The sequence below is a fragment of the Canis lupus genome, chromosome 5 (assembly GCF_048164855.1).
Source record: "Canis lupus baileyi chromosome 5, mCanLup2.hap1, whole genome shotgun sequence".
NCBI lineage: Eukaryota > Metazoa > Chordata > Mammalia > Carnivora > Canidae > Canis > Canis lupus.
In genome coordinates this window covers 77402316-77623624 of record NC_132842.1, presented here as the reverse complement: position 1 = coordinate 77623624, position 221309 = coordinate 77402316, and the positions used below count along the sequence as shown (strand labels likewise).

General features: G+C 49.8%; 2 protein-coding genes and 2 long non-coding RNA genes across 20 annotated transcripts; 3 read left to right on the top strand and 1 right to left on the bottom strand.

Annotated features, from left to right (window-relative positions):
• Positions 1-54597: 54597 nt before the first annotated feature.
• Positions 54598-83254, bottom strand: LOC140634242 (uncharacterized). 2 transcript variants are annotated; one of them, XR_012031753.1, is made up of 4 exons: positions 82499-83254; positions 61092-61273; positions 59798-59955; positions 54598-55771 (listed from the first exon to the last, which is right to left on the bottom strand). It is a non-coding gene; the product is annotated as an uncharacterized lncRNA (long non-coding RNA). The 2 variants fall into 2 exon arrangements; XR_012031752.1 differs by lacking the exon at positions 54598-55771 and having other exon boundaries at positions 59388-59955.
• Positions 81064-154774, top strand: ZBTB40 (zinc finger and BTB domain containing 40). Of its 14 annotated transcripts, XM_072827912.1 has the most exons (21): positions 81065-81245; positions 83813-84059; positions 103729-103818; positions 114707-114865; positions 117538-118312; positions 119309-119442; positions 127505-127697; positions 128324-128466; positions 132116-132308; positions 134105-134241; positions 134649-134850; positions 135186-135319; positions 136955-137123; positions 137447-137914; positions 138657-138863; positions 142640-142804; positions 145482-145696; positions 146792-146954; positions 147678-147764; positions 148884-149110; positions 150785-154774. In XM_072827912.1, exons 5-21 carry the CDS (start codon positions 117613-117615, stop codon positions 150977-150979), a joined length of 3732 nt encoding a protein of 1243 aa, XP_072684013.1. In that variant the 5' UTR covers positions 81065-81245; positions 83813-84059; positions 103729-103818; positions 114707-114865; positions 117538-117612; the 3' UTR covers positions 150980-154774. The 14 variants fall into 14 exon arrangements, with proteins under 14 accessions (XP_072684016.1, XP_072684013.1, XP_072684009.1 ...); XM_072827908.1 differs by lacking the exon at positions 83813-84059; XM_072827910.1 differs by lacking the exon at positions 114707-114865.
• A 17942-nt stretch (positions 154775-172716) lies between these two features.
• LOC140634238 (uncharacterized) lies at positions 172717-178463 on the top strand. Of its 3 annotated transcripts, none has more exons than XR_012031751.1 (6): positions 172717-173075; positions 173587-173897; positions 174588-174742; positions 175358-175427; positions 176548-176652; positions 178268-178463. It is a non-coding gene; the product is annotated as an uncharacterized lncRNA (long non-coding RNA). The 3 variants fall into 3 exon arrangements; XR_012031749.1 differs by having other exon boundaries at positions 172717-173337; XR_012031750.1 differs by having other exon boundaries at positions 172718-173337; positions 176567-176652.
• Positions 178464-182490: 4027 nt separating this feature from the next.
• Positions 182491-218089, top strand: EPHA8 (EPH receptor A8). Its single transcript, XM_072827901.1, has 17 exons — positions 182491-182584; positions 188053-188117; positions 194151-194814; positions 201847-202002; positions 204131-204466; positions 208802-208926; positions 209003-209165; positions 210379-210472; positions 211620-211687; positions 212496-212660; positions 212831-213016; positions 213317-213378; positions 213931-214140; positions 214966-215115; positions 215205-215395; positions 215746-215919; positions 216089-218089. The coding sequence occupies exons 1-17, from the start codon at positions 182494-182496 to the stop codon at positions 216201-216203; spliced, it is 3015 nt and encodes a 1004-aa protein (XP_072684002.1). The 5' UTR covers positions 182491-182493; the 3' UTR covers positions 216204-218089.
• The last annotated feature ends 3220 nt before the right edge of the window (positions 218090-221309 follow it).

Here is a 221309-nt window from a genome sequence, read left to right as displayed (position 1 = left end):
AACCCAGAGAAGAGAATGATCTTTGACTACCAGAGTCGGTTCTTAAAATTGATTTTATCAGAACTCCTGGGTGGCTCAGCAGTTGAGCGTCTGCCTTCGGCTCAGGGCGTGACCCCGGTGCTGGGATCAAGTCCCGCGTTGGACTCCCTGCAAGGAGCCTGCTTCTCCCTCTGCCTGTGTCCCTGCCTTTCTCTCTGTGTCTCATGAATAAATAAATAAAATCTTTTTTTAAAAAAAATGGATTTTATCATTTCCAAGAGAATGATCTGGCTCACTGGGACTCTCTCCCCAGCTTGTCCTCCCCATCCCACCAAAAGACACACATGCAAATAATTCACTCTTTAACGGAGAATGTCTGGCTTCTCTTCGTGGAGAAAAAAAAAAGAGAGAGAGAGAGAGACAACAGGATTAAAAGATCTATATTGTGACCTTGAGTCTGCAGAATCCTCACTGGGAGTGCTCCAATGGAGACTCATACACATGGTGTGCTCCCCAGTACACTGCATGTGTGTGGGTGACGCACCTGGGCAACGAGGTACCATGGAAAGAGACCATCATATCCAGCTCTGAAACCCAGCGTTGCTGTTCAGTAACCTGGTGAATACGGGGAGGTTGTGGCCTCTCCAAGCTCTGTTCCTCCTGGGAAGCGGGAAGGACAGGTGTGGACAAGATTCAAAGATTGTAAAATGCTATCCACATTGCAGGGCTCATCGGTATTATATATATCCACGTCCTCCTAGTTAGAAAAGAAAAAATAGGGCAACCCCGGTGGCTCAGCGGTTTAGCACCGCCTTTGGCCCAGGGTGTGATCCTGAAGACCCAGGATCGAGTCCCACGTCGGGCTCCCTGCATGGAGCCTGCTTCTCCCTCTGCCTGTGTCTCTGCCTCTCTCTCTCTCTCTCTCTCTCTGTGTCTCTCATGAATAAATAAATAAATAATCTTTAAAAGAAAAAATACTAGATCATAGTAGTCCTGAATCCGCCTCTGTCTACCACCCTGGGATGCTGTTAGGACACTGTCCTTGCTCCCCTCACCTCTCTCCTCTGTGCCTGCATCGTGTTAATCGCAAAATCGCAGCTTTTTCAAACCTAATGGGGAAAGGATCCTAGAAGTTACTTAGTCAAAGAGGCAGGAAGGGTTTCGAGTCCAGACCAGGGCATCAGCATCAGCGGAGCAGAACCCGCCCGTGGGCATGTGCCTTTGGCCTGGGCTTCAGATAGTGAGGGAGGGCACCCTAGGGCTGCTGAGCCCGGTGGAAGCCTTAGGCAAAGGGAATCAACAGACCCAGGAACTCCCACTAGCTCGCCCCAGCAAGGGGAGGGCCCAGGCCCAGGGGGCCCTGCTGGCGGAGCCGGCCAGGCTGGGATTTATGGGCCCCTCTTGGACACGTTAAAGATCACATTAAGTGCAATAAATGTAGATCACGCTTCTAAATAAGCTGAGATTTATCCCCGGATCCCCTCCACAGGGACCAGCCCCATAAATCCTGCCCAAGCCTGTCCCCAGGCCTGGGCGGAGGGGGGTTTGGGGATGGGGTGGGGGGAAGGGGGGCATTGGGAGGGGCAGGGAGTGGTACTGAAAGGCTGGAGCCTGGAGGGGGTGGGGCAAAAATGTGGCCCCGGATGCCTGTCCCCCTCTCACCTGCCCTCCTTGCCCCAGCCCCTGCCCAATCGCCTCTCCTGCCCCCCCACCTTCTCCTGGCCCCTGCTCACCACTATGATCTTGTTACAGACTTTAAAACAATCGTGACACTAATGTTGGAAAAGAAGCTGTAGCTTCTAAATGGGAAGCTCAACCCCAGCTAAAATCGTCTTTGTCCACGGCGTGGGAGGACCCTCCATTAAGAAAAATGTATTGTAGGAAAATGCAAATTTACAGACCAATAAATTAGGGCATGATTAGTCACATTGCAATCTTTCTTCAAAGGATTCTTTAAAGGCTGAGCTCGTTCCTTTAAGTGTCTGTTTATAGCTCAGTAACTTCCAGACTCAGAGGCTGGGAGGCCCCACAGAGAGCAAGGGAATCTGCGAAGAGGCAGAGAAAAAGCCAGGGGCACCCCCTTCCTTAACCAGCCTGGGGATGAACATCCCTGGAGGGTCACCAGAGTCATCTGGATTGCGCTGATTCGGCACGTGTTTGGCCAGCACCTCAGTACGCCAGGTCCAGACTCGACACTGGGGAGGTGACCAGCCAGGACCCGGGACCCTTGAGGAGTTCACAAGAGAGAGTGACGGGAATCACATTCACCTTGGCTCCCAGTAGACCAGATGCGATTCCAGGCGACTGTCTCCGAGCCCAACTGTCGCCAAATGTCAGGGACAGTCCACGTGCACCGTGGCGGAGGGAAGGCTGCATCAATAAAGGATGGGAGTTTTTAAAAGGAAAACAAATATAAATGCCATGGTTTCTCCGGCTTTCCCAAAGAACAAGTACAAAGTTTGGCCTTCATGGAACTAATTGCCCCGGAGTCCTTTGCGCTGCGACCTGGACCAAATCCCTCAGCCACTCAGCACCTCGAGCGCCGTTGACCGCAGGCAGACAGGAAGAGATGAGCTCACGCCCTGGCCGCTGGGATCACTGAGGGATCTCTTCCAAGGGCGAAGAGAGGCGGGCTGGATCCCCGCCACCCACCACTTGAAGCCACACAGGACAGTTTCCCAAGCCTTTCCTGCCTCCATGTCTCTGTTCTTGCTGTCCCCTTCGTCAAAATGCCCTCTCCCCTCTCCTCCACCTAGCAAACTCCTACTCATCCTGCAAGACCCAACTTTGGCCAAGGACTTATTGCGTTGTGTTGTGCTTTAGCCATTTGTGTGTCTGCTGCCCCCACTGGACTATAAGCTCCTTGAGGACAATGGTCAAGTTTCGTTGGCCCAGTTCTTAGGGCCAAGCACTGTGCCTGGCATGGAGGTGCTGCTCTGAAATGGTTTGCAGAAGGAATGGCCCCAATTCATTGGCCTGTAAGTGACCATGATCATCACGGTCATGGTTACTGAGTGTTGAGCGCTCACTGTGTGGGGAGCACCTCACCTACAACAACCCTTTGAGGGAGGTTTTATAATCATTGTTTTACAAGAGGAAAAAAAAAAACTGAGCCTGGAAAGCTTGAGGGTTTGTTTAAGATAAAAGAGTTGATAAATGATAGCAGCCAGGTCTACTTGATGACCTATTATACCCTCAACAGTTTGCCTTTCTAAATTATCAGGGACTGTGGTCTCTCTGGTTAGGGACTGTGTTGCATTCACCTCGGGATACCCTCCAGGACCTAGCGTAATATGTGCACAGAATTGAATGGACTGACTGAATGAATCTGAAACTGTGTCATTTTGTTTTTTGTTTGGTGGGTTTTGTTTCTTGTTTTCGGTAAAGATTTTACTTATTTTTGTGAGAGAGAAAGTGCACAGGAGCAGAGGGAGGGGCAGAGGGAGAAGCAGGCTCCTCACCGAGCAGGGAGCCCAATGAGGGATTCGATCCCAGGACTCTGGGATCACGACCTGAGCTGAAGGCAGACGCTTAACCGACCGAGCCACCCAGGCTCCCACCAGTGCTATTTTGAAGTCAACAACCCATGGGCTAAATCCTAGTGATGTGCCAAGCCATACTGGAGCGTGAAGCAAGAGGGAAAATGTGTAACCCTATATACATATTTCTAGATAGTTCTTAATAGTTAATTTTTTTCCCAGAACATTAAAGAATATTAAAAGTTGAAAAGCAGGCTGTCAAAACTCACAACATTATTTTAGGTTTAGATATTTTATTTATACCTCAAACAGAATGTATTGTAATAGTGCTCTCCTGGCTCGAACGCAAGCAAACTCATCAATACAGATCAAAATTCGAAGTCGACTTCTGTGCTTATGTTGTTTTCTGTTGAGAATTGTATGTTACAACACATAAGAGAAAACTTTGAAAGTACGTTTGATGAGTATAGAACTCTGACAAAAGATCTGAATAGAATTCCCAATATTTCAACTTCAAATAATATTGTGAGTTTTAACACATCTGCTTTTCAGCTTTTTAATATGCTTTTGTTGTGATTTAGCCATTTGTGTGTCTGCTGCCCCCACTGGACTATAAGCTCCAGGGGTTAAGTGTTGTTGGCTCGGTTCTTAGGGCCAAGCACTGTGCCTGGCACACAGGTGCTGCTCCATAATTGCTTAACATTCTAGAAAAGATATTTTTAAAAAATACACAAAATCACGTAAATAGAGCAGTGCATTTTTCTTTTCTCAGTCATGGCAATGTGTTTTTCTTTAAAATATTCAAATTTTGTCCATCATGAATTTTTTTTACGTTAGTTTTGATTTTTTTAAGTGTTGCATTAAATACTTTTTATCTCTTTTTAAAAGATTTTATTTATTTATTTGAAAGAGAGAGAGCACATACATGCAGGGGGAAGGTCAAAGGGAGAGAGAAGCAGACTCCCCGCTGAGCCGGGGGCCTAAAGCCATGTGATGTGGGGCTCGATCCCAGGATCATGACCTGAGCCAAAGGCAGATGCTTAACTGAATGAGCCACCCAGGCGCCCCAAATACTTTTTATCTTGATGACTGGATTTTTTTTTGTTGCCCCCTTACATTTCGTGCCTGAGGCTAGAGCTTCCCTGACCTCGCCCAGTCCTGGCCCTGCTAAATTCCAAACTAGTGGGAGGAGGAAAGTGTCTGTTCCTACCCGAGTCATAGATATGGACTCTGATATAGCTTCTCCGCAGGGCAAAGCGTGGTAAGCATCACAAAACATTAAAATGTTTTTTCCTTGGCCTACCAAAATTCCACCTCTGGAGATTTATCTAAAGAAATCATGGGATATGGACAAAGATTTTTTTATATAAGGATGTTCATCTTCGTGTTATTTATAACAGCATAATGCTGGGAAGAACCCGATTGCCTAACAATAGGAAATTCGTTTAAAAAAATTCTGTCTATCCATGTGATAAAATACAATGCAGCTGTTTTGAATTATGTTTTTTCAAAATAATATTTTCTAAGAGTATTTAATGACATGGGAAAATATTCAAGATGCCTTTTGTAGAAATGCATGATGAGAACTATATATTCCATGCCATTTCATTTTTAAAAAACATATTTGTTTTGAAAAAAAAAAAACCTCAATACATAAAAATGTTAGCAGTGGCTGTCCCTGAATGATGGAATTATGAGTGAATTTTTTTTTCTTCCTTCCACTTTCTTGGGTACATATTTTCTTTCTGCTGTTTTTAATATTTCCAGTGAGTTTCTATTAGTTTTATAATCAGGAATTTAAAATAATATTTTTCTTTTTTTATTGACATGTGGTTGACATGTAAAAAAAAGTTTTTAGGTTAATTATCCAAGAAGTCTATACTTTAGACAGGGCTAAGAGGACAGGGAACATGCCTGCTTTGTTCCCTGTTACACTCCCAGTGCTCACAGGAGGTCCTAGCACATAGTAGGTGCTCAATAAACATTTGCTGAAGAGCTGCATATGAATAAGTCCAGACATTCATTTTATTAATCAGTACTTTTGGTTGAAAAGACAGAAACAAAATTTAGTTGAAGGGGAAAAGGAAATGTGTTGACTCACAAGTGAAACTCCCAGCTTTGAAGGACCAATTTTTGGGGCTTCAGGAACCTGTGGGTCAGTCTCTCATCCCCACTTGGCTCCTTTGGTTGTGGCAGGAAAGACAAACACTGACAGCTCTGGAATCATCTCCTCCTGGCTCCACTTGAATGCCATGGGATGCGGGAAAGGTAAATCCCAAAAGCAGAGATTGTGGGGACAGGCCCCTATAATCTCACTTACCCTCTCAGGGCTCTGTATGTAATGCAAAACTGTGCAGCCGAGTTCAGCATCCTTTTTTACATTTTATTTTTTGTATAATTATTTGTGTTTTAGTGTAGTTGACCAGCAGCCTTTTTTTAAAACAATTTTCTTGTCCATCCTATATTCATAGAGTAGGATTTACAAAGCTAGTGACATTTAAAGTTTTAGTAACTCGGGGGGGGCGGGTTTAAAGTTGAAAGTCAGATGGTCAGAAGGCAATTAGACAGCTAGATAAAGAGCTTCCTCGAAGGTTTCTATTTTCAGCTGACAGGACATGACCCCCCTCCCCATACCTACACCCCAAGCTCTTGGCCAGAGCCATTTGACATTGACATTTACCATTCCCAAAGCTTCCAGGGACATAGGCAGGAGGCATCAGCTATCCGGATGACAGCCCTATTACGTCTGACACTAGCCCCCGAGTCCATGAGGTTATCGATGTTTGTACCTGGGGAGCTCAGGATGTGGGTGGCACTCTTAGGCTGCCACCTCCAGGGGCAATCTTCGTATGCTGTGATAATCCTGCTACTAGGGCTCAGTTTACATCAGGGAAAAAAAGAGTTCACTGCACCAGGCACTCTCTTGGATGCCTTCGTATACACAACCCTTATAATCAGGCAAAAATAAAGCAGGGAAGGCAGGAATTATGATCCCATTTTACAGATGAGGAGACTGAGGCTCAGAATAGCTCACACAGCTGCCAAACGGCAGAGCCGGGCTCCGCATCGGGGCATTCTGACTCCAAACCCTGAAATCTTTCCACACCCCAAGAATTTCTCGTGGGACACAAGAGCCACTAAATGGTATGCCAAAAAGAACTTTTTGGGAAAAGTATTTTGGGAGCTGCTGCAAACTATTTCTTCCTCTTGGAAAGTTACAATATTTATTAGCATATTGAAGACGTGGAGAAGTCCTGCCTGAGAGAAATTGGGCTGTTTTTGCTTAATCTAGTTTTTGCCTGAATTTGTTTGACCCTGTAATCCCTTCTGTCCATGGTAACTACATCTTGGTGGAACACACTGTGGGAATCACTGGATGGTGCTCCCAACTACTGTGTTCATTCGTTTTAACAGCTTTGCAGCGTTTGCACTGGTGCTTGATGATCTGCGGCATCTGTAGCTCAACCAGTTCTATACCGTCGGTGGGTAAGTATCAAAGCCACTGAGACTCAGAGGGGCTTCAAAATGACCTTGGTTCTCACTCACTCACTTGTGGGCAGTTTCTTCGGTGAAAGAGAAAGGCGTGGAGTTACAGCGTCGGGCCTGGAAACCATCTATGACTCAGCCTTTCTGTGCCTTTAGCGAGGAAAATTACTGACATCACGACCTTTGTGAGAACAATTATGTACATATGGATTGTGATTTGCACGGGCATTTCTGTTTTCTCTTTGATTTGAACCAAGGATAACTTTCGGGGAAAAAGTGCAAGGGGTGTTTCTCGTTATAGCTGTCCGGGGTTTCCATCCTATGTGGTTCCTATGGAATTATCCTCATACTGGACCTGCCACCTTGCCAATCATGGTATCCAGCCCTCTGGACTTTGTCATTGGCCCAAGGGGTGGGTAGTTGACCCAAACACGGCCAACCAGATTCCTACCAAGAGGTCAGATGCGTGGATTCGGGAGAAAACAACCCATTGGGTAATAAGTTGTGCGGACACAGGCTTGGCAGAGCTGTCTTTCTCACTCTGGGAAGAAAAACTTCTCTGAGATTTAAGCCAACACATGGAAGGGAGCAGAGCTGAAAACCAGAGAGACAAAGACAGCTAGAGTCTTGGTAACGTCACTTGAGTCCCTGGATCCAGCCATGCCTGATACCGTCCCACTCCCATTATTCTCAATTATGTGAGCCAATGCATTCTCCCTTCTGCTTAAGCTCATCGGAGCTGTGTTTTTAGTCCTTTGCAACTAAGAAAAAGATTGATGTGTTCAGAAATGGGTACCCCAAAGAGTGGTGTTGTAAATGTGGAATTAGGTGAGTTGAAGTGGGGTGTGGGCAGGGGAGGAGGGGAGGAATTAGGTGAGTTGAAGTGGGGTGTGGGCAGGGGAGGAGGAGGATGGGAAGAAATTAGGTCAATGAGGTACGGTGAGGTCAGGTCACTCTCAACCTTGTAGGCTCAGCTCAGGGTGTTGGGTGCTGTTGTGAGTAAACAAGCAGCTTCTGGAGGGTTTCAGAACTAGGAGAGTGACCTCATGGGATTGATATGTTTGAACGTTTATTCCTGTGGTTGGATGCAGAATGGGTGGTGGAGGCAAAAGCGGAAACCAGGAAACCAGCTAGGAAGGAGGCTGTAGGCACAGAGTGATGGTGTGACCACGATGAAGGGAGGGCAAGTGGGGACAACAGGTCGTAACAGGATCCACTGGGGAGACAGAGTCTGCTGACGGACTGGATGTGGGACGTGATGGATGGAGCAGCGAAGGCTGACCTGTGGAGGTGATGGTAGGTTCCCCTCCTAGGTCTCCACTGATGCCTGGGCACCTGTCCCCCAGCTCCTCTGAGGGTCAGCTGACCCCTTTTTCGGGGAGTCATGTTTAGCCAAAGGGACCCAACTCATCAGGAGTCTACACACCCACCTGCCAACCACTGGCTGCCAGGAGGCTACAAATAGGCAGGCCTGCTTGACACGTCAAGGCCGGACAACTCTACGTTGCTCCTATGGGATCAAGCTGAGAGAGCCGCCTCCCTTAGCGGCCCTACCTGTTCCCCCCCTTCCTTCCCCTTGAGAGCTCTTCCCCAATAAACCATTGCCCAAGGACTCCCCGCTCAGGCTCCGCTTCCAGGAACCCCAGGGCTACACCAGCATCTATGCTTCCAGCCCGAGCAGCCGGGTGGATGGCGATGCCATGTGAGGTGGGGAAGATGTTTGTCTAGAAAAGAAGAACTTTATTTTCGGATATGTTACGTTTGAGATGCTTGCTGAAAGGTGCCAAGGAGCTATTTGGAATGAGAAAGTGAGGAGGCTCCGTGGAATATAGTTCCTGACCCTGTGGTATCACGGCAAGGATGGGATAAGGCAGGGAGTGGGTGAGTAAGGCGGGGAGCTGGGATAGCCTAGGAGTCTGGGTGGATAATGGAACAGAGCAAGTGATTGGTGAACATGGAAGAAAATTCTGCCCTTGGCGCAAACTGATCTCCACCTCGGACAATTCCTTTTCTGACTCTAAGCCTTGGTTTCTTTACTGTGAAAATCAGAGGGACTCTTCTGGCTCTGACATCCCCTTCCAGCCCCACTGTCTCCTTTAGGATCCTTTCCCCCAATCCTGACCTGACCCCAATCCCAAACAGGAACCTGGCTTGGGCTTTCTCCTGACCGCCCTAACTCATCCCAAAGTGTTAATGACTACTAAAAGGTGGTTATATATCTAAATATGTACCTGGAATGTATTCAATAACAACTTTATTGAGTACCGGTCAGTTTAAGACTTAGGCCACCGGCTGTTACGGAAGATTCAAAGAGAAGGACAATAATGCTCTTGCCCTCGATCCTGGGAGAAAGAATCCTTGTTGTCAGTCCTGACACCAAACAAGAAAGACCTCGTCCAGCCTCCAGTGGAAGCCCAGGGCTTCCTAGATTTCTCTTTGGTCCTTCATATTATAAGACAGGTGTTTTTTCTGCATCTTTGCAAGAAGGTAGTCAGGGAGCGGAGGAGTGAGATGAAAACCCAGGATCATCCAGGCCCAAGACCTAGGGGCTTTCCTCTGTGCCCTGTGGCCCCCTGTTCAGGCTTTGTGCCCCTCCACGCCCCTCACAGGCGCCCATTCTGTGACGGAAAGCTCACCATGATTGCAGGCTGATTCAATTCTAAAGGGGACCTGGGAATCTGCATTTTAAGGATGCCGTTCCAGACGGAGAGGTTTGGAAACCACTGGAAATGGGTGCTTTCTTCCTCCTGGATCCTGAATCCATCCCGCAAGGGAGAAGTTCTTTCAGAGTCCCGCAGTCCTGGGAGGGAACCTGCTTCTCTCAGGCACTTGCTGGGTGGCCTTGGGCAAGTCACTTCACCTCTCTGGGTCTGTTTTCTCACCTGAAAAATACAAGCAAGAATACCTGGCCGCATGGTTGAGGGGAAAACTAAACCAGCAATGCCTGGTGCAAGCACTCAGCGGGTTGTCATTGTCACCAACGCTCCGTCACTGCCCATCTGTGATCATCGGGTCCCGAGAACGCAGGCCCCTCCTGCCTCCCACGTCCAAGGTAGTCTCTGCACGGTGTCAGGACATTCCTATCACCGGCCCCAGCTCCCAGCATCAGCAGTGGCCTCCCCTCCCCTCCCCTCCCCTCCCCTCCCGCCAAGGTCTCCTGAACACTCACTTCTTCCGCGGGGCCTCCCAGCGCTGACCTCAGCCCGGGGCCCTATCAGCTGAGCCCTGGGCAGCATCTCTCACTATCTCAGCTCCCCACACCCAGCAGGGCCTGGGTGGGGCCGGGCAGGGGGTCGGGCCCTCATCTGCCGGCCAGGCCGCCGGAGCTGTGGCTCACTCAGGCACGGGGCGAGGAGCGCACAGGGTGTGTGGCCCTGGGGTGCCTGGAGCCGGTCACTGTCGCTCTGTGATTGGGGACTTCCGCCCTCCCCTCACCGGGCGGTGGAGAGAAATAGTGGGGTGGTGGGCAGAGAGCCCTCAGCCAGTGCGAGCTATCCCTGCCGGTTCCTTCCAGAAGCCCGGTGTCTCCTAGGCCAGGTCCACAGAAGGAGGCTTTCTGGTGCAGGTCAAGGTGGGAAGAAGACAGACACTTAGCATGGCGCAGTAGGTGGAGGTGTGAGGGCAGGAGGCTGATTTTCCCAGGGCACGAGGTCCTGCTACAAGTCTGTTTTGAACACTCTGGTTGGCCTTCAGACCACCGTGAAGGTTTGTCCCCCGACACATCCACTCAGGATCGGGATCCATGGGAAAGAGTTGGAGAGGGCAGGGGTAGAGGGTGGGGGAGGCGTCAGAAAGGAAGGGGCTAGAATGACCAGCGGGAGAGAAGTAACGGGGAGAGAGCCCAGGAGGGTCATTCTCGGGGACTGGGTACCATTGCTCCGATCGGAGCCTGGGGACAAGAGCCCAGTGCGGGAGCAGCTGTCAAACCTCCACTCCCCGGGAGGACTCAGTCCACCTGGATCCGCGTACGCTCAAGCTGGTGACTGCAAGGTCATTCGCAGCGGCCCCTCTCCCTCTGCCTCCTCTAATAATGGAATCATAAGCACAATTGCTAACACGCTGTGCCTAACGATTTGTCACACACAGTTCCAGAAACAAGGCGTAAGAACTCATTTACCCCTCCTGACAGCCCCAGAGGTGCGCAATGTTATGTCCATCTTAGAGATGAGGAAACTAAGGCACAGAGAGCTTAAGTAACTTGCCCAGGGTCACACAGCTACTAAATAGTGAAACTGTGATAATCTCAGGGTTGCATTGTCCCCTCCCCTCCTCCTCTGCACTGATAGTTCCCTATGGTGGTGCCTGGCTGCTTTGTGCTGTCCCCGCAGCCTGGAACATGTCTGTGCCACTTGCACTTACTCTTTATTATTATTATTATTATTATTATTATTATTATTATTTTATTTATTTATTTTTAAAGATTTTATTTATCTGTTTGAGATAGAGAGTGCACGCACGCACACATGAGGGGAGGGGCAGAGGGAGAGGGAGGAGCAGACTCCCTGCTGTGCACAGAGACCCATCACAATGACCACAGGACAGTGACCCAGGGCTCAATCCCAGGACCCTGAGATCATGACCTGAGCCAAAGTTGGACGTTTAACTGTCTGAGCCACCAGGTGGGTGCCCCCACTTACTCTTCTTTCAGTGATCAGAGCAAGCAGTTGTGTCTTCACAGCAGCAAAATGTTGGGAATTTCTTAGATGCCCAGCAGTGGGGGTTTATTAAACAAATGGGGACAAACCTATATGTTAGAGTAGTATGCAGCTGTTAACAGTGCTCCTGGAGAGGCCTAGGTGTAGGGTGTGCCTGACATTGTGCTAGGTGCCCTATTCATATATCTCACCCCACTGAATCCTCCCAACCCCACTTTGCTTTCCTTGTACAGATACAGAAAGTAAGGCTCAGAGCAAACAACCTAACCCAGTGGGACATGTTCATGAACATTGTATTGCATGAACATCGTAGAGATGGTGGGATCCCAATTTAATCAGCAAAAATACACATCAACATGCACAGAAAAATAATTATCAACAGCTTATCTCTGTTTATTTCTGGGTGAGGAGTGAGTTTGGAATCCATTGTTGCTCACTTCATTCTGTTTGCCTGTTTTTCTTTATTTTGTGCAGCGAGCACGCACGGCTTTGCGGGGCCATCAACGTCCCACTCTGCACATGACTCACAAATGCACACAGCCGCCAACGTGTGGCCAAACACACAGACGGAAGTAGTCACACCTGGAGACACATGTTCCCACCCGGACGTGTACACACAGAGAGACATGTGTGCACGTAGAAAATGTACATACACTTATATGAACACGTACATATGCACAAAGATGCGTGCATGCACAGAGCAGTGTACACTCCCAGATATGTGTCCCATGGAGAAGGGTATGCATAGGGACATGTGCATGCACACAAACGCACCCCTCCAGAGAGATGTGTGCACATGCTTGTCGGAAGCTGTACGGCTGAGAGGACCTGGGGATGGGTCCCTGGGTTCTCACCCTGATGCTTCTGCTTATTTGCAGCCTGATCTTAGCCAAGACACTTCCCATGCTGAGCCTTGGGTTCCATAGTTTCAGCCTGCAGTCATTCCAGTGAACTTACTGCCTAAGCATCTGCAAATCAAAGGGCGGGGTAAACCATGGAGTTCTAGATCTGGAAGTTTCTTTCTTTCTTTCTTTCTTTCTTTCTTTCTTTCTTTCTTTCTTTCTTTCTTTCTTTCTTTCTTTCAAGATTTTATTCATCCATTTGACAGAGAGAAAAAAAGAGCACAAGCAGGGGGGCCAGGCAGAGGGAGAGGGAGAAGCAGGTTCCCCGCTGAGCAGGAACCCTGATGCGGAACTTGATCTCAGGACCCTGGGATCATGACCTGAGCCAAAGGCAGACGCTTAACCCACTAAGCCACCTGGGTTTCCTCGGTGGTCTTGTCCAATCCATCCCTACAAAAAGGCAGGGGACTGAAGTGAAGTGACTTGTGCAAGGCGCCCCAGAGAGTCCACGCAGGCCATCCCAGAGTTCAGGGGCTGATGGGCTGTAATCTATCCTGAGGTCCTTCATGCCTATTCATGCCATATGTGGCCTTTTGCTTTTGAAACACAGTATCTAGGGTGGCCCGGGTAGCTCAGCGGTTCAGCGCTGCCTTCAGCCCAGGGCGTGATCCTGGGGTCCTGGGATCGAGTCCTGCATCGGGCTCCCTGCATGGAGCCTGCTTCTCCCTCTGCCTGTGTCTCTGCCTCTCTCTCTCTGTGGGTCTCCCATGAATAAATAAATAAAATCTTAATAAAAGAAAGAAAGAAAGAAAGAAAGAAAGAAAGAAAGAAAGAAAGAAAGAAAGAAAGAAAGAAACTACCTACATTCTGCTGGAGGTGTGGAAAACAGCCTCAGAGCTGCTGCATCTCCCAGGTTCCTCCAGATGAAGTCAAGTGGTCTGGATGCCTGAACAAAAAGCCGGCCTCCTATGCTGGGAGTAACGGTCAAATACTTCTCACTTTTGAAAAGTACTAAGAGGAAAAATTTCCCTTTCAGGAATTTTTTGGGAAATACTTGAAAATGTGGGAGAAGATTTGTCTATAAGAATGTTCGTCCGGTTATCATCTCTAACAGCTACCATAGAGACACAACATAAATGTGCACAATTTGGGATCAATCTATCTTATCCATTAGGGATCAATTCTCCTGCAGCCAGAATGCCATGATATTTTTTTAAAATCACTTTTTCTTAAAGAATACATAATTACATGTGGAAGTGACCGTGGTGTCTTAGTAAATGAAACGAGCCTGTTGTGAAGCACTGCCAGAAAAGGTGCCACGTGGAGGTGAGAGGTATGAATTCTAGAATTAAATGGAAGTGGAGTGAAAAAAAAAAGTCACCAGCACTTACACTCTGATTATTTCCGGATGGTGGGTGGGTGTGGAGTGCATCTTTATTCCCTTCTTTGAGTTTGTCTGCTTGCCTTCATTTTGTATGGCAAGCATGCATTACTTACAGACAGAACTTCCCCACCCACCTTGCTACATGCTTTAAATAGATGCCAGGCCCAAGTCACCATGTCTATGCAACTTTCTCTCTGCTCTCTACCCACCCAGGTAGCTCTGTCCCACCGACCCCTGTCTGTCTGGGGGGTGGGGGGGTGCACTGTCACTTAGCAGCTGTGTGACCTTAGGTGAGTTCTTAATTTCTCTGAGCCACAGCTTCCCCATCTGGAGAAGGGGCATGATCATAGTACATATAGCATAAGGTCATCAGAAGGATGAAATAATATATTTATTTAATTAACTTAGTGAAAAGCCCTGCATATTGCAAGCATTTGGAAAATCATAACATATGTATATGTATATGTATATGTATATGTGTGTACACACACGCCACCAGTGTCGCTCTGTGCGATGTAGCAGGACTCTAGCCGCACAGGAGAACCAGCCCCCCACACGCCTAGCCCTGTCTGCTTCCTCTGGGCCACGTGTGGGAGTGTGGATGCTGAGGGACGTCAGAGCCCGGGGTGGCCACCGCGGGTCAGAAGAGCCCTGCATGGTATGTACGGAGTGGACGAGCAAATGAATGGATCTGCCCGACTGTAGGGAGGGTGAAGGGGGAGAAAGTAAGTCAGGTGTGATGACTCCATTGTACACTGGAGGAAATCCAGGCTCCGAGTGATAAAGTGACTTGCCCAAGGTCACTAGGCAGTTATTGCCTGAGCCAGGATTTGAACCAAGGCCTGCTGATTCCAAAGCATATACTGTTGACACTGTTCTTCTTTAAAAGATGGAGTCCCACGGAACGATGGCTTTGCAGGCAAAGTACAGAGTCTCCAAGGCTGCTCTGGCTGCCTTGAAGGTCCATCTGGGTAGCAGGAATTCAAAGGTCGGATGGGTGAGATGCCTTGATTTCTGAGGTCCTTCGGCCCCCAGGGCTGTTGGCTCTGATTGCAGATAAAAAGACACGGAAACTTCTGTCCCTGCATGACCTGGCTCCCTGTCGTCCTTATGCTGCAGGAAAGCCAAGTTCTCCCAGGCCCTGTACCTCCCAGCTGCTTCTAATGGACTCATTGTCTGCCTTGTTTTGTTGTCCCGAGCTCAGGCCACCCTGGTTTTGCCTGGTGAGTGGCCTCTTTCAAAGGTGAGCTGGACTTTCTCTGCCTTTGACAATCAGGCCATTCAAAGGCAGGCAGGCATCTCCACGAGCAGGCCAGTGTTGTCCCAAAGGCAGATCTCCACTGCAGCCAGCAAACGAGTGTGCAAGCAGCTATGCTTGCACCCCGATGTCTAGGTGTGCACTTTATGCGGGAAGCAGGGCAAGGGTGAGAAGAGACAGTTTGAGAGGATGGGGGTGATCGAAGACCATACCTTGGGGCAGCCAAAGCCAACGGCAGCTCTATCAAAAAGCACACCATTGGGATCCCTGGGTGGCTCAGCGGTTTAGCGCCTGCCTTTGGTCCAGGGCATGGTCCTGGAGTCCCAGGATCCAGTCCCACATCGGGCTCCCTGCATGGAGCCTGCTTCTCTCTCTGCCTGTGTCTCTGCCTCTCTCTCCCTCTCTCTGTGTCTCTCATGAATAAATAAATAAAATCTTTATTTTTTTTTTTATTTTTTTTTTTTATGATAGTCACACACACACAGAGAGAGAGAGAGAGAGAGAGAGGCAGAGACACAGGCAGAGGGAGAAGCAGGCTCCATGCACCGGGAGCCCGATGTGGGATTCGATCCTGGGTCTCCAGGATCGCGCCCTGGGCCAAAGGCAGGCGCCAAACCGCTGCGCCACCCAGGGATCCCATAAATAAAATCTTTAAAAAAAAAAGTGCACCATTAAGGGGGTACCAGGGGTTGTCTGCCTTTGGCTCAGGGCATGATCCCAGGGTCCCAGGATCAAGTCCCACACTGGGGTCCTCACAGGGAGCCTGCTTCTCCCTCTATATATGTCTCTGCCTCTCTGGGTCTCTCATGAATAAATAAAATCTTTTTTTTTTTAAGTGCACTATTATCAAGTAAGTTTGAAAAATGCCATAAGTTCTATCTCTTCTTTAAATTTATAGTATATACATCGGTGTGACAAAGGCTTGAAGAAGTCCTGCAGTGGGGAATATTTGTTGACTTTTTTTCTTTTTTTTTAAGTAGGCTCCATGCCCAGCATGGGGCCCATGTTGACTTTTAATTGAGAATTTCCGTATTTTTTTTCCTCCTCCCTCTTTTCCTTCTTTCAACAAATGCTCAAGGCATTCCTAATACCCACCAAGACTGTCCCACATATTGGGGATACAGCAGCAAGTGAAACAAACGAAGGCTTCTGCCCCCATGGGGTTGACACTCCGGAGGGAGGAGGCTGACCATAAATGTAATAAGGAAAACGTAGAGTATGCCAGATGCAGACAAGCGCAGTGGAGGACAATAAAGCAGTTGAGGATGGGAGTGCTAGAGTAGGGAGGTGGTTTGCAATTTTAAGTGTGGAGGTGAGGGACCCCTCCTTGAGAAGGTGACATTTCATCTGAGACCTATGGGAGGTGAGAAAGCCCATTCTGCAGACATCTGGAGAAGAGCATTCCAGACAGAGGGAACCTCAGGTGCTAAGACCCTGAGGCCTGAGCATGCCTGGCAGGATCCAGTAGCAGCAGGGAGACCATCAAGCCCACCCCCCAGGACACATGTTAGCATCTGCGAAAGCAGTTTGTGAAACAGGTGTGCAAGGTAAGAATAAGGCTCTCGTCAGAAGGACCCAGGTTTTCCTTCCAGCTTCCCCTCTCCTAGAGTCTATGCAAATTTAGTTGAGTGATGTCACCTCTCAAAGCCTCTAGTTTCCTGTAAAACGGGAATGATGATGAGCACCTACCTCAGAGAGCCATGGCCAGGTGCAAAAGAAGTCCTGTGCGCATGTGCCTTCACTCTGGGTGGCCCAGAGTGAGCCCCCGGTTGCCAGCTCTGGTTGTCATCACTGATAGTCTTATAGCTGTTTGAGGAATCTGCTCACTCCCGATGGAGCCATCACCTGCTGAATCCACCGCTGAATCCTCCCGCCAGTAAAGCAGGGACCTGGAGGAAGGGAGCATGTCTCCCTGTGATCCTGCTGCACAGCAGCAAATAACCCCACAGCAAATAACCCCTCAAGGATAAGAAGAAATGGATCAGAGAGACCTAGGGTAGAAATCCAAGGGCGATGGCCAAGACATAAGGCCATCTAGGTCAAAGCCGACCGGCCCATGAACTTGCAGTGGTTCCTAATGTCCTGTTAGGCACCTCTAGCCCGCTCCTGGCAGTGAGGACTTCTAAAACAGCAGGGCCATTAGGAAGTTAAGGTATTCTCTGTCGCTCCTCCTCAATCATAGAAATTACTCCCTTCCCCCACCGATGCCTTTTCATTGTAAACCCCCCTCCCCGAGAGTGGTCTCTTCCCTGCTGAGATTTAAAGATGGTTTATTCAACAGGTATTTATGAGGGCCCACTAATGTGCGCCAATGTTGTAGGCACTTAGGACACAAGACAATCTCCCCCCCTCTACGGAACTTCCTGACCAGTGGTTCTCAAAGTGTGGTTCCCACCTGGGAACTCGTGAGAAATGGAAATTCTCAGTCTCACCCCAGCTCTGTAGAATCAGAAACTCTGGGCAGACCCAGCAACCCGTGCTAGGTCTTCCAGGTGATTCGGATGCATGCTTAAGTGGGAGACTAATGGTCTAGAATGAAGGTTCTCAATCAGGGGCATGTGCACATGTGCGCGTGCACGCGCACACACACACACACTCACACACACACACACACACACACACACACACACACACACACTTGCCCCAGGACATTTGGCAATGGCTAGAGATAGCTTGGTTATCGCAATGTGCAGGAGATGCCATTGGCATCTAGTGCATAGAGACCAGGGATGTTGATAAACATTCTATAATGCACGGGATGTACCCTTCTCCAAAAACAACAAAGAATTATCCAGCCCAAAATGTCAGTAGTGCCAAGGTTGAGAAACCCTTGTCTAGAGGGAGGGAGACAGAAAACAGATAATGAACACTTACGTAACTAAATGAATAAGATCATCTTAGATGGCGAGAAGTGCTCAGAAGCAAATAATTCAGGGTAATGAGAGAGTAGCCAGTGGTGGTGACAACATTGGGCGACCAGAGGGGGCCTCTCTGGCCTTTTGAGCTGAGACCTCGGCAAGAGAGACCTGGCCATAACAAGTGTGGGGGAAAAAAGATTCCAGGTGAAGGCAACAGCCAGTGCAAAGGCCTAAAGTAGAAAAGAGTTCAATGTGTTGGAGGTTTGGGGAGAGAGCTAAGTGGTGGGTTCTAGGAACCCATCTCCTCTCCTGCCCCTAGCTGTCTTCCCTCCTCCCCTCCCTCCCTCTACCTTCCTTCTGCAAATATTTAGTAAGTACCTATTAGATGCCAGGCACTGTACTAGATATTAGTGCCCTGCAAAGCACCTAGAGTAGCTGGACGGAATTGCAGGTCAACAGAGTGGAAACTGAGGAGCCGAGAGTCCTTGAAACTAGGATGGGAGAGTCCAATGGGGCATCCGGAATGATAGTGCAGTAGCTGGTCTCCAAAGACGAACTACCCCTCCTAATGTTTGCACCCTATGTAGTCCCCACCCCATGAAGCTGGGTTGACTCGTGACTTGTTTTTGCCCCACAGAGGGCTGCAAAAGTCGCACCTGTAACACCTGAGGCTGGGTCAGAAGCCTGGCGGGTTTCCCCTGGGTCTCTTCCAACGCTCACTCTTGGCGTGCCCGCTCTTGGAACCTAAAGGAAAACACATTTCCCGTTTCCTCTACCCACGAAACATTTCTGACATCTGATGTGTCGGTTTTTTCCTCATCAAGCGGACCCTCCACTTTTCTATGGACACCAACTGGGTGTCCTACCATTTAACTCGATTCTGACACTAACAGCCCCGTGTTAGCACAGACCCCACAGGTTAAGGGCTCACCCTCTGGAGACTGCCCCCACTTCAGAAGCCAGTCTCAAGTCACAGGTGCTTACCTATATGTCTGACCAGCTATACATATATATACACACACACATATATATATATGCTTACCTATATGTCTGAACAGCTATAATCAGAGCTCCGCACAACCCCTCCCCAGCTTTAATTATTTGCTTTAACAGCTCACAAAACTCAGGAAGACATTTATTTACATTTATTGGCTTTTTATAAAGGATATTACAAAGGTTACAGATGAAAAGCCAGATGAAGAGCTACAAGGTCTCTGTGCCCCTATGAGCAAGGGGCATAGAGTGCCCACGGCCCCTCAAGGCATGCCACTCTTCCAGCACCTCCATGTGTTCCCCAACCTGGAAACTCTCCACTTCGCTTAGTCTTTATGGAGGCTTCATTTCATAGACATGATTGGTTATATCATTGGGCATTAATGATTGACTCAACACCCAGCCCTTCTCCTTCTGGGGTGGGGGGGGGTAGGGCAAAAGTTCCAACCCTCTAACTACCATGATTGGTTTCCCTGACAACCAGCTGCCCCCACCCAGCCTTAGGGACTTTCCCAGCTCAGGTGTTGAAACTGTGGTTTCAAGCCACTGAGTTTTGGGAGAGTTTGTCTAAAATCTCTATAGAGAGGTGAGACAAGGAAGAGGACCCACAAGTGGGTCCTGCCCTGGGAAAGTACCATAAGTGAAAACTGAAACACAGCAGGGCACTGTGTGAGAAAAGCTTGGGGCAGTGGGAATAGAAGTCAGGAGATGAGATACTTGGGTCTTGGCCCTGGTTCTTCCACCAAGGTGCTGTGTGGCTTTGCGCCTAAATCTCTCTGGGTATCAGTGTTCTCTTGACAGAGAAAGACTTGGGTCCCGTGGTCTCCAGGGTGTTGCTCAAGCTCTGTCATCCTTGGCTGGTTGGCTTCCTTGATGATCTTTAATCAAACTGCATATTCCTGCCTCCAAACACTTGCTCATCTTGACCTACTGTTGGGATGATCCAATGGAGTAATCCCAGGTTTGTCCATCTGTGTGTCCTCCCTGATGGCGCCAACCAATGGCTCACTTCCAGTAATACTTCCAGAGCAGGGGCTCTCTGGGCCAGAACACCTGGGTACCAATGCCAGCTCTATCACCAACTAGGTACCACCTTGGATGAATCCCTTCACCCCTCTGTGTCTTAGTTCCTCATCAGTAAAATGAGAATATCTCTCATGAAAGTATTTGTGCAAACATACTGGATGATTCACATGAAGCAGTGACCCTGTGCCTGACCCAAGGCAGCTGCTGCTCTTATTCCCCTCCTGTTTCTGTTTCATACAATTGTGCTCCACTGAGCATATTTAGTTTGAGTCTTGTCTCCTGATCCTATCCTCTCTCTTCCGATAGGCTTCAGGCTTCTGGAAAGCTTGACTCAGGCTGAAACCCAAACCACAAGATTTAGCACCAAACAGGGCCGCAGACAAGGCCCTGGGAGCCAGATGCCCACAGGCTGTGGGATCTGGGCATGATCTTGGCTCTTCTGAGCCTCTGCTTCCTCATCAGCAAAGCTGATCAACCCCATTCTGTCTCCTCCTGGGGCAAGGTAAAGACCAACCGACACACCGAGTGCTAATGTGATATGTAAACTGCCATATGTTTGATGTACATACACAAGGGACACAGTGGCCCAGGGTCAGACCACAGGCCTGGAGGGTGGAAGAGCTGGTTCTCATTCTGGCTTTGTGACATTGGGCACATTCCCTCCCCTCTCTGAGTCTCCGTATCCTGGCAGAGTGAGGTCAGATCACAAAACCTGCAGACATTTTGGCTTAGCCTACACGTAGTGTCCTTTAAAAATTCAAACTTATTTTTTTAAAGACTGGAGCCACTCACACAATCATTGATTTCTAGGTTCTCTCTAAAAAAAAATCAGAAGGTGTAGCAGCATGGGCTCTATTCTCCCACAGGGTTGTTGCTGAGTGGTGGCCATCCCTTTTAGAGAAGGGTCTGTGTTCCCCAGGATGCCCCACCCATACCGGACCTCATGCCCCCTCCAGCTGTTCTCATGAATGTCACTTGTCCAGCCCTAACAGCCATCTGAGTTTGCCAGGCCTGAAGGAGGTGGCCTCTGGGGGCCACTTGCTGTGCTAACATCCTAAGAATCTCTGCCCACAATGAGTACGACAGTTATGCTTCCTGGTATCCCGCTCAGCCCGGCACAGTTCTGGGAACACAATGGATGCTCTGCAAACATTTGGCTCCCACCCCTCCCCGGCTGCCTGGTGACCTCGGTTACCCTACAACCCGGGAGGCTTGAGATGCATCCTGCAGGGTGTGCCTTGCCTAAGCCCAGTCCCCATGTGGCCTGCATCCGTGTGGCCAGTGCAACAGAAATCAGGACCTTGTTCAGTTGGGGTGGATCTCAGAAAACCTCAGAAACTGTGGATACTTCTTTCTGCCCAGTTCCAAATTGGCCACTCTGTCTGCCTCCCATTTTCTCACCCCAAACAGAGCTGTGAACATCACCTGTGGACAGGAATTCACCTTCACCACACAGAGAGGTGGACAGCATAGATTCACATCACATAGACTTGGGTTGAAACCCAACTTGGTAGCTGTTGCTGTAGCTGTATTCGGGTTCTCCAAAGAAATAGAACCAATAGGATAGAGAGAGCTGTAATAGGAGATTTATTATAGGAATTGGCTCCTGTGGTTATGGCAGTGGAGAAGCCTCACTATCTGCCCTCTGCAGGCTGGAGACCCAGAGAAGGAAAAGGTGGTGATATGATTCAGTTGGAGTCTGAAGACCTGAAGATCAGTGAAGCCAGTGTGAAGATGCAGCTCTGAGTCTGAAAGGCCAAGGAGCAGGAGCACTGGTGTTCAAGGAAGTCCCAGCTTGGAAAGAGAGAGACAATTCGCCCTTCCTCCAACTTTCTGTTCAGGCCCTCAGAGGCTTGGCTGAAACCCACCCACATTGGCAAGGGGGGTCTTTTTATCCAATCTACTGACTCAAATGTTAATCTCTTTCAGAAACACCCTCACAGACTCACACAGAAATAACATTTTACCAGCCACCTGGGCATCCCTTAGGCCAGTCACACTGATGCATAAAATTAGCCATCACAATAAAGTCCCTCACTCTTCTGATCCTCAGGAAGGAGGGCTGCTGACAGGATTAAAGGGGCCGGCCAGATAATGAATGCATAGGAAGGGGTGGCAATCCGTGTCATCATCTCATCGTGGCTTGGCATTTCCAAACCAGAAGGAGCCGTTTCCCCCAACTCCATCATGAAACCAGGAAGAAATTGATGGATGTGCCTGGAGTCAAACTGGAACTGGGTGGAAGGAACCCAGTATCACGCAAATCTCTCACCCCTCAGTGGAAGACACCTTTTGATTTTTGCCCACCCAGCATCCACTTTCTCTTCTGGCAATAACATCCCAAGTTCCCTTGGGGAGACTAGCCCTCCTCCATGCTCAGTCTATGCAATTTATTGAGGTTGATGCTCTCAGCCACCTGGCCCATCAGAGCCCTGACTCCTCTAAGCACAGTGACTGGATCATGGTGAGCATGTGACCCAGGCTGGGCCAATAAGAGACCTCTCTGTGATTTTTACTGAGCTCTTGGGAAAGAGGCATCTTCTTTCATCTGGAGAGGTGCACGGGACATAAGCCTGCAGCTGCTGGTGGGCAACTTTACAAGCAGAGAAACAAATAAACAACCTATTTATTGAAGAGTGAAGCCAACAGCCAATACAGAGGAAAGCAGAGCCAAAGCGGATAGGGAGAAATCCCGACAATCATGTCCAAGCACCTGGATCCAGTCATGACTGAAGCTGTATGTATCCTTGCCTTGGAACATTTCAGGTATAGGTATTAATGAATTTCTTTTTCTACTTGAGCCAATGGGGTTGTATTTCTGCCACTTGTAATGAAAAAGTCCTAACACAGTCCAGAACTAAAGTCTGCTACAAACAGCAAGAGTGAGTAAACAAATGATTAAGGAAATAGATGAATTAGTAAGGGATCAAGAAAACAAATGAGTGAGTGAATGAGGGACTGAGTGAACGCACGAATGAAGGAAGCATTTTGGGGACCCACCCCATTATTGCTCTCCAAGCCTCAGATGCCGACCCTTTCTGCTCCTAAAAGGCCTCCTCTATGGCATGTGGCTGCAGGAGGACTCATCCTGGGGTACTTGGTTAGGGAGGGTTTTGCAGTCTGTCTCACAGAGGTGCAAGCTTCTTAGGTGTGCAAGTCACTTAACCTTTAGATGAGCCTGAGTTTCCTACCGTGAAATGGAGATAAGAGGACTTATAAGGCTGTCGCAATGGTTAAATAATGTAACGTACATAAGAGCACTTTTGGTAAACAACAGCAATGATGATCCTTACTGTTACCAGGCTTTCAGGCTCAGCTCATATCTACCTCCATGAAGTCACCTCTGACTGCCCGAGTCCCCATCAGCCTACTCCTTTAGAGCAGAATCTGAGTTGGCAAACTTCAGGATATCAGAGTCCCCAGGGGGAGTGTGTCAGAAATGCAGATTCCCAGGGCCACCGTCTGAGAACCGTTGCCAGGGGTCTACTGTGGGGCCCAGGGATCTGTATTTTCACCAAGTCCCTACCCCAGGATTATTCTGAAGCAAGTGATCCACAGACTACACTTCGCAGAAACATTCACCTACCCTCCACCCCATTTTCCAGATGGGGAAACTGAGGTCCACGGGGGGATACAGGTTGACCCAAAGTCAGAGAACCAACTTTGACCTAGAACTTGTGCCTCATGGACCTGGGCTAGTTCTGCCCTACCACACGGGGCTCCTTGTCTGTGGCCTGAAGCGTTCCTCAAGCCTCTATGCCAGAGGCTTGTGTTTTCCACCATTGGGTTCTCTAATCATTGTCCTGCCTCCTGCCTCCAGAAAATATGTCTGTTCGGAGCCCTAAATCGAGTTGGTATTCAACAAATATCCGTCAGAGGATGGACATGACTATAGCAGGACTAAAATATTTAGGACTTTCTTCAAGCGAAGGAGCCAGATAACCTGGGCATGGGAGTGATGGAATCTCCAAAAATGGCCTGAGGGAAGAGCCATTATCCTTTGAGGGATCCCAAAACGTAGATCTTTTTTCTTGTGTTCCTTTTTCTCTCTTGAGATAGTTGTAACGTTGAAGAGCTGCTGAATGAACCTGCTAAACTATGAGCGCCAGCAGGTAGGGCCTGCCTCTGCCTTGCTCGCCTCTACTTCCCTCCTGGGCGTACAACAGGTGCTCAATAAGTGATGTGATGAGGGAAATGGGACTGTGGACCCTGCTTTCCATGCTAAGTAGTTCATTACTTGCTCTGTAGGTGGTCCGTTGGTGAGAATGTTACCAACCCCTGTCCCCCTCCCATCTTCCCAACCCCACCTTCCAGCTATGGGATGGGAGGACACGGAGGCCCAAGAGATGGCCTCGGTCCCCGCTCTCGAACCATCTTCTCTAGCATCATGTATCTGTGCAGTGGAGGGTGGAGTGGGGAGATTTCTGCCGAAATCGCTTCTGCACAGTCGGGGCGTGCCGTCACCCCCAGCTGCATACCCTTCCTCCATCAGCACTTTGGCGCCGCGGCCCTGGCTCAGCCAGGACTGGATTTGATTGATTCTTTATGGCCTGCGGATTCAATGCCTGAGCCGAACACATGTGGAAGACAAGCCAGGGTGGAGGTGGGGGAGAAGAGAGGCAAGGGGGAGCAGCGTGGGCCAGACCCCAACTCCTACAAGACACAGGGCTTCCCCAGGTCTGGCCCGGATCACAACCCACATGCCCGCCGCACCCACATGCCGATGACTCTGGTTTCTAGAATTGTCCTGGACCTCATTTCCCAGCAATGTCCGATCGAATGGGAATGTCCAAGGCCAGGCCCTTCAGATGGGACAAGCCTGGGCCAAACGTCCTCCCGAAAAAATGCGATGTGAGCAGTGTTCATCTGTTATTGATTGGGAGGCTGTGAGCTTGGCTTCCAAAATCTCCAATAAAACTGGCTTGGAGGAGAATTTCCTGGATCCCCGGTAAGTGGATAAAGATGTTCCAGAAGTCCAGAGTGGTGCTGGTGGGGAAGCTCGCACACCATGTCCAGTTGGTTTTCCCCTTTGTTACTTAATGAAGAACAGAAAACAATCGGCCCAACCTCTCTGCATCCAGAGACGGCTCCCTTCTCCCTTTGAGTTAATTTCCGGTTGGAGACAGGAGCCTGCTCAGCCTGAGGGCCCCTGGGAACCTGCCCTCTTCTTCTCTTTTGGGTTGGGGGCTGGGGTTAGCTCGTTCCCCTGGACATCTCATGGTCAGGCTCTGGCACCTACAGGTGGTACTAGGAGAATAGGGGGTCTCCAGGGACTACAGCAGAGCATTTGGGGAGCTGGTTCCAGTGTTGGAGCAACAGAAAGCAAAAGGAAGACTGGATCCAACTCTGAGGTTCCCTCCTCTCAGGGGCCCTCCCATTCCCCCGCTGTGTGACCCCGGGCAACAGAGTTCACGTTTCAGAGCTTCAGTCTCTTCATCTGTGAAATGGGTGTCATCTCAGCCTCTGTCTCATGGGGTTGTTACCAGGAGTCAACAAGGGTATGTGTGCAATGTGCTTTACACAGTGCCTGGCGCACAGCAAGTACTCAATTAGCCTGGGTTGTTATTACTATTATTCCCTGACATCAGCAGCTGGGATTCTGCTGACTTCATGGTGAGACCCAGAGACGCCCAGAGAGATGGAATCACCCCCTTCTGGTCCTTCTCCTTCCCTTCCTCCACCTCCCACCACACTCTCTTGGGCCATGGAGTGGAAGGATGAGGACAGGGAATCTGAGTCAGAGTGCTTGTCATCTGGGTGGGAGGAGTGGGGGGTGGGCCAGGAGCTGGAAGACCTCAGCCAGAGCCAGGGTGCGGCTGGGGAGGTCAGCCCTTGGCCTCACATCTCCGCTGTACGGCGCAAAGATGCCGGGCAGCCTCCCACCTCCAGCGTCACTGACCTAGGCCTCCCTCAGCCCTCCCTCGGTTGGAAGAAGCAGCCTACTCGTGGCCTTTGCTCCCGTGCACCTATGTGACCGCGGGTCCCCAAGGCCTAATCTCTCAGACGAAGAGGTTGATTTTTGCCTCATGCACCTCCAAGGGATGTTATGTAGCTCAGAACAGTCTAGGGCCTGAAGGACTGAGTCGAGACCTGAACGATGTAGACAATCTAACCAGGAGCTGCAGGAACCAGTGTGGCCAAGGCTCAGAAAACTCAACTGGGACCCAAAGCATTTGCCCAAGGGAGCCAAGCAGAACTTTTGGTCTGAAGCCAGCCAGGTTATTTGGGTGCTCAGAGAAAAATCTCAGTGTTCTCCAAAGACAGTTAAGAATCCAGAATCTATGCGGCTTAACATCACGGTGCCCAGAGCACAATCCAAAATTATCAGCATACTAAGAGCCACAGAAATATGAAGACTCTGAACCTGATAAAGGGCATCTATGAACAATTTAGAGCTAACAGCGTACTTAAGGGTGACAGATTGAATGCTTTCTCCTGTGAGCTGTATCTTGCACCATATAAAAATGAAACAAAAAATGGATCATACACCTAAATATAACACATAAAAACATAAAGGGTCTAGAGGAAAAGATAGGAGAAAAGTCTTTGTTATCTTGGGGTAGGCCAAGATTTCTTGGAGTCAGCACCAAAAATGTTATCTATAAAAGAAGAAATGGATGAATTGCACTGTATCGAAATTAAGAACTTATGCTTTTTAGGGGATCCCTGGGTGGCTCACCAGTTTAGTGCCTGCGTTTGGCCTAGGACATGATCCTGGAGTCCCAGGATCGAGTCCCGCGTCAGGCTCCCGGCATGGAGCCTGCTTCTCCCTCTGCCTCTCTCTCTCTCTATGTCTATCATGAATTAAAAAAAAAAAAAAAAAGAACTTATGCTTTTTAAAAGACTCTATTAAGTAAGGTACAGACTGGGAGAAGCCATTTGCAAATCACATATCTGTTAAAACACTTGCATCTGGAATATATAAAGAATTTTCAAAATTAATAAGAGAACAAATAACCCAATAAAAAAGAAATGGGCAAAAGATCTGAACAGACACTTCACCAAAGAAGATATATGGGTGGCAAATAATCACACGAAAATGCTCAAAACAATTAATCACCTGTGGGGCACCTGGGTGGCTCAGTGGTTGAGCAACTGCCTTTGGCTCAGGTTGTGATCCCAAGGTCCTGGGATCGAGTCTCGCATCAGGCTCCCCATGGGGAGCCTGCTTCTCCCTCTGCCTGTGTCTTTGCCTCTTTCTCTGTGTTTCTCATGAGTAAATAAAGAAAATCTTTTTTAAAAATATAATCACCTGAGAACAGATCATTAAAACCACAGTGAGATACCATTCGCACTGGTTAGAATGGCTCAGATTAGGAAGACGGGCCATACCAAGTACCGGTGAAGACAAAACTCTCACAGACTGCTGGCGGGAATGAAAAAACAGTACCACCACTTTGGAAAATAGCTTGGCAGTTTTCCATTAATTAAGCATATGCCTGTCACTTGACCTAGCCATCTCGTCCCTCTTGGTGCTTAACCAAGAGAAAGGGAAATGTATGTGTTCACGAAAACTTGTATGTGAATGTCCATAGTGGCTTCTTTCGTAATAGCTAAAAACTGAGACCGACCCAAATGTATATCAACAGATGGGAGTGGATAAACCGTGTGTGGCATATCCGTACAAGGGACCACTGCTCACAAGGGAAAGGAATACACTATGGATACGTGCAACAACATCCCGGATCAAAATAATGAAGCCAAGCGAAAGAAGTCAGATGAGAAAGGAAACATGCCGCGTGACTCCGTTTAAAACTCTAGGAAGTGCAAACACTTTCTAGTGACAGGCACAGATGAGCGGTGTCAGAATAAGAAGAAAATGTTTCTTACCCCATTACAGGGATGGTTTCATGATGGTATACATATGTCAAAACAACCCAAAAGAGTACACTTGAAACACGTGTGGGCTGTAGCACTTCAAACTTAATGAAGCTGGGGAGTAAAAGGAATAGTTGTCTTCCTTTACACTACTATTAAATGCCCATCCATAGAGTACCCAAGGTGCCCCCTGAGCCACCCAGGGCTCTCCTGCTAGGAAGCACTACTTTAAAGAAAGTATTCAACTCATGTGACCCACCACTTTCCACAGTTGGTGAGTTGGTGGATGCAGACGTAAAACCCTAGCTGTAACGCTACTGTGAATTTAATTTGAACTGTAGGAGAAGTAAAAGTCAAGAGTTACGGGAGCGCTGAGGAGGAACAAATTCTCTCCTCGCCCGGCCCCACTCCCTCCCTCCCCGAAAGCAGAGCCTGAAGCAGAGGGCTCATGTGTTATCACTTTGTAGGGGGATAGAACCCCAGTGAGATGGCTAATTTTATACGCCAATTTAACTGGGTCCCGGGATACCCAGATATCTGGTTAAACACTTCTGGGAGTGTCTCTAAGGGTCCTTCCAGAAGATGAGAACATTTGGGTCGGTGGACTGAATACAGCAGATGGCCTTCCCCAGTAGTCATCATCCAATGGCCTGAGGGACTCAACGGAACAAAAAGGCGAAGGAAGTTGAATTTTCTGTCTTTCTGCCTGACTGCTTGAGCTAACGGGTAAGCCTTCTTCTGCCCTCGATCTGGGACTCGCACTCCTGGTTCTCAGGGCTTCGGCCCTGGGCTGAAATTATACCACCAGCTGAGGGATTCTCACCCTCCATATCCACATCCTTATAATAAATCTCATCCTAAAAGATAAAATAAAATAAAAATAAAATAAAATAAATAAATCTCATCCTAGAGGGGCCACTGGGTGGCCTGGTGATTAAGCATCCGACTCTTAATTTTGGCTCAACTCGTGATCTCAGGGTGGTGAGATGCAGCCCGGCTTGGGGCTCCATGCTGAGCACGGAGCCTACTTAACATTCCCTCCCGCTGTCCCTCTGCACACCCCCCTCCTCAACTTGCACACGTGGCTCTTTCTCTCTCCCTCTAAAAAGAGTTAAAATAAATAAATCAGTCTCATCCTAGATGTGTAAACGTGTAGATGGCTATCAATTGCTGGTGTAGGTATCATCTTCTCCTGATTCTGTTTCCCTGGAGAACCAACCCCGCCTCAGACACCCAGGGTTAGGAGCGAAGGACGAGAGGAAGCAGAGAGCAGAGAGGGAGGATTGTGACTGTGAAGTCTGCAACCTGCGCCCGGAGAAGCTGTGTACACTTTGTTCTGGGATAGCCCGGGAGCAAAGGAGAAAATGTATCCACTGGCTCTTCTCTACCACTGGTCACCCATGGAGGAAGGGACTCTCTTCCCTCCTCCCACCTCCCCCTGCCCCCCAGCCCACACTCTGGGGCTGTGTGCACCCAGGGATTAGGCACCGGTACACCCAGTTAAAGGCAGAGTTAAAGGAAGTCCCAGGGTGAGCAGGAAGCTGTACCTGGGAGGAGCCTGCTGGGCCCACGGAAAGCCAGAAGGAGACACTGCCTTAGGGTGGTGGGAACAAGAGGAACCAGAGTGGCGCATAAGAGGGAGGCGTCTGATAAAAACTCTGGGGTCACTGGAGAAAGCCGCAGAGGGGGCAGGTGCACTGAATAAAGCCAGGCCTTGGAGGATGAGTAGTTTTCAGGAGTAGAAGGGTGTGTAAGCCAGGAAGGCCGTCCCCAATGAGGGAACAGGGTGGGCAAAGCCTGATGTTGGTAATGTATTAATGACCCCCCAATCTGTATCTCAAATTCATACTGGCCCTGAGCTCCAGGCCAAGAGATGGCTCTGCTCAACAGGGCTTAGACCGGCTCGTCCCCCCCACCCCAAACCTCTCCCCCGCTCAGCGCCGTCCAAGGCTAGAGTCAAAGCCCCACGTCCTCCCAACTGCTTATGCCAGAGACCTGCAAATCCTCCTGGAACCCCCGATCTCCTCCGCATCCAGGCATCATCAAGTCCTGCTGATTCTGGCTCCTCGATATTCTCTCCAGATACTCGCAACTCCAAGTGCGGTCCTGGGACCGGCAGCGTCGCCATCAGATCTCGGCCCCCACCCAGACTCACAGACCAAACTGCATTTTAACAGCCTCCCCAGGTGACTCGTGTGAATGTGCAAGTTTGAGAAGCCCTGCTTTCAAAATTCTAACTCTCGCAGCCCTGGGGGAGCGATTTAATGTCATCTGAGAGTCTTTAAAAATACTGATGCCTTGGTCCCACCTCCAGAAATTCTGATTGAATTGGCCCGGGCCGGGGCCTGAGCATCGGGGTGTTTAAGAGCCCCCCAGGTAATCCTGCTGTCTGGGCTGAGGCCCGCCACTCTCGCCCCCGTCGCCCGCAGCCCCTCCCCGGCCCCCGCCCTGGGCTAGGCCTCCTACAGGGACAGTCTGGACCATGGAGCTTCCAGGGTAGCCCCCCGAGTCCACTCCCCACACTGCAGCCAGAGTGGCCTTCCAGAGCAGGAAGAGATTGGCACCCACTACAAAGAGATAAACCAAACAGGTATAGACAGAAATGTTGTTTTTTTCTGAGTGACCCCAACTCCTCAGTCGGTCTTATCATCTTGCTGAAGAAAGGAAAACAATTAAACCTGATTTTACCACTGAAAGGAGCATCTCTCTCTCTCTCTCTCTCTCTCGGGCTACGATGGTCTCTTTTGAGGGAGATGCTCTTTTAGGGGTTCTTTCCACCTGCCACCACCCCATCTTTCCCTCCTGAGGCAGTGTATGTTCTCGGAGTTGTTGCTGTCCACGTCGTGCGTCCTCTGACCCGCTTCACTGGCCTCCGGCGTCCTTGCTGGTCTCCGAGCTGCAGACCCTGCCTTCGCGTAAGTGCTGGTGCTGTCCTTGGTCCCTCCGGCCCGCAGATGTCTGTCCACATTCACTACTTCTCATGGTGGACCTTGCCCTTGCCTCCCTGGGGCCTCCTTGTCCTGATCTTCTCAGCCCCTGTGACCACCACCCTTGCTTTGGGAGGCAAACAGGGAGCTCCCAAGGGAGCTCATGCCCCATATCCACGAGCCATGGGGAACAAGCAGGCCTCTCTAGGTCTTCCTGGCTGGTCATATCCCTTCGTGTCTGCCTGAACCGGGAAGGCCAGCGGGGCAGGACACTCCCCTTCACTCCTCCGAAGAGAGTTTCTGTCCTCTCCGTCCCCTCAACCAACCCAGCAGGGTTTCTGCCCCAGACTGGCAGCACCACCCATCCTCCCCTCACGCAGGACGGGCTCTCGGATCCACCCTCTCTAAGGTATGTGCTTCTCTTGCATCTCACATGGGCTCCCCTATCTAAGACTCTCAGTAAGCTCTCTGGTCTGAGTTGATCGGGCCTGGCTCACCAATACAGGGAGTTTTGAACATTTTTTTAAAAAATCAGTTTCTTGGGCAGCCCAGGTGGCTCAGCGGTTTGGCGCCGCCTTCAGCCCAGGGCGTGATTCCGGAGACAGGGGATCGAGTCCCACATCGGGCTCCCTGCATGGAGCCTGCTTCTCCCTCTGCCTGTGTCTCTGCCTCTCTCTCTCTCTCTCTCTTTCTCTCTCTCTCTCTGTGTCTTCCATGAATAAATGAATAAAATCTTTACAAAAAATCAGTTTCTCTTCCTACAAGGCTGACTTTCAAGACTATTACCTCACTGCAAACCCAAGAAGGCAAATCTGGCCCCTTTGTCCTAAAGAATAGTTGTTCTCTGTTTCCCCAGGCAACAAGCCTCTTGGACTGTCCTTCACGGTGGGAAGGCTGCAAAGCGACACTAGGGTGAGAAGAGGGGAGAATTCAAAGCAGACTTCTTGCCCCCTGACTGTCCATCAGCAGTGAAAGGCATAGCCACGCAGCGGAGTATTACTCTGTAGTGAAAGGGGAGCAGCCTTGATGCGCAACCCGGGGGAGACACAAAAGCACTGTGCGAAGTGGGAAAAGCCCGTTGTGTACTGTGTGATTCAATGTGTAAGAACGTCTAAACAAGCCAAACCTACAGATTTTAGATCAGTGGCTGCCTGGGGCTGGCTGGGCAGAGGACAAGACTGCAAAGGGTCAGGTGAGAACTTTGGGAGGGGATGAGGGGACGAGGGGACGAAAATGCTCTTCTTCCTGATTATACTAGTAACAACACAATTGTATGCCTTTGTCAAAAACGATTGACATGTACCCTTAAAATTGGGGAATTTTATTATAAGCAAATTAGTTTTTAATGCACTTGCTTTTATTTTATTTTTTTAAGATTTTATTTATTTATTCATGAGAGACAGAGAGAGAGAGAGAGAGGCAGAGACACAGGTAGAGGGAGAAGCAGGCTCCATGCAGGGAGCCCGATGCGGGACTTGATCCTGGGACTCCAGGATCATGCCCTGGGCCGAAGGCAGGCGCTAAACCGCTGAGCCACCCAGGGATCCCCAATGCAGTTGCTTTAAAAAAAAAAAAAAAAAAAAACCTTTAAAAACACCAGTCTCATATTTTGAAACATCAACCTCATTTCATGTCTAAAATTGACATCCCTTCATCTGATTCTCCATTCACACTTCCCATTGCCCTTGGGACAAAGTTTGACATCTGCCCTGCTCTCTCTCCTTTCATCCTCCAACTCAAATTTATTTTTGGACATTCTGCTTCAACCCCACACCAGGCCCCTCTGACCCCGGAGACTGGGCTAGATCTCCACGCACCGTGCGCCAGCAGCAGCTTCCACCTCTGCTTTGCACACTTGGGATTGCTTAATTATTTATCTGCTTTCCATGTTTCCCACTCGAGTGTGCATTTGGTGTCCCAGGGTTCCAGGGAGGTGTTCGGCACAGAGTAGAGCCTCAATTAATGTTTGCTGGGTGGCCCTCTAGGTGCTCAGTGAGTGTCTGCTGAGTGAACGAACAGAAGAGCAGTGAGTGGCCTGGTGGGCCTGGGGTGCTGTTGGCACAGAAGGGAAGCTATTGAACAAACACTGGGCAGGCACCTAAGGGATAGCTCGCGAGCCAGGCTGGACCCTGGAGGACAGGAGACACTAGGGAAAGAGAAGGAAGTGTGAAAAGATATTTGCCTTGGGAGCCCGGCCCAGCAAAGGCTGAGATTTTTTTTTTAATATTTTATTTATTTATTCATGAGAGACACAGAGAGATGCAGAGAGAGAAGCAGAGACACAGGCGGAGGGAGAAGCAGGCTCCATGCAGGGAACCCGACGTGGGACTCGATCCTAGGTCCCCAGGATCAGGCCCTGGGCTGAAGGTGGTGCTAAACCGCTGAGCCACCAGGGCTGCCCCCAAAGGCTGGGATTTGGCACATCACAGTGCACCAGGGGCTCCGGACGAGACGGGCTGCTCCCAACCAGATGCAGACACTGTTACCGAGTATTTGCCAGGTGCCAGTCGCGCGCCCAGGACCACAGCGAAGTTGTGCAAAGAACAGGCTGTTCCCACTTGTCTCCACGACGCATTTCGCCACCCCACACCTTAGTCTCTGCCTTGTAAAGATCGATTCTGTATTGACAGTTTCTGTCTGCACCCAAATAGGCAGAAAAAAACAGCCCCGCTGGAGGGACCCGGCAGCAACCGGATTATGACAGCGCCTCTGAGAACACAGGCCACACCGCAGCACGCCAGCCCTGCTGTGGCTCCCAGCGCCCCGGGGGGCACAGGGATCCCGCCGCCAGAAAGGCAAGGGTGGGCCCAGGAGGACAGGGTAAACCCGCATTTCCCCACGTCTACACCGTGCCAGCCTCTAAGGATACGGAGAACAGTAAGACCTCATCCCTGCCATGTTCCCAACCTTAGACCAGCCAACAAGCATTACCAAATACCTTCCATGTGTGTTCAATAATGTTTGTTGAGTTTTAGTTATTTAACAAACACTTACATAGTGCTTGCTATGTGCCAGGAAATGTTCTAAGTATTTTACAAAGATTAACTCCATTAAGCCTCGTCCGTTATGACTCCCATTCTAGGGATGAGGAGACTGAGGCCGAGAAATGCAGAAGCTTGCCGAGGGTCACATAGCGGGTGAGTGGCCGAGCCAGAGGACCGGACCAGACGGTGGGCTCTGGAGTCGGCGCTCACACCCCCCACTCTGTGTCGCCTTATCTTTGTCGTTGTTGAGCCTCATTCATTCATTCATTCAACAAATATTGAATGAGCTCCTACTGTGCATCAGACATGGCATAAGATGTCAGGGAAACAGAGAGTAAGGCCTCCCGCTAACATCTGGGGAGCACCTCCTGGGTGCCTCAAGGACAGGACCACGTCTCGCTCACCTGTGCACCAAGCAGAGGGTGCGAGATGTAGTTGGGGCTTGATCCTGTTTGTCGAGTGACTGAAAGTGCTGGAAAGAGTGCTGAACTTGGAGCCTGAGAACTTGGATCCCTCCTGCCGGGAAGGAAAATGTTTTGACAAGCTCATCCATATTCAGGTATGTTATATATCCCCAGGGGCTTATATTGAAAGAATGGAACTGAGATAAGGCAAGAATATTCTCCAAAAGAATGAAGTATTAATGGTGGAATTCCAGGCATCTGCAAAGGAGATAATTTGGTGGGTGGGTGGCCCCCATCACACCCCGTCACTGATCGCCTCCTCTGAAGGCCTGGGAATGGGACAAACACTGTCTGCTAGGAGGTGCCAAGCACTCCACGTGGGGCGGTGAGTCACTGGCTGGTCACACTGGAACCTGACAGGGAGGACAGAGAGCACATCCACCCTGCAGACAGCTCCGTCCTCAGGGACAAGGCAGGGTCTGTGGGAGCCGAGCAGGGGCCTGGCCCTCTGAGCCATCAGACGACGAGGCTGACAGCAGCCCCAGTCTTGCGCCTGGGCTGGAACTGGCATATCTTCTCTGAGCCGGCTGCAGCCTGGGGAGGGGTTCGTGGGGATCGGCGACAGAAGCTGGCATCTGCATCACCTGACACCCCTGGGGTCCACTCAAGGCGCCCTGGCAGCCAGCAGGGGTAGGATCGTCCCAAATTCAGTTGGCTCAGCTCAGGGAGGGGCGGAGTGGAGACTGCTGGATGTCCCTCCCGTCCTTGAGAAAACAACACCCACCGATGGTGAGAGGTGCCCAGTTGCCCCTGACACGGGGCACCTCATCTTACTTAATCCTGGCCCAGCTCTACGAGGCGGCGCTGTCCCTTGCCCCTTTTACAGAGGAGGAAGTGAGGCCTGGAGAGGCGAAGTCCGTCGCCCAGGGCGGCTCCGGAGGAGTTAAGGTTGGCTGCAAACCTGCTGCTTCTGAGTCTGGAGCCCGGGCACGGAACCACAGTGCCATGCTACCACCTGCTGGGGTTGGAGTCCTGCCCCGGCCTCCTGGCTGCCCGGCCTTCCCCGGCAACTGGCTCTGGCCTTAGTGGTGGCATCCACACAGATCCATGGTTCGGTCATCAGGTCTGACAGTAAAACCTGCTAAAAGCCCTGCTTGGATCAGGCCCTTTAAGTGAAGCCCATAACAGAAGTCAGTTAATCTCACACACACACACACACACACACACACACACACATGGGGTGGGCCTGCCCTCTCTGGGGTCTCTCCAGCCTCACCCATGCCAGTTGCCCTCCCCTCTACCCTGACCTGCCTTCTCACCCTCCAGCAAGCTGGCCTCACCTTAGTTCAACACGCCCAGTCTTCCCCAGGCCAGGAAAGGTGGTGCTTGTGTCAGGGACTTCCTCCTTTGGCACTTATAATATTTAGAGTTAAGCATTGCCCCTTCTGGAAATATCGAGCTCATTGTATGCCCCCTCCTCCATGTACCTGGTGATGGTGTCAGGAAAATACTCAGGGACAGCTTCTATCCCCCACAGTCAAGCGGGTTCTAGACGGTGGCCAGGAGGGAGGCCTGAGAGGCAGTGGAGACCAACTCTCTCATGAAGAGGAGACAAGGCCAGCGAGGGTCAGGGATTCACCTCCAGACACACAGCGACCTCTACCTAGAATCCAGCTCTGTCCAACCCCTAGCCCAGTGCCATTTCTTAAAGTCAAGTTTCCTTCTGGAAAAGGAGAGACCTGAGAGACCTCTGGCGACCTCCAATGCGGAGGCCCACCCTTAGCACCCTGTCCCCATGCCCGGGGTGAGGGCCGCCTCCTGACAGTGGCTCCTCCAGTCCTGTGCATTGCTGTTCGCGTCCCTGGAAGCCTGCCCCCCACACTCCTCTCCTCCCTGCCCTGTAACCAAAACAAACATTTTTCCCATACTTCGTTTCATCACCAGACAATAGCAGAATTTTTTCCCCCTTAGTGGAAGCGTTAATTTATTCTCTATCATGCAGCCAGCTCCACAGGGGTGATGCAGCCAAGCTGAGCACGGAAGGCCAGGTGGGCCGCCGTTCCTGAGAGACCAAGGTGTCCTAGCCTTCACGGGGCGTGCCATGCTCTGTCCAGCCAAACAGGCAGGAGAGAAGCGGCTTGAACCGCTTCCCTGGCTGGGCCAAAGCCAGCCGGGCCCCTGTCCTGACAGCCCTCTGGCTGGAAGGCTCGGCTTCTCTGTAGGGCTGGGGTGGAGGGCCCGTCCCCAGGCACCAAATTAAGACTGATAAAAAGTTCAAGGTCAGAAAAAAAACAAAAACCTAGAGCACGCCTGGCCCTGCCAGCTGATCTGCATCCAGCCGTCCAGGGGTTGGCTGTCTGTCTTGGGGTTCCATCATCTGTGGGCACATCACGGAAACATGGATCCCAGCAGAGAACTCTCCTGGCTCGGAGAGCTCCCTTTTCAATTTGCCATTTCAATTCCTCTGTCTCGCCCCTCCCCAGCATGCAATCCATCGGCAACCACCCCCCCTCTACGGGCCCCATCGCCTCACCGGGCTGAGCCACCATCACCTCCCACCTGCGTCATCACAACAGCACGTCCCTGGGCTCACCACTTGCACTCTACCTACCTTCCATATGGCAGAGAGGGGGGCCCTTTAAAATGAACATCAGATTTCTTTCCCATCCTACTTAATCCCTCCAATGAGGTATAAATTCAGGTCTTCATTGTGGTCGACAAGACCCTACTTAATCCGGCCACCGCCTGTCACTCTAACCTCACCTCCTATGGGTCTCCCCCTTGGGCATGTCATACCAGCCTCCTTGCTGCTCTTCACTCCTGCCTCAGGGCCTTTGCATTTGCCATTCCCTCAGATATTCCCAGGGTTCACTTACTCTCTTAATTTAAAATATTCCCTCCTCAGCCCATCTCTGACTCCTTTACGGAATAGCCCTCTTCACCCTGTTACTCTCTGTCCCTATACTTCTCTTTCAAGCACTAATCGCTTTCTAATATTGCATTTTATCATTTACGTGATGGTGCTCCCCTCTAGAATGGAAGTTCTATGAGGGCAGAGGCCCTCTCTGTTCTTTTTCATCTCTGCATCCTTAGTGCCTAGAACAGCACGTAGTGCAGAGCAGAGGCTGAGTAAATGTCTGTTGAATGAACCAGTATTCTGTTTTGCATGGGCTGTATTTGCACACGTAGCAACGCTTCCTACCTAGATGATGTTCTTATTAAGGGGGAGGCATTTTAATGCCCCCAAAGCAATTTCCAAAGTGGTATCCAAACTGTCTCGCACGATAGTGGTTTTGTTGGCATAACAGGAACGGCAAGTGCCAGCATCCTTGCTTCAATTCCGCCCTTCCACTCCCATAATGGGCATTATTTGTGCATCCTGGTTAACCAGGCTTTTCCCAAATGCGGGCTTGAAATCTTGGGCAGGTGATGTTACGGACTGCAAATACGTGTCCCGCCCAAGTTCGTGTGTTAAAATCCTAGTCCCTAGTGGGGGCTTGTATTAGGAGGTGGGGCCTATGGGAGGTGATTAAGGTTAGGTGAGGTCATGAGGGTGGAGACTCATGGTGGGATTAGTGGCCTTATAAGAGGAGGAAGAGATTAGAACTGTTCTGTCCACCAAGTGAGGACACAGCCAGAAGGTAGCTGTCTGCAACCCAGGAAGAGGGTCTTCACCAGACACTGGGATCTGTTGGCATCTTGATCTTGGACTTCCCAGCCTCCAGAACAGTGAGTAACAAATGTCTGTTGTTTAAAACACCAGGTCTATGGCAGTTTGTTGGAGCAGCCCAGGCTGACCAAGACAGGTGAGGCTCTGCTGGGGCAGCCCTCGTCACGGCAAGCACCCTGACCCTGAAAGTCTGGATGTGTTGTTCAACATGACTCACGGCTGGGGGAGACCACAACTGTGGCAGAGGACAGGATGCCCAGAGGGGCTGGACTACCCATTTGAAATAGGCATAATGGAGTTCAAGCAAGGTCAACGTTGTCCTTCATTTAAGTTCCTGAAAATCAAGCATTGAATTTCTCCCGGGGAATAATATAGAACCCAGATAGAGATTTATGGGTGACACTGTTTATCATGACCGTATTTGTAGTAGTGAAAAACCAGAAGCAACTCCATTTTCAACAAGAGGGGATTGAGGAGTCAAAATCTTGCAGATCTATGTGAGGGATTACCAGACGGCAGGGGTCTCAGCCTTGGCACCATCAGTGCTTGGGGCCAGGTAAGTCTTTACTATGGGGCTGGCCTGTGCACTGTGTGGTGTCTTGCAGCCAGTAGCAAGGCTCCCCCTCTCCCACCAGCTGTGGGAGTCTCCAGAAATTCCCAGATGCCTTTTAGGGAGGCAGGACTGCCCTCAGTTGAGAACCCCTGCTGTGCATTCAAGAAAAATAACACTTCTTAGTACTATGGGAAATGCTTGTGCGATTATGCTGGCTCAAGAAGAAAAAGATGCAAAATGTGTTTTCAACTATATGCATATGTAAAATAGAAAAAAAACTTCGGGGGACACCTCGGTGGCTCAGCGGTTGAGCATCTGCCTTCGGCTCAGAGCGTGATCCTGGAGTCCCGGGATCGAGTCCCACGTTGGGCTCCCTGCATGGAGCCTGCTTCTCCCTCTGCCGTGTCTCTGCCTCTCTCTCTGTCTCTCATTAATGAATGGATAGAATCTTTAAAAAAAAATAGAAAGAAAGAAAGAAAGAAAGAAAGAAAGAAAGAAAGAAAGAAAGAAAGAAAGTAAGTTTGGGAGATAACATACCAAGATGCTAGCAATAATCTCTGAATTATAAAAGCTTGTCTTTGACTCTTTATTTTAAACATCCATTCATTCATTCAGTAGATATTTATTGAGTACCTACTACATGCCATATATTGTTTTAGGCTTTGGGAATAGGTTGTGTGCAAGACAGACACAGGCGTGTGTCTACACATAGCTCTGACTCACACATAGGTGAAGTTCTAAGGGGGGATGGACATTAAACCCAGAACCTATAAAGAACAATGGTCTGAGGGGGAGGGAACTATAATCAGAACAAGGTGAAGGAGGAGAAAACTGGTCTGGCCTAGTCATGTTCAATGAGTATTTATTTTAAAATTTTATTTATTTATTCATGACAGAGAGAGAGAGAGAGAGAGGCAGAGACACAGGCAGAGGGAGAAGCAGGCTCCATGCAGAGAACCCGACGCGGGACTCGATCCAGGGTCTCCAGGATCACACCCTGGGCTGAAGGTGGCGCTAAACCGCTAGGCCACCAGGGCTGCCCCCAATGAATATTTTTATTTTATTTTATTTTATTTTTTATGAAGAACACTTACAGGATTTTTAAGTAGGGGAACTAAATGATCCGATTTCCGTTGACAGATAATTATTGTCAGAAAAAAATTAGTTTTTGAAAAGTTAATACCTGTTTGTTCTTGTGAAAAATTCAAACAGCACCAAGGAAAAGCTATGCAGGAGAATATAAAAATCCCACGGGATGCAGCCACAGAGAACAGACCCGGCAAACATGTCGGTGGCCCTCTTTTCATGTATCCTTCTCATTCCTCCCCTCTCTCTATTCCTGTCTATCTCTGCCTCTCTTTATAAATATATTAAAAAAATGTTGTATGCAAGTGGATTCAAACCATTCATGCTGATTTGTAACCTGCTCTTTTCCTGCCCTTTGTAATTTTATGCTCATTGTAAACTTTCCACAGTGGGCATATATTACTTTTATAATCCGGAACATAAAAAAAAGCAAAAGACCACAAAAAATAAAGTGAAACCCACAAATACAGGATGAGGGATCGCTGGCTGAGCAATACGGCTTGTGAAGAAAGGCTTTGGGGTTTCGCTGACCACAAACTCAGCATGAGTTGACGGCATAGTGCGGTTTCTAATTTCAGCTCAGTTCATTTTATCAGACAATTCCCCAGCTCCTAGTATGGGAAAAGCCAAGGGCAATAGGAGCAGGCTTCTCTGGGCTCAGCTCAGAGTACCTCGGTTCTGCTCAATCCCCTCTGCCTTACAGGTTTTGAAGCGCCTACTGTGCACAAAACCAGGATGATATAACAGCTCACATTTCCTGAGCACTTACTCGGTGCCAGGCACCGTCCTAAGGGCTTTCCATATATGAACACACTCAATCCTCACAGTTACCCTATTACATGGACACCATTATTGTTCTCACCTTATAGGTAAAGAAACTGAAGCCCAGAGAGGTTACACAAAACCTGCCTGAGGTCACGCAGCTCGGTAGGTATCCTGAGAAATACCAAGAGAAGCAAGTTTGGGGTCTGCCCTCAAGCAGCTGACAGTCCACGAGGCAAATGCAGTAACCTCGCATCAGTTCATCTGACAAACATTCAGTGTGCCGGGGGTCCCATGAATGCATTCTCTCAGCCTAGCCTTCTCTCAGTGAATGTTCACTATTCAGTTCTCCAGCACATTTTTCTTGAGCACCAGCTATGTCCCAGGCACAGTGCCGGCCACTAAGGAAAGGGTGGTGAACAAGACAAAGCCCCCACAGTTCAGCTTACGACTGAGTGGGAGAGAGACCAGCAAGCAAGTACCTGGTCTAATTTAATCCTGTAAGGAAGCAAGTCCTGTGAGGAAAAAGAAGGTTGAGGCAGGGGCTGGAACATCCTGATGTGTGAGTCTGAGCAGGAGAGCCAATGTAGGCCATTTAGAGAAGACCATCAGGGACAGCCCCTTAGATAAGGTAGCTTTGGAGAAGGGGTCTGAACAGAGAGGTAGCAATCTTGGGAATCTGTGGGTCAGTGCTACCCAGGCATGAAGAATGGCAAGCGCAAAGGCCCTGAGGCACGAACAGACTTAGAAAGGCTGAGAACACCAAGGAGGCTGGTGTGTCTGGATCAGAGCCAATGAGGCAGGATTGTAGGAGACACGGCTGAGAGGCAGTCAGGAGTCAACAACACACAGTTGGGGTTTGGCTGCCAGGTAGGACAGTATTACATCCAGGAAGCACCTGAGAGTTTTTAGCAGGGAAGCAACAAGACCTGGTGTCCACTGTTGAAAGGTCACTGCATCTGAGGGCAACAGGGAAGAGGGGAAGCAAGGCTAATTCAGCACCAGGGACACGAGCTGATGGGAAAGACTGGGGTTCCTGTGGGAGTCAAGATCCATTATTAAATTAGAACTGACCACACCTTTGGACGGACGGAACGCACGATGTGAGGGAAACGGAGGAGGCAGGGTGGCTCCAGGAGTCTGGGCTGAGGCAACCAGTGGTGTCTACCTAGGAGTGGAAGACGGACGGGAGAGCAGGCGTCAGGAACTTGGGTCTCCTCCAAGTGGGAAGCTGGATATAAGAGTCTGGAGGTCAAGAGAAAGGTCTAGAGATAGACATTTGGGAGATGTCAAGGTAGAAAGATTCCATCTACACCCTCAGGCTGGATGAGCCTACCTAGGGAGGGGATGGAGAGCCCCGGGGTGCTCCTACACATATCCCTTTGGAAGAAGAGATAAATTCCAGAAGAGAGCCTGAGAAGGAGTGTCCAGGGAAGGAGAAAAACCAAGAAAGTGTGGGGTCCGGGGAGCCAAGTGCTTAAGACAGAGGACAGCACCCCGAAACCCAGACTCCTTGATTCCCAGATCCAGCCACGGGCCCATCAGCAGCCCTGGGACCTCTCCTCGGCCCACACAAGCGTCTGGCAGAGGAGCCCAGAAAACACCAGGCCCCAGTAGGACGGACCATCCTCCCGGGACCAGCAGATGCACGCAGGGTACAATTTCCCAGAGACGGGTAGCTCCCTCCTGCAGACTGCTGGGAGGGTCACGGAGCCTGGAAGGAGCCTCATCAACTCAAACAGAAGGTAGCCTGCGGTCCATAATGAGCTCTGATCATGGCCATCAGAAACGAACTCTTCCTCCAACGCCATCCCCTCCTTCCCACTCCTCCCAAAGGCGACTCACCATCCCCAGGGCTCCTCCACCACCCCCCAACTTAGCCATCTCTTTGGGGGGGGTCTCTTTGGCTGGGCCATTCACAGGCACCTCAGCCTTCCTTCCCCTCCTCTGCTCATCACCATCTCCCCCAACCCCCGTCCCCCAGGGGAAAGCCAAAGGATGGCTGCAGTGAAAGTGAGGATGATGATGATGATAGTGATGAAGAGTGCTGCCGGCAGTGAGACTTCTCATCTCCTCATCCCTTCTGCCACCAAGGTAGGAGCTCTCCGAGGGGCAGAGCTACACCTGCCGCCAGCAGGACATCGCCAGCAGGACATCGGTGATGCCTATAGTCAGCAGGCACTTACCACGAGCCACTGGCACCTTCTGCTCCCTCCCTCCCGCTGGCCTAACATCATTGGTAGGGGATCCATACTCACCGTGGAAAGGCCAAGTTGTTAAGTAAAAGAATAAATCTTGGATCAGAATTCAAAACTCAGGGTGGAGGCAGAGAGACTCCAGAAATGACTGCTAACCATTGAACCCCCCTGAGTTCCCAGAGAAACGCAGGTGTGGGGCGTCCTGTGCATTGGATGAGGGAGCAGAGGAATGCACAGCCCTGCTCCCCTGGGAGTCCTGCCCGGACAGAGAGACCCCTGGGTCCTTAGCTAGTGAGAGGAGCGGCCACCAGAGGCCTCGGTGACTTGAGCATGTCCCAGGGGGACTGTGGCGGTCTTTGCATTTTTGTGGCATGAGGTGGAAATTTGAAACAGTTAGAAAAGGGGAGGGAAGAGACAGAAAGGAGAAAGAAAGAAAAAGCAAGGAAACAATAAAATGTTACCATCTTGCAGGCGCCAGCCCGGGCGATGAAACCGCTAATGAGCCCAAGGTTCTGAGGAGCCCAGCACCTAATTCAAACCAGACAGATAACAGCCCCAAAAGCCCCTGTCCAAGTGCTGAGAATGTGCCCCCGAAACAAGGCTGGGGTGGGTGTCCCCGCCCCCAACCCTGCTGCCCATCCATCCAGCAGCCCAGCTGGGTCCGGTCAGGGTGGACGAGAGGAGAGGGGGCGAAAGGTAACTGGAAACAAGGTGAGAATAGACCCACCTGCCAGGGGTGGTCCTGTTGTGTCCTTGCCAGGGAACATTCTGGAGCATCACCCCAGGCCAGTCCCTGTTTCAATCAGCATTTCACGTTGGGGGATATAGAGCCTGCTAAACTTTTAAGGAGCCTTTCCCCCTATTCTATCTACCTTTGAGCATTTTAAGGATTTTTATTTTAGCTCACTATTTCTTTTTCTTTTTTTTTTTTAAGGGGGGGCGGGGTAGGGGTAGAGGGAGAGGGTGAGAAAGAATCTTCGGCAGGCTCCGTGCATGGAACCTGACACAGGGCTTGATCTGATGACCCTGAGATCATGACCTGAGCTGAAATCAAAATTGGACTCTTTTTTTTTTTCAAAGATTTTATTTATTTATTCATGAGAGACACACAGAGAGAGGCAGAGACACAGGCAGAGGGAGAAGCAGGCTCCATGCAGGGAGCCTGATGTGGGACTCGATCCCAGGACTCTGGGGTCACTCCCTGGGCTGAAGGCAGGTGCTCAACTGCTGAGCCACCCAGGCGTCCCAGGATTAGACTCTTAACAGACTGAGCCACCCAGGTGGCCCTTGCTCACTTTTTCTTAAAGCGCTTGATCATGTGAATAATCAGCTAGAATTGTATCTTGGTCGCTATACTGTGAGTTTACTCTTTTCCAAGTATTTTGACTCCCTTTTAGGTGCCTTAGAAGCACGGTGGTGCAGGGGTGCCGGAGTAGGGCTACCTGGGTCTGAGTCCCAGCGTCACCAGTAGTAGCTGTGTGATCTTGGGCAAAGAATTAACCTCCCTGTGCACCAGTTTCCCATCTTTCAAATGGAGATCGTGAGAGTCTGTCGTCCAAACCTAAACGAGAGCCATCAGTGAGATGGTACATGTAAAACCCTTGCCACTGAGTAAACATCGAACAACTTAGCTGTTTTGTCTACTTTGACACATTTTATTTGTTTAAGACTCAGTATCAACTGAGCGTTTCCTGGAGTCGGGTGCTGGTCTGGGAACTAAGATAATGGTGAACACGACAAACAGGTCCCGGCCTTCCCAATGCTCCCTGTGCAGAAGGAAAGATGGGCCAGCAAAGAGATGATTACAGCGCAGGGTATCAGGGGTGAGGGGGCAAAAGTCCATGGCAGTGCACAGCAAAGGCACCCAGCCAGTCATCAGCAATCAGAGAGGGCTCCCTGGAGGAGGTGACGTCCCAGTTAAGATTCAAAGGACAAGCAGACATCAGGCAGCACAGAGGGACTGGGTATCCCGGTGGAGGGGTTTGCAAAGGCTCAGAAGCAGGAAACACCAGGATGCTCTTAAGAGTGACCAGTGCTGGAAAGTCGGGTGTGGGGACAGTCAGCTGGCCAGGCCATGGAGGGAGCCACGAGGGGCCTCCCAAGCCTCTGATGCTGGGCTGAGGAGCTTTTTTTTTTGGGGGGGGGGCTGAGGAGCTTAAACACTCTTCCGAGGTTGGTTTGAACCTCATCTTTGAGCTCCTCCTTCCTCACCTATAAAGCCGGGGTGTCTCGAAAGCCGTTGGATGACGTGACGCCAGCCCCATGCCCCACACAGGCCGGCCACGTGGCAACAGTGCCACACGTGCAGACTGCAAGGAGCACTGACATTCCAGTCTAGCAGAATTATCGGGATGTAGGCAAGGTTCTCAGCACGTGAGAAGAGGGCACGGTCGTGCAGAACCTGGGTTCTGCAGCCAGACTGCGTGGGCTCCTGTCCCGGACCCTCCCCCTGAGACCCTCACCCCAAGAGGGGACGAGCGACCCCACCTCCCGAGCCTCCTCTTGGGGTCCGTTACATCGGCGCCAACCCCTCGTGATGTGAGGATGAAGATCGTGGCAAGGGCCTAAAGTGTTTCTGGAGGGTGACAGGTGCTCGGAGAAACTAAAAAGGCGGCGATTATGTGCACTTCCCCATCACAACCCTACCTGCCTCTCGCCCCAGTTACACACAGTTACACAACCTTCGCCTTCCGATTACGCACAAGACTGTTTGAATAACTAGTTTATCAGCCACCAGGTTTGTTTGCTTTCAAGATGGTAGGAATAAATCCAACTCCAATCTCACCACTTTTCCAAGGTGGTGAGGATCACAAACCCCCAAAAGTCATCGCAGAGTTAGCGGGTAACTAAGCACGAGTAGTTGGTAGGTAACTCCGGGTTCCCGGTAAATGCGGAGTCCTGGACACTCAGTACAAGCGGTCGGTGTTATTACCAACGAGCCCCTGCCGCCGAGCCACACATTTGAGGATGGGCTTTCTTTCTTTTTTTTTTTTTTAAGATTTTATTTATTCATGAGAGACAGAGAAAGAGAGAGAGAGAGAGAGAGAGAGGCAGAGACACAGGTACAGGGAGAAGCAGGATCCACACAGGGAGCCCGACGTGGGACTCGATCCCGGGTCTCCAGGATCACACCCTGGGCCGAAGGCGGCACTAAACCGCTGAGCCACCCAGGCTGCCCTGCCCAAGGATGGGCTTTCATATGCAGCCACCTTGAGGTGGGGTGAGGCACTCTCACCTCGAGGAGATGGGGAGTCAGATGGGTCCCTTGGCAGCCAGCGCTTAGACCCCAAGCCAGGCTGTGACCTCTCCTTGGAGAAGCGTGGGCAGGGTCTTAATCTCCTTTACTGGCCTCCCCATCTCACTGTCCATTGTGAAGCTTCTTCAAGGCCCAGAAGGGAGGACTTTTGTCCAAATCACACAGGGAGAAAACGGGCTGTCCAGAGGTGTAGCTGGAGCTTCCTGGCTCTGGAGGAGGAGGGCAGAGAACAGGTGGGGGTGGAGGGTAAAGGGAGGCCTCCAAGCTGGGAGGCTGGGGGAAGAGGGAGTCTGGGGAGAGGAATGAGGCTGGAGTTGGAAGGACCAGGCTGCAGTTGGAAGGACCAGACTGGAGCAGGGGAGGGGGAGGGAGGAGGAGGGAAGCTAGGAAGAGGAAGAGGAGTCTCTCCCTTCTGCCCAAGGCAACGCTCCTGTTCACAGATGTGTCCTCAGCACCTAGAAGAAGGCCTGGCACCCGGAAAGTATTTAATAAATATTTGTCTGAGACCCTGAGGCAAAGGAAAGCCATCTGTTGGCCTTTCTGCCCTTGAGTGGAGCAGACCACTGGCTGGCCTTGGGACTCAGGTGAGCTCGCTGAGGTGGGAGCTGGGAGCAGATTCAGGCCTGCTTGGGGCTGAGTTTTTGGACTGGACCGTAGCTGCAATGGGTCTGAAGTTAGGCCTGGAGTTGGCTGAACTTGAGCTGAGCTTGAGACGGAGCTGACGTCAGGTTGAAGTGTGGACAGGGCTGGGGTGAGGTTTTAGCAGTTACAGGGGTCTTGGCGCTGGGGCCCTAGTGAGGCCAGAACAGGATTTTGAGGTGAGTGCTGACGTCCAGCCTGAATTCAGGATGGTCTGGGAATGGCCCCTGGGATTCGGGCAAGGCTGGTTCTGGAGCTGATGGAGGAATAGGGCCCAGGGTCTCCTTCCCTCCACTGCCCCAGCCCACGCTTCTCTCCACCAAGCCTGCCCCAAGGGTCCTTCCTGGAGTCCTGCCTACAGCCACCAGGGCCCAAGCATGCACCACCTCTTGACCTGTGATGCAGGCACATAGACGTGTCCCAGGGGGGCCAGGCTGGGCCCCAGCTCACCAAGGACAGGGCACCCTTACAGCTCTCCTGGACAGGCCAGAAGCAATGGGGCCCTGCCCTTTACTGCCTTTTCACAAATAAAATATACCAAGTGAAACTTTTTTAAGGCAACAGTAAATATTTACCAGTGTGTGGCTTCCTCAGCCCCTGATTTATGGGGGAACTGGGCCATGGGGCAGGATTCCTAGCAGAGGCTGCCTCAACCCTGGAGCTTATGTGTTAAAGGCTTGAATCCAGTTTCTACCCATCGGGGCTGGGCAGGAAGGTGCTGATGGGGCCAAGAGCAGCTCAGAACTCTGCCAGCTGGGAAGAGGGAACCCCATCATCTGAGTTTAGTTCCCACCTTTCTTTAGCACAGGCTTTGCAGTCAAAAAACCCCAGTTTTAATCTCAGCTCTGGGACCTGTAAATCAGCTCCGTCACCTCCCTGAGCCTCGGTTTTCATATCTCTAAAGTGGGATATTCTCTCCCTCATCAAGCTGTAGAGAGGATATGCCCGGCTCAGTGTCTGACTTACAAAATAGGTTTGCTATCCCTTCTTTCTTATAAAAGTTGAGAGATTAGGCTCTAGACTCAGACAGACCTGGGTTTAAATCTTGGCTTTGCCATTCATTATCTGGGGGTCCCTGAGCAAGTCACTTTACCTTTCTGAGCCTCAGTTTCCTCATCTGTAAAATGGGCAAAATAATAGTATCTATCTCATAGGGATACAGTGGTCAGAGCAAATGGTTGCAAGCAACAGAACCTGACTCTGTCGTGAGTGTACAAGCAAATTTCCTAGGAGCATATTGGGGTCCCACAGACCTCTGGCTAACAAACACCATGCACAAAGAGTGGATAGAAAGCAAGGAAGGAGGAAGGGCAGGGCAACAGAGACCTGAGCAAGTGGGAGCAGCCCAGATGCAGGCCACTGCAGCCACAGGGATGGCCAGGACTCCAGTGGTCCCTGGGCCTCCAATGCTCATGGCCAAACCTACATTATATGTCAATGCCCCATTTCTTTGGTTTCCATAGAGGACAGCATGACCTCCCAGCAATTCCCCAGGAATGAGCAGGGTGCTCATGAGAGGGGGTTTGGGAGGCAACCGCAAAGGTTCATAACAGGGGTCTTTGACAAAAAACTAAACACACATGGTCCACCCCACCTCCCAAGGCCTGGCACCAAGTAATGCTCCTTGAATGGCAGCCATCAGCTGTCGTGACAGCCTCTGCCAGCACGGTCCCTGCCTGCAGAGATTCCTGTATTAACGTGGCAAATGTGAACAGAGCAGGGAGTTTGGCTCATGAGGCAACAGTCTGCTCCTCAGGCAGCATGATGTGAAGGAACGAGCACTCAACCAGGAGTCCAACTCTGCTTCTCATCATCCCCCTGCCACTAATCAGCAATGCAGTCTTGCCCGGCCCTTCGCCCTCCCTGAGCTCCCAGTTTCTCAGCTGAAAAACAGCACCAATGCTACCTGCCCTGGTGGCCCTGGCACCAGAAGTTAGGAGGAGCAAATGTGATAGCACATGGGAATTTTGTTTAATGTTTTCTAACAGCTTTTAAACATTTGGAAGGTAATAAATTAACTCACATACCATAAAATTCACCCTGTTAAAGTGTACACTCTTTGGCATATTATTATATTCACAGGGTTGTGCAGCCATCACTACTAATTCCAGAAAATTTCATCACCCCCCAAAGAATCTTTATACTCCAACAGCACCCGACAACCACTAATCCACTTTCTATCTCTATGGATTGGCCTCTTCTGGACATTTCACATAGATGGAATCATGTAATATGTGGTCTTTTGCATCTGGCTTCTTTCACTCAACATGTGTTCAAGGTTTACCTGTGTTGTACCACGTGTCAGTACCTCTCTCCTTTTCATGGTGGAATATTAGTCCATTGAATGGATATACCACATTTTGTTGACCCGTTCATGTAGGGTTATTCTTATTCACATTGGCCCAGCACTGGGGACTCAGGTGTCCTCACAGGGACAGAGGTCAGCGCAGAATGAGGAGAAGGGGTCACATCTGTCTGGGGAGGTGTGTGTAGCCCAAAGAGCTCAATCTCTGGCCCTATCTGTTCTTAAAGTGCCTGAAGGCATTCCAGAAATTCTCTGGATTCCAAGCTTGGAGAATTATTGCTGCCTAGAATCTGGGCTTTCCATCACCTTTGCCTCAAACACCAGGTTGCTGTGAGCACCAGCAAGGATTTCCTGGGGGAGGAGAGATAGCTGACACAATGCCAAACCAGGCACATGGTAAGTGCTCGGCAAATACTTGGATGGATAAAGGGATTAACAGAGATATATGGATGGGTGGATGGATGGATGGGTGGATGGATGGATGGGTGGATGGATGCACAGATGGATGGATGGATGGATGAATTGGTGGATGGATTGGCAAATGCAGCTGGCTCTACATCTTGCTAACACCTATCTTATGCAGAGGAGAGAGATAAACTTTCTACCTGGAGAGCTATCCTAGCCCAAGGCATTCTTGAGCCACAGGACCTATCATTTATGTGCTAACTCCTATTCAGGAGTAGGAAGGATTCAATCTAAAATCTTTGGAATTTCAAATTAAAATGATTTAGGGATGCCTGGGTGGCTCAATCAGTTGAGTATCTATCTGACTCATGATCTTGTCTCAGGTGTTGATCTCAGGGTTGTAGGTTCAGGCTCCATGCTGGGCTCCATGGTGGGTGTGGAGCCTACTTAAAAAAAATCTGACTGTGCTTGGTACATAGTAGGTGCTTTGTACATCGTGAGTTAATGAATGACTTAAACAATGGAACAAACCCATTTCCCACCCATTTTACGAATTAGGAAAGTGACACTCATTTATAAATGAGGACAGTGGCACTTAAAGTCACCTGGAGACTAAGGGCAGAGTGCAGTGTGGAATCCAGACCAATTGGAGGTCCATCACCTTGTCCCCCAGAACAGGCAGGTTTCTGGCTCCTGATCTCAGTGCGGACATGTAAAACAGACAAGTCATTTCCAGACCTTGGATTTTTTGTTCTTCTACCTGCAACAAGGAGATCACTGAGCTGACCACATGTCTGATATTTGTGAGAGAGTAGAGGGTGAATGTGCACATGTACGCATCCTCAAGAACAGAAAGGCAAATATATCTTGTCAGCAGCCTCCACCTTTCCATTGTCCAGCTGTGGCATGTCAGGTGTATGGGACACTTGAGATAAGCTGGCTTTGACACACCGCAGATGCCTTCTTACCTCCCAGGGAGGTTGTGACAGCTGCATGTGACAGGTACAATGACATTCAACATCTGGGTAGCAGCTCATGTGAGCTAATGACTGCCTGGCACGTGGTAAGTGCTCAATGAATGGTGGCTGCTTTCATTAAATAATCACAATCCCCCTGGCCCACACATTCATATCAGGCTTATGCTTCTCAGTGCCACTGGACGGGGAATTGGAAGGTCTGGTTCTAATCCCAACTCCACCACGCACTCCCTGTAGGACCATGGGTGTCTAACCTTCCTGGGCCCCGGTCTTCTCACTCGCAGACTGCAGACAACCATATCCTCCTCACAGGGCTGATGGAGAGACAACAAGAGAGATGGGCTAGGAGGGTACTTTGCAGGCTACAGGCTAATAAGCAAGGGGAGCAGACTACCATGGGCCAGATCTGGCCCACCACTTATTTTTGTAAATAAAGTTTTATTGCAACACAGTCATGATCATTCGATCATTCACCTGTAGATTGGTTGCAGCTTCTTTTACACAATAACCACAGAGTTGAATAGTTGCAACAGAGACTGTAAGACCTGCAAGGTCTTAAGTATTTACTATCCATTCATTGACAAGAAAAGTCGGCTGACTCTTGCTATTGAGCAATTATTCCCAGGTCTTAGCAGCACCTCCTCTCTTCCCCAGGAGCTTGTTGCGAGTATCACTCCCAGGCTCACCCCAAGGTTCTAATTCAGTAGATCTCCTTTTTGACAAGTGTTCCTCATGATTCTGATAAAGGGAGGTCCCTAACCCAGATCCTGAAACACACTAGGGTAGACAGGCCTGGGGTCAAATCCCTGCTCCCTCACTTCCTATCTGTGTGACTGACTGTGGGCAAGGTACCTCGTCACTCCAAGTCTTGGCGTCCTCATTTACAACACGAGGACAGCAATGCCTGTCCCTTCGGGCTGCTGGGGAGATCAAGCGAGAATCTATAAAGTGCTCAGGAGGGCTTGGGAGCTCAGTACTTGACAGCTCTCTTTCCTTCCTGCATCCCTGGACACGCGTTCTCCCCGAAGCCCTGGGCAGGCCTCGTCTCCCAGTTCTCTCCGAACCCTCCCAGCTGCCCCCCTCAGCCCCAGGGCAGCAGGCAGGTCCTGCTTCCCTAGCACGTGGTTAGAGGCAGCATCCGGGGGCCGGTCTGTCAGAACCTGGGGTCCTTGGCCTGTTCCTGACACCGAAACTGCCACCAGCACCATGCTGACACACTTAATCTCATAATATTTGCTTTCTGTGGCCATGATTTGTCCAGGGGCTGACGTCAGATGAAGATAATCGACTCCCCACTGGAGCTTTCAAAGAGCAAGGTCAACACCTCCCCGTCCCTGTCCACTGTCTCATCCCCTCTCCCTGTCTGAGTTTTCTAAAATGACCACGTTCTGGGCGGCAAGTGACTTAGCCAAATGTGCTGGGGTGAGACCAGGAGAATAGGCACATTCCGGTTCCAACCCGTCACTGACCTCGGGGCTACCTTGGGCAGGTCTGGACCTCTGCCTGGGTCTCCGCTGCCTCATCTCTGCCCTCAGAGCTCTGGCTCGCCGGCACCACGATTCCGTGGCTCTGGGACTCCAGGAGCTCCCCAGCTTGGAAGAGTCTAGAGTTCACCTTGCTGTCACTTCCCACCTTCACCCCTCCACCCTTCTCAAGCAAGGGAGAAGTAGGGAGGCAGAGAACAGAAATCGTGAAAAGCTAAGCCATACTTCCATTTATCTACAGCCGTGCAAACAGCACCATCTTTCTCCCATGAAGATAGAAAATAAAAGCCAAGATAAACTATAAGCCTCTCAATCGGACCATCTCCCGGAGGTGTGTTTCTCTATCGCCACAAAGACCGTGTGCAAGCTTGGTCCCCTTGCAGGGGAAGCTACTCTGCGTCCCAGGGAGGACGAAGAGTCATGCCCAACTCCAGAGGAAGAGAAAATGACTATGTGAGTTCGGAGTCCCCTCCCCTGTTGAGATGTGCTTCTATATCAAGGACATTGGTTTGTGGCAAGGATGCTAGGAGGGCGCCCACACCTCCCAAGGACCACATAAAGGGCATCCATCTGAAACCTCGGCCTGGGAGACTTTAGTGAGTCGTACCATATTCCCTCCCACCTGGCCACGAGGCGGTGTGGGGTTGTGTCGTGGTTGGAGGGAAGTCTGTGGCACTAGACTAAGGCTACCCCGTGGCTGGGTGACCCTGGGCAAGCCAGGTTGCCTCTGTGGGCCCGGGTTCTCCCAACTGTGAAATGCACACGATAGCAATTTGTACCTCCTGGGGCCATTGTGGGAATTTAGAGTGGCCTAAGGAGAGTGCCTCGGCCAGCTCTAAGTTCATAGCAGGCCCTTACCAAAGGCTGTTTCGCCTCCCCTGCAGTGGTTATGGAATGATTCTCTGAGGGTAACACTGCAACAAGAAATACTTACTTTGGCATAGACAACACGCAAATCCTTGCAAGCACTCACACATGATCTGCCTTGATAACATTTCTCATGACAAGCCCCTAGACATCACTGTCCCCGTTTTACAGGAGCTGAAACAGGCTCGGAGAGGTGAAGCAATTTGCCCAAAGCTCACCAGGCACGAGTCAGTGGCAGGGCTTCACCCCCTGGCCAGCGCTCTTGCACATCCTTCCAGAGGGTCATGTCCTGCTGGCCCCATATGGCCTCCCAGGGGACAGGCCCCAGGCCTCCCAAATTTTGTCCCAGCTCAAGTGGACCATTGGTCAGGGCCAGTGGAGGGAAGCTCACCCAGAACTGTGGGGACACAGCACCCTCCAGTGGCTGCTTGCTGCAGTGAGGGACACCGAACTTCCCGGGGAAGGCCCAATTTCCCAAGTGCGGCAACACAAAAAAGAGAGGCACAGATCAGATGCATGTTCCAGCTCCTACCCTCCCTCACCAGTCCACTAACTGCCGGGATCACTGGCTCCCTGACACCCCAAATAATCCCTCTATCCAGGGCTCTTCTCTTAGAATCACATCATTTTAATCTGGGAAGAAACTGCAGCACTTCCTAAGCACACGCTCTCTTTGCACAGAGGAGGTTATTGAACCAGGGTGGGGACAGCATGTCCAAGGTCACACAGGCAGTCAGGCAGCATAGAGACCAGAGCCCAGATCGCCTGCCTCCCCCTTCAGCTCCAGCAGGAAGCTCAGGGAGGCTGGATCCAATAATGCTGCTGCATCTGCCCCAACCCTCCCGCATCGTCCTCTCTGCTTCCTCCTCCAAGTTCCCCGCTGCCCTCTCCCCCTCACTGGCTGCCAGACGCACCAGGTAGAGGGGGACAGGCTAAGGAGTAAGAGTGATACTCAACCTGTTGATTGCTGTGTGACCTTGCACAGGTTACATAACCTCTCTGTGCCCCCCGTTTCCTCCTCTTTGAAATGAGAAAAATAACAGTACCAGGATTGCTGCGAGGACCAAATGAGCAGCAAAGTAAAAGAGATCCATAGTAACCAGCCCCCAAGCATGGTAACCCTTGCTACAGTGATTATTATTTGTTTGGTGTCTTTAATTCCCTGGCTCACAAGCTCTCCTGAGCACAGCATCTCTCACTCTGTTTCCTCTCACCAAAACCCAAAGAGGCAAATGAATCCCCAGCACCTGTAGCCCATGTCTGTCCTGCTAGAGGAGGTGGCCTGGTCAGGGACTGGAGGGCCGGCCCACGGACACAGCCCCCTTGGGGTTCAGCAAAGCCACTCTGGCCAGCGTGAGGTTGGCCAAGTTTGAGTCTTGGGGAAGGGCTGGAACCCTAGAGAGTTTCTCTGGAGCCAAGAGGACAGGTTGGAAGAAGCTGTCAATATTTTCCTAGGCTTCTGGAAGGCTTCCGAGGGCCCAGCTCTCACAATCCGATACCATCAGGCTCAGGCTTCGTGCTGGATGCCTTGAAAATGCCTCCTTGGTTTTTCCTTTGCCACCAGGTTTGGAGCAGCCGCTCTGAGCTGTGTCATCCCGGGAAAAGATCGGACGTCTCTGAGCCTTAGTTCCCTTGTCTGTGAAGTGGGGGTGATGATGGGACTGTACAGAGCTGACCCTTGGCTTCGGAATAAAGTGCACAGTGCAGTACCTCGAATGTGGCACCTTGAGCTGCTTCCCCATCAGCAACTCCAAATACATTCACCCTCCTTTCCCCCAGGTTCCGTTCTTCCTCCTGGATTCCCTGGCAGATGGCAGCATCCGCCCAGCCGTTGGGTTCCCCCTCCCCTGCTAGGCCTACGAGGCCAACCTGCTGTCCTGCTGTCCTGTCGTCCTGTCGCACCCAGCTCCTGCCCGCCCGCACCTCTGCTCCCTCCCCGGCCCTGCTCTCCTTCCAGGGCTGGGTTGCAGCAAGTTGCTCCTCCTCGCTGGTTTCCTCCTTCCACCTGCACATCACCCCCTCGACACTCACACTCCCGACCACACAGTCCCCGCAGCGGGGAGTCCAAACCGCTCAGCAGAACGGGACAGCCGAGGCCCCCCCAGCTCTGAGCCTCCCTCCCAGCCACCTCCCAGCACCTTCTACTCCCACCCCTGCGCTCTTGCTCTGGCCTGTCCAGAGAGCTCAGGTCCCCTGACAGCACCTTGCTACCTCGTACCTCCAGGCTTCTGCCCAGGGCCACCGACATCCAGAGCGTCTCCCTTTTATTATTTTTTTTAAAGATTTTATTTATTTATTCATGAGAGACACAGAGAGAGAGAGAGGCAGAGACACAGCAGAGGGAGGAGCAGGCTCCACGCAGGGAGCCCGACGTGGGATTCGATCCTGGGACTCCAGGATCATGCCCTGGGCCAAAGGCAGGCGCTAAACCGCTAAGCCACCCGGGGATCCCCGAGCATCTCCCTTTTAGACCACACCTGCGAGCCCACTGACTGGCCTGGCCTCCCCAGCCTTCCTTCATGGAGCTGAGCATCCCTCCCCCGGGTCCCCCTTGGACCTCCGTGATGTCCCTCCTCACCTGCATTTGGCACAATAACCAGTCAACCCTGGAAGTCATGAGAGAGCTCTGGTTGAGACCAACGCCCTGGGGTCATGTCACTAGCTTGGGCCTAAGTCCTGGGTCTTTGTGATAATTTTCTGACAGGACATGTGTAAAGCCCTAACACTGTGCCCGGGGCATAGTAGGTGCGCGATAAATGGAAATCATTCTTTTTATTACTATTCCCCCACAAGACTACAGGTTCCTGGAAGGCAAGACTCAGGTCTTCGTTATTTCTGCATCCGCAGCAACCGGCATGGGATCTGGCCCATCGGAGAAGTGTAACAGATGGACGAATGGACGTGGCTCAGAGGACAAAGGAAATGTAAGTTAGAGCTGCCATTGGTCTGGTAATTAGGCGGTGACAACAAACAGAGCACTTTACAAGGTGATGTCACCTAATCTTCACCCCACCATGGAGATAGAATCTATTTCTATCCCCATTTCCAGGGGGAGAAATGGGCTCAGGATGGTGAAGACACCTGCCAGTGTCCCAGACTGATGATGCCGGTGATGGAGCAGATATTCAGAGTCACCTCCCTCTGGCTACAAACCCCACGCAATGTCCGTTTTTCTGCGCTGCTTCCTTAAGGGGGGGCAGTTGGAATAACAGCCAGCATCTGGAGGAAATAATCAGCAGCATGTATTGAGAGTCTGCTAAAATTGTCAGGTGTTTCATACTTATTTAATCCTCACAGGAAGGGAGGCTGCTATCTCTCATCCCCATTCTACAGATGAGGAAACTGAGGCACAGGGAGTGGGTAACTTGCTGACAGATACAGGGCTCTTTGCTGTGGCATGAGCCATCCTGCCTCCCAGACGCTGGTGGTGCCTAATGCAGCGCAGGAGGGTGAAGCTGGTGGGGTGCATCCTGGATCTGAAAGAGAGAAACAGAAGCAAGGAGGCAGAGGTGTCTGCAGACGTTCAGGCCTCGGTAGCAGGGTGCCCAGGAAATGTCGCTGGTATTACAGTTACTAATAACATATCCTATTAGTATAGATATTATATAAGAATATACTATTAAATTACTGACATTGTTGAGGCACTTGACAATTTTCAGAGCACTTTTGCACACACAACTAATTCTTCTTCACCGAAGTCCTTTGAGATATGTGAGGCTGGGATTTTTATCATAAACTTACAGAGCAAATGAGCTTCCGAGGAGTTAATATGAATCCTCTCAAGGTCCTAAAGCTAGTACCCAGGTCTCCCTGGGTCCCAATCTAGGCTTTTCCGACTCCTGATCTGTGCTGTCTCTCAGGCACCTGCAGCCTCTCCAAGAACCTCGATGGTACAGTACAGGTGGTGTTCAGCAGGTTGATGTGAGGGTTGATGGGGAGAGAGAGAGACAGCAGAGATGGATGAGAGGAAGCGGGATGGTTAGGAACTGGGAAGGGAGGCTCTGCTGGGACAGGGAACAAGACAAGACAATCCAGGCCTCTCTGGGGTTCTCCCTGGGCCCCAGCCTCTGCTCAGAGCCACGTGCCACGCGGGCCACCCAGATGCTGGCAGGAGATGGCGCCCTTGGCTAGAGAACCGGCTGCAGTGAGCCTGCAGAGGAGGAGGAGGCTATGGGGGCTGCTGAGGAGGCGGCTGTGGTTTCCACCCTGCCTCTGCTGAGAAGGGGCATCTCTGCACATCAGCCTGGTTCAGAAGGGCCCTTTCCCACCTCCTCTACTAAAATCCTAGATCTGTACTCAAATCCACATACAACTGAGCCACACGGTTAATCAAGGGTTCACAGTTTTTACCAGGTAGGTGCATCTGAACATGAGGGGAATGCAGATTTTAACCACAGTCCAGGCCTCCAAGGTATGTCTCCGGCACATGCAAAGGAGGGGGTTAGGGAAAGATCTTTCTAAAGTTTATTGAGCCCTTCTGAATGGACAACCCTCCTCTGCATGTAAGGTTGTCAGATAAAATGCAGGACACCCAGTTAACTTTGAATTCCAGATCAATAAGGAATAATTTCTTAGCATAAGTATGTCCCAAATATCTCATGGGACATACACCTACACTAAGAAGTTATTCCTTGCTTATCTGGGATTCAAAGTTACCTGGGCATCCTGTATTTATTTCTACTTGCTCAATCTGGCAACCCTACCTGTATTATATCATCCTCACGGTCACCGAGGAAGAATTTGGAATTCATCTCCACTTTAACAGGCATCATAACCGAGGTTCCAAGGGGTGAAGGAACTCACCGGTGTTCACAGGTGAGCAGCGGGGGCTGTAAGTCCAGTCCAGGTCTGCCCTGCTCCTGAATCCACACCCTCACTGGCCTTCTCCCTAACCAGCACGAGGGGCTGAGCAAAGAGGCTGAATGCCTCTGTTCTCTCAGGGAAGGGCCGGTTAGAACTGGACTCCAAAGGCATGGACTATAAATATCCTCAACACGAGAGGCATAGAGGTCCCACTGCAAAACACGAACGAGCCTTCCAATCATCCAGCAGAGAGACAGCTCAGCTTTGGGGTTAAGAGGTGGGCTCTGGAAACAGGTTGTTGGATCTATCTGTTACTAGCTGTGAGACTTTGGGCACATTACATAACCTTTCTGTGCCTCAGTTTCCCCATTAAGCATAGGAGGAAAATACTACCCATGTTGCAAGGTTGTAAAGATTAAATGAGGTGATACACGCACGACACTCAGAACAGTGCCTGGCATTTGTAAGAGCCCCAGATTATAAAAATTAGCTCCGTGTATACAGTCCAACCACTTTACTTCATGAAGGCAACACCGAAGCCCAGAGGGGACACTGCCTCACTCAAGGCCACACAGCGCATGAGTGACTGAGCAGAGTCTCAATCCCAGGTCTCCGAAGTGAAGTTTGTGATGTCGGCCTTAAAAGAAAAAGAGAAAGGAACCACTGTCCATGGCAGGCGGAAACCCTGTTCCTGATCTTCCGATCCTGACTCCTCCCATGCCAGTTGGTACAAAGGAATCCTACTGCTTCTGAGGTCATTTATAGAATTTAAATCTTCCAGTTCTTTTTTGCCAGTACAATGTCGTAAATTTATTTCTTCTCTCCCTCCACAAACATTCGCTGGGGGCCGGCCTCATGCCAGGCACCGTTTTAGGTGCACAGGATGAAAAAGCAGGTAGATACCAAGAGACAGCAGAGTGGTTAGCGCCAGAAGTGGGGATCCCAGGGCCCGTGGAAGCCAGATGAGGGATACCTGGCAAGGCAGAGGGGCAGGTGATAGTTGACCTGAGATCTTCAGGACAAAGATGGTTGGCCAGGTAAAGAAGAGGCCGCAAAGTTCTCCCAGACTGAAGGAATAGCGTGTGCCAAACCCTAGAGGCCCAACAGGAAAATATACCATTTACCAGAGGGCCCAGACAAGGAAACCAGGGCTACATCTGGGTGAACCAAATGCTCCCCACAATACCCCTGACCTGTACAGGGTAGCAAGCCCCCTCCAGCGGGATGGCTCCCTCATGGTCAAGAGGCAGCCAAGCCAAAGAGGCTCTCATGTTGCAAAGAAACCACTGCTCACTGAAACTGCCAAGCAGGACCCCAATCGATGGCACAAGGAGGGATTGTCTTGGGTTTGGCCTTTGTGCTACTGCGGATATGAATTCCTCTACTACTGGATAATGGAACCTAGAATGGACACCAGGTGTCATTGCACCCCGAGAGTCCCCAAAAGGAAGGCTGGGGTGCCGGCTGAAGGCAGATCTTCAGCAAATCTCCATCTGTTTCATCTTGATGCCCTCAATGCAAAGATGAATTCTAACTGCTACCAGGCCAGAGAGGCAGGCAGCCACACACTCTGAATTCAGGGTGGCTCCAGCCCTGGATTGGGGAGTTTCTTCCAACTGGCTTTGTGCTCACTTGGATCTTCCTCTGAAGGTCATTGCCACCAAGGTCATCGGCAGTGCTGCATCTCTGGGAAGCCAGAGGTATTTGCTGGTTATTGGATGATATTTCTTCCAGCGTCCTAAGGGAGCCTCAGTTGTGTGAACGCCAGGAAGTCTGAAATGCCTGCATTGCTGAAACTGTTGACATCATCGATGCCCAGCTGCTCCCTCCACTGCAGGTGCTTTCTCCCCTCTTCTACTGAGAATTATTCCCTACCCCCACCCCCACTCCCTAGAAGAAGATGGAGATGCATTTAAAGGGGGTATGAGTGTTTAGTCAGGATCTTCTAGAATCACTGGAGCCACCCCAACATCATTCTCACTGGCTCGGGGTCTCACTTCTGGCTCTAGGCAGGTGACAGCCACAACCAGCCAGTTGATGAAGCCAAAGCTATGGAGACACCTTTGCCTCCTACCTGTCTTTCAACCTCCCCGGGTCTTCAAGTCCTGGAGCTATTTCCCCTCCCAAGCCTCTCTATCCACTTTCTCCACTACCTCTCACTCCCACCCTGGTCAAAGCCACATCATCTCAAGCCTAGGCACCGTGTTAGCCAACCTAGTAGCCTGTCCAACAGCTTCCAATCATATCCTGTGTGCTCTCTTTGCAATTCTACAACTAGAATGATCATTCTTTTTTTTTTAATTTTTTTTATTTTATGATAGTCACAGAGAGAGAGAGAGAGAGAGGCAGAGACACAGGCAGAGGGAGAAGCAGGCTCCATGCACTGGGAGCCTGACGTGGGATTCGATCCCGGGTCTCCAGGATCGCGCCCTGGGCCAAAGGCAGGCGCTAAACCACTGAGCCACCCAGGGATCCCTAGAATGATCATTCTAAAGTTAGAATATGATCTCCCTGCCTGAAACCCTCCCCTTCATTCATTCAGTTGGTGAATCATTCACTTCTTCAATAACAATGTTTGGCCCACCACATGCCAAACATTACTGATCATGCCATTAGGAACACATCAAAACAAAGCCCATGCCCTCATAGTATTTATCTTCTAGTGCACGTGCATCAAGAAATATATAACTCAGGGGCACCTGGGTGGCTCTGTTGGTTGAGCATTCAACTCTTGATTTTGGCTCAGGTCATGATCTCAGGGTTTTGGGATCGAGCCCTGTGTTGGGTTCCAAGCTTGGCACAGAGTCTGCTTATCCATCTCCCTCTGCTCCTCTCTCCATTCACTCTCTCCTTCTCTCTAAAATAAAAAATAATAATAAAAATAAATAAATAAATAAAATCTTTTAAAAAATCATTAGAAAAAAAGAAATATACAACTCAATGTGTGATAGGAAATACAATAAAGTGGAGGAGATAGAGAATGATAGGATGGCCATTTTCTAAGAGTAGTAGGGGAAGGTTCTCTGAGGACCATTTGTGTAGACTCCTGAACAAAGTGGGGGCCTGGCCAGGTGAAGATGTGGAATCTCAGAGAACATGTGAAAACACTAGTTCTACAGTACATCAAACCTTGTTCTGAAATGCTAGAAATGGAGAGTCAGGTGTGGGTACAAAGACAGACAGAGAGAAATCTAGAAGAGGATAGAGAAGCCAAAAACACGCCTGCACCTGTCTGGAGATTAGATTTATGACAAAGGGGTGGGTGGTGATCTTTTTGCTAAATGGCTTGGGGTAAATTGAATATGTAGAAAAATATTTATCTCCTATCACTCCCCCTGCCCCCCTAAAAAAAATCCAAGTGTGTTGTAGATCTTCGTGTGACAGACAAAACAATAAAACTTTCAGAAGATAGTATAGGAATATTTATTCTCATGACTTAATGGTAGGAAAAGATCAAATAGCACCCCTTCTGCTTGGGGGAAATTCCATCATCTCTCTGAGCCTTGGTTTCCTCTTCTTTAAGGTGGGGGCAACATTATGCCTCTGGTTATTGTGAAGCTTAAAAAAATACCAAATATTGGGGCACCTGGGTGGCTTAGTGGTTGAGCATCTGCCTTCAACTCAGGTTGTGATCCCAGGGTCCTGGGATAGAGTCCCATGTCGGGCTCCCCTCGGGGAGCCTGTTTCTCCCTCTGCCTATGTCTCTACCTCTCTCTGTGTCTCTCATGAATAAATGAATAAAATATCTAAAAAAAATAGCAAATACTGTGCTTCAGACAAAGCTTGAGGCAGAGCTAGAGAATATTACCTCCGTCCCTTCCTGTTACTCTTGCTCCACCTTTCTTAGCCACACCCTCTCTACAAAGCCTTCCCTAGGGAAGGAAGTCAGGTGGTGGGATTTCATTACCAGAACCTTCCAACCTCCATACACCTTCTTTTGTTTAAAAAAAAAATGTTTCCAAATAAAATAAGGTAAAAATTGCACACATGTACCAGAGTCACTGGTCCAGGTCAGAGGTGGTCTGTAGCTGTCCAGATGGTTTCAAGGTGAGGTTTCCAGACCACCTTTTGGAAAGCACTGTCCTGGAGCAGGAGGGAGCATGGACACTCAGGTGGGGATGAAGTTGGACAGACCAGGAGAAATGAGACGCTGTAAGATGTGTTCTAAGCCAAACCTAGGTAAAAAGTGCAACAATTTCAGTGCAACATATCACAGTTAGTGAAAAACAATATCCCATAGGAGATAGTATAAAGTTTTCTGAGTACATAAAACTTAGCAAAAAAAAAAAAAGAGTAGGCTGGTCATCCTTGCAAAAAGCTAGGTATTTAGGAAAACGTGTATTGGCTGCACAACCTTGAGCAAATGACTTAACCACCCCGTTACTCTGTTTTCTCATCTGCTAACTGGACATTCTACTCTAACTACCTATTCATCGGGTTGTCGTAAGGACGAAGTGATTTTAATCGTATAAAGTGCTTTAGCATGGCTCCAGGTACATGTCAGCTATGATTGGGATCACCACCAGCACCTTTTTATAGAGAACATGGACCCCTTTGAGACTGATGAAAAACGTGCACATGTTGCACTCTCAATTCAGCACACAATTTTGGAGGTTCATAGATTCCCTGATACCCATTCCCAGTAGTGGGGGAGGGTCATGTAGAAGGAGCTCAGAACCCTCCAGCTCCAGATTCAACTAGAGAAGCTCCATGTTCGCCTGTTTCATGCACCTGCACATCATATTTCTAGATGTGATTTCATTTGAAGAAAGGCTATTTTTTTAAAGTATGAAAAATGCTGGGGCACTTGGGTGGCTCAGTCGGTTAAGGGTCTGCCTTTGGCTCAGGTCATGATCCCAGGGTCCTGGAATTGAGCCCCTCATTGGGCTCCCTGCTCAGCAGGGAGCCTGCTTCTCCCTCTCCCTCTGCCTGCCACTCCCCCTGCTTGTGTTCTCTCTCTGTCAAATAAATAAATACGATCTTTAAAAAAAAATATGACAAATGCTCATCTTTCCCTTCTCGCTTTGAGGATGAGGCAACTGAAGGTTAGAGAGGGGAAGATAGATACACAGCCCATGGTCATAGAGTAAATTAGAGACAGAGTCAGGACTAGAGTCCCAATCTCTCATCTCCCAGGTCCGCAATCCTGCCCTCAGAGAGAAATTTAAAAAGGAAATTGGCAGAGTCCTCCATGGGTAAAAATGGTCCCATTGGAGTGGGCACAGCTCAGTGGACGAGAACATATGTCTGGGAGACAGGCCTGGGTATAAATCTTGAATCAGCCACTCACTCACCTTGAGTAAGTTTCTTAACCTCTCTGACCATCAATTTCCTCGTCTCTACAATGATTTAAAAAAATACTAAGGTGTATCAAAAGCCCTTCCTCGGGAAGGGGCAGTGCTGAGTGTAAAATGGAAAAGGCGACTGTGTATAAACAGTTTGGCATCACTTTCAAACATGTCTTAAAACCTTCATGACCCCACATGTCTGTGTTCCTTCTGGATAAAAGCCTTGAGTGATAAGACAGTTGCTAAACAAATCTGTGATGTTGAAGGCAAAGGTGTGCTTGATGGGAAAAGAGCATCAGGAGCCCCTGGGGAACAGGTGGGGGGAGAGCGGGGAGGCTCTGCAGGGCCTCTGCACCTGTTCCACTAGTTGTGCCCTGGATGCTGCTCTCTGGAAGCCTCCATCTGGCTTTGACAAGATAATTCTGTTGTTTTATTTATTGCTCATAAACCGCATGCTTCTGGGAAAGAATTTTTGAAACACTCTAATAATATCAACGTCATAGGATTGTTGTGGATGTAACGAGATTCATTCTGGGCTTAGCACGGAGTAAACGTTTAATATGTGTACGCCAATTTTAGAAAGGTGAGGGCACTGTCATCCTGAAAGCAGAGACAAAAATTTTGAGGCATGGTCTTCGTCATTTGCCGCAGAAACCCCAGCACTGAGCCCAGGACCTGGTGCTTAGTAGGAGCTCAATAAACCTCAGGTGACTAAAGACAGAACTGAAAACCGCAAAAAGGAGAAATGCTTTTTAGGTTGATTATAAGAAATATATTGAACGGAACAGGAATATAATAGGAGTATAATGGAGAAATTTTTACAAAACTTCAGAGAATTCCTCATTCATGCAGTCAATGCACATTTAGTGTTTTCTCTGGTCCAGGCACTTTTCCTAATGTGGGGACGAGCAGTGAACAAAAGAGACAAGGTCTCTGTTCTCATGGAGCTCACCTTCAGGGTAGGGTTGGGGACAGATAATGAATGACATATAATATGATATAATAAGTGCCATGTAAAATAAAGCAGAGTAAAAAAAAAAACTAGGGACTAAGGGAGATGCTGTTATATACAGTGAAAGCCTGTCAGAAAAAAATGACTTTTGAGCAGACATATGAGTGAAGCCAGGTGAATATCTGAGGGAAGAGACTGCCACACTCAGAAACAGTTGAAAAAAGAGCAATTGCATTTCATCCAGTACCTAGGCCTCATTTTCAATGGACTGAAACAAAATAAAGACTCTGTAGCGCCTTGCCTGAAAGTTGAACAGAAATATCCTCAGCATGAAAGGCAAACCTTTAGTTAATCTGTTTTTGTTGTTATTGAAATCTTAAGTACCTCCTTTATCGCAGATGGCTCAAAACCTGCAGGGAAAGAGATACTTTCGGAACACAATTCCAAATGAAAAACAAAAAAACCCCAGCAATGATAATGGCCTCACAAGAAATAACTTGAAATTGTGAGTGCGTTGCTTGATGAGATTAAACAGTTGGAGGCAAATGATGCAAGCCCCAAAGAGGAAAATATTCATATGAATCATTACAGAAATCCCATGTTTTAGCACATCAGACTCTGCAATTTTATGCTTGGGGAATAGTCATCCATTCATTCAAGAAACATTGTGGAGCACCCAATTATTTGTAAAGCTGGGTGTTTTGTGACTTAAAAGATGAATTGAGCCCAGATCTACACTTAAGGATCTTTCATCTTGCTCCACGTTGGCACATAGTTATTATTTATTTTTAATTTATTCTTTTATTTTTCAATTTAAGTTTTTCTGTTCATCTTCCACTTCCAGTCCATTCCCCCATCCCCACAGGCATGGTTCTCAGGCTCTGTGTCCATTTTATTTACATTTAATACATGCATTTACGTTTTAAATGCATATATTTCTATTTATACCAAACAACATATGGTATTGTTTTGTGTGCATATTTCGTGTAGGTAAGTGATATATTGCCATATATGTCATTCTGTTTCTTTGAGATCTGTTCATGCTGATAAACATAGATCTAGGCCACTTCTTTTGACTGTTGAGTTGTATTCCATTATCTACATGTATTATGTTTCATTAGTAATTCCTTATTGAAGAACACTTAAGCTATTTCCAACTCTGTTATTATAAACTAATGCTGCAGTAAACATCCTTGAACATATCCCTTTGTGTTTAAGCAAGAATTTCTCTGGGGTTTATAAACGAGACAGGATTTGCAGTATAAACTGATGTGCACTTTGTTGTTATCACTAAATATTTCCAAATTGCAAAATGCACCAATTTTTCTTCCCCCTACCAGTGCATGAAAGTTGCATATTCCCCACATCTTTGGCAGTTCGATATTATCACATATTTCATCTTTGGATGCAAAGCAATATCTATTTCTCACTTTATCTTGCATTTCTGTGATTATTAATAAGGTTCAACATCTTTATCTGTTTGTTAGCCATTTAGGTTTCTGAGTTCCTCTTCCATGAATTGCTTGCTTTTCTTTCCATATTTTTATATAGAAATCTCCTTTTTTCCCCCTACTTTGCTGATTTCAGATACTAATGACCGTCATACGTATTGGAAATACATTCACCCATTTTGTTGTCAGTTAACTCTGTCTATGGTGTTTCTTTGTTTTTGTTTTATTGGATAGCTACTGGCTATCCCCAATAACTTCTCTTTTTTGTAGTTGTTGTTAATTAAAACAAACTGATTTTTAACTGGATACAAGGCTTTCTGACATAAAGACTATATTTCCCAGCATAATTTGCAGGGTGTGACAATGGAGCTAATTTCCTGCCAATAGGACATAAGAAAAGGTATGATGGAAAATTTGCAAGAAATATTCTTAAGGAGAAACAGCTCCCTCATTTCCTCTTTTCTCCTCACTGGTTGGTGTATTGGAACATGAGTTTGGAGCCATGTGCTATCAATAGGGAAACCACAATAGAAGGGCTGGGTCCCCGATGCCAGCCATGAACCACTTATTTCCAGACTGCTTACTTCTCACAGAGCTAAACCTAAATCTAACTCATGTGAACAAAAATCTTTCATTTAAAATAGTCTAATCATCCCACCCTGACAATAAAAAAAAAAAATCATCAGACCAGGATTGTTTTGCAGGTAAATTCTACCAAACTTTCAGAGAACAGCTAGTTCCCATATTATTCAAGTTTTCCCAGAGAAGAGGGGAGGGAAAGTCACCTAACCAATTTATGAGTCTAGTTAAACCTTGATATTATAGCAGATAGGGACAGTATGAGGAAAGATAATTTTAGGCTGGTTTTATTTATAATTATAGATGTAAAATTCCTGATTCAAACAACCCCAAATGGGATTTAGTTTAGAAATGCAAGGATGATTTAGCATCTATCAAGGTGTTTCAGATTAAAGGAAAAAGTATAATATTTCAACAGATACAAGAAAAAGATCTGTTTATGATTAAAGTAGCCTTCTTAACCTGATAAAAAATCTCCAACAAAAACTTACAACACACATCATATTTAATGAAAAAATACAGACTGCTAGTTATTATAGAAATCAGACAAGTACACTTCCCAATACCATTACTGTCCAAAAGAGATGGACTGGTGGGGGAGGTAGGGAGGAGAGGTGTGGGAGAAGCAGGAGGGGTGAGGGAGGGGGAGTGGTATTGCTTATTAATCACGTTTCTCAAGAGTGCCTAGCACTTAATAAGTACTCAATAATTATTTATTGAATGAATGGGTGAGTGGATATTTTATACAAAGATTTTTCTTCTTGTGCCATTTTAGGCATTTCATATTTTTCCAAGCGCTTCTACTTTTTGCTTAGGTTTTCCAGTTTTTTTGTATCTAGATTCTCATAACAATAGCAGACATGTTGACGGCCTCACCAGCAGTCATCTCCCAATACTTCCATTTTTCTCCAGTTGGTCACATATGTCAGGAGAGTGTAGCCCCCTGCAGCCTTGGAGAGCCATTTGGACAGTGACCCAGATCTGGCCAATGCCAAACACAGTGGTTCCCTGTTCCTTGTCAGCGATTAGCTTAGACGTGAGTATATGCTGCTATAAGGCGGAAGAGTACAGTTGGCCCTGGACCAACACAGGTCTGAACTGCATGGGTCCCTGGATATGAGGATTTTTTTGCAATACAGTACTGTAAATGTTTTTCCTCTTTCTTAGAATTTTCCTAATGAACATAAGGAAAAAACCTTTTTTTCCTAATAATATTTTCTTTTCTGTAGCTTACTTTATTGTGTAATACATATGACATGCAAAATACATGTTAATCGACTTTGTTATCCATAAGGCTTCCACTCAACAGTGTGTTATTAGTAGTTATGTTTTGGAGGGAGTCAAAGTTATACACAGATAGATTTCTGGCTCAGTCGGTTAGGGCAGCTGACTCTTGATTTCAGCTCAGGTCATGATATCAGGGTCCTGGTATCAAGCCCTGCGCTGGGCTTCCCACTCAGTGGGGACTCTGCTTGAGTATTCTCTCTCTCTCTCCCTCTGACCCCCCCCCCAATTCTTTCTCTATCTCTTTAAAATAAATAAATAAACAATAAATTAAAAAATATTTTATTTATGTATTCATGACAAGAAAGAAAAAATTTATTTATTTATTCATGAGAGACACAGAGAGAGAAGCAGAGACACAGTCAGAGGGAGAAGCAGGCTGCCTGTGGGGAGCCCGATGTGGGACTTGATCCCAGGACCCCGGGCTCATGCCCTGAGCTGAAAGCAGACGCTCAACCACTGAGCCACCCAGGCACCCCTCTTTTTTTTTTTTTAAAGTAACACAGGGGTACCTGGGTGGCTCAGTCGGTTAAGCATCTGACTCTTGATTTTGGCTCAGGTCATGATCTCAGAGTCATGAGATGGAGCCCCTGTCAGGCTCCACACCCTGCTGGGCTCCACACTCAGCAAGGAGTCTGCTTGAGATTTTCTCTCTCCCTCTTCCTTTTGCTCATCTCCCCCACCCTTTCATGCACCCACTGTCTTTCTCTAAAATAAATGAGTAAATATTTTTTTAAAAAGTCTACACAGATTTCTGACTGCATGGGGCTGGAATCCCTAAAGTCTGCATTATTCAAGGGTCCAACTGTATATGGTAGAGGATGAGGGGCTTGAGCAAAAGATTTTTCTTCTCTGACAAGATGAGAAGCCTGGACCCACTAAGCTATTTTGTGTCTAGGAGGGGAGCTCATCTGTGGCTGAGTCTGCTGCACTGAGGATGCCAAAGTACAAGGATGAAAGGAAACTTGACTTTGATGTCTCAATGAAGGTCTAATTCACCAGTTCCCGAATTATCCTACTTGTGCACTTCCTGTTCTCTAAGGTAATAAATTTCTTATTCTGAAAATCAGGTTAGATCAATTCTTTTTTTATTATTTGTAGCCAAAAGCATCCTGATACAGCAAAACTCTTTTACAGTTTTTATGTTTTATTTCAATAGCATTAAAATTAAATAAGAATTTCCATTTCTGCTGTAGCTACACTTATGTATTCATTTTTATTATGCATTTTGTTTATTTGTTCGGTCTTTGCTAAGAGTTTGTCTATCTTAGTTTTAGGGGTTTTTTTTTCTTCAAAAAGCAACTTTTGATTTCGTTAACTGCCCTCCCTCCCCATTTCACTGATACTTGGCCTTCTATTATGTACTTTTCCCTTTCTTCTTTGGGGAAATTTACTCTGTTATTTGTTGTTGTTGTTGTTGTTGTTGTATTTAGCTTCTTTAAGATTTACTTCATTTTATTCACACTTCCTTTTTTTTCCTGAAAAATGCATTCAAAGTTATAATTTTCCCTACAAGAAATGCTTCAGCAACATCTCACTGATTTTTACACACCTTTGTCTTTAATAGTATTTCTTATTCTCCCTTATTATATTATCTTTATCCCATGCATTATGTAGAGGTATGATTTGAAATTATCAGACATATGGAGTTTTTTCAGCTCTCCTGTTTGTTACTGATTCTACTACTTATTGCATTGGATTTAGGCAGCTGACCAGGATGGTGCGGATTCTTAACAATTTATTAAAAATTCCTAAAAAAAAAAAAAAAAAAAAAAAAATTCCTTTGTAGCTTAGCATGTAATCCATGTTCACCTGTTTCATGTGATTTTGAGAAGAATTTGTATTCTGGGTTTGAGGATGCATTCATTGTTCAAATGTTCTTTATCCTTGCTTTTTTTTTTTTCCTGCTTTATCAATTTCTGAGAGGGGTGTGTTAGTATCTCCAACCACCGCTATAAATTCAGCTATTTGGCCTTGTAAGTCTATCAATAGGTTAATATATTTGGGGGATCCCTGGGTGGCTCAGAGGTTTAGTGCCTGTCTTCAGCCCAGGGCGTGATCCTGGGGACCCGGGATTGAGTCCCACATCAGGCTCCCTGCATGGAGCCTGCTTCTCCCTCTGCCTGTGTCTCTGCCTCTCTCTCTCTCATGAATAAATAAATAAAATCTTTTTAAAAATAGTTTAATATATTTGTGAACTATATTATTAGATGCTTCTATGTTATGTCTCCTCAGTACAAAGTTCTTTTTACTGATATATGTGATCTTTTTTGGTCTGTATGGATGCTTTGATGTCCTAGTTTCCTTCTGATTTGTATCTGCTTGGTATATATTTTTCATCTTCTTAGGGTTTTTTTTTTAAGATTTTATTCATTTATTCATCAGAGACACAGAGAGGGAGAGAGGCAGAGACACAGGCAGAGGGAGAAGCAGGTTCCATGCAGGGAGCCTGATGTGGGACTCGATCCCAGGACTCCAGGATCACACCCTGGGCCAAAGGCAGGCACCAAACCACTGAGCCACCCAGGGATCCCCCAAATATATTAAGCCTCCCCCTTCTTGAGTTTTTAAAAAGATTCTATTTATCTATTGATTTGAGAGAGAGACAGAGCGTGCACCCGAGAGTGCCAGCAGGGGTGGGGAGTGAGTGCCAGGAGCAGAGAGGAAGGGAGGGGGACAAGCAGATTCTGCACTGAGCAGAGCCTGTTGTGCAGCTTGATCCCAGGACCCCGAGATCAGGACCTGAGCCAAAGTCAAGAGTTGGATGCTTAATCGACTGAGCCACCCAGGCAACCCCTCATCTTCTTTTCATGAATTTGTTGAGTAAATAATATGTTTCTGTGATTCAAACTCAGAATAATATTAAAGACATATAGTGAAAAGTTCTGCTCTTACCCAGTTTCCATCCACCCGGTACCAGCTATCATTTATTTGCCTCTACACACTAGATTGGCTCTACTTTATGTTGCCTTGTGATACTGGAACCAGACCCTGTAAACATTTGTCCTTTGGCAGATGGCATAATGTTAGGCCTTATCAGCAGAGGGTGCAGAGGGAAACTGCAAGAGAAGGAAGCTTGTCTTCCAGTTCTGGGGCTCTGCTTTCTGGCTCCCATAGTGTGATGGCTTCCTTATCAGCCTGCACTTCTCTGTCATAGGTATGCAGGAAACCCAGTGGTACACAGACACCAGCATCCCGTGGGCTACAGCTACACCTTCTCCTATAGATGCAAATCTCAGCTTTGAGGGGTGAGGGCCTCTTCCAAGATTTTTTGTCCTAGAGTACACTCCCTCAGCCTTGGCATTGGCAGCTACTCCCCACACCTCTGCCCATGTGGTAGCTACTAGCCAAAGGTGGCTACTTGAATTTAAAAATAAAGCAAAATCAAATTAAAAATCCAGTTCTTCAGTCACAGTAGCTATATTTCAAGTGTTTAATAGCCACACGTGGCTAATGAATGGGCAGTGAAGACATAGAACATGTCCAGTGTTGCAGAACATTCTGTTGGACCCACTGATTCAGAGGTCTCGCTATTGCTCTTAGGAGTTAATCTCCTTTATCAGCTAATAATTCTTTACATTGTACTAGTTAATATTATGCTAGTTATATTACTAGCTAATAATTCCTTTTCTTTTCCCAAGCCCAGCCTAATGTGGGGCTTGAGCTAATGATCCTGAGATCAAGAGTTCAGCTGAGACCAAGCAACAGACACTTAAAGGACTGAGCCACCCAGGCGCCCCACTAGATAGTGATTCTTCACGTTAAAGTTTCTCCATTCAGATTTCCCTGGTTTCCTGTCTCCTCATTAACCCTAACTGGCACACGCTCCATTTGTCATATTATCTTTTCAATGTTATTTAAGCAAATATAAGCAAATGCAAATATATATATTCTTATATGCACACACACATACATACATACACTCATTTACACAAAAATAACAAACCATGCATACAGTGCAGTAGTCTGACAAACTACTGCCAGCAGGCCAAATCCAGCCCAATCTGGCCACACCTGTTTGATTATATATCGTCTGATTGCTTTCCGGCTACAATGGCAAGTCAGCAAGTGGAGCAGATGCAACAGAGATTGCATGGCCTGCAAAGCTGAAAATATTTAGTGTCTGGCCCTTTACTAAAAAAGGCTTGTTGATCCCTGTTCTATCTCCTGCTTTTTCAGTTTCACAATATATAATGGAGTCCTTTCCTTATAAGGGTTTTAGAGCTTCCTCACCTTTTTTTTTTTAAGCTGCATAATATTCCATTGAATAAATGCATCACAATATACTTAAGCAAGTTTTTTTTGGTTTAGATTCCATTTTGTTCCTATTTCATGAATTATTTCAGGAAATAACCTTGTACATGCATCATTTTGTATACATGCAGGTACATGTATAAAATAAATACCCAGAAGTGAAATAATTGGGTTAAAGGGAAAATGCATTTTTAAAAAAGATTGTATTCATTTATTCATGAGAGACACACACAGAGAGAGGCAGAGACACAGGCAGAGGGAGATGCAGGCTCCATGCTGGGAGCCTGATGCAGGACTTGATCCCCGGACCCCAGGATCACGCCCTAAACCGAAGGCAGACACTTAACAGCTGAGCAACCCAGGGATCCCAGGGAAATGTAGTTTTAAATTGTGATAAATATTGTTAATCTACATAGGAACTGTACTACTTTATATTCCAACCTGCAGTGTATGACAGTGTCTGTTTACCATCACACTGTCAAATTCCAGAATTTTTCCTAATTTTATGTGTTAAAAAAAGATATTTCAGGGTGGTTTTAATTTGCAGTGCTCATAGTATGAATGGGTTGAGCATCTTTTTGTGTATTTATAGGCCATGTGTGTGGTAGGTCTTTTATGTCTTTGCCCATTTTTCTAAGATTTTTGGGAGAGTTTTGTTCTTGCTCTTATAAATTTCTAGAAGCTCTTCATGTATTAGGAAAATTGATCCTTTTAATATGAGTTGCAAATATATTTTCCCAGGATGTCATTTGTATTTAGACTTTGTTCATTTTTTAAAAAGATTTTTATTTATTCATGAGAGACACAGAGAGAGAGAAAGAGGCAGAGACACAGGCAGAGGGAGAAGCAGGCTCCATGCAGGGAGCCCCATGTGGGACTGGATCCCGGGTCTCCAGGATCACACCCTTGGCTGAAGGTGGCCCTAAACTGCTGAGCCACCCGGGATGCCCCTTCATTTTTTTTTTCATGTGATTAAATTGGTCAGTCTCTCTTATTTGGTTTTTGGACTTTGAGTCAATTTGAAAGAATTTCATCACCTCAAAGTTGTAAAGGAGTTTGCCCACTTTTCATTAGTACTTTAACATGTATAATTTTTTAACTTTAAATCTTTGATCTATTTTTAGTTACCCCAGCATAAGATGTGAAATACAGATAAAACATCTTTTTTCAAATGATTACCCAATTATCCCCAAACCACCAATTATAAAATGTACCTTTTCTCTCTTACACTTTTAGCATATACTAAATTTCCGTGTGTAATTTTGATCTATTCCTGGACTTTTTATTTTGTTCCATTGGTTTGCCTATTTGTGTGCTGATTGCCCATTATTCTGGTTGCTGAGGCTTTAGAATATAGTTTAACATCTAGTAGAGCTGGTTCTCCATATTCTTTGTTGTCTATTTTTCCATTTAAACTTTGTAATCAGTGCAGCCCGGGTGGCTCAGCGGTTTAGCGCTGCCTTCAGCCCAGGGTGTGATTCTAGGGTTCCGGGATCAAGTCAAGTCCCACATCGGGCTCCCTGCATGGAACCTGCTTCTCCCTCTGCCTGTGTGTCTCTGCCTCTCTCTATCTCTCATGAATAAATAAATAAAATCTTTTAAAAAAATAAACTTTGTAATCAGCTTCTTTGTTATTTAAGAAATGGTAATTTTTTTTTTTTTTTTTTTTTTTTTTTTTTTTTTTTTTTTTTTTTTTAGAGAGAGAGGTTAGAAAGAGGCCGAATCTTAAGCAGGCTCCATGCCCATCATGGAGCCTAATGTGGGGTTCAATCTCATGACCCTGAGGTCATGACCTGAGCCGAAATCAAGAGTTGGACACTTAACTAACTGCGCCATCCAGGCACCGAGGTATGTCTTTCTGTTCAGGTTTTCTGTTGTATCCTTCACTGATATTTTAAGTTTATACATTGGTATTTTTTCTTTTGCTGCTATTAAATACAGTCTTTTCTTCTATTACCTCTTCTAACTGAGTTCTGTGCAAAGTTTACATATTGATGCATCAATCATGGTTCTCCAGAAAAAAGAAACCAATAGCTTAGAGATTGAGACTGAGACAGAAATATATGAGAGGAGATGTATTTTAGAAATTGGCTCTCACAATTACAGAGGCTGAGATATGCACTAATATGCCATCTGCAAGCTGAAGAACCAGGAAAGCTGGTGGTATAATTCAGTCCAAGGCCAGAGGCCTGAAAACTGGAGGAGCTTATGGTGAGACCCAACAGTCCAGGAAGAGACCTTTGTCTTCTAGTTGGTTTCTGTATATTTGTTTAAATCATCACCACCTTACTTTATCACCTTCCCCTTCCTTTCTCTTCCTCCATCCCCTCTAGCTTTTTCTCCCTTTTCTCTCATTCCTTTTTTTTTTTTTTAAGATTTTATTTATTTATTTGAGAGTGAAAGAGAGAGAGAGTGTGTGTCTGTGCAAGCAGGGGCAGAGGGAGAGAGAGAATCTCAGGCTGACTCCATGTTGAGCATGGAGCCAGATGATGTGCAGGGTTGGATCTCACAACCCTGAGATCATGATCTGACCAAAGCCCAGAGTCGGCCGCTCACCCAACTGAACCACCCAAGTGCCCCTCTCATTCTTTTTCTGATAATTGGTTATTCAGGAAATTCTTTAGGGTTTTCCAGGCATAAAATCATATTATCTCTCTTTTCACTTATCTGCTTGTGTAGAGTAATACATCCAAAATAATGTAAAAAAAAAAAAATAGTGGTGACAGTGACCATCCTTGTGTTGTCTCTAAGTTTTAGAGAAGAATGCATCAGGGTTTCCCCATTAAGCAGATGCACTGTGCTAATAGTTTTCCTCTTAAAAGGAAAAATCGATAAATTAGATTTCATGAAAATTCAAAGCTTCTGTCCTTTGAATGACACCATGAAAAATATGAAAAGGCAAGCCAAGATTGAAATATTCATAATACATAGACCTGATAGAGGACTTGTATCCTTATATCCAAAATATATAAAGAATTTTTATACCTCAGTAATAAGAAAAATAACATGCAAAAGGAAATGACAATGAAAACCAAAAGTGGATACCCACTTCACACCCATTACAGTGACTACAGTTAACTGACAATACCAAATGTTGACAAGGAGGTGGATTAACTAGACCTCTCAGAATTGAAGTTGGGAATATAAATGTTACAACCCCTTTGGAGAACTCTTTGGTTGTTTCTTATCAAGGTAAATAAACAAGCTACTACATAATCTAGCCATTCCATTTCTAGGTGTGTACCCAGGAGAGATGAAAACACATGCCTACACAAAGACTTGCACACAAATATTCACAGCAGCATCATTCATAATACCCTAAAACTGGAAACACCCAAGTTAACGGGGTGAATGAATACATAAATGGTGGTCTATCTATAGCAAAGGGCCCTGCAATTAGAAGGAATAAAGTATTGATAAACTTAACAACGTGGATAAAGCTCAGCTAAGTTATGTGGAGTGAAAGAATCCAGGAACAAAATACTGCATACCATATAATTTCAGTATATTAAATTCCAGAACAGACAAAAGTCATCTATACCGAAAGCAAGTAGATTTGTTGCTGGAAGGGCTGCAGAAGGGCAGTTAAATAGGGAACGGGCACAAGCGAACAGTGCACTTTTTCAAGTGATGCAAGCGTCTCAAGACTCTGGTTTCTAGTTTAGCACAAAAGAACCTTGGAAATAGCTACTCTGTTCTAACAGTAAGAATCTGAATAAACTGAAAAATCCACCCTTCTTAGATCCATCAGAGAAGTAAGGTCACAGAGCAAACTGCTGCCCCCCACCATGGAGAGACAGACAAACAAAGAGAATCACAACTCACTTGAGCAGAAACCTTAATGGAAACCAGCGTAGGGACAGAGAAACCTGAACTGTAGTTGATAAAATGTTGGAGGGTCAGTATAGACAAGTCTGAGAGTTAAAAACTCCGGGGGGGGGGGGGCGGGGTGTCTGGGTGGCTCAGTGATTGAGCGTCTGCCTTTGGCTCAGGGTGTGACCCCAGGGTCCTGGGATCGAGTCCCACAGTGGGTTTCCCACAGGGAGCCTGCTTCTCCCTGTGGAGTCACTCTGTGTGTCACACACATCCCTGTGTGTCACTCAGGAATAAAAAAAAAAAAAAAAAAAAACCTAAAACAAAGCAAGCAAAACCCCCCCAAAAAAACTCCATAGGGACCAGTCATGGGGGAGGGTAGTCTTGTTGGTTTTTGTTAGTTTTACCTTCTAGAGCTCCACTAATGAATACCAGAGAGAAATCCCTGGTGCTTTTGCCAGGGGGAACGGAAAGGAACAATTTTGAAATACACCAGAGCATTCTGTTCTTAAGACTAAGGTCTGCCCTCATTAGGGAACCATTTAACCAGAGTCTAATCTGTTGAGGTTTCATCTGAGAGCCTAACTGACCTGGTGGAAGGAAAATACCCAGCTCCAACCCACTCTAGTTATCCTGTACCACTTAAGGGGGCAAAGAAATTCCAGAGTTTATATGGAAAGGCAACAGACTCAGATTAGCCGACTCAATATTGAAGAAGGAAAACAGAGTTGCAGGACTGACATGACTCAACTTCAGGACTTACTGTAAGGCTACAGTAATCAAGACTGTGGAATTGGCAAAAGAATAGATCAATAGAACAGAATAGCCCAGAAAAAAAATCTATATGGAGTTAACTCATATTTGAAAAAAAGTAGAAGAGGCAATACAATAGAGCAAAGATAGCTTCAACAAATGGTGCTGGAAAAACTGAACATCCTCATGCAAAAAAAGGAATCTAGACACAGACCTTACTCTATAAAATTAGCTTAAAGTGGATCACAGATCTAAAAGTAAAATGCAGAACTCTAAAAGTCCTAGAGAGTAACAGAGGAAGAAAATCTAGATGACCTTGGGTATGGTAATGACTTTTTAGATACAACACCAAAGGCATGATTCGTGAAAGAAAGAATTGACAAACTGGGCTCATTAAAATTAAACTTTCTGCTCAGCCAGAGACATTATCAAGAGAATGAGAAAATAAGATACAGACTGGGAGAAAATATTTGCAGAAGACATACCTGAAAAAGGACTATTATCTGTAATATACAAAGAACTCTCAAATCTCAACAATAAGAAAACAAACAACCTCCTGAAGAAATAAGTCCAAGGCCTTAATAGACACCTCGCCAAAGGAGACATACAGATGGCAAGTGTATGAAAAGATAGATGCTCCACATCATATGTCATCAGAGAAACACAAAGCAACAATGAGATGCCACTGTACACCCATTACAATGACCCAAGTTGAGAATAAAGACAACACCAAATGCTAATGAGGATGAACAGATCTCTCATTCATTGCTGGTGGGAATACAAAATGGTACAACCACTTTGGAAGACAGTTTGGTGGTTTCTTACAAACTACACATGCTCTTACCATATACTTCAACAACCGCTCCTTGATGTTGACTCAAGTTCAGAACTTATGTCCACACAAAAGTGTGCACACGGATGTTTATAGCAGCTCAATTCATAATTGCCCAAACCTAGAAGCAATTGAGATGTCTTTCAATAGGTGAATGGATCAATATGCTATGAATCATATTGATGATGGAATATTATTCAATATTAAAAAGAAATGAGCTATCATGCCTGAAAAAGACATGGTGGAAACTTCAATGCATATTGCTAAGTGAAAGAAGCCAATCTGAAAAGGCCACATACTGGATGATTCCCACTATATGACATCTTGGAAAAGACAGAATTATAGAGACAGTCAATAAGTCAAGGTTAACAGGGATTGGAGGCAAAGAGTACAAATATAGTCACCATTATAGTATCACACAGGAGAGCAGTGAAATTCTTCTGTGCGATACTATAATGCTACATACATGCCATTCTATATTTGGCCAAACCCATAGAATGTACAACAAGAAGAATAAACCCTCATGTAAACTATGGACTTTCAGCGATAATGATGTGTCAACGTAGATACAATAACTGTAAGAAATGTGTCACGCTGGTGGGGATGTTGATGGTTAGGGGAGGTAATGCATGTGTATAGGCAGGGGGAATACCGGAAATCTATGTACCTGCCTCTCACTTTTGCTGTGAAACTAAAACTGCTCTTAAAAAATAAAAATGTTCTGTATCTCAATATTGCGGTGGTTACACAGGTGTATGCATTTGCCAAGACTCCACTTTAAATGAGTACATTTTCTTATATGTGAATTATGCTTAATAAAGTTGATTGTAAGTGACATGAAAAACTCTGCTGGCTTGCATCTGCAGAAGGAGGTAAAGCATATCGAAGGAGGCCAGAGAATGAGGACATTACAGTAGGTAAGAGATAAAGGTCAACTGGACTTTGGCCATGGAAACGGAGGATATATATTTAAGAGGTAAAATCAGTAAGATTAGGTGACTGATTGAGGTCAAGCAACAGAAGTGTCAAGGGCAACTTCCAGGTGCCTGACCTGAGCAATCGGGCAGAGAATGGTGGGTGGGTTGTCCTTTCTGAGCTAAGTTGCTGAAGAGGAGAAGCAGGTTTGGCTGGAAAATCATAGCTTCTGTGGATGCTCCATCTCCATGGAGATGTCAATTTCATTTCATCATTCTAAATGTAAAGCACCTTTTGTTTAGGGGGAAACCAAGGCAAGGGATGCATTCACAATATACGATATTGGTAAGACAAGACCCATAGAAAGGCTCCAGATTCCATTGGCTGGGCAGCCCCTTTGCAGCAAGGCGGTCTCCCTCCTCCGCGTCTTTTGTCTTTTGTGCCGGATGGATGAGCAGGCGCCTGACCTTTCTGAGTCATTCAGCAAATTCCAACAGCTTTCTCATCTGAGACTCACTGGTCTCCACTGGGCAAGATCTGAAGACCAAGCTTCATTTGGATTTGAGAAAAGGGTAGTGAAATTTGAACACATAAAAAGCCAGGAAAAAAGATTGCCAAGGCCCAGATACCTACTCTAACAAATAAAAAGCGTATGTCAAGCATCTAGCAAACTTCACTTCAACAAATACCGCCACCGCCTGAGGGAACAGCAGAGACATTTGACCGGGCAGCAGCTGTGGAGAGAGGGTGCTATTTAAAGACTGCTTTTGCAGCCCAAGGACTCTGGGTTTAGGATTTGATTAGAAGGCGGAGAACAGACACAAAGACTGAGAAAAGAACCAGATTTGGGGAAAAACATCACCGGGTGGTTGGCTGCTGGTGTGAACCCTGAGTATGTGAAATGAGTTTATTTTAATAAAATTATGTCTATGTCTCTCTGAGTAAATTAAATGTGTTAATTCATGGAAAGCACTTGGAACAATGTCCCGCACATAGTGCAATACTGGAGGGAAACTCATTATTATCGTTACTATCTGTCCATGTACCCACCTACATATATACCCAGGGATGGAGAAATGCTCAGCTATAATGATACGTTTCTGCTAAGTGCTAGGATTTATAGTGATTCTGTTTTTAAATCTCTCATTTGTTTTTTTTTTTTTCCTGTAATCCTTGAACTCTTTATAATGGACACGTATATTTTGTAAAACCCCCAAGACATTATTCTGAGGGAAAAAAGTGAAGACTCTGAAGTCAGACTTCCTAGGTTTAAATCCCAACTCTACTGCTCAGAAGCTGTGTCACCTTCTCTGAATCTGTTTTCTCCTGCATAAAAAAGGACACTAATGTCACCTATCTCTTCGGGGGAGGGGGGATGATGAGAATTCAATGAGATAACCTAGATAGAGCGTGGCATGGTCCCTGGCAGAGACCAGGGTGAGGTAAATGATGCCTGGCTGCTATTAGCAGTAGAAGTGGTGGAGGCTGTTCTATTTCCTATGGCAGGGATCATGTTCTATTCATCTCAGTGTCCTTGGCATGTAGGAGTCAAAAACAACTGGTAATTTTGCTGGAGCCTCCTCAGGCATCAGCCTGGGAATATTCTCTTGTCACAGTAGAAGAAAGGGTGAAAAGTTCTCAAGTACCTTCCTCCTTCAGGTCAAGGTTGGGTCTGTCTGACGATTGGGAAGCACAAGTTATTTCTCTAAAATCCTTGAGGCTCTCTGGAGAGATGAGGTCCTTAGAGGTTCCTGTCCTTGTTTTCTTATTCTCCCATGTGATGGCCAGCTGGGAGCCAGCACCATTATTTCCATGACCCTATGCTTTTCTTCATGAACTATAGGCCAGGCAGTCCCTTGGGAACATCTAATAAAGCAAAACCTCAAGTAAGCAGTCATGGAGAAACTGCAGCCACTGACCCATGACTGTGTATGAGTGTGTGTTGAGGGATGGCATTTTTTGTCAGAGCTAAAACACTCCTTCGGAAAGAAAGAGTCCTTCCTATATTTCATAAACATATATTCCTTTTAAAATAAGAAATGCAAAATTAAGAAATCCTGTTCTTTGCAACTGTGATCCCAGGAATTCATGTACGTGGTAGCCACATTTCTCACGTCTTCTCCCAGTCCCTGTAGCATGCAGAGCCTTGTTAAGTGGAACAGGGAGGACGGATCGTGGCTTCAAACTTATTTCTGTTGTTTCAGATGTTTGAACCTCAAGCTACTCATTCACCTTTACATACAGTGCATTGGCATTAATACTGGTTTGCAAGAAACAAATCCATTAATTCGAGAAATACTGTTTGAGCGCCTACTATGTGGCAAATACCACACTAGGTATTTTTGGTTTGTTTGCCAAATCTGGCAACTCTGTAAATTGAAGGCTTCTATTATTTTTTTTTAAAGATTCTATTTATTTATTCATGAGACACACACACAGAGAGAGAGAGAGAGGCAGAGACACAGGCAGAGGGAGAAGCAGACTCTTCGTGGGGGGGGTCGGATGTGGGACTCTATCCCAGGACCCGGGGATCATGACCTGAGCCGAAGGCAGATAGATACTCAACCACTGAGCCACCCAGGCGTCTGAAGGGCTCCTGTTGAAGATGAATGCAGAGATGGTGGAAATGAATGATTGGGGGCACAGCATCCGTGGTGCGGCTCTAGTGACTACAAAAGTGACTAGACGTCAGGTCTAGTAAAACTGACCCTGCATGTGACAGTGACGCGTGAGTACAATAGTGAAAGTGACTAATTGGGCAGTAAGGAGGACAGCTGTGTACCCGGCAGGGGCCTGCTAAATACTGGCTCGACTATGGGGCAGTGAAAGCAGCTGAATGACAATGACAATGAAAACAACCACAAGGCTGACAGCCGGGCGCAGAGTCCAATTGCTACACTGCACAGAATTTTTCTTAGTTTGTGGTCATGGACAGGGGTCGCCTATCGGACAGTGACAGTAAAACAATAATGAAGCCGACGACAGCGACAATGCAAGTGACAGTTCTGCCCCGCAGATTGCATGCACTTGTGATGAAAACCAGGGATGCAGTGGGAGTCAGCCTGACAATGACAGCTCTCGGAACGACCGAGTATTGACATTGTGGATGTAACAGCTGTAACCACAGAGGGAACCCGGCATTGTACTGCGACTGCTGGATTTGGGCGGCATGACTGGCAGTGACAGAAAAATTGGCTGCGCGTCAGTGACAGAGTGACAGTGTGAGGTTCAGTGGGCCAGCACTGATGTGACTTAATTTGTCTGATACTGTCTGGATCTGACTGCATCGGTTGGGCTGTACGAGGGCTGCAAACAGGAGTTCCAGCGTGGAACGCTCACGGTGCAACAAAGCGTGTGAAAAGAGAAACTGAGCAAAAAGGCTCTGATCACCCCCGCCCGCCCCCAAAAAACACCTGCCCCTAAATTCCTTAGGGGGAGGAGGGAGAGGCGGGACTATAGCCCTTCAAGACGCGACGATTGGCTGACACGAGCCCGTTAGCCTATCACGGCCGAGCGGCGCCGAGCCCGCCCACCAATGAGGACGCGTCTGGGGACGCGGCTCGGGTCACGTCTCTGCTCTGCACGTGAACGTGTTTTGGAAAAACGCAGAGCAACCTTTTTGCGTCCATTCGTGAAATAAGACCGTGACCCGGACATTGCCCCCGCAAGAGTCGGTAGAACCCCACTAAAAGTCTCCAAAGAGGGTGTGGGGGAGGGAGGGCGTGGCTAGGGGTCAGAGGTCAGGGAGCCCCAGCGCCCCGGCGGCGGCGGAGGTCGCGCGGGACTCAGGCCCCGCCCCGCGAGACCCGCCCCTCCCCCGGCACGTGACTGTGGCGCGCGCGGGGCAGGCCGGGCCGCCCCCTCGCCGCTTACACTCCTTACGCGCCCGCCTCAAGATGGCCGCCTTCTGGCGTCTCTGGCGCTGTTGAATGGAGAAAGCTTTATTGTTCCCTTCGGGCAGGAGTGTTCGTGTGTCCTCTATGGCGCTGTCAATAAAGAACGGCAGTTTGAATCGGTGCTGAACAGGTAACCATAGAAACGGGGCCGGGACTCCGCGTGGAGACCCCTTGAGCAGCCGAGGCCCGAGAGGCGCCGCACAAGACGGGCGCGCTGAGACCCTGCGGCGAGGCGAGCTCGGCGGGGCTCTGCCCGGGCCCGGCGGCCGGCTCTCCCCGGGACGCGGACCCCCGCGCGCGGGCTCGGCTGTAAGTGCCCGAGGGGGGCGCCGCGGGGCGCCGTGGGGCCTGCCCGCCGCCCGGGGCCTGCCCGCCGGCCGCCGCCTGGGCCTCGCCGCCGCGAGCCTCCGACCCGCTCTCCTGCGCCGGGCGTCCGCGCACTCGGCCTGGGCCTGGCCGTGGGGTTTTTTACCTTTTAAACGGTTGCGGTCGGGGGTTAGCGGGGGAGAAGACTTTAGTGTGATTTGTGAAACGTATATGAAATCCAATTTTAGTGACCCCCCCCCCCCCCCCCCCCCCAGTGAAGTTTTCTTGGAGCGCGGCCATGCGCATCGTTCGGTGCCGTCCACGGCTCCTTTCTTCCCGGAGTCGCTGCAGCGACACAGGCAGAGACGGCGTGGCCCGCAAAGCCCGGAATACTGCGGCCCGGCCCTGCCCCCCTGACCTGGACCCGCGTGGCCCGGCGGTTGCTGTGATCGCTTCCCACGGAGCGGCCCCCCTGCACCTAGAGCTCGACCCCCTGCACCTGGAGCTCGACCCCCTGCACCTGGAGCTCGACCCCCTGCACCTGGAGCTCGACCCCCTGCACCTGGAGCTCGACTCCCTGCACCTGGAGCTCGACCCCCAGAGCTCTGCTCTCAGTGATCCGTTATTCAGCGTGTGAAGTGTTTCCCCTATTTTATTTTTAAAGATTTTATTTATTTATCAGAGACACAGGGAGAGGGAGAAGCAGGCCCCACGCAGGGAGCCCAACGTGGGACTCGATCCCAGGTCTCTGGGATCACCCCCTGGGCTGAAGGCAGATGCTCAACCCCTGAGCCACCCGGGCTGCCAGTTCCCCTATTTTAAACAACAGTCACCATGCATCATCCAGCGCTTGCAATAATAAGCCAGGCGCCTTATTTATATTCATACCCAGAGAGTTCTGTTTTTTTTTTTTTTTCTGCTGACAACACTTCATGAGTAAGTGCCCCTGTTTCCCCCCCCCCCCCCCCCCAAAGAGAGGAAGCCCAGATTCTGAGGTTACACTTCCTTAAGGGTGCACTAGATTATAGGTCTGGCACCTTGAGCCCCCTCCAGGGAGCCCTCTGCTTGGTAACCTACCTCCTGCTGCTCCAGGCTGCTTTCTCAAGTCTCAACCTGGGGCTCCTTGGTTCTTCCTTGAACTTGTATCACATCTGTGTGTGGTTTATGGAGATATAATCAGAACCTCAAAGGGAAAGTTTGTTTTTGACTTAGCTAAAGGACAAACATGTCACGCCCTGCTTTTTTTTTTTTTTTTTTTTTTTGAAGATTTTATTTATTCATGAGAGACACACAGAAAGAAAGAGAGGCAGAGACACAGACAGAGGGAGAAGCAGTCTCCATGCAGGGATCCCGACGTGGGACTCAATCCCAGGTCTCTAGGATCACACCCTGGGCTGAAGGCAGCACTAAACCGCTGAGCCACCTGGGCTGCCCTGCTTTCTAATTTAATAGATGCCTTTCTTCTATGGCAGTAGTTCCCAAACCTAGCGATTCGTCACTAGTTTAACAAATGATTTCAGAACACCCCATGCCTGCCTGCCTGCATGCATGCATGCTTTCATGAATCATTCAAGTATTTGTTGAGCACCCACTATGTACTAGGGATGATTCAAATCCCTGGAAATAGGGATCCCTGGGTGGCTCAGCAGTTTAGGGCCTGCTTTCAGCCCAGGGCGTGATCCTGGAGACCCGGGATCAAGTCTCCTTACAGGGAGCCTGCTTCTCCCTCTGCCTGTGTCTCTGCCTCTCTATGTCTCTCATGAATAAATAAATAAGATCTTAAAAAAAAAAAATCCCTGGAAATACAGTGGTGAACAAGATGAACATGGTCTTTACCCTTTCACGGAATTTAAATTCAGTAGGGTCTTGGACAGATGGTATGTGGGTAGGCAAAAGTAATTCTAAAAACAGGTGTCATAGCATCATAATAAAATTAGTAGTTAATATTAAATGATTTCTGCATTGCTAATACACTACTGCTTTATTTACATGGATTATCATTTAGTCCTCATGCCAACACTACAATAAAGGTAGTATTAATATTTCCATTTTAAGGGACGCCTGGTTGACTTAGCATTTCAGCATCTGCCTTTGGCTCAGGGCATGATCCCAGTCTCTCTCTGCATCGTGCTTCCGATGGGGAGCCTGCTTCTCCCTCTGCTTTGTCTCTGCCTCTTTCTGTGTGTCTGTCATGAATAAATAAATAAAATCTTTAAAAAAAATTCCTATTTTAAAGCTGAGGACAGAGACTCAGGAGAGATTACAAGATTACATAGTTAATATTCAAGGGAGCTGAGATCTGAACTTTAACTGATCACACCATCCTGCATTATCCCATCTGTTTATTATCTTTTTTTTTTTTTTTAAAGATTTTATTTGTTTATTCAATAGAGACACACACACAGAGGCAGAGACACAGGCAGAGGGAGAAGCAGGCTCCATGCAGGGAGCCCAACGTGGGATTCAATCCTGGGACCCCAGGATCACACCCTGGACCAAAGGCAGGCACTAAACCACTGAGCCACCCAGGAACCCCGTTTATTATCTTTTATACCAACTCGGGGATGCCCTCAAGGCAGGACCACACCTTACCTGTTTTTGTATCAGTTCCTAGCTAGTGCCCACAGCCTGTAGTCTGGTAAGTATTAAATCAACACATTCAGGCCATTGGTTGAGCAAATATTTGAGTGCCTCCTATGTACCAGACACCACTGTGTCTTATGATTACCATGAGGAAGATGGACCTAACACCTCATGTCTAACACAAATTGTGGTATCTGTGGGAGATCCCTCTTACCGGGATGGCCCAGTAAGCCACTGGAGAAAGGTATTTGAAGCTGAAACTCTTGAGTGACCGGGATCCAGTCCAGCAAGAAGGGAGAGGGGAGACAACTAGGAAGGAAGAACTCTTTAATAGGATCAGAGATTGTGAAGTTGCAAGAATTTGGGGTGTTGGAGACCTGGAAGAAGTTAGTAGTGGTTCTGTGATTCAGTCGTGTGCTTCCAAGTCCCTGTCCCTCCCTGAAGCCAGCTCTACTGTTGAGAGAGTGGCATGCCCATGGGCAGAAAATGATGGTACCTCCTCAAAGGATTATTATGTGGATTAAATAAGAGAAAATGTAATAACAGGTTGGGTGTCTCCTTTTTGTTGTTACACATGTTGCTAAATTCTGGTTAGAGAAAACTAACCAAATTTGGCCCCAAATGGAAATTTATTTGAAGTGCTAAATAATAACAAAAGCCCAGGATTCTCTTACCAACAGAACTGAAGGTGCGTCTGTCTTTAAGTTTCTATCTTTGAAAGAGACCAGGGACAGGAACAGGTCTTATCTTTTCTTAATGTTTCTGTTGAGATAGAACTCTTCCAAACGGCTTTTAATTTTTTTTTCGACCAAATTATACAACTGTTTATTCATGGCACTTTTCATTATTTTAGTGTGTTCCTCCATTGAAGACGTGCACTTTTTTAAGGCAGTCTAAGAAAATGATAGGCTTCTTCTAGTTGTTAGTCGTTTCAAATGGTTTGTTTGCAAATGGTTTTGAGTTTCCTCTGAAAGTTCTCAAGATGATGATGCATACTTTATGCAGGGCATTGAATGTTTTAAAGCACGTAGTAGAGTTTTTGAATTGGTAAAAATAAAAAGGTGTTTGGGTTCATGAATGTGAAAAATTGCAAAGGCAGTAAGAAATCAAGCAAACTGTATAAGAAGATCAGCAATGTCAAGTTTTGCTTTAAACTATGTCTAGTATCCAGATTGCACATGTCTTTAGAAGATGTAATCCAGCCCAGCAAATGGAGCAAGGAACTGGACAGAGAGTGGCAGGTTAAACAATAAGCCTTGCATTAAATTGCTATTTTAGGTTTGGGTGGGACGTTCACATTTCAGGTATTCCAGTTTTACTTTGTGATTTGGGGCTGTTAGGTTCCAGTAAAGAGAAGGTGGTAACACTGGTTTTGAAGGATAATATAAAACTGCAGGAGGAGCGAGGGCATACCAATTTGTTTTTCAGTCTATTTTATTTCAGTTCAAAGCAACATTGCAGGCAGGCACTGCAGGAAAACGAGCCACACCTTGGTAATACTCAACTGCTTTTGGAGATTGAAGAAGACTGAGTATAACCAAAGTGTGACTTGTTTTCTTGGGCTATCTGTCTGCAAGGAAGCTTTGAACTGAAATAAAATAGATTGAAAAACAAATTGGTATGCCCTGTTGCCTCATACTGAGTATTTACGTTATCCTTCTGGAGTACTGCGTGTACCAGCACCCCGGAGGAAGGCAGTGACCCCTCAGCCGCTTTCAACTCTTCAAGAGAGTGAGCTCTTTGATTTTCACAAGGAAATTGAATTGGAATTTATGGTTTTCCGGATCTCCAATAGGCTGCCTTCTAAAGCTATCATCTCGATAATGCGAAGAAAGCAAGCTGTAACCATGTAGAGGAAAGAATTAAATATTAAGGGCATTTAAATTCAGAGATGAGATTGTCACTTTCTTTAAGTCATGGAGGGGGTATGGTGTGTCATTTGCAGAGACCATTGCAGTTTTGAGGCTTCTGCAGCCCTCAAGGGAAAGGGTAAGGAAAGAATACTAGCTTTTCTTATATTTCCCTAATGTTACTATTTAACTCCAAATCTTCAAACTCTTGGCACCAAGTATTTCATTTCCTTAGATGAAGTAAATACATTATTGCTGATCTCAGGTGGTTAATCTGGGGTAAACGGTTGAGTTGCAAGGGACCCACAGATTCTTTGAATTTGCCTGCAAATTTTTCTGAATGTCATTTTCCTGGGGAGTGAGCCCATTTCTCTGATCAGGTCTCAGAGGGATCCTTGACCTTCAAAAGGTGCAGAGCCAACGATAAAATGTTACATGTAATACCACTGGCCCAAAGTAGTATTGAGAATCCCCTTGAAGCCAGTTACTTCTTACTGCTGTGTGGTTTTGACTTCAGTTTTGAAAATATCTTTCCAGGCCTCGTTTCCTGTTGAAAGTGGCCAAGCATAGTTGAGTGATCACGTCTGATAGAGGTATTTACCCCATGAGGTACTTTAGAAATGCCTCAGAGGTCATTGTCATGATTTTACAGGAGACTGCCACACTGGTGATGTGTTGTCTTGGCAACCTTGGTAGCAGTTGCCCTATTTGTTTTCTTTTTTTTTTGACAGGTGAAAGGAAGAGGCTTAGCAGCCTAATACTTTGGCTCTAGGCATCAAATTTGTGCAACTGGACTCGGTTCCTCAGTACCATAAGAAAGTAGGATTAGGAGGGAGAGAGGAAGAGGAGAGGGATGGATTCAAGGAGGCAGAGACAGAGGAGTGAAGGAAGAGAGATGCTGCCCCTGCATTTGTCCTGGCATCCATCTGTGTGAAGGGAAAGAGCTCTTTCTGAAACCAAACTTACCTCACTTATCTAATACTAAGGACCTCTGAAAAAGTTGTCTCATAGATGCAGTTTCTGGTTTATTAGTACTCAAATGGAAATAAAAGGAACCATCTTTAGGTCTTTATCTTGGGGCATTTTGTAAACATGGGACCTCAGTCCAGAACTGTTGTGGGCCACGGTTTGGCCCATACTGTGTTTATCAATGTGTTGCTTACATTTACAGAGAGATTTTGCATCTGCCTGACCCCTGGAGGTATTTGCATGAGTGACTTCTGCTATCAGCCGAGAGTCTAATTCTGGGACTCTCGGTGTTTTACGAAGTACATTTTTATGAAGGGAAGGGCCTAAGAAGGAAGAGGGAGATGAGAAACAAAGGATTAGTAGCTATTGGGGCTCTAAATATTGGTTACTTTTTTTTTTTTTTTTAAAGATTTTGTTTATTTGAGACAAGACCGTGAGCATGAGCACAGAGAGGGGCAGAGGGAGAGGGAAGAGCAGGCTCCCTGCTGAACAGGGAGCCCCATGTGGAGCTTGATCCCAAGACCCTGGGATCATGATTTGAGCTGAAGCAGATGCTTAACTGACTGAGCCATCCAGGCGCCCGTAAATATTGGTTACTTGAAATTTGTTAAAATCTAAAAAAGTGAACAGTATGTGGTTCTGATTTTGAGAAAATATTGCAAGAGGTCATCTACCCTGCTAGTTTCATCTGTTTCTCAGCTTTCTGAGACTGCAGCCTGGTTGTTGGATCTTCCTCTTTGACTCCTTTAGCTCCTTGTCCCCACTAGCTCTGAAGGGTGATGTCAGGGGCTCTGGCGCAGTGAACTTGCCATTTTTCTTCCATCTGGTACTTATCTTTGGTTTCCTCATCTCAGTGGATGGCACCACACAGTTGGCAAAAGGCAGCAAGTGCCCCCATGTTCTTCCCCTTCTGTCAACCCACCACCCTCCTTCCACTCCCTACACATAAATAGTCCACGTTTATTTAGGCTACAAGCCTATTGATGTCCCCTTTCACTTTTGGTTAAAGCTACTGTAATCTCTTGTCCTGAATTACTACAACAGCCTCCTAGCTGGCCAGCTGGCTTCTTCCTTTGTTCCTTTCTAATCTATTTTGTACACTGTTGCCAGTGATCTTTATAAAGCACAGATCACATGTTACTGTGTCCCCCTTGCTTTAAACTCTCAAGTGGCTTGCCTGCCCTCAGGATAATACAGTTCCTTGGCTTGGCCAGCACTGCCCTCAAGCTCTGGCGAGGCCTGTCTCAAGCTTTATCTTCCTCTACCCTCCCCTCTCACCCTTCTTCTACTTGAGCACTGGTCAGTCATGCTCGATGGGCCGCAGAACTTCATCCTTCCCAGGACATGTGGGCCAGCTGCACTCTGGGGCTTTGCATTTTTCTGGTCATGTTACTAACCAGGCTTGCCACTATCTGCACTGATCATGAGATCACCGAATGTTGAGTTTTTTATGTGGTTCCTTTGTCCTTAGATTATGTGCTGCTTCAAATGTGTTGTCAAATATTGTCCTGAGGTCAGTTGATGTATTTATTTCCTGTGTGTGTATGCCACCAACTTGATAACCTTTATCAACAGGCTCTTTGTTTGAAATTTTAAGAATTGCTTTAAAAAAAATCTAATATTGTTTTTTAACTAGGTAAACCATTTATATGGTTCCAAAATCAAAACTACACACAAGGTGCATTCACAGAAGTTTTTATTTCATACCTGATCCTCCTTCTCTGTTTCTCTTGAGTCTTGCTATCAAAGTTTTGGGGGTTTTGCCCATCTGTTAGGTAAGAAATAATTTCAGTATAGTTTAAATTTGTTTTCTCCTTTAATGAGATACAGGATACCTGCCCAATGTCTGTGGCATAAGTTGCAAAAACATTTTTTCCAATTTGTCATATGCCTAACTTTGCATATGTTGTTTTATTGCTGTATAAAAGTTTTACACCTATATATAGTTATATTTGTGGGTCTTACCATGTATTGCTTTAGATTTTGAGTCACAGGAAGTTTGCCCTTCTCTTAATTCATGGGGAATTCATTAATGTTTTCTTCCAGTATATGTGTGGTTCCCCCTCCCTTTTTTTTTTTTTTTTTTTTAAACATTTAAGGTTTTTATCCTTCTGGAATTTATCTTGATATTTGGTTTGAGAAACAGCCAGGTGCTCCAACGCTATTTATGAAAAGTTCTTATTGGGGCGCCTGAGTGGCTCAGTGGGTTAAGCATCCGACTCTTGATTTCAGCTCATGTCATGATCTCGAGGTCCTGAGGTCAGGTTACATGCTGGGCCTGAAGCCTGCTTAAGACTATCCTGTCTTTGTCTTCCCCCGCCCCCCTTCCCCACTTTCGTTCTCTCTCTTCAAGACAAAAAAAAAAAAAAAAGAAAGAAAGAAAAAAAAAAAGAAAGAAAGGAAAGTCCTTATTTTTTGGTCCATTGATTTGAGATGCTGTTTTTACTGGATACTAAACTGTTGTATGCATTTGAGTTTCTTACTGAATTTTCTATTTTGTGCCATTGGTTTGTCAGTTCATATGCTGTTACAAAACCATCGTAATTTTAGAGGCTTTGGAATTTTTTTTAACATCTGGAAGGGCCATTTTTTTTCACATTGCTCTTAGTGTTTTCTGGCTGTTTCTGCCTGTTCATTTTGCCACATAAACTTGATAAATCAATTTGTCTAATTTCAGGCATTAACGGATGGTATTTCTATTAAGATTATGTTAAATTTATTAATCAGCTTAGAGAGAACTAACATCTTTAGGATGTTGAGTCTTCTTCTCCAAGATTGCGGCCTGTCTTTCCATTTGCTCAAAGCCACTTTTGTGATTTTTCAGGAATGTTTTATGTTTTACCTATAAATTTTGTATGCTTCTTGTTAAGCTTATTAGGTTTTCATTCTTAATTATTATTTTTTTAAGATTTATTTATTTATTCATGAGAGACACAGAGAGAGAGGCAGAGACACAGGCAGAGGGAGAAGCAGGCTCCATGCAGGGAACCCGATGTGGGACTCGATTCCAGGACCTTGGGATCATGCCCTGATCCGAAGGCAGGTGCTAAACTGCTGAGCCACCCAGGCATCCCTCATTCTTAACTTAAAAAAAAAAAAAAATTCCTTTTAGAATTTTAGAATCCCTCCAGAACTTCTTGGAGGAATGTATATACCACACACTCATATACTTTTATATATCATTTCAGATGGTTCATAGATTTCTTCCTCAGCCCATCCTGTTGGATTATCCCCTCAGAACCCCTTCTCTTGTCTGTCTTTCTCACATTCCCATTCTCAGGACATAGCTCTGTGTCCTACATACAGTAGGCAGTCTGTACACATTTGTTGAATGGATAAATAAAGCAGGAAGGGGAAGATGAAAGTGGATGAAAGAGCGAGCCTGTAAGACCCATATATGGAAAGGTTGTCCTTGTACAGACATCCAGATATCCCTAAGTATACAGTCTGCAGCTGTTAATTCACTTTGTTTGTAGTATGTTGTTCTCTTTACCCTCATCCCAGAACTTTAAAAAATAGCATGTTGATAATGATAATTATCATTTATTGAATACTACAAAATGCTAGTCACTGGCTAGGTCTTTTCCATAATTATTTCTTGTCATCCTTATAGCAACTAAGCAATAGGTATTAATTAGTTTCTCCATTAAAATATGTAAGTTTCAAATATAGAAAAATGTAGATAGCATTATGAGTTCCCATTTACACATTACCTCCCTTAAGGTTGAGGAAACAGATTTTGAAAAATTAAGTAACTCCAGTTTACAAAGTTAAAGTCAGGTTTAGAACCCATCTCTTTTTAGCTTCTTACTAAGATTGTTTTTCAAATTTTAAAGTCTCAGCTGGCTAGGGAAAAGCAGAAACAAGGATGACGGTCAAGAAGCTACTCCATTCTAAACTCCAGCTCATAGTATTACATTAGTCTTCCCTTCTATCTAGTTTAATCACAAAGATTTCCCTTACTTGTTTGCAAACAGTAAGCCCTCTGAATCCCCCACCCCCTGCCCCGCTTCTCTTATATGTTCTGCTCACACTTGCTTTCTCTTGGCCTGGTTTTATTAGTATAGTCTAGTACTAGTTGATTTTGAAAGGCCTGCCAGTGTTTTGAGTACTGGCTCCCAGCATGATATTGAGAACATAGCAGGAACTTAGGAATTTAAATAATGGTATAAAACTTGCTGCTCTTATTTGTCTAGGCCATAGGTTTAGTGAGATCCTATAACTTGTGAATGATGCTCTGAAGTCATTAGCTCTGACCAACCTAGATACAAGCTGCTCCTATAGCCGGCACTCTGCTGTCAGCTGCCCTCAGTTCCAGTCAGGTTCAAACCAGAGGGAGACTTTCGAAGGTCAGAGTCCAAGACAGCAGAATAATTGGCCCCTAGAGTTCTGGATTTTTTTCTCAGGCAGTGAAGTGTTGAGGATGAAATTTTCCATGTCTTTCTTTGAACATTTTTGAGCAAATACTATGGAATCCCATAGGCTCTTTCCCAAAGTTAGAAGCAATAGGAAAGTTATCCTCTTTTGCATTTTGTTGTTGTTGCTAGCTCAAGTTAACCCCCTCAAGTCATGCTCCCTGGTGATAGAAAAGAGAAAGTTGGAGAGGAAAATAATCCCTGCTTCTTCAAAGACAAGAAACTTCTAGCACTGGAGGAGAGGAGAATGGAGTTCATCTGTGAGTGTGCACAGAGGTCTAGGGAAGGTTGGGTGATCTGCATAGTGTCACAGGACAGTAATGTAGGCAGTGGGGGAACTCCATAGTCTTCAGTGTGCCTGATACTACTGAGGTGTAAAAAGAATAGGCTTCTAAGCTAAAAGTGATGTTCTTACTTGTGCCGTGAGCTCTTTGAGAGCAGGATTATATTGAACTTCTTCTCAATGTAAGGACAGCTTTAGTTAAGGGTGTTTGGCTGAGCTCAGTAAAGATCTGTGGGATGGACAGCCACACACTGACTAAGGAACTGGGGCCTTAGAGCCCCACTAGGGCTGCGTGGGCTCCATCTGTCCCAACAGCACCATTACCTGCTTCATGGCTTCAAAGAAGTGTGTGTGGTGCCCATAGAGCACAGAATAAGTAGCCTCAAAATTAAAGTCATCTCCTCTTACTTTAGAAATACTTTATGTACACTGTCATGATGAGCACTGGGTAATGTATAGAATTGGTGAATCTCTATTGTAAACTAATATAACACTGTATGTTTATTGGAATTAAAAACAAACAACAGCAACAACAAAAGCCCTACTTTGTTTACTATGTATCTCTGCCCTGCCTCTGAACAGAGAAGTTACCAAAAAAGTGGGAGAAAGACTGAGGGATCAAGAGCTTTACTGCTTTTTCAGTTCCCACGCTTGGGCAGCATCCAGCGGTAAAGGTTCCGGCTCTGGAGTCAAACAGTGTGGGTTCATTTACGGACTCTGGCACTCATCGGCTTTGTGGTTTAGGGCAAGCTGTTTACTTTTTTTTTTTTTTAAGATTATTTATTCATGAGAGAGGGAGAGAGGCAGAGACCCAGGCAGAGGGAGAAGCAGGCTCCATGCAGGGAGCTCGACGTGGGACTCAATCCCCGGTCTCCAGGATCACGCCCTGGGTTGAAGGCAGCACTAAACCACCGAGCCACCTGGGCTGCCCAACAAGCTGTTTACTTTTGATAGGACTCTACTTTTTCAGTTGAAAGTGGAATTAATAATAGTAACTACCTCACAGGTTTTGCAAAAATTATATAAGGCTACCATGCAAAGTGCTTGGCACAGTGCCTGGGATATAATAAACTTTCGCGAATGTTAGCTCCTATTGTTAGATCTCTACCTTAACCCTTCCGAACTGTGTCTTTTTCCCTTTCCAAAATGTGTTCTTCATTGCTTAGAGTATATACCAGAAACATAGGTAACAGGAAGAGTCTTATTTTTGTCATTAGTTACCTGGAAGATCTTGAGACACATGTCAACGCCTCCATTTCCTCATCTACAAAATGAGGGAATTGGACCAAATGATTTCAAAAGTTCTTGTATCACCTGTTAATTTTCAGTGAGTTTAAGGCTTTGAATTCTCTCAGATTACAGCCCAGCACTCTTTGTTATATACATACAGTGGCTTATTAGTACTTACAGCTATCTCACTAACAAGCACTAATACCTCCATTTTATATATGAGGAAACAAGCCTAGAGAGTTAAGTGGCTTGCCTAAAGTCACACAGCCTTTGAGAGCGACAGTACTGCAAGTCGTGATGATTCCTAATTTGCTGTGAGTTACCACCAGGGTGGGCGATACATAGTAAAGCGGGCTCCAGAGGTTTGTTTTTTTTTTAATTTATTTTTAGATTTTATTTACTTATTCATGAAAGATAGAGAGGCAGAGACTTAGGCAGAGGGAGAAGCAGGTTCCATGCAGGGAGCCCAATATAGGACTCAATCATGGGACTCCAGGATTACGCCCTGAGCTGAAGGCAGACGCTTAACCACTGAGCCACCCAGGCGTCCCTAGAGCTTCTGACCCCTACTGTAGGCACCTAGTCTCTAGAGTCACCTAGCCTGGTTTGGTATTGTGTAGTTTCCTGAGTGCTCTAATTTTTATATTAAATGGGTATCTTTGGATTTGAACTTTGGTCTGCTGTTACTGTGTTCCTCTGTGTGTCTAGATGGCTGAGGAAAAGCATGTGTATTCTCATAATCAAGTTGGTGAAACCTCAGAACTTATCCACATCTTCAGGTCACTGCAAAATGCCTGTAAGTACCAGTGACAAAGCCAAGAGTCTTTTTTTTTTAACACCTAAGAGGTAGGATATAAAAGCATTGGATTGATGATTGCTTGTTGAGACTCTTGACTGTAGGATGGAAGAGTTGCAGTAGGTGGAATGCAGTCACAGTCCCCAGCCACTCGTTAGATGACTGTGTTGCTCCAGAGATTTTGCAGTTTGGCCTGTGAAGAGTCATCTTGGGTGAGCTACTGAATCAGAGCAGCATGGCCGGAAAGGCACGGGAGAGACAGATAAGCCTCTCAAAGCCTCCTTCCATTAGAATAGCCTTGAAAAATCGCTTGTTTCTGGGAGTTAGAAGATAAGAGGACACAAGCGGTTTATTATACCGAACATTTTGATGTTTTTGTCTCATTGTATTTTATACAATGCCTCAAAAGAAGAGTTTCATTAGAAATTGAGAGAATCTAGAAAATGAAGTGAGTTTAATGTAATGGTTTTAATAGGCCTATCAAGAATCAGATGCTGCCAGTTTAGATGTGGCAAACAATCTTTATAGTGGTCTTTTGTCCATCCAGTCTCTACCTCCTTGAGAATTCAGTGGTGGGATGGTGGCAGTGATGGTGATTGATAGTGGCTGGCGGCTAATGAATTTATTACACACTTAATATGTCCTCAGTGCAGAGTGCTGGTGCTTTAGGTGTTAACTCATTGACTCTTCTAACCACCCCGTGAGAGACGTACTATTATTGCCCCTATTTTGTAGAGGAGGAAACTGTGCCCCTTGCAGGTTAGGTAATTTTCCTAAGATCACACACTTTGTGATTGGACGGTGGATCTTCACACCAGGTAGTGTGGCTCCAGCTCCATCCTTTAACCATTAAGCTGCACTGCTGCTCATGACAGCAGTGGGCTCTCCGCCCTGGAAAGTGTGCAGTTGGGACGACATTGCATGTAATTTAAAGAGCACATGGACTCTTCTTTCCCTTCCAAATCCATAGACTCAGGTTTAAACCTCATGCTAGACTTGTGGAAATTCTCTGCAGGCAGAGATAATATCTTCTTTAATTTTGCTTGGTACATAGTAAGAACTAAATAAATGTTTAATAGTGAATAGGTAGTTGAAAATGACACTGGCTTTGAAGCCAACCAGGCGTACCCTGGGTTTCTATTTTAAATTCCCTTGTTCTAAAAATAATACATGTTTACTATAAATAGTTGTGAGATGTATGAAGAATAAATCCCCCATCGTTACACTACCTAGGAACCCATTTTGATATATTTTCTGTCTTTTTAAATGCAGATATGTACATGCATGTACAAATACTTTTAAACCAAATTGGAATTTGGAATATCAATTGCATGCTGTTTTTTTTCCTTTTAGTATATTAAAAGCATTTCCTCATGTTATTAAAAATCTTCTAGAGTCTAATTTTAAAAAGTTATTTAGATATAATGCACATACTATACAGTTTACTGTTTTAAAGTATACAACTTAAAAGTCTGTGTAACCATCACCACTTTCTAATTCTGGAATATTTTCATCACTCTAAAAGAAAAACTCCCATATCCATTAACATTCACTCCCCTACTCCCCCTCTTCCCAGCCCCTGGCAAGCACTAATTCACTTCCTATTGCTGTGGATTTGCCTATTCTGAACAGTTTGTGTAAATGAATCCTGTGGTATGTGGCCTTTCGTGACTGGCTTCTTTCACAGAGCATAGTGTTGCCAAGTTTCACTCCTGTTGTATGCTTTCTGTATTCCGTTCCTTTGTATGGCTGAATAATATTCCATTGTAAAGCTATATAACATTGTGTTTGTTCATTTATCAGTTGGTGGACGTTTGTGTTGTTTCCAGTTTTTGTCTATTACATATAATGTTTCAGTGAACATGAGCATGTTTTTGTGTGGAATGTGTTTTCATTTCTTTTGGGTTAGACCTAGGATTGGAATTGCTGGCTAATGTAGTATCTCTGTTTAACTTTCTGAGGAACTTGCAAACTGTTTTCCGTGGTGGTTGCATATTTTACATTCCCACCAGCAATGTGTGAGGGCTCCAATTTCTCCACATCCTCAGCAACACTTGTACTTTCTGCCTGTGTGTGTTTGTTTTATTATAGCATCCTCATGGGTGTGGAGTGGTAGCTCCTGGCAGTTTTGATCTTCATTTCTCTAATGACAACTGATACTGAGCATTTTTTCATGTGCTTATTGGCCATTTTTTATATCCTCTTTGGAGAGATTTATTCCAATCCTTTGCCTGATTTTAATGGGCTTGATTGTTTGTGAATTTCATCTGTTTCCTTTATGTGTAAGAAGGCCTTCTATATCATGACCTCAGTTATATATTCATTAAACATGTAATCTTTTAAGTATCTTAAAGAGTCACTTTAAAAATGTGGTTTTTCTTTTTGTTGTGAAGTCACAAATCTACCTTCTAGTTGTATTAATGATAGTGGATCGGGGAAATTGCAATCATATATTCCCTAAGACACTTTTGGGCAGTTTTCCGGCTTGAGGATAATTATTTTCTCATTGAAAGAGCTATCAGTGGTTAATACTTAATCAACATTCAAAGGAAAAATAGTGAATGTGCTGTATAACAGGCCTGCTGCTAGTGGCTACCAGTCTGAGATACCTAGGAAGCCCTCCCCACTGAGCCACTCCCTTGTTGTGTATACTTACGGGTTTGGTATTTTGGTTCAAGTGCTGGCTTGAAAATCTAGAAATCCGGGTCCTGGGTTTGGCCCTGCCATTACTTAGGCCTGTGACTTGGCAGGTCACTTAATTCTATCAGCTTTTTTCATCTGTAAAATGACAGGCCTGAATTACATATAGTCTCTAAGGATAATTTTAGTTGCAGAATTCTCAGATTTTTATTATCCTTCTGATCAAGAGTCATTTCACATATGTTTGGTATTGATAAATTCCTTTTATAAAGTTTTAATTAGTGATGGGTGGCAGAGTGACTGAAGGCAGAGTGACAGGCTACAGAAGCGCATGGGAGGGGGGAGTGGGTGAGGAACCCGGGGAAAGGAAAAGAGTGAGGACTGAATCTGATAATAGCCAGGGAGACTTTAGAGGGTGGATAAATTTGAAGTGAGCTGAGAGCTTCATTGGGTGAAGCTCCTTGCAAGAAGAGTAGTTCTGACTCGATAGATGTTCAGAGCACCGAGTGAAAAGCCTGTGGGCAGGGGCAACAGGAGGGCACTGCTTGCATTCTGAAAGAGACTGAAAAATTAGCACATGGTCAGTGCTACTAAATACCTGCACAAGGTTACCTCAAAGACAAAGCTGAATCCAACTAAATCAAAAGAGAGACTGGAGCCACAGAAGAGTCCAGGAAGTTGGTGATGGAACGGACAAGATCGAATGTTAGTTGGTGGTGTCTGTGTTGTGGACACTGATGCTCAGACCCTGTCCGCCCAGTCTGGGGCCTGGCATTTACTTGCAAGATGAAGACAGATGCGCCGGGTTTCCATTGAATTGGTAGTATACAGTCTCTTCTGATGGTACTTGACCTTGCTGCTTGAGTTTTTTCACACCTAACTGTAAAGAGTAGGCCTATTTTGCTAATAAATGAACTAATAAATTCACTTTCTGATTTATATTTCTTTTAAGTTCAGACTGTGTTATCCAACCTCCCAACCAATTAACTGTGAGACTTTTATAGGATAGGGTGTTTATATCTGCAAGGTTGACAACCAGACTAGACCTTTTGGTAAATTAAGTTCAAGCCATCAAGGGAAGTTTCTTGGCAGCCAGCCAACCATCCTGTTCCAACAGCACTCTTTCCAGATAAGCATCTCCATCCATCTTTCAGCAGAGGCCACCGGAAGAAATAAGGCATCTCACATGCAGGTGCTCCTGTCAGGCCAGCCAGCAGCACATCTCTGTCTGTGGAGAGGGGTTGAGGAATGCTAACACCGAGCCCAGAAGTTCTGTCAAGACTAAGGTAGTAATTAAGAACAGGGAGCCAGCAGAACTGCATTGGTACCATGCTCAGACTTACTAGCTATATGGTCTTGGGCATAACCTGTTAGACATTAGTTTCCTCATTTGTACGTTAGGGGTAATAATGGGAATGTTAGGGGAATTGAAAGGAAAAGTGTATGGACAGTGCTTAGTACGGTGCTGGACATTATTACCATCGTGGAGCAATTGATGACCTTGTGAAAGGCATTCTAGAGATTCAAGCATATGAAGAAGAGCCAGTGGATTGGGCAAAAAAGAGATTTCAGGACTTCTTATTCACCCTGTTGCTGAGCAAGGGATTCCTACCCTAGGGTTATAGGGATGGTTGAACACACAACACTGGACACTGGCTGATGAGACTGACCGTAGCTTATTAGTCACATATACTCACAGCCCCAGAGAAGGACACAGGGTTGCCCGCAGGAGCAGAGTGAGTAATCAGGTGCTGTGGGAGGCAGGCTTTGTAGTATCAAAAGGGTGGGTTGCCTCCCGGTTTCTTTCAGAGGATATGATTGGCTTGCTGGAATAATTTTGGGGGCTGATAAGGAACTGAAGCCCACTACTCAGGGATAAATAGGAACTGGACCTTAGTCCCTTTGATAAGGAGGATTGTTTGGCTCAGGGACCTTGTCTACCAAGCAGAGTGGGTAGTAGAGTTTGTAATTAGGTCATTTGAGGCCCTCCTGATTTTACCGGATGTTAAGGCAACACATAATATTGAGCTTGATTTTAGGCTTTGTGCCAGAAAAGAGAATGCAGGCTTTGAAATGCTGTTGAGTACAGCTTTCAGGGAAACTGGGTAGAAGGCTATAGAGTTGTCTGATTCTGGGGAAGACAGATGGGATAGTGGCTAAAAAGGAAATGACACAGTAGTTCATAATAGTGTTATAAGCAGAGATCTCTTCTTTGTTTTCAGTTCAGCATACGTTGATTGATTGACTGTACTGTCTTAGGCTCTTACAAGGCTTAACCAGGTTCAGCTGACCACTTTGGATCAGGAGCAGTTTGACCTCTAGTTACTTTAGCAGCAGCCAGGGAAGCTGTACTAACCCTGGAAGACCAGATTGCTGAAATGCATTCTCAGGATTTGGGGTTGGTGTCAGGCCATAGAGCTATTCACCTCAGACATGGTTATTGGAGTCCTCCATATTTTGTAGGTTTTATTCCCAGAGCTGTTAGGGAGTTTTTTTTTTTTCTGACTGGAGCCAAAGGCAGGTGCAAAAGGAAAGGATTTGAAGAGGACTTGAGATTTTTTAGAAGTGAAAAGTTACTTTAAGACATAATAATTTGATACGAAAAAAGTGATTGAGAACAGGCATTGTATTAGTGCTTTGTTCCTCAGAGGGTTCCTGGACCAATAGTATCCATATCACCTGGAGCTTATTAGAAATGCAGAATTCAGGCCCTACCCCAGAACTTCTGGATCAGATTCTTTTCTTTGACAGAATCACAGGTCAGAAACCTTTCTAGTGGATATAAGGGCAAGAGCTTTAGGTTGGGCCGACTGGATTAAAATCTCAGTTCCGGGCAGCCCTGGTGGTGCAGCGGTTTGGCGCTGCCTGCAGCCTGGGGTGTGATCCTGGAGACCGGGGATCGAGTCTCATATCGGGCTCCCTGCATGGAGCCTGCTTCTCCCTCTCCCTCTGCCCGTGTCTCTGCCTCTCTCTCTGTGTGTCTATGAATAAATAAATAAAATCTTTGAAAAAAATAAAATAAAATCTCAGTTCCTCTACTAATTTGCTATGTGATTTTGGGCCTGTTCCTTAACCTTTCCACTGTTAGGACTTACGGTAAATTGGTTTTACCTATCTTGCTGGATTGTTAGTATTAAAGGAGGTAACGTAAAAAGTGCTTAGAAACATAGTAAAGTACTTGTTTGTAGCTCTTATTAGTAGTCATTTGATAAATAATATCTTCATATAATTTGACAGAATATGAAAAGAAAGAGCAGAATATCATTAGGGCTAACTCTGTCATGAGACCTGAGTTGATAATTGAGAAAAAAATATGGTCTCCTGAGCTGATGGGGCAGTGGATGTGGTTGGCTCTAACCAGTTCCCTCAGGGGGGAGACTAAGTGTACTTTTTAAGTAACCAAAAGTTGACAGCTATACTTCTTAGTGGCCGCTGAACTCTTGGAAGGGAAAGTTATCTGCAAAAGTGGTAGCTAAGTTGGCATCTGGCGAGGCCTTCACATTATATGGGATAGAACCATGGCTTGAGAATTGAGACCTGGGCTCACTTCTACCCCTTGCCAACTCATGACTCTTAACCAGGCATTTAACATCGCTGAGCCTTAATCTTCCTCTGTAAAACGAAGATAAATGGGATGAGGTGTAAATCTCAGTACACAAGCAAGGGATTATGATCTCTATATCTTCCTTACTTAGTGTCTACCATATTGCTCACTGGATAGCATCCAAATCCCCAGAGGTGAATTTTATACTTGATGCCACCAGCTACTTAAGAATCTTCACTCTTGGGGTTCTTCAGAGCTATTCAGGTTACTTGGATTTCCCAATGACCAGAATGTACCTTAGGAAAACACACAGGCCAGTCAGGTATTGCTATAAATCTCAAGGACTAGAACCACAGGGAACTAGCATTTGGAATGGAATGAGGATGATAGTGACGAAGCGTTAGAAATGATGACGATACATATAACGGGATACTACTATGAATCCAGGAGTGCCAAATACAGAAACTTCCATCCCTTACACTACACGTTACTGCCTTTCAGGTCCTCTGTGTAAGAGACAAGACCAAATGACAGCTGCTTTTGAACTTGAGAAATCTGGGCCCACTAAAAGCTGCAACCACCCTTTTCTGACCTCACCCATCCACCTTGTATTCTCAGAAATAATTGCTAGTGGTTCTCTTTTAACTTAACTGATTCCTTAGATACCTTACATTTTAAATCATCTTTTTTGCGTGTAGCAAATGCCCCCTTTCTTGTCTCTGAATGTGTGATCTTTGCTCTAATTATGTTGAGAGTGCCTGTTATTTCACCTGACTCTGGTTGTTTGTGAGATACTAAATAGCCATGGGGTTAAAGCTGACTTGGATCAAAGAGCAATTCAGCCTCCCAGGACCTCAGTTTCCTCCCTTAAAAAGGAAAGAGATTGGACTAAGGTCATTTGGTCATGCGACAAGAGTACGTGATAGATAAAGTAATGAACTTCTGTTTGCTGAAAGCGATGAATAGGGCTCTCCGAGGTCTCTTCCAGCTCTCTGGTTCCAGCAGAGCCCAGACATCAAGGTAGAAATAAAGATTTTATTCAGGAGAAAGGGATTATCAACAGCAACAGAAAAAAACAAAACAAAACAAAAACCTTTAAGCAGATAAGATTGCATTGAGCCAGACCATAAGAGAGATGTTTCCTACCACGAGATAGATGTGCCCAAAGGAGAGTTCAGAATTGTTAGGGCAACCAGAATCAAGGACCGTTGATTAAGTAATAGAATGGCTTTTCTCACTTGGATATTGGAACATGGAAATCCAGGCAGAAGTGGGCCCAAATTCTCCATGGAACTCCACAATATAGGATGTCCAAGGCAACAACCTGTATAGACAGCCAATATAGACAACATAATAGAGGAGGCCTGTTCTTCCCTTTCCATTGCTAGGCACATTGCTTATTAGCCCAGCCCTCCTGTCACTGGGAAAGCTCTGCTTTAATAGTGCTAGTCCTATTGCAGAAGCTCCTCCCTCCAAGCAGGTGGAAGTTCCTCTGTTCCTTTTCTGTCCTGCCTAACCTAGCTAGGTAGCCTTGTGCTCCACACTGCCTCTTCGGTGAATGTTTTTGGAGACCCGCCCTCACCTGCCCAATGTCCATAATAATGATGGCAGCTAGTTCTTGGATGTCCTTCCAAAGCCACGTGTAGCACCTGTGTCCTATACACACACGATGTCCAGCACACATGCCAGGTGTGCCTCTTCTGGAGCTGAGTTCATGGTTCTTCCTCTGTCTGGAGTTCTTTACCTTTCACCCTGGCCTGTTGAGGTTGTACCTCGCTTGCATTTACCAGCTGTAGCTCTTTCCTTGTCCTTGCCACCCACTGGGATAAGTCTGTTTGTTGTTGTTTTTCTCGCCTTCCTTTCCATATGTCTCTTATGGATTGAGTCCTTTTAAGAGAACTATTTTCAATCATTCCAGCTTTGGGTCAACTTTATTACCAACTCCCTGTGGACAAAGATCTTGTTTTATATTTCATTTGGTTGCCTCATAGCACCTACCGATGTGCTGAGTAAATAATAGGCAAATAACCCATAATTAGGATTGGATGACATGTATGTATAGTAATTGAGGAATGGTAAGTCCAATTCCTGAGGTACAGAAAAGAGCCTCCTGCTCTCTAATAGTGACAGCAAAGGTCTTTGAGTGCTTTGCTAAAGACATCATCAGCAATTATGGGTTTCAGAGCATCTGTTTTATCTAATTAGGCAGTGCATATCAAGAGTGTTTAGCGTTACATTCCTCCTTGTTCATTGAAGGGATTCCATGTTTCTTATGAACTGTGACTTAGTTCTCACTTTTGCTCTTTCTGGTTTTTCTCTTGTTTCTTTTTAACTTAAAGAATCCCTAAACTTTCAAATCTTTTCTGGAAGTAGACAGAATAAAAATTTAAATAAATAAACAATAAATAAATAAATAAATAAATAAATAAATAAATAAATATTCTTTGTACTCCTTTTAGAAAGCTGGCCTACTTTCCACTTTGTATTGAATTCTTCCCATTTGTGTTTTAGGTCATTATACAGCACTTGGTTCAGCCAATTAAGTTTTTTCTAAATATCTTTATTCTCTATCAGTATAGTCTTTTCTTGAGGCTTTAATATTGTTCCTTTGAGGAACATCCATCTTTCTGGTGCTCTTTTGTTGCTTAAATGTTCTTCCCTTGGGACCTTTGACAATTTTCCCAAGCCTGGCAATTTCACTAAGTGCTTAATAACATAATTTAGGATTGCCTCTATACAAGAATCTATAGGACTTCACTTAAGAGATTCAGCATGCAGTGTTGTAACTCTGAAAGGTACACTTTCACGACATTATCTCTAATGCTGTATTCTCTCTCCTCAGTTTAACTTCCCTACAAAGGGAATTAGGGGAAACAGTAAAATATATGTTAGAGGCTCTTATATTTTAGTTGTGAGATCAGCAAAATATAGTTTAGCCTCTATAGTACATGTCAGTAGCTCCCAAATCACCAGTGTATCTCTCATGATTATATATTAGATTTATTGAATAGCAATATTCTATACCTGAAAGTGGTCTACAGAGATTATAGAGTTTAATTGTTTATTTACAGATAGGTACTTCAGTTGTCAAGTCACATGGCTAGTTGTAAAACCATTTAATGAGGATGATTCACAGTTTAATAGTAGTAACAACTACCACATGTATTAGTTTCTACACACTAGGCACCGCTTTAAGTGTAAACACACCTACTCATTTGTTCTAAGTAACATATAGCTGATTTTTCTTAAACCCAATCAGAGAATCCAATCCCTCGGCCTTTTAAAGATTTTTAAAATTTATTTGAGAGAGAGAGATTGAGAGAGAGAGAGCTCTGAACGCAAAGATGATGCAGGGCTCCATCTCATGATCCTGAGATCACGACCTGAGCTGAAAGCAAGAGTTGGACGCTTAATTGACTGCGCCACCCAGGGGCCCCATCTCTTTGCCTTTTAACAGAAAGTTCGATCTGTTTCTTTATTGTGATTACTAATACATTTGGACTTATTTCTGCCATCTTCAGTTATTTTCTGTTTAATGTAGTTTTCTTGTGTCTTTTTTCCTTTTCTCACTTGGTGTTGGATTAATCACATTTTCTTTATTCTCTTTTGTACCCCCTGTTTAAAAATATTTATCTTGCTTCTATTCCCCTACATTCTTACCTTTTTTTTTTTTTTTAAAAGATTTTACTTATTTATTCATGAGAGACACAGGGAGGGAGATAGAGAGGCAGAGACATAGGCAGAGGGAGAAGCAGGCTGCACACAGGGAGCCCAATGTGGGACTCGATCCCAGGACTCCAAGATCATGCCCTGAGCCAAAGGCAGATGCTCAACCACTGAGCCACCCAGGCGTCCAACATTCTTAACTATTAACATACATACTTCACTTAGGCTAAAGATAAAGTCAGTCATTGTGCTTGTCATCCTCTTGACCGTTGGAACACCCTGACTCTGGTTTCCTCTCATCTTCCATGTTGTTGTTCATTGTTAATTTCAGAGAGGCATTGGATTTCTACAAATACAGACTTTAGAGCCTGGCTGCCTGAGTTTGGACCCCAGCTCTGCCCCACATAAGTATAAACCCTAGGTAAGTTATGTACCTCTTTGTGCCACAGTTTTTTTAATCTGTAAAACGTGAATAATAAGAGTAACTACTTCATAGAATTGTTGAAAGGATTAAATAAGTTAATATATGCAAAGCATTTAGAACTAGCGACTGTGGTTGTCATTATTCTACCTAGTTTTTAATCTCTCTTTCCAGTACCCATTTTTAAACAGCCAGTACATTTTAGGTATACCAACACATTTCTTAATTTCTTTTTTATGAGATACAATTAATATCTGAGCTTAGGTGTTATATTTGAAGAGTTTTGACAAATATCTGCTCCTTAAATACCACCTAAAATAAGATATAGAACATTTTCACTCCCCAGAAAGTTATTTAAAAAAATTTTTTTTAATTTATTTATGAGAGAGAAAGAGAGAGAGGCAGAGACACAGGCAGAGGGAGAAGCAGGCTTCATGCAGGGAGCCTGATGTGGGACTCGATCCTGGGACTACAGGATCACGACCTGAGCTTAAGGCATTCTCAACCACTGAGCCACCCGGGCACCCCCTCTAGAAGGTTCTTTTGTCTCTCTTTCACTTCATTTCCCTACCCTACGCCATCCTCACAACCTCCACACTACTATCTGATTTTTATCACTGTAAATTAGTTTTGCCTGTATTTCTGTTTCCTGTAAGTTGAGTCATATATATAGACTTTTCTGTGCCTGGTTTCTTTGACTTAACATAATAGTTTTAAGGTTTATCCATGTTGTTGGATTTATTACCAGTCTCTTCTGTATTATGAGAAAACTCCACACAGTTCTCCCAGGTGGTTATGCCATTTTACATTTCTACTAGCGGTGTATGCGAGTTCTAGTCACTTGACATCCTCACTAACATTGATGTTAGCAGTCTTTCTGATTTTAATTTTTCTGGTGGGTTTGTTTAGCAATTTCTTTGCTTGCCACTTGCTGTTTTTTCTTAAGTTCTGTTCCTTTTTTTTCTGGCTCAGTTTTCTTCTTAAAGTAATTCTTTCAGTGACGTCTGTGTTTGAAGATAATTTTATTTCAACCTAGATATGGATACTTGATTGTTATTTTCCTTAATGTTCAAAAATTGTTAATTGCATTTTCTTCTGGCATCTGTTATTAAAATGGAAAGTCTGTATCAATCCAATTGTCATTCTTTTATAAGTAATGCCTTTTCTGTTGGTTTCCTTACAACTTCTTTTTCTCTGTTGTTAATATTTTAAAGTTTTCATTCTGAAGACACGTGTTTGTCTCTAATTCGAGAAAATTCTCAGAAAGCATATCTTCTTGCTTCTCCTGCATGTTCTCCATTGTTTCCATTTGGAACACCTTCTTATCCTGTCCTCTGTGTCCTTTGACTTCCCTTTCATATTTCTGTTTTTTTATAAATTCTGCTACCTTCTGAGTAATTTTCCCAGACTTCTCTTCCTAATCACTGATTTTCTCTTTAGCTGTATCTAGTCTACTTAATTTATCAATGAATGAATATCAGTGAATTAATTTTTTAAAATTAAAAGTTTCTGTTTCACATCTGATTATTCTTTTTCTGTATTATCCTATCTTTTGGTTATGACTTCCTTCATTTTGCCTGTTTATTAAAATGAAACATAATTTATAATATTTTTCATAGTATTCTATTATTTTTATGATTTTCCATTCTTGGGGCTGCTATTTGTGCTGATTCCTGCATTTAATGACTTTCCTTTTAGTGATTCTCCTCTCTCCATGTGACTTTTCAGTTTTACTTTTTGCCTTTTGAGGGTGGTTCAGGGAGCCTCCTCATCTGTGACACTCTAGTATTTATTTCTCTGTCTGGGCAAGGCTCTTCTTGTTTGATTTTATTTTTCTTTCTTACCTCCAACACCTACTCTCATTGCCCTCCCATACTGCATGCTTCCCCTTTAATGTATTTGATAAAATGTCTTTGGCTGCATATGTAGCTTTGTCAGATATATAGTATTATTTTGATTACATGTTTTTAACTTACATAAATGCTATTATGCTCTAGATCTCATTGTGGTTGTTATTTTTTTCACTCAACACTGAGTTATCTATCCATGTTTCTGTCTTAGTAGCTAGCTGTTACTTCTTTCTAATGCACTATTTTCCATAGTATACCTCTTGCACATTTACTTACATTCTTTTCGTGATGGACATCTAAATTGCCTCTCATCTTCCTGCTACCAAAAACAATGCTCCAGTGACTTTTCTGGCCATTCTTCCTTATGGACCCGTGTAAGAATCTTTCTAGGATATGTATGCAGGAGTATGATTGATTACTGGGTCACATACACACACACACACACACACACACACACACACACAGAAAATTTCACTAAATATTAGCAGAATGTTTTTCTAGAACAGCTATATCAATTAATATACCCACCAGTGATACCTTAGATTCAAACTCAAGTTCTATGGGATCCCTGGGTGGCACAGCGGTTTGGCGCCTGCCTTTGGCCCAGGGCGCGATCCTGGAGACCCGGGATCGAATCCCACATCGGGCTCCCGGTGCATGGAGCCTGCTTCTCCCTCTGCCTGTGTCTCTGCGCCTCTCTCTCTCTCTGTGACTATCATAAATAAATAAAAATTAAAAAAAAAAAATTTACAAACTCAAGTTCTACCATGTGTTATTATGTGTTACTATGAGACTCTCCTTAGTTTCTTTATCAATAAAACGGGATATTACAGCATCTGCCCGATCAGATTGTTGAGAGGGCAAAATGATTTAATATATGTAAAGCATAGTCCTGAGTATAATAAACACTTTCTGAATATAATAAATATCAGATAAATACTAGCTGCTATTACTGCATATTTTTTTTTAAGATTATATTTATTTATTTGAGAGAGAGAAAGCATGAGCAGGGCTGGGGGAAAGAAGCAGACTCCCTGACTGACATATGGCTCCATCTTAGGACCCTGGGATCAGGACCTGAGCTGAAGGCAGATGCTTAACTGAGCCACCCAGGTGCCCCTATTACTACTATTATAACAACTACTATTATTACTTGTCAGTTAATTACAAGTAAGCTTTCCTTCTCTGAATTGTCTGGTTACATCATTTCCTTTTTCCCCCCTTGGATTTTAATTTTTTTAAGATTTGCAGGAATTTCTTGTATCTTCTAGGTATTAATTCTGTGTTGCCTTTAAACTTTGTACAATATTATCTCCTGATTTTGCCATTTGTCCATTGTCTGTTAATCATGTCTTTGATAGAAACCTTTACTATCACTGCAGTCAGACTCCTCATTTCCTTGTTTTTTTGGCATTTGGGGCATTGTTTAAGAAGTTTCCCTACCCTGCTTCAAAGACGCCTGACATTTTCTACTGTTAGCCTTTATAGATTTACCTTTCATGTTTGGGTCTTCCTCATATGGTTTGTAATAGTGAGCTCTGTTCTCTTTCTTTTTCACTGTGTGAGTCTGTGCCTTGGGTTGTGAAAGTACTGTTTTTTTTTTTTTTTTTCCTGCTGCATGTCAAAGACCAGTTTTTATGTTAATTTCTCAGCTCAGGATTCCTGTATGATACAAATTTGCATATCTACACATGCCTCTGTATGGCATAGGCCTGCATTTTAGATTTCTTGTGGGTGCCTTGTCCTCTTCTAAAAGCCCAGATAATTAACAACTTCTATTGCAGCTTCTCTGAGCCAGTAAGAAGATTTTTCAGACTGCATATCAGGGAAGGATAGGTATTTGAGGCTCTGGGTTTTGTGCAAGGGTGTCAGTTTCACCTCGCCCACCTTCTACCTGCCTGAAGCTATATTTCTAGTTTCCATGTGAGGATTAATGCTTTCTCCTCCAAGCCCAGGGCCTGAATTGGAGTTTGAAACCTCTGTGGGCCACCATGGTCTCAACACCCACTTAATGTTCTAGTTTTGATTTTGATGTCTCTTTCATTTTAGATGCCTGGGGATTTCCTTTTTTTTTTTTTTTTTTTCCTTAAAGCTTGACTATATATTTTAAAAGGATTTTTAAAATGTTTCATCCAGCATTTCTGTATGAAGTGGGAGAAAAGATCCATTTACATCAGCTTGGCATGCCGTTTTGCCAAAAGTTTATTCTTCAATTAGTATTGTTATTAATCTTAGTAAAATTTCAGCTTTCTACATTGCCAGCTTATAGTCATCAAGTACCCCTTGATCACCCTTGAATGTTTTCTGCCTTTCCTAAAAGGAGGATGGATAGATCCTCCTTTTATTGCAAGTTTATAATCATGTTTTTAATATCTATGTATAGGTAAGCCACATAATTCCGTTCAGTTTTTTTGAACCTTGCTCAGTCGCTTATTCTGCTACAGTTATTCTATTATTTTTCCCATCTAATTTTTTAAAGATTTTATTTATTTCAAAGAGAGTGAGCGAGTACACGCAAGCATGAATGGTGGGGGTGGTCTGAGGGAGAAGCAGACTCCCTGTTGAGCAGGGAGCCCCAGCTAGGCTCCATGTTGGGATCAGTCTCAGGATCCTGGGATCATGACCTGAGTCAAAGGCAGACAGTTACCTGACAGAGTCAAGCAGGCGCATCCCATCCATCCATCTATCTATCTATCTATCTATCTATCTATCTATCTATCTATCTATTTATTTATTTATTTATTTATAGATTTTATTTATTCATGAGAGACACGGAGAGAGAGAGGCAGACACACAGGCGGAAGGAGAAGCAGGCTCCATGCAGGGAGCCTGATGTGGGACTGTATCCCGGGACCACGCCCTGAGCTGAGCCACCCAGGCATCCCCCCCATCTAATTTATTTAACAAAAATATGAAATAGGGATCCCTGGGTGGCACAGCGGTTTGGCGCCTGCCTTTGGCCCAGGGCGCAATCCTGGAAATCCGGGATCGAGTCCCACATCGGGCTCCCGGTGCATGGAGCCTGCTTCTCCTTCTGCCTGTGTCTCTGCCTCTCTCTCTCTCTCTCTCTCTCTCTGTGTGTGACTATCATAAGTAAATAAATAAATAAATAATGAAATAGCTCTGACCACAGGGTTCTGTAGTTAATGCTCAAAATAACTACCTCTGGATCATTGCTAGATCTTTTTTTTTTTTTTAATTTGATGAAAGTTGTTGATAATTTCCCCAGAAAATGACCAAAAAACCTCTTAAGTTTTAGCTTTCCTAAAACTATAATCCCAATCACTTGTTTCATATTAATAAGAATATTAAAAAAGACCTAATGTGTGTCCAGATAAGTCTTTTGATTTACTGAATCCATAAGGCCTATGGGGGAAAAAAATCACATTCTATTGATATAATTCACTCTTTAGGAAAAACATTAGTGCCCATTTAGTAGTTCATGCTTTGTGTTATTTGCAAATTAAAGTCTCGTTCTGATTTTTTTCTCAATTGTTAAAATAAGTTAATTTACAAAATTTAAGAATTATCTTCTTAAAAAAGATAGTCTCTACTTTTGCCTCTTTTAAATCTTACAGAATCTTTTTTTGTTTTGTTTCCCCCAATACCGGGAGATAGGAATTCCAGTCCTGCCCCTGCCACTATGTTTAGCAAGTTAGGTAGCTCCTTGATTGCAGTTTATTTGTTTTTAATAAGTATGCGTTTTTATAGTATAGGTGTTAAGACAAATTGTACTCAAACAATAGGGCTAGATGTTCTTAAAGATATTCTGAGTAAACTAAAAATATTGTATGAATTCATGAATGTTCCATAATATTAAATACCATATAATAGGGTTTGGGTGGTTAGAACTGAAAATTTACATCCAGTTTATCAAGTTTTATAAATAAGGAAGCTTTATTTTTTAGAGCAGTTTTAGGTTTACAGCAAAGTTGAGAGTATTGAATACAGTAGAGTTCCTCACACCCACACAGCCTCCCCCACCATCCCACAAGGCAGTAATACATTTATTACAATTAGTGAACCTACATTAGCATCATTATCACAGTCTGTTGTTTTCATTAAGGTACACTTTTGGTATTGTATGTTCTTTGGATTTTGACAAATGTATAATACATGAATCCACCACTGAAATATCATAAAGAATAATTTCACTGCCCTAAAAGTCCTCTCTTCTTCACCTCTTTATCCCTGCTTTCCCATCCACTGGCAACCACTGATTTTTTTACTGTCTCCATGGTTTTGCCTTTTCTAGAATGTCATATAGTCGGATTCATACAGTGTATAGCCTTTCAGATTGGTTCCTTTCACTGAGCAGTATGCATTTACATTTCCTCCATGTTATTCTGTAGCTTGTTAGCTCATTTCTTTTTAGTGTACAATAATATTCTATTATCTGGATGTACCACAGTTTATCCATTTATGTACTGAAAGACATTTTGATTGCTTCCAACTTTTGGCAGTTATTAATAGAGCTGCTATAAATAGCTGTGTGCATGTTTTTGTGTAGACAGTTCATTTGGGTAAATATCAAGGAGCACAATTGTTGGAGCATATGGTAAGGATATGTTTAGTTTTGTAAGAAACTGCTAATCTGTCTTCCAGAGCAGCTGTACCATTTTGGATTCTCATTAGCAATAAATAGGAGTTCCTGTTACTATAAATCCTCACTGCATTTAGTATTGTCAGTGTTGTGGATTTTGGCTATTGTAATAGGTTGCTTTAATTTGCAATTCTCTTATGACATATGTTGAACGTTTTTTATACTTGCTTTTTTATACCTGCTATTTGTATCTCTTTGGTGAGATGTCTGTTAAGGTTTGGTACATTTTTTAATCAGATTGTTTTTTACTGTTGAGTTTTAAGAGTTCTTTGTATATTTTGGATAGTAGTCTTTTAATAGATGTGTCTTTTGCAAGTATCTTATATCAGTCTGTGGCTTTTCATCTCATTTTGTGGACATTACCTTTCACAGAACAAAAGTTTTTTTTTTAAATTTTAATGAAATCTAGTTTATCAGTTATTTCTTTTAGGTACATGCTTTTGGTATTGTATATAAAAAGTTGTCACTGTACTCACGTTCCTTTTAAAAAATAAAAAAAAAACAAGTTTGTTTATTCACGAGAGACAGAGAGAGAGGCAGAGACACAGGCAGAGGGAGAAGCAGACTCCATGCAGGGAGCCTGATGTGGGACTTGATCCCAGGACTCTAGGATTACTCCCTGGGCCAAAGGCAGGTGCTAAACCTCTGAACCACCCAGGGATCCCCAAGATCTTTCTTTTCTAATATATGCATTCAATGCTTTAGACATTCCCCTAAGCACTGTTCTTGCTGCATCCCACAAATTTTGATAAGTTGTATTTACATTTCCATTTAGTTTATAATATATATATATTTAAATTTCTACATCCAATGTTAGGCTCAGACTTACAACCTTGAAATCAAGAGTCACATGCTCCACTGACTGAGCCAGCCAGGCACCCCCTATTTTAGAAAATTTTTAAATTACTCTTGAGATTTCTTCCTTGACCTATGTGTCATTTAGAAAAATGTGTTTAATCTCCACATATTTGAGGTTTTCCAGCTATTTTTTGTCACTGATTTTTTTAAAAAACAGTTTTATTTATTTGAGAGAAAAAGAATGCAAATAGGGGGAGGGGCAGAGGGAGAAGGAGAAGCAGACTTCTGCTGAGCAGGGAGCCTGACAGGGGGTTTGATCCCAGGACCCTGAGATCATGACCTGAGCTGAAGTCAGACCCTTAACTGACTGAGCCACTCAGGTGCCGTCATTGATTTCATTGTCTGAGAGCAGAGATTGTATGATTTCTGTTCATTTTAATTTGTTAAGGGTATTTTATGGCCCAGAATTGGTCTATGTTGTTAATATTCCCTGTGATCTTGAGAAGAATGTGTAATCTGCTGTTGTTAGATGAAGTAGTATAGATGCCCCTTAAATCCAGTTGACTAATAGTGCTCTTGACTTCCACTGTGTCCTTGCTTATGTTCTGCCTGCTTGATCTATTTCTGATAGAGGGATGTTTAAGGTCTTTTTAATTTCGATTAATTCTCTTTACAGTTCTTTCAGTTTGCCTTACTTGTTTTGATACATCATTGTTAGGCATACACACGTAAGAGATTATGTTTTCTTGAAGTATTGACTCCTTTTTCATTAAGTAATGCCCCTCTTTATCCCCGATAACTTTCCTTATTTGAAATGTGTTCTGTCTGAAATTAATATAGCTACCCCTGTTTTCTTTTGGTTATATTATCATGACATAGCTTTCTCTATGTATTTGCTTTATTTTTGTTTTTTTAAAAGATTTGTCCATTTATTTTAGAAGGTGGGGAGAGGCAGAAGGAGAGAGAGCCCCAAGCAGACTCTGCTGAGCACAGAGCCTGATGTGGAGCTCGATCCCATGACCCTGAGGCCACAACCTGAGCCAAAACCAAGATCTGGATGGATGCTCATCCAACTGTGCCACCCAGGCACGCCTGCATTTACTTTAAATCTATATGTGTCTTCACATTTGAAGTGGGTTTCTTGTAGACAACATAGAGTTGAGTCCTATTTTTTTCCTTTAAATCTGTTTTGACATCTGCTTTTTAATAGATGTATTTAGACCATCGATGTTTAAGATGATTATTGATAATGTTGGATTTATATCAGTCATGTTTGTTAATGTTATTTATATGTTGCCTTTGTTCTTTGTTCCTATTTTTGTCTTCCACATTTTTTCATCCTTCTGTGTTTTTTTGTTTTTTTTTTTTAATTTTTATTTATTTATGATAGTCACACAGAGAGAGAGAGAGGCAGAGACATAGGCAGAGCGAGAAGCAGGCTCCATGCACCGGGAGCCCGACGTGGGATTCGATCCTGGGTCTCCAGGATCGCGCCCTGGGCCAAAGGCAGGCGCCAAACTGCTGCGCCACCCAGGGATCCCCCTTCTGTGGTTTTTAATTGATCATTTGACATGATTCCATTTTCACTTCTTTCTTAACATATCAGCTATATTTCTTTTCAAACTTTTTTTAGTGGTTGCCCTATGGTTTGTAGTATACATTTATAACTAATCCACTTTCAAATGACACTGTACCACTTCCCAGGTAGTACAAGTACCTTATACTAATCAAATAATCCTAGTTCTTCTTCCTAACCCTTGTATCATTGCTATCATTCATTTCACTTATCTCTACACAAGTATATCTAAAAATAAGCAAACATAATAAAATAAATTGTTGATGTTATTTTGAACAGTTACATGTTACATCATTAAAAATTAAAAAATAAATGTTTTTATTTTACCTTTACCTATTCATTTTCCAGTGCTTTTCATTTTTGTAGTGTAGATTCAAATTTCTGTACCTTTTCATTTTCCTTTTCTCTGAAAAACTTTTATAATGTTTTTTGCAAAGCAGGTTTAATGGTAACCAAGTCTCAATGGTAACCAGCTTTGCTTGTCTGAGAAAGTCTATTTCCCCTTCACTTTTGAAGGATAATTTTGCAAGGTACAGAATTCTAGATTCGTTGGGCTTTTTTTATTTTCTTCTCAGCACTTCAATTATTTTATTCTTACTCTCTTCCTACTTGCATGGCTTCTGAGGAGAAATCAGATGTGATTTTTATCTTTGCTCCTCCTCTATAAGTAAAGTGGTTTTTTCCCTCTCTGACTTTTTCTGAGATTTTTGTTTAAGCATTGATTTTCTATAGTTTGAATATGATATGCTTAAGTGTAATATTTTGCCATTTATTGTGCTTGGTGTTCTCTGAGCATCCTAGACCTTTGGTTTGGTGTCCAACATTAATTTTAGGAAATGCTCAGTCATTATTGCTTCAAATATTGTTTCTGTTTTTTTCTATTTCATCTCCATCAGATATCCCCATTTGTAGTTGTCTCACAGTTCTTGGGTATTCTATTCTGATTATATCCTCAAACTCAGAGATTCTTTCCTCAGCTTTTTCCAGTCTACTAATGAGCACATCAACGACATTCCTAATTTCTGTTGTGTTTTTTACCTACAGCATATTTTTTTCATTTTTAAAATTTCGGTCTCTCTTCCATTGTTCATCTGTTCTTGCATATTGTCTATTTTATCCATTAATGCTCTTAGCATATTAATCACAGTTTTTAAAAATTCCTGGTCTGGTAATTCCTGACATATGTGACTATGGTTTTGATACTTGTTCAGTCTCTTCAAACTGCGTTTTTGCCTTTTAGCATGTCTTGTAATTTTTTCTTGAGAGGTAGACATAAAGTGCTGGTAAAATGAATTGTGACAAATAACTGTATAGTAATGGGATGGTAAGGTGTGGGGGGGGAAGTTTTTATAGACCCATGATTAGGTCTCAGTCTCTTGGTGAGCCTATGTCCCTGGACTATGAACTGTACCAGTGTTTTTCAGCATATCTCCTCCCCCACCACCACTTAGAGTGGTGCAGGCTAGGAGTAGGCTGAAGGTATTTCCCTTCCCCCAGTTAGGTTGGAATCTGGTAAAATAGTTTTCTTGAAGCCAGCCAGGCCTTGTTAAGAACAGAGTGCTCTGGCATATTTCAAAATGGTTAGTTCTCCCCACCCCCTTCAGAAGCAGGAAGGAATATTTCTCCTGCATTTACCCCTTAGAGCTCCTGGAGGTAAAACTCACAAAATTATGACTTAGTCTCTCTGGAGTTTTTAACTCAGACTTGTCCACCCTGAGCCTCCAGCAGTTTGTCAATTTCAGTTTAGTTTTCCTTTTCTGGTACCTGTTCCCATGGATGTGTCTGTTGGTGGGTTTCTCCTCTGAGAAGTTATGATTCTCTGTATCTGTTTTATCCTCCGTTTTGGGGGACAGCAGTTTTGCCTTGTGACCTCAATTCTCTGACAGATCTAAGAAGATTTGTGGACCCATTTGTTTAGCTTTTTAACTGTTGAGGATGGTGGAATGGTAACTTCTAAGCTCCTTATGTGCCAGACCAGAAACCATAACTTGGAAATATATTTTTTTAAGATCGACTTTATTTATTTATTTATTTATTTATTTATTTATTTATTTATTTAAGAGAATGTGCGCACATGAGCCAGGGGGAGGAGCAGAGGGAGAGGGACAAGCAGACTCTGTGCTGAGTGTGGAGCCCGATGTGGAGCTCAATTCCATGACCCTGAGAACATGACCAAAGATGAAATCAAGAATTGGGCATTCAACCAACTGAGCTGCCCAGGCGCCCTTATTTTTATTTTTATCTGTCAGCTTCAGATGTGGGAAAATAAAGAGTGGTGGAAGGGAAAGGGGATCATATGCAATCTTGCTAATACCAGACAACCAGTGTTGTTTTGGCATTTGTCTTTTCAACCTTTTATCAATGTATTTTCTTTTCTTTATACAGGTGAGATGATAGTATTTGGCTATCATCATAAGATCCTCAAACCCAAAACTTAACTACATGTCCTCTTCCCAAGACTGTTTTTTTGTGTTATCTGGATCATCTTAGCATCCATTCCCACTCACCAGACCAGGACCTGGGAACGGTCTCTTTCCTCACATCCACTAAGACTTTAAATCATGATAGTTAACATTAACATTTTCTAAATATTTTTAGAAATATCTTTAAATCATGATAGTTAACATTAACATTTTCTAAATATTTTTGGCTGTCTCTTTCTCTCTTCTCTTGCTACTTCTCTGGGTCAGAGTCCTCACTGATTTGTCTCTGAACTCCTGCAGTAATAGAGCCTATCTCTAGCATTATCCTCCTTAATTCTGTGCAGTGGCACTTAGATGATATATTTAAGATGCATCTCTGACCGTGTCACTTCCCTGCTAAAAGCTTTTCAAACCCTTCAATGGCTCCTCGTTGTCTTTCAGATAAATCCAAGCTCCTGACCATGGCCCATGGATCTCTGTGTGGCCACAGCCTGTGCCTGCTAGATTTAGCTCCTGATACTCCTGTCCCCTGCTTATGTTCCAGTATCACTGAATTCCTTACAGTCCACCGGCTCCCCATCCTCCCCACTACTGGGGATGTCTTTTTGTCTGTGTGCCTCATGCAGGCTCCCTGCTTGGAGCACCTGTTGTCTCACCCTCTTTACCTCGTCAGTGCCTACTCATTTCTTGAGGTAGGTCAGCTTCTCCTCCAGACCTTACTCTAACTTCTCGACACCCCTTTTCCCCAAGCTGGGTTTCTGGGTGCAGATCTCTGCCATTACATCTCCTTCATTTATTCATTCTACCAATTAACAACATTGTGTGAGACAGAATTTTAAGCACTAGGATATAGCAGACGATTTTTGAAAGTTCCTTCCCTAATGGAGCTTACATTCCGGTGAAGGAAGATACATGATAATAAGTAAAAATATGTGTTAGTACGCGATAATGCTGTGATGATAAATAGAGTGAGAGGGAAAGAATGTTCTGAGGTTGGAGAAGAGGCTGCTATTAAAGGACGGTGTCAGGGGAGCCCTCAGTAATGATGTGGCCATAGAGCAGAGACCTACTGGAAGAGAGTGAGCCATGCACACATGTGGAGACACCTGTAGATGAACATATCCAGAGTGTTCTGTGATCGGTAAGGAAGACAGTGTGCTTAGGGCGGGTGGGTGAGAGGGAGAGTGGTAGAAGGTGGCATAGAGAGTTAATGCCAGCCAGGTTATGAGGGGAGTGTAGGCTATTAGAAGACCTTTGGCATTTATTCTGAGACTGGCAGCCAAGGGGTCTTCTGTGCAAAGAAGGGACAAGCTCTGGCTATATGCTTAAAAACATCCCTCTGACTACTAGATTGAGGGAGGATAGGGTAGGGGTAGCGCTAGAAAGGGCCAGGGGCTTGGAGACCAGTTAGAGGAGATTGCTACGGTAGGCCATATACAAGGTGATGGGGGCTTGGACTCACCAGAGCAGAGACAGTGGAGGCAGCAGGAAGTGATAGGGTTTTGGACGTATTTTGAAGGTAGAGCCAACAGGATTTATAAAGGATTGGATAAGGAGTGTGAGGAAAAAATCAGGAGTCAAGGATTACTCCTGGGTTTTGGTCTGAACAACTAGAAAGACAAAATTGCTGTGAAGTACGAAGATGGCAGGAGAGTTTTAGATGTAAGTTTAAGAAACCCATCAGGCCTCCGATTGGAGATGCTGAGTAGGTAGTTGGAGGTGTGCATCTGGACTCCAGAGGAGAGGACTGAGCTCAACTAGTCAGCATTGTTGATATTTCAAAAATATGGAATCAGATGAGACAGAAGACGAGAGGGACAGGACTGAATCCTGGAGCATTTCAAACTGTAGAGGCCAATGTGACGCAGAGGATCCAGCAAAGAATGCTGGGAAGGCATGGCTAGGGGAGGTCACAGGAGAACCGAGAGAGCAAGAGCAAGTGAAACGTGTTTGAAGCGGGAGGGAGTGACAATGCCGTGTTGCAGATAGGTCAAGCAAGATGAGGGCATTATATTTTAGATCTATTATATATTTGCCTCCCTCCATTGGCTTAGAACTCACTGGAAGCAGGAACACATCCAGCAGTGTATTACCTACAGCTCTGAGGTGGGTGATAGGCACACGCCATTTAAAGGCTGTTGTGCCTCAGGCTGATTATCTCATTACCCCTGAGCTTCAGTCTCATCTGTAAAATGGGGAAGGTAGAGTATCTTTTTCCATTGAGTCATCGTGAGGATCCAGTGAGACTGTCCAGATGAAGCACAAAACATAATCCCTTTCATAGTGTTAAGCCCATGACCGCTCTCCTCCGCATAATTAATTTAGCATACCTGGCGCAGCGCGCCTCCTGTGGAGCAACATGGGTGAAGTGATGCGAGAGTGACTTGCCTGTTTGTTGGAATACTTCATTCAAGGCCTTTCCCTGTGCACTTGTGACGTATTCACATGGCACTTTTGGGGTCTCTCTAGGAGATAGCGCTGATCCTCCCAGAGTGGGTCCTGGAAGAAGAGAGAGCGAGAGGTCGTCCAGGCGGGACAGAGGCCATGGAGCTCCCCAACTACAGCCGGCAGCTGCTGCAGCAGCTCTACACGCTGTGCAAAGAGCAGCAGTTCTGTGACTGTACCATTTCCATCGGCGCCATTTACTTCCGGGCCCACAAGCTTGTCCTGGCTGCAGCCAGCCTCCTCTTCAGAACCCTGCTGGACAACACAGACACCATCTCCATTGATGCGTCTGTGGTGAGCCCCGAGGAATTTGCCCTCTTGTTAGAAATGATGTACACTGGCAAACTACCCGTGGGCAAGCACAACTTCTCCAAAATCATCTCCCTGGCTGACAGCCTCCAGATGTTCGATGTGGCCGTTAGTTGTAAAAATCTACTGACCAGCCTTGTGAACTGCTCTGTTCAGGGCCAGGTGGTGAGGGATGTCTCCATACCACCCTCAGAGGCATACAGGAAGGAGCGGGAGAAGCCTGAAGTAGAAGTCCTCGCCTCAGAGGGCGCTGGAGAGCCTCGTCCTTCCCTGGAGGCTTGTGTCCCTCCAGGGGCCCCTGTGAAAGCCGAGACTGAGGAGGATGTGATCCCTACAGTTGCAGGAGAGATGAGTGTGGGGCCTTCCACGGCCCGGGAGATCCAGGGGAACACAGACGCCCCAGTGGAGACTCCTCCTCCAGTTGAGGTTTGTTCCCCCTCCCCTGCTGTACAAGCCTTCAGTGAGGCAAAGGAGGCAAGCGCAGAGCCAGGTAATCTTCACTTAATAGTTGTTTTGTACTCTGTCCTTCTGTTGTCAATTACTATATTCAGTGATCATTATGAATTTTTTTGTTTCACTGATGAATTTACCAAAAACTGTTGCTGAATAGGAAACCAAAATCCAATCCAATCCAACACAAAATCCAAAGCAAAACTCTTATTGGAGCATTCTTCTTTTTTTTAAAGATTTTATTTTTTTTTAAGTGATCTCTATACCCAACATGGAGCTCAAACTCATAGCCCTGATCAATAGTTGCCTGCTCCCCCAAATGAGCCAGCCAGGCACCCCAAGGGGAATTCTTTTATTAAAATGTGTGTTTTTGAGTGACGGAAGTATAAAGATGAGCTACTAGAGCAGAAAAACAGCACTGAAATAACAATGTATCGGGGGTTGGTTTGTTTTTGTTTTTGTTTTGAGGGGGTGGGCGCCTGGGTGGCTCAGTTGGTTAGGCCTCTGCCTTCAATTTAGGTCATGATCTCAGTCTTAATCCCTGAGGTCCTGGGATTAAGCCCCACATCAGGCTGCCTGCTCAGCGGGACGTCTACTTCTCTTTCTCCCTCGTGCTCGCTCTCTCTCTCTCTCTCTCTCAAATATTTAAAGAGAGAGAAAGAGAGAAAGAGCAGGGAGGGGCAAAAGCAGAGGGGGAGAGAGAATTCTTAGCAGGCTCCATGCCCAGACATCCTGGGCTTGAACTCACGACCCTGAGGTCATGGCCTGAACCAAAATCAGGAGTCAGATGCTTAACCAGCTGAGCCACCTAAGCACCCCCAATGTGCCAGGTTTCATGCTTACCCATTATTCTAACCAGGATGAGGATGACTCAAGAGGAAGCTGCTAGGCATACTGTTTTCTGTTACCGACAACTGACATGCTAGGTGTCAGAAATGCAGTATATGACCTAAAGGTTGTCAGCTTAGACTTTTAAAAATCATCTCAAGTAATGAGTCAGTGATATTTTTTTTATCGTATTTTGTTCTGCACTCAGAATATGAGAAGAAACACCATCAGCTGAATTTTCTTCTAGAGAATGAAAGTATCTTCTCCGATGCACTCTTGGTTACCAAGGATGTTTTAAAAAGACTAGAAGAATGTTCAGAAATTAAAGGTGCACAGGAGGAGGTAGGTACTGTGATTTTATTTGTTTGGGTGTAGTGTTCTCTGGTTACCAGATCAGCTTCCCTTATGGGCAGAACTATAAAAATGCAGAATACTCCAGGGTGTCAGTTTTTTCAAACTTTAACATTTTTTTTTTGACATTTATTCTCTAACAAAGAGGCCTGCAGAACTACTAGGCAAGATGTTTTCAAAACTAAGTTATGTTTTGATGACCAGGCTTAACAACCAGTTTTGATCCACGATACTTAACTGATGGTATGGTTTCCTCCTGACTAATCAAGGATAAAAATGAGGCAGAAGGTAGTCGTGGATAACCCCAAATGAAGATCAGATGATAAAAACCAAAGCAGAACAGGAAATACTCAAAACATGATACGAAAGGGATTTAATGTAAACCTTACATAGTAAATCGCATCTAATATTTAGGAATACAGTGGCCATTTTCAGACATAAAGCCACAAATGGTGAACATTTATTGGATACTTACCCGTGCTATGCTTAGCACACATTATCACATTTAATTCTCATAAAAATCACCAGGGTGGATACTATTTTACCGTTTTTTAGCCCTGTTTAACAGATGAGTAACTGGTCTCAGGTGTATAACCTGACCAAGCCACCGAGCTTATAGGACTGAACAAAAATTCAAACCTAAGCATTCTGACCTTAGAGCTGTTCCCTTGCACACTGAGTTTTACTGCCAGTAGGTAGAAATGACATATGTAAGTCATGTATGTGTAGGTGTTGAGGAACGGCCTGACAGAAGAGTGCCCAGTGCTTCTCATGTTCTTATTTCCTAATAGACCTTTTCTTTCTTTGAATATCTCAACGAGACCTATCCCCACTAGTGGGCTTCCTCACAATCTGCTTCTCATCCCTTGAACCTACAGGATCCATTCATAGCCACTTTATAACTGTTCTTGTTTCACCTTTCACCCAGCCATGTCTCCCGTGCTGAGTGGTGCTGGCAGAGCCAGTGGGCACTGTCCCCGCAGGCTTGCTCATCTGAGCAGTAAGTAGCGGGGTACAGGAGAGGCCTCCCATGTCTCTGTAGGCAATTGTCTGTCAGTTACCTTAATCTAAGCAAAAAAATGCCTTCTACTATATGTGTTTCCCCGATTCATAGCAAGTTACTTTAAAAAAAAAAAAACAATTCAAGGTCAAGTATTTCTTTTAACCATGCTTAATTAACAGTTGATGTATAAATTATTTTCTTGGGAGAATAGCTTTTTTTTTTTTTAACACTGGGCTAACCCTGATGACTCTCTTAGGGAGGTTGCAAGTTGTAAAACCTTGATATTCTTTGTGTCAGTTATGCTGAAGGACATTATGTTTTTATATTTTTGCACGTGGATGTTCTCTTAACTGTTCAATCTATCATTTTTGTCCTGAGCTTGTTACCTTGGTAGCTTATAGACACACCTCTTCATTTTTCCTCTTAGGACTTCCTCTCCACTTAATTTTGGTGACAGAGCAGCAGCAGCATTCCTTAGATTAGCAATAGTCAAATTATTAGGGTTACCTGTGTACTTACTTGAACTGTGTGTTAAGCATTTTTTTCTAACACTAGTACCTAAAAGTGTCTGGCACATAACACGTGCTCAAGAAATTTTTGCTGTACATGGTTTCATTCAACCTCCCCCCCCCCAATTCTTTTTTTTTTTTTTTAAAGATTTTATTTATGTATTCATGAGAGACACAGAGAGAGAGGCAGAGGCAGAGCATAGACAGAGGGAAAAAGCAGGCTTCTCACATGGAGCCTGGTGTGGGACTCCATCCCCAGACCTGGGATCACATCCTGAGCCGAAGGCAGACACTCAACTCTGAGCCACCCAGGCGTCCCTCCCCTCCAAATTCTTGTCCTAATCTTTTGGTGACAATAATATTAGCAGTACTTAGAAGGAACACTGATTCATTGTTGGGGATCATTATAGGCTTATGTTATTTCTTCCTCGGTTTTAGAGGTCAGAGTAAGAGCTCTACAAATCACTTGGTGGCTGTGTTTAGAACTGATTCTGTTACATTCCATAATAAACCTTTCAGCTGCAGAAAGAAAAAGAAAAAATACTTAAAGAGCATAAGATTAAATTAAATACAGAGTTGGTGAAGTACTGATTTGTACTTAGGCCCTGTACTTCTAACTTCCTTTTAGATAGATTTAATAAGGTATGATTGACATATAGCAAGCTGTATGTATTTAAAGTGTACAGTTTGATAAGTTTTAAAATCTGAAACCATCACTACAAACAAGATACTAAACATATCCATCACCCCTAAGTTTCCTTATGTCCTTGATCATCCCTCCCTCCTGCTCCTTTCAACCCACCCATCCCAGGTGACACTGACTTGCTGTCTCTCTGTGGATGAATTTGCATTTTCTAGAGTATTATATATAAATGGAGTAATATAGTGTATATTCTTTTTGGTCCAGCTTTTTGCATTCAGCATAATTCTTCTGAGGTTTATCCATGTTGTTGCATATTTATTCCTTTTTATGCCTGAGCAGAGTTCTGCTGTGTGGACATATAATTATTTATTCAGCTCTACCATTTGCTAGTGTTGTGACCTCAAACAGTTTAATCTCTGTAAGCCTTAATTTCCTAATTTGTAAAATGGGAATGTTATCACCTATATCACAGGATGATTGTGAAATTAGTAAAGATTATTGATGGAAAATGCCACAATAAAATGCCAGGCTCATAGAGCTCAATTGGTGGTACTATTGTTTGTTTATGTATTAACTTTGTATTTTTAGACTTAGTTGACCTTGAAACCCCTTTTTTACTTAATGCCTTATAATACCCTAGTGCCATGGTCATTTGCTCTGACACATGAGATAGATTGCTGTTACTTTAAGCTTAATTTGCAAGTCATGCTTTCATTACCATTACCCACTTGGAAGTACCTTCCTGACTGCAGGTGTAGTGTCTGGTACAAAGCCATCAGTCTCCAGAACACTGGTTCAGTGTATATAAAAATCATCCGGTGTACTTGTTAAAATGTACACCTCCAGACCTCATTTCCAGAGAGTCTGATTCTTAGGTTGTGGTAGAGCTTTGGGGATCTGCATCTTTAACAAGCTCCCCGTGTTGCTGTTGTGGTATCTATAGACCGCATTTCTGAGAAGCACTGCTAGAGAAGTTAATGGCTTACATAGTTCTTAGTGTATGATGGCAGATATCACAGTGTCTATGCTGACACCTTAGTGTTTTGAGGGGCCACCAAGTACACATTTTTCCCAAGTGTTATTCTTTACTTCTTGATTCAGCAAATATTTACTGAGCGGCTGGTGTGTGCCAGGCATTGAGCTGGTTCCTAGGAAAATAAATATAAATAAAAATGGATCCCTAGCCCTATAGTGTTTTGAAAGCAGAGAAATCCTGCCACATATGTAATTATTTTTTTGGAGTCACCAAACTATGGAAATCCCCAAAAGGCTCTGGTATTGAAAGCATTTGCAAACTGTTCACTTGAAACATCAGTCTGCATTTCAGCTCCAATTGTAAAGGTTGGGGATTTGTTTGCTGTTTTTCTGTTTAAATAGTTTTAGCTCCCAAGGAGCTTTGAATGCTTTTTGTTGTTGTTACTTGGTTAATCAGCATACATTAAAAAGGCAGCTTAACATTAAAAATAATATGTGCTTTGATGTAAAATTTGAGATGTGTTAAGGCTTGCGAGTGTTTTGGTTGAGATGGACTAGCCTGTTACTTTTCTGAAACACAGACACAAGGTGTGCAACTGGCCTGGACTGAGTTTCAGGAGGACACCATGAACTCGTGTCCTGATTATTTTATTTCTTGAGATAAATGATGAAAGGTGGCAAAGCCATTCCCTGAGCAGTGATTGCAGCAACACAGGATGAGGCTAGGCCGCTTGGGTTGTGTGAAACCAAAGCCAAAACTGATTAAGGAGAAATCTCTTGGGTGCTGGGATAGGAAAGTGGCTTCTGCCTGTCTTTATCTCAGTGTAATATCCTTCCCCATTAGAAAAAGCAGATACTGACCTAACAGGTTTTCTGGCTGAGCTGAGCAAAACCTGTGTTTAAAGGCAAACTCATAATTTTTTTCAGCTTTTATGAAGGAACTTTTAATTGTCTGTCTTTTCTTTTCTTTTTTCTTTTCTTTTCTTTTCTTTTCTTTTCTTTTCTTTTCTTTTCTTTTTTCTTTTCTTTTCTCTTTTCTTCTTTTCTTTTCTTTTCTTTTCTTTTCTTTTCTTTTCTTTTCTTTTCTTTTCTTTCTTCTTTTCTTTTCTTTCTTCCTAGCCATGTCTCTGCTTTTAATTAATTGTGTACATAGCAAAGTGAATCATTGAGTAGAATAAGGAGATAACTTCTACTATTGATTTCCTTGCTGTTTGATCCACTTTTCACCTAAAGTTCTAGAAAGACTCTCAAAGCTTAAGGCCTAGTAGCATTTTTTTCTCTTTCAACTTTGTTTCAAAGGCAAACAAATCTCCTCTGCTAAGTGAATCTGATGTTTTTAACCATGTCACTACTTTGGAGGTTTGTCAAGTAGTGCAGGTCTGTGTTTCGTGGACTGTGTTCACTGATAGCATAGGGTAACTCATTGAGAAGGGAATTAATAGGCTTCATTTTACAGGTCTGAGAAATGGAAGTTGTTGTTTCTCCATATCTCCTCTCTACTGATTATGAAGTATGAGATATGCAGCCATAGATAGAAGGGCCATTGGTTTTATAGCCAGGGAATTTTATTCAGTTAAACAAATATTTATGAACCACCTACTGTGTACCAGTCTGTGTACAAATCACTGGGACCAGGAGGAATGGTACAGATTGTCTAGATATGACCCAGTGTTCAATGTGATGTTGATTCTAATAAGTCTAGTAGAATGCAATGTAAATGGATTTGGTTGCACTCAAATCTGGGAGTGGGAACTAGTGAAAGCGGTACCAGGTCACTGAAATTAGATCATGGTTTTCTCCAGGGTACTTTACTTACTGGCCACACAACCTAAGGTGAGTCACTTCATCTCTCTGACTCTCATTGAAGTAGTCATAGTAATAATGCTCCCAGGACTGATGTGAGGAGTCACATAGGTGGCACCTGTGTACAGTGGTCTGGGATGGTGTTGAGCTCTTGTGGTCTGTGTCATGAGTTCCATTGTCTGGCCCTCGGCATTCAGGGGAGGCACGAGTAAATAAGAGCACAGCATAACTCAAATCTAAAGGCAATAGGCAGACAGTTGGGAAAATAAGTAAGTTCAATTAAAAGACCTTAGCAGAACGCGAAGATTAAATTTTAAAAGGAAACTGTCCCATCTTTACATATTTTGACCTGTAGTTCATTCATAAATCAAAGTACATTGATTACATGTGTGACCATAAGTTGATAGGAACTTATGGAAGTACCTTTAACTCTAAGAATCAAAGGAATTCCAAACGTTTGCTTAAAGCGCAAAGCTGTTTTGGATTCCTGTCTTAGAGTTCTGATACGCGGTGGCAGTCCATGAATCTGTTTGCCACAATACAGGACACCTTCTGTTTAGGCAGATATGCCATTTCAGAAAAGAGCTCACTGCACAGAGGAGCCCCCGGCAGCTCAGGGGGCTGACGGAGTAACAGTTAAAGCACTGGCTCTGGTGCCAGGTCCCCAGTCGGTTCTGGAAGAAAGAGCAAAGAACAGGGCTGTCCAGGCAGCTGACTACTCCCTCCTGGCCCTTTCATCAGCTCACCCCTGCTCCTCTTCCCAGATGGTCACACCCTAGCATCACTGCTGAGCAATGAAGTTAACAAATGTTTTAATTTCACTGCTGAGCAGTTCTGCAGAGAAGGAGACAGCCGAGAGGATAATGAGAAGCGCATCAGACGCCACCACTGATGAAAGCTTCTCTTCCCCACCGGCTCAAATGATAATGTCAGACAAATTGGATACTAAGAGAGGCGGATTCGCGATATTCAGAGAACTTCAGGTGAAAGCACCCTGGCCTAGGGTAGATGATGGCTAAATTCTCTGCCATATCAGTTAAGAAGCATGAAAGAAAGGAAGGGAGGAAAGGGGAAATAAAGAAGGAGAAAATGTTTACTGAGGGCATTAGCATTGAGTGGGTCTGTATTAGATATCTATTGCTGCATAACAAATTACCCTAACATTTAGCAGTTTAAAAGAATACACACTTATTATCTCACTATTTCTGAGGGTCAAGAATCTAGGCGTCCTTAACTGAGTCCCTGGCTCAAGGTCCCTGGCAGGTCTGCAGTCAGGGTGGATGGCCAAGGCTGCAGACAGCTCAGAGTGGGTGGTGAGGGGCGGGGAGTGTCTCCTTCTGAGTACACTCACGTGACTGTTGGCAGGGTTCTGAAGATTCACTTCCAAGCTCACTCACTGACTGTTGGCTGGAGATGTCCGATGTCTGTTCCCTGCCACGTGGGCCTCTCTGTAGGGCAGCTTACAACATGGCAGCTTGCCTCCAGAGCAAAGGCGGAGAGTACCCACACAGACAAGATGGAAGTCACGGTGACCGAGGCTCAGAAGTGCCATCCATTACTTTTGCCGTGTTCTTTTCCTTGGAAACATGACATCAAGTTTACCCCAAGGGCATGAATACCTGGTGGCAGGAATATTGCAAACCATTTAGAGGCTGCCTACCGCAGGTCCCTACTGCTGTCAGGGAAAAGGCTATCTTTAAAGAGATTTTAGGCCCACTGAAGATGAAAGCACAGAAGGTTGGATAAAAATGACTGAAGGCGATTAAGCATTCAACTGTTTTTCATTTGTTTATTATTTTTAAAATGGAAACAAGAATTTTTCAGGTTCATGGAAGTTACTTAATTTAGTTAATGTGGCTTCCTAAACTGGGTTTTATCTGAATTTACTTTTGTATGTGACTAAAAATCTAGGAACTTTATTTTTCTTTTTTAAGTTTGGCTTGGCTTTATACGGCCATTCTGTGATCAGGAAGCAAGCTCAAGCAAAGCCAAGAAACACAGTCTAACCCGTTCATAATTCCTGTTATTTGGGAAGAGGAGAGAAAGATCAAAATCTGTCTAAACAAAAATTTTAAATCTATAATTACCAGAATTTATAAGAACTGTTTAGCTAAATTTTGCAAGTGTAGATATTCATGAGATCCTTTCATGTTGTGTGTGTGTGTGTGTGTGTGTGTGTGTGTAGAAAACCATAACTTTTTGCTTTCTTGTAAGGAAGCTCTTAGAGTATCAACACTAAAAAACCATCAAAGCTAAGTTGTAGATTTGCGAAGGAGAAATATAAAGACTGTGTACATGAAATTAATTTTTGGTTCCAGATTTTTCAAAACTAAATTCATTATTGCTAAAATAGAAATGTTAACCCTTCCTTCCATTTGGCCTTCCTCCCACTAATTTCATTTATTTTACCACTGGAGTTGCTGATATTTTGGTACTCTGGGGTTAGAAGAGCCCAGATGGTCACATGTGCTGCCAAGACCTCTGGAGGAAAAGGCATCTCTAGCAGAAACTATGTGGCTCTAAATTTATTGTATTTTATTTCTTTAAAGATTTTATTTATTCATGACAGACACACAGAGAGGGAGAGAGAGAGGCAGAGACACAGGCAGAGGAAGAAGAAGGCTCCACACAGGGAGCCCAATGTGGGACTCAATTCCGGGTCTCCAGGATCCAGCCCTGGGCTGAAGGCAGCACTAGACTGCTGAGCCACCCGGGCTGCCCTGTGGCTCTAAATTTAAACAGAAAGCTTCGGATTAGGGAGATAGTTTGCAGTGTTATCTGCCTAGAGGTGACATGAAAGCTGTATATGTAAGAGCTATTCCAAACGGAAAGCATAACAGGAGAAAAAATAGAGTTGGGACCAGTTTTTGGTACTGCTTATGGTTAGAGATTTGGAAGAATCAGTGAGGAAGGCCCAGAAGGAGGGGTGAGAATGGCGGGTGCTTATTCATCCCAGTGCTTCAGTGCTACCAAATCAGAGAAGCCATGATGCAGAGACTGTCGAAATGCCAAATATGACGAAAGGCCAAAGTGGCAGGGATCAAATTCTTGAGGGCCTCACTCACCAAATCCAAGGAACGTGGCTGGCTGATCTCTCTTTCTGGTTACTTGTGTCCACAGACTATAATGGGATGTCTTGAGGGTGAAGAAGGTCACTCAGCATTCCAGAGAATCCTGGATAAAGTGAGAGATGAGAGCCTGGATGTTCAGACTGTTGTGTCGCTGTTGAGGCTGTACCAAGATTCCAATCCCGCAGTAAAGGCAGCATTGTTAGGCAGAAAGCCAGAAGGTGTCGAAGCAGTGCAGCCAAAAGGTAGGAGAAAACCCTGTCCACCTGAGTGGCTTGGGTTTTATTCTGGAAAGATGCTGTCAGGCTTGCTCTGCTGATACATTTCCTCAGTGGCTTCATTATCATTACGTGATTTTCACATCAGTTCTACACATAATTCCAGAAGCTGCCTGTTAAACACACATACAACCTCAATTGGAGTCTCCGTTGCTATCCCCTAGCGGACTAGTCTGACACCTTGAGGCTCGAGACGACCATCGGCCTTCTCCTGCCCTTCAGAAGCCACACATCCCAGTCAGTGTTTTGAGTGCCCAGAGTGAACTGGTTTGCCAGCAGCATTGACGGCTGCACTTTCTCTCGTTTGGGTTAGGTACAAAGCAGTGGCCTTGCCAACCAGAAGTTAACCTCTGGCTGGCTCTGCAGCTTTGTGTTTCGACAGATAAATGAAACATTTTTCCTTTCATAGAGTTTAAACAGAATAATAAAGTATTTTCCTCTCCAAAAAAGAGATTCTGCATTCGGGTGCTCAAAATAGGCTGAGAACCACTTTACTATTCTGTTAGATCTCCCTTGACAAACCATGCTGTCATTTTCTTCAAATTGACTAGCTTCTTCTGTGCATCTCTAACCCCCCCCCCCCACCTCCCCAGGGAGCACAGAGGAGGGAAAGACCTTGTCTGCTCTGTTACTAGAACACAAAGAGGACCTGATCCAGTGTGTCACACAGCTGAGACCGATCCTGGAGTTCCTGGAAACAGCCGAGGAGGAATTCCTGACTGGCACTGAGAAAAGGGTAACCGTGGTATCCTTCCTTCTGAGTTAATGCAGCACTTTTTTAAAGCTCTTTTGCGGCATGTAGCACTTCTTCCCTTGCGGTGTTTTTGCACACACTGCATAGTAAGAATCTTGAAGTTCATGTTCTTGATCCATGTCTCTTTGTACCCTTGGCAGCAGCTGGCTGAGGGGCTCACAGATCATGTCGTATGATTAAATGTTGAGATATGTGGATAGGTGCATAGTCCTGCTCGGACTTGATGAGTTTTTAATGTATAACAGTTGCCCCAAGAGTTAAGATGTTTAGGCACATTTGTAATTATAATTTTGTCACTTCCTTATAGAAATGATACACTGTTCACCTGTAGGAAAAATTGGGGAAAAAAAGAAGAAAAAAATTAAAACCTCTCACCATCTCGTCACTCAGAGATGATCACTGCTGACACTTTGGAGCATGTGCCCCTAATTTTTCTCGCTTTAGCCAATCCCAGGATAGGCTCATGCAGAATAACTTTGGGTTTTTTATTTAACATACTGTGAATATATTTCCACCTCTATAATAGGGGGTTTGGTAGCTGCATTGTATTCTGTTTCATGAACATACCCTAATTCATTAGTTGTTGTGCATTTGTTTCCAATTTTCTGCCATAATAAATGATGTAGAGAACATCCTCGCACACAAATCCTTGCATACTTCTCAAATTATTTCCTTCGAGTAATTTCTAAGAAGTGGAATTTTGGAATAGAGAATATAAAAATTTTCAAGTGTTTGCTGTATATTGCCAAATTGCCCTTCAGAAAGGTTGTACCAATTTTCTCTCCCACCAGCCAGCTACTAAAATCCTCATAAAACTGCTGGCATGACTTCTCAAGTCAACTAGATAACTGTATTTGTTGGTGCTATTGATTTCAACTTTGTGCTAAAAATATTTATATATCTGGAAGGAAGGAATAGGGACAGAGAACTTCTGTGGCATCAATTCTTAAATCTGTGGGAAGTGGCTTATGATTCGGGAGAGAAGATACTTGGAAAGCAGTTGTAGGATGGCTGAGTGTGGGTCAGTTGTGAAGATGGCATCCTCCATTCTCTTTTTCTCAGTGATCTTAAATTGTTTTTTCACATAAAATGGGAACAATCTTTACTCTCAAAATTATATTTTATAAATTACATTTTTCCCAAAATTTTAACTCCTTTGAATTTATTAGAGAAAGATAATATACAAAATAAGATTAAACCTCTGGTTTCTCCTTAGGCTTAAGACTGAATGTAATTTCAGGCACTCCGTTTAAGTAAGTTGCTTATAGCTCTACAAGTTCCTGATTCCCTGTTTAGGATTTCATTCGATTACTCATTCAAACCTTTTCCTTATTAGCTAGATTGAATGTGTCCTTTGAACTGTTTCATTATCTTGGTAAAACAGCATTTATAGGAAGAGCCCAGACTCAGCCTCAGCCTCATTCTCTGCACCAAGACACCACACTGTCATTTTCCTCTGTCACTTTCAGTTTATTTGATGGAAAGGACCGAAGCACAAGAACTTAAATTAGTTATAAATCACAAAAACACCTCTTAGAATCAGGGTTCTACCGGACCTCATTAAGCTACTACTTCTCATGAAAATTGAAGCAAAAGAATAAAGGAATGTAGAGGTGAATGTTGATCAAATAGGCACAGTGTTTGGGCGTTGTGTGGAACACTCACTCAGGCCTTTTAGAACTCTCTTCTGTGATAGAATGATGCTAATCAAGGCACGGGGCCCCTATGTATACATACCCTGGGGGGTCCTATAAGAATTGGTAAACAGAAATGTCTTTACTTCAGGATTGGAAACAGATACTAAAATAGGAATTATGACAGTTATTGCTTACCCATACACTGTGCCCAGCAGTGTGCTGAGGATCTTTTAAACATTACTAAGTTCTTCCCTCGCAGCAACTTTACAAAGTCACAGATATTACCCTCATTTTAAAGACGAGGAAACAGGACACTTAGACACTTAGGTGAAGAGCTCAGCCAGAGACACAGCTGCTGGGCACCAGTACCGGAGTTCAGACTTGGAAACATGGCACATTCTCTGAAGCACTGTGCATACAGCTGCCTAAGGGTATCATTACCCATTGTCATGTAAAGATCATATGTGTCCTAGTCGTTATGTCAGGCTCTACAAATAGCAACTTCACTTTAGGGGCTCCTAATAACAAGTGTGCAAGAGTTGGTATTGTTCTTTTCTTTCACAGATGAGGAAGATAAGTTTCAAAGAATGAAAGAACTCACCCAGGGTCATACCAGCTGTACATTTTAGGACTGGGGTTCCTACTAGGCCTGTCCAGCTTTAAAGCCCCCGCCCACTCTTGACCGTCTTTGGTTGCCTCAGTATGTATCAGGTCATTGCTTAGGAACTGAGAGCACTAGATCAGAATGGATGTTTTTTTTTCAGCATGGATTTTAGATATAGACACTTTAATTTTGAATTATGATTCATTTAGTAGGAATCTAGTATATATTAGACATTAAACAGAATGACTATGTTCTATACTGATGAATATGACAGCTTAATATATAATGTATACATTCCTTTCATATACGTAATGTAGATATTCCTTTCATATACATAAAACCAATTTGGTCTTATAGCTAAATTTATTTTTATTTTTATTTTTTATTTTTATTTTTTTATTTTTTTTTTTAATTTTTTAAAATTTATTTTTAAATGGGAGTTAATTTGATAATGGCATCCTCTGGCACGCTACTATGACTGATCTGCTTGACTATTTCTCCTTAAAGCTGTCAATTTCCCAAGGGAAAGCTCAAAATTTGGTTACTAGGAATCTGTAAATCATATGTGTTGAAATAATCTCCCATAAGAGCCAAGTTATACATAGTTACTTGTGGTTTATTTGGAAATAGTCCTATTGTAATAGGAAAATATCTGTAAAATAACAGACATGTATTTTGCTGGAGTCCGGTGCCCTCCTGACTCAGAAAATCCTCTAGCACACCAAGGAAGAACAAGGGGGTGGAAGTGGGGGATGATGACTGGAGCCGATGTGTGTGTGGAGCTGATAAGAGAGATCAAGAATACAGAATCTACCAGAAAAATTATCCAGAAATGTACTTTAAATCTATTATATTGGAGGCCACAGACTAATGTGTAGCATATCTGGGCATTCAAATTGCTATGAAAATTAAGCAAAAGGAAGTAAGATAATAGGATTGCTCTGAAATTGCAACCTCTTGCCACAATCATGTAGTTATTGAACAGAGACTGGAAACCACTGTGACCATATTCATTAATTGCCAGTCTGTTTCTCAGTCTGTGTCTGAACAAACCAAATCTGAAGAACCAGTGAGAGGTAGTCTACTTGCTCTGCCAAGTGGGCCTGTGGTAGGCATCTTCTCACAAAATGCAGACTGTTGGGGCACAAAGAGTACATACAGACCTGCAGTTGAGCAAGAGGGATTTTCACAGAGCTGTTTGTTTGGAGAAAACTTGGGCTTTTTACTGACACAGCACAAGGCAGAGACTATAGAGGAGGGGCTGGAGACTGTAGAGGAGGACCTGGGGACAGGCGCCTCGTCCCGCCATCTTGCTGGGCTTGCCAGTGGTGTGTCAGATGCACTTAGAAGTGCCAGTAACTGCTGTCTGCCTGATTGCTTGCCGCTGCAGGTGATCCTGAATTGCTGCGAGGGCGGAACACCCAAGGAGACAATGGAAAAGCTGCTGCACAGAATGTCTGAAGACAAGACTCTGACTGCAGAGAGTTTGGTAAAACTCCTTCAGGCTGTGAAACCGATGTCCCCAAACTTGGGCCTTCTGCTGGAGAATTTGCAGAGATTAGCCACTTGGCCAAGCACCACAGGTATCAGTTAATTGTCAGCTTTCTGAACTGGAACCTCTCCCACAGAAAACTTGAGCTTAGACACCCTTTGGGCTCCGTGGTGGGGAGATGAGGTAATGGGAAGAGATGCCCTTGTGAAAAAGAAACTAGCTGTCAGAAGTCAGTGATCCTCAGTAGTTGGGGAGGCAAGATCTGAAATCTGAGAACTGCCCTTATCCATCGAGCGCCCTCCTGATGTTTCTGTGCTTGGGGGGTTTGTGAGGGTGTGGCCTTCCCAGGGCCAGAGGCTGGCAGCTTGCCGCCAGGAATGCCGAAGGAGAGGCGGGCTCACAGACACATGAAGTCGTATTGATAAATACAAGGAGCAAAAACCCCAATCTTGATTTGCCTACTCCCGTGTGAGTGCTGTTTGGTTCTGGCAGTCCCCAGAATTACCCACCCCTCGTGTACGTACACGCAGTCTGGAGGAATGAGGCCCTGTCCCAGTTCTTAGAAGAACGGGCCAAGTCTAGCCAGTTCTCCCTTATCTCAGAGCATTTGAGACCAAGGTGATTTTCAGAAAAAAGGTAGTTGGAAAAGGAGGGAACTTTCTTCTAGCTTATAAAAATAATGAATACCCATACAAACTTCAACAATTTATAAAATAAAGACAAAAACAATCTCAAATTCTACCACTTGATTTTTTTCAGCATTAGCACATTGACATATTTTGTCACATTATTTTTACAGTGTTGAGAGATTCTACTGTATTTTAGAATTTTATAATTTCTTCCATTTAACAGTATAACCTAAACATTCTCCCCCACTTTCCAGGAAACTCTATAGGTCTATTTTTGAAGGCTATGTGGTTTTTCTCATAGGGATGCATATCATGCATTACTCTTGCCCTGTTTAGGGGTGCAGGTAGTGTAAGGTTAGGGCTTCAGCTATGAAGACTACCTGGGTTTGTATCCTGACTTACTTTGTAGCCGAGTGACCCTGAGCCAATGACTTAACCCCTCCGAACCTTGTTTTCTCCTCTCTGATGAGACGGAGGTGAGTATAGTATCCATCACATTCATTTTTGCGGTGACTGTGAGATCATATATATGTACAACATTTAGCAAATCAGAGGTCCTCAGTAAGTATTAGGTGTTCTCTTCCTCCTCCTCATCACAGGTTATGCAGTAACAAATATCTTCATACACAGACTTTTTGCCTCCACAGCATTTCTTAAGGTATGATTCCCAGAAGCAGAGTTAACTGGGCCAAAGAGGAAAATATATTTTTAAATATCTGTAAGACTAAAGGAAATGCCTGATAGTTTTGATTTTTCTTACTTTCAAATTAAATATGATCTCTTAAAAGAGAGTAACAGATTGGCTCAAAGGGCATATACACAGAAGAACCATGGGTCAGCTTCACTACTGGAATCCTGACTCACGCCTGCCTGTATTTTGGATTGCCACATAGACCTTAAGCTCAGGCTCAAGGAACAACAGCCCTTGAATCTGTATGCCTGAATCTCTTACAAGCACGCCTTCTAATTACCTCCCTGTTGAGCAATCACTAGCTTCTACCACCAGGCGCTGACTTTCAAAGTGTTAGTGGTTTTGTGACCCTGAAGCACCAAGTGATTGAGGGTAGACCAAAGGAGATACGAACACATATGTATGAGGCCCCAAGCCAGGAACCAAACTTGCCTTCTGGAGGAGACAGAGCACTTGCGTTATAATGCTCTTCCTCTGTCATTTATAACTCCCCTAATCTTCTGTAGGAGAAGTCTGGAAGGACATTTTGTTGTAGCAGACATTACTGTTTTGCTAATATCCTTGCAGTCCAAGCAAGCCCTGATGATTATGGGACTGAGCTGTTGAGACGGTATCATGAAAACCTCTCGGAGATTTTCACAGACAACCAGATGTTACTAAAAATGATACCACACATGAAGGGTTTAGCCTCTGGAGAAAGAGAGGTAAGAAAAAAGGGAAGAGGGAAAGAGGGTGGGTAAAATGAGAGAAGGAAAAAAGATGAACATTATGTACATACTTTAAAAACACATTTATATTTTTACATAAATATACACATGCATCCGTGTGGAGAAATGCTAAGGGGTCAGTAGAGAAGGAAAAAAAAACAAGGTAATTTAATTTTTAGGGCAGTGTGATAAGTTGGAATTTCTGCAGTAATAAGAAAGGCATTCAAAGGGAAGTGTGAAGAGCTTGGCAGGTATAAAAGTCTCTCAGGTTGAAAGGTGAAAGATGCTGAAAAACCCCTCCCCAGAAATATGTCCACTGTAACCTAGGGCTCAGATTTGCAGCTTTCCAGCTGCACTGGTAGCTAGGAAGTCCCTTACATGTGTTTTTGTGCCACATCTTGAAGGTCATGGAGAAGCTTGTGAAACATGACTCTGGCTCGAGTGGTTTCAGTTCTCTGATGTCAGCAGTTCTAGAAAAGCAGACTCTCTCTGCAACAGCCATTTGGCAACTGCTGCTGGTGGCTCAGGAGACAAAGACCTGCCCACTGAACCTGCTCATGGAGGAAATACGAAGGGAACCTGGTGCCGATGCTTTCTTCCGGGCAGGTAGGCTCCCAGATCTTCATCAGATCTTCGTCCCCGATAGAGAGGGGCGCCAAGTCTCTGGTGGTCATCTTCCACATCCCCACCATTGGAAGTAAGTAAGGACTGGCTTTTGTTCAAGGACGTGGGAGTTTGTTTGTAAAATAAAATATGCAGTAAATATTCTAGGCTTTTATTAATTATGGTCTAAGTACAGCCCATTTGCCATTCCCCCCACTCCCAGCCCCAGGAAGGAGATCAGTGAGTATTCTCACTGTGAAGAGTTGAGTTGAGAAAAGGTGAAGGAAAAATGGTGCTCGTAGTTTCACCCATGAGTTTTCAATCCCCCTTTCTTTCAGTGGTCAGCCCAGAAAGTGCGGTCTTGGAAGCCATCCTGAAGCATCGCAGACTGATCTCAGAGGCCGTCCGGCAAGGGATGGAACTCAAGTGCTTTACTCCAGAGGAGGAGCAGCTGGCAGAGGCTGTGAAGGAGGTGCGATGGGGAGAAAAACTCATTGTTCCAGAGAGTTCTACCAGACTGATGCCTGGGACTGTCTCGTTCCTAAGGGAGGCACCAGATTCTGCAGAGTGCCTATTACCTGTGGAGCCCCATGCTGAGCTAACACTTCTTTGTTTTTTAATTCTCCCAACTCTGCGTGGCTGGTGATGTCATCCACATTTTACAGATTAGGGAACTCGGGCTCCAGGGGGTTCAATAACCTGTCTAGGATGCTCCACCTGGTCAGATTTGAAGCCGGGATTTGAACCCAGCCTCTGAACCCAGGCTCACGTGACTCAAACATAGATGTATTTCATTTGCCTAAACCTAGGTAAACTCAAAGGGAACCATGATACTATTCCGTAACATGTTCTAAGAAGCAACTTCTTTCAGAGGAAGAAAAGTAAAATTGCTCTTATTGCATACTTTGTTCTGGTGTCTAGGAAGAGCCAAGATAAACATAGATAGAACAAAGCTTTTGCCCATATGGGGTAGCAAATAGTGCCAGCTCATTTTCTGTAAGGCTTCTCAGTGTGGCCAGCATCCCAGAAAAACCAGGTGGGGACTGGGGGGATTCATGGATGTCCAGCCCAGGATCATGGGCATCACAAGTGGGGCAGAATCATAAAGGGACTAAAATCAAACTAAATAGTTCACCTATATGTGCTTTTTAATCCAAGTAGGTGTGGAAGGTAAACGGAAGGGCGGGCTTCTAGCACATCCACACAGGTAACAGCTCCACCTTGGTCTCTCAGATGGGAAGAAGGTGGCACGTATTTCTGTGGGGCTTCAGAGGAAAAATGCATCTGCTAGACTCTCTCCAGTGTGCCTTGCGCTTCAGAGACGGCGCTCCTGCGGTTGATGAGTTTGAGCCTCACTAATGAGTCTCAGGCCTGCCTCCAGGGACATCAGGTTTATTTAGATAGACTTGAAAAGAGCAGAAATAAAATGTCTTCCCAAATGAAAATTCCATTTGGCCATCTGTGGATGGTTTTGCTTTATTTTCTCAGTGTACAGACTCTTTCTGCTGATAGCTCTAACATTCTGAAAGAGGAGGGCTTTGAAATAAAATTCTTGGCCTCTTTAAAGCCCCTATTTGAACCTTCTTTAAAAAGCTGAGTTTTTTTCATGAAAGAAAATGTTTAAAAGGGTACATCTAAGTGTCTAAAAATGTGAAGCCACTGATCATGCAGAATTACTTCCAGACACTGAGACAATTATATATTATAAAAAATTATCTTGATCTTCAGGACAGAGCCACCAACTACCAAATCCTACAGCTTTCCAAACTTTTAATATAAAGATCTAGAAAAGTTCTTTTGGAGACTCCTGGCTTCTGAGAAGATATTTCTCATAGAAAATGCCCAATCTCTTGCTTTGTACCTTCTTTGTGTTTGCACGTTTGTCTTGCCATGTGCCTCCCTTTTCTTTTTTTTTTTTTTTTAATTTTGCCAATTTCCCTGTTCTCTGGAAAAGAGGGTTCTCCACTACATTTATCACAAGAGATATAAACTTGTTAGAGATGGAGCAGTGCCTTCCTGAAATTAGCTTTTTTTCCCCCTAAGTTGAAAACTATGGAGAAAACTGCTGATATTAACCACAAACCTTTGTCTCATGGTGTTCATTTAGATTCTGAGCATTTCCTCTGAGACAGCCAGCCCTGAAGCTTCCTTGAAAGTAGTGCTGAGCAGAGCCATGGAAAAATCTGTCTCGGCCATTGAAATATGTCATCTCCTGTGCAGAATCCACAGATCTTTCCCAGCCCTGCAGCCTGTCATGCATGAGTTAGCATACATTGGTAAGGAATAGCATGTACTGGTAAGGAACAGAGTGGGGTAGGGGTCCTGTCAGACCCACCGATTGGGTCTGGATTGGAAAGAAGAGGCCGCAGTTTATAACAAGAGTTCATCCATTGCTGCCTTACTTCTTTGATATGCTCTTAGTACCTAGAGACGTCACAGGCATAGATGTAAAATGATGCTACGTATGTAAAGTGTGATAGCGGTATTTCTCTGGAGTTTTAGAGGGTCCCACAGAGTTTGCAGCCTTCTCTAAGAAAAGTTAGGAAACAAAGTAGAAAATACAAAAGTTCCAGAGCCATGCGATTTCTCTTGTATGCAGGCTTCCTTACTCAGGAAAGCGGAGGGAAGAAAGGGTGGAAGGTGAGCAATAAATTTCACCGTGAAGCCGACGACAGAACAGAGGAGAAGGTAGCCGAGCCAGCGGAGGAAGGCTGCCAGTCTGGGAAACAGAACAATCAAGGAGAGACTGGTTCCTTGCCAGAGCAACAAGAGAAAGACACGTCTGCCTCCCCTGACTCTGCCAAGAAGAGCTTCGTCTGTAAGGCCTGTGACAAAAGCTTCCATTTCTACTGCCGTCTAAAGGTGCACATGAAGCGCTGCCGGGTGGCCAAGAGCAAACAGGTGCAGTGTAAGGAGTGCAACGAGACCAAGGATTCTAAGAAAGAGCTGGAAAAACATCAGCTGGAGGCCCATGGTGCAGGAGGAGAGCCCGATTTCCCAAAGAAGAAGAAGAAGAGGCTTCCAGTGACGTGTGACCTCTGTGGAAGAGAGTTTGCCCATGCCTCAGGTACTTTCAAGGTGAAGTCATTTCAGAGGGTGAGCATTCTGGACATCGTAGTTTGGATTCTAGGCCTTTCCTCTAGTTGTAGACATTAAGGGATACAGGTGGGCCTAGGAAACAGCAGGCTCCTACAGAGGCAGGACAGTGTTTTCAGAAGAACATGAGCTTTGGAATCAGCTCTGAGCTTTAATTTCCCCATCTGTTAAATAAGCACCCTGACACCACCCACTTTTTTGAATTGTAAGGATTTAAGATAATACAGTTAAACACCTACGTACAGCGCCTACGATAGAGTTAGTACTTAGTAAATTGTGGCTATTATTATTCGCAATGATAACCAGCTATTTAACACCTGACTCTTAGGTTTCCATGTATCACTTGGGATGTGTAGTCAGAATTGTTTACCCTTGTCCCAGGTGTCGGATACACCTAGTGAAACATAAAAGTGAGTTTTGTTTCACAGTTCCTGGGTAGTGGGTCCTGTTTAAGAGAGGGGATGAGAAAGAAAAACCCATAATACTTCATGCCTGACTCAAACAGGAGTGGGACCGAGGTGATTTAGAGTGCTGGGCAGTAGGTGGATGAGCAGCACGGTTGTGTGAGGTCAGAGTGAGTGTGGCCTGGTGTCCTGTGGTTCATGCTGTGCATCTTCTTGGGGCCTGGCCTCAGACTGCTGGTATGTGTCCTCATGCTGGATTCATAGCACTGATTACTGGTGTCCCTCTGGCCCCTGGCATGGCTTCCCTAGGCATGCAGTACCACAAACTGACAGAACACTTTGATGAGAAGCCTTTCTCCTGTGAAGAGTGTGGGGCAAAGTTTGCAGCCAATTCTACCCTGAAGAACCACCTTCGCCTTCACACTGGGGACCGCCCGTTCATGTGCAAGCACTGCCTCATGACCTTTACCCAGGCTTCTGCCCTGGCCTACCATACCAAGAAGAAGCACTCGGAAGGTAAGGCGTGCAGAGTTTCCTCATTCTTCCTACCAACTTTAGCTGTGTGAACTGCCTAAAAACCCATTTGGAACTAGGCATGACCTGTATCTCAAGTAGATTAAAAACAAAAAATAATGCAGTCTCTAGGGACACAGATGACCAGGAGTAGGTAGGTACACAGGCATATAAAATGTTTCTGGTGAGAGTTTGGGAAGAGAGGCTAGCTAATGCAGGATTGTGACTTTAGAGTTACAGAATTGGTCTAAAACTAGGACTTCCTTGGGCTTTGAGGTGGAATTCAAGCCTGAGAAAAATCCTGGGCGAGCACCTGCTGCAGTTTGCGCAGCAGCGGCGGCTGAATGATGAAGTTGGAGCTGCCGTGCTCACAGAGCTGATGGTCCAGGGCGTCTCTGGTGTAGAGACCATTGCAGTGCAGAGCCACTGGCGGCAGAGTAGGGAGTAACCCCGGTGAGATGGAAGGATGGCGGAGGGGTTTCCAGTCCGGTCAGAGCAGAGTAGGTGCGTTGTCAGAGAGGGCTTCTCAGAGGACTCTCTGCCTTGTTTGGTACCTTTGTGCGTAAGGAGGAATCCTGCTGTCATTTTACCTGGATTGTGGTAGTGGCCACCTACCTGGTCCCCTTGCTCTCATCCTCTCCCTAGGTAGTGCTTTCGGGACACAGGACCCTGTGGTCCTTCCAGTGCTAACCCACATCCTGTCATTTCTGTGCTCAAAACCTTCTCGCAAAGGCTCTTCACCTTGCTCGGTATAAAATCTGAAGGCCTAATGATAGCCCCACAGACACCCTGTGACCATGTTTCCTAAGACCTTCCCTCCTACTCCTCTCCCCCACCCTCACCCTGATCTACCCACTGCAGCCTCCTTGTGAGGCCCCAGCCCTACAAGACGGGACCCCTGCCATGGGCCCTGCATTCTTGCACTTCCCTCTGCTTGGAGTGCTTTGTTTTCATCCCGCCTCATCTCCTTCGGGAATTTGTTCACACCTCTTCCCCGTGAGTGCTTTCCTGACCACCCTGTGGAAAATCTCAGCCCCAGCTCCAGTGCCCCTGCATCATTTTCCTCCACAGGGCTGTCATAGGATATAGTATCTATTTCATTAATTCCTTATGTTTCTAGTTAGCTCCCCCTGTTAGAATGCAAGCTCTATGACGGTAGAGCGATCAGTCTTCCCCCTGCCACTGCTGTTATCATTGGAACTGAGAATAGTGCTTAGCAATAGTAGACCTTCAGTAAACCTTTCCTGAGCGAATGAGTTTTTTGAGCACTATTACAGGCACCAGGGATCGTGTAAGCATACAGACCTTGCTTCCATGGAGTTTACATTCCTGTGGGTAAGAAGACCGTAAACAAATAACTGTGTGATATAAATTCAGATTGTAGTAACTGGTATAAAGAAAAGTAAAATGGGGTAAGCAGCAGGAGAAAGGCAAGGTTCTCTTATCATCAGAGAAGGCCTTGGAGAAGCGGGGCTTGTGTAGGAACCTGAGTGACATGGCAGTTGGAACCAGTGGGAGATTTAGAAGAGCACCATAAGCGCAGAGCCCCCTCCCAAGTGGGAATGAGCCTGACCTGTTTGAGAGGCCAAGAGAAAACTAGGAAGGGCCAAAGCAGAGTAAACAAGGGAAGGCCAGAGAGGTCGCCAGAGGCCAGGTCTTATAGGGCCTTATAAGCCAGGATCAGGACTTTGTTTTTTGTTGTTGACGTTGTTTTATTTTGTTTTGTTTTTAGGCTTTTGGTTTTTATGCAGAGTGTGCCAGTTTCTATTGCTGCTGTAACAAATTACCACATGCAGTGGCTTAAATCAATGCAAATAGGAGCACCTGGGTGGCTCAGTTAAGCATCTGCCTTTGGCTCAGGTCATGATCCTAGGATCAAGCCCCACATTGGGCTCTCTGCTCAGCACATAGCCTGCTTCTCCCTATCCCTCTGCCTACTGCTCTGCCTACTTGTGTGCTCTCTCTGTCAAAAAAATAAAATAAAATATTAAAAAAAAATAAATCAATGCAAATGTATTATCTTGCCACTTTGGAGGTTAAAGAACCAAAAGAGGTTTTTAACAAGGGAAGAGTCATAGTTTTGGTGAATGTGGTCCTTCTGGAAGGTCTAGGGGAGAACTGATGCCTTGTTTTCCTAGCTTCTAGAGGTTGTGTGCCTTCCCTGGCTCATGGCCACACTCTGTAACCTCTGTTTCTCCCATTGTGCCTCCTCCTTTGACCCTTCTTGCTCCTTCTTCCAGAGACTCTGTGGTTATGTTGGGCCTGCTGGTATAATCCAGGATAATCTTCTCATTTCAAAGTGCTTAAGATAATCATATTTGCGAAGCCCCTTTTGCCATGTAAGGGAACATATTCCCAAGTTTTGGGGAGTTAGAACATGGGCATCCTTGGGGGCCATTATTCTACGGTAGGAAGCCATAGGACAGTTGTGAGCAGAGGAGCAATAGGATATGACATGTGTTTTGGAGTTAATTCTGACCACTCTCAACAGTAATTGGAGTAAGGCAAGAGTAGTGTTCACAGAGAGTCAGGGAGGGCCCAGTTGTCTCGTGTGGAGGTGATGGAGCTCTCAGCCTGAGTGTACCAGGGGCAGTTGTCAAATGTTCAAGTTTGGGGATGTGGCATTGAAGCAGAAGTGATGGGACCCAGGTGGGTGTAGGTGTGAGGGGAGAAGTTAAGGGTGGCTGTGGAGTTTCTGGCATGAGCAGCCAAGTACATGGCCCTGCTATTTGCTTCAGTGGAGGAAACCAGAGTGCATGGGGGTTGTGGCCAGTCTCAGGGGTACCAGGGATGGCGTCTCAGGAGCTCTGTCCAAGGTACCAGTTAGACCTCCAGGCAGAGGACAGGAGTAAGAGATTGGATGTGTAACTTCCTATTCTAGGGGAAGCTGGGAGCCAGAGAGAGAACTGTGGGCTCTATCAGAGTACAGATGGTATCTGAGCTCTGAGATAAGGTCATTTACAAAGGGAGGATAAAGAAGAAGGCCAAGGGCTGAGTCCTGGGCTTCTGAATAATTTCAGCTCTTGATTCTTTGAAGAAACCCTTTTTTCCCTAACAAAATCTTATTTCAAAGCCCAATATGTAAGAAATGAAAATGATGTTGATTGCTCTAACTGAAGTAGGCCCGAGGATTTGGGGGATCTGGACCCTCAGCTCACTGATTTCTCTGCTTCTCTGCTGGCCCATAAAGGAGCCTAGAGCCTGATGGTTTCTTACAAATGCCAGTTTTCCAGCCTCGCTCCTTACCTCTATTTCCCAATAGTCTTTGGTAGTCTGGTCATTGTATTCTCATTATGTGCATGAGAGAATAGAGAAGCCAAATGATTTATAATAACTTCATAGCAAGTCAGCAGGGGAAGGCTTCCCTTTTCTGAATCCCCGTCTGTCACCTCTGTGTGCAGTCACGATTCTGCACAGCGTATGTGGCGAGGGATCCAGACCTGGGAATTTCTGGGCTCGAGGATATATCTGTTTTCTGGGAGTGGAATGAGCCCTTCCATACTTGGGGTGGCCTGGTTAACAGATGGGTAGTCTTGTGTGTGAGAACTCTGTCCTTATTCCTCAGGGGAGGGAGGCCACACTGTGCGATCAGCTGTGTGTGAGGTGCCATCTGATAGGAGGGCCCAGACCTCTCACCCAGTGTGTACAAATTGCTTGTGGTTTTAACGCCATCTCCCAAATAATATTCTCCAACATGTGCCTTATAGTGTGATCTTGTGTTTAGGAATGCCATACATGTTGGCACTGTTTCTAATAAGGAGACTCGTGTGTGCTTCCAGGGAAGATGTACGCCTGCCAGTACTGTGATGCTGTGTTCGCCCAGTCCATTGAGCTTTCCCGCCACGTGAGGACCCACACTGGGGACAAGCCATATGTCTGCAGGGACTGTGGCAAGGGCTTCCGGCAGGCCAATGGCCTGTCCATCCACCTGCACACATTTCACAGTACGTACTGAGATTGTGGCTGTCAGGCACTCTGCGCCAGGCCCGGCTCTGGGAAAGCGTGTAATGATCATGACAGAAGTTGTCACTCCACCAGAGCCAGGCCCCAGTTGGTGCCTTCCCCTCCTCTGTTCACCTACGACACCGAGTCCCTCGTTCCTATTTCACCATGTCATTGTGTAATGTCCAGGCTGTTTCCTTATCTCTTTTTTAGCCCACCTGGCACTGCTTGGCTGACAGAGGCAAAGTATGCTTGAAGGAGTGTCTCAGGAACAGGCCACAGAGCATCAGCATATTCCCATTAGTCCACGGAACTGCTCTTCCCATGCCCCCACCTTCCCCACTCATCTGTATCCTCCCCGCCTTCCCCATAGGAGCAGCTGGATGCTGTCTGCGTTCATGTGTACCATCGTGAGTGGTCTCTGCTCGCACTCCCCTGAAATCCTTCTGCCCAGCGTTCTCTCCCCAGGGCCCCAGTAGCCATGCAGTGGGGTCTGCCCCCACCTTTCTCTCCTTCTACCAGAACTGATGTAGACAAAACACACTTCTGTTCGACACACACATAGGAGGGAGAAGAAAACTGTGCATCCTCATTCCAGCTTTGGGAAATGGCCCGCATGGCATCTGGTGGCCGCATCCCATCTTCCCCAGCAGCCTTGTTACAGCAGGAGTGTGAGCAGCACGGTGCCCAGGAGGTTAGGAACTTAGGCTCCAAAATCACACGGGCCTGGGCTTGAAACTCACCCCTGCCATTTACTTCCTTGAGACCTTAAACAGATTTCTTTACCTTTCCAAACCTCTGATACTCCTTCTGCAAAGAGAAAAAGTGATAATACTGCCACTTTGGATTTCTGTATTAGTAAGGTATCCCATGTAAAGCATGAAACTCCCTGCCTGACACACAGAAAATGCTCAATAAATGCCACCCTCTTAGGTGCCATATGTCAACATTAAAGCCTGTCCTTTCTGACACGCCATGCTCTCTGCATATCCTCTCTCCCTTCCTTCTCCACCCCTGTTTCCCACACACCAGTTTCTAGCTGTTGGCAAATACGGGACCTCACAAACATGGGCTTTATGTCAACACATTCAAATATATTATCAGCCAGCCAGCAAAGAATGTTGTCAGGGCTCCTATGTGCCAAGCATGGGCCTGGTAACTGGGTGAGGTATATACAGTTTCCCCCAGAGTGCCCAGGTCCCCGCATCCAGCTGCAGTAGACTTCCAGATGAGTGAGATCTGGCTTGGATCCAGTGCCAGAATTTCGATGTCCTTTCAGCCTTTTTATTTTTTATTTTTTTTTAAGATTTTATTTCTTCATGAGCGACACAGAGAAAGAGCGAGCGAGAGAGAGGGAGGCAGAGACACAGGCAGAGGGAGAAGCAAGCTCCGTGCAGGGAGCCTGACATGGGACTCGATCCTGGGTCTCCAGGATCAGGCCCTGGGCTGAAGGTGGCGCTAAACCGCTGAGCCACCCCGGCTGCCCTTTCAACCTTTTTAAATGACATTCTGCTCTAGTCTCCTTTTTCCTGATAGCATTACATGGGAGTGAGGGGAGGACAGCATGAATCAATTGTCAGGACAAGGGGAGCCCAAAGACTTCCATGTCTCAGGAAATGTCACTGGCAGCAGGCCAGTGTCCAGGCCCCTCTCCTGGATCCCTCCTTGCCTGTGTCACAGGCCCTTGTCCTAGCATATGGAGAACTGTTTCCAAGTGCCTTCGGAGACCGTATAAACTGATATTTCAAGAGCTCATGTCCATGGGGACACTGGTTAATGACACCGAGTGCTGCCGTGTGTCCAGATTCCTAAATTAATTGGACTCAGGGCACACATAAGATTGGCTTGTGGGCAAAGGATTTTATTATTAAAACATTCTGCTTTCTGTTGCTTTCAAAAAAAATAAACTGAAGTCTCTTGCCATAGGGACAATGAATGCATCCTTTATCAGTGCTAGTTCTTGTTTTTGAGGCCTCACTGAAGACTTGGCATGTCCAGTTAAGCAGGCAGCTCAGAGCATAGCCTTGGGAGTGAGAGCTGGGACTGTCCCCCGGTTCACCCAGTGCCCCTCTTGTGTCACTGGACACTCTCTAAGGCTTGCTTTTCTTAATCTCTAAAATAGTATGAGAATAGATCCCACTCACAGGGTTACTGGAAGGATAAAGTGAGTTCATATTTGTAAGGCACTTTAAACATGCCTGTCATATAGCACTCATTAAACATTGAAAATGTTTTTATTGTTGAATCTGAGGTGAGGAGCAAGGAAGCATTCTTCCTGTCAGTCATATGCTGACAACAAAGGCAGTAGTGATGCTCTGGGGAGTATGTTGGAAATCTCTGCAGAAAATGAGAAAATGCAGAAATGCCCAGTGCAAGGAGGGGAGGAGCAAGGGCAATACTCCCTGCAAAGTAGTTAAATGGAATTGAACTTGTGGGATGTAAGGTGAGGAATGGGAATGAACCACTTGATACCCCGGGGGTGGTTAGTACAGAAGCCTCAGAGGAATCCTACCTCCTGGGACGAGGTGGTACTTGGGGGTGGTACTTGGAGTCTGTGGCCGTGCCTGACCTCTGAACAGGGCCCTGCACCTGGAGTTGTGCACAGCAGCCACATCTGACTGACTCCTGCCTGTGGTATTTCTCTCCCTCCCTCTCTCTCACGGATGCCCGTGAAACCAGACATAGAAGATCCGTACGACTGCAAGAAATGCAGGATGAGCTTCCCCACTCTACAGGACCATCGCAAGCACATCCATGAGGTGCACTCCAAGGAGTACCACCCCTGCCCCACATGCGGGAAGATCTTCAGCGCCCCTTCCATGCTGGAGCGGCACATGGTGACCCACGTCGGAGGCAAGCCCTTCAGCTGCGGGATCTGCAACAAGGCCTACCAGGTGACCGCAGACTGCCAGGAGTGCCTCCCCTCGTCCCCAGCCTGCCCTCCCTCACATCTGCCAAGAGTCCCAGACATGACGATGTGGCTGCTGTTTGTGAAGGATGCAGCTTGTAATTACTCAGATTCTCTAAGGTGATCTGGTCAGAGTCATGCAATTGGGCACTTTAATTGGAACTGGGAATTCTATACCTCTTCTCTTGGATTTCAGCCCTGTCATGAACTGAATGCTGCTTTTCCCCTTGGACACTCACACTCTGTGGAGCCTCTTGACCCCTTGTGTCAAGGGATGTGAGAGTGAGACTGGTCTGTGGAGTTGCCTTATTTAGCACTGGATTGTTGTTTTTAAACTCCTAGGGAAGGGGTCTGCTTTTTTACCATAGGATTTGATATGTAATTAAAGGGAAACCCCATATGGAACTAAAAAGAAGCCACGTATGAAGAACTCAGCTCTAAAACTAGAGAGAAAAAAATGGTTCTTGTGACATCTATAAGATTTTGGTATATAGACAAAAGCACAGCAACTAATTTCAGCTCAACAGAAATGGAGAGCTAACTTTGTGCCGTGCCTGGTGCTGTGACGTCAGGGTTACAGAGCCGCGTATGGCCTGGGCTTCGTCTCTAGGGAGTGTCCCATGGCTGCTCTACCTCGGAAGGAGGAGTGGTTGCTGATGGAACAGGGACACCACAGGCTCCTGTTTCAGCAGGGTTCTCTGCTGCTTTCCTGGGCCTCAGGGAGATCGTGAGATATAGCTCAGACACTCCAATTAGAAGGCCAGGGTTTGAATCCTGGCCCTGCTGTTTACTAATCATTGACACAGTCATTTAACCTGAGTGTGCCTCAGCTTCCACCTCTGACACCTCCCTCCTAAGCTTCTAGGGAGGGTTGAGAGTTTCTGAAGGACCAGGCTGGGCCCTGCCCTATAGCAGTCTCTCAGCAAACACACAGGTACCTTATTCCCACTAGCACTAGCCTTGCCTCTCATGTGAGCACTCAGATTCTAGATCCATAAGCTCATTAGTCTCACGAGGGCCTTGTGACCTCCTCAGCTTGCTGGAACCTTCTAAGACTTAACATTTGCCATATTCCTTGCAGCAATTGTCTGGTTTGTGGTACCACAATCGGACCCACCACCCTGATGTGTTTGCTGCTCAGAACCATCGATCTTCCAAATTCTCATCACTTCAGTGCAGCTCCTGTGACAAAACCTTTTCCAACACCATTGAACACAAGAGGCACATCAAGGCAGAGCATACAGGTGAAGTTTGGGTGCCTATACACAGGGAATGTGAGCTGATGAGTGGGAGAGGCTTGATGACAGCATCCTGGGCTCCATCCAAAAATCCCAACTTCCAGTGCTTCAGTGTGGTGTGTCATGGCAATTGCCTTTATTCTGTCCCAGCACACCTGAGGGAGGCTGTGCTGGCCCATCAGTAACAGTAAACAGCAGCTTAAGTGGCAGTGGTTCTCAAACCTAGAGGCCTAGGGCATTGTAAGTTCCTACCAGCCAGCCCCTGAGGGACATTGGTGCATTACAATGCCTGGGAAGGGTGGCAGGTATGGTGGCAGACAGGCTCCCGTGGAAATCCTGACTCCCACGCTGATTAGTTGCATGACCTTGGCAAGTGACCTCTCTTTCCTGAGCCAGTTTCCTTCTCTTCAGAAAGTCCGTTAATGCCTACCTTGCAGGCCAGTCTGGGGATAATCACCACAGTCATGAAGCATCTCCTGTGTGCAAGGCACATGCTAAGCACTGGTGGGCGCGTTCTCATTCCATTCTCATAGCAGCCCTACTTCCATCCAGGCAGCCTGGCGCAGATCTGGTGCTCTTTACACTAGCCTGTGCTACCTCACAGCTGTGGTACCTCCTGACACTTGGTAGACGCTTGCTAAGTGTTAGCCATCGCCCCCATCCCCAGCCCTGTTCCCTTCGGCCATCCTCTTGTTTGTTCCCACCACTTCTTCTTTGTGTGCTTTGCAGAGATGAGATTCCATGAATGTGACCAGTGTAAGGAGCTCTTCCCCACACCAGCTTTGCTGCAGGTTCACATCAAGTGCCAGCACTCAGGTCAGTGCCCCTTCCAGGATGCTCCTGGGCTGGGCTGCGCGGGTGCATCTCACCTTCACCTTTCACAGCTGTGCAGTCCAGGCCAAGTAACTGAACTAACTTGTGCCTCAGTTTCCTCATCTATAAAATGGGGACAGTTAGAGTGCTTCTTTCCTTATAGAGTAGCTACGAATTGAATGTTAGAACGCAGAAAGCACATAAGGCCTGGCACCAGAGAGCATCCCTCTAGTGGTACCTGTGATTATCGTTGTTGCTGCCATATCCCATCAAGTCTAAAATCCTAGTCTTTAATGAACCATTGAGAAAGAAAAACTGCTGCCAATTAAACTGTATTTCATTGTCACTTAGAATTCACAGGTAATTCTAAGTGCTGTTCTGGACTGAATCTGACACAGACTATATATACTCTTGCACATGTACATCAGAGGAAAAATACGAGAAATGAATCATCCAGCTTCTCAGAGTAGCTTTCACTTTCACCTGTCCAGGTGCATGTCATTGCACATGGTGTGTGCTCTACCGTCAGCAGCACTGGTGATGGGACACAGGCAGGCCGTCAGTTTGGGTCCCTCAAGCATTATGTTATGTGAAACCAGTTTACTCTTGCTGCTCTGGGGATGTAGCTGAACATCCATCCCTTACCTCATCCTCCTAAATCACTGGTTCCTGGGAGTTAAAAACATGCACCAATCCCATCTCTGGGATGTTCTCTGAAGCCACGGACACACACTCTGCAGGTCCTGGTCCTGTCACTTTTGATGTCCATGTGTGCGTGGTCATTGGTGATTTTACACTGATGCCGTCAGGGATGTTAGCGTGTGCCTCTAGGACTTGATAAGGTCCTCAGCATCCTGACTTACAAGTTGCATGATGGATGGCCTTCAGCCGAGGTAGAGTTAGCCTGGAGCTAATGCTGAGGAAGCCGCATCTGCGGAGCCCCTCACTTGCTGGGGACCTGCACCTGTATTTGTAATGTTGCCTTATTTTTCCTAAAGAGGATTCCCCCCAAATTGTACACGCTTCAGGTCCCACAGCACCTGAAGCCACCTCTGCACCTCGGTCCTGGTCACTTCCTCTCTCCTGTCCCACAGCCCATCCTTTCTGTCCTGCCTCTTCCAGGCTCACAGCCGTTCCGGTGCTTATATTGTGCGGCCACCTTCCGCTTCCCGGGAGCACTGCAGCACCACGTCACCACGGAGCACTTCAAGCAATCAGAGAACACCTTCCCCTGTGAGCTCTGCGGGGAGCTCTTCACCTCCCAGGCCCAGCTTGATGCTCACTTGGAATCTGAACACCCAAAGGTGACAGGCACTGAACCCCAAGCAGCAACCTCACAGGTGGTACAGGTGATTCTGGGGCCATCAGATATGAGGGTTTCTCTAGAGGCAGCTCTGTCACACCAGCCAGCCTTTCTCTCTGGGGCTCCTGGAGAATCCTATAGGTAATAACGTGCATGACCAAGAGGGCCTTGTAGAAGAGTCTCTCTGGACTTCTTACCAAATGGAACAGAACATTCTAGTCTCCTGGGGAGCACATGCAAATGGTCCCTGGGTAGAGGGAGCCTGGAATGAGAATTTCCAAAAACAGAACAACCTTGGTTTTTCCTCATTCACACACTCCTCCACCTTCTGCAAAACACTGTGGGTTGTGGCAGGAGCTGCAGGAAATCTCAGAGAAGGGGATTGCTCCTCTGATGCTGAAACACCTTGCTAGTTCCTCTAGGCTGGGCACAGGACACTAGGTATGTCAGGACCCTTCACCTTTACCTGGAAGGAAAGCTCATCTTTTCCTATCTTTTGCAGAGAGGGTGGGCAGAAAAGGAAAAGAAACTTCAGTTCTGTGGATTGTCTCTGGGTGGACTGGAGCAGCATTGCTAACTGGACCGTCCCACTGTCCAGCCCCACAGCAGAGTCCTTGATGGACCATGTTCTCACGGGCCTCTGCGCGAACAGAGAGCGAGTCAGGTGGGCAGGCTGCAGTGAAATTCCTGCTGCCATGTCACCTAGAATGGCTCTACTTTGATCTTTTTATACATATTAGGATTCTTGGTCAGATGTCCTTTGAGGAGAAAAAAAAAAAACTTCCATTGCTGAAAAAAGAAAAAACCAGTTTTTTCTTTTCTTCAGTTATCCTAGATGATTTTTGATTAAACATCATAATCAGGCTTCTCACCCCTGCAGTACAGACGGGCGTCTGAGCTCTGCTTCCCCACTTCCGCCCACTCAGGCATAGCGCTCCGCTCCCTACTCCTGGCTAGTTCTCAAGGGCCAGGGTGGCTGTGCCCTCGGTGGGTTCTCTGGTTTGAAAATATTGGGGGGGGGGCACCAGGCAGTCCTGAGCCCCCACAGGTCACAAGTATCAGCTTGGAGGTTGGGGCGGGAACTGAGTGTGCTTCACCACAGACTGGTTCTCCCTGGGAAGGTCATCTTAAACAGGAGCCGCAGATTTGGAAGAGGTCTCTGTGGCCTTTGCAGGGGGCCTGCCAAGTGAGGGAGTTGATAGAAGTCCCATTTCCCCTACTCATTACCGCTCCGAAGCTCTGTAGCAATGCAGCCTCCAAGGAAGGCTCTTCACCCGAGAGCCAGAGACACCACCTTGAGCAAGCCAAGGCTTCTGATAAAGCTTTCCATTTCGGTGGTCAAGCATTCCTAACCACCTTCAGTAGCATTCCTTTCACATGGCGCTTACCTCCCCAGTGTGATCCTCCAGACAGGAAAACCCAGCGTAAGAAACTGAGCCGCTATTCACTGGTGTGTAATCATAGAGTCCGGGCACCCTGAGATAGCGTACTGAGCTAAATTATAGCAATTTAGCACACAGAGTTATTTAAATTGTTTGCCTGCCTTCTCTTTTGCATCACTGGTGTGTTAGACTTGCCTCTTCCCATTAGGTGCATGTAATTGCTCTCCTCAGGTGAAAACATAAATATCATCATTACAGCATGAGACAAAAACCATGTAAATTCTGGGGAGCTCCCTGTGGACACTGCCCAGAGCAGCCTCACGGTCTTTCCCTTTCAGGTGATCCAGACCCCAGAGCCAGCGGCCCCGACAGAGCAGGTGATCACTTTGGAGGAGACCCAACTTGCTGGGTCACAGGTGTTTGTGACATTGCCAGATTCGCAGACATCTCAGACCAGCTCTGAGCTTGTGGCTGTGACCGTGGAGGATTTGCTAGATGGTACTGTGACCCTGATCTGTGGCGAGGCCAAGTGAGTGGCTCCTCGTCCTGGGGAGGGCCTGCATTTGCAGCAGAGAGAAGGTTCCACAGCTTGCCATATGCCCTTCATCCCTGGCTGTCCTGAGTACTGAGCATCTCCGCCTCCACCAACCAGAACACTCACTTTGCTCTCACATAACTAACAGCGTTGGAGTCATTGGCACCGACGCCACTGCCCACCACAGGGGCCGGGCCTACTGCTGTGACCTCTATGACGAGCAGTGGGGTAGGAGCTGGTGGCCAGGGCTCCAGGGAGGTCCTTTGGTTGGCAGCCTTCACTGTACAGAGTGGCAGGTAGACTTGGGGCTGTGGCCCACGGACTGGACCTGCCAATGCTGCCGGTGCCTCCTGGCCATTTAGAAATGAGAGAAAAGCACCAACACACCATCCAGAAACATACCCCCCCCCCCCCCGCCCCGGGCTGGAGCACACTTGGCTCCTTCCTCATACTATTATCCTCCCATCCGCTTGGGTGGCCCAGCCCTCTCCTGGTGGCAGGAGGACAGGGAGCAGTGTGTTGCCACAGGCAGGCCTCCTCTCCACGCCGAGTCCCACCTCATCAGTACAGTTGGCCCTCCCCCAAGCAAGCCTTGCAGGGTTTTTGCGGGACGAGGTCAGCTACAAAGACAGTCCCTGCCTTTCCAGGATCTTCTCCACAGTGTCCTGTACCTGAGGGCTGTCCCCGCAGCCTTCTCATGTTCTCCTTACCCCCTGTTCCCTGTCAAAGTTGAGAATGTCTTTGTGGCCTGGAAGCCTTGCCCCCTCACTCTGGAGCCTGTGGCATGGCTAGTGAACCAGCGCTGGGTGCCGTGGCACCCTGGCTCTTCCTCCTGCCACATGCTCCCTGCCTTGTGAGTGGCCTGCTGTCTGACTCTTCCAGGCAACTGCTATTACTGCAGGGTAGTGATCCTTTGGAGTCTGAATTTCACGAAGCTTTTTTATTTTCGGCTCCTAAAATATAATCTGATAATTAATGGTTTGTGGAATCCATTATGAAGTGCAATTAGATGGATGTAAATTCCTGCCGTTTGGAGGGAATGACTAGCATTTATCTTCCTTTCCTCAATGCCAGAAGGTCGAAGTCTGCTAGTGTAGTGTTTACACACCAGGCAGAGCTGCCTGCCACCTCATGCGGCCTCACCCCCTGCAGAGGTAGTGCGGAATTTCATCACTCAGCCTCAAGCTACAGGTCGGCAGAGGACAAGCCCACGCCTTCTTTCCAAGCACATTTCATGTCACTGGGTACAAGCAGGGGCAAGGGGTCAATTTGGGACGCAGTCGGGACTTTGCCTCCACACAATGCTGGAGGGACAGAAGGCAGAGCCCTGCCACTGACCGGCGTGTCTGCTGTGGCCATCTGGCTTTGCGCGGGCAACGAGTTCCAGCACGGGCCTGCACACTCTAGGCAGCTAACTCCTCCCGCCTCCAGTTGTGTCCTCATTTTGATATGCAAGTCACTTGAGCTTGTCAGCTCAGGGATCTTCCCGTTCTGGAGTAAACGAAGTTTGCAAAGGCAAGTCCTCAAAAACCAAAACCTGACCAGAAGATGGTGCTCAAACCTTTAAGACGTGGCCTCCACATGAAGCCCTCACTGCTCCTGCCATGGCCGGCTATCCTTCAGGTTCAGTGCTGTGAGCTGTCAGACCAGGAGAACTCTTGATCTGCAGGTGGCACCATGGCACTGAATCCTTGGCACCAGAGAAAACCCTCTGAAAGGGAACAGAGTGTCCCAGGCTTGCAGGGCCTCGAGGCCCAGCCCAGCAGTCAAGGATACTGCTCCACGTTGATGGTTGGCGACTACAGCACCATCAAAATTTCTTCTAGCCAAAAGATAAATAAAAACTTAATTGCTAGGACCCGTAGGGGAAAGTGACTTTTCTTCTTAAAAAGTCTTCTGATGAAAGAAAGCCGTTAAGTTTTTAAACCGAGTTTCGGATCCTTGACAATACCAAGAACTCCCTCCTTGGGTTTCCAGCGGAGCCCCAGATTGGGGCAGGGCAGGCATTTCCTTAGAATTGCGGCCTGGGACCCACAGCTCACCGCACTGGGAGCAGAGCAAGAGGTCGGACCTGCCGCTTGAAGCGCTCTTACCCTGCGGCCCACCGGGCAGGAGGCACAGGTTCTGTGCTGCCTGCAGTCAGGAAAGAGGATAGGTGCATTCTGAATTTTGTCTCTGCTCACAGTGGACCTCTGCAATGTGCTCACTGGCACTGATCTTACAGTGTCCCTCCCCAGAGGTGCCCGAGTGTGGCTTTTATTGTAGGAAGATGTATTCTAGCTCTACTTGGCTGTTTTGTTCTTTCCCTCCACTGCTGCCCAAGAGACCTGATTGCCACAGAGGATGTTGTTACTGTGCTCTCCTTGGTCCCCATCACTTGCTTTCTTACAGCAGAGCTGTCTCTTCCTCGTTGCCATGGTGCATCCTGGTGGCCTCCAGGCTGAACCCCAGGGGCATTCGTGGTGGTGTGGAGGAGCCCGTGGTCTTCTTGGGACTCCTGCCTGCATATGTTCCTTGGGACCCCAGACTTTCTCTGCTTCCAGAGCTCGTGAAGCAGCTGGTGAGGAGGGAAAGGCAGTCTGCTTCGAAGCTGGAGTCTCATTTTGTGGGAATAATAGGGATCATTTAATAGAGCAGGATTTGCCATCCCAGGTAAGTGAGACGGCAAATAGGAGATTGAAGAGCAAGAGTTGCCAGAGGAAGACGGGACCATCCCAAGTGGGTGAGCAGCCCCAGGGCCGCAGGGGCAAAGCTCTTTCCTTGTCTGTGTGATAAAGCCTGTCTCTGTCTCAGAAGCTTTATGTTTAGAAAACCTTGAGCCCACCAATTAGAAAGGACTGTGCTGTGACTCCTGGATTCCCCTGGTGACCAAGGCTTCTCTGCGGAAGCGCTCTGACTCTCCCCTCTTACCAACCACTGGCATTGGCCTTGTCCCTCAGGAAAGAGTTCTGATGGTTGGGTGCTGAGGGATAAAATGGGGTCCCCGTCTGACGGGGTGAAGGAGGGGAAGGTCCCTTTCTCTGCTCATGATTTAAATAAGTCAGGTCTACTCCCAGAAACAAGGAGAGGAGGAGATATGAGCCCTAAGAGTTTGTCACCGCAGGTGATGTCACGGTCACATAGGCTGATGACATATTAATGAAATGGGAGGGCTGTGCCTTTAAATCTCACGTGCCTGAGATCTATGAATTGCCTAAGGGTTGGAAGTAACTGCTAACCTCACATAGAATGGTTCTAGGGGACAAGCTGTGTTTGTATGAAATTGGGGCTAGAAAGCAGGACAGCGATGAGGAAATGGCTGGGATGCTTTAATTATTTCTCCCAAAGGAAGAGTAGCAGCCTCAGCCCACTCCACTTGATCCAGTGTATCCCAGGGACCCTTGGGAGGTAGGGAAAAAATGGGAGTAAGATTTGGGGTTGAAGGGGGTATCATGATTGTTGTGTTGCCATGGAAAACCTTGGGGCTGGCAGGACTTGGGCCAAAAGCTCAAAGCACAGCCCAGAGCTCAGCAGCTTCCTGCATGTACAGCTGTGCCTATAAGGACTAGAGAAGCACGAGGGAAGCTGCCTGTGCTCTGGGATCACGCTGTTGAGAAAAATTACCCCCTGGGCTAATTCACATTGTGTCCAAATCATGGAAATGTTCATCATTTCTCTTCCCAAGGCCAGCCACACCTCCCACCACAGTCGGGACAACCAGCCAGCACCTGATGCTGTATAAATTAGATTACAAACCATTATTTTCATTTAACTTGCACTATTCTATATAAATAAAATCTGTACTTTGAAAAAATTGTGCTGCATGAGTTTCAAATGGACTGTGATGAGACCTGTTTCCTCTTTGGTTCTGGCCGTCCCTTGGGCACAGGCTTGACAGGCCTGGATTCCTAGGGGCTCTTGTACCTTCAGGCCACGCTAACACGGCTGGGGGCGGGTGCCATCCTGTCCCGGGGAGGCTCTTCCCTCAGCCCTCTTTCCCAGGGAGTGAGTGTGGTGCGGTGTCTCAGAGGTGGGCGTGGACATGCAGCCTGGGTGTATATATCCGTGCTGTGCCACTTGCTGACTGTGTGACCTTGGGGGAGACGCCGTCTCAGCCCCTTCCTCCCAGCTCCCGTCTTTAATGGGGGACAGTGCCGCACAGAACTGTATGGGGAATCCCAAGGCTGGCTTTAATGAACTTAATGTTGAGATTGTAATTGGTAGCTAAGTCCTTCACATGGCGGTCAGCCATTCGCCAGAATTGCTGGCACTGAGGTGGATGTCCTTTCCTGCACCTTCACATTTCTCTTCTCTTTTCTCTCTCTTTCTCTCTTGCTCTCTTTCTCTCTTTCTCTTTTTCTTTCTCACTCTCTCTCTCTCTGAACCCACAGGGGACCTTATAACACCCACCACTTTTCATTTATCTCTTGAATCTCAACTGCCCGAAAGCCCAAAGTGCTGAGCAGATGAGTATAAAATAAGCAGAAGCCTTTTGTGGTAAATAGCTGAAAATGTCACGTTGCTGGCATCCACCAAGGCAGCACATGGATAGGGTATACATCATTTTTGTGAGAAGAATCCACTAGAAAAGGCAAGGGGAGGTACAATCCGTCTATTCTCTCCCATCCATTTTGTCTTCTAGTCCTCTAAGGCCAGGTCAGCCCCGAAGCTGGGGAGGGCAGGGGTGAGGTGGCTGTGCTCAACCTGGGACAGTCCTAGAGTGGCACGAGTGGACCCTTGTCCAGAGTCCGCAGGGCCTTTATTGAAGGAGTGCCTCTGCCTATGTGGTGTCTTTGGAGAGAGACCGGAGCTCTCTGTTGTATTTGGAGCAATAATCCTTACGGTGTCCTAGGCAGCTCTGGATAATTGTAATATACCGCGGGACTCCAGCCATGAAGGTGAATGTGTAAAAAGGTAGGAAGTGGGCTTAGTGATCCCTTGGCAATCTAGTTATCTTAGCCCTGGGCCTGGGGGGCTGCTGTAGGAGGCTAAGCAGTACAGTGGGAAGGGCATGGACCAACTAGATGGATGACCTTGGGCGAGGCCTTCCTGGACCCCCTGACGGCATGTAGATGCTTTGGAAATGACGTCTGTTCCTATTTCCAGTACTTATAAAGAGCCTGGGGGAAGAGGGCAGAAAAGAGCAAGAGGGAGTGTGCACAATAGATCCCTAAGATAGAGGGCCTGGAATAGAGTGCTGGAGTGCCCAAGACCCACCTCTCTGGGCTGTACTGTAGTAAGCTCAGGGCCTCCGTCCCAGATATAAGTGAACAGGGGCAAGGGGGGAATGGATGGCCAGGCTTGGAACAGAACCTCTCAGAGCCCCTCAGTACAGCTGAGGGGTCTTATCTCGGTACAGGTACAGCCTCTGAATGTCAGGTGGGAGCACACGTGGTGAGCACCAGGGAGTGGAAACACAGAGTATGTCATGATGTCTGGCCTTCCCACCTTACCTCTGGAGCGTTCTTTTTTTTTTTTTTTTTTTTTTAAGTATTCATGGGAGACAGAGGCAGAGACACAGGCAGAGGGAGAAGCAGGCTCCGTGCAGGGAACCCGACGTGGGACTCGATCCTGGGACTCCAGGATCATGCCTTCAACCACTGAGCCACCTGGAGCATTCTGTTCATTGTTCATCTTACCTTCCATGCTTATGCTCAGGTTGGTCTTTGGATGAAAAGAGAAATGCAGCTTCTAGCTGCCTCTCTGTGAACTTGTCCTAGACCAAGGAGCTTCACCCTTCGTTGGCAAATAGCCCAGTACTCAGGGCTTCACTAGAAGAGAGGGTCTAGGACAAGGGCATTTCTTCTTGTGAATGTTCTTGAGACTTTATTCTTGTGCATCTGTCCCATCTTCTCTGCCCTGTCACCCAGTGTGACCAGAGCATAGGTCCCATGCTCACTGAGACACTTGTATCCGCTCCACACACTTGGCGCACCGGACAGTGCGCTCAGGTACTTAGTAGATGTTGCTGCTGCTCATCTCACTTGCCCTCATGTCCCTGGGGAAGAAACCAACTTCCACATCTCACCCCTGCCAGCCAAGGTGTTCCCCCGGCTACCTGTGGGCTGGTCTATCAGAACATCCTCCTTCCTTTGTCCTCTGAGGAGAGATTAGCAGAAGGTGAAGAGCAGCTAGCCAGGCCCAGAGCTCCCCGGCTGCTCTGATCAAACACCACTTCTGCCGGCTCTTCTTGCACGGGTTCCCCCAGCGTAGGCCAGAAACAGCTGATCAAACACATCAGGACAAGGTCAGTCCAGGGACCCACAGTCCCCTCCAGGGGAGATTTCATAGACTTGCCATCAGGAGAGTCTGATAAAAATGGGCAGGGGGTGGGGAAGGGGGCCCATGGGGCTGGCACAGGACCAAACAGCGTTTCATTTCCTTTTAAGGTTGAAACCTCTGCTCCACCACAGGGTCCAGACCAAAGCCAGCACTTGCAGAGAGGCCAGGGCTAGCGCTGCCTGTGAGCCCGGGGAACTGAGGTAAAATAAGGAACAGGGTAGCTGTGCCCACATGCATGATGGGGTGAAAGATGTCAGGCAGGAGCAAGTGTGTGTTTGGGAGCATGGGATTATTAGATTGTCACAAGGTAACTTAAGATCCTCCCTCACTAAACTGTGACCCTTTCAAGGGCAAGAGCTGTGTGGCATCCTTGCTAACACACACACAGTTAGCCAGGCACATCCGGGTTTTGATTGCCTGCGTCTCTTCTTCCCGAAGTTCTGGAGTCTCTGAGGTCCTATTATGTGCTCAGTCCCATGCCAGGTGCTGTAGACTTTGGGTTGTACTGGGCTAAAATGGTGTGTGGTTCCTCCTAGGGACTGTCATCTTGTTGGCCAGGCAAGGATTATTTATGAGAAATAAGAACCAAGAACATCTGTGTAGGTCCAGACCAAGACCTACAGAACCTATAAAAATGCTACGTATCTCTCTCACCTATACACACTCTCTCTCTTTTATCTTTTTCATGGAGATGGTCAATATTTTTAAAAAGTCTCATAATAAATGATGCCTATTAGGTGATTGCCGTATATTGTACATGGGACAGAGAGCTTTGTGTAGTTCTTCCTTCACCAGCGTCCTGTGTTACAGACGAGGAGACCAACACCAGCGAAGTCACGTGATCAATGACCAGGCTAGTGAGCTGGGATTGGAACACGGGCAGTCTGACTCCACAGCCTGCTCTTAAATACCAAGCGTTTCTTGCTTAATACCTAGTCAGCTAGAAAAGATCCCGTCCATCCAACTTCCCAGCCCTTAGCAGCCTGATGTGTCACACCTGGACTGTTGTCACAGGACCTAGCAAGGCTCCCTGCCTGCCCTCTCCTTTCCCTTCCCCTCCATCCATCCTACCTGACACAGCCAGTCAGGCCTAAGGCTCTGCTTTTATCTGCTAGAGATGTGGTGTCCTGTAGCAATGAGTCATGTGCTTTGCCTTGGCTTTGGGACTAGATGGTTTGGGACTAGGATGGCCCGGACTAGTGGGCCTGGGACCCACTCCTGTTTCACCAGTCCTCAGTGTGGGCTCTTCCCTGGAAAGCAGAAGGACGGCTGCCGCACCTGCCCGAGCCCCGCAGGGGCAGTGGAAGCCCACACAGCCTGACTGACCGGTGTGTGAGGGTGGTTCCTCCACCTCCACCCACACAGCTCCGGGAAGCATCTGGGCCCCTCTGACATCCCCACCTCTCCCCTAATCCTGGCCTCCTAAAAGGAAAATGGTTTGTAGACAGCAGCCGTGTTATTGGAGAATATCTGGTTAGAACCTAGGAGATGAAATGCAGTGGTTCAGAGCCACCGTTTCAAGTTATTCAGACCCGAATTCATACCCTGCTCTGTCCCTTGTTCGATGTGTGACTGGGTAGGTCAGCTTCTCTTTACCTTGATTCTTTTTTTTTTTTTTTTTTGTCTGTAAATGAGAGTAAAAACTCTTACGGTAATTGTGGAGGTTAAAGGTAATGGATGTAAGACTTTGGGATAGGTCATGGCATGTAGCAAGTGCTCAAAAACAAAACAAAACCAAAAAAACCCACTCATGCTAACAGGGGTCCCAGGGCTCTGGAGTGGTCCCTGCCCCAATTCCAACCCGTGGGTGCCTCTGAGGCTCGGGTGAGGTGGACTTCTGGGGGGAGGCAGACGAAAAAGAAACCAAGCTGGACAGAGTCCCAGGAGGGCAGGGCCTCCTCAGCCGCCTCTCTGCCCCATTTCCGTGGCGTCGGTGCCTGGCTGGTACTCCGGAAACACCTGCTGTATGACTAGGTGAGCAGCAAAACCAGGAGTAGAGCTGGGGTGTGGATATCCAGGAGCCTGGGGCTTATGCTGCGTCCTCCTGCTCCGCAGCGCCACCTGGAGCAGGATCCTGCCGCCCAATGCGGGAGCCACACAGGCCGGCGGCTTGGATCTGACCACACCCGAGGCCCTGGCCATGTGGCCCCAGTGCAGTTGGCATCTTGTTCCGGCATCAGCAGAACAGGTTGCCTTGGTCCGTTGGGTGTGGAGCATTTCTGCTCCAACCTGGTGTGCTGGCTTGGAGCAGGAGGGCTCTCAGCTGGTGGAGTGGGACTCTCAGGCAGGTGGAGCAGAGAGAGAAGACGAGGTGACAAACGCTTGGCCCAGCTTGGCCTCCCTCGTTTCTTGTGCAGGCAACAGTAATCCCATAATGCCTTATTCTTGAGTAGTGCTCTGCTATTTTCAGGTCATTACTGAGCCTCACAGCAAGATGAAAGTTGAGGTATCTTCATTATTCCTCTTATGGTGAAGGAATTCAGACGCAGCCTCTGTGGACATTAAGGGTCCTCAGCTAATAAGAGGTAGGATTGCAGTCCAGTTGTCTGACACCAGAGGCAGGCTTTTCCCACTCCACTGTGCTATCCCTTTTGTCACTCTGGTCCCCATATTTCAGTGCATTTTGAATCATTTACTTGCTTGACTCTGGCAGCAATGTTCTGAGGCTAAAAGAGCATGAATTATTATTTTGCCAATGAGGAAATTGAGGTTCCAGGAGGTGACCTCACTCGGTCACCCAGTAAGTCAGTAGCAGAACTGCAATCAGAGCAGCTGGACCCAGCATTCCATCCACTTTGCAAGAAAAAGCACTACTTAAGCCCTGAGAATAAGTGGACTCGGGGCTCAGCCAGAGTCCTCACGGCAGGGACGGGCTTGGCTGTGCGCATCATCCCCAGTGCAGAAGTCCCATCTCCGTTCAGGTCGCCAGATGAGCACTGCCCAGTAGGATCCCCTGTGGTGAGGGAAATGGTCTGTTTTGCTCTGTCTGATGTAGGAATCACTAGTCAGATGTGGCTTTGAACATTTGAAATGTGGCTAGTGTGACCAAGAAACTGAATTTTAAATTTTAATTTAAATAATCACCTGTGGCTAACGGCTATCATGCTGGGTGAGAGTCCTACGGGGAGTGACTGAACCCAAATTCAGGTCCAACCCTATTGGTCCCCAAAGCCCATGACATTTCCATGGGTGCCCGGTGCCAGGGGGACAGGCACTTGAGTGGTAAGCAGCGGCCACCAGGTGGAGAGTGCCTGCCCTCGCTCACTAAGGCTAGCTCTCGCCTCCTGCTCCTGCAGTCAGCAGGTCAGCACCGTCCCCATCCTGTGCCCTCCTCCATTGTCGTCATCCTCCTCACTGTCCACACCAGGGGCTCCACCTCCACCGCGATGGATGCTCATACACTGTGGTGACGTTCCTTTTAGCCCATTTTTCAGGTGAGTACACTGGAGCTCACCAGGGTTGAGGAACTTGTCCAAGATCACCCAGCTTTTGCTGGAAGGTCACACTGCTATAAACACAAGATGCCTCGTTCCTGCTCCTGTTTGTCACCAGCTCCAGACCAGAGCTCAACTGAAACAGAAGGTACCCCAATGCCACCAGGAAACCCTCTCCCTTCCCCACCTTCGAGGGGACAGCCTTACACTGCAAGTGCTGCCTGGGCACCAACCGTCAGCCCCGTGGAGGGAGCAGCTGGGGCCCATCGTGCTCCCCGGGGCAGGCCTACCTTCCTGTATCTGGCATTCTGACGACTGTTGTCCTGGAAGGTACTTGTTTCAATTAAACACACTTTTTTTTTTAAAGCGTACCATAAATTTACATGCGACTTTTGTTTCTCTTGGAACTAACAAGACTTGTGGCAACGTGTCAGCATGTTTATAAGAAGTCCTAGGAAAATTAAGTGCATTGTCACCCATGAGCCGTGTGACGTCGGTCTCTACAGCACCCCCACCCCCACCCAGTGACTGGATTTGACAGCCTCCGGGGGCCTCTCTCCAGCTGCCTGCAATTCCTCCACAGCACTGGAAGCAGAGAAGTCAGGGCTCTGGGCCTGGCGCTGCCGTGTGCATGTTCTGCAACTCCCCGAGCCTCGGTTTCCTCATCAGCGATGGTGTCACCCCTGCGGTGTCAAGCACCGAGCCCGGCCCGGGGTTGCCACACGGTGAGCGTGCGGTGAAGGCCCTCCTGGGCTCTGTGCTGCGTGCACAACCCCCAGCTGTACCTCCTGCCCCTCTCGGGGAACACACACTGGAAGAACCGCCGCCTCAAATGGGAGGGGAAGTGTGTCCCTTTGGGCCAAAATGCTGGCACAGGTGTGGCGAATGGTGCCAAAGAGAGGCTCCCGTGGTGGCTTCTGTCCAGTGCAGCCTTGCCTTCCCTCACTGTAGTGAGGGCTGAGGGGACTGTGCCCACCACCGCATGGCTGGGAGGGGCTGGTGAGGCCAGGTGACAGGAACATCTAGCTTTCCAGAGCTGGGGGGAGGGGCTGCCCAAGGAGGAGAGTGGGACCCGGAGCCAGTGGCTCTGCCCGCCCTGCCGGCCCTGGTCTGAAGCAACCCTAGAGCTCAGGGTAGCCCAAGGCCTGAGTTACTGTCAGCTTCCCTGGGCCTGGCCCTCGACGGGGCAGCTGTTGCAGGAGGAGGCTCACAGGGCAACAGCGAGGAGGGGAGTCCGTGCCTAGTGTTCTCTTCTACCCCAAGTTCGCTGACGCTCTGGCCTTAGCACCGACAGGGAGACTCATGGTGGGAGGCCTGGTGTGTCTGTGCCCTGAGTCTTCCAGGTTAGGCCTACCTGGCAGGATGAACAAGCCAGGAACCCTGAGACTGTGGGGACATCCTCAGCCCTCCACTCAGCAGGCCTATGGAGGTAGGATCCCCTGGATACCGTGAGCTGCTCCCTATTTCCTGGTCAGAAGCTTCCCCCCAAGCCTTCCTGAGGGCTCAGATCCAGGCTGGCAGGGAGAGGGAGAGGTGACAGGGCTCCAAGGTTCCCAATGTGGGGCCACGTGTACCCTAGCCAAGCCCACACACAAGGCCAGACTTACCTTCAAGGCCCATCCCAAACATCTCCCACTCCAGAAAATTGCCTCCAATTACACCAGCCAGAGCATTTTCTGGGCTTCTCTGATACCTTGTGGGATCCACAATATGGAGCATGGGGTAATCTCTGTTGGTTGGGTTTTTTTTTTTCCATCTTTTTTTTTTTTGGTGGTAAAATATACAAAACAAAAAAAATTTTCCATTTTAGCATTTTTAAGTGTAAAGTTCCATGGCATTGAGTACATTCACACTGTTGTGCAACCGTCACCACCATCCATCTCCAGAACTTGCTCATCATTTCATACTGAAGCTCTTCCCACTAAGCATTTTCATCACCCTGAAAGAAGCCCCAAATCTGTTAGCATCACTCCCATTCCCCCCTCCTTCCAGGCCCTGGAAACCACTCTACGTCCTCTCTCTATGAATTAGTCTGGGTTTCTCACAGAAGTGCAATTATATAGTCTTTGTGTTCATGTCTTAGCCCTCTATAGATCCCTGGGCCTCTGCTGAGTGAGCGAGCGGAGAGGGCACACGAAGTGGCCAAAGAACAAAGATCATGCCCTGCTGAAGGCTTCTGGAGACAGGCATGGCCCCACCACACCCCTCTCACATCCCTGAACCAGAATTCATTCATTCATTCATTCATTCATTCATTCATTCAACAGGTATCAATTGAGCACTTACTAAGGGCTAGACAGCGTTCTGGGTGCTGGAGCCGCCACAGTGAACAGAACAGAATAAAATCCCTGCTTTCATATTTTAGTATGGGAGACAGACAATAAGTAAAGTGCATAGAATGCTGGATAATGCCGAGTGTCCAGGAGAACGTAGGCAATGCCGCAATGTTGTAGTTTTAAGTAGGGTGGCCGGGACAGGCCTCGCTTAGCAAATGACTTCAGCAAAGACCTGATGGCTTGAGGGATTGGCCATGTGAGTGTCCAGGGGAGGGACCTCCCCCACCCCTCACAGAGAGAACAGCCAGTGCAAGGGCCTCAGCATGTGCATGAGTACACATGGCCTGTTTGAGGAATACTGAGGAGGCCGTGTGGCCAGAGCAGAGTGGGCAAGGGAGAGAGTAGTGAGAGAGGAAGCTAGGAAAAAAAAAAAAAATCAGGATCCAAAAGATGTAGGACCTTCTAGGTCACGTTAAGGATCCAGCCACTGGTGTGTTTTGGGTGCGGTGTTGAGGCTATGGGTCAAGAATAAATGAGAAGGGGGAATCCTGGGGGATTACTTAAGGGCCATCATAGCAGAATTGCTCAGAATTTTATTTTATTTTATTTTATTTTTTTTTTTTTTTTGCTCAGAATTTTAAAATGAAAATGAGACTGTGACCAAAGTCCGTTTCTGAGTGGCTCATTTGTTAGCCAAGCAAGGGAAGGGATGATGGCTTGGACTAGGGTAGTGGTGAGGAGTGGTCAGATGCTGAAAGTAGAGCCAGTAGAATCTCTCTGATGGACTGGATGTGGGATCCGAGGGGAAGGGAGAAGAGCCAAGGGTGACGCCCAAGAATTTTGGTTGAAAGTTGCCATGTGCTGTGATGGGGAAAGCCACAGAAGGTGAGTCCTAGAAGGAAGACAAGGAGTTGACTTTGGGGCTTGCTAGGTTTGAGATGTCTGTTGAACGCCCAAGTAGAGGGGTAGGGTGGGCAGTTGAAGTGAGAGTCTGCAGTCAGGGGTGTTAGAGATCACTCTCTCCAGCATTCCTATTTTCTTTTCTGAGGCCCACCTGGCATCACCAAAGCTTTCTAGAGACCTGAGCTGCAGCTTGGACTCCGCCTCCTCAGTGTGGGGAAGGATCGGGCATGAGTCTGCTCTTCCTTTGTCCATCCATGCATCCATCTATCCATCCATCCATCATCCATGTGTTCATTCACCACACCCTGCACATCTAACCCCCATCAAACACAATGTCGGGCAACGGGGATACAGGAACAAGTAAGACATGGCCTCCCCTCAAAAGACTCATAGTCTGGTTACAAATTCTCTAACCCCCAGGCCTCCACATGCCTTCTTTGGCTTCAATCTCTCCATCGGTGAAATTAGTCTGGACCAGACAATCTTTAAGAGCCTCACCAGCTGAGCCCTCCCATCACCCCAGTGAGGCCAGCTTGCCCTTACCCTCCTCTGAGCTGGGCCCCCACAGCTTGGGCAGACCTTCCTGCTCCCAGAACACCATGTGAACAGCAAATGTGCCCTGACGTCAATGTTGCCCTCTTCATGTTCCACCAAGAAGTGATTAGCTGTGGTGAAGCAAGAAAGCACCCAGCAAGGGCGGCTTGCAGTCCACAGGACTCACAAGTGCCTTGGGTTAGGGCTTGCATTCTCGAGGGGGATGATGCTCGGCTGTCGGAGGGTGAAAAGAACCATACTCTTCACGTGTACGGCGCAGACACACGTACGGTACGTACACAGATACACGGTATGTCTGTGGTACTAGAATTTCACGGGGGTGGAGACGAGGGGAGAAAATGTCTTACAAGACTCCGTGGGGAGCAATACTGAAATAAAACGATAAGAGGCACTAGGTTAGGGGAAGGAGGGGAGGGTCAGGGCTTAGAGCACACACTCATTTGACCACAATAATAGAGGGCTCAGTTCTGGTACTGGGGACAGAGGGGACCAGCTAAGGGACACTGCCCTGAAGCCCACAGTCTAGCAAGGGGCAGACAGGGAAATAGGCAATCATTATACTCAACGACAAGAGCTGTGCCAGGGGCAGGGGGGTGGAGGAGGGGCCGTAGCATCAGGAAGGTTCCAGAGATTAGGCCAGGCAGGATGTCAGCCGGTTGCTAGACAGTGCTGGGGAAGGCCAGTGCATCGGATCCCAGCTCCCTGTCTAGGGGCAGAGAATGCAGATGCGTATGTAGAACGACTCCTTTGGGTAAGTGGGATGCAGACTGGGTTTAGGGGAGACAATATCCTCCTGGCGCATCCTCAGCTCAGAATAACATTGAGCTACTGGAAGTTACTTGGAATACCCGCATTAGAGCTTCACCCTTCAACTTGAGATACTGATGTTTAATGACATCTAATAGAGTGGGAAGAGTTCTAGACCAGGTGCCAAAACAGGACCTGAGTCCTGGTCCCAGCTGTGCCCCTGGTGTGCCAAGTGTGCTTGGACAGACCGCCTCCCTTCAGTGTCAGCTTCCCTGTCCCTCAAATGGGACAGAAGCACCATCCCTTCCCCTGCCTACTTCACAGGGGTGCTAGACAGAGGGAGGCTCACGGAAGCCCTCGTCATGGCTGCTAGATAGGGGAGCTCACACACACCCAAACGAGAAGATTCCTCCCCATTTTACAGGTCAGGGACTGAGGCAGGAAATTAGTCATTTGCCCAAGACCACAAAGGGAGTAAGTGGGGGAGCCGGGGTGTGAACCCACCGGCTGAAAGCAGGCACGGATCGGGTGAGAAGACGCAGGGGTGGGTTTAGGGAGGCAGATGCACGGGCCCAACCAGGTCCTCTGTGCTCTGCTTCCCCGAGGGTGGCCCGGGCTGTCCATCCCAGAGCCACGGTCTCTCGTTGTCCTGGGGCCGTTTCCAAGTACGGGGGCTGCCGGGCTGCAGAGGAGATGGGAGGGAGGCAGCCGGAGGCCCTGGGGACCCCAAGCCAGTAAAGGAAAGGCCTAAGGGGCCCTAAAGCTGTCTTCACCGACCTTACAACTGTCAGAGGGATCTGACTTGGTGGTCCCCCGGCTCCAGCCGCCACAGCGCCCAAGATGAAGTCCTGGCAGCTTAGCCCAGCAGGGCCCCCCGAGATCTGACCCCTGCCGGCCTCCCCTCTCTGCCAGCCTCCCAGCCTCCTCATCGCTCACCACGCCCTCATACTTCGCTGCCCGGGTTACCAACGTGCCAGTAGCCCCTGCGCCAGCTCTGCGCCAGCCCCATGGCCGGGCGGAGGTCGAAGCAGCACCCGGCCCCCCCGGCCCCCCGGGCCCAGGCCGGAACCCCCAGCCGCTGGCCTCTGGGCTGCGGCTGCACCTTCTCCCTTCCCCGGTCCTGGGATTTGCCGCTGTCGCCGCAGAGGCCTGGCCAGAGGGGCCTCAGTGGCTGGACTGTCCCCCGAGGGGCCCCACCGGGAGCCAGCGCAGCCTCGTTGGTGCGCCTGTCCCCAGAGTACAGGTGAGGAAACGGGGTCTTGGGGAAGTAAAGGGACTTGGCCGAGGTGGCACAGCTGCGGGCGGGCGGAGCTGGCCTGAGCCCCGGAGGTGCCGTGTCAGGGCCTCCGCTGTGCGGGCAGAGCCTGCCGGGGGGCAGTGGAGGGGCCGGGGCCCGGGGGCTGTGAGGTCGGCGGCCCTTGGAGCCTCTCCAACCGCAGGATCCGCGGCGGCGTCAGCACCAAGCGCGGCTCGGGTGCCTCCTCCGCCCAGGGCCCTGCCTCCCGCCACCCGGGGCCGCCTTCCGCCCCCCTTCCGTTTCCCGAGCGCACTCAGCACGACCTCAGCTTCCACAAGGGACCCCCTGGGGGCCGGCACCCAGGCCCTGATCGCTGGGCCAAGGCGCCCCGCCGGCCTGTATCTGCCCATCCTCGGCGCTGGGCAGCTCAGCCTGCAGCCTCACCAGGCCTCGAGGTAGGAGTGGGGCGCGCTTCGCAGATGAAGAATGGGGACCCCAGGGAGGTTAAGTGACTGACTCAGGGTAAGTGGCAGAGCCACGGCCGGGTCCGCGTGGCCCCCAAGCCTGCCCTCGTAGACGCTAGGCCACAAAGGAGGAGGCTGGCGCCCAGAGAGGCTCAGGGACCGGCCCGGGTTACCCAGCCAGCTCTGCTCTCCACACAGCCCCCTGCGGGTCCCCTGGGGGTCCTCGTCCAGCAACAGCAGGTCGTGTTTTCAGGGCTCTCCTTTGCCCTTTTTTAACCACCTAAGCACCGCAGCCTTGAGAAGCGCCCACAGTTCCAGCCTCGCCTCCCCCCTTTGTCGATGAGCTCGCTCCTCGGGTGGTGGCAGGGGTGCCACTGGTTCTCCGGCCTCCGTCGTGGGACGACCCTAGGTGGGGACCGGCGCCAGCCCCACTGGGAGCCCTTCCCAGCTCCTCACCCTCCCTGCAGCTGTCGGGAGCTCGGCCTTCTCCCTCCCTGCGGCCCAGCTGGTGGCCCGCTCAGGCCAGAGGAGCCCACGCTGGTCTCCCCAGCGCTGCACCCGATGGCTACGTATGAATCTTCCAGGTGCCCCTGGAGCAAGTCCCTTTGCTTCTGGGAGGGGCTTTCGGGGGTCGCTTCAGTCTCCCCTCCGTCACTCCCGAGCAAAGTGGGATGTTTGGAGTCTCAGCTGTCTAGATGTCCTAGAACAGCGCAGACCCATAGAAAGATAACTTGAGCCACATGGAATTTTAAATTTTCTTTTTTTTTTTGAATTTTAAATTTTCTATTAGCCGCATTGAAAGAGTAAAGAGGAACAAGTGAGATTAATGTGATATATTTTATTTAACCAATGCATCCAAATTATTTTCATTTTAACACGTAATTAACATTAAAAAGCTCATGAGCTTTTTTTGCATTTTTTCCATACAGAGTCATTTCATTTCAGGCTCCCCTACATTTCAAGCGCTCGATAGCCAGGCGTGATCAGGGGCTGCTAGCACAGCGGTACTGGTGGTGCTGCGCTGGAACTCTCATCTTGCCCTGCCCGCCAGCCTCCACTCCCACACACCCACGAGGGCTGTGGTCCCGTCGGGGGCTGTGGGCTGCCTCTCCCTCCCAGTCCCTCCCCACCCAGCAGAGGGCCCTTCTGGACCACAGTCACAGGGGCTCTGAGGCGGGAGACCTGCGTGGCCTTGGAGGTAGGAGCTGCCCGTAAGGCTAGCCTCCCTGCCTCCTGGCCTCCTCACCTTCCTGCTCAGCTTGGAAGGAGAAGACAGGGGAGATGGGCACTGCCTTCCTCCTCCCCCAGGAAGAGCGACTTCGTGGGGGGGACCGACCTCAGAACCCAGGGTCCGTATGTTTGGATGCGTGTCCCTTCAGCTGAGGTTCACCGGAGCCAGGGCTGGACTGAACCTTGTGTGTGAATGACCTCCCCTCACCCTCCCGAGGCCCCCCTGGGATGTGAGCTATTCTCTCCGAGCTTCTGCAGAGGAGGAAGCTGCATGTAGCCCAGAGAGATGGAGTGACCTTTCCTTTGCTCCCAGGGCCCTCTTTCCTCCTGTGTCTCCCTTTCCTCTCTCCTTCCCAGTGCTGGGGGGTGGGGGTGCAACTGTGGGTGCATGTGTGTGTGTGCACACGTGTGGGGCAGGCTCTGTGGAAATGAGCCGCATCCTGCACACTGCCCTGGGATTGGGCCCCAAAGGTTGCAGAGCCCAGGCTGGGGTGGAAGGCGGTGCTGAGCAGCCTGGGTGGGGGAGCCCCAGGGCTGCGCCCCTCACCCCTAGAACAGCACCAGCTAAGGTGGGAGGGGCAGCGGCGGGAAGGGAGGGGCTGGGTGACCTGACGCTCCTCTCCTGCCACCTGATGCTCCCACCCTGTCTGTCTAGTTCCCCCGGGACCCTAGCCCTGCCCGCAGGCCTGGTACTGAGCTCACTTAGCAAATGCAGCATCTTTCCCGGGGTCTCCTCACCCCCCTCCCATCCTCCCTTCCCTCTCCCGCCTCCCCTCTGCTGTCTTCTGTGTCCCCATGTCCACCCCTGTGCTCGGGCTTCACTGTCCGTGGGGTCTCTCTGGCTCCCTCCCTCCGTCTGGATTGTGGCCGTGGGTCTGTCTCTCCCTCTACCCTTCCTCTCGCCTTTTCCCCTCTGGGTTTTATCTCCCTGCCTCCTGCCTCCGTGGTTCTCGTGGTTCTGGGAGGTTCTTGGAGGTTCTCCTCCCTGCACGGCCCCCCCAACCTCACCCCTGTTCAGACGCCCCTCCCTCCCCTCCAGCCTCCTGCTTCTCTCGGATCCCTGATCCCCGTGTCTGCTCTCCGTGTCCCCTCCCTCGCCCGCCCTCTCGCTGTCACTCGCGTGTGCCTCTCCCCCTGAGCTTCGGTGGGGCCCCAGCTCCTCTCAGCCCCGTCTCTCCTCCTTGGAAGGCAGGCGGCTGCGGCAGCCAGCAGAGGCCCCTCTGGATGACAGCCGAGCCGAGCATCCCTCGGAGCTGTCACCGAGGAAATCACACACCAGCGCCTGAAATTCAAATTAGAGTTTTGCTGAAGCTGCTAAAACTCATCAAATACTATCTTTGAAGTCCCCTAGCAAGCTGGTCATTGCTCTTTAAAGAGTCCCTGTTGGAAATGAGATGGTGGCCAGGGGGTTTGGACAGAGCCACCATGCCAGGGTCTGGGCTGGGCTCCCCACACGCGGCCTCTGGTGGTCACCCTCTGGGGGCTCCCTCGGAGCATGCTCACTGGCTCAGCCTGCAGCCTCACCAGGCCAAGAGCCTCTGCCCACAGGCCCCCCACCCCTCCCGGGACACCACCGAACCGAGGGCTTCTGGAAACCAGGGGCTGAGGGTCAGGAAGGAGCCCTGGGCAGAGAGCCCCAGGCCCTGGGGAGAGGGCTGAGTGTGGGCTCTCCAGACACTGCTTTGGGGTCCTTGGCTCTCGGCTGCTCCCTGGCTGGTGACCCGCGGCCAGTGAGCACGCTCTAGGCCTCCTCGAGTTTGACGCTGAGTGTGATGAGGACAAAGGGAGCTCTTACGTGAGTGGCACCTGGATGCCGTCGCCACTCCGCGAAGGATCGCCGTTACTGTGACGATGCCAGCAGCCCGAAGGGGCATTGGCGACGGTCGCGACGGCACCGCAATGCATCAGGCATTGTTCCAAGCTGTGTCTATGAAAGCTCATTTCAACCTCAAAACCGCCCGTGGGGAAGCTACTAGGATCCCCATTTTACAGATGAGGAAAGGGGGACCAAGAGGTTAAGTAGCTCCCTCGTGCCCCCTGCCTACTGACTGCCCACCCCTGTCCCCCCGCCCATCCTCCCCTCCTGGGACTCTTCCAATGTGTCCACCCTCAGGGGCTCCACGTCTGTCTCGAGCCAACTGCCTGCACGTGAACTTCCCCTGGCGACCCTCTGCCTGTCCTCCGGTCCTGCCGTCCGGATCATAGGCCCATCACTGTTCCCTCCACCAGCCTGGAGTCTTGGACCTTCCAGCAGGCGCGCCCCCTTCCCCGCTGTGACCTGTCCCCACCACCCCCACCTGCCACCAGCCTGACTTTTCGACCGAAGATAATCCCTCGCAGTTTGGTCTTATTACAAGCCACCACCAGGTAAGGACGGGCAGTTTTCTGCTCAGGAACTTGAAAATGAAAAGTCCTTGGCACCCCGCTTCGTGTATCTGAGACAGGCAACCCCTGGGAAGGTGGAAAGTCCCTGAGTCATTTGGAAGATGGGGCCCTGAGGCCCTCGTGAGTGAGAGAGAGGGTCCCTCCCCACCCCAGGGAGGAAACAGCACCCGGAGGGAGCAGCCGACTCTTGTGCACCGGCCTATGCCTGACACTGAAGAACCATCCCCAGCCGAGCCCGCCTGCAGCCCTGAGCTCTCCACACAGGCAGCCACGGAAAGCATCTTGGCCCCAGAACACGCCGCAGGTGGCAGGCCCTCGGGTGCCTGCAGAGCCGGGTGGGCACCACGGTCACGAGGTAGGAACCAGTGGGAGCCACAGGACTGCACACCGGAATCTGCAACCCTGAGCTGCTCTTGGGTCGTTCATTCGTTCGGCAAGTCCATGTGGATGCCCACGTGTGCCGGGCCAGCCTTGGGGGGCCCCCTGACACCCCCAGGTGCTTGGAGAGGGCAGATGTGGCCCAGCAAGGACAGGTCACTGTGATAAGTTCTGTGATGGCAGATGTTCAGAAGGTTGGGCAGCATGAAGACACACCTCAGCCAGATGTGGGGAACCAGAGGAGGCCTTCTGGAGACCTGGGGACCGGAGGTGTGAGTAAACCGGGCAAAGGGACAGGGCAAGGGAAGAGGAGTGTACCAGCCAACGGAGCACAGTAGCCGGGGCGGGGAGCAGGGCCCTGCAGGTTCAGAGTAATTGTTGCTCTGAGTGGGGAAGTGGGGGTGGTGAGACCCTCACCTGGAGAGGAAAGCAAGAGCCAGGACACAGAACTCTCTTGGTGGGGAGCTGACCCAGGAGAGACTCCCCAAGGCTTCCTGAAAATTCACTCTTACAGGATTCGGCGGCTACATCTAGACTAACCAACCCTCCCTGAGTCTATTCCACGTGCCTTTGCTAAGTGCCGCGTGAAGGTGAAGGAAAATGCTGGTCTGCGGAGGAAGCTCCCCTCGTGGGGCCTCCTCAGCCCCTGGTGCCCTGCAGGGTGGGGGCGCCCCCAGGCCAGGCCAGGCTGCGGGAACCCCGGGCTCCGATGCTCCGACAGTCAGGGCAGGACAGGGACTTTCCCTAATGCCAAACAGGGGGAGGCCTTGGTCATACAGGGGGCCAAGGTCCCGCAGGAGCGTGTGGCAAGGCCAGAACTCAGCGCCCAGACTCCCCAGCCCAGGCTTTCGAGTCACCCGCGTGGGCCTCAGACAAAGCGCCAGGTTCTCAGGAATCCTCCGGATGGGTGATGCGACCGTCTCCCGTCCGAGCCCAGGTCCTGCGCTGCGCTGTGGGGCGGGAGGACGCGTGGATATTGCCCATCACAGCCTCGGGGGAGGGTGCAGGGGACCGGGGAGCCTATGCACACACGGGGTGAAAGGGGAGGCGGCCATGAGGGCCCCAGGCTCCCCATCTTAGGCCAAGGGGACTTCCGGTCCTGTCCCACCCTTCTGTGGTGCTCACCGAGCCTGTGTGTGCACGCACGCGTGTGTACACTCCCGAGTGCACGCGTGGACACAGCCTGCACGTGTGCTGAGCAGGAGCTGCTGACAAGTGCCCCAGGTGTATTCCAGGGGCCGTTAAAGCTCCGTGTTTAATGGCTGGAGCCACAGTGGTCACGGCTGTCATCGGGGATTTCACGGGCTCGTTTACATCTTTAGCTTCTTCCTTCTGAGACAACTTCATCATCCCCAGCCGCCCCCCCCACCCCGCAGCCCCTGGCAGCGGTGGGGAGAGGAGGTGGGGCCAGAGCGCCAAGCTCCACGTGGGGTTCACAGCTCTGGTGGAAGGACCGGCTGATGAGCAAGCCCAAGCCCAGACGGGCCGGGGACAGGGCTTCAGGCAGGGTCCAGGGTCCGAGATGCTTCTCCTCCCCCTCCAGCCGCCCCTGGGGGCCAGGGGGCCAGCGAGTGGAGCGGGGTGGGGCCGAGAGCCTAGTCTGAAGCTTGGGGATGGGATTGCACACAGGAGGCAAGATCTGGGAGCCCGGAGGTCACTCCTGAGCGGGGTCAGGAACTCCAGGATCTGCTGGGAGGCTGCAGAAAGGGGCCGGGGGAGCTCAGAGGGGAGAGGCTGTGGACTCCCAGCTACACCGGGAGCCTCTGTCCCCCCTGCACGTGCCCACCCCGTCCAACCCCTACCTTCCATGGAAAGCTGCTCAGAGGCCCAGGGCACTCCCGGGGCGGGGAGGGGGGGTGCTGCTGGTCCCTGCCAAAGACTGGCTGAACAGGGCTGACCTCCAGCCAGAACCAGGGAACAGCCAGCCCCAGATGCTGAGATACCAGGGGTGGCATATGGCACTGAGTGTGGACAGTCGGGATCCTGGACTTCTTGGCTCACATCAGCCACTTACCTGCTAGTGCCTTTGAGCAATCGCTCCCCCCCCCTTTATAAAGTGGGCACACATGAGGCACCCCAGCTTGCTGGGTGGGATAGCCACACAGGCCTCTCCCACGCTCTGGTCGGAGCCAGGATGGAGCGAAGCGATGTGGGCACTTAGCACACACCCCACAGGCGTGAGTGTACCACAGCCAGCTGTCAGGACGAGGAGGATGACGAAGGGGTAAGTCCAGGGACCCGGGGGGCCCTAACCCAGACTGCAGGGCTTCTGTTCAAGGAGGAGGTGAGTCCAAGCTGCGGGAGGAGTAGAGGTTAGGCCCCCTGGGGAGGCAGGAGGGCGCAGCAGGGTGCCAGGAGGAAGGAGGAGCAGGTGCAGGGGCCTGGAGCCGTGGAGAGGAGTCTGAGATGGAGCCTCTGGGAGGAGCAGAAGCCAGACTGCGAAGGGCTCCCCTGCAGGCCAAGGAGCTCGGCCTTCTCCTGGGGCTGTGAGCAGGGCCCCGGGGCAGTGGATGGGAGCGGGTTTGGAGGGGGGGCACCTGGAGGCAGGGAGGCCATGGCCAGGAGAAGGGGGGACAGAAGCAGGGGACGGTCCCAAGCTGGGTGATTCCGGGGGGGGGGGCTCTCAGGAGGAGGCATCAGAGAGTCGGAGGCCCTGCCCAGAGGCCAGAGCTGGATGGCCGCCTCCAGCCAGGGGGGGCCAGGCTGTCCCCACCTCATCAGCACTCCCTCCACAGCCCGGGCCTGTCACCAGGAGCCCCGGGAAGCATCCCCTTGGAGAGGCGCCTGATGGACCTGTCACCACAGTGCCATCCCGCCCGGCCGGCCCCTCACACTCGCGGGGTAATCTGCTTTCACCGGGAACATTGTCCTTCAGCCTCCCCAGCTCGGCTCAGAGCAGGGAGGGCGGGGCGCGCAGGGCTGAGAAGCTGCTTTCTTCACCGAACAAATGACCTTGGGCCAGGAGCCGGAACAGCCTGGCGAGAATTCAAACAGCCTGGGCCCGGCAGCCCTGGGCTCGCAGCCCCTCTTCCACAGGCATCCCAGAGTAAGTCTGCTTGGGGACAATTCCAAATCAAACTAGACCCTTGGGAGCTCCTTGTAGGTGACCCCAAACCACCGAAGGTCTCTAGCTTCCAAGTCACACTCTATCTCCTTCCCAAGAAACCTGCCCCCCTCCCCCCGGGGGGTTGTCTGGCGGAGGGGGACAAAGCCAGAGTTGAGGGTCCCACGCTCTTGGGCGCACATCGCAGTCTGGCTGCTTCCTGGCCGGGTGACCTTGGACAGCTTGCTCTCCTCTGCACCTTCTGGAAGCCCTAATGTAAGAGGCGTGATACCCCTGAAGCCTTGGAGTGGGGTTACTGGAGAGGGGAACTGCAAAGCCTCAGCCCACCATGGGCACCCCACAAACGATGACCCCTTCCAGCTGACTATTTCCTCCCGCCTTGCTGGGGAGCGGGACAGGGACTCCCCCACCCCGCCTCACCCCTAGGCTGACGTGTGAACAAACCTAGCCCTGCCCTTTCTCCTTGTCCCAGCTGCTCCGAGGGGAGAGGGTCTCGTGTGGAGCACTGGGCGAGGAGCCGGGATATTGGGTTCTGGTCCCATGTTTGTTGCTGGCTGTGTGACCTTGGGCAAGTCAGCTGCCCTCTCTGGACCTGTGGCTCCCCTCTCCTCCTCCCCACGTGCACACCATCACCATGCTGTTTAGCTTTCGTTCCTCTCGACCCTTCCTTAGCATCTTGGGGTTCCTACACATGGCCAGGCCAGGAAATGACCATGGGGCTGGAGGCTCCTGGAGAGCAGTCGACGTGCCGTCCGCACCCAGTGCCCCCCTCCAAGCCCCCACACTGTCCAGCCTCAGAAAACATGGATGGAAGGACTGGGATGCAGGTGGGACTGGGGTCCTTTGCTCCTAGGACAGAGGAGCCCGTGGGCCCGGAAGGCGGGGGCAGGTGGTGGGCCCACACGGGGCCCTGGGGTGGCTGGGTTCGCAGCACCAGCTCGGCCACTGGGCTGCTCGGTGACCGAGATGGCCTCACGGAGGGCCAGGGTTTCCCCCGGGGGCTGCGGTGACCAGTGATGGTGATAGTGGTGGCGGCTGGAAAGGCGGCCGCGGCCTCTGCGTGGTCGTGACCCCGGCGCTGGCTCCTGTCATCAGACCTTCCCAGGCAGCCTGGAGCCGCTGCCCCTCCCAGCGCACCCTCCGCCTCAGCAGCTTTAATGAAAATCAGGCAGAGATCTTTAGAGCTGCTTAGCATTTCAATACTTTCAATAATGGGGATCACCAAGTCAGCCTCCTAAAACTATTCCCCTGCTAGGGAGAGGTGCCATCCCCGCCCACCCGCCCGCAGCCCCCACACTCCCACCCACGCAGCCCCCGGCCTCCCCACCCACAAGGCACTGTCACCCAGGCTCTCTCCCTCTCACACTGTGTCCTCCCTCCCTCTCTCCTCTCTCTCTCTCTCTCTCTCTCTCTCTCTCTCCCGCAAATACCCGCAAACACAGAGAGCTGTTCCCATCTGTCAGAATGCTGATGTGGGCTCGTCTCCTCCCGACAAGGCAGAATGATGATAAGGTTATTTTTTAATATCAGGGATATTAATACTTCTCTTTCTGATAATGAGCCATGGCCTGCTCCCTCCTGCTCCCTGGGGGAGGTCCTTGGGTTGGGCTGGGGGAGGCAGGGGGTGCGTGGGGGCAAGGCTGAGATGCAGGAGGGCCTACTGCGCGCCACGAACCCTTTCAATCTTCACAATATGAGGGCAGGTGGCGGTGTCCCCGTTGGACAGGTCTGGGCCTGAGGCTCGGAGAGGGGAAGCCAGTTCCCGAAGCCACAGGGCAAGCGGCAAGGGTCAGGCTGGCGGGGCGGGGGGGGGGTCCCAGCCAGGTGTGACTCCAGAGTCCGAGCCCTTTGCTGCCTCCCAACACATTTAGAGGCTTTTTCCCACCTGCTGCCAGGAGCCCCAATATCCTGGGACCCCATAGGGAGGGGCCCTGCTCCAGCCCATGGTCAGGCTGAGAGCTCAGGCCCAGTGTGGCCCTGGCCCCAGGCCTGGCCCGACGATCCAGCCTTCCAGCAGGGTGTGAGGCCCTCCGACCCCATACTTAGCAGAACCTCCCTGCCCCGTCCCCTGTGGGTGCCCGGCGGTGGTCTCTCCTGGGGGCCATGAGCTCCTCTACCTTCCCCCAGAAGCCTGAGGAGCTTAGGGAGGGTCAGCACACCCACCGGGTACCCCACAGATCAGTAGCCAAGTGGCATCTGCTCTCTCCCTCCCTGCGCGACCAGCCCCACGTTCTGCACTTTCCCTTCTGAGCACCCACCCCTCTCCCCCCTTCCAATGCCTCACGACTAAGCAAGTGGGCTCTGGAAGCACAGATCTGAGTTCAAATCCCCAGCCTGCCACTCAGTGGCTGTGGCTTCTTGGGCAAATATGTCACCTCCCCCACCCCCCATTATTCTCGTTTTAAAGTATAGATAATAATAGAATTTACATCAAAGGGCTGTCGTTAAGATTAACAGGCGTAGTGAATACTGTGCCTTTGGAGACCTTCCCCCAGGCTGAGCAGCGCCCCAGAGAGGTAGTGAGATTTGCCTAAAGTCACATGGGCTGTTAGTAGCCGAGAGAATCTAGCACCAGCTCCAGGCCTGGGCCAGGCCTCCAAAGGGAGCCAGGGACAAGGCAAAATCCTTACAGAGGGCGGCTCATGTGGCAGATGCTGAAGGCTTGGTGTCCAGCAAGAGCAGAGGCAGTCCCTGTTCTCACAGGACAGTGGCTCGAATCAAGGAACCACACGTGCAGGTAAGATTCCAAACTGAGCCAAGGGTGCTGATGGAGATGGGCAAGGGTCTGTGAGAGCACCGACCCGGGCATGGCTCCCTGAGGATGAACAGGGGGTACAGAAGTAGGAGAATGTTCCAGAAGAGGGACCGGAGGACAAAGTGTGTGTGAGAGGGTGCAGTACCTTCAAGAAAGCAGAAAGGGAATTGCTGGTGCCTGGACTGGACTGGGCCTTGCAGGTATGATAAGGACTTGGGTCTTTATCCAGAGAGAAGAGTGGAAGGCTCTAGAAGGCTCTATTCAGGGGAGGAGAAGGTGTGGGGCAACGGCTGACCATGATCTTTGGCAGTGAATGGCCTTCTGGCTGGGGTGTGGTGCAAGGCTGAAGGGACCCAGGGAGTGCACCCGGAGGCCAGTCACCCTGGTGAGAGGTGATGGGGGCTCAGACTGGGCTGGTGGCCATGGTGAGGAGCAGAACCCATCCCAGATGGGTTTAAGGTGGTAAAATCAAAGGATTTGGGATGTCCTGGATACTCGGCTGATGGAGGAGACAAAGTTTAGTGTCCTAACTTGCACAGCTGGGTAGACGGTAATGCTGGCCGACCCCAGGCACAGGGCAAAGAGCCGGGGTTGTGGGTCGGGGGGTGGGGGGTGGGGGACAGTGGAGGTGGTAAGAGTTGAGGAGGAATGGAGAGAGAAAGCAGTGAAGTCTACAGAATACACAATTCCTTCAAGAAGTTTCCTGGGAGTGGGGAGGAGAGAGGGGGACAGCATAGGCCAGGGGAGTGAGGAACAAAGGGAGGGTGTGGTTTGGTTTTCAGGGCAGAAAAGCCTCGTGCACCAGCCTGGTCCCCGGAGGCCTACCCCGGTGTGGTCCTCTTTCTACCCGGTTCCCGCCGCGGGTGCTCCAAACTGTGGAAGTGATTGATTATATGTAAACAGGAGGAAGCAATTAGTCTGTGCATGCCCAGCCATTAATAAGCCTCTTAGGTATTTATAACAACACCTCATTTACCCTCCAGCCTGAGAACAAATATCCTGAGAACAGCCAGAGGTACCGGAGGAGACCCCCGGGCAGCCCCGTCCCGACACTAAGCCACTAAGTGGGCTTCACTAACAGGGAGGTCCCCTGCTTAGAGCCCACGGAGTCTTACTCTGCATACAATTCTAATAGCTTGCGTGGTTTTTCGGTCCACATTAGAAGCAGGAGGCAGCTGGGGACTGTCGCAGGCAGGAGCCCAGCAGCAGCGGGGAGCCAGGGAAGACAGGGTCACCCTAGGAAAGCAGAGAAGCCCGGGGTCCCGTGGCCCCCAAGGCCAGCTGGTCCGCCACCGGTGCTCCTGCAGTCGCCTCTGTCCGACGCTGTCCCACCACCAGTGGCTTCAATGAACTCATCTTGAAGTCCTTTTCCACATCAATATTCAATGATTCTTTGTTCACCGTGATGATTCTGAGCCGCCGAGCAAGGGCTAAATTACATTCAGTATTTTCTGCTTCAAGAGGACTTTTTTTTTTTTTTCGGTGAAATATTTTAAATTGTAAATTTTATTTTAAGTTTTCCTACAGTTTCTGAAATATTCCCTTACGTGGAAAGGGATTTTGTAATTGCCTATTTAATTATCTGCTTCCCCGGTAGGCTGAGGCTCCGTGAGAACGAGGACCGCGTCCGTGTGGTCCACCACCTTCATCCCAGCACCTGGCCCGGCGCCCCGGGACGGGCTCGATACGGCCTTCTTGAATTAGTGAATTGATCAGTAAATTAATATTGCGTACCAGGCAACACTCACTCAACAAATATATTATTACGTTCAATTTGGCCTCTGTTCTTGCTACTTTTTTTAATACAGCTACCAGGAAAAAAAAAGTGAATTACGAATGTGGCGCACGCTCCATCTCCGTCTGACAGGTTTGTCTTAGGCATTCCTGCCCTGGCTCCAGAGGCAAAGTACAAAGTGTAAACACATTCCCCCTGCTGCCGTGCTGCTCCGGGTAAATCTTTCCTGTGTAAACCTGAGCTACTTCCTCACTCCTGTTGTGGGGGGGCGGGGGGCTGCCTCCCCTCCAGCCTGCGAGCACGTCCTGGGCACGGTCCTATCTCCAGTGGAGTGCCAGCGCCACGTTCCCTTCGTGCCCATTACAACTCGGGAAAACAGGTGAAATGGGCGAGTTACAGATGGGAATGCTGAGGCCCTAAGTGAGGCCGCATGCTAGGAATCTGGTTCTTCCCAAGACTTCAGGCGGCTCCATCCTCCAGCCAGGGGAGGAGGCCAGGTTTCTATGCAAGGATGAGGCATGTGCCCCCTCCAGTCCCCTCGCAGAATAAAGGCAGTGGAGGATGAGAAGGGGCTGTGGGTCGGGGTTGGGGGCGGTGGGGGGTGAGGGGTAGGGAGGGGGCTTCTTCACAGGAGTCTGTGTGAGACAGCCTGGTGCGACAAGACATCCAAGGCAGGGGTTAGGGTGGGAGTTAACCACTAATCGCTGCCCCCACTCGGAGCACTCACACCCGCCCACCTCCTGCTAGAGCATCTCCTCTACCTGTCTCTGGGCGGGGGGGGGGGGGGGGGGGGCGCCCTGTGCAGTTCTTCCCTTGGGGTGTAGGACAGCCTCACCCTCTAAAATACAGTAGTAGCGCCCCCCCATCCCAGATCTCTTGACAGGTCCCCAAGCATGTTTGCACCGGTGAACTCACGCGAGCCCCACAGCAACCCTCTGAGTTGGTCACATCCTCATTATCCTCACCTAGTCTGGGAAACTGAGGCTCAGAAAGGCGAAGTGAGAAGAAATAGTCCTGGGAGGGTATCTCTCACAGGAAATGGGGAACGTCATGGAGCTTGTGTCATGCTCCCTGGACCTCCCCTTCCCACTCCTGGACGACAATGATGACTACAGAAGTGTCTCGGGTTGGGGACGGGGCTGTGAAGTAGGGGCAGGAGTCAGGGGCCGCCCTGCATGGCCACGTCCAGTTCTGCCATTTCACCCCACCTCCCTGTTCTGTTGGAGCGGGGTCCCAAGGGGCCCGGGTGCTGGTGGGAGAGGGTGAGCATGGGCAGATTCACACCCCCCGAGAGCTGCGTTGAGCCCACCTGGCAGGCCTGCCTGGCACACCTGCACAGGGTTCCAGAAAGCAAGCCACCCTGCAGCCCAGAAACGGCCCTCGGCGATGGTGGCCTCAAGTCCTTGGCCAGCGGGGGGTGGACCCTTGGACGGCTGCTCGTCCATTCATTCAGTCATTCAACGATCAATCGTTCTCGTAGCACCCAGCCAGGACCCTCCGTAGGAGCCCAGTCGGGGAGGGGAGACCAGCATCCCAGATCCCGCCCAGCTTCCTGTTCCATTCATCCGTCCTCACGAATCTCGCTCTCCTTGCCTTTGAAATGAGGGAAAGCAGGGGTTGGGTGACAGAAGGGATGCGGAGTCTAGCCTGGGAGACTGGAAGATGCGGGTGGCGGTGACAGGGATGGGGGGGGCAGCTTTGTCCCCTGCCCCCAGCCGGGCCCCTCTGCAGCTGCCTGCCCGACCACTCGGGAGAGGAGGGGCGTCACTCTCTTCCCAAAGGCTCTGCTGAGACACCCATTTCTCTAGGAGAGGCTCTAACAGCTCCTTCCTTCCCATTAGTGAGGGAGCAAGCTGCTCCTTTGAAACAGAGAACAGCCCGAGGGATAGGGGTGGGAGGGAGGGACCCGGGGACAGGGTTCCCCTGGGCTGGGCCACCGTGGGGGTCTCGGAGGGTGAGGAGATGCTCGCATGCAAGCTGCTCCTACCCCCACGGAACTCTGGCAAGGCAGTTCTACTCTAATCCTGCTAAAGAGGATTTGGAATATGGGGCAGACCCCTGACAGAGAACCGCCCCTCGTGCTTACGGAGGAGATGGGCAAGGATCCCCCAGCGCCAGGGCCTGCGAAATGGGCAAAACCCAGGCTCGGCTGGCTCCACCTCGACCTGGAAGTGCAGAGCCCCAGCCACCACCACCACCCCCCGCCCCTGGCAAAGCCTCCCGCCCATCAACAAATATTTCTGGGCGCCCTGGCTGGGGTAGGAGATGCCCAGCAGTGCTGGTGACTGCATCCTGCCCTCGGGGTGCAGTTTTCTATCCTGCCTTGCTCGCTGCCCCAGTGCCCCAGAATCGAGCTGCCAGCCACAACTCTTCCGCCTCAGGAGCCCTGCAAGAAGGTCTAGAGTCCCGGGAGCAGCGGCTGCTCTACCCACAGGCTTGCCCACACTGCGCTGTTGTTAAAATGTCTGCATCAGCTGCCAACTTTAAATATTAGGAGATAGCACGTAAAATTCCAGCTATAAAACCTCTCTGGAAATCACAGGAAATCAGGCCCCCATTCCCACAGCAATGTGGGCTGGAGCTGGAAAGCACCCCCCTTGCCCCCCCCCAGTGGGTTTCATCAGGATGCCCGCCTGTCTCATGTGGGCACTGGGGTTTGCCCCTCAGAGTCTAGTCCAACCTGCTCCCTCTAAGCCCCACCCCCTGCACAGGATCCCTGAACAGCCTTTAGCTGGTGTCTGCTTGAATGCTTCTGGTAACAGGGGGCTTACTACATCTTTGAGGCAGTTGGTCTGAGCAGTTGGTGCTAGGAAAGGGCTCCTAACTTGAGCTACCTTCCTCCTTTCTGTAAAAAGATGCACAGGAAAGAAGTGGGTTTTAGAGTCCAGTGGATCTGGATCTGAGCTCGTCTCTAGCACTTAACTGTGTGATCTAAACGAGTGATGGTCTCTCTTTCTCCGCTCCGGTGTCCTTAGCTGCACCTCCCCTGCAGGACTGTGTGGGGCTTAAAGCAGAGCAAGTTTATAAGGCTCCTGAAGCGGAGTCTGGCACGCCCTCCCCCAAACGGCCTCGATCATTCTCTGTTGGCTCTAGCCACGGTCCAACCAACTCTCCCGGGTGAGCTCAGGGGCCGGGAGTGCTGTGGGAGAGAGCTGAGCAGCCGTGTGCGCCAGCTAGGTCCGAGGCACAGTCTAGACTCGTCCCAGCGGGTACCCAGCCCTGAGGGCCAGCCCCCAGGAGCTGCAGGTGTCTTACCTGCCTCCAGGACAGGTTGGCCCTCCAGGTGCTCAGGAGCCTTGAGGGTGGTAGGCAGGGCCCCAGCAGGGAGCCCCAGGTCCCTGCCCTCTGCACACAGCCTGCAGCCTTCTCAGGACAGCGGCGGGATCCCAACTCCTGGGAATGGACCGGGAGGTGGGGGAAGTCAGGGGAGGGGAAGGTGGGGAATGACAGTCCCCATCCTCGGGGGCAGCTGCCACTACCGGGCACCTGGCAGTGTGCCTGTGCTGGGCCCTCACCTGAGTCCTTGAGTCGGGTTCTCACAACAGCCCTAGGACGCAGACTGTCATCCCTGCTTTTACAGATCTGGAAGTTGAGGCTCAGAGAGGCTAAGAGCCGTGCCCAAGGCCACACAGCCAGGGGTCCTGGGGTCTGCGCTGCGCCCCCCCTAAACTCGGGGTGTCTGGTGCCGGGTCACTGGGGCGCGGGAGTGGGGGGAGAGTTATTCCCCCCGCGAAGTGCTTCCCGGGGACTGGCGAGGGGCCGCCGCGGGGCCCTGGGGCGCAGGGGGCGCGCGGGGGGCGCGGGGGGCGCGGGGGCGTCGGTGCGGGCGGGCGGCTCGGCGCGTCCCGGTCCCGGTCCCCGTCCCCGTCCCCATCCCGGTCCCCGGCCCCCGCCCCCGCCCCCGCCCGCCTCCGCGCTGATTGGCTCGGCGCCGTGACGGGCCGGCCCCCTCCCGGGGCGGGGGCGGGGGCGGCGGCGGGCGCGGGTGCCCGCGTGTGCGCGGTGTGCGGTGTGCGCCCGGGTGTGCGCCGGCCGCCGGCTGCGGAGAGCGGGGAGCGCGCGGGCTGCGGCGAGCTGGAGGCCGGGCCATGGCCCCCGCCCGGGGCCGCCTGCCCCCCGCGCTCTGGGTCGTCACGGCCGCGGCGGCCGCCACCTGCGTGTCCGCGGCGCGCGGCGAAGGTGAGCGGGGGCGGGGGCGGGGCGGGGCGGGGGCGGCGCAACTTCCTTCCCTGCACCCTGGGCGGGTGGGGGGGGGCCGGGTGCACCGCGGGGGGAGCCGGGTCGAGGGACGGCGCGGGGAGGCGGGGCGGGGACCCCAGGGCTTGGGGTCGAGGGACAGAGGCCCCCCGGGGCCCCAGGGGAGACGACCGAGGGACTCGCAGCTGGGGACCCCGAGCCGAGGGCTGGGCACCTGGGACGAGGGAACGAGGGAACGGGATGGGGACGGAAGGCGGAAGGCGGGAGAAGAGGTGTAGAGGAGAGAGGGGACAGAGCAGGGCACAGGGCCAGGGGACGCGGCGGGGACAGAGAACGAGGGACACGGGGCTGCAAGATGAGGTTCAGAAGGTTGAAGAAGAAGAGGGCAGGGGTGGCCTGGAGAGGGGACCAGGAACTGAGGCAGGAGGAGCGGAGGGCAGGACCGGGTTGCGCCTGCGAACGAGGCGAAGGAGGCAGGAGAGAGGGGCAGGGAGTAGGAGTCTTAGGTGGGAGGGCCCGCGTGCTGGGGCGGCAGGGCTGGCGGGGAGGGGCAGCGCTGGTGGCCCAGGGTGGCCCTGGGTGGAGGGGACGGTGAGGAGCCGGCGGGGCTGCAGACGGACTGAGGCTGGCAAGGCCCCGGAGAGCAGGTCTTGTCCAGGGCACGTCCGGGGCAATCCAGTCATTGGGGGGACCCCAGGTGAGGGGGGTGGGAGCAGGAGTGGGGGCCCAGCAGTCAGGACAAAAAGGGTCTGGGAAGTGACCTCCTGGCAGTGGGAGGGGACAAGGAAAGCCAGGAAGAGGCACCCATCGGGTTCCCCATCACCTAGGGCCTCACATCTGCACAGCTGCACACACACACACGCGCGCACACACGCACACATGCGCACACGCACGCAATTAGCCCCACTGAAGTCCAGGTCCAGCCCGGGATGCCGCCCCGGATTCTGTTCTGCACCCCACCTCCCGTCCCCCAGGACCTCCTCTGCTCCTGCGGCTCTGCCCGGAGGAGGCCCCGCGGGGTACTCGGTGCAGGATCCAGGGCTGGTGTCCCAGGTCCGGAGCTGTGTGTGTGGCAGCACGAACTTCTTCCACATGCGAGGGAGCTCCGGAGCCAGTGTTCCTCACTGACACTCAGACATACCCGAGATCCACCCCCTCACGCACCAACAGCTCAGAGATACAGGCATCCCCGAAAGCACACATGCACACACGGACTCACGTCAGGATTTACACACATAGACCCGGGCCTGTGGAGGCTCACATGCGTGGACAGCCTCCGACGTCACCCACAGTCAGATGCACAGAAATGCAGCTGGTGCACACGTGCATACACACATGTACAGATGCACACATGTGAAAAATATGCACATCCGTGGGCAGATACCACATATCTAAGGAGACCTTCGAACTTGCGTTCGTGCCCCTAGAAATGCATGTGCACGTAATAAATGCACACGTAGATGAACTCATAGTCTCCGGTGGAAAGGGGACCTTGCGGGGAGAGGGACTGTAGCAGGGCAGCCGAGAGGTGAGATGACGGGCAGGCACAGCAGGGCCAACTGGGGTGGCTAGTGAGCAGGTGCAGGTTCCTGGGCCACCAGAAGAGAATTGAGGTGGGGGCCCAGTGAGTAGGGAAGAGGGCGGGATTGGGGCACAGGGGTCTGGGGGCTCTCAGAGCCCTGGCCTGAGAAGATGGTTTTCCCAGGTTTGGGTTGGGGGAGGGGGCCAGTTTCTTGCCAGCAGGATGCTGGGGGGTCCACACCGAGGCTCTGGGCTTCAGACGGTACCCCTCAACTCCTCGCTTCAGTTATCTTCTCCAGGAAGGAGGCAGCACCTTCCAGAATTGCAGCCGGGCACACCCCAGGGCCCCCACTGGGGAGGTGACTTTGAGCAGACTCACCTGCAGAAGACAGGCCATTGGCTCGAGGGAGAGGACACATCCAGGGGAGGGACAGCAGTTGGGGAAGAGGCAAGGTCCACAGAAAGAGGCAGGCAGGGAAGGCTTTGTCCAGGGCCGAGGGAGGCATTGTGCGAGGGCCAGTCCTCGCCTGTCCAGAGTCCCCACAGCGGGGCGGGGGTTAGCCACGCAGGTTGGGCAGCCTGGGGCATAGGTTCCACATAGGACCACCCTCCCTCCCGAAGGACAGGATTCCCTCCCGGGTCATTCCTGGGCTGGTGCAGTGCCAAGACCTGCAAGGGAGACCGTTGGCACCCAGGGAGGGGTATCTGCTCCCAGCTGGGCTCCTACAAAAGCGGCGGTGCCCCAGCCCGGCCAAGTGCCCCTGTGCCAGGTCCGTCACAGGGCAGGACGGGGCCCCCATGCCCCAGCAGGCTCATGGCCCCTTATCACTCTCTGGTGTGGATTATCCACCACTTTGGGGTGATCGCCCAGGCGTTCACATCCTGGCTGACATCCCCTGGCCACCCGAATTCTCCAGCCTCACCATCATGCACTGCGTCCTCGGGGAATGTAAATCAATTTAAGTATTAGTCTCAGCGAAATGGAATGGGGGAAGGTGACGGTGCTGGAGAAAAAAAGAAATCGCATAATGCTTTCCACAGTGGAACAGGAAAGGCTTAGGAATTATCTGTGCTTCTCAGAGCAGGAGAGGGACCCGTTTGATCTCCTAGAACGGCCCGGGCGGGTAGGCCCAAGAGGGATGCCTACAGACATCTTGCAGATGAGGAAACAGCACAGAAGGGTGAAGTGATTCTCTTCCTGGAGAGGCCGTGAGTCCTGTCCTCCCATTGGCAGATGGGGAGATGGGCCCAGAGAGGAGAACTGACTTCACAGATGTCACACAGCCCTCCAGGCTGGCTGGGCAAGGGGCAGGAGAGAGCCCAGGCCTGGTGACCAGAGGGGTTTGAATTTCCAAGACGACTCAGGCCTGGGCCAGGTGGGCCTCTGCTAGAATTCTCTCTAGCCCTGAAGAACCGCCCTGTGGGCCTGGAGCTTCCCTGGCAGGCATTCTGTGCCCCCTGCCCAGCCCCCCAGGGGAAGGCATGGGAGGTAGGAAAGAGGGGACAAAGGGAGAGGAGAGGAGGGCAGGGACAAGGAAGCGTCTAGAAGGAGTTGGAACAAGCAGCGCTGGAATCCTATAGCCCTTCCTGAATCCAATAGAATCGACTTTTGACTTATCTTTGGATTATCTGAGCCCCCTGGCTGCCTGATCAAGAATCAGCTGCAAAGGCTGTGAGGTTTCCCGGGGTGGGAAGGGCCTGGAACGTGGGGTCTGCCCCAAGAGTGAAGGCTCTGGGGCGGGGAGGAGTCTAAATGGTGGACATTTATGCTGATTTTGCCCCTCCCATCCCGGGGGGGGGGTAGGAGCAGGTCTGAGCTGCTTTCAGGGGAAGCCAGAGAACCCGCCCTGCAGCTCTGAGCCCCCATCTGGAATGTGGGTTGGAATGGGGGAGCCCACAGGTCCCCGGTCCCCATCCTCTCCCCAGCCTAGGCCCTGCTGGTCTGGGGGAAACTGCAGTGCGGCCCCCTCCCCCTCCCACCAGCCAGCAGGAGGAGAGAGCTTGCCTGACCCAGTTTTCTCTCCATTGCCTGAGAGGGAGGGAGGGAGGCGGGAAGGCTTCTCTGCCTGCGCCCCTGGCGTGGGGCCGGCTGGGGAGGGGAGATCCTTCTGCGGACACTGGCTCCATCCCCTGTTGCCCACCCCCAGCCCTGGGGACCCTGGGGAGGAGGGCAGAGGCCCCTCCCTGGGTCTGCAGCCTCTCTCTCCAGCAGGCCTCCCTTCTGGGGTCCCCAACAGTGGGGTGGGAGGGTAAGAGGAAGGAGAAAATCAGCAAATAAGAGCATCCCCACTCCAAGGGTTCCTGAAGACACTTGTCTCCATCTTTGAGGGGCAGGCGCAGAGCTATGCAGATTTCAGGCAGAAGGACACCCAGCCTCCCTGCAGAAAAGTTCCAGGAGGGCCCCCCCCCAACCGCCCCGGCCGGGCGTTAACCCCCTGCAACCTGCCCCAGCCAGCCTGGTTGGAGGCCCACACTTGCAGGCTGGGAGAGGGGGGACGTGGAGGAGAGTGTGAGCTGGGAACGGGAGCCAAGAGCCCTGTCCTACTACCATCGCCAGACGGGTCAAAGGAAGCAGGGGCCCAGAGAGGTGAAGGGACCCCCCCACCCCGGGGGACACACGACAGTTGAGATTCAAACCGTCATTTCTTGACAATGTCGTGTGCCCTCATCACCTTACAGTGAGGGGGTAGGTCTGAGTACAAGGACAGAGGCCGGAGGGGCAGGACTTTGGGGAAGGAAATTTGCTTTAATGAGGCCCCGCGGGGTACTCGGTGCAGGAGAGAGGGGCAGGGAGGCTCCAGGCTTTACTTTAGGGTTTGCTGTCTAGGTGCTGTTAGCCCCATTTACAGATGAGGAAACAGGGTCAGGGAAGCAAAGGTCACCTGCTACTGGGTAGCCGCCTTGCGATTGGAGCCCAGCAGCGTCTGACTCCAAAGGAAAGGTCTTCCCTAATGTGGTGTTGAGGTTCTGGGGTCCCCTTTGGGGGTTCTGGCTTAGAAGAGCCTTGCCCCTCAGGCCGGCGCTCCTCCCAGCCACGGTGACTGCTCACGGGTTCTGCTTCTGGGGCTCCGGTGCTGGGGCTGGTGGCGCCCTCCGTGGCGGCCTCAGCGGGTGCTCTGAACCCCGGCCCTGCCGGCCACACCCGTGGGGCTCCGAGCACATTCCAGAAAACCCCCGAGGCCCGGTGTCCTCACTGGTAAAACGGAGAGGAGTCACCACCACCTCTCGGCGGTGGCTGCTGTCGTGCGGGTTATGGATGCGGCGTCTAAAGCGCCCCTTGAAGAGCTCGGTACACAGTAGGTGCCTACACAGCAGGGGCGGCTTCTACTGTTCTAGATCTCTCCACGTCACATGTGCTCAGAGGAGTTACTAGGTGCCAGGGGTCTCCTGCGGACGCTGGTGATTGCAAAGCTGGGGCCGGTCCTCCTGCAGGAGCCACGACCTCACAGTGCAGACGTTGCTGGGTGCTTTTGACTGCCATTGTGTCCCCTGAGTGAGACGAGGACGAGGCTGTCCTCACCACAGCCCGTGAGACGGGACCCACCGTCACGCCCATTTTTCACAGGAGAAAACTGAGGCTCAGGGGGGAGCAGGGACTTGTTCAGGGACACACAGCCCCGAAGTGGCAGGACTGGGACTCTGGCCCAGGCCTCCTGGACTCCTGAGCCCATCTCTTCGCCATCCCACTGCATCACCCGCCAGGGAGCTTGGGGCACTTGGGGCGGCTTGTGTTCTGGGGGTTCGGGAGATCACATTTCGGCCGAGGTGGTGGAGGGTGGCTTCATGAAGGGGAACAACTCGAAGCGGGCTCTGAAGGAGGAGGGAGTGAGGCACGGAGCTGGCATGTCGGGGACTGAGAGCAGACTGCTCTGTGGGGCTGGGGAACCGTGTCCCAGGATCTGATGCTCCCTCGTCACCTGTTTTTACAGTGAACTTGCTGGACACGTCAACCATCCACGGAGACTGGGGCTGGCTCACGTACCCGGCTCACGGGGTAAGTGACCAGCAGTGGGGCCATTGCCATCCTGTGTGAGCAGAGAAAGGCTGGGACTCACAGTCGTATCATCAGATAGATTAGAAGGAAGTGGATGCCCAGAGGGGGGAAGGGACTTCCCCAAGGCCACCCAGCAGTTAGAAACAGCTCCTGATTCTCTCCCTCACTTTGTCCCTTCTCTTCCCTCTCACCTCTCCCTGCGCTCCATCCCTTCCTTCCTATCTTCCTTCCTTTCTTCATGCAGACCCTTGGGATTATACCCTGGTGCCGGGCTCCTAGGGTCTAAGGCCCTAGGTGTGGGATCCTTATGTCTGTGTCCTGGGCCTACAGAGTCACGATGTGCCAGAGCTGGGCCCAGGGTAGCTCGGGACAGTGTCCAGGAACAGGGCCAGGGAAGGTCCCCAGCCAGGCCTTTCTCGCCTTCGGGATTGATCCCTTCCCTCATGCCCTGCCTTCACCAGGAGTCGCCCAGACCCCTGGAGCCCCCACCTGGTACTCTCTTCCATCGGAATCATCCAGGTGGTACAGCCAGCACCCACTGTAGCCAGGCCCCCATGCCCATCTGGCCTCCCTAGGGACCCTGGGTGAGCCCATCAGGTCTCTAGGAGTTATGTTCTCTCAGGCGATACCCCTGCCGTCCCCCTGGGGAGTGGGCCTGGTAATCCCAGGGCATCCAGGGGCAAGGCTTCCGTGCCCCGTCCCTCTGCGGTGGGGCGGGCGGGGTGGGGGGCATGGCAGTAAAGCCAATGTGATTGTGTCATTGACAAGCAGGGTGGCCCTGGTGGTCACCACTTCACTCCCGGAGTCTCAGTTCCCCGTCTGTAGAAGGGGATGAGCATGTGACCACCTCGTGGGGTTTGCTGTCAGGATGAGGGGAGGTGACACCTGCTCTTGGACCCATGCCTGGTGCATGGTGAGCCCTCACTGAATGCATTATCGCTGTCATTGTCGTTAGTGGGCGTTATGGTTGCATGTCACAGACATTTCCTCCTGCAAGTGTGCTCGGAAATGCACACACATGCCCGCCAGACACAAGCACGTCATGTACATGTGACTTTTTTCATGAACACTGGCTTCCATGGCTCTGGAGACAAGGGTAATAATATTAATAACAACGATGGCGGGGCGCCTGGGTGGCTCAGTCGGTTAAGTGTCTGCCTGCGGCTCAGGTCATGATCTCAGGGTCCTGGGATCGAGTCCCATGTCAGACTCTCTGCTCAAGGAGCCGTCTGCTGCTCCTCTGTGCTCTCCCCCAAAATAAATAAATTAAATAATAATAATAATAATGGTGATAATGGTATCAAGAGTTAATATTTGTGAAGGGAGTGGGAGTATTTCTTCACATTTCATCAGGGCCAGGCTAGAGCCCCCCTCCTCTCCCTCTGGAGCTGTCGTCTGCAGGCAGTAGGAAGCTGAGTCCACTGTCATCAGCCCCCACGCACCAGGCCTCAGGGAGCCTCACAGCAGGCCACGTGGGCCCAGGAACCCGGAGGGAACTCCATTTTGCCTGAGTGGGTCAGCCCTGCCTGCAGACAAAGGCAGGGTCCTTGAGGTATCTCTGTACCTCTCTGGGCCTCAGTGTCTCCCTGTGAAATGCTCCTCTGCGTGTGCCCCGATGGCCGTCTCCCAGCTGTGAGCAGGGTGTGAAAGGGCTTGATCGAGTGAGCCAGCTCTGCCAATGGCAGGGCCCAATCCTTGAGTAGGTGACTTTCTGGCTGTTGGCTGGGTCAGCCTTTCCCCTGAGACCCAGCATAGGAAGGAATGGGCCTGGCCCCAGCTGGGCTCCGGGTGTCTCTGTCTCTCTGTCTTCTTCAGAGCTTAGGACTTGGTTTTTAGAGTAACGTGGAGTTGTAAGGGTTTTAGGCAGGTGGAGAGCATGACCAGACTTGTGTTTCCAATGATCGTGCTGGAAATCGAAGGTTCTTTGGCTTGCAGGGTGCTGTAAAGCAAGGCTCAGAGTTATCTTGTTGGGGAGTTAGAACAAATAAGGTATAGTTCACACAGGTGAACGGTTCACAGGTGTGAACTCATTTAGTTCCCACAACCAATCCCGTGAGTAGGTACCACCACCCCATTTCACAGATGAGAAGGCTGAGGCTCAGAGCAACAAGGAATAACTTGCCCAGCATCAGACAGGTTCCAAAGGATGGTCTCAAACCCCACTCGCTCCGGCCCAGAGCCTACATGGAGTCCCTCGTGTTCTCTTTGGTCTGTGTCATCGTCGTGAGAGGGTGGGAGGGAGGCCCTCCAGCGTTGTCTGCTGAGCCGGGGACCGCCTTCCATCTTTATGGGGCCTGGAGACTGGGCTTGCCCAGAGGGGAAAGAAGCTGGGTGAGATCCCTGGTTCCCAAACTCTAGACCTTGAACCTGTCCCAGGTTAGCAAGTGAGGCATGCAGGTCTCCGCGTGCAGGGGAGCTGGGGAGGTGCCTGGGAATCTTTTGTTTCATAAGCTTTCTAGGTGATTCTCCTGCCCAGCTGGATAGAGAGCCTGTGGACATGGTCACTGAGGTTCTGTGAGGTTCCTCTGATTCGGCCTGGTGCAAGGGCCCTCCAGGGCTGTCTCCGGCATCAGCAGAGTTACCGGATTGTCAGGCCAAGGCTGCACAGCCCAAAGGCCGGGGGTGCTGGGCCTGCATGAGCCCCTTCGCTGCTGCCTCTAATCAGTGCGACTCAGGCAAGTCACTTACCTCGCCTCCACCTCCCCGTTGATAAACGGAAATGATCACAGAACCTGCTCCGTACAGTTGTCATCAATGAGGATGCATGAAAGGGACATTGTCCTGGTGAGACACCCGCAGCAGCAATGAGAGGTTAAGCGACTCTGCTAAGGTCAGGGGAAGTCTGACCCCGCCCGGGACCCAGGTTCTTAATCCAGCCGTGCCCCTCCCCCCACACACTGGGACCTGTTCCATCGCTTCTGGTGAATTAACGGCCGCTGACCAAGGCTGCCTTAGATGAGAGGCACGTTCTGTTGTCTCACCCGGTCCTCACCACCCGCTGGAGCAGAGGAAGGGACGGGCATTGCCAGCCCATTTCACATATGAGAAACACAAGCTTCAGAGAGGGGAGGGGAGGTCCCCAGGGCTGCCCAGCTGGTTCCAGATGGAGGACAGAGTTGCAGAGCAATGGGGGTGGGGTGGGGGGTGGGCATCGGAGGAGGAGCCCCCCAGGGCTCAGAAGGCCGGGGTGGGGCTGCCCAGGTGGAGAATAGGGCTGATCTTTGCACCAGCCCCCAGGAGTCTGTGCCCTCCTGGGTGTTTGCGGCAGCCCCTGGGGCTGGTGGGGCTAGGCCGGGCCATTGGCATTGGTAGAGCGGCTGGAGCAGACTCAGATGGAGCTGATTAATTTATCCAGGTCCCTGGCAGGAAACAGACAGGGAGCAGCTGGCTGGCTCTTTGGTGCTCCATTAATTGTGACAATGACTTTAACCCCAGATGTGACACAGCAGCGCCCAGGGGCCCTGGCTGCAGTGTGGGGTCTTTGGGGTAGGGCCGTAGGAGGCAGAAACTCTCAGGTGAGGCTGGCGCGCCCTGGACCTCTTCCCCCGGGCTCCCTGCAGGCGGGCACAAGTGGGCTGGGACGATGCTGCCAGGACGGCTTCCATCAGTCCCGTTCTCCTGGCAGCCTGCTGGGCCGGGCCCAAGGCAGGCGCTTGGCAGCTACTTCTCCTTTCTTCCTCTCAAGCCTCGCTGAGGTGGGCCTGTCTGAGCCCCATTTTACAGACGTGGGCACTGAGGGTTGAGACCACGTGCCGGCCAAGATAAGATGAGATGGACGGGCTTTTTGTCCGACAGGAAACACTTGAGACCCCCGTGGTCCCCACTCCAGCACTTGCGGGTCACTCAGAACCCCACGGATTCCTGGAACATCACAGGGAGTGGTTTTTACCTCCCGCACCCCCTGGAAGCAATAGGATCTCTAGTTCAAGGGCATTGCACTTGAGAGACCCAAGAGAGAAGAGCAAGGCATTGCATCTCTGGCCAACCCAAGGCAGGGACCCAGAGCCCATCCCCTCCGTCTCCCCTCAGCCCCGGCCCCTCCTCAGGGCTCTCCGGAGTCCGCTGGTCTCAGCCCACCGGGACTGCTCCCGGCCGACCAGCTCTCTGCGGTTGGGGAGGCTGGAGCCCGGAGAGGACAGCGACTTGCCCAAGGTCACATTGCAGGTTAGAGACCAAGAGGCCTTGACCTCTCAAACCCTGGCTCATTTCCCAACACTGGGTCTTCCACGTGCATCTTGTGTGTCCAAACTGGACTATCTGGTGCTCGCTGAACTTGCTGATACTTCCCAGCCTCCCAGGGGCTCTCCCCTCCCATCCCCACAAGAGCTTCCTGCTTCAGGGGGGCAGGGAGTGTTCACCACCCCCTGGATGCCCACCACTCCCTGGATGTAGCCCTCCACCACCTTGTCTGATGAGGGACTGTGAGGCCCTCAAGGGAAGGGAGTGTTTCTGGAGCATTCCTTTCTTTCTTTTTACAAAAAGTTGAGGTAAAATACGTATAACATTTACCATCGTGACTGCTTTTCAAGTGTACAGTTCAGTGGCATTAAGCACATCTGCCGTGTCGTGTGCCCGTCACCACCGTCCATCTCCAGACCTCTTTTCGTCTTCCCAAACTGAAACTCGGTCCCCATGAAACACCAGCTCACCCTTCCTGAGTCCCGCAGCCTCTGGCAACCAGCATTCCATTTCCCATTTCTCTGGCTCTAAGTACCTCATTTAAGTGGAATCATAACAATATTTGTTTTATCATAACTGGCTTATTTCACGTTGAGTAATGTCCTCAAGGGTCACCCGTGTCGTAGCAGGTGTCTGAATTTCCTTCCTAAGGCTGAATACTATCCCGTTGTCTGGATATACCACATTTTGTTTGTCCATTCATCCGACAGCAGACACATTTGGGTTGTTTCTGCCTTTTGACTACTGTGAACACTGCTGTTGTGCGTAGAAGTATCTGCCTGAGACTGTGCTTTCAATTCTTTTGCGTATATACCCAGAAGTGGGACTGCTGGGCCATAGGGCAGGTCTCTTCTTGACGTTCTGAGAAACCTCCGCAGTTTTCCTCAGCAGCTGCCCCATTTTACGTTCCCACCCACAGTGCACCAGCATTCCAGTTTCTCCACATCCTCCCCAACATCCTGTTGTTTTGATAATCGCCACCCTAGCGAGTGTGAAGTGCTCTCCTTGCAGTTTCGATTTGTATTTCCCTTAATGGTTAGTGACCGTGAGCATCTTTCCATGGAGTATTTGGCCATCTGTACATCTTCTTTGGAGAAATGTCAACTTAAGTCGTTTGCCCATTTTTCAATTGAGCTGTTTGTTTTTTTTTGTTTTTGTTTTTGTTTTTGTTTTAGTTGTAGGAGTTATAGGAATTCTTTATATATCCTGGATACTAATCCCTTATCAGACATGGGATTTGCAGATCTGTTCTCCCATTCCATGGGTTGCCCTTCACTCTGTTGATCGTGTCCCACTTCTTTCTGAATCACTGATGCCTGGCCAGGACCTGGCACAGGAACCACCACATTCATCTTTCCCACGTCCTGGTATGCCCTTGCTGAAAGATTTGAGCAGTCAGGTTCACACATTAGAAAGATCCCTCTGGCAGCTGATATGGAAACTGGACCTGTGGGCTCCCTGACTTACCCAAGCAAAGTCAACCCCCCAACCTCCAGCTCTGGGAGTATTTGGAGCTGCCGTATAGACACAAGGTGGGGTTTTGTAGCTTTGGCATCGATTTCCAGTGCTGACTCCTCCCCTCACTAGCGAGGCGACTTCAGACATGGGGCTCAGACCTATTTCCTCACCTGTAGAATGCGGCCAACAACACTTTCTCGGAAGGCTGTGGCAGTCTTTGGGATCACATGTCACAGTGATGGTCAGGAGAAGGTCGGCAACACAAGGGCAGAGAACATTGCGGCTTCTTCCCAGGGATGCCCCTGGCACCGTGCACAGGGCACGAGGCAAGGGTGACTGGCAGGAGGAGGTGGGGTGCTGACTCTCATTTCAGCGCTGTGCTCTCTCTGCCCGCAGTGGGACTCCATCAACGAGGTGGATGAGTCTTTCCAGCCCATCCACACGTACCAGGTGTGCAACGTCATGAGCCCCAACCAGAACAACTGGCTGCGCACGAGCTGGGTGCCCCGCGATGGTGCCCGGCGTGTCTACGCTGAGATCAAGTTCACCCTGCGTGACTGCAACAGCATGCCTGGCGTGCTGGGCACCTGTAAGGAGACCTTTAACCTCTACTACCTGGAGTCGGACCGTGACCTGGGCGCCAGCACACAAGAAAGCCAGTTCCTCAAAATCGACACCATTGCAGCCGACGAGAGCTTCACGGGTGCTGACCTGGGGGTGCGGCGCCTCAAGCTCAACACGGAGGTGCGCGGCGTGGGCCCCCTCAGCAAGCGCGGCTTCTATCTGGCCTTCCAGGACATCGGCGCCTGCCTCGCCATCCTGTCTCTCCGCATCTATTACAAGAAGTGCCCCACTATGGTGCGCAACCTGGCCGCCTTCTCGGAGGCGGTGACGGGGGCCGACTCGTCCTCGCTGGTGGAGGTGCGGGGCCAGTGCGTGCGGCACTCAGAGGAGCGGGACACGCCCAAGATGTACTGCAGCGCGGAGGGCGAGTGGCTGGTGCCCATTGGCAAGTGCGTGTGCAGCGCTGGCTACGAGGAGCGGCGGGATGCCTGTGTGGGTGAGCGCGCCATGCGTGGGTGGCCGGCCGGTGGGCTCAGTTGGGCGGGGCTGCTGGGGTGTCGGGGGGCATCGCAGCCCGCGGGCATCTGGGTGGCAAACCGTATCTGGGAAGATGGGTGACCCTCTAGTGTTTCTGAGTCAGCAAATACACGGGGCTGTGCGTGTGTGTGTGCGTGTGTAGCAGGGGGCGGGAGACCCTGCAGCCAGGAGGACCCTCTGTGGGCATTGCGGAGAGGTACGTCTGAGGACACCCGTAGGGTTGGGCGTCTAGCTGGGTACACGCCCGTGTGAGGGAACAGTACGATGTGCTCACTTATATCGGCCGTTATTTAGGCACTTTTCACCTATTAACTTGCTTAGTCCCCAGAGCTACCCGGTGACACAGAAGCGACTGGTATCCTGGCTTTGTGGATGAGACTGAGGCACAGAGAGACAAAGCAGCTTGCCTAGGGGCACACAGCTAGGAAGAGGCAGCGCTGTGATTGGAACCCAGAACTGTGGCTCCAGAGCCTGTGCTCGAAACCACCAGACTTCTGTGGAGTGGAGGGAAGGGGACATGGTCCCGGGGGCATGAGTGTGGTATGGGGTCACTGTGGGAAGGTATGGTGGGCCGGGGCCCCCAGGGAGCACTGTCCGGGTTGAGTGTGTCACTGGGCCACCTGACCCAGCCTGCCTGTGTTTGGAGGGATCTTACCCAGGGACCCGTGGGAGAGGGCAGCCAAGGTCCTTGAGAAGGGGAGGGCCGAGAATGGGACAGCATGGCACCTGTTCCGTGAGCGCGCTCCTCGGCTTCCCACGCCAGAGACCAGGAGCAGGGCCCAGACCCCAGGCTGCGGGCTTGTGTGTCACACTTGCACAGTGCCCACGTGTAGCCAGGCGTCCCAAGCACCCGGGACACTGCAGGAGTTGCTTGGCCAGATAGCTGGCGCCCCAGCTGTTAGTGGCCTCGGCCTGGTTGCCCCTTGCCCTTCTCTCACCTCCCTGGGCGGAGGAGGGGGTGCTGGACACATGGTTGCCCAGCCTCTCAGGGCATCGTGGAGCCTGCTGTTGGGACCACTGGTGCTCCTCGGGGAGGAGGATGTTCCTGTGCAGGGATCAGAGAGACTGGAGCCTGGCCCCAGATAGGAACTGGGACGGGAGCCCTCCCTCAGCCCCAAGCAGGCAGGAAAGACCCGTTGGTGCTCCCAGGACAGAGCAGGGCACAGGCCGACAATTTCAGGTGGCGCTCAGGGCAGTTGTCTGGGATCAGGATACTCCATCCAGCCGCCAGGCCCCTGCTGACCCTTCCTGGGGCTCTCTGGGTCCCTTTAGAAATCCTTCGTCATGCTCCCGCCTGCCGTGAGTCTTCACCTCTGCAGAGCCCTAGCTCCCGGAACCTTCTGTGACGTTTGCCTGTTTCTGGACCTGTTCCGCCCCCCGTGGTCTAGTTTGTCAGGCTCCCAGGCTGCCAACCTCTCCTGGTTCCCATCTCCGCCATCCCTATACTTGTCACCCTCCCGCGGGGGGATGACAAACACCCCCGTTGCCTTTAGGCTCACGCACATCACTTCATTTGCTCACTGGAACAAGGCAGGTGTTGCGGTTCCATTTTGCCGATGAGGAAACTGAGGCTCAGGAGGTAGTGTCGCCGCACAGGCCTCACAGCTGGTGGGAGGTGGGCTGGGACCTGAGTCCGGTCTGGCTGCCTGGGAGCCACGTGCAGGTGGCCCAGGTGTATCCCTGGCCCGGCCTGACTGCTCTCCCCACCAGAGCTGGCTCCCAGCAGCCCCTCCTTCCGATGGGGACGGTAAGGTCCCTTAGCAACAATTTTTGAGTGTTTGCCACGTGCTAGGCACGTTAATAAGCACTTCCTACTTGTCACGGCAGTTAGTCATTCTGTTGAGCATCTGGTGTGCCCTGCCTTGGGGAGTCCACACGCTTTCTCATGCTCACGGAAGTCAGCTAAGCGAGGTAGCGTATCCCCATCTTACAGATGCGACAAACTGAGCCCTTCAGCCTAAATCACGGAGTAGGCTCTAATCCCCGGCTGGCTCCCTCCAGGGCCCTGAACTGCCAAACCCCACTGCCTGCTGACCCTGGGGTGACAGCAGAACAGGTAAGACCGGCACAGCAGAGGCCGTAATAATCAGGCCGGCTGGTCAGTGGTGCTGGTCACGGTCAAGGTCAGCTGCTGTCCCCAGCTCTGGGTTTAGTCTGCAAGTGCAAGTAAGCCACCTGTCTGTCCAGCAGGCAGTGGGACACACTGGCCCAGGGGAAGGACACTGGTCCTCCTGATGGTGGGGTCAGAGCTCTGGGGTCCTGCCCCAGCCCCCTAGTTTGACAGGGGTGGGAAGTGGAGCCCAGAGAGGGAACGTGTCTGCCCAAGGCCGCACAGCGAGTCAAGGGGAAAACTCCTGCCAGAAGCTCCCAAGTCCGGAGCAGCAGGACCTTCCCAGGTTTGGGAGAGGCCGAGGCCACTCCCCTTTGCCTGGCACTGCTGGCACGTTAATAAAAAATCACAAAGAAACGCCAAAGCAGGGTTAGGAAATTGCAGCATATTTTGAATTTTACATTTAAATCACAATACCACGTAATTATGCCAGTTGCAAGATAATTACAGGTTTTATAAAAAATATTAATTCCTAATGCACTGCAGGCAGAGAGGTTTGGGGACGGGATGCCAGGCGTAAGCCGCACAAGGAGAGATTTTTCTCACTCCTGTGGGTGGGTCTCTGTGACTGTCTGTGTGACCTCCTTGGGGAGAAGCAGCACAGGTCTGACACCGAGCCCCTGCACAAATGGCAGGCCCAGGCCGGCGGCCCTGCCTCAGGCCCCATCCCCACCCCTCGTTGGGTGGGTAGCCTGAGAGTGGGGGGTACTGGGGGCCAAGCAGGAGCCAGAACGGAGTGGGGTGCCTTTCTGGGCTGCATGAGTTGTCCTCTCAAAGCTGTGGCTCCCCTGTGCTCCCCAGGTGGGACACCCTGAGGACCGTGGGTGCCACCCCGCCCCCCCCCCCACCTTCTCCATCGGGCACTTGTCTCCGAACAAACAGCAGAGGAGGGAGGGCCGGGCTCTGGGGTCCCGGCTTGTTCAGCCCAGACCCACTGCCTTCCTGCCAGCAAAAGGAGGGGATCCAGAGCCCGAGGCCTGCAGCAGGGGTCGGCCCACGGCGATGGCCACCCTCCCAGCCTGCAGGCCCCCTCCCTGCTGCTCTTGCCCTCACAGCTGTCCTCAGAAGTGGCCAGGAAGCACCTGGTTTTACGGAGAAGACAGTGGGGTGCAGGGGAAGGGATCGGGCCAGTCACAGGGCTCTGGGAGACCTTCTGGAGACTGCCCTCGGGCCTCAGAGACCCACTGAGGAGCGTCAGGGCCGTGGGGAGCCGGCCAGTCTACCAGTGGCAAACTGGGGAGCCCGGAGAGCTGAAGTGAGTGGCCCAGGGGCTCGCTGTTAGGAGTGTTTGACTGGGGCCCAGACCTCCCAGCTCCCCGACCAGAGTGCTCCCCTCGTGACACTGTGCCAGACCCGTGACCTGTCCCCACACTGGCCGCAGCACCCCCACCCCCACCCCAGGCCGGGGACCGGCCTCTCGGAGCGTCACCCAGGGGAGCAGCAGCCCCAGCCTGAGGTCCCGGTTGCCATCCTTCCCGTCACCTGGGCGCAGAATGCAAACCACCCTCGGAGGCCCTAATCATTTTTCTATAAATATCAGAGAGTCTCGTTTTGGAGGGGGCGCGTGAGCGACGAGCTCCTTTGCCTTCCTGACTGTGTTTAAAATCTGATTTAGAATTAATTTCCTTTGGTCATCCACCGGCAGACACCTTATTTGTCAAATCTCAGGCTCTTGGCGGGGGAGAGGGGAGAGGTGGTGGGGCCGCAGGCAGCTGCCGGCCTGACGGGCGGCCCGGGCAAGGTGCCCTCGCAGGGGCAGCGGCCCCGCCTGGCGCTGGGCCCACACGCCGGCCACGCGGGCTCCGGAAGCGCCCCGGGTCGGCGGGCAGGGCCGGGCCCCGGCCCAGAGCTGCTCCATCTGTCTCAGCCATTAATTCCCGGCTCTGCCTCCAGGTCTCCGGGCTCCCCGAGGCCTGGTGATTAGTATTCTTATTAAAGATTATTTTATTTTCATTGCGCGGATTAATCTGGCTTGGACACGTTATAGCCATATGGGTATTAGCAGAGCGTGAGAACCGCCCACTGGCGAGCAGCAGAACGGCCGGGCCATCTCTGAGCCCTGGACGCGGGTTGGGACGCTGGGTGGGGGGAAGGCCCAGGCCCCAGAGGCTCCCCGACCCGGCCTAGGCCCAGGAGCTCGTCCCGCGTCCTCTCTGCCGGACAGGGGTGTTAACGCCAGCCGCGTAGCCTTGCGGTGAGGGCCAGGCACCGTCCTGGGGTGAATCCCCGTGTACTCACTCTCACAGCGGCCTCACAGCAGCCCGAGGAGGTGGTGCTCTTACTACCCCCAGTTTACAGATGAGGAAACTGAGGCCCAGCCACCTGCCCAGCGTCCCTTAGCCTAGGTGGAGGGGTTGGACCAGAAGGGGGGGTGCGGGCAGCCTGCTCCCGACTTTCTGCTCTTAATCGACAAGAGCAACATGAACTCAGTGACCGGTGGGGGACTCGGGGACCGCAGGCCGTCGTGCTGCGAATCACACCAGGGTGTTGCCGCACCTTTTCTGTGCCTCTCACTGCTCAGCTCCCTAAGAGCCGGACCAGCTCTTGCTTATCTCAGCTCCAGAGTAGCCGCTCAGTAAATTGGGGTGAGGGAATAAATGGGGGGCAGAGGAGCGAGCGGTCCCGGAAATGCTAATCGACGTGGATCTGCTCATTACCGGGAGGGTCCCGCTCATTCAGCTCAACGATGGGTTGCACCGGTATTTGCTGATGAGGTGCGAAGCCGGCTCCCGCTGCCCGGTTCCTGGGCCTGGAGGAAGGCTCTGCGGCTGTGCCCCAGGACCGGGTCTCAGGGCGGCTCTAGGAGGAGGGGGAGGAGGGGAGATCACAGTGTGCCAGCCAGGGTTCCTACGGCCTCCGCTCCCAGCTCCGTGTAGGCCCAAGGCCTCTTGGGGTCTCTCCAGTGGAAAGGGAAGGAGCCCAAACCGGAGGCACATTTTCTCAGCCCTTGAAACCACAGGCCCCGTCCGGCTCCACAGCCTCAGTCTGTGAAGCAAACGTAAGGGCAGTGGCATTCCTCCCGGCGTCAGGTGTTCTCTCGAGCTTGGAGAATTTTACAAATTAACTTGATTTTCGCTGCTCTAATGAGGAGGTACAATTTAAAAAATGACATGACGACTTTTCAAGCGAAGCTCCTCTCAAGCGCCACGTTTTCCAGATTGAGACTCGGTGGCTAGACATCCCGGCGAACTTCCCGGTGGTCGCTGTTGCAAAGGAGGTCAGGTCCGCGGTGCAGCGGGGAGCTGTCTGGCTGGTGGCACTGGTCCTGAACTCCCCGGGGTCTCCCTCTGCCCAGAGCAGATAATGACGGGATTGGCTCACTTGGAAAACTCCTACGGGCTCTGGCAACTTCTGCTCTGAACCAGACAGTAGGAAGGCTGAGATGAAGGAGGCAGCCCTGCAGCTAATGCACAGGGAGATGCCCACAAGCCCCCTCTGGTTTAGGAGAGTCGGACGTACAGATAAACAAGTACATTATAGGTGGTGCTACTGAGCAGAGATTGCAGAACTAGGGCAGGGAGCGGTGGCTTCTGTGCACCTGTGTGTGTGTGTGTGTGTCTGTGTGTGTGTGTGTGTGTGTGTACACGTGGAGGTGTGCAGAAAGGCTTCATTCGGAGGGACAGTTAAAACGAATCTTGAAAGAGTTCGACAGGTTGACAAAAGCGCCAGGCCATCCCGGGAAGCAGGCACAGCACGTGCAAAGGCCCTGAGGCAGGAAACACTACTGGATGTGGGGGATGGCCAGTCCTTCAGTTCGGCCTGTGGATGGGGAGGGAGGGGTGACACTGGAGAAGGGCTTTGAATGCCAGGTGCTGTTGTTCAGGCCATGGGGAGCCCATGAGGGTTTGAACTGCCAGTGACCAGGCCGGGTGTCCTTTCAGGGAGTTCCTCAATCTAGAATATTTCCATTTCCTGCATGGCTGACTTGTTCTTACTCTTTAGACAAGGACTGAGTATCATTTCCTCCTCCGGGAAGGTAGCTCCTCCCACCATTTACCCTTCGCCGCATCACCTGCTTTATTTCCTTCCTGGCCCTGAGCACAGCCTCCGTCACTGCGGGTGTCTCCCCCTCAAAGAGGCTGGCTCCGTGGGGGCAGATGCGTGTTGATCCTGTTCGTGGCTGTGTCAGTGCCGGGTGCTCGTAAATACTGGCTGAACGGGTGGGCCGGCAGGTGGCGGCTGGGACTGCGCAGCAAGGCCGGGTCGTCCAGGTGGGAGATGAGGAGAGGGTCACCCACAGGACAGGGCAGGTGACAGTGACCCAGGCTCTGGGAGGGGCGAGAGCCTGCGATTCCCAGGTAGCCCCTGTTGCTTGGGGGGCTTGTAAGACAGAGTCCGGGGCCCCGCGCCTGGCGCTTCTCACGAGGCGGCTGTGGCGGGGCCTGGAATCCGCACTTTTACTGGGGTCTTACCACCTGTCTCTTCTCCAGCCACATTCCCACCCGCCCCGTTCCCTTCCAGCTGTCGTTCCTCCCCGAGTCAGAACCCTCGGATGCTCAGCCTCGTGACCCGCACATCCGAGGCAGTGGCTCACTCGGGGACCGGTGTCCTGTGAGGGACAGATTCGGGCAGGGGACAGGCCTGGGTCGGAAGGGGCCACTGGAGGAGACGCAGCCCTGGGCTGAGGAGGCTCTGTCCTGTGCCGACGTCAGGGTGGGACTCGGGAATCAGGGTCCCGGCCTCAGCTCTGCCCCCGACTAGCTGTGCAGCCCTGGGGAAGTCCCAGGCCCTCTCTGTGCGTCAGTCCCTCCATCCCCAATGAAGGTCTGCGCCCGTGCCCCTTGGGAGATCCCCCTGGAAGCCTTGGGTCAGAGTGGGAGCCGTCCCGGGGCCTGCCGGGGGGCCCGGCTGGCTCACCTGAAGCCGCCTTGTCCTCCGCAGCCTGTGAGCTGGGCTTCTACAAGTCGGCCCCTGGGGACCAGCTCTGCGCCCGCTGCCCCCTGCACAGCCACTCTGCAGCCCCTGCTGCCCAGGCCTGCCGCTGTGACCTCAGCTACTACCGCGCAGCCCTGGACCCGCCATCCGCAGCCTGCACCCGTGAGTACCACCCTGAGCCCCAGAATCCGGGAGACTAGGGCCAGGCCAGGACCCCGGGCTCCCAGGGCTCCAGGGAGCCAGTGCTCCACGGGCGAGGCAGGGACAGGGGGCTCTCTTGGGCCAGGGGCCGGTCTAGGGTGGGAGGAGGTGACTCTGACTCTTCACTGGTGGCCTCGACCTCTCGGGGGTCCCTACCACCTCTCCAGGGAAGTCTTTCCTTCCCTCCTTCTGTCTTTCCTCTCTGCCTCGAGGGCAGACGAGAGGTGGCTTTGGTCATCTTCTGACCCTACAGTGATACCGATGTCCTGGGAGCCGGGGTGGGCCAGACAGGGGGTTCCCATGAAGGGAAGGAATGTCGGAGGAGCCCCCGCTCGCTGTCATCCCTCCTGGACTGGTCAGAGCTGCCGTAGCGTGTGTAGGGTGTGTGCGTGAGTGTGTATCTGGGATACGTGTGGCTGCCTGCTTGGATGATGGCACGCGTGTGTCTGATTCTGTGTGTGCCCTGGGGTGCCTGCCGTGATCGACACTGTGCGTGTCTGTGTCGGCAGCGGAGCGGCTGCTATGGAAGATGCCTGCGGAGAGTGTGTGTGCTCGCGGGGGAGCGTCAGAGTCCTGCCCACGTACGGAGAGGGTTCTTGGAGGTGTGTGTGCACATCTGGGTCGGTCCCTGGCGGGGACTCCCAAGTCCCCATAGAGCTTGAAGGAATGTGCCTTGTGAGTTCAGTGCGTGCACACCTGGCCCTGCAGAGGAGGCGCGTGTGCCCAGAGAGGGTGTGCTTGCGGGTGCTCATGCCCGGGGTACTGAGGGGACTCCGAGGGACTCTGGCACCGAGCCTGCAGGGCTGCGTGACTGTCTCGGCGTTCTGCTGACGGCTGGCGGGGTTCCTTGGTTGCCTCCCCTCCTGGCCTGAAGGGGCCTCTCACGCCCCCATCCCAGCTGGGATCCCCGCAGCCAGCTCAGCGCCCCCCGCCCCCCATTTGCCAGCCCTGGTCTCTTGTGGAGGGTGAGGGGCACTTCACACAGTTCTGACTGGTTTTGCTCCCTAGTCTATCCCAGCCTCAGTCCCCAATCTCCCTGTCCCCCCCCACCCCCCATCTCCATCACACCCAGCCCCCAGTCTCCCTGTCCGTGGCAAGTGAGAGGGTCACAGAGTCTCACACACACACAGTCTCCCTCCCCCCTTCCACCCTTCTGCCCAGACCCTTGCATTTTCCCCTGGGCAATGACCTGCCGGGGCAGAAAGGATGGCCGAGTGACGTGGTGACGACCGTGGGCTCCGTGGCGAGGTGAGCCCAGGTCTAGGTCATGGGCACCTGCACTCAGCTAGCCAGACTCCAGTTTGTCTCCAAATCCACAATTCTGTTCCCTGGGGTTCTAGAAGTCTTAAGACTACAAAAGACTGGGCTTTTAGTATTCCATACCTTTCAGATTCAGTGATTCTCTATGATTCTGAGATTCCACTCTTCTATTTTCTTAAGATCTAAGAGTCCCTGCCTGGGATGCTGAGAACTGGCATTCTGAGCCCCAGGGGTCCACGCGGCAACCCCTCAAGCCCTTCAGACTCAAATGCCCACCCCCAGGAGCCTGCCCCAGCCCCCAGGCCCCACTTCTGCAAAATCTCCGAGCTGCCCGGACTCCCGTGGGAGCGGGGTGGACACACCCTGCCTCGGAGACCCCGCCGGCCTTCCTGGCGCCTCCACGCGCTCCACGGCGGGGTCAGGGATCTGTACGGTAAATCCAGCCAGGGGTTAAGGAGAGGAGTGCAGAATGCAAATGGCAGGGGCATTTCATGCCCAGGGGGGCTGCTGTGGGCACCCCAGGGTTGTCAGGGTCTCCCCCCAGCTCTGGATGGAAATTTTGGGAAACAAACCCAGGATCCCTATGGTCCGACCGTGGGATGGTAGGGGGCAGGGATTTCGCTTTCTGTACACAGACCTGACACTGTGGTCCAGTCTGACGCCGCCTTTGCCCTCGGGGAGCTTCCAGAGGCTGGAGGGGGTGTGGCCTTAACCTGGGGGACCTTGGGTATCATGGGGGACTCCCAGCCCCTCCCTGGTCTGACGGGGGGAGACCGGACCAGGCCGGGTAAACGCCCTCCACTGCCGCCTGTCATTCTGTACTCCCCAGGGCCACCCTCGGCACCGGTGAATCTCATCTCCAGCGTCAACGGGACATCTGTGACCCTGGAATGGGCCCCTCCCCTGGATCCGGGCGGCCGCAGCGACATCACCTACAACGCCGTGTGCCGCCGCTGCCCTTGGGCGTTGGGCCACTGCGAGACGTGCGGGAGTGGCACCCGCTTCGTGCCCCAGCAGACAAGCCTGGTGCGGGCCAGTCTGATGGTGGCCAACCTGCTGGCCCACATGAACTACTCCTTCTGGATCGAGGCCGTCAACGGTGTGTCTGACCTGAGCCCCGAGCCCCGCCGGGCCGCCGTGGTCAACATCACCACGAACCAGGCAGGTAGGCGGAGATGCTCCGTCCCCCAGCTTCCCTGAACCCCGGCCCTCACCGGATCGGAGAGGGCTGCTCCGGACTCGCTGTGGCACTCTGGGCAAGTGCCTGCCTCCCCCGGCCCTGCCTCCCTCAGCAGGCCTCGGAGCTCCAGGCCCTGCACGCCCTTAGAAAGGTAGCACATGCGCTGTAGGTGGGAGGAATCCACCAAGGTCAGAGACAGGCCAGCGTGGTGTTCGGAGGCTCCAGAACTTTCTCTCTGCCTCCATTCCTTCCCTGGTGCAGTGGGAATAATAGTACCTGCCTCGGGTACTATTGTGAGGCTTAAGTGAGAGAAATGAAAATGCTTAGCCCAGCACCTGGCCCAAGGTACATGCTCAATAAATGTCATTAAGAAACAAAATCACTCTGATTATCATTTTCCAGAACACCTGCCACTGCTGCCCCTGGGATGGATTTGGTTGCGCTGGTTTGAACAACAGCATTTATCTCTGTGTTCCTAGCCAGTTGGTGGGCTGCATTCAGCCCCCGAGCCCCTCCCTTTCCAAATTCTGGTGGCCCCCCCCACCCCCTCAGGTGACGGCCGACCCAAGAGCCCACCCACGGCAGCTGCCCCATCAGCAGCCACCCCAGCACACGTCTGGGACCGCTGTGGCCCCCACCCAGTCTCTTCCCGACACCACGCAGGCCTGGCCCAACAGAAACTATTCTCACCATGTCGCCGAGGAGGAGACCAAGGCTCTGTGTCACCACGTAGGAAGCAGCAGTCAGAATCCGAACCCCGGTCCGTCTCGCGCCCAAGTGAAACAGGCCCCCCGACTGTGAGCCCAGGCACCCCCTCCCTGATGCCAGGGCTTCATCCGCTCAAGGGGCTCTCATCGGACCAGCGTTTTGAGGCACCCACAGAATGCCCGGCCCTGTCCTTGGGGGCTGGTGACGCGGCGGGTGGGGGGGTGGGGACTAGGCTTGCGTGTCCTGTGCGTGGGCCCCTGCCCTTGCCCGCTGGTCTCTAGGGAGACTGGGGTGGGGGGCTGGCCGGCCGGGGTGCAGGCTGGAGTCCAGAACCCAGCAGCATTTCTGACGCCATCGGTTTGCTGCATCATGGACAGGAAAGCCCTCCCGTGGAGCCGCGCTCCCTTCCAGCCACCACACCGTCTCTCTTCACAGCCCTTCCCGCGAGAGACGTCTGCGCGGCCCTCCTGGGTCCTCTCTCTGTGGGCCTCCTCGGGCAGCTCTAGTCAGGCCTCTGGCCCCACCTGTCCCCTGAAGCTCAGTGTCCCCACCTGGCCACACTCAGCGGGGACTTCTCTCCCTGTTCTTCTCCCCCCACCCCACGGAACACTTGTGTCCTGCCCCCATGCCCCCCACAACCCCCATGTCTGTCCACCTCTCTGCCCTGCCCTTCTCCGTCTCCCCCAGGCGTTCTTCTCGAAACAACCCCGGAAGGCTAGAGGACCCCGGGCTTGCCCTGGACCCTCCTCTCCTCCCTGCTCACCCTGGGCCATCTTTTCTGAGTGTCCTTATCAGGGCCTTATCACAGCTTGGGGTTCCACCCTCATGTGCTGACATTTGTCACCCGCACAGATGTCTCCCCTGAGGACCAGGTGCCCACTCCCACGCCCACAGCACCCACAGCCCCACACCTCCCATGGGCCCCCCATCTCGGGACACGGCACCACTGTTCATGGGGTCCCCTGAGCCCCAAACCCCGATGTCCCCCTGACCCTCCCTCCCTGTCTCTGTACCACGTCCACCCACCGGGCCTCCCTTCAGGTGACCACCTCCACCTCAGCCTCCTTCCAGCCCGTCTCTCTTAGCTCAGGCGCCATCACACAATGCCATAGGTTGGGGGCTTAAACCCCCAAAATGTACTGATCACGGTTCTTGAGGCCGGAGGTCCAAGACGAGAGGGCTGGCCAGTGGTCTCTAGTGAGAACCCTCTTCCTGGCGTCTGGATGGCTGCCTCTCGCTCTGTCCTCACAAGGCAGAGAGAGAGAGAGAGAGAGAAGTCTCATCTCTTCCAATAAAGACACTAATCCCATCGCGAGGGCCTCTCCTGCATGACCCCATCTGATCGTCTCCCTAAGGCCCTAACTACAAATAGCATCAAGTTGGGGCTTAGGGCCTCTATATATGAATTTGGGGCTGGGGACACAGTTCAGTGCACAGCACGTCAGCCTCCCCATCACGTGTTGTCCGGGCAGCAGCAGGAGCCCGCGCCCCCGCCCCACGACGGCTTCTCACAGCACATCCTGAGTGGGCTTTGAAAGGGTGAGGTCCGGTGAGCCCTTTACCAGCTTCAGCCTGAGCTCAGATCCCGTTCGGAGCCTCCCCAGGCCAGGCTGGGGGCACCTATGCCACCCACCCCGCCCCCTCTCCGGCTCTCCTGGCTCCCTTCCTTGCAGCCACACCGGCCTCCCGTCCACCGGTCCCTCTTCCAGCACACTAAGCCCTTCCCGGCTTGGCCTTACAACTCCTGCAGAGTGGCAGCTCCTCTCTGCCTCTCTGTTCGGTGGCTGGTTCCTTCAGTCCTGGGTTCCACTGCCATCCCCGCTTAGGGGAGGCCCACCCTGACCACCCCCCACCCCTGCCCCAGCTAAAATGACCCGGATCCCCCGGCCCCCTGGGCATACCAGGTGCCCTCCATCACACGAAGCGCCTTCTTTCTGTCCCTCATGGTGCTTTTTTTCCCCCAATTTTTCAAAGATTTTTACGTATTTATACATGAGAGACACACAGAGAGAGGCAGAGACACAGGCAGAGGGAGAAGCAGGCTCCCCGCAGGGAGCCCAGTGTGGGACTCCATCCCCGGACCCCGGGATCATGACCCGAGTCAAAGGCAGACGCTCAATCCCCGAGCCACCCAGGTGCCCCCCTTTACGGTGCTTAAACAACCTGTGATTCTCCATCATTTGCCTTCTTACTTTCTCTCTATAGATCATAAGCCCCTAGTGGACCACAAGGCATGTGGAAGGCATTCAGGAAATCCTAGGGGGTGCCTGAGGCAGACAACAGCCCTGAGCAAATGGGTGAGGCCTGGCCTCACTGACTGCTTGCCCCCCCCTTCCCTTCCCTGCCCCCTCCCCCTTTTCCCCTCAACTCCTTTCCCTTCCCCCTCCCTTCTCCCTCCCCCTTTTTCTTCCTCTGCTCCAGAGCCCTCTCCTCTCCGGAGCCCCTCTGGTGCCCTCACCCTGTTTCCTCCCCATCTCTGCCCCCTTCTATGTCTGCTCCCCTCACACAGCACCTCTTGGCTTGGAAGTTCTTTGTTTTTTAAGAGGCGCCCACATATTGCTGGTGCTGGTGTGTGTTCCTCCCCAGAAGGTCTTACCTGGTCTGCACCTCCTCCTGGCAGGGTGTTGCCAGCTTCCCTTCCTGGATAGGGAAACTGTCACCCTGGACACTGGCGGTCCCAGCCAGCAGAAGGCGGGGCTGTGAACCCAGGCCTGATTCCCAGGCTGATGGGGGGCCCTGTACCACACACCCTCCAACTTAACTCTGGACTGACTTCTGAATCTTCATGGCAGAGTCACCCAGCAGTGTTATGGGCACCTGCCATGTGTGGTCCCCACCTTCAGGGAGCGCCAGGTGTGCGGGGGACACAGGGTGTCCAGATAGGAGGCAAGAGCTGGGGGCGTGGGGTGGAGAGTCAGCCTGGCTGCGGCCCCCTGTACCTGGCACTTCCCAGCAGACTCACCTGGGGAGGGGGGTAGCTGCACTCCGTCACCGAGTGAGGGATGAGAGGTGACCTAGTGTGACAGGGGGACAGGGGCGGGCTAGGAAGGCTCCGATGGGCGTGGCTCACGGCCTTTCCCGGAGTCCCCGAGTGTCAGAGCTGCTGCAGTCGTACCCTCCAAACCCAGGCAGTGAGGACAGGTTCCTTCCCTTCTTCCCCTCTCCTTCCTCCTCCTCAGGCACTCCTGAGAGCCTGTGTGGCCCCAGGCCCTGGGCTGGGGGTGGGGGTGGGAGACGTGGAGATAGAGACATCTAGTGGTGGGGCCCTGGGTGGTGGGACCCCAGGGCGAGCAAGAGTTTTCTGCTTGTTGGGCTGGTGGGGCTCCAGCAAGCTTCCGGGGGATGAGAGGAGGAGGAGGCATGAGCTGGGGTAGTCAGGCCTCCTCTGGGTCGAGCCGGGCCCAGCATCCTAGACCAGAGCCAGGCTGTGCCGACCCCATGGGGCCAATCAGAGCCGCAGCTGACTTACTAGAAGGATTGGAGGGTGCTGGCTCTCCTGGGATGGGGGCAGGACAGTTGGCAAGGTGAGCATGGCCCAAGCCAGGATCCCTGGGACAGAGGCCAGTCATCACCCACCCACCCATCTGACCGAGGCTGGCCTCCCTCCCCTAGCCCCGTCCCAGGTGGTGGTGATCCGCCAGGAGCGGGCGGGGCAGACCAGCGTGTCCCTGCTGTGGCAGGAGCCAGAGCAGCCCAACGGCATCATCCTGGAGTATGAGATCAAGTACTACGAGAAGGTACCAGCAGGGCAGGGGGAACGGGGAGGGGAACCAGGCGGGAGGACCCTCGGCTGACCACGCTTGTCATGGGCAGGACAAGGAGATGCAGAGCTACTCCACCCTCAAGGCTGTCACCACCAGGGCCACCGTCTCGGGCCTCAAGCCGGGCACCCGCTACATGTTCCAGGTCCGCGCCCGCACTTCCGCAGGCTGCGGCCGCTTCAGCCAGGCCATGGAGGTGGAGACCGGGAAACCCCGTGAGTGCCGGGAGCGGGGAGGCAGGGAGCTGGGCCAGGCCCGGCGCCGGGGCCGTGGCGGTCAGAGGAAGGGAATGTGCTGAGCTGGTGCCTGTGCTGGATTGGCATTTTTACAGGTGAAAAATCAAGGCTCAGAGAAGCCGAGCGGCTTGCCCAAGGTGACCGGGCTAGTGACAGCGCACCCACCACGGGCTTTCACTGAGTAGCAGTGTGACTGGCGGGCGTCACGGTGCCCTTGCCCTCGTAATCATCCCCGAGACCCTCTAATGAGTCGCCGTTATCCACATCCCCATTTCACAGATGGGGAAAGTGAGGATCAGACCCATAAAGTGAATTGCCCAGGTCACCCAGCAAAGCAGGATTTGAACCTGGTCAGTCTGGGGGACAAACTTTGTGCCCCTTCCCCAGCATCATCCTAACCCCCAGCCTCCAGAACAGAGGTTCTCACAGTGTGGTCTGGGGCAGCAGCACCTGGGAGGTGTTGGAAATGCTGATTCTCAGGCCTCACCCCAGACCTGAATCGGAAACTCTGGGGTGGGGGCCAACAATTCAGGTTTTATCAAGCCCTCAGGGCGATTCTGAGACACATTCAAGCTTGGGGGTGCCCTGCCCCCGTCTCCAGCTGCTCGGGGTCTTCTCTGTGCTCTTTACTGGGGGGGCCCCTCCAGGAGGTGGTGTAGGATAGAAAGGTTCAAGGCCAAGTTGATGCCCCTCTTCAACCGATGTGTGTCCAGCGCTCTGAGGCCTGATACCACGTTGAGACTGCCCGGATCGGAATCCTGCCCGGCCCAGTCTCATTTAGTGTGGGGCCTGGAGCGAGCTCCCGGAGGTCTCTGAGCCTCAGTGTTCTTGTCTGAAAACTGAAGACAATCCTGGGGTCTCCCTGGGACTGGGACAGGAACACGCACCTCTCAGCACATTCTCAGCTTTGTTGCTGTTTGAGTAACAGGCGGGACAGGCCTATGACGGGTGGGAGACGCAGGCTCAGAGAGGCCTAGAGATTCTCCACGGCCCCGCAGTCCCAGGAAGTGCTGGTGCCAGGTGGGAAGCCAGGAGGCCCCGGCCCCCCGCAGGGTGTTGAAGGGGAGGCTTAGGAGAAGGGAGGGTGAGGGCAGAGGAGGAGCCAGCCTGTGACCTGACCCACTGCTGAGTCAGAGGCACCAGGTCCCTGGGCCTGAGCGGCCGGTCCCCCCACCCTGCTTTCCTCCCCCAGGGCCCCGCTACGACACCCGGACCATTGTCTGGATCTGCCTGACGCTCATCACGGGCCTGGTCGTGCTTCTGCTCCTGCTCATCTGCAAAAAGAGGTGGGTGGTCCTGGTCCCCGGCCACCCGAGCCCCTCCTCTGGGGCACTGTGTCTCCAGCCTGTCCCAAGCCCCACCAGCTGGTGGTCCCTTGCGCCTGGGGCTGGGTTCACCTCCAAGAATACCTGTTCTTCCCTTCCTCGCGGAACACTTGTGTCCTGCCCCCCACACCCCCATGTCTGTCCACCTGTCTGCCCTGCCCTTCTCCGTCTCCACCAGGCGTTCTTCTCGAAACAACCCTGGAAGGCTGGAGGACCCCGGGCTTGCCCTGGACCCTCCTCTCCTCCCTGCTCACCCAGGGCCATCTTTTCTGAGTGTCCTTATCAGGGCGGCTTGGGGTTCCACCCTCATGTGCTGACATTTGTCACCCGCACAGACGTCTCTCCTGAGGACCAGGTGCCCACTCCCGCACCCACAGCACCCCCAGCCCCGCACCTCTCAGGACATGGTGGGCCCCCCTTCTCGGGACACAGCACCACTGTTCATGGGGTCCCCTGAGCCCCAAACCCCGGTGTCCCCCTGACCCTCCCTATCTCTGTACCACATCCACCCACCTGCCAGTCCCACCGGGCCTCCCTTAGGTGACCACCTCCACCTCGTTTAATCTGTGATGCGGAAATTCCGGTCTCACTTTGCAGGTGAGCTAGTTGGGGATCAGAGAGGTTAGGCGTCTTCCGCCAAGTAGATGTCAGAACTGGGACAGGGACCCAGGTCTGTGAAAACTAAAGTGGTCATTCTCTCTCCCAGTCCATCCCAGAGGGAGGTGGAGATAGGACACTGGGCCTGGTGTGGGCTTAGGATCCCAGACAGCAAGGGCTGGAAGCATCGTCCTATACATGGAGACACAGGCCCAGGGAAGGGAGGGAGCTTGCCAAGGTCCCACGGTGTCATAGATACCAGAGGCCTTGTCCCCACCCCCTCACCAAGGGTGGTTTCATGTAAAAAGGGGGCTTATAATGTGGAGACTGCTGTGCAGGCCAAAGGTGTCACCATCCGGCTGGGGTGAGGGCCTGAGGGCGGAGACTCCCCTCTGCAGGGGCAGGAGCTGTGGTGGCAGGAGCTGTCCCTAAAGGGAAAGGAGCTCGAGGGGCAGAGTCCTGATTTGTCCCCAAACGGGATCAGGGCTGAGGCCAGGGCCGTCTTCCACAGGCACTGTGGCTACAGCAAGGCCTTCCAGGACTCGGACGAGGAGAAGATGCAGTATCAGAACGGGCAGGGTGAGTGCGGGCGCCAGGCACGTGGGGCAGGGAAGAGGAGGTCACGGTGGGAGCCAGTGCGGCTCTGGGGGTGCCCCGGAAAGATGCGAGCCCCAGAGAGAGACAGCAGGATGTCAGAGACCCGGGCCCTCAGAGGCCAAGTGCTGTTCACCTTTGTTGGGTGTGCAGACCCCACAAGGATGCTGGAATCCCTCTGCCCGGGGGCATGCACAGATGTGTGCACTCACACACAATCTTGGATACAATTGTGGAGGGAGGGGGTGTCGTATACTCTTGGCTAAGAACCCGTGCTACAGAGAGCTTGTTCAGGACCCTGCAGAGACCCCAGGAGACGAGGCAAAGAGGAGGAAGCCTACCTCCACACCTCACTTTTGTGCCGTGGTGGACGTTAGTATCGATTCTGGTACCGATTCTCATTGAGCTGAGTACAGCCTCCGAATCCTTCTTAACACAGTTTTCTGGAGAACTGCTTTCAGCCAAGGTTGGCGTGTGTGATTGCAACATTTTTACCCCTGAGCAATTTAGAAAGACCCTAAAGACTCTAGAAGTGACCCCAAAAAACAACAGATACGTTCAGAACTCACTGGAGACCCCCGAAACCCCCAGAGACCACATAGCTCCTCCGTAGAGACCCCATTTTCACTCAATAAGCACTTATCGGGCACCTACTGTTTGCCACCTACAACCTGAGCTTCCGAGGGATGCTCCTTACTGCCCGCCCCCCACCCAGCCCTATCCCAGGCCCCTGCAATGCTGCAGGGAAAATCTCCTGCACCCCACTGATGATCCTTCTCTCCTGGGCCCTCAGCACCCCCACCCGTCTTCCTGCCCCTGCACCACCCCCCGGGGAAGATCCCAGAGCCCCAGTTCTATGCAGAGCCCCACAACTACGAGGAGCCAGGCCGGGCGGGCCGCGGTTTCACTCGGGAGATTGAAGCCTCCAGGATCCACATTGAGAAAATTATCGGCTCTGGTGAGCCTTGGGGGCTGTGAAGGGGGGTGCCCGGGGGAGGGGCCCCAGGGCAGAGGGGGAGGGGAGTCACTGCGCACAGGGGTGCAGGGGGTGCAGGAGGGCGCTGGGGTCCCAGTGCAGAGAGGAGGGTCCCACAGCCCTCCCCTGCCCGCCCTGCTCGGGCTCTGCAGGGGAGTCCGGGGAAGTCTGCTACGGGCGGCTGCGGGTGCCGGGGCAGCGGGACGTGCCCGTGGCCATCAAGGCCCTCAAAGCCGGCTACACGGAGCGACAGCGACGGGACTTCCTGAGTGAGGCGTCCATCATGGGGCAGTTTGACCACCCCAATATCATCCGCCTCGAGGGCGTCGTCACCCGCGGTACGTGCCACGCGAGGGCAGCCTCACCCTGCAGGAGCCCTCCTGCCCGGGCCAGAAGTCTGGGTCCACCCCTGGGCCACCGTGCTCTGCCCCTGCCCTGCCCCTGCACCCCCCCGGTTCAGGTCCTCCGATGACTTGGTTGGGGAGGAGGCCCAGAGCCCGGGACCCCAGTGGGAACCCTGGGCTCCCCAAAGCCCTCAGTGCAGGCCAGCCCACGGGAGGGGGCGTGTTCCTGGGGTCTCCCATTAGCAGACCTGATCCCCCCACCAAGAGCCACCCCCTCCCCTTGCCCCTCCCCAGGCCGCCTGGCAATGATTGTGACCGAGTACATGGAGAACGGCTCTCTGGACGCCTTCCTGAGGGTGCGTGCCCACCCCGCCTTCCACATGGGCCCGGCGGAGGGAAGCTCATTCTGGGTGTTGGGAGAGATGTGAGGTCCCCAAACACCCACAGAGTTCGGGCCCAGTGGACCTGGGGAAGGGGAGTGAGGTACAGGGACGGGTCTCAAGGGTCAGCCCATCCGATTGCCTTTCAGCCCCGCAGCACATGAAGGTCCCTCCGCTGCTCGGGCTGCTCTGCCCCGCACACGGGCGGAGAGGGGGGCCTCCCTGGAGACCCAGGGCCCCAGCCAGCCGGGCGGCATGGTGGGGGGGTGGAAATCACTGGACTCCCAGCCCCTGCCCTTCCGTTTATCTGCTGGGTGTTCGGGCGCAGGGCTTCACCTCTCTGGGCCTCCGTTTCTCCTTCTGCAAAATGGGTGAGGAGTCATCACAGCCCCACCTCCCTCTCAGGGTCGCTATGAGCGTAAATGAGACCGTGAGAAGGACCTGAAACAGGAACATGCTTCATAAGCAGTGAAGATACTTTGCAAGCTGCGCAGAGCCTTTCTGAAGCCGAGCCATGTCCCCCTACAGACTCACGACGGGCAGTTCACCATCATGCAGCTGGTGGGCATGCTCAGAGGCGTGGGGGCCGGCATGCGCTACCTCTCGGACCTGGGCTACGTCCACCGGGACCTGGCCGCCCGCAACGTCCTGGTTGACAGCAACCTGGTGTGCAAGGTGTCCGACTTCGGGCTCTCCCGGGTGCTGGAGGACGACCCTGATGCGGCCTACACCACCACGGTGCGTAGTCCCACCCGCCTCCAGGCCCGGGAGGGGCAGGGCGGCTCAGGAGGTCTCCCCCACGCGGAGCTAAGTGAGGTTGGAAATGTCGGGATTGCCTTCCACCCGGTCCTACCTCTCTTCTCTGCATCTCGGCTCCCCCTCTGGGAAGTGGGAGCCCCCTTTCCCGCCTTTCCTGTATCTCTGGGTGGCCTGGGGAGACACACTGGGGCTGTCTCTCACTCTCCCCACTGTCACTCGCTCTCCGGGAGACTTTGGGAGAGTTGGGGTCTCTCTGAATCACAAATCCACTCCACATGTGTCTGTAAGGATTGGCTAAAAAGTGGTGTTTTCAGAACATGCTCCGTAGAGAGGCGGGCTCCTCCAGAGGATCCTTGGGGGCTGCCGTCAAGGCAGGAGGCTGAGTGGAGAGGCTCGGGCCCCCCACCCTGCCTCAGTGAGAACCTTCCCTCTGGGGTCTCACCTGCCGAGCATCCGAAGGAACAACTTTTCACTTAGAGAAGGGATTTTGTGACACAAGCAAGAACAAGAAGGAAAGGAAGGAAGGGCAGCTGGGACAACGAGCAAGCCGTGCTCCGCGGGCTTCGTCCCTCGCAGGGGCACCAGCCCGTCCCTGGCTCTTAACTGAGCACCTACTATGTTTCAGGCGCACCACGCGCTTCCTTTGCTCAGTCTTCGGAACAGCTGAGGGTGGGTGTCCGCGGGCGGAACAGGTGCTCCAGGAAGGCGGAGGCCGCGTCTCGGCCCCTGGGCTGCCCCGACCCGGTGCTCAGCTCCCTGCCTCGGGCTGCGGAGGGGCGCCCAGCACCCCCGTGTGTCTTGCAGGGAGGCAAGATCCCCATCCGCTGGACCGCCCCCGAGGCCATCGCCTTCCGGACCTTCTCCTCGGCCAGCGACGTGTGGAGTTTCGGTGTGGTCATGTGGGAGGTGCTGGCCTACGGGGAGAGGCCCTACTGGAACATGACGAACCGCGACGTGAGTCGGGGACCCTGGCTGGGCAGAGGCGCGGGGGCCGTGGAGGGAGGGACGGCCTCCAGCCCCGCGCTGTGCTCGCCCCACCCCAGGTCATCAGCTCCGTGGAGGAGGGCTACCGCCTGCCCGCGCCCATGGGCTGCCCCCGCGCCCTGCACCAGCTCATGCTCGACTGCTGGCACAAGGACAGGGCTCAGAGACCTCGCTTTTCCCACATTGTCAGTGTCCTCGATGCCCTCATCCGGAGCCCGGAGAGCCTCAGGGCCACCGCCACAGTCAACAGGTGCCTGGCACCCGCCCCAGCTCTGCCCAAGCCCAGCTGCTCTCCCAGTATTTCCCTGGATAAGGCCCAGACTTAGTGTAAGCCCTGACATCCGGACCACACCTAGCCTGGGTCCCAAAGCCCTTTTCCTGGCCCCCGTCCTGCCTGAACCCCTGACGCCTGCCCTGCCCGGGCCCCTGACCCCTGTCCTGCCTGGGCTTTCCTCAGCCCTCTCCTTTCAGACCTGGGGGCTAGCTCCTCAGACCCTTTGCCCACGACTGAGCCTGGGGGGCTGAGCGTGGCTAGTGCCCGGGTCCCTGAGGAAAGCAGGGGCCCTGGCAGGCTACTTACCAAGGGCCTCTGTGCCTCAGGTGCCCGCCCCCTGCCTTTGCCCAGAGCTGCTTTGACCTCCGAGGGGGCGGGGGTGGCGGCGGGGGCCTCACCGTGGGGGACTGGCTGGACTCCATCCGCATGGGCCGCTACCGGGACCACTTTGCTGCCGGCGGCTACTCCTCCCTGGGCATGGTGCTGCGGATGAATGCTCAGTGAGTGCAGGGTCGGGTGGTGCCCGTGGAGACGGGGCAGGGGAGGAGGGCAGGGGACCAGAGGCAGGGCCCCTGAGGAGGTGGGAAGCTCCAGGGGATGGGTGTGTCCCCGTCTTCATGATTCCGGGCCTCCCAGGCCAACCTGGTCAGCACCACCCTTCCTTCACAGGGACGTGCGTGCCCTGGGCATCACCCTCATGGGCCACCAGAAGAAGATCCTGGGCAGCATCCAGACCATGAGGGCCCAGCTGACAAGCACCCAGGGGCCCCGCCGGCACCTCTGACCCAAAGCCAGTGGGGCCTGGGTGGCAACTAAACCTGACCCGGGTCACGTCGGCCTTCAGAGGACTTGCAGGGTTGGCCGGGGGTCAGGAGCTCCAAGGTCCCTCCTCTCAGGTGCCAGGGAGGCCAAGAGCTCTGCCGCAGGACCTGGAGTTACCAGGGGTCAGGCTGCCTGGGAAGGGGCGTCTGGTGCCCAGCACTCCTGGGACATCTGCCCCCAGGGCAGACGGGCTGGGGCCTAGTGACACTGAGCCTAAGGGAGACATCACTCACCTGCCTCTGTGTGTGTGTGTGTATGTGTGTGTATGTTCATATGCTGTAGGGGTGTGTTTTCATGAGGTCCTGGGGGCCCCTGTGAACATTTGTGATCACGTGTGTGTGTCCACCCATCAGGCCCAAGCATGGGTGTGTGCTGATGGCGTGCGTGCTTCTCCATCGCGGTCGCGGGCGTGTGTGCGTGACCATGGATGGCACGTCCTGAATGAGGATGTGTGTCACAGGCCCGTGGGCGCAGAATTTGGTGTGACACTGCCCAGCGGATACGGGCCCAGGCCCCAGCACCCATGGGGACTAAGGAGAGGCTCACGCCCACCTCCCCCCACACCTGGAGGCGGGAGTTAGGGGCCACTTTGGAACCGCACCAGCACCAGGCCCACCCTTGTCTCCGCCCGGGTGAGCCCTCCCCCGGCTCTATCTCAGGTCTGAGCCCTCCCTCTAGCAGGTGGGGGGCCGCCTGCAGCCTCCACCTGGCTCCCACCGCTGCTTCAACAGGAAAACAGGGTTCCCGGCCAGCCCCTCTGGCCACCTACTGTGTAGGCATCACTGTAGAGGACACAAGATGCCCTCAGCTGGACTTGGCTGCCGGGTCAGGGGCCAGGGGCCATGACCTTCCCTCTGGGCTCTGATGCCCCCCCGTGGCCCAGGGCTCCTCACTTGGAAGCCCCTCGCCAACCTCTCACTGCCCAGCCCTGGCCTGCGCACCCCCTCAATCCTAAGATCAGGGACCGTGAGATCCCAGCTCTTCAGCCCCATGTCCACCCCTCTCGTACCACCTGGGGAGACCAAAGCCTACAGAGGGGGTGTGCCTCGGCCAAGGTCACACAGCAACCAAGCTTCAGAGCCGAGGCCTCCTGCCTCCCAGCCCAGGGCTCCTTACCCCACACACCACCCCACACCGACAGCTGTGGGTGAAGGGGGCTTCGGAAGCTCCCCCATCCCGAGACTGACCCTCCCCTTTACGGCCCACCAGGGTATGTAAATATCTTTTTTCTACCATGCCAGAATATTTTTTCCTCACTCCTGACAATGCAAAAATGGTCTTCAAAGCACATAAAAAGCACCCAGGGTGAGAAAGCACCATCCCAGGGGAAGCTTGGCAGGCAGGGCTCAAGGAACCCCACTGAGCAGGATGCCTTGTGCCCCTGCCGGCCCCAGAGGGAAGGGCGAGCCCAGCTTCCCACCCCCTGCCCAGCCCTCCCCCTAGCCAGCACAGCTGTTCCGCAGAGACACCAGCACTGAGCCCCCCTTCCTCCTGCAATAATTTGGGGAGTCTCAGCCCCGCCTAGGTGCTGCGGCCAGCTCTCTACACCTCTATATATTATATTACTATATAGCCGAGCTGTTCTTCCTTCCTATGGAAGTCGGAAACATGGTCAGGACACGATCCGGGGAGGACCCTGTCTTCCTCCTATCCCCACCCCACTCTCACCCAGTTCCTGGGCTCTGATCCTCACGGTCAAGGTGGACACAGTGGGCCTGGCACTTGCAAAAGTGTGGCCCCTGCCCCAGGCGTGAGGTACCCTTGGGGTCCCAAGGATCTGCTGCTCTGTGGTCTTCATCCTGAGTCTTGAACTTGCCCACAATGAGAATAAATCCTGCCTCATCTTTACCTGTGTCCCCCCTTTTTTTCATCCTGCCAACGTTGACATCACCTGGTAAGAGCAGCCTCATGCTGTGCACCTACTGTATGCATCCCGTACATTTTTTCCTGCTCTGGTCTTCTCATCTCTCCCAGGGGGTAGGATTCATGCACCCATTTTATATACAGGGAGGCTGAGTAGGCCTGAAGCCAAGTTTAGGGGGCGCTGAGCCAGAACCCCAGTTTGTCCAACTCCAAAGCCTGTGCTAGGAAGTCCCCCCCATGGGCCCCAAATTCTCTCTGTCAAGATGTGCAGATGGTGCTGAACACTGGAGCACTATTGCTTGCAAGCAGGCATTGCCTTTGCCTCACAGTTTCTTGGAAAAGAAAGACATCCTCTGGAGGAGGAACACATGAGGAAGGAGCATTACATGGGAACAACTTGGGACCAAGGTGTCCATTGAGAGACCTGGGTGCCGCGGGCAGGGAAGGGATGCAAGCCCCCCCTGTAGTGACATCGGGCTGAGGATACAGAAGCAGCAGGAGCCAGGGCAGTGGCATCGGAGGCAGAGCAGAGCCCAACTAGTCCATTTGGAGAAGATGCCCCAGGGGATCCTATTGGTGCACAAGCCAGTGATCTCCAGCGGCTCCACAAGCTGAGGGAAGGAGCTCCATCCTCAAACTGGAAACACTTTCACTGTGTTTCCTTCATTGTCTCACTATTGATCACAGTAGCCCTATCAGGTTGGTGATATTGTCTCCATCTTACTGTTGGGCACAAGCATGCTCAGAGAGGCCGGTGTCCCAACCGGCGGAATGACCACGTAGAGCTAGAACTATGGTTTCTAGCCAGGTGTGTTTCTCCTGAAACTCTACACTCTGCTCCGGGCCTCCTCTCCATGGGACCAGCCATCTCCTATGAGGAAGAACCTGTTACTACACACTTCCTTCCCTAAGGGAAGGAACCACCCGAGCCTATGGTGCACCTACAATGTCCTGGTGACACTGGGGGATACAAAGATGAAGGCAGACCCTTTCAGAAGCTGAAACTTGGTGGAGGTATGGAGTGCACAAAGTGGCTCCCCAGTCAGATGGCTAGGCTAAGCGTCCAGGAAATGGGACACAGAGAAGGATTAGAGAAGATCAGAGGAGAGAAAGTCTGGAGGGCCTAGGGCTGTCACCAAGGACTTCATGGAGGAGGAAGCATTCAGCTGAGCATTGAAAGATGGGAAAGATTTAGAGGTTCATTTCCCTTGTGTGAGGATGGATGCAGAGAAGAGGAAGAGTAACAGCTAGACAAGAAACCAAAACAAGCATTCATGTCTAGGAGGCCTCGCTATCATAAAGTCAGCTAGTCCCCTCCAATTTAATTTATACATGTGATTCCCAATACAATTTGCAATGGGGTTCTCTCTGCAACTTGACAAGATCATCCCAAAATGCATATGGAATACTAACCCAGAATAACCAAGACAATTTTGAAGAAGAAAGAAGAAGCCAGAGGAAGAAGAAGGGAACCTCATCCTACCAGATGCCAGTAATTACTATAAAGCACCAGATAGTTTTACTTGGTTCTGGGAATAAAGAAAGAGATAAAAAGAACAGAGGATAATAATGCCTAGGGATGGATCCAAATGTATATGAGAGTTTGAAACATGACAAGGGGCAAAGGGTGGTCTCGTTAATGGATAATGTTAGGACAACTAAATACCTTCACAGAAAAAAGTAAAATTGGATCCCTCCCCATACCACTCACGAAATAAACTCTGGGATGATTAAGGTTTAAATGTATAAAAGCAGACCATGAAACTTTTCAGAGGAACAAGAAGATAATTTTATGACCTTAGAGCAGAAAATAAGCAAGACACAAAAAAGCACAAATGATTAAGGAAAACCGTGATAAACCTTGTTGCAATAAAGTTGAAAACGTCTACATAGCAAAAAAGAAATAGATTTGTTAGAGCTGTGGCTGGGAGACTATTTGTAGGCTGCATAACCAACCAAAAGAGCATTAGTTTCCAAAAATAAAATTGCTTTAACTTCAAAGAATCAATTTACCAAAACATTCCAAAGCATAGGAAAGTGGGCAAAAGATACCAACAGACAAATGACAGAAGAAGAAGCTTGAATGGGCAATAAAGTTATAAAAGAGATTCTCAACATCACTAGTAAACATGGAAATGCAAATTAAAACAATAATGAGATAGGTATTACACCAATTTGATTGGGAAACTTATAATGCTGGCATTGATGAAGGTGTTGGGGGAATAGGAATGTTTATAAACCACTAGTGGGAATGTAAATTGGTGCAACTACTTTGGAGAGCAATTTGGAAACACTTAGTAAATTTTAAGATGAGCAAATCTAAGACCAAGCAGCTCCACCTTAGTGTGTGTTTGTCTTAGATTAGGTTTCCTAAGTAGTGCCTGAAATTCTTGTGCAGGTGATTTATTGAGGGAGAGCTCCCAGGTGAAAGAGAGAGGGGAAGGCAGGGTGGGAGGGAATGCTAGGCAACGATTTGTTCTTGGTGGAGATTAGCTTCAATCTGATGCCACAGGGAGCTCTGGAGCATTAATAGCATCACGGAGTTGATCTGCTTGAAGCAAGGGGACCGGACTTGTACTCTGAGTCAGTCATTGAACGCCCATAGGCTGCCCCATTGGGGGAGAGTGGGTGGTGTTGTATAGTATTTCTTCCTGGGTGAGAAAGTTTCCAGGAAGGGAGCAGCCCTGGGCTCCTAGCAGTCAACACTTAGAGCATCTGGGGGATGCGTGCACCTGCAGATCAAAGGAATCTGAGCAGGTCCCCCAGTATTTCCTAGGCATCCTAGAGAAATTCATACTCACATGCAAAAGGATGCATAGCCTTGGACCTTATTTACTGCACCTTAGTATGTAATAGAAAAATGAGGAGCAGCCTAACTACGCTCAGCAGGGGAACAGGAAAATAAGCTGCTTTATAAGTACAATGAAATCATCTATCACAGCTAAAATGAACAAAACTGGACCAACATGTGCCAACAGGGATAAGTCTCCACGACATAATATGGAGTGAAAAAAATAAATGACATAGGAATATGCACAGTATTATACCATTTATGTAAACTTTAAAAATATATGTCACAATAGAATTACAGGTTTTGGACGCATAACTCAATAATGACAATACAAAAATATGCCTCAGACCAAAAAACAATGGCTTCAGCTCAGTTATCTCTGGGGAACAAGGGCAGGGGATATTGAGTTGGATT

Bases quoted from the DNA above. Each gene is read 5' to 3' on its own strand.
- EPHA8 (XM_072827901.1), top strand. From the start codon at position 182,494: ATGGCCCCCGCCCGGGGCCGCCTGCCCCCCGCGCTCTGGGTCGTCACG. The intron at 212,661-212,830 runs GTGAGCCTTGGG...CGGGCTCTGCAG, and splicing joins TGAGAAAATTATCGGCTCTG to GGGAGTCCGGGGAAGTCTGC. The intron at 215,396-215,745 runs GTGCCTGGCACC...TCTGTGCCTCAG, and splicing joins GCCACCGCCACAGTCAACAG to GTGCCCGCCCCCTGCCTTTG.
- ZBTB40 (XM_072827902.1), top strand. The intron at 128,467-132,115 runs GTAACCGTGGTA...TTGCCGCTGCAG, and splicing joins TGACTGGCACTGAGAAAAGG to GTGATCCTGAATTGCTGCGA. The intron at 146,955-147,677 runs GTGAAGTTTGGG...TGTGCTTTGCAG, and splicing joins CATCAAGGCAGAGCATACAG to AGATGAGATTCCATGAATGT.